Below are 243,793 nucleotides of genomic sequence, written 5' to 3' on the forward strand. Positions count from 1 at the left end.
GACAAAACTTAAACAAGCACTTCAACCTGAAGTGCTTAATTTCCAGTGGAGTCAATGGAGCATTCCAAAATCATGACTCAGGTCCTAGAATCATTAAACTGGCATGACACCAGGGAAAAAAAAGCATCCCTGGATGATATTTTTTTGCCTGTCACTATGCTGGCTAGAAATTTTTTTAAAAATAAAGCGTCTTCCTTCAATCTTAGTGGCACACTTGACTTCAAGATTTTTTTTCCTGAATTAGAGCCACGAAGCATGTTAGTGCATTGCAGTACAATGTCCCCTCAAAGGAAGATCTTTCTGAGGCCTGAGAAATCTATATGTCACCAGAAGATGAATGCAGTGGTATAAAGAGATGTTGGCAAAAGATATCACTGGAGGTGGGGTCAGAGACCAGAACCATTACATGGAGGTTACCATGTAGCACAATCCCCAGTGGTGATTGTGAAAAAAACCCCACAACCTCTGGTTTTTAGAATGTAGAGTGGCTGGGGATAATTTACAAATCCTTCCGCTGCCTCCTTTACAATAAAAGGGAATCAATGTTGAATGCAAATACCAAAACAAAATGCACATCTATAAATGGTGCAATAAGTCCCCTTTCATTTAAACATACAGCTTTGTGTTTGTGAAGAGGAAAGACAAAAAACATATCTATTCTGCAGTTTCAGGTGTACTGGTACTAAAATATGCCTTCTGGTAAATGAGCCTGTCAGCTTGCATGCATTGTATATTAAGGAAATAATACATTCAGTGTTAAATTACTTCCTGGCATAATGTGTGGAATCCTATTTCTGGCCATACAGCTGCCTGCTCATTTACACCAGTGGGCATATTGGCCTTAATTCTACTATTCGGCAGGCTCAGTTATTCCTATTTTAAAAGCTCAAACTCATGACAATAAACCTGTGGTTGTAGTAGTTATGTCTTTTCCTCACTTTTCCATGAGCCTAAGACATTTAATATTCCAGGCGACTCCAATAAACTGTTTGCATCTGGGGTAAATCAGCCTGATTCCAGGGAAGACAAAAAGGCAGCAGCAAATCCCTCTAGCTGAGAATCTGGCCTACAGAGCCTGCAACTTCTCTAGAGAGGCTAATGGGGAAAATGCCTGTCATTTTGCGGCTTCTTTCTCTCCACAAACACATTTAAGACAAGTTTGGTCAATTATCCCCATGTCTCCTATATCCATTTAGTGTAATTCCTATTAAGTGCAGTTCCACCTACAGCACTAATGGGAGAAATACTGATCAACCACAGGTCCCTCTCTGCTATATTTAGCAAAGGCAAACGCTTGTGATTCCAGTGCACTGGCAGGGAAATGAGACTGTTAGAGGCTGCAGCATTTCCATCTGACTTCCCAGGAGGATAGACCAGCATGGGTGAAATCCAGAAACCTGCTTCAGCAGACATACAAATAATAACAGGCCTAAGCGACTGTGGGTTCTGCAGTCATAACATGCTGGAAGCCCAGGCAGCTGAGCTGAACTAGCACTAAACCAGGCACCAAGAAAGCTCAGTTCAACTTCTGCCACCATCCTGTTTCGTGACCCTAAGCAAGCTACTGCATCACTTCGTGGTTTCTACCTTATTTCTCACCATCTTTGTTTTCTCTTTTCAGCAAGAACCAGCCCCAGCCTGGAGTTTGTTTTCAGTGAGTCACACCTTGCTCTTAGTGCTCATTTTAGCTTCCCTCTCAGCTTTGCCTGTCAGGCAGTGGTTTCCAGGTTGTCTGTCAGCTGCCACCGTACACAGTGCCCCAGCAGAGAGGGAAATGGGTGTTGTCTGCCCTCAGGGACACGTTACTGCCCTGTCTGCAGGCTCTGCATGTACACCAGGGAAATGTGGTCTTCTCTCAAAGTGCTCTGAGCATCACCCTTTCTGTAGACACTGGTGCCTGATATTCCTCGTGGTTCTCTGGGCTGAGACACTTTGACATGACTTCTCTGATGCCAGTTGGAGAGCTGTGGTAGCAAACTGAGGGAGAGTTTTTGATTAAGAATCAACACATAATTGAGCTTACTCCTCCTTGGAATGAACTCTGGCATAATCAAAAACACAGCTTGTGATTTGACCTTACATGTTTGAGCACAAGTCTCAGACAAGAATCTGCCTGGAGGCTCTGTGGCAGAAAGAAGTATGATCTGGCTGCACCCCACACACCCCCCACGATTAGAAGCTAACAAGCCACCCCAGTACTCCTGATATCATTAGGTCTTCTAGGTTGTAGGTTCTGCCATAAGTATGAATAAATAAGAATACTGACTCAAACATCAGTCAGTTAAATGTGTGCTCGCAGCTTGGGGTATTTAAAAAGCTTTGCAGAGGTCAGCACTCAGGCACATGTGCACATCCGCCTCCAAAAATGGCTTTTTATTGGGCAGGAAGAGGATGTAACAGATAAGCATGCAAAATCAAGCCAGAAAGCAGGAGGGAAAGAGATAAGGAATCAGACCTCTAGAGGGAATGCACTGAACCTTGTTTTCAAAATTTGTCCCTGTATCTTTAGGCCTGGGCAGACTGTTCACACACAGACATCAGAATCCTGCACACTCATCCTGCTGCAGAGCCCAGAGCACAGAATGGAAATGTGGCAACACAAAATATCGACCTGGGCACATCTTCTGCTTCCTTCCCACTGTGAGCACAGGTAGTATGATTCCCAGGAATCATGGACATGCACAGTCACCCAACCTTAGATATCTATTCTGCTTCATTCTTCACATGTTTAAAATTGGCCAATTGGCTCCAAACTGTTGGAGAGAGGGAGGATGGACAAGCAGAAAGTCTGTACAGGTCCTATTTTTTCAGGAAATTAGTCTCAGATAAGGGCTGGAAAGGGTCTCAAAAGATCATCTACACTGTCTGGATGCCCCAAGGCAGGAGCAGCTCTGCCTGCATCAGTCTTGACAGATGTTTGTCTACCTTGTTTCAGGCATCCAACATTGGCTTGGGAGTGTGCCCAGGAGATGAGAAAACTAACAATCTTTAAACTACCTGGCAAGCTTCTCCATGAGCTTGACACAGCATTTCTCAACACCTGGAAACTTGAGAACATCTGCTTTCCACACAGGCAGAGCAGGGCTCAGTTACATCAAATCCTAGCATCCATATTTTCACCTTATGCGGCTGAGTACCCTGCCATCAGCTCAGGAACACGGGAGCAGGAGTGACTCCACACCCCCTGTAAACACCCCTCAGCTCCTGCCAATGTCGCTGTTCTTTCTTACACCAATTGCCAGTGAACCCCAAAACATTCCAGCAAAGCAGTTCATTGCAGGGTAATGTCCCCTCTCCCCCACACTGCTGGAGTGGCTTTGCTCAAATGCATCTACTGGTGCCATTTTATCCCCATACTCTGGCCCCAAACCAGTGCAACACACCTCAATTCCTGTAATGGCCACCAAAGATTCTCTTAGATCAAAGATGCTGCACCTTTCTGTTGCCAGAACAGTAGGAGATAGGAGTTACAGCCAGAGGAAAGGGGGTTTGGCTGGGCTGTCCCTGGGCTGATGCTGGGGTTTCAGCACACCCAAGACAGACCACACATGAGGAAGCTCTGAGCTGTCAGATGGAAGTGGCATCAGGATTACAGTAATGTGAGAAGAAGCTTGAAATCCTTCTTTTCTAGATTACTGCTTGTCTTTTATATTTTCTATTCTTTTGAACCCTGAAATACAGCTCAGTTCATTTCAGTGCTTGACAATTAAAAAGAGAGGAGTTCAGCCAGGACAGAGTAGTGACCTCTTTTTTTCATGGACTGCTGTGAGACTGCAGGTCCAAATCCAGTCACATGCTGGGTTAGTTAGGAATCCATTTCAATCCCAAAGTCCTCATTATACACATGGGTCACTGTGTTGTCAAAAAGTGACCTGCATAACATGAGTAGCTCAGTACATGTCAGAAATATTTCTGACTTTATTAAACAATCTCTGTGCTCAGAAAAGAGGTTTTCACTCATCAATCACCGTTTTATTCACGCACGATAACAGCCTCATTAAATCATATGAGAGTTGCAGGAGATTTTATATGCTAATTTAATACCAATGTAACCAATTACACAAACTTCACATAATATCTTTAAATAATCAAGTGGGTACTCAATTAGCATGCAGTGACCATTTATTAAAATCTCAATTAATTCCTTGTTTAAGACTTGTGCAGTGATCAAATTGTGCAAATTCTAAATAAACCCACCAGGAGAAGCCCTGGCCCTGAGACAGAGGCACTGCCCAGCACATTAACAGCAGAGATGCCTCTGTTCTGCAGGAGCTCTCTGACACTGCCTCGGCCCTGAATTTGATGAAGAATCAAGTAGCAGATGGAAAGAGTACAAAAGCTTTGGCTCTGATTCTACTTCACCTGTCTCAGATCAGACTTTTAAGATACAGACATGCAATCAGAAGCAGTTTAATAAGTTGCCAACAATCAGCACAGCCCAGTAACCAACTCTGTTGGCATTAGAGGTGAAGTAAGGTGTGCCCCACAAGCAGAGTCAGCTGATGGGCAATAACTTTCCCCAGGGTTAGTCAGTCACTTGGCCTGGCACCCTGAAGCACATCTCTGAGGAGTACTCCAACCTTGGGGTGGAAATTCCTGGGGCCATTTAAGGCATTTCTGCCCCTTTCTCTATGCCCCTGTTTGAAGAATGCAAAAGAATGAGGTTTGGCCTTTGTAAAGATCTGACTTGCATGTGGGAAGGCATGAACCTTAGACCCAGACCCTTGCAGGGCTGTCTGGCCATGGGAAACTCAATTTGTCTGTGCTGGTGATCAAGCACCACAAAGGCAGAGTCTCTAAATCTTATAAATAAAGATTCCTGTTGTACCTCAGCAGCAGCTGGCCATCTTTGTCATCACTGTCACCGTAACGCTTTCAGCTCCTACACAAAGTGCATCACAAATATTCCACAACTTTCCAAGAGCAAAAAAACACATTTGGCCTCTTGGTTGCAGTGAGGTTTTTATGCATTTCCTTATGAAAGACAATTATGTGCATCACTTCCAGCTGAGCAGTTGAAAAATCTGGTTTATATAGACAAAATGTTTCCATGCACTGAGAGCTCCTTTCTCACCTGTGAAAACAGAGCAAGGGTCCTGTATGCAAACAGTGGTACTTACAAGTGGCACAGCTGTGTTCTGAGAAGCCAGGTGGAAAATTTAGCCCATAGCAATATTGCATCTTTCACAGGGTTTATTATGAGCTCTCTGACAGTTTTACCCTATGGCCTCTTGGGATTGTGTCACAGTTGGTTTTCATTTAATGGTGTTAATCAAGAAGTAACTGTGAAACTGATGTTTGTCACTGCTGCAGCAAAAAGACCTTCCACCTGACAGCAAAATCAAGTTCAGATTTGGAGGAAAAGGTAAAAACTACTACCCAAAGTGCGTTCTCCTTGTTCATGCAGCGACCTCCTCCTTCCTTCCGCAACAAAATCCTTTGGCAAGTGTTACGTGCAATAAAAGAAACGATCCTTCAGACGAATGGTTGCTCCATCGAGCCTCGCAGGGAAGCGAACCCTGATCTTTCCAGCTCGGCTTGAGGTGCTTTAGAGGGATTGTTCCACTAGATGTCAGGGCCGAGCACGGAGCGACACCAGAGTTCTGTCAGCTCTCCGTTCCGCTGGTTCCTTACCCCGCTGGATCTTTGCCCCGCACGGCTCAGGCAGCGCTGCGGGACTCGAGGTTCACTCGGACAGCCAATTGTTCTGTCTGCTGCTGCAGAAAGGAGCAGGGAACAGGAGGGGGTCCTTCCCAGCTGGAGTTCTGCCTTCCTTAATCCACATAGGAGATCTGCGTGCGTGAATGGCTTAGGGAGGAGATCAGAGTTAAAAGTGACTCTGGAATGTGCTGATGTGTTATTCCATGGTGTGCAACCTGTGGACGTTTCCAAGAGTCGCAGGGAGGTTGCTGGGGGTGCAGCTCTGCAGCAGCTTAAAGCAGATCTAATAAAGGAGGGAAGAAATGCTCCTGGGAAAAGCATACTTGGAATGGTGGAGTCTAAGGAGGGTTCATCTTACTCATTCTGCCACACAGAGCAGTCTGTGACCTCTCACACATGGGAAGATGCATGGTGTATATCAGCTCTCCAGATCTGGATGGACAGAACTCTCAGCTGTGGTGCACAAAAGTGCCTCTGACAGGGATTCCAGGGTGCATAAACTTCACTGCTCTCTCTTGACCCTGAGCTGCCACTCACATCCTCATCCTCCTACCATGACCACCAAGGTGTGAGGCTGAGAACCTTCACGGCTGCGAGGCCCTGCTGCACAGGGAGAACATCATGGGGGGTTCAGTCACGGGAGTCCAGAGCTCCAGGCATGAGATTTTGGGGGATCTACATTGGAGAGTGGCTCAGGGACTCGCAGAGATATTGGGAGCCAGCCTCTGAGACAGGCTGGCTGCATGGCAGACACTGAGCACTGAAACTCCAAGGCGCAGGACAGGATATTTAGGATTCACACACCTTTTAGTAGAGCTGCCTGCAGCCGTGTCATGGTGCTTTTAACATCTTGTTACCCTTTTACAACTTGCCCTGGCTAGAATGGGAGTTACTGGACTCCCATCTGGAATGAGCCAAGAGCCCACACAAGGGTGTGAAGTTTATTTCTCCTGCTCACTGGAGTTAACGAGGGCCCCCAGTATCATCAGAGATCCTTGCACACAATGTCTGGGTCATGCCTGGGGGTAGGTGTGTCTGCTTAAATACATGAGCTTCCCTTAAAAGAAAGGCAGAGCCACCCTGACTGGTTCAGCTCGTTTTTCTCTGGATTTCTGACAAATGCTTTGTATTCAAAAGGTCAGGCTAGCAATGGCACCTCACGCCCCCGAGCAGAGAATCATTCCTCACTGCTTCACTCTGCTCACGGCTGGCTGCTCAAGCTTGCTCCATCTCCCTGCATCTGACATCCAAACTCCTCTCAATGCAGGGGAGATTCAGCCAAGTCCTGCCATCAGCTGTCAGCTCAAGTAGAGGGGAACAGCACAGTGACATCAAAAATGTGTTGATGGGTATTAGCCCATCACCCAAGTCCTGCCTGCAACTCCCATGCAAACGAGTGAGTTTTTCTCTTCCAGCAAGAGCCTTAATTCTTTTGCTGCAATAATCTCACAGTCCTGGGTTTGGAGGGGAAACAGGGAGGCTGTACTGTTTTTCTCTACAAATCCTGCAGTAAATTGCTGCAGGTCTTGCAAAAGATACTTGTCATCTTTTGCATATTCTTGTAAGACAAGAAGCAAGCAGAGAGACAGTGTTCAGAAGGTGGGTATAGTCCTAAAAAGGGACAACTCCCTCCCCTCCAGCAGTCTCCTCTCATGGGCTGAATTTCATGTCAGGAAGCACCCACCATGATTTAACTCTTTTCATTTTCAAGGAGAACTCATTTCCCTCAGAGACCAGTTTTGATGACTCTTCCATTAGCAGGTGTGAAAGTGCCTCTAGCAACCCTCTTCTCTGTGTACTGGCAACCCTGGGGAGTCTGTGGGGACTCTGCAGAAGGAAATGCATTGTCAGCTGCCAGAGCAGGGAGCAGACCTGTCCCAGACAAGAGAGCGGTTTAAACAACAACAACAACAACAACAACAACAACAACAACAACAACAACAACAACAACAACAAAACACCAAAACAAAACAAAAAAAAAAAACCCAAAACGAGTGTGTTTGCAAATATACTGGGAAACCAAAACAGGAATGTCCTAGCCCAAGTGACTACATCAGACGTGCTTCTCTTGCTGACAGTCTCATAGCCTCTTTGTCAAGGTCTATCATAATACTCAACTCCTGTGCACATTTCATTTTGATCTTGGCACAGGAAAAGGCACTCTTTGCACTCTCTCCTGCATGACCCAGTTCAGGTCATGAAGGTGGCAGAAAAATTAACATTACAAACAGAAAAAAGTCATTAACTTGTGAACTCTGATCCAACAGAGCGTGGTGAGCGTGGAGGGAATGCACAGCCAGAAGCTGTGCCAGTCCCAGCACAGACTACCTTAAGCTGTTGTGAAACCATGCTGCAAGTGATCCTTACTTTTCCAAAAGACCTGTCTCCAAAGACAGACAAGAGGGCAAGACCAGTGGTCTGGGCATTGTGCTGGTTTAGGTCAGCTGAGGGTAACTGTGGAACTGCTCTCTGAATACAGCTGCTCTTCTGTGGTATATTGAGAATCTCATAAAGGCCAGAGTTGGGTGGCTGAAGAGCCAAACACACAAACCAGCTGTCCTGGGAGCTGGGAAATGCCCTGTGTCCAAGCAGAGCTTTAAGCACATGGAAGGCTTTCTCTATAAAACCAAGTTATTACAGCCCAAGTAATGAAGGAGGTTAACCCAGCCTTCAACAAAGAGGAACAAAGCTGCTCACCCTTTCCCCAGAGGATTAGAGCTGATTGCTTAACAGGAATCCAACTTAGGCAGTTTATTTTTCAAAATAGTTGGCATCTGGTTTTATTACACAACAGAGTTTGAGACACAGACTTGTTGAAAGAGGGAACCTTGCACCAAGCTGTTCACATGAAACCTTCAGCATCTTTCAGCATTGGCAATATTTAACACAAAACATCTCATGCCCTTTAAAAATATTTTTAAGCATTTTTTGGTAAAACAAAAAGTATCTCTTCCTGTCTCCGCAACAATACTTTATTCTCTGGGTGTTGGGGAACCAAAATAAGAATAAAAAGTCTTCATAAGCATTCTGGTTAAAAAAATTGAAGAATATTTGCGGAGGTGTAAAAGAAATAAAAAGAATCTTTTCAAAGTCCTTTAAGTGAAGGTTTTCAAATGCTAGATTTTTTCACAAGAATACTTTTGTGAGGTGATATGAGATATAAGAAAGACTTTCAGAATTTGGAATCAGGTTCTACTCTCACCTATACCAGCATAAATAAGGAATAATAGCTATGTATAAAAAACACCTGGCTATCATCTTTTCATTAAATATACATATTTTGTCTGACAATAAAACAAAACAGTGTAAATATCACTCTTGTTGCAAATTAATCTTATTTGATATTGTAATTAAGATGTGATTTTTTTCCTGCAGATTATTATTTTCCATTTCTCTGAAGGATTTTAATCAGACTGAGATCTTATTTATAGTTTCTAATAACTTATGCTAAAATTTAATCCATCTGACTACCAAAGACTAGTGTAAGGACAATATTATTACAGTGCATAGGAAATTAATCTGGAATTATTAGATCCTTCAGATAAGTTACCACATGGCATTTTACAATGACCCTAATTTCTCTTTTATTTTTATAATCTTAATTTTTTTATCATTTCCATTGAGTTAAATGGGCTATCAAAATGTTGGGTTGTGAAATTACTCAAACTTATCACAGAAAACCTCTAGAAACTGAAAGTTTACTAATCCTTTAACCTTGTCTTATCACAGAAAATCTACCACTGCCAACATCTGGGGCCACTTCAATTCTCATTAGTGACATACCTGTGAAATGAGAGATGCCAAAGGCACTCCAACAAACCCACTCTTTGAATTGCTATTTCTACCACTCATTTCAGCCTCTGTCATAAATGTGTGATCAGACCATCCCATTGCTTTGACTGGCACGGGCTGGATGTGCTGGCTATAGGTTGTGGGCATCCAATAGGCTGAGCATAGATGCATAAAATCCCTTCTTTTTGTAAAAAGTAGTATTGCAAGCCTCATCTGAGCTCCTTAAGAATAGCCTCAGCAGGTTTTACTAAAACCTACCTCTGAAGCTTTTACAAATGTTAACGTCATAGAGTCTTGAAAATAATAATTATTGACATTCTTCATCACTAGAAGTAATTAAACAACAAAGCTCAGCAGGCCTCCCTATAAAGCTTTATGTATTTAAAGGTTTATTATATTTTCATGCTGCCAGTCTATCCCTTTCCCTCCATACTTCAGTCACTTTTATGTTTGTAGTCCCCATGTAAGACTTGTTTTCTTTTTACAGTGTCTCTCCTTTAACAAGCTGGAGAGTCAGCAGGAACAAGCTGTAAATGAGACACGACATCGCAGTGTGGCCATCCTAGGAGCATATATTCAATAAATATGCAAATCAATTCATGTACATCTCTCCTCAGGTGGGAAAAGGTATTGGAATATGGTCAAGATTCACTTTAAATTATCCTCTCAGTTGAAAACAATAACATTCTAAGGAACCAAAGAAAAGGGGAAGAAAAGAACTAAAATTTAGGGGCTTTTTTTAAAAAAGGAGAATTTCTTATGCATAAGAACCTCACCTTCAAAATCCAACTGATGGGCTGATTCAGTGTGAATTATATACATGAGCAGCATAATGAACATCTCACATGTCCCTGTTAGAAAACCCCTTGTAAAGCCAGAGCAGCCACAGTGACCTCAGCACTGCCCAGCGAGGCTGAAATCAGTCCCTCACCCAGTGGAACTGCAGGGGAGCAAATACAGAGAACTTCTGCTGATGGCCATTACTCCAATAATGGGTCAGATTTTGATATCTTCTTGTTGGTTACAGCTATAAATGAAAGACAGATTTGTGCCCCAAAATTTAATGGATGCCTCAGATGAACTCAGTAGAACACAAGTGATATTTGGAAGCAGAATACTCACTAATGCTGCTACAGTCATGGGGCCAATCCTGCTTTCAGCTACACCACCGTAAATCCAGAGAAAGCTTCACTGGAATAAATGAAATAGTTCACATTTTATTAGGATAAACGAGACAACTTCTGACAAATCATTCACCAAGCTGCCACTCAGACGATTTATTCTCCTTGATATTTAAATAAACACATAATAAATGTGCACCATCAATGCACATGGGAACTGAGTACCATGTGGCAGCCAACTGACTTGGTTTCCTCCTTGCCATACAGAGAGACAAGGAAGCCACTGGTGGGAACCAGGCTGCAAGGAGACATGCCAGGTCATTGTGCCTCTGCTCCTAATCTGCTGTATAATTTTGGAAGCAGTTTTTCCCTGCCCCATGCCCCCATCTCCCTTTTTATCATGCCAAGGTAGACTGACAATTATTTGGCATAATAACATTATGATCTCGGTTTTGACTCTGACCCACCAAACTTTAACCTAAGAAGAACCTAAGAAATCAGGTCCTATTTTATAAGAGAGAGAGAGGCTTTTTTTCCCTGAAAATCTCTCAGCTGTGACACACAGTTTGGAGCACATAATTCGCAGCAATTAACACCACAGATACACCAAGTCTCTAAGCCAGCATAAACCAACATTGCTGCTGAAGGAAATGGCCCTTCCTTCCCCACACCCGCAGCCCACATTCCTCCTCACTCCCTCTGCTGCTTCCTACCTTGTGCCAGCACAAGTGTTCTTGTGGCCCCGCAACGAACCAGATCAGGGAACTCATCAAGGTCAAAACTAACCTGGGGAAAAGGAAATTGTTTCGTTTTTAGCTGGCAGAGTTCCCTGTCCTGGTTCACTTCACAATCATGTGTGTGCTGGTGCCAGCATGGGGAAAGGAGCAGTACTGGGCCAGGAAGGAGAAGGCAGAGGAAAGGGAATAGTGGACTGCCCTCTGAAAGAAGTTGCTGCAGAGCTGGCTTATGCCAGCTTAAAGTGTTTGTAGAAAAGCAGCACATATTCAAAATCTCTCTCTTCACGGAATATTTGTCTTCAGAGGATTAATGCTTCCCAGGATATTCCAGCCTTGGACATCTGTGGAGCATTGCTTCTCCCTCTCTCTCCCCAGCCCAATATACTGGCATGGAATTAAAGCCTTGAGAAACTTGAAAGCGACAGGCCTGGGGATTTTGTGACAAATGCAAAAATGCTCATATTTGTCAAGCCATTAGCAAAGGGGCACAGCTGTTGTGAGAGCCTTGCCCCCGTGCCAAGTACTCTGGAGCCTGCTGAAGGCTGAGAGCCTGAATTCAACTCACTCTGGCAACTCCCACCAAGATCCCTTCTGTGGATCTGTGGCAGGTTCCCAGACAAGCACAGCGCACTCCAGGATGTCCAGAGGAAGGTTACTGCACATTACCTGAGCCATAGGCAGTCCCTAAAATGCAGCTCTTGGCTACAGCACTTCCAAGGACAGCCAGACTCCAGTGCTGTAGCTGCTTTTGCCCACGACAGAGCCCAAGTCTTGCCAGGCATGAGCCATCTCCTGTAGCTCGGATCAGGAGCTCTGTGCTGTGTGAGAGGGCCCATGGTGATGGAAAGCCTAACACAGAAACAGTGGAGCAGCTCTGGACAGCAACAGCCCAGACCATGCCCAGCCTCAGTGGTGGCCCTGGAACTGGAGGCAGGAGCTGCAATTTCAAATCTTGAAGAAGACACAATGAAGTCACAGCCTTCACTCCACAGGGCTGGGAATGAGGGAAGAAGGGAGGACAGAGCAATTTTGAAGGTGTGGAGTAAGAAAAGAGGAGGCAGGAGTTGCTAAATCCCAGGGTGAAGAGCAGATGACAGCAGGTATTTCTGCAGCAGCACTGTTTCAGGGTACCATTTAGGTTGGTAGCTTCTTTCACTAACCACACTGACCCTAAAAATGGGTAAAGCACAAAATAAACATCTCGGCTCCAGGTCTGATGGTCTAGGTTGAGTCTGCTACAGAGAAGGGCATTAGTCAGACTTCCTGGGATTTCATGGAGATGATTGGTGCTCCACTCACAGCACAGAGCTCCAGACAGACACTGTTAATAGCTAAGCCCAAAGCATTTCATTTTGACTAATCGTCCAAAGTTCAGCGCTGATCCCAAAGTCCTTGGTCAGCAAAGCTGGCTAGAAATGTCATGCGGTTTGGGCTCCACCAGATTCACAGAAATCTTTGGGCTGGAAATGCCATGAGGATTAGGCAAAAGTGAAATCTTTCTCTTAGGTTATTTAGATACTATTTGTCCCTGCTCAGCAGAGCAAATATGTTTGTTTTCCATTTTTGCCCATCAGTTTAAAGCTTTTTTTGTTACTGCTGCCAATTTTGGGGTAGTTTAAAGCCTGACAAATCCTTCCTCTCTTCTGTACCATGTTATGTTTGTTGGGAGAACTGATTAATCCCTTTCCACCCTCATTCTTTAAGAGCAACCTTCGCTGTGTGTTTAGGAGGAATGACTCCAAGGCTACGACAACCGAGACTGAACAACAGTTGAAAATAGAGCTGCCTACTAAAAAAAATCAGTTCTCATTCTGGCTGATTTCCATGTCACTCTCTGACCTTTGGTCAGACTCTGCCACTTTCCTCAAAAAATACAAATTTTTCCTATCTCTAGGGTTTGTGCTTCCATTGTACTCTGCTGGGTGGAAGGAGCACTAAACATTTGGTGTGCCAAGACTGAGAGACACTTCCACCAGTTCTGTTCTGTGACACAGCCAGAAGAGTGAGGAAGGTTTGTTATGACTTGAGCCAGGGAGAGATTTCCTCTTCTCTCTGTAGCTATGCCACTGTGAGTCCAGCTATGTGACAATGACCTGCCTACCAGGCTACAGCACCATCCATCCATCCATCCATCCATCCATCCATCCATCCATCCATCCATCCATCCATCCATCCATCCACCTGGTACTGCCTGAATTCAGGATCACCGGGCAGTAACCCCTGCCAAGGGAGATGATGATAATCTCCTGGGAACAGCAACATCTTCTACCAGTGCAGCTGCATTTGTTCACAGCTGTGTAAATTTTGACCAGCTAAATCCAGCTAGTCAAAAATAGACTTCCAGATGAATCCCAGGCCCCTTGAGCTTGACTTGAGTGAAGTCCCCTCTATGTTACACAGCCCTTCAGCTGCTGGGAAGAGCTCCAGCAGTTAAAAACTACTGAGCATCAGGCCTTGTAAAGCTTCTCGGTGCTCCCTTCTTCAAACAGAACTAAATTTCTTCTCAGATCAGTCTGAATAAAAAGCATTAAAATCATTGCAGTGCTTTAAGACAGAAAACATGATCAAGAAATAGTGAGTAAAATTGATAATTACAGAAGGCCACACAGAGATCAAAGACAAAGCAGAACTCTCAGTGTTATCAAACTCCCCCTCAACCTCTCCAGCAGTGGATTTAAGACCTGTGGACAAGGTAAGCAAGTTTATAAAATAATTATTGTGTCAATGGAACTTCTGATTTGTCCTCAAATATAACAACAAATGTTTCAGTTGTTGGTTCAAACTGCAATGCCAAGAAGAGAGATGTTTCATGCCATCCTACTCTCTTCACATGCATGCCCACATTCTCACAAAGACACAGATCCTTCCCTGAGACTGGGTCAGCAAATATGCACTTTTTCAAGGATATTCTCCAAAAAAAAGATGAAGAAAAACTCAGAACTGAGAAAACACAGGGAAATAAAACTGTACACACAGGTTTCCCCAACTGTTAGCTAATTTTCTCTCACCAAATAAAGGAGGAAGTAGATTTAAAAATAATAAAATAATTTAGGAAATATCCCAAGGGTAGCATTTAAGAGATATATTTAGAGGGAGGTTTATAAACCTCTTGTGAGGCAGGAGAATGGATTCTCTAGCTTGCCACTCAAGACAGTCAAAAGTCAGGCAGAGTGAAAATCATTGCTGTGATCATTATCAGGAGGGGAAGAGATGAGATGGAACTACAACTTCTATCTCCTCTGTGATGTGCCTACACCTCAGTCTTGATGGAGCCACAGGATGATGTCTGTTCTTGTCAAGGGATGCTGAATCAGGCTAACACTGAAAACAGAACATGCAAAGACTGGAATGAGCATGAACCACTCCAAGTAAAACTCATCTGGAGCACACACAGGGACCGCTGAAATTTTAGAGACTTTTGCTGGAAAATGTCCACTGGAGGAGCAGGGGGCATTTAGTGAGAACTGGCTTTTTCATGACAATATTCACCCATTATTATGCCAAGGATGATTTCCTTTTATACAGAAAATCAAAAAGGATCTAAGAAAAATGTTAATGAAACAAAAATCTGTAATTGAAATATTTTCCGCTGGAAATAAAGAACTGAGCCATTTGCCTGCTGGCTGTCAGTGTGCTCACTCATCCCACAGGAAACAACTCTCCACATCCCACCTGATGCCTCTTCCCTTTTGTGCAGATTGGCCTCCCAGAGCTGTAGAGCAGTTCAACCCCCTGCCTGAGATCACAGGCAGAACAACCCAGTCTTTCCAGTCTGCCCCAGCTCCCCAGGTATTTTGGCACAAGTTCACTGACAGAGGCCTTTTCACTCACAGAGGGTCCGAACTGGAAAAACTTGAGATATTTGAGGTCAGAACCAAACATGTCAGCAAAGCTGAGCTGAAAGGAATCTTGCACAATGTCTGTGTAGTTTGTGCCAGGAAGCAGTTAGTCCTAATGTGCCTCCAGTTCATTAGCATCAAATCGACTTACCAGAAAAAAAAAAAAAAGAAAAAAAAAAAAAAAGGAAGAAAAATTAAGCTGACTATCCTCATTCCTGATCAATTGGCTTCTCAACACAGAAATCCCTTCTCCTCCCTGTAATGGTGTATCCCCCTTGCACCTCAATGCCAGTGCCTTGGGCAGAGGGTGTCTCTTTCACATGGGGGATTACACAGCCTAAGTGCCCTGAGCTATGGAATCCCAGTGTTCTGCTGGGCTGCACAGCTCCTTGAACATTCATCCCAGTGCTCTCTCAAGTGCAGCTGGTGTATTTCTCAAGAGCCAGTCTGGGCTGATCCCATTCTCTGGAAAAGGACACACATTGTTGCTCAGCAATGGGTGTGCTGGGAAGAAATTCTAGCTGTGGCAAGATTTCAGCAGGCTGTTGCTGTCTGCAGTTCAACTGAATTCAGCTGGCTACAGCCAAGGCTTGTGTGGGTTCTTGGTGCCAGTTCACTCCCAGATCCCAGTGCTGACTGCACCTGGGCACTGACCCATTTTCACAGGACAATCTTCCCTTGTCCTGATCTCTGTCAGTGGGCATTACAGACACATTCAGTGTGTGACCTTTTCTGTCTGATTCAAAAAACCAAACTGAACTTCAAGTGAGACCATCCTGAGAAAACTGACTGCTCGGCTGTGTGCATGTGCAGATGTTCCAGAATAGTAAGAAGTCTTGCTAGGAGAAAATCAAGAATCAAGAATTTTTGCTAAGAATCACAGAATCCTTAAGGTTAGAAAAGACCTCCAAGATCATTGAGTCCAACCTGTGACCAATCCCCACCTTGTTAACCAGACCAGGGCCCCAGGTGCAGGCATTCCTTCAACTCTTCTAGGGACGGTGGCTCTGCTACTTTTCTGGACAGTCTGTTCCAATGCTTGACAACCTTTCCCATGAAGAAATTCTTCTTAGTGTCCAACCTGAACCTCCTTTGGCACAGCTTGAGGTGACATCCCCTTTCCCTGCCACTAGTTTTCTAGAAGAAGAGGCCAATCCCTACCCAGGTACACCCTTGACCCATCAATGCAGCCTGTCCAGATCTCTCTGCAGAGCCTTCCTGCCCTCCAGCACATCAACACTCCTCCCCAGCTCAGTGCCACCTGACTCCCAGCAAGGTCTCAACCAGCAATACATGTAACATTTTTAAAAGAGTTTTGGTTGTTAAAGTTTCCAGTGTCAAATTATTCTTATTGAACACAAACAGTATTTTCAAATTCACCAAGATCAAAGATCTTGTATCATCTGTTTTGGTCACTGTATCACCTTGTTTTGTGCATACATATTTACTGAAGGCCTTTAAATAATTAGTAACTTTTTGCAGATTCAGACTGTGTAGAAAACCATACCAACATTTTCCTATCCCAACATGTCAGTTCTGACTCTTTTGTATGCTGGCTGATTTGCACAACACAACTCTAAGAATGTAAAGTTAAGTGGATAAACAATTACAAGAAGTTCAAGTCAGGTTCAATGAAAAGTACACCATGTAGAAATCCAGGGAAATGAAGTTTTTCACAGATTTTGTAAAGCTGTATGGATAGGGAAATTCGGCTTATTGAGTTCAAGTCTGACAAGAAAAAGGGAAAGGAATAGAGTGTTGTCTGGTTAAACTCTGCACTGCAACCCTGCATCTGGGTTGCCTGAGCAAAAGAGGGTAACTAAAGAGTCCTTGTACTGCCCATAGCTGTAAATTCTCTCCAGCACCAGATGGGACCACATGGAGTGGTGAGAAGATTCCAATGCTGTTCCTTGCAGGAAAAATGAAACCCTTTCAACTGGCTAGTCACAGCCTCTGGGCACTTCTGATTTTGCTTTCTTTATTACTTTGCTGTGAGTGAGCAGAATTTTCCTTCACCAAGTCACTTGCATTTTTTACATGACACACATTAAAGCCAAGCTGACCAACACACCACCCCTTGGGAGCTCTCTGGGGTGGTTGCAGATGCAGTGGTGATATGAAGATGGTTTCAGCAGCTCAGTTCCTTCCTGACACTTCATATCCACAGCACACATCTACACTTGGATTCAAGCAGTTTTTCACTGAGCCTTCATACCAAGATCAGAGTTTAAGGAAATGAAACCAAATATAATAATAATTCTATTCATTAAGGCTAAGGCTTGTAATGGTACTTAGCCATGAAAAGATGCAGCCAGTGGGATTTTCAAATTGCCTAAGTAGATTACACATCTAATTCCCATTGACAGCCAATGGGAATTAAGTCCCAAACTCCCTTAGGCACTTTTATAAATCCTATTAGGTGTCTGTCTGCATCTTTGTATGTTTAAATACCTTTGTAAACCTGAGCAAGGTTGTGTTCCCATGCTCCTCATGTTATTTTCCAGGGTTTGAAATAGAACAAAGTCAGATCTCCTAACTTATTTTGTAGAAGTCAAGATTTGGAGTATGAACTGCAAATCAGGTGATTTTTTGCTACCTTTGGAACTTCTGACGTTAGAGGACTCCTGCTGAGATGTGTTCAGAGGTTGCTCACTAGTGTTGAGTCATTGCTGCTAGAGCAACCCTTTCATCAGCAGCTCCCAATCCCTTCAGCACTGCCAGAACAGGTCAGGGAGCCCAGAGCAGAGGCAGAAAGCTCAAGCCCTGTAGAGCTGAACCTAAACACTCAAAAATGCTTCCTCTTTATTTTATGGTGCCATAAACACAGATACAGATAACAATGACTTGAATTCACATTCACTTGAATTTTGTAGTGGCCACAGCTGGGTTGTGTGCTCTTGGCTGAGGGGCACATGGAATATGTGCACAGTGCTACTCAGACTAAGCTGATTCCCTGGAAGCACAATGGTGCAATTTTTAAAAGACCACAGCCATGTTTTTCCTAAGTTTTTGTGAATGCATCCTTTAGTGAAATGGCTCTGTCACAATGTGGAGCCAGGCAGACCAAAATGAAAGCAAGCATTCCCCCCCTCTGAAAGGCTCCAGTGTGATCACAACAATACCAGTTGAACTCTACTCTAAGCTAGAGCAGTGCTGGTGACTATTTAGAAAATAATTAACTGAACTTTACATGACATTCAAATGTTTCTTGGCTCAAATACCAGTCTATTCCTCTGCTGAGTTCTAGGGATTCTGCAAACAATGAGAAATATTTGCCTAATGGTAGAGTTGCATACCATGCTCATGTTGTGCTGAGTCACTGTATCAGTGAAGACAAATGCTGAAAAGAATGTGAGATAGAGAAAACACTGCTTGATAGACTTTGTGAGTGTGATGAAGATTTGGCATAAATATGAAGCAAACATGGGGTATTTTCATAAAAATGTGTTACTGGGTTTGAAGGTAGTTTTTTTTTTTTAGTTCCCCAAGGAGATTCTTCAAAGAATGTGGATTTTTTGCTTGTTGAGATAAAACTGCTAATGTCATTGCTAGAAATGTTAAGCAGTCTTTGGCTGAAACCTGTTCATAACCACTCACAGTATATGAATAAAATTGTTTTAAACAATTTTCTCTGAGGCTGGGATGATGCAAGACTTGATGGCTGATGCTCCTTCAACATTGGTGCTTGACATAACAATGGCTGATAAGTCTGGAGAGTGGGCTCAAACTTATGTCAGGGTGACAGTGTAAACAGATGTGCTACATTTTTCCCTGAAAAATCTGAAAAAGAAGAAGCTTGTTGCTTGGCAGCCCAGAGAATGTTCCAAGACCAAACTGCCAGCTTGTAAAGAGAAAGGCAGACAGATTATGAAATGGTTGAAACAATGGGAGCAAAAAATAAATGAAGACAAAAAACTGTGTAGCTTTGTCACCAGGACATTTTTCCTCATATTGATGGATGGAAGGGCAAATGTCTGTGTTCACGTCCCATACATGTGAGCACACAGTGTTGGTACTGGAATTTCACATATCTGAGGGAAACTGCATTCTGAATTGTCATGAAAAACTGGATATTTAATTTATTCTAGATAACAACATCTTCTAAAAATCGCCATGACAGATCTATGAGAACAGACAGACACAGCAGTGAACTAGATGGCTGGTAAGAGAAGCAAAGGTTTCAAATCTAGCCATGGCAACTCAGTAAACTTATGAAACACTTGCACATAATATACATGTTCTTAAAAGCATCTGTTGTCAGCCACTGTTGCCTGTTTTCCCCAAACAACAGTTGCAGTGTTTCAGTTTCACAAAGATGTTTTTGTTATGAAACAATATGTGTGCAGGTGCATCCTAAAACAAATGGCTTCCAGGCCAACAGTGGGGCTGGCTTTCATTTGTGAATCAGAAAATAAAAATTACCCAAAATAGACTTCTTGCTAAGAGGGATTTACTTGTGTTAAAAACTGTGGACCCAGTGAAATCAAGAAGATGGCAAATAAAAAGTACACAGATTGTGCAAAGTACAATGTAATCTTAAAAGAAGAGAGATGATACCTATTGGTATGGAAAGATGAATTCTGAACAGCAGATGCACTCGAGACACTTCCTCCTCAAAATGGAAGACTGTCTTAATGACTGCAGCTTGCAAGCTCCTTACTTAATGGAGTCTTGACTGGGCTAAACCATTTAACACAATCCTTTAGGCAATAAATAGCTTCTACTCACAGGATTGTAAAAATATCTCCAAATCAAAAGCATCCTTCATGTGCACTAAATACAAGCTGCAATTTAAAAACCTTTGATGTCAGATAACTCAGAAGGATTAGAGAAATGATTTTGAGTGGCTCATGCAGGATGTGTTTGTGCTACAGAAGAGCTCCCAGTGGCTCAGCACTCCTCACCAGCCAGTGAAGGAGCCAAGCAGGTTTGCAGGGAAGCACACGTCACTTAGAGCAGGGACTCGGTGGCAAAGAGCTAAATAGTTTTTGAAAGATCTGATTACTGAACGGTTCCCTTTTATTGGCCATGTGCTTTCTCCATGGATGGATTCATTGGATGTGCAACAATAATTGAGTTTCATCCCAGGGGTGAAGTCCATTTGGCGACTTAAGTGCAGTCACTTGTCAGGATGGATTTTTCCACAAATGTACATTTTTCAAGTTTGCATGTCTTTTGTCAATACCTCAGCTCTCCAAGGGACAGCATGTCAACTTCCTACACTCCTACATTTGACTGGTACTGAAAATCCGTCCGCTATGGTTCTCTGAAGTCTGTTTGATGGGGAAGGCTTTTTGACAACTCCTGCCCCTCTAGAGCTCTTACCTCTTTGTTTCTGTGGTAGGTTGGTTGGGTTTTTTTTTTCCCTTTTCCCAATAACAGAACCTTTTATTCAGTCCAGCAGCATTTATGGTCTCTTTTTTTTCTGTTCCTCTCTTCCAAAATAGCAAGGAGTCCCCAAACTCATGAACTCTAATGAACAAGCACCTCAAAGCTTAAGGGCTGCCAATATCTCCTCTCTCAACTCAGTCCTCAGCCTCCATCCAAAGGTAAACATTTAGTTCATGACACCGTGGGAGACAGTAAATAAAGGTCACACCAATGGGAACCAGAAGAATTGAAAATATTGGAAATCAAGAAAGAAGCACAAAATTAACCCAGCCACTGCATTCTGGTCTTGTGCAACATGTTTGTTTAACTGGCTGGTACTGCATGCAAGGCACAATTTTAGATCTGTCTGGCAATTATTCCAGGAGGAGGAGACAGGCAGCTGGAAATGAGCATCACTTTGTTCCCAAAGTGATCCTCAACATCAGAGAAAGAGTAGATGGTGGCGCTCTCTTGCTTTGATGGGATCTAAGAAGTGAAGGTCCAGACACAGTAAATTCAATCCTGAATGAAGCTGAATGAATTGCCAAGAACCTCACAGAAGAACTTTGGAACGGGAGGTGATTGGTATGTTCAATTCACAGTCTTTCACCTGATGGTGGCCAAATAATCCTAAGAAAGAAGCCATAGTAAATAACTGTGGATAAGGGTACTCAGTGCTGCAAAAAATGTCCGCTTGAATTCCAGTGGAACAGATCTGGTTCTTTAAGACAAGAACTACCTGCTGTTTATTTATGATATATTCTTTCATCTGACATTTTTCCCAACCTAACAATAAACCTTATCAATTTCACCTTTGAAACTGAATTTGCTCTTTCAACTTTCCTTTCATTTCATTAAAACCTCAGTAGCTTTGATGCTGGTGATGGTATTTGCACTTTGCTTTTGTAAAGTACTAATAGCCAATAGCAGCTTTTAAAGCCTAAAAAAAAAATATGAACCAAAACAACCACATTCCATGCAAGCAGTGGAAATAGGGAAGAAGGAATCAGAGAAACATGGAAGTCAAAATTGCTAAAACACCATTTCTTCCCCCTAACAGAAGTTACTCAGGTGAACTCTTCATGACAGGACTTGCATTTGCATTGTTTTCCTGTTGATGCATATAAATTATTATGTGAACTAATATAGAGAAAAGAAACTCATTAAACAGGACTTTTTTGATTATTATTTTAAGGTAGAAAACTCAGCGCCACTTTTTCCAATTCTTTTCTTTGAAACACGACCTAATTAAAAACTGTGGTGGGTGAAAGAAAAAAAAAGGCAGCACTTTAAGGCATTGTCTCTCACTTTGAGATAGAAAGCCAGTTCCTCTGGCTAAAACTGGCCGGATAATTCCAGCCCGGAGAGTCCCAGTCTGCCAGTCTGTGAAAATGTCTCCATCTACTGTGTTTTGATCCAAGTCCAGCTAAATATTCTGAAAAGGGGATTTTGAAGACCATCCTGTGTAGTGTTACCGTGCCAATTTTAATTTCCAGCCAAAATTAAAATGAGACTCATTTTTGTCTGTTCAAGCACTGCTTTCAGTTCTCCCTGGGTTTTTTGCTAGCTTGCATCCATGAAAATACGTACCATGACCTTTAAGAAAAAAGCTGCAGTGATTTCTTTGACCATGTTTCTCTGCCTTACCAAAGAGCAGCTGCCCTGGACCACAGCTTGAGAATGACTTTGAATTGCCATTTCTTTTGGCAGTTTTGGGGCTATTAGATGCGCCAAGAAGGAAGACTACAACTCTGTTCTCTCGTGCTCACAGCTGACAGAAAGCCATAGTAGGGCTTTACCTGATGGGTTATGTAAGACATTTATGGCATCAGTTAATCAGATAGGCAAAATGAAATGAGGTCTTCAGAGAGCAGTAAAGGAGACCTGTCTTCCTTTTTGTGTCTTGTGGTTGGGTTCTCCTGTGTGTAAGACAAAGTCCCTGAGGAACACGAGGAAGAATGCTCTCCAAGGGGATCCTCAGTATCCAACTGAACTCCTACTACAGCCTTTCTACTCCTACTACATCCTTACAGAGCTTTCCTGTGGTATCTCTCTCCACACAGCTGTGCATTTTCACAAAACACAATTTCAAATCCTTAAGCCAGCCACCCCTGTATCTCATCTGATTGAAATTGGCCCAACAGTAATTGCAAGGGGACTGAAAGACACAAACACAGAGACAGGGAGATCTCAGAAGTTTTGTATCCTTAGGAAATCAGGCAAACAAGACCTTTCTGGCTCAGGGATCTGGCACAAAGCTGAGTGACTTGGAATACAATCAAACTGACAATGTAATAAATGGGAACACTTACAGGCTGCAACCATCCCCAAGAATTCTGACCTCACTAGTCTGGCATGTGCTACTGGTTCAGCCCTGTTCTGCTACCAGTTTTCTAACTCTGGCCACTGTCACAGGCATTTTGGAACTTGAAACCCAGCCTGCTAACCAAGACAAATCTGTCAGCAGCTGACTGTTACAAAAAGCAGACAGTGACCTGTCCTTTTCTCCTCCTCCTGTATAGTTTCAATGCCAGAGAGGTGACTTGCTGTCAGTAGAGAAAAGAACTTACTGGAACAGCTGCACAACAGCAATCAGCAACAATCAGGCTCTAGAGTCTTAGAATGTACTGAGGCTAGAACAAAAGACTAAGGAATCTGGACATGAGTTTCTGGACATGAGAGAAGACTTAAGATCATGTGTGGTTCATATGAGAGAATTCTACTGAGGGTCAGTTCTCAAATACAAACTCCTAAATTTTCCATGGAAAGCACCATATCCACTTAAAGGAGGTGTCTAAGGGTGTGACAGAGACAGCTGTGGTGACATCAGGACATAATTCACACGGGGTTTCCCTGTATTTTAAGCTTCTAACAGTGGTAACATTTTAAAACCTGTATCTCCAAAACCTCCCCAAGATCAGATCACATCATCAGCCTGAAGAAAAGCTCAGAACATCTAATATTATCCATTAACTGGCAATCCCCAAACCCCACGTTTTCATCCTAATTTGGAGACATGCATACACAGCCAGTTACTAATGTGGGAGAAAATGAGAAACCAAAAAAACCCCAAGTAGCTCTGTAAAAATTGGAACTAATGAAGATTGCTTCCCTGGGGACATTTGTCTCACAGTTGATTGGTTTGATAATTAAATGGTAATATTTTGGCAGTGGGAATTCACCCCTTTCTAGACATCAGGGAATCCACAACAAAAAAGCAACGTTGTGAATGCCCCAGGCACAGGAAAACCCAGAATTTACTGCTTATGGGACAATGGAGAACCCTGAGAACTCTGACCTCAAATGCTTTTCATTAGAAGCTGAGCACATCTTTTCAGGAGCAGTAACAATAAAGTCTCTCCTGTTCAGTCATTTATTTTGAGACAACTTGTAAGATTTCTGCATAAATTTGTAATTCACTTTGAGAGCAAACCACCTCTGCCTCATCTAAGTGAACTGGTTCAAGCATTTCAAAAGACTGTGAGGAGACAGTGAAAATCCACACTATGGAATCAACCTTCATTTCTTCAGGACAGAAAAAAAAGCAGCACTGGGTAGGATGCAGCCTGATGTTAACATTCAGCACACCTTCCCTGCAGGGACTTCTGCCCATGTTCTGCTGGCAGAAGAAGCTGTCTGAAGGGCAGGGTTTTCCTCCCAGTTCCTGAGATAAATCATCACCTCTGCCTGGCACTCCCAGTCTTCCACAAGCACAACACAGGCAGTTGTAGTCTTGGTTCTAAAGCTTAAAATAGAATCATCTTCACTTCTTAAAAGACTTTGAAGATTGCTACCTACGTTCCTTTACAGTGAGACAGGTCCTGGCCATGCAAAGGCTGTTAGTAAATGGGTGGATCTTCTCAGCAGGGCAGTGTGAGGAGGGATAACACTGGAACATCACTCACAGTATTTTTTTCACTCCCCCCACATTTTCCACTGTTCCCTGCCAATATTCCCTGTTACTGCCTGCTCCTCAAGATTCTCTCCTGAAATGAGTGTGATGTGGCTCAGGTAGTGAAAGCTTCACAAGCAGTTCAACACCCATGGAAGGGACTGGAGGATTTTGCCAGAGGCAAAACCATTCTGTGGCAGAGCAGGAAGACTGGTTCTGAAACAGCCCACCTAGGGACTCTCTTGGAATATGATGTTTGTGTGGCTGGGATGTGTTACAGAAAGACACATTTGGACTCAGAGAAGCTGCAATTTTTCAGAAAAGCCTGGATGGTAACCAGCCTACAAATGAGAAACATTATCCCAGTGTTGCTTCTGCCCTACTGACTAATTCTTAAAACAAACATACTTTATGGAATTCAGATTTCAGCTGTGTAAGTGGGTAAAAAGTGGAGCTTTATGAAATCATGGAAACAAATACTGCATTAAATGAAAAGTTTTTCTCAGTTTGTGCCATGGCCTCCCTACGCTGCCACAATGTGATTTTCCTTGACATTCCTCTTTCCCCCCCTTGAATTTTAATTGTAAATTAATCACTGACTTGGACATGTCTCTACTGTGCATTAAGATGGTTGATATTAACAACAATATTGCTCTCCAGGCATTTGGAATGTGCAAGACTTTTTGTGCACCAAATGGCCCATATTAACTTCTGGAATAGCCAGGTGCAAACTCTATTGCAGTGCTCAAATTAGTTCAATTTCTCTAACTGCTTCTCCTGTAATTGATGGCTCAAATTATAATAAAGTACAGTTCCTCTACATGATATATGTTACAAGTACTACCTGTTATGCTGAATATTGCATTGCTTTGAAACTGCATTACCCTCTCCCTTCACCGATCAGATCTTTTTTTTTAAAGGAATTACTTATGAACCAGAAAGTGTCTTCACATCATTCAGAAATTATACATATGCTCATGCACTTTATCAGCAGCTGACAGAATGGAGATGGCAAAATTACTGTCACTCATGTTGCATTCAATGTCACATAAAGACCTGCTTTTTACTATACCTTAAAATTGACAATAAATGCCAGTCATCTCTCCTTGCCCCATTACTGCATCCAGACCTAGCAAGCAATGCTTAGAAGAAACTCACCTTCATCTTTTAAATCCCTGCTTCAGCCTTTCTTTCTTCTGCATATATTGTTACTCTCCAATGCCTGCACCTAAAATACTCTTTACCATTCTCTTTTTTTTCTGAAGTATGAGATTACAGTGGATTGTAATTTTTTTTCATGTGGAAACAACAATTTCTATAAAACAAACAAATCAGCCAAATCCTGATGGCTTGTTGAACCTTAGCTATTTCAATTCAAACGTTAACCCTGATGGGAAAACAGTGAGGAGTGGGTGATTTTGGGGATATGTGCACTTTGAGGTGTGGCTGAGTCTGGACCCTGGAATCTGCCTCTGGCAGCCTCCCATGAGTTGGCAGCTCTGCCCCTGCACTCAGAACTCTGCAGCTGCTCAAGGAAACCAGCTCTAACAAGAACATCAATTTCATTGCACCACAGCAGCATCTGGGGAATTTGCAGTTCATCAGAACTGTATTTAGAAATCTGATCTTGATCCAATATGGACTGAAGCCACACTTGAAAATAACAACATTTCCAGCCAATCAGAAAAGGTGTGATTCTGCAAGCTCCAATTATTATACTTTCTGCTATTTCTTCATTAAACAGAGGTTATAAACATTGTCTGCTCCTGAAGACAAATGTCAGTGTACTTACAGAAAAAACCAAAAGGCTGATATTAAACAGCAAGAGTCCTCACCCAGCTTGCTTTGCCAGGTGTTACAGTAGGAAATTTAGCAACTCCCTCCTCCCAGTCCTCGATGGCCTCGTGCCTTACATTTGTGGGGCAGCAAAAGTGGTGCTGAGTTCAGTTACACACCAGCCACAGCCATCACACGTATTGTGCTGCAGGTTAAAATATCACCTCAGGGTTCAGTAGCATTCAAAAGTGAAAACACTGTTAAGAACTCTTATGAAAGGAAAACTGAGAAAAAAAAGTCAAAACATTTCTAGATTGGTCATAGCCTTCTGCAGAAATTAGGTACATTGCAAGTCCTAGGCAGAAATAAACAGTGCAGGAAGAAATCAACAGATTTCTAAATTTGCAACTGACAAGGAAAAGAGTGCTAGGGAATTGCTAATTCTCACACTACTTGAACTGGTAATGCCATGAAGCAGACAATTTAAAACACACAAAAGGAACCATTTGTCATGTGACAGTTAGAACACTGAATCCATTGCCATGAGGTGTAGTGTTGGTTCATCTAAAAAGGCTCAAAAAGCAATCAGTTAAATCCATAAAACAAAAGTTCATCCACTGCTCCTAAAGGGAAAGTTTTAGCATGAATATTTCAGAACTGAGTCCCTAAGCCACAGAAAATGAACATCTGCAAGATGTACCTGAGGACTGATCCATCCACATCCTTTACCTTAATGAACCTCTAATACTGCTGTTAGGAAGAGGAAGCTTGATTTGATGATCTGTTCAGGAAGTTCTTATATTCAAATAGATTTCATGGACATGTTCAGGAGACAGAAGCCATGAAAGTGTCTGTGTGAAAAGATACAGTGGGATGTCAGGAAATGGGCAAGAGTTGAGCTGTTTAGCTTTCCTGACAAGTTTTGAGAACCACTAACTTTTAAAAGAAGTGACTTATTAGAGCAGCAAGTGCTATTGCAACTGGTCTTTCTCATACCTTGTTTTGCCAGCTCTGACACAATAACTAAAATAAAAATATTTTGCATTTGTATTTGGATAAAAGTGTGCAGATGTATATTGTCTTTTGGCAAAATATATGACACAAACATACAAACAAAAAACGTATATCAAGAATGAAACTGGGTCATTTAAAACCCATATTAAATACAATTTGTAAGAAAATAAATGTATGTCATGAAACTGACAATCCTGATTGCAAACTCACTTTGATGAATTCGCTGTTTTCATTGTAACTAATTCCTGCTCAGTGCCTGCATGTAAAATATTTGAAGATGGTCTTGCCTGTTGGCAACTCTGTTAAAACACCCAATATTATCCTGAGGCAGCTTTTATGTGGGTGATTGTTCCCTGGTTTTTGTCAATCAGCTTAGTTTTTCTCCAGAAGTGCAGACAAGGTTCCTGCCTGTGCAGTGCCTCGGTGGGGCAGCCCTCATGCTGCACCCTCCCCTCTGCTTTTCCAGCAGTTTCTTTCCGAAATCTGTGTCTTGGGGATCTGGAAATTCCAGCAGCAATTCGCTCCAGGCCGTACACCACGATCAGCAGGTGGACGGCCGTAAGGGCAGAATGCTGCTCTGAAGGGAGTTCCTCTCGCTGAAAGCCGAGCATAAAACCACATTCTGGTCCACCACGGATTTTACGCCAGTGTTTTGACTTTTAACCAACTATTTCACAGCCTTTTTTCATCCTGTGCGTCGCCGGGCTGCGGATGCAGGCTGCATGCTGAAAGGTGTGAGGGAGCTTTGAGATCGGGGTCCGTGCCCCCCAGACGGACACAACCGCTCGCTGTCCCCGCCTTGTGACAGCGGTTCAGTCCTCAGGGCACGGCCGGCGGAGCCTCATCCCGCACCAGTTTCACCCGGGCCCGGGCCCGCGCCCGACCCCCTCACGCCTGCTCCCGGCAGACAATGCGCGCACAGCCGCGAACTACCACTCCCGGCAGCCCTCGCGGCGCCCAGCAGGCTCTGCGCTCGGTCCCTCCCTCCCCCGAGACTTCATTTCCCAGCACCCTGCAGGGCCACCCGACCCTTCATTTCCGGGAGCGGCGCCGCGTCCCCTGCTCGGCGGAGGCGGCGGCGGCCGGAGCGCGGCGAGCGGGGCCTCCTGGGGCCGGCGGCGGAGGGAGCGAGACCGGGCGGGTCTCCGGGAGGTCGGCTCCATGTTGAACATGTGGAAAGTGCGGGAGCTGGTGGACAAGGCGTGAGTATAGCGGGGCGCGCGTGGGGGGCCGGGGGCGGCTCGGCCGTGGCCCCTCAGCCCGGCCCGCATTCCCCCCGCCCCCCCCAACATGGCCGCGGCCCCTCCCCTGCTGAGGTGGCGGCCTCACACCCCCTCTGATCTCGGCTGACCCCGGCCCCGTTGTCTCTCTCTGCTCCCGTCCCTGTCCCCCTGTGGCTGCCCGAGGTCGCCCCTGAGCGTCCTCCCGGCGTGGCCCTGTGGTCCCTCCGGGGCTGCAGGCAGCCAGGGGTTGCTGTTCAGGTAGTCTGTGGCCTTTCCATTATGGTTGGCTACTTTCCCGCCCCTTTCGGGCGCATCTGGGCCCTTCCAGCTCTTGGCGATCAGCGCTTCAGCTTCGGGTGCCCCTCCTGTGCCAGGGTCCCCGTCTGTGTGTGCCCGGTTTGGTGTGCCAGCCCTTGGAGTCTCTCTCTGCTGGACTGGCTCCCAGCGTGGCCCTTAGGCCCCTGAGGGGGAACAGAGAAGTCTCTCAAAGCAGGAGGGGGATTAAGGAATCACCTGCACGTTTTGAGAGAGCTTCCCAAGTCACCACATGCTCTTTAAAGTGTTTCCCTCCTTCCTAAGGACAGGTTGGCCTGCCATTGCCATTGACTCCCGACCCCGGGTCCTCCAGAGCTATACTGGGCTGAGATGTCTGTTCGCACCCCTTACACGTTTAAATAGCTCAGATATTTACAAGTTTGTTTCCTTGAATAGAGTCTCCTCCTGCTGAATAATTGTCTATGGACTTGGTTAGCTTGATGGAGAGCATGATGTTATTGCTGCCTGTGTCAGCCACTCCTTCATTTTTGGCATGAGAAAAATTTGGTATGGTGGAGAACCTAGCAAAGGTTGTTTTGCCTCCTCAAACAATAAGTCTATAGGGGAAAGCTTGGAGCACTTCTCCATCACTCTTTTCAGTGGTAGCCAATGATAGGACAAGGGGCAGTGGGCACAAACTGAAGCACAGAAGTTCTGTGTGAATATGAGGAAAAGCTTCTTTACTTTCAGGGTGACAGGGCACTTGAACAGCCTGTCCAGAGAGGTTGTGGAGTCTCCTTCTCTGGAGATATTCCAAACCTGGCTCGATGTGATCCTGTGCAACCTGCTCCAGGTGTTCCTGCTTTAGCAGGGGGTGGGACTGGATGGTCTCCAGAGCTCCCTTCCAACTCCAGTAATTCTGTGGGTTGAAGATGTCCCTGCTCATGGCAGGGGGCTGTTCTCGATGCTCCCTAAAGTTACTTTCCAATCGAAACAATTTTGTGTTCTATGAATTATGGAATGCTAAGAGGAATAACTGGCTGAAGGTCTGTAGATTGGGATATACCAGATGATATTAATGATAAACAGCTGTACCTGCCTTTACAAGTCAAAAGTCTTTCAAAACTGAGGTTCTGTTTTAAACTTTTTCTAAAATTTTTGTTTCTCCAAACAGCTTTTAAAAGGGCCTGTGAGATGTATAGGCTTAAAGGTGGCAAATTGAAGTATCAGCTTATTCATGATAATCAACTGTTTTGCTCAAGGTGCTTTGTACTAGACTGAAACTTTTCTAGGCCAAGATTTGGATGACATTCAAAAACCACTGTGATTAAGTCTTGTCCTGAGGAAATTATTTACTTTTTACAGCTTCTTGTATACAAAGTCAGCCCTGGGTAAAGTAGTTTTAATAATGTGACAGATGAGGTATTTAGGAGTGGAACCCTGACTTGAGTTCCAGGATCTTTCAGGGAAATAAACTTTTTCCCTAAATTTTACTCGTGTACTTTTTTGTCTGTAGGATTAATGATCACTGTAGCATTATAATATTGTCACTGGTTTTAAAATGTTTACTTCTAAGGATATAAGTAAGTCCAACACTGTATCAAAATCTGAATTGCAAAAGACATTCTATTTCCAGAATTGGAAAAGACATTCTATTTCCAGAACAGGTGCAACATTTCCAATAATAAAAAACATTTTTTAATAAACCTCAGTTTTCTGGGAATAACATTATCCAAATAAAGCAGATTGTTTATTAAAAAGAAGGGGGAGGGAGGGGCAGGAGGAAGGTGGAGCCTGCAGAGTAAATAGTATTTAGAGACATCAGGATCAATAGTCCCATTGTGTGTGGTGCCGATTTGTCATAATGTCTTCTGTCTTAAGGCCATGACTTACAAAATTCTCTGCAGAGGAAGCTAAATGATATAATCTGCCTCATAAATAGCAGCTGATGCTGTGGCAGCAGCATACTGAACTTCAGCATCGAACTGCCCTTCTTTCCTTAAGAAGGGAATATGATTATATGAGGTTTTTGAAAATGTGGAAATAGCTTGAAATTTTCCTTGATAGCTGTGATAGTGGTTTAGAGCTCTGCATCTTGGCTCCATATTCAGCCGATACTTATCTTAGAGTTTCAATTTACTCATCTGGGGTTTATTTTTTATCCTTATTTGTGCTTCAGTGGCTGAGAGCTTGGTTAGGTCAGCTATTTCAACATGAAGGACTTTTCTTACACAATTCTCAGATACTTTGGTGTGTGAAGATTCTGTAAGTGATGATAAACAGCTGTGGGTTACTTTAAATGCTAAAACCCAGGTAAAAATGGTTACCTGTTAACATTAATCAAAGTCTTAGAACCAAAAAATAAGTTAGCAACTGCAAAATACATATGAGAAGTTCAAATTTATATTTAGTATTTTTGAAGTATTTGGTCTCTATACTTTGGTGTGGTTGGACTTGGGCAATGAAGTTCATCAGGTAAATTCTGCTTTGTAATTCTCTTCACAATCACCTCTTATTTTTATGGTAGCATTTTCTGATAACTCCAAAGTATGGATCTGCATCCTGTTGTGCATGAGACAGTTATTTAGACCCTGAGTGGTAATCCTGTGGTATTTGAAGTTCAGGAGGAAGACTCTGTGGTAGAGTATCAGATTTACTGTTCTAGGATGTGGTGGAATCCTTTTGTTCTGTGTCTTGTTCTGCCCTTTGTTAACTTCACTGCTTTTCAATGCCAGTGCAACTCCCTCCTTTAAATATTAAGTACCTTGATTAGGTTTGACTGAACAGTAATACCTCGTTTCTAGCTGGGCATTGTAAAGCAGGTTACAGTTTAAATCAAAAAATTATATTAAAATTTGTATGTACCTAGTAAAATCTGCTTGACATGAGGTTTATTCTTGCAATTTCAAAATAACTGTCAAAATTCTTCCACCCTCCAATTTCTTAATGGGTACTGCAGTGTGTTCAAGAGTTCTTAAAGTGTGTGAAATTATATTGAATTTCTGTTGAATTTCTGGTTAGTTTATACTTTAGAAGTTGCAGGTCTACATACTCTTATTTCTTCTGGAGTAAATTCTATTTCATATTATTATGTGAATAAATTAAGAAGGCAGCTTTTCACTTTTGTGTTCACTTGTATGGATTCTTTTTCCCCAGTAATTCAAAACTAAATTTGTAAAGTAAACTAAACAGTTGGAAAATAAATGCAGCCCTCTGTGCTCAGCTCGTTGGCTCCAGGACAGTGAACACTTTAAATGGCAGAGGTTTCTGATGGCTCAGGGCCAAGGTGGTGCTTGGTGCAAAGTTGGTGAGTCAGGTGGCAGTTCTGAGTCACTCCTGAGGCAATGGCAGAGATTTCTTGTTCAGTTCTCTTTTGTCACAGGCTCAGCTGAGGGCTGCATTGTGGCTGTGTTGCCTCAGCATTCCAGGCAGGAGGTGGCCAGTTGCTGTGGCAGTGCACAGAGGCACAAGTCACACACTGGAGCTGCCGGTGGGAGTGTGAGCTGCAGGAACATTTGGCAGGTGGGAAGGAGTCTGGTCTCCCTCCCTGCCACTGCTCTGCTGCAGCAGGGGATCTGAAGCTTTGTCTCTGGATGCTCTGGTGAGAGCAGTCCCAGGTATTGTGGCACCCATGGCAGAGTTCAGGTTACCCCATGCCTGCTCTGAAACAATCCTGCACTTGGGATGAAACTTGAGGCCAAGCGTTGCATTTACTGCTAGTGAGCTGCAGGAGACTAAGGATCTGCAGCCTGCCTGGTACTGTGTAGAAGCAGCTTACACAAGAAAAGTCATATTTTTATTGGTATAGGTGTATCAGTACTTTGATAATCCAATCACCAAGGGCCTTAACCAAGTTTCTCCTCACTGTATGATAACAAAACTGGCAAAAGCTGTTGTGGTCACTGAGAGTAAGCTCAGGAGTCCTGGCTGTGGAAATACAGAGTGTTATGCAATTTGGTAACTTCAATTTTAAGTTTTACTGGACAAGTACATGTTGTGCTTTGTGTTCCCTGTGAGATTTCTAGGAGAGGTCTACAAAGAAAACCCCATGGCTTTAAAAAAATAAAAAAGCAAACAAAAAAAAAAAAAACCCCAAGGAATATTAAGAATTCCTGTTAAAACAGGTGTTAACTTGTCAGAAACTTGGAGATATCAGCTTGGCCTAGTGGCCAAGTTCAAAAGCCAGGCCATCATCTCTTTTTAGTTCTGTTGAATTTCCTCTTCTTGAAGCAGAAACTGCTGATTCTTATTTTACTGAAAGGTTCCCTTATGTTGTTACCCTGCATGAGGGGTTCAACTCAAAGCAGAACAGACTTTGTGTGTTATATAGGTAGCAAGGCCAGCTGGACTCCTCATTGCAATAACTTCTCCCTTAATATGTCATGTTAACATTTTTGCTGCCTGATTTCTGTCACAGACGTGTAGGACATGCAGGCAGGCTGGAAAACCTTTGGACCCATTGAGATTAGATTGCTGCCTATGTAACAGTGTGGTGAGACCTTACAGCCACTTTCTTTAAAATTCCATTGCCATTCTTAGCTTTTGGGATCTTCTGCATGCATGACCTTAATGTGAGAGAGCTCCTTTTAAGCACCTTTCCACTTATCATAGGATAAGAACCAGTCTCATGGAAAAGGGATGAAGGTGACAGATCTGAATGTAGTTAGGACAGTATTATCCAGATGTTCTTTAACTCAGGTGAGTGAGGTAGTTATCACTTACTTAAAAATTAATGGAGAGAGCCTGTGAATTTCTTACTATTAATAGGAATATGACAGTTGCCATACTCCTGTTTTGTTCTGTGCTCCTTCCAGCTCAGTTTTGTCCACCTGAGCCCTGCTTTGCTACTACTGCTCTTAGCCACACCTTTCTAGTGGCCCAGCAGGAATGTGTTTGCACTCCCTTGTGTTGCAGAGTGGGGGGTGAAGTGTTGCAGAGCTGTTTCCATGCGCTTCACAAACTTGATGAATTGCCCAGTATATAATAGTTTAATTTCTTTTTAAATGGAGAGCAAATAGTCTTGTTTAGAATTGATTGTCATAAGGAAGCATTATAACACCTTAAGGTGTATTTTAGATGTAGGCTCTTGGGTCCTCTGTTATTTATTCTGATGCTGCATCTATGCAAAGAGAAAGTACTTTTAGTGTTTGGGGAAAAGGAAGGATTAAAGGAGCTGTTGTCATGAGCTTCAATAGAACTAGGCAGGGGAGAAGTTCTGGTTGACAAACAGCATGTTTTCTTTAGTGCTTCTAATTGTACAATCTGTAAAGAGGAGGGTAAATTATTGGTAAAATAGTGTGAATTACTGCTTCTATTGTCATTGCAATTTCTTGCTGTTGTAACCTAAAGCATGTAATGAGACCCTTCATTTCACTCCCAGGTCACAGATGAGGGAAGCTAGTAAGATAATTCTGTCAAGTAAACCAAGTCACATTGTGCTGGTAACAGTTAAAAATCTGCCGTTGTTGACTTCCAGTCTCCTGTTGCGGTCTGCTACCTCATGCTATGTCTGCAGGATACTAATGTGATAAATGCACCCCAGTCATTTACCCTACAATTACAGACCTTACACTGACTTTTGATTGCTCTCTCTGCCTTTGGAATGCTCATGTTTGCCCAGAAATAGGCAGGATCCCATGTACCCTTAGCTGGGGGTTTTCAATCCTCCAGCCTAACTGCTTTCTCTTTTTAATGTGCCTGTAATTGTTCTTATTTACAGGCGATTTTCTTGTGGTTCATGGATTTGTCCACCCAGACTACTGAGCTCTTTACTGAATGCAAACAGCATTTCATTAATAGCAGGTATTATTGTAAATGATCCATCATAAAATAGATCCAGCAGAAGGGTAAATGACTGTCTAACATTTGTCCATTGCTATCTGAATCTCCTGTAACTCCTTTGCTTCAGTCTCAGGATCATTTAGTTTTCTCTATATTTAAGATTTATTTTGGTTTGCATAAGCAAGATCTTCAGGGCAATGAACACTTCCACAGTTTTATGTAAGGGACAGTTAGTTAACCCTCACTGCATGAGTTATTCTCCTGTTCCTGCTAATAGGAGCCCTGCTGATAACTGCTTTAAGAACAGCATTTTGTATTACTGTTACAAGCCAGATGATGATGATGATGATGATTATCTTCAGCCCTGGAAGGGTTTGTCCTCTGCCTGGTTACCAGAGAGCTGAGAGAGAGAAGAAAGTCTTGGCAATACAGAGGAGGACTGAATTTGAACGTAGCATTTGGCTCTGCAGCCAGGCATGGCTGTGTCTGCCAAGTACTTGTAACAGCAAGTTATTCTTCAGGCTTTCCTCCTTCCCTTAAAAAACTTCCAGAAAGTTGCTGGTATTAATAAGGAAGAAAAAGGGTTCTAGACTTCGGGCCATGTAATTGAGTATGGGAGATAAGCATCTGTGAAAGTATTATGCTCTGTTATCTCCCATATATAGGTACAGTGTTCTCTTGTTTGAATATTCAGCTGGTGGAGTAATCCATCAAACAGGCAAATATGACAAGCTGATGGATTTATTAAGAGTTGGCATAAGGTAGTTGTGGCCAAGCACACAGTTTCATCAGCACACTCCAAGTGGTGCTTTTGTTAGTGCTCTCTCAAATGTGTTATTGCCATTTTACACCCTGTGGTAGCTGACAATAGTCTATATTGTGTTGTGTAAGGCTAGCTCAGTGTTGGCTTTATGTATTTTCAAGGAATCCAAGTGATGTATGTGTGAGAATTCTGTGTTTTGAAATGATCTCTAAAGCAGAGTTTTGTGTGTCCTTGCCAAGCAGGACTGGGCTCCTGCATGAAACTGGCCAAGGATAAGAGCCTTACCTGCATCACAGTGTGCAGCTGTGGTCAAAAGGATCAAGGTGCTTAACTCAGTTCTATGCTAATTCTCTTGGTTGTGTTGCCAGTTAGTTTATTACAGAATATTAGCTGATTTGCATAGTTATTTCATATACAAGGTATAATTACTTCCAAAGCATTGGACACACTGCTGCTTTCTCTCCTCAGGCTTTGCTATTTCAGTGTGCAACTGTAAGTGTGGCAGTTGTCCTAAAATGTAGTCTTGCTGATGTGATTCTTTTATATTTATCTCCATTCATTTCAAGTGTTAAATGAATTTCTGTATTTATATGAAAATGATGCTTATTTCTAAAAACAAAGATGAGCCATTGGAGAATGAGTGAAGCATTGCTTCACAGGATGAAGAACACAAAAATGTAATGATTGAGAGTTGTGTGCTTCATTCTGGAACTTTTGGAATATCTTTCATTGATTTATTCCGAAGTGTGAGTACAGCTTGTCCAAAGTCATAATGCAAGAATTCCAAATTGAACTCATATCCAACATACAGAGTGTGACTGGCCTGTTGACCTGTTGCTTCAAGTATGTTTCAAATACTTTGCTGGCATGTGCTTGATGAGGAACTTCAGCTTCCAAATTACCACTGTGTGCTCTGAGCTTAAACTGAGATGGTATTTAGAGAAGAGGGGCAGGAAATTGAAACTCCTTGAGAAGAGCTGTTCCCTTTAATAGTTTTTTTAACTGATACAAAGCTCTACAATGGCAAAACATTTTGTTAAAAGTTGGCCGTTTCATAGACTTTGTTTAAATGCTTATTTCAATTTATTGTATTTATAAGGCAGAACTAATGAAGAGCAAGAGAATGAAAAGCGGAATTAGTAGCACATGTACCAAGTGAATAGTCAGATTTGCAGTTGGTCTTTTTCCAGCTCCTTGTAGTGATCTGGATCTTATTGACACAGGTCAAATAGGGACCCAGTTAGACACAAGGATTGACAGCTGCTGTCGTGTTTTGGTTTGGAGCAGGAGCTTTATTTACCTGTTCTGTTTAGAATGAAGAGTTGTTACACAGCTAAAACTTGAATGATGCTTGGTAGCCTCTTTAGAAAGAACAGTTGTGTAGAAGAGCAGAACTGTCCAGAACAAAATGGTCCTTCTATTCTGCCTCTCTGCAAAACAAGATCTGATTCTAATGTACTTTTTTTTTTCTTTAAGATATGGTAAGGTAAGGTCACGTGAAATTGGTACAAGTTGGTACCTTACTTCTTTCCAGAAAGCTGTAGAAGAGTATTCTCATACTCTTGTGCTCTGAGTACTCTTGAGTATTTTTTCAGTACCAGTTAGAAAGAATATTCATTACTTATTCTTGCATTGTGTGCTGTGTAATGACGGTGTTTGGGTTGCAGTGTGAGGAATTGGAAAGAGGAACAGACCCAAGTGGAAGCTCTTTCTTTCCCAAAAGGACTTTGTAGATTATCTGGGTTTGAGTTAGAGTAGTTCCCTAAATTTATTTGCCATACAATTGTGTTGCACATTTGAGAAAGTGGTGTTGAGATGGGAAAGGAGAGGACCCTTAAAGTTCTCATGTGAGTTGAGGACATTGGACACAGAGTTAAATCTCCCCTTGTAGTTGCCCTGAAATCTCAAACACAGTCAGCACTTTCACCAATAAGAAAACATAACCCAAGCCATGAAATCAAAGTTTGTAGTTTCACAGTCGGTGTAAGCGTAGGCTGATGGTGAAGAGGTTTCACAGCCTCCCGTCTGCCACAGCCTGCACACTTCTCTCCCTTTTGCTGGCACTTGCAGACTTTCTGCTTGATGAGAGAATCTCTGACTAACCAGTTGTTTTTGCCAATTTAGTTCTCCACTGGATTAGTTCCCTGGTATAGTTAACTCCATCGTCACACAAATATTTGTACTGGCATAAAAGAAGGAATGGTGTTTGGGCAAGAATAAGTGGCTGGGGACAAAGTGCAAGTTGAGAGCAATACACCCTTAGCATGTGATTTCACAAGCAGGTTGAAGAACTCTAAGATTATTTTTCTACTAATAGAGAACTAACGAATTTTTATACCTGGCCATTCCCTGTCTTTGCCTTCCCTGTGCTGCTGGTGTGTGGTTCAATATTTGCTTGTGCTCTCTTGCTGCTAACAGCTAAAAGAGCCCCCATAATGGTTTTAGGGTTCATAGCTGATTTGGCCACATGTTTTACAAACAGCTGCTCATGGCATCACAAACGCTTGTGGTGATGGGGAAAGGACAGGAAGGTCAGCTGTGGGAGCCTTTTTCCACAGTAAGACATTTCTACATATTTTTATTTAAAACTGTACCATTCGTGGTTTGTTAGCTGCAGGTTTAAATTTATTTATGGTTGTTCTTCTAATATATATCACAACTTGAAGGCCCCAAGCCAATGTTTCTGTTTGTATCACTGTTGTGATGGGGAGGGTAAGCACCAATATTCTGGTTCCACTCTTGGATCACAAACTTCTGAGAAATGATATAAACTGAAATACAGTTATGTGACTTGTGTGGGGCTACTTTGAATCATTCAGGGTCAAATTGATCTCAGGATCCAACAGATCTTCATATGAGAAGCTTTCAATTCAGTTTCTGCAGCTTATTGCAATAAAAATACTGGTGATATATATTTGGGTTCTATCAGGGTGGAGAAGTGAGTATTCTGTGTAGACTGTTACTTTAAATAGATTAAATCTTTCTAGAGGTGTTTGGTTTGCCACTAAGAATGAAACTACCATGACACCAATGTTGTCAGGGTCCGTTTATGAGTTATAAGGAAACCACCTCAAAGTTGTTGAACTTTTTCCTCCCCTCATCTAAAGGGTGTGTCCTATCCTGACCAGTTAAATATTGACTGCATGCTTAATAGATATTAACTGGTTCATTAGGGATACAATTAGAAATATTAGTGTATATTCAACTTATTTAATGAGACTAGCCTGCATTTTTTTAAATCTCTTGTAATAATAATGAGATCTGTTGGGAGTTAGGGAGGGGTTTTTTTCTCTACTCCATTCTGAGTCAGAGCAATAAATATGTTTCTTGGTGGTTACTCTCCCCATCCTGTCAAGCTGTTTAGAATCATCCTAATGCAGGTTGCAGACTGTGCTCAGTGTTTCCTCTCAAGACATTACTTTATACTTAGTAAACAAATACCTCCCTGTGTGATTTTTGGAGGTGTGTGTTTTGTTTTGTATTCTCCAAGACTACTCAGTTGAAAGGTTCTCTAAGACCATTTAGGATGTGAAAAGAAGGCTTTTGATAGCCTTAGATAATTTTATTGGAGTTGCAGTAGGTGAATGCATCTCCTGAAAAATGAATTTGTCTTGGTAACTTACATCTACTAATAGAGCTGATATCTTAAAGATTGCTGTCACTTTTAATTATTCCTTGTTTTGACAATTACTGAATTATTAAAACTGCTTCTCCATATGATCATGTTAAGTGTGGGGGGAAGCTCTCTGTTCAGAGGTACTTATTGTCTATGAGTTAACTTCCATCACAGTGTTCTAGCTCTCCTTGCTACCAAACAGTTGATTGCATTTCTTGAGACAGCTTGAAAACGTAGTGCTAATAGACTCCTAATTGGCGAGTGCAGTCTCAGCCTTCAGACTGCTAGTGTTGTTTTTTTGTTAATTACACAGTAACTGTAACTCCTGTAGCTGCAGACATTAGCTCAGAAAAATCCAGTGATCTTACCATTAGTGAGTATATAAATAAATAGTGTCCATGTTGAGCCATTGTGAAATTTGTTTGTTGCAAATACACAGTGTCATTTGAAATTACCATCTCTGTGTGGTCAGGAACCAGAAACTGGGTCTCTGAGGCAAATGGAACAGCTCCTGTTACCTATTTAGGACATGAGTTACTTGATCTCCTGGAGGAGCAGTTTAACAAAGGGATACCTATGAATGGAGAGGAAACATCATTATCCTCCACAAATAAACATGGCTTGGAAATGTGAAAGTTAATTTGTCTGTAATTGACCAGATTCATTTCACAAAAGAACACTTGCTTTCAGTCACAGTGCATGTTTGTGAACTTGTGGGGTTTTGTTTGCGAAGCTTTTTAGTTAATGTGAGATACAGCCTAAAAATTTTAATGAAATAACATTAATATGACGTTGCTGTTGCAATACTCATTCCGAATGCTGTGTTCTTACTGCTCGTGCCCATTTTCAGATACTCAGCTGTGAATAGCTCTGGAAGGACACTGTCATTAACTATTAACCAAAATTTCTTTGTCCAGCCGCTTAATACAGCAACAAAAGGACTGCAAGGTTGTAACCTACCTTCATGGAAAATAGAGTGACTAATGACAGTTGGTATTAAGCAAGTTTAGTCTATTTAGGATTATGGTGACTACTTTTTATTTTTGGGTGAACTTGTAGCCGAGAAGAAATATATAATTCAGGTTTATTTACAGAAGAAGGATGTGAAGTAGGAAGGTATTTGGGGTTTTTTTGTTTGTTTGTTTGGGTTTTTTTAACTCACTGTTGGAAACCTAAATAATTGTGGTATTCCTTGGAGCTGGCAGTTCAGTACTAAAGGTCTGAGGGCAAAGCAAGTTCAGGAAGAAGACTGTATTTTGTCTCTACCTGTAAAATCTTGGATGCTCCCAGCTTATTCTGCAGAATTATCACTGCATACTTGCCTTTAGTCTTTCCACAATATAATGGGCATCTTTTGAAATTGTCAGATTATGATGCTAAGAGGTTTTCCCTTGCACAGCCCTGCTTATGCTAAAGGTGTACAAAGTACCTGCTGTGAGACTGCAGAGTCTTAATTGCAATTTAATTATAAAATGTTGAATTTCTTGTTCTTTCTTGTTAGCAAGGTGGGATGCAGGGAAAGGTTTAGTTCAAATAGCTTCCTTTTCGGGAAGAGGGCGAGGATAGTTTTGGAGACACTGAAACAGAAATTTGAAGGACCTTGATTGTGTGTTCTCCTCTGTCTGTGTGTAGTGGAGTCAAGAAATAAGTTTCTGGCATCCAGACATATTCCATGTAATCTTACATAAAGACAGCATCTTCCTTATATTGTCTGACATGTAATGGTCTTCTGGATTGGATTTCAGTATTGGATATGAAAGGAAATTCTGCAGGTGCATTAGAGCTATTGAGTGTAGCAGCTATTGTAGCTCTTCATGGAATAATGGAATAATTCTTGCTTTCAGCTTCAAATAGCAAACAAGCAGACTGAAAGGAACCAATTTTGAGAAGAGAAGCTGATCAGCTTCTCTGTAGTGACATCGGTATTCACTTTCTGGTTTTATTTTGATTATTTTTCCAGAAATAAAAGTTCTGAAATCTGATGTTGAGATGGTGCATTTTGGGTCTTTTTGCAAACAATAGCAACTGTCAAATTAATTCCTGTAAGCTTAGAAATAAGCTTAGTAAATGATAATGCACTTCACTTTATAATAGCCATGATAAAGGTAGTGATCCCACTCCTCCTGAATACCTCCTGCTTAGCAATTCCACTGCAGGACATTTGCATAAATGAAGGAAAACTGCTTATGAACCTGCAATTTGATTATTTTGTATAAACTGTTGTTTCCTCTTCCTTTCTCCTGCTCCGAAGTGCAGTTCAGCTTCTGCCTCAGCCTTAGGACATTTTTCAGGGCACAAGGCCATATTAAAAGTGCAGTTGAAGGTTTTCTGGTTTAGTTGCTTCACCTGCTACTTGGACCATGCTTGTGTTGATGGGATGCATGTCCCAGGCTTTCCTAGTATTGTGTTGCAGTACTTTGCTACCACACAGGTGCAATGGGGAGCTGTACAGAGTTATGGCTGTGTAGTTAAAGACAGGAGGAAGCTGCAAGCCCTTCATAGGCAGTCTGGGTATTGGGGATAGAGAGCAGCTTGTATTGTAGAAGATTTGGTATGTTCGGTGTGTGTGATTTATGTGCAGTTGGGTTGCTGTTGTCTGACCTGCAGCCTGAAGGGCCAGGGAGAGGAGCTGGAAGGAATTGGAGCTCTGGGGGTAACAAGGGTAGCACTTCCAGAGTGGGACTCCAGACTGACCTGTTCATGTTACTGTACTTTGCCCCTGAATCTGATCAGAGAAGAGCTTGTAACACATGTTTACTGTTGGCTTAGAGGAGTTACCTGGACTCAAGTTTATTCCTCAGAAAATGATTACAGAAGGAAATTGATACTGCAAAGTACAGAGGTGCCTGGAATGTCACAGTGCCAAAGTGGTGATATGGCAGCAGAGAATTGTGTGTTAAAAGCTTCAGTGCCTGCATTGTTTAAACTTTTTTCAGCCCTCCCTGGTGGAACAGCAAGCATGTGTTTAGAGTAATGCTTAATTTGTAATAAATCAGGAATTAGGGCAATGTTTTAATGGTACTCAGCTTGCAATGAATGGATAGCTGAAACTACAAGGATCATTAAGCATGGCCCATTATTGTTGGGGTGTTGGTTTTTGGCAGTATTAAACTCCATATAACAGCATATTCATTCTTCTGTCCTCACCAAAGACTGTCAACTGACAAATAATTGAAACAATTATTTGAGTAGGGAAAGTTTGGATTATTTAGAATTCATTGTGATTAGTGTCACTGGATGGATCTGTGCTGTTCACAGGTGCACTGACTCCCATGCAATGTTCCTGCTTTTCCAAGTAAAATCTCTTACCTGTAACTACCAGCTGATAGACTTCAAGCATGTGTGGCATCAGGAGGTTTCCTTGGCCAGTTGGTGCATTACTGTGAGCTTAGACTTTGTACAAGGTCTTCATGGTGTCAGAAAACTTGGGTATGAAGTTTTTGGTGAACACATTTCACAAGAGTAGTGAGTGGATGGTTATAAAGAGCACAGAACTGCAGGAGCTTTAGAAGGTGAGTGGGGCTTATCAAAGCAGTGGTACCTTTTGGGATCATCTTAAAGTGCTAATGCCACATCTTCTGAAATTCTGAAAATTTGAGGTACTTCCTCAAATTTTCAGATCACTACAGAACATTTGGGAGGGTGTGGAGTGTCATACCTACATAATACTGTGTATTTTTTTTACTGTGAAGTTGGTGGTTTGGTTTCTTTCTTTCTCCTCCCTATCTTTTGCCTCCATTCAAGGTCACTCTCTACATTTTTTGTGGTCAGAAATAGGAAGTCTGAGGTACACAAGTGAGTTGAAGTTGCCCAGCTTCAAAGCTCACTGGTGCCTCATGCTGAGCGTAGCTACAACTTCCTTGTCTTCTGAAAACTTCTACCCCTTTTGTTTGTTGTTTTGAAAGAAGGAGAGGGCCCTATCCTTCTTGTAAATATTTTTCTCTCAGCATCAAAATATTGTGCCCTAACCCTGAAAACTCAGTGACTGGGAGCACTTGTGAGACTCTTTATCTGTGGAAGATTTCTTAAAATACTTGAGCTGTGGACTTGAATGTGGTCTCTTAATTCTGTGTGCATATAAGGAAGGAAGTAGCACCTGATACTAATTTGGAGGAGGACTTAGGCCACACCTTATGAACCAGCGTTATATGTGAAACCAGCTTTTTATCTTCAAGGGAAAGTTACATGAATGCTAAAAAGCCCTAAGAAACACAGTTGATTGGAGGGTGTAAGCTATGGGCAGAAGTGCCTCAGTCTCTCTTCCCCCAAAATAATGTATTTAAATTCTAGTTTTATGTTGTAATGGTCTACCAGGGTTTATTGGGATTGACATTTTTGTGCTGGTATTTTATTCATATAAAAAACATTCTACAGAAGTGGTTTTTCGATTGGATTTCACTTACACTCTGTCCTACTTGATTAAACTTTTGTTTCCAGTAGGAGTCATGTTACCTGGCTGGATCACAAATAGGGAAAAATTAAAGATAAATCACGTGGTGGAAAATTTATGATGACGTTTCCTGACTCTTGAAGGTTGAAGTGCAATCTGAATTTTATAACGAGAGGTACTTAAATCTAAAAAAAAAAAGTTTAAATTGTTGCAGCTTGTTTGTTACAGAAGAAAAAACCTGAAATGTAAGGAGCAGAGTGGCAAAATAAGTGTGAGGATTGAGCAATAGCAAATTGAGTCACAGCGTGCATCTGGAAGTCTCTTTAGTTCTGCAGTTACAAAAGGTTACACAAATTTCATACGTCCACTTCTTTTTGGACTGTGCAGCTGCTGTTGTGTGACCGTATTGTGTTGAACTTTGAAAGAGATTAAATCCACAGGAATAGGGGCTGCAGAGCAGTGATTCTAATCTGATGTACCAGATGGAAGCTCACAAGAGGCAAGGAGACTGAAAACCTGTGCAGGGCAGTAGCAGGATCGTTTTTATGTCTGGATCAAAACCAGCGTTACTGTTCAGTGTGTCACTGTCCCACCAAAGTGTCAAGTGTGGCCTCAATGGCAGCTTTTTCTCCGCTTGTTTGTGAAATTGGTTTTCATGCTTAAATTTAATCGGATTTGTCACAAGAATGCTTTGGGTGTAATTGTCCTCCAATTTCAAATAAAAATTTGACCTAAAAACGAAAACTGTAAACCAATGGAAATACTATTATGGTGCTCTTACTATGTAAATGAAAAGGAAATATTTTGATTCATTCTTCTTGCTGGAGTGTAGCATTTATTTGTGTAAGTTACCTTTTAAAGAATGTTTTTTGAATTAAGTATCATAAAATGACAACACTATTAAGCCTTCAAAAATGGAGCTGCAGAAATATGCATTTGCAGGGAAGATAGTCTATAATGGGTGAGGTTTAGGGCATGGTAACTGAAGAATGTGAGGGTGGATGTTTGGAATGATAATTTCCCATTAAAAATGGGGAAATAAAAAAAGGGTCTGAACTTTAAATGGAAGTACACTTGGTATAGCAATACAGACCCACAATCAGTATTATCAACATGGCAAAATTCTTGATGAGTTTGAGAAGTTATTTACTACCACATAATAAGATACATAAAGCAGCCATGTATCTGTTGGTGAACCACAAGGGATTGTTTTATGTAAGAGTATGAAGGTATTAACACTGACATACTGCAGGGAATCTGCAGTAGAACAGTTGAAATCAGTCTTAAATCAAGTGGGGGAGGAAGTGCTTGTTCCTTGCACAAATATGCTTTAAAACTGCCATGTTCCCATGCTTCACATTCCCAACATCTGCAAAAAATTCAGCTGTAGCAAGACATTACAAAACCTTTTAGGGGTGTAGCATTCTCCAATTGGGAACTTCTGAGAGGAGGAAACTTTGAAAGGGAAGACTTCAGTAAGGTGCAGTGCTGGTTTCTGTAAGTGAGAGGTCTGAGTTCTCTAACAGGCTGCAATTTAATTTTAAAAGTCACTGTTCTTTTTGACAGTGTGTGTGGTGGCTTTGGGGCTATTTTGTTTACTTGGTAGTCTTTTGTGATTAGAAGTTGTAAGGCACAGGAAGTAGCTTTATAGTTCCTTCCTCCCACAAGTTGTAATTCATTCGTGGCCATCAGGATGTTTTTCTTGGCTTATCTCTTTCTCTGCAGTTTGCCTTGCACATCTGCCACATAAATTATGAACCTGAACTTGAAAAGCTGAAAATGTATTTCAAATCCTACTGTATATAACGAAGATTGTATTATTAGCCAGGAGGAGTATGACTGCTCCTTGCCTAGAAGGTCTGGAATAATACCTGGCATTCATGGACTAAACTGGCTGGTGTCATATTTGTAATGGTTCTGAGGAGTGGCTGAAAAATAAAGACCTCCAAACGGTCAACTGCACTAATGTTGTGCTGTTACCTCTCTGTAACCTGAGGTATTTCACCAGACATTTTGGCAGATGGGTCCCCATCTGTTTCTTTGTTGAATGTGGACTGCTGGCTTCCTATTTGGTATCCATATGTTTTATCTGTAAGACTCTAAATCTAAGCTGCATGTTTTATAACAAAAGTGACATTACTGACAGGAGCAAAATGAAAATGCATTAAGTTTGTTACAGGTTTTTTAGTTAGTCTTCACCCAGCAAGGGGAGAGAGGCTGGCTGAGATGGAATACATGAGTTCATTGAAGGATAGAGCAGCCCTATCTTTATTTGGAATGCCTTCTCTGAATAATTGTTAATAGCATTAGGTGCATAGGTTCCTGCACATCCATTGTATTGTTTGGGATAACAGGTGGATAAATGATGTCCTCTGTCTGTGGACCAATCTGCACATTGAGCTCTCTAAGATAACAAGTGTCAGTGTCATAGGGTAGTGAAATCTTATCCCAAAATGCACTTTTAAATCTGATCCTGAAATGCATTTTTCTGTTTGACTTTGTATTAAATCCTTTCAATTTGTTGGAACACAGGTTTGGACCAGTGATCATCTGAAATGCCTCAGAGCCTGAAGGAAGGGATGCTGACAGAAACAAGTGGAGTTGATAGATGCTGCCCCTGGTTATGGGGTGCTGCTTGCTCCGTGTCCTGGCCTCTGGTGGTTTGGGAGGCAGTGCTGTGTGGGTCAGGAGCGGTTCTTTTTTAGCTCACCAATTCAAATGCTCGGTTGAAAGTATTTCATGCCCAGATGGATAAGTATTAAATGATTTTTTAATTGGCAAAAGTGTTTCTGGAAACTAATTAACAGTTTAATAGATGCCAAGATTCCTACACCTGGGAGTGGGGAGATGTATCCTGTACTCAGGCAAGTTGTGTAACTTTTTTATTTACTGTGTGTTCTCAGTAGTTGAAACTAACTTGTGCACGCAATTTAAAAAAGATCATTTAACATTAAAGCAGCTGCTTTGCAGCTTTTCCTCAATTTCTTTACAGAAACCTTTTAATCTGGATACTAAAAATAGTTTAGATGCATGACTCACAGGAGTTAAATGGTGAGATGAGGTGGTGTTCACTCCTCTCTGAGGGCTTCATCTTAATTGCGTTTGTGTCTGTGGGTGGGGGTCTTCTAGATAACTGTATTGTGAAAATATTGCCAGGGCCTGCCTTGTCTCTTCTCCAGATGGCGAATGTTCACTTGGCTTATTATATAGTGCATTCAATCCTTCACTCTTTTAAACAAATTCAGCTATAATCTCAAATGTCTAGAAGCAGCTCTATGTTATGTTAGTATCAATTTGCCTTAAGTTGTCACCCCTCTAATGGTTTTTGGGAAATCTGAGCACAAATTGCTGCTGTTGCATTTGGATAATACTCCTAAAACATGCACCATGAATCATGTGAGCAGGGACTCGTGGTCCCTTTCATGTTTTAGTGGGTGACTGTGGCTTCTCAACCAGGAGGGAGCTGTTGGGAAAATCAGCTGCTGGGAGACAAAGGTGGCACTTGAACTGCAGGGGCAGGGAGCTGGCCCATCCTTCAGGTGTGAGTTACTGCTGTCTTTGTTCAAAGCTTTACCGAGAGCTACCTCCGTGCTGGTAACACCCCATCCCTGAGAGAAAGCGCTGCAGTTGTCACCTGGGTGCCTTTCCATAGAAATGGTGGGATGCTTAGGTGGAGAGAGGAAAGGTGAATAAATGAACCATGTGCGTGTGTTCTTCTCTATTCAGTTCAAGCAAACTTCCTTGTGCTGTAACTTATTTTTCTCAACTATTTTATGCCTTTTATGAACCTTTCTGGTTGAATAATGCAGTCCACTCAGTTTTAGATCCAAAAAGCACCAGCACAGAGTTGTGGAATAGTTTCCTTACTGGGGTTTGTCCATGTGGAATGTTACTGGGATGGTCTCCTTTGCGATGTCACCAACTGAGGTGATGAGATTTGATTCAGAGTCAGTAACATCTGTTCTGTCATGACCAAATTTAAAGTGTGCTTTGCCTTTATTCACTGTGGAAGTCACAGAGAAGTCTTTCTAAAAATAAGGAAACTGCTAACAAAGTTACTAAAAGAATGAAGTTAAACTATTAGTAGGTGAGACTCACTATTGAAGGGATAATGTTGAACATGTTAATCAAAAGATAAAATCATGTTATGCCTGTTTTGGCACATTAAATAACAAAAGGTTGAAATATTTACTTCTTATAAGACTTGGACACCACACTTCATAGTGGTGTACAGTAACAGTTTCTCTTGACCTCTGTTAATCCAGACCCTGCCTGCTATAATAGACTAATTTCTTTAAAAAAAAAAAAACATTTTCTAGTGTTACTGTTTGTTTTAATAGCATTATGTTCATAGTGTATGTATGGTACATAAACATGAGTAAAGCTTGAATTTTTATTCTTCTGTGCTTAGTCCTTAAGCAGATATTTGCAGAATGGTGTCTCATTGGAAACTGTTAATGGTGGTAAAATGTACAAAGTTTCTCATCTCAGCTTTTAGCATTTTAGTGTTCCCAGTTGTAAAATTAAAAAAAAGGAAAACAGAAGGTGCATAATCCAGAGGTGTCCTTGGAGTAATAGTTAAAGGCAGAATATTATGCACATAGGAGTCCCATGTATACATGATATTGTAATTGGTTTGAAATATACATTGAAAAAAATGTAAGTGAGTAGCCAGGTTTCTAGTTCCTGCGGCCGAGTCCCTCAGCACAGTGGGCAGCTTCCCAGAGGCTTGAGAAGTGTTTCTAATTAGGCTCACCCTGTCCAATCCAATACCTTTATCATCACTATAAAGAAACTGTTGTAATGTCCCCTCTCTGTGGCTTCTGGCTATTTTAGTTGTCATAAGATTAGACCTGGCATTTCACAAATCTTCTGTGCATGTGATGCCCAGAGTTGTGCTTGTGCCCTGAGTGACACCACCCACATCAATGGCAGCTCTAATCCTGACCGTGCCTTTATGGAGTGCTCTGACTCTCGCCCCAGGGCATATTCAAGGCTTTTCTTACATTTTTTCAGGAACATTGGCAAAGATCTGTTAGGCTTTCTGATTCCTCAATATGTTTTCAAGTAAGTTCCATTCTGAATGGATGGATAGATATTTATTATTCTTTCATTACCTTTAGTGTATAAATGCCTCCTTTTCTCATGGTGCCTATTTTTTCAAGTGCAGGTTAGCTGTGCACACGCTGTTGAAAGGTTTCTGCATGTTTAAGAAACTGCTGGTGTTTGAGCATTCATACAAAATACTGTGTTTATTTGATATTTCAAATAATTGATGTATAACACTATTTCTTTCCTAATGACTGATTTTCTTAGGAATAGTTCTTCCAAAGAACATTGATCCCAAAATCTGGCCATGACCTGCAAGCTTCCTTCATGAGTTGTGATTTCATGCACTTGAATGTATTGTCAGGGTGGCGAGGGAACAGAGCACTACTGACCATGGAAAAAATGTGGAAAATAGAAGAGATGCTGGGAGGGAGGATGGAGTGGAAATCTCTGTGTGATGTTCTTTAGGGAAAACCATTGGCAGTGGAGTATTAACTCCTTCTAGTGCTTTATGCTGAATCCTGAGTTCTCACCAAAATGTTCAATCACAGAAACAAAAATTGTTGCATCTTATCCTTTAGCAGGTTTGGTGGCAGTGTATTTAAATCATTGCAATGAAATGTTGTTTGAGGGTTATTTTTAGAGTAGACATTAGCTGAGAAAATACTCTTCCCTTTATGTTGCTGACTGTATACAAAGCCTTGTACCCCACATCCATGTTTCCAAAGAGTTTCTGATTCAAGGTGTATGGTGTAGAGAGAATTAGGGTGGGATTCTTTTTCAGTTTGGAACCAGCAATGATTGATGTGGATAATTAGTTCAGGCACAACAAAACTAATTGTGATGTTACCAATTGGAAGCTATTACTGGAAGCAGTACAGTTATAGTTGTGTGTAAGTGATTGTAATCTCCTAACAGATAATTGACTTCTGTTAGAGCATATGAATCTGTAGAGAGCACCTTGTAGTCCTGAGCAATGAAAAATCTTCACTCTGAAACAAACTTTTCTATTCAGGATGTAGTGTTTATTTAATTTTTTATTAGCATATTGCGTGGAAGTACAATGATTTTATTTTGCCAGTGCAAAAGTAATTTTAAAAAAAATTCTTAGTCTGGAATATAAAAAAACCTCTTTTTCAGTAATTATTTTGTGGCTATTTTATAGGGGGAAAAAGAAAAAATAATGGTGATGAAGCACTAACATGTTATTGAGAGTAGAATATACCTCCTCATGCCCATCAGTATTGTCCTGAGCATTACAGCTTGGTTCATGTGTAAAATCAGAAGCCTGAGCAGAGTAAGCAGATATTTGTTGGAGTCCGTTGAAATGAAACACAAATAGAAGTTTTCTGCAGATACATTTAGCACTTCCTAGTGGTCATGTGTATTTATGTCCACGTTGTGGGTTACATTAGTATCCACTGATAGGGAGGAGGAACACGGGGCTGCTCTTAGTCTGCCTGGTTTGTGTGTCATCTCTGAAGGGTTTCTGCAGTCTGTAAGGTTTTATTTTCATGCAGGCCATCCACAAGCTGCCTTTCACTTCCCTGTTTCAAAGAAAAGTGCTGAGGAAGATCTCAGACCTGTAGGATTTTTGTTCTTCATGCCTGAAAGTTCAAGTGCTCTCAGACTATTGCAACTGTAAAGGTTGAAGTGGCAGATACTGGTGGATGTTTTGTACCTTCACAGATTGTCTGATCTGAGTTTTATATGAGGAGCTACAGAACTTCTTGTCCCCTCTTGCTGCCTGTTCTCCTAATACCAGCTAAACATCATTCTTACCTCAAATTACACAATTGAGATATGTTCAATACTGCTCTTCCCTTTCACATCCCTCTCCTCTCCCCCTCTTGCTTATTGTTTGTTTTTTTTAGCACAGTGTAGGGTAATCCACCAGGACCCAGATATCATCTTTACCTCAAATGTACAAATCTCAAAATGTAACTTTGAACAAAATTTGAATCTATCTACAATTGATTGAATTATTTGAAAAATGCAAACAAAATTGTGGACAAAGTAGGATTTAAGGTTGCATAGTACAACAATTAATTTTCAATATATGTCATATGATAGTTAATAAGATGCATGTAAAATTTTTAAGGGGAAATGTTTTTTTTTCTGCTGCAGTTGGAGATGGTCAGGTATTTACAGCTATTACCCACTGACTTTATTAGAAATGTCCATTTATTCACTTAAGAGGAATTTAGTCTCCGACTTGTGCTACCTGTTCAGTGTTGCTGTAAATTGCAGATGCAAACATTAAAAGTTGCAAGAAAATTAAAAGCATTTTGCTCACTGTTGTCACAGTGTTGCTTGTTCCATAGAGATGTGACAGTGCCCTCTCTTGGCTTTTGAAAACAATTTTATTTTTTAAAAAAGAAAATAATACTGAAATCACTTGGGAGGGGTACAATAAAGAGTAAAAATAATCTGTTGTCATTAATCTGTTTAAATGGACTTAAATGTAAGGCACAGAAGAATGTAACAGTTTGTGATGTTCATGTCAAGCCCTGTATTGCTGTACCCTTATTTTGGATGTAACTTTCAAAATATCTTTGTCCATGTCAGAAGTTTCTGTAAATGTTCTTGTCACGAGATTCCAGTGGTGCAGGGTCTCACTGGAGGATTTGGGGTGAATCAGATGTAGTCTGGCAGATAAGGGGGGTTGTCAGCCCTGCCTGGGAAGTTCCTGTCTGTCAGCCCCGAGCGTTGCACGGCCGTTTGTTTGCAGAGCAGCCTGTCCATGCGATCCAGCACGATTCCCTGGAAGCTGCCCAGGATAAACCAATCAGAGAGCCCCCCCTGGTGTCGGAAAGTGTCCTCGGATATTAAATTTATATCAATCACGGGAAGTCTTGGCAATCAAGCGAGTCACTTTTTCCCTTCACATCTGGACATAAATTATTTTTTTGCTGCAAAGGTCACAGGAATCATGGGTAGGGCAGGGAATGAGGGCCATAGAAAACATGGGAAAGGAAGAATAAAACTGTATTTCCACCTTTTTAGAAATGGTTATTTTTAAGTGACCTGGAATGATGCCAAACTATACAACAGCAAGGGTTTTTTTTTTTTTTTCTCCTTGAAGTTTACATTTGTTCCTGAATTAAATGTGGCTCTAAGATGCTTTGGTTTGGAATGGTTCGTTCCATTAGATCTCAGCTTGGCATTTATAAAAGAGCTTTCTCCTAGTTGCTGAGAACAATAACTTTTCTGCAGAGGGGTTTAGAAATCGAGCATGTTTCTGTACTTAGAGAGGCTAAACTGCACCCTTTTTCTCTTGGCATTACTTAATTTCCCTTGTTTTCCTTCCGTTTCCCCCTTCCAGCCCTGCTGCTGCTTTAGCCACGTGCCCTGAGCTCTTGCATAGCCAATGCTGCCATTTGTTTTTGTATACTAAGTTTGCATCTCTTCAAGCATTTTCTATTCTTAAATTCTTTGCTCTAGGAAATTAAGGAAATACTTCATTTTATGCTTCCCCCTCCCAAGTCTCCATCAAGTCTCTCAAACAAATGCAGAAGGAGGGGTTATAAAAACAAGTAGAACCTTTCCATTCAGTTCCCTGCCTTTCCTTGCTTTGGACAAGGGACCCAGTGTGCTGGAAGCTGCAAATCCTGGAGCTTTGGGGTTGTGTTTTTTCTATACATGGGGGAAGTAAAGGTGGGCTTGGTTTACATTTGTATGTACAGTAAAGAAAGTACCAGAAACAGAAGCTTGAGATGTATTCAGCATAAATGAATTTGTAAAACCTTAATTGCTGTTGTTCCAGACTGCTGCTGTGTTCTTACATGCTTATTGTAATATAGCTAGGTTCTGGGAGCTTGCTGATTATTTATTCAGTCATGTAGCTTATGCTCTCTTTAGACACAAAGTTGAATAAAATCATACATCAGGATCTGACAGCAGGAATTCTCATGCTGAGAATCCAAGATTAAGTCCAGAAATTTTATTCTGTTTTAACAATTACCTTCTGTGTCCCCTTTCAGACTTGAGGGGATTTCATTCTTGTTTCTACTGTTTATATCTCCCAGTTCCAAGATCTTTGCTATCCTTATGCCAAATAAAATTGAGCAGGCGTTGCTTGAATGCTGCATTGTGCAAACTCCTACATGGACAGAGGCATAACTGTTGGGATGGCTATTGAGCATCTTGATTTTTTTCTCTCCTTTTAGGTCATTCAGGTTCAGAAGAGGTTCTTAAGCAGCAAATGCTTTCTCCACATTGCATTATAAATCATTAGATCTTTCCTACAGGTTAATTCATTTGTCATTGTGGGTTGGTTTGCCTTGAAAGTACTCACAGGGGTTTTTCTTAGCTTCTGAATCAGTTATGATGTACTTTTAAGTAAACTTTCAAACTTCTGATATGCTAGGTGTAAGTGTGCTGTTTGAGTAGACTCCAGGTATGAAGGGAGAGCAGAGACCAGCAGGTCTCCTTTCACTGCTGATCTCATTGCTGGGGTGACTCCTGGTGCTCCAGAAGCAGAGAGCAGTTTTCAAATGTTCTCGCTGTGGGTGAAGCTTTAGGGCTGCTCTCTCCCCTTAAAAGGTGAGGAAAGTGGTTGTGCTATCAAACACATCTGGATGCTTTTAGGGGCACAAAGGAGGTTGCTGGGCTCATATGTTACCTGTTTCAAGCATTAATTAAGAAGAAATCACATATTTACTATTTTAATGTTAACATCACAGAAAAATTCTTTTCTAAGTAGGATTTTTCTGTGACCTTTTGAAGAGACAGCCCGAGCTTCTTGCAGTATTTGCATTGTTGTAATTGTAACTGAGTGCTCTGCAGCTTCTCTTTTGCTGTTTTCCCTTAATTAATTAAATTCAAGCTAGGAAACAGACTTTTGAGTGAATCTCATCTCCCTTACTGTAGTCTTCCATGTGATTTTTTTTTTGTTAGTTTTTCATTAACACCTGTTTGATACTGATGTTCTTGATTTTCTCTTGTAACATCCTTCCAAAAAAATTGCCTATGATTGAGTTAGAAAGCCTCTTGCAAATAACTCTGTACCATTAGAAACCTGTAAGCAAACCATACCTAGCTGCAGAAGCCATCAGCTGTGACTCTGGTGGTTTGGTTTGCATTTAAATTTGACCCAAAGCCATTTTTACTGGACTGAATCCAGCTGTAATGTAATCCCCAGTTTCTCATCTGTATTCTTGAAGACTAATAGAATAGTAAAACCTTCTTAAAGATAACTTAAATGTGGTGTATAGTGTCCTCAGGGTAACTTGTGCACTAAAGCTGTTTTCTTTCCTACTCTGTAGAGGTATCTCATTAAGTGAGATCTGCACTAGTGTCATTATTAAGTTTTCATGTGTTTCTCAGTTTTGATGCTAATCTTCATGTGTGTGAATTTTTTTTTCCTTTGCAGCACCAATGTGGTTATGAATTATTCAGAAATAGAGTCTAAGGTTCGAGAAGCAACCAATGATGATCCGTGGGGACCTTCAGGGCAACTCATGGGAGAGATTGCCAAGTAAGTGATAATTTGACTCAGTGATGAAGAAAAGAAAGGTACATTTTATATAAGAATGTGAAATTTGATGCTAAATCAACTCTATGGTATTCAGACTGATAATGGCCAAAAGTTGCTGCAAATAAAGTCTTAAGTTTTTTAATACATAATCATAGAATGTATTGAAAACTGTGAAATGAAAAATGAAGCCCTGGTATTTTTTAAATTCTTGATTTTTCATGTATGTATCCTCAGAATTCTTTCAATGTAGCTGATTTTTTTGGAGTATTTATTTTCAAAGCACTTTCTTGTAACTTCTACAAAAACAACAAAACATGTTGAATTCTGCCTTGAGCTTTTTCTTTTGTGTTAAAATCAGTTTGGAAGTTGCATGTTTGATCAGTTGCAGTGATTATTAGGGTATTCATATTCAGCATTATTTTCATTACAAATTAGTGAAGGTTTTTACTACCTCAGTTATTTAGAATTACTCTTTTCTTTTGTGGTCCTGGCATGTAAATGACTGATCTAGGAGTTAAAACAGGGACAGCTTTTTCCCTTTAATGTCATCCGATGTGGCTGGGCTTAGATCACTCCTGCCATCTACTGCCAGCCCCGAGTGTGAACAGGCTCTTGTGGCTAACCCAGGCAAACGACATTTCTGTGCTGCTTTTGTTCCATTCCTTAGGGCTACGTTTATGTACGAGCAGTTTCCAGAGCTCATGAACATGCTGTGGACTCGGATGCTGAAAGACAACAAAAAGAACTGGAGGAGAGTTTATAAGGTGTGTAAGGATCAGGGCTTGGTGCTCATGCAGTGTCCTGGTGGAGTTCTTGTTTGGATAATCCTACAGGGCTTTCTCCTCTAGCAGCATAGAATTTCTTCCCTAAATGTTTTATAATTCTGTTGGTGAAGTCAAAGGTGATTTTCAAATGCTGTATATGAAAAAAGAGATTTTTCTAAAAAAGAGATTTCTCTAAAACCAGAGTTTCTGGTCTTAGAGGCATGTTAACATGTTATTAATGAACACAACAGAGCAATTCCATTTTGCTGCTATTCAGGTATTAGAGTAGTGCTCACAATTTCAATTTACCCCAAGGAATTGCTATGAGCTCCACAAGAAGGAGATGTTAAGTTACTGTGCTATCAGGAAAACATTTTTTTGACAGAATTCAGGAATACCTGAAATAAAATGCAAACTATAATCTTAATTTTCTGTCAATTTATAGTGCTTTAAAAGTTGTAGTTTACCTTTGAGTGGGCCAAATTTCCTTGCAGATCTTACATGACAGTTTTATGTCCTAATTGTATTTTGGAAAAGATCAGAGTCATTTGCATTTTTTTCTTGTCTTTCGTAAAGAAACTTTTTGCTCAAGAGATTGTGTTGTGCTGCACTTAAAGTGGTGTTCAGTGTTCACTGAATTATGCAAATATAGCCTCCTTTTTTAGAATTGATGTATTAGAATAGGTTATATTTTGTTTTTCTTGATGCCAGGATTGTAGCAAGACACAATTAATTCTAAAGCATGGTTTGTGCTTTTCACAGGTGCTTGATGTTTTGTAGTCATAGTAATTGTTTTCCCTGAAGTACAATAGAAATTAATATTTAATACTATCACACATAACTACTTAATGTTACAAAGACTTCTTGGAATTGTTTATCAGGTTTAGATTGGGTGAAATAAAATGATAGTTTTAGCTGATAAAGGCACTACTTGAGAGAAAGAGCCTTATTTCTTTCTAGATATAAATCCTCAACTTAGAGAACTGAAATGAAAGTGTTACTTAAACTTCATTTGTTTTGTCACTTGTCTAAAGTCGTCCTGAAATGCAGTTTTGTATATCCATTGAATCCTGCAGAAGGTTTCTTAAATTCCTGTAGGATTTACCTTCCAGTGAAAGCCATTGGAAAATTGTGAACAAAGATGCAAAAGAAAATGCCTCATTTCACAGGTTAATTTTTTCTCCTTAATTGCTACTGCTTTATCTTAAAACAAGCAGTGGCTGATAAAGGTAATGACTTGTGATTTAATGGTAACAAGCTAAAGTTTTAAAAATACAGTTTTGATAGTCTAAAGAGCCAAACACTCATGTGCGGAAAAAAATTTTCCATGGGACTCATGTAATCATGTATTTAAAAAGGGAAGGTTAGTATTTACTAATTTGGGGAGGGGGTAGGTTTGGGGTTTTTACAAAAAGAGAAAGGTAGAGTTTTTGTTCATGCAATCATAAGATGCTTTGTATTTTTATAGTCTTTGCTGCTCCTAGCTTACCTCATAAGGAATGGATCAGAGCGTGTTGTTACAAGTGCCAGAGAACACATTTATGATTTGCGATCCCTGGAAAATTACCACTTTGTAGGTGAGCAATAGAAAAATCTTATAAGCAAATTAAAACAGTAGTTGGAGTTGTCAGTCACCTGAACCAGCTTAGAAGCTTCCCCAGTCTAATTAAAATGTGACTGTTGCCAGTTGTGTGAAGAGTGCAGAATCCAAGACGTGGGGCCCTAGAGTATTAATTAGTGAAGACAAGAACTTGCAGAAAAGACTGGCTAATAACAACAGAACCAACACAACATGAGTGTTGGGGTTTATATTAAAATATGCACTAGAGACTGGTCCCCTGTGGTGTCCGTAAAGGAATAGCTTTAATCATATGGGAAGAAAAGGTTAGAGCTCCAAAACACACACATCTGTTTGAAGCTGGGGTTTTTTCCTCCCACCAAATAATATTTACAGTGCAAAGGCAGCAAGGCCAGTGTGTGTTTTGAATGTGAAAAAGGCTGGAAAGGAGCACATTTAGCTTACAGTACTTCCCAACTGAAAGCAATTTTTCAAAAAATCAGTTCTGCCATGAGACTCACTTCTTGCAATGAAACTTGCAAAAACTGTGCTAAAAAGACGGGGGAAAAGGGTGATGTTTTGAGGGGTTAAAATTGTTCAAGTGGAGAATACAAATTGTGTCTCAGTCTTTGTTAATCTCTCCCATGTTTAAGTACACCATTCAGTGCAAACTCATTTATCTAAATTTTACGTTAATTAGTCCCTTTTAAAGAGATGCGGTGGACCTCATGCAGTTGTCACGAAATCTTTGGCTCTTGTGTTTATGATTCAAATTTTTTTATCAATTTGCTGTTCAGTATTGCTGCCTCTTACTTACTATTTTCTTTTTCCCTCCCGTCTTCCGTCCATCACCTCTGTCCTGCATTACCTGACAGATGAGAATGGCAAGGACCAGGGGATAAACATCCGCCAGAAGGTGAAAGAAATGGTTGAGTTTGCTCAAGACGACGATCGGCTTCGGGAGGAGAGGAAGAAGGCAAAGAAGAACAAAGACAAATACATTGGGGTGTCCTCGGACAGTGTTGGAGGGTTCAGATACAGTGAGTACTGGGCTGCCTTGGCAAGGATTGCAATCCACTTTTGCTTTCCCAAATAACACTGTTTGGAGCCTTGAAATGCATCTGTGCATTTTGTGTGAGTTTCCTGGAGTCTATCAGAGCTGTCTTTACAGGCACCAAGTACATTACTCCTTGCTCCCTCATAGTCCCTCTCATAGTGTGTAGCAGGGGTCTGAGCTTTTGTTGGGGCTTCCATCTGATGTATCCCAGCATGCCATCCATGATCCAGCTGCCAGTCTGTGTTTTCTTTGGCCTGAGTAAATCCTTGGCTGCTTTTAGTAAGGGATGAGTACCAAAGTCCCAATGGCACAAGGCTCTATTTTGCTAGAATTGGTCATTTCTTGAGAGAAGGGTTTGCTGTAAGAGCTCAGTAGTAGCTGTGCAGGGCTTAAACTTTACCTGTTTGCCTGATGCTTTCTGGTTTTTTACTTTTCTTATCTGTGAGCCTTCCACTTAGATTTGATCCCTACTGTTTTTGACAGGTTCCTTCTCCATTCTCCCTTTTCCTCATATGCAGAGTAGTTAAAAATTTCCAAGGCAGGATAATTCTTGTTTTATTACATTCCTTTAGGCTTTTGCTACTTGCTTGGAATTGTGGTGATTCTCTTTTTAGGAAATACTTATGAGTCACTGTATTTGTACTTTTTGTACATGTCCCTTTGTTCTTCACTGAGCTTATCTTTTGACTTCTCTGTGCAGAGTCGTGATCTATCCTTGTAGGCTGGGTAGGATCATTTCTCCATGTGCTCTTTAGGTATCATTCAGGTTTTTTAATTTAAGGGACTAGTTTCTGTCTTGTATTTAATTTTTGTGGTAAAGGATTTTGAATTATTCCTTCATGTGTTGAGTAAAGATTTTTAAAAAGTTTTTCCAGCACCCTTACCCAGGTGAGATTTCTAATCAGAAAGATTCTAGTTATTTAAACACAAAATGCTTCCATTAGGATTTTTCGTCGGTTTATTTTGTCCTGAAAATACTGAGCTTCTAGTTGGTGCCTATTTTAATTTTAAAATTTGTATTGCACAGTAAAACCCCTCTAAAGGAATCTGCATTAAAATGCTTGAGAGCCTGACATAAACTGAAATAAGGCCATTTTATTCTCCTGCAAAATTTAACAGCAGTACATTTCTGAGTAGTGTCTCCTTTTCCAATCATAAAGATCTCACTGAGTATCTCATGGATTTGTAGCAGGTTCTCTACTGGAAAAGTTTTATGGATCTAAACAAATATTATTGGAGACTTGCACTTAATGTCTTTACTAAGAAAATATACCTTATGTGATACGAAGTTATCACACAGGTACAATTTATATTTTGCACCTTGTAGTGCTGGAATAATCATTTTCTTTTTATTAAAATGGCTTAGTTGAATACATCTTGAACTTCACAAGAGATGCAATATCATTTGTATGTAACTTGAAGTAGGGATTATTTCACTGTCCTTCCTTTCCCCTACTCAATTTTACCCAGCCTAGGTAAAAAAAAAATAAAAATCACTACTGTTTCACATTTTTAAAAGATGCACAAAAATTGGCTTGTTTCATGTGTATGATAGCCTAGAATATAAAATGTTTGCCTACAAATGTTGTCTAGAAACTGAGCTGGTTTGGTTTGCTTTATACACCTGTATTTTGTGCAGAAGGTCTGATACAAGATCACAATACAAGATGAAGGGTGCAGTACTTCTGATAGTCAAGTCATTGTTAAAATGTTGGGTTTTTTTCATTTGAATTAAAGTCAAGTTGGCTGTGTGTGTACAAACAAGACTTCAGTGTTTTAGACTTCCTTGATGGGATTGTACAACAAATGTGCTAATTTCAAGTAAAACTGTCAGCTGTTTGTAATCTAAAATACCAGTATGGAGGTCTGGAATACTAAATTAGAAGAAAAAGTTTTTCATTTCTTGATAATAGTGCTCAGGAAAGATGTTCAGGTTATTCAGTGGCCCCTGAAAAGGTGAGTTGCTTTGCTGCCTTTTGTTTTTTCATCTCTCTTAAAAATTTTTAAAACTTTTTTTAATTGCTGAGTGGAAAATGGAAAGCTATTATGCACATTCTTTCAGTATTTTGGTACTGATTTTCTGTGTTTTAATGTCAGTGTATAAAACCCCTGGTGATCACTCGGCTCAGCCAGGAGTGGAATATCCTGCACTTAGGGGCTGTTCCAGAAGTGCCATGTGCCCTTCCTGCTCAGCTGCTCCTGCAGCCAGGGCTGCTCGTGCCTCTGGTGCTTCTCCAGCAGAGCCCAACAGCGTCCTGATGTGCTGGGCATTGAGCTTGTGTCATTGCCATAAGCAAAAGTCTTTTAGCCTTCATCCCTGCCACTTCATGATGGGCCTTCCATGCTGTGCCTTGCTGTAATAGAGTTGATTCAGCTGGGGGAGCTTTGTTTGCTGTGTGAGCTTGTACAGCTCAGGTGTGTGGGGCAAGGGGGCTTGAGAGGGATTCCAGAAAGGCCACAAGCTTTTTGTTGGTACCTTTAATAGTTCTCATCTTTGTCTTACTAGGTGAAAGATATGATCCTGAGCCCAAGTCCAAATGGGATGAAGAATGGGATAAAAAGTCAACTTTTCCTTTCAGTGACAAGTTAGGGGAGCTCAGTGACAAGATCGGCAGCACCATTGATGACACCATCAGCAAGTTCCGAAGGAAAGATAGAGAAGACTCTCCAGAAAGGTGCAGGTACTGGAGTTGTTTTACCCTGAATTTATCTGTGAGATTGCTCTTAGGAAGCAGCTTGACATTGCTGGATATAAGCTACAATCCTCTGCCATTCTTTTTGTCTGTAGGGGGAAGCATATTTGGGTTCAGTACCTGCTTCCTGGGCTTCTGCAGCTCCCTGGCCTTGGGGAGCAGTGTGGCTCTGGCAGTAGTTAACTGCTCTTGGCTGCCTTCCATTACTGCCCCAGCTGCTGGCAAAGCAGGGGATTTGGCTGAAATAGCCAGAGCTTTTCCTTGTCTCAGCAATTCAGTGCTCATGTGCCAGTGTACTGAAGGCTGCCACTTAATGCTGCACACACCCTGAATGCTGGAGTGCCAAGGAAGAAAATTGAAATTGCTTTGACACAGTGCTGCTTCTCTGAGCTGATCTCAGGAAGAACAGCCTGCAGGTAATTTCTTTAAAAAAAAAGTCAATTTCAGTTGAGGCTTTTCAGGAAAATTTTTGTATTTTACATCTGGTCATTAAATTTCTTCAGTAAGGGAAAAAGTCTACCCTGCTTTGGTTACAGAAAGAACTTAACATCTGTCACACTTCAACAGGTGCATTGAATTAATTATCTGGAGATCAAGTTTGTACTTAACAGAATCTGAAATTGCTGTAGAGAAAGTGCTCAAGTATATTGAAATAATTCCCTTTTGGGAAACAACTGAAAAATCAAATTTGCACTGAGATTTGGTTAATATTTTTTGCAAGAATATCTTTAAATAGTCACACATGTATATGAACATAAAAATACACTTGCACACATCTGTGTGATGCAAAACTAAAGCAATTTTGCATGGAAACAAAAAGTAATAATAATGGCAGCACTTCTGGGGGAAAGCCCATGTGGTCCTCTTGCTGGGGCATTAATAAATCATAAAACTGGTATTCTTTGCACACATCAGGGTTCCCTCTTAGAACCTAATATCAATGGACTACAAAGGGAAGGGATCAGAAGAAAAGTAAACAATTTCACATGCAACAATGGTACATTTGTGTGCATTTCTGTAGTTATCTTTCAAAAGCAACTTGTCCCATGATGTCTGCAGACCTCACCAGCCATGTTTCAAATAGGGAATGTACAGTAAACATATTTTTTTTAGTCTTACTTTCTTTGTTTTATTTCTGAATTAAAACTGTCTCTTACAAGTGCTGGATAAAGTCTTGTATTTTTCAGTGATTTAGACAGTCCTTTCTGAAGCCTAATCTTTAGCAAAAGCAGTGTATTTTCATGACTTCTCCACTGTATATCTCTGCCCCTAGTAACACTACTCTTTTTCTCTGGCTAATATTATTTTAATCCTTGTCTCTTCTGTTTGATTTTTCTCCTATTTTTTTGGTCTATGTCAGGTTCTGTTTGTCTCAAAATTTATAAAAGTGATAAACTTTTATAGCGACTCGGAATAAAAGGAGGTATTTTTGGGACATACATGAGCAAAGGCAGTTTGGTGCTTGCAGGTTATTCTGCTGTAAGAAGGAATTCAGGCTGCAGCATTTCAGGTCCTCTAACATTGCTTCAAATCCCAGCCTGGAAGTTCTTTTTCTCTTCTCTTGGCATGGGAATCAAATACCATGGAAGGGATTTTATCCAAGGGTTTGAGTGAAGAGGTTTGTTTCTACAGAAGCCATCAGAGGACCTAAGAAGATTGAACAGATGGTTATGGAATGTCTGTATTTATCCTTAAGGATACTGTAAATACATGCTTAGTGCGTGCTCTATTAGCAAAATACTATATTTAAATATTAAAACTGAAGGTGGCATAAAATTTTAATTATATAACTTAGGCTGAAAATAACATTCTTTTGTAAATGCCTCGTGAAATCTCTGCATTTGTGTTTTCACACTTCAGCAATTTTTTTGTAGAAAAAAGTGCCAAAAATGTACTGACTAATTTGTAGCCTGCTGCAATATAATAACAATTAAGTTGCCATTTCACTTGGAAAAGTGACTAAATGGTGATACTCACTCAGCTGGCAAACGTGCTGTTATGTTCTATTGTTGCAGTCTTAATAACTTTATAAACCATTATTGCTTGAGTACTGCAAAGCCAATTAAAGCCTTGAAGCACAAAGAATAAATGTGTCTTACACATCTTACCTGTGGCCAGTAAAACTTGGAAGCCATGGTCTTTACACACCAGAAGAACTTGGCCAAACTTGTGGATTTCTGACTTTACTGGCAAAGCCAGTGGTTTGCATAGATGGAAAAAAATGCTTAAAGGAAATAAGAACTTTACCAGAGAGCTAAATTGTGCAAAATGATGAGTGTACAGTAGATTTCAGTGCAACTGCTTTACATTGTGAGATTTGGAGAAGCCAAGTCTGCTGCCTTTTTTATTTTAATTTAGATGAAAAATTCAAACAGTGTTATGGGGGAAATGGATTCTTTTTTCCTTTAATATATCCCTGTGCAAGTAGTGAAAACCTCAAGCAATACCCCATGGGGTGGGAAAGCCTCTGCTTTTCTTCCTTAGTGCTTGTTAGTTCTTAGGTGAATAAACCAGCTGCTGTCCTGACTGCACACTGAAATTCTTGTTTCTGAATTACCTGCAGGCACACAGAGGTGCTTCTGAAACACTGCATTTTTTTTTTTCCTAAGAATTCTTAAAACTCTGTTAATCCTTGTTTCACCAGAACTCAGAAAGGTTGATGTAGGTGACAGAATAGAAAGGAAGCAAAGCTTCCAGTACTCCTCTGAAAGGAGGCAACAGCCATGTTTAAAGGCAACTTTAAAGAATGACTAAAAGTCTACTTTTAGTCATTTTTATGGTACTAAAAGTATCTAGAGAATGACTTTTATATTGGAGTGTAATTTAGATAAACTTAAAGTCTCAGTAAACTGTTTTTGTTTTCTTAGAGGTTGTTAAAAAACCCCTCACTATAAAAAATTTAAAGCAAAGGAAATGAACATGTGTCCATAGTTTGATTTCTCAAAGTTATAATTATATACTTTCTTTGCAGAAGGTTTTTAATTATTTGGTACATTGCTGTAATTTTAAGTTCTCTGTGCAATTCTCAGATGAAGCACTGCAATTTTACTGAGCACAGTAAACACACTTAGAGCAAACATTAATCTGTAATTATGTTTTTGGTTCATGTGACCATTAAAGAAAAATAAAAAGTGAATCTCCTGAGAGAGTTTGGAAGAAGTTCGGGTTGTCATAGAAAATTGAATCTTGTAATATTTATTCTCCTTTCCAGCATATATGTTTTAATGTCTTTCCTTAGAGCCTTTAGTCATTTATTCTGCTGTATATCACCAAAGACTGGCTTTTTTCATTCTTGCATTAGTTAGATTGATCTTTAGCAGTTCTGTATCAATCAGACTTTGCTTGTCACTTGTTTCCTCAGCTCACATAACATTGTTGGACTCTGTAGTGTGGACAAGAAATGCATTGCTGGTATTAAATACAGTACATGGAGAGACTGAGCCTTAGATGTGTTGTCTGGTCTTGGATGTTTCCAGCAGCATCCTCCACCCTCCTCCAGGGTTCTTGGGATGGATGCCCTGTGTACACCATGAGAATGTGCAGATCCCTCTGCTCTAGGAGCTCCTGTTAAAATCCTGATGTCACAAATGGAGGTGTGGCTCTGGTCACCTCTGGGGTCCCCTCTGTGCACACAGGTGGGCTCACACTGGAGGGTTGGAGTGCTTTGTCAAAATCAAGTTAAATGATGCTATTTGAGCTCCCTTATCTGTGAAAGGCTGGCTCAAGCCAGTGCCAGGAGCTGCTGGTTGGTCAGCAGCTGTGAAATTTATCTTTTTAACAGTAAAAGAATTGCAAAAGAGAGTGAGCATTTGTGTTGAGTGATGTTACTGAACTGAGCTATCCCCAGTGGTGAGCAGGTAACATGCACAGAGGAAATGGTACATGCAGCATGTTCCCAAAAAGCCACCATTGTTAGCAGAGAACAAAGGCTCCCCCCCAGAGTATATTGCAGTTACTGTCACATTCCCTCTGACAAAGGGACAGCCTTTCTTAAATTTTTCAGTTTTAGTATTCTAATGCATTATTAAAATATAAAACCGTTCCACTTTCAACTCTGTTGCTAAGGGAATTACAATTTCAAAATACATTCCAATGTATTTAAGCTTTCTCTACAGCAATTCTCACTGTTATGTACAAATCCTGATGGTAACAGGCAACATGACTGGTGGCCAATTACTTTCTTTGTGAAAGACTTAAAATACAAAAGTAGAAAATATAATAAATGAATCAAATAGTGTGCAACAACTTCTAAAAAGTTTTTGCCCGAAAAGGTGATATTTTTATTCTTTTACATTTGAGAACAACTGTGCATGCTCTGATACTGGTAACATTGCATTGCATAATTCTGTAAGCAGTCTCTTCCCACAAACATCTTAAAGAATATGAAAGCCTGTTTCCCTGGAAAAGGAAATGAGCTGAAATACAAATGGAGTTGTGCAAATCCGAAAGACAGTACAGAATGTGGTTCATTGCTTTCTGTCTCTTTGTGTAAGTACTGAGCACACCTGCCAACTTAACTTTCTGTTGCTAAAGTGTTACATAATGTGTGGGGGAGTTCCTGTCAGGAGGTGATTCAATGTACTGGGTTTAAACACTGATTTCCTATTATCCTCTGTCGTGGACTTGCAGTTCATTCTTAACAAAATAACCTGCTTTTTTCCACTGCTTCTGTCCAACAGGTGCGATGCTGTCTGGTGTGATGTGTTAAGTAAGGGTGGAACAGTTCCTTTCTCAAATGTAGGAGAAAGCATCATTTTTATCATGAACTGTTGCTACAAGAAACTGCAGTAACCAAAACTCTTGTAGCTTAAGCCAAATGTCCTCTCAAGGAACTGAGAAGTCCATCACAAATGCTGTGCTATCACTTTTGTTTTTCTAGTGACAGTGATGAGGAAAAATCTAGAAGAGGCAAATCTCCCAAAGCTGAATTTAAAGATGAAGAGGAGACTGTGACAACAAAACACATTCATATTGCACAAGCTACAGAAATTACCACCATCAGGCAGAAACGCTCAGCAAATCCTTCAAAAACCATTGACTTGGGAGCAGCAGCTCATTACACAGGAGACAAAGCAAGTCCAGAGCAGAACTCTGCTGCTCATCCTGCACAGCCTACGACAAAGGTGAGACAGCAGGACAGCACATCATTTTGGAAGCTATTTTCTTCTGTCCTCTAAGACAATTTCTGATTTAGGGTAGGTTTTATGATGCAGCCTTCAAGGGAGCTGTTTTATCAAAACTGTTTGGTTTATCACAGTCTGTGGAACAGTATAATTGTAATTAATTGAGATTGCTTTAAGGTGTAGAATTTTTTAAATATAGTCATTAGCGTGTTTTGCTCTCTTTAGGACAGCAAAGAGAATTTTGGCATGAAGTGTTAAAGATTCTATGAAGCTGAACACTTACTGAAAACTTACCAAATTCTTCAGTTATAAAAAAACTATGAGCTTTAGTTTTTCAGTATTTGATTTCACATTTTAGCCACATGGCTGTTGGCTTTAAAGTCAAATCTTCGAAGCAAAAGCAAATAAAATCCTTCAAAACCCCAGAAAACTTCTTAATGTCATTTGATTGGTTAATGATATCATGAGATGAGATCTGGTGCCATTTCTTTTCCAGGCTGCTGTGCCCTCTGGCAGTAAGTCCTCTAATGACCTGGTGGACCTGTTGTTTGATGGAGCCAGCCAGCCAGCTTCCACAGGTAGGTTTGGGGTCTGTTCCAGTTCTGAGGAGAAGTTTGTTTGTTCCTGGAATAAAGTTAAAGTAGATTAATTGAGAAATCAATACTTGAAAAAATGTAAAAGTGCCTGGAAAGAACCCTTTGTAGCAAGGTACTGTGTGTGCCATTGCATGGGACTAATAAATGTTAAGAAGACAAAGATTAACTGCTAGATCAGTCTGTCAGAAACTGTGTATGTAATGCAGTTATTTATAATTAACTCTAAAAGCAAGTGCAATCCTTTCATATTCAAGCATTTCTTATAGTGCAGTTCAAAGGCTGGGCAGGTGGAGATGGATCATCTTCATGGAAGCTTTCATCTGAGGTATATGGCAAACTTGTGTCTTTGTCTTATTTTCTCTTGGCACTTGGTTGATCCAAACCCTAGACCAAAAAGAAATTGCTTTCTAAAAATGAAATTACTCATTTAAAACACATCGTTCACTCTCTAAATGTGTAGTAAATCTGTTAGTCTTCACATGGACTTACCCTTTTTGCTCCCAAAATGCAGATTCTTTTCAGGAGTGTGTTAAATTCCAGTGCATTCCTATGGGATCAGTAAGAGTACAAAGGATTTTTTACACCAGAGTTACCACAGCTCTATGAAAGTTAAGATCCTGGATCAGAACCATTATCCCAAGTCAATACTGAATTTTTTTCTACCTAATTCTTAGGGCAGAAAGGTTTGAAACCTTTTTTGTTTTATATACAGTGTGTGTGTTTTTATTTTTATAAAAATTAGATCTCATTGAGAATAGATGTTTCCACTTCAAAATGAACCTGCCCATATTTCAAACAGAACTGTGGCAGCTTCTGTATTACGGTGTATTTAAATCTTTCATCAGTTTGGCTCATTGCTGTAGTCAGCCTTTTTTCTTCTTTTTTTTTAATCTTTTTTCTCCTTTTTCCAAAGCAGCATTTAGAAATGGTGCTGAGAAGAGACACATTACCAGCTGTCCTGCTAAATAACCTCTACTGACCTGAGCAGGCAGATGGAAAGGGTTCATTTGTAGTGACAGATCTTGTATGGGAATCTTTGAGGCTTGCTCATGTTGAGAGGATTAGTGCTGTCCTTCACATGCAGGTCACTTGATATGACCACTGCTCCTTGCAGCACAGGCTGTGGGAACATTCCCAGTGTCAGGCAAGGCAGAGGGAAAGGGTCAAATGCATCCTTTGATGTGTCCTATGAAGAAACTGGCAGGGAAGTGATGTCAATTCAGGGAACTTAGGGTTTGCTTATCTGTGTATTTTCAGGTGCAGAGATGTGAAAGGGTTGATTGGGCTCAGTGTTACTCTTTACTGGAGCAAGACAGTTTGTATGTAAGGGGGTGCTTGTTTGCCATAAAAGAGAAGATGTAAAATCCCTGGTTAGACCTGCTGGGAGGATTTTTTTTGGTGTTACTGAGCTGAGGTTCTTAACCCTTTCTTTAGAGAATTACTGCATTCAGCTTAATCTCTGTCCCCTCTCTCTGAAACTCAGTTTCACTTGAAAACAGGCAAGAGACGGGGAGGAGAAGTTAAACTTGACCGAAGATGTTAAGGGGTTATTTTGGGTTTGAACCTAGTTCTGTTTTTAAAATTAAATTAATCCCTAGGCACTGTCAGCCAGCCCAAGGATAATGGGTATAGCAGGGAGCATTGATTTTTATTTTTTCCTTCAAGCAAGTGGTCAGGAGTGTGTCATCTGTGTTTCTCATTCAGCATATAAACTCTCAAACCATTAACCTGTTCTGAACTCTGTAGGCACATACTTGGGGAAAAAAATACTTGAAAATGCTCATTGCAGTAGACAGGATAAATAGGATCAGATCAGGTTTTTAGTTTGATATTTCACTGTTCCTTTTTCATTCTTGGGTGTCAGAATAAAACATGTACAAACACACAGGAGATGTTTATTAGATCACTTCAGAATTTGTGTTGAAGAAATTCCTTAACTTTTTGTGAAGTTGTTTCCCTCTTGAAAAGGTGTTGAAAGAGTTTCTGTAGTGCTGAGTCTGAAAATTCAGAGGCCATCCTTGCATTCTCTGCTCGTGTTTTATATCCTGCACTACGCAATCAGCAAGAAGACATTTCCCCTTGGAAGAGCAGTCGCCTTCCTGGCAATGTCTACAGTAAAATAACATTAAAAAGAAATACAAGTACACATGTATTAGGAAGTGAATGGTTCCTTTTATTACTGCTGGCCATTTATTAAAAAGGAGATGGTTCTGGTTTAATTAACCCAGTTGAGAGTAGCAGATGGGGCAGAATGTCTTGCAGCGATAAGACAATTCCGAAATGGCACCAGATGTTGGAAGCTGTCCCTGGTGGTGTTTGAGTGCAGCACAGATGTTCCAGTCCCACCTGGCTGCCTCCTAAGCACTGCAGGCTAAGCAGCTGTGATGTAACCTATATAATGTCGCAGAACACTAAAAGCAAAATAATTGAACTGCTGCAGCTTCTTCTGAGGGTGGGACTGCTTGGAGGTGAAATCTTTAAGGACAAACAAATAAGGTCAACTTCTTGGCTTCCTCTGGTCAGTGGAATACCTGCTTGAAAACAGTACCAACCATAACTAGTGATTTTTATAACTTTTCTGAATGTATTTTAAAAATCAGCTTTACAATATGGTTCTTAAATCTTCTGCTTTTATACCTTGGCTGTATCTTTTTAGTAAAAATTTTTTACTATGCTGTATTCAGATGTCAATAATTTATATGCTGTATACAAATGTCTAGTTGGAAAACTTAATGTTCTTGCTGCAGAAAGGAAGCAAACTTATAAAAAAATGAACACGCAGGGAAGCTCTGTCCCTGAAATCCTAATTCAAGATCATTGCAGAATCATTCATGCTTTAAGTAACACAAAAACTAAATATAAGGTGACATGTAATTTTTCATAAGGAAGCATAATAAATTAACTTTTATACAATAGAAATGGTTGGCCTTTTTATATTATGCTTCCAGATTTTTAATTTTACAAAGTGCCAAACTGGTAGCCTCACTCCCCAGTTAAAAACTTGTTAATTTTCTTAATATCTCTGAATATATTTTTAGAGGTGACAAAAACTTGCATGTTTTAGTTCTTCCCATGGAAAACAAAACTGCAAGATCTGCAAGGCAGTTGGAAATAATCCAGTTTATTGTTGCTCAGGCTTGTATAAACATAGTGTGGGGATGAACAGGAAAACAGAGCTGACTTAGCGAGCAGAATCAATAAATGCATCGTGTCAAGTGCAGAGCAGCTTTTCTTCATAAATCCCACATGCAGTTGTTGCAATGGATCCTTGCACAGTCCTGTAACAACTTTTGGCTTCTCTCTGTTCCTAGGTGGATCAAGTGACCCATTTGGAGGATTTGCTGATTTTAGTTCACCTGCTGCTTCAGCGAGTTTCCCATCCTCACAAGGTAGGATTGATTTATGGATTGCAGTGCTGCTGAAGGGTGGAAGGAGGGCAAGAGTTGCCATGTGGCATTATTGAAAGTCCCTTCCCTTTCCAGGGTAAAGTGTGTGTGTAACTGGACCACAAGTGCTCTGGGAGGAAGGAAGATGCAGCCTGGCTCAGTGCATGTGCAGACATTTTACCTGCAGACAGACAAGCTTATCAGGAAACATGGCCACCATCTGAAAAGGTTTCCCTTAAAATTGGACTGGAAATAATAAAATATGCTTGGAAACCTCCTAAAGTGATCCATTTTCCTTTGGTGGAATCTTTGTGGGATCCACAGGGATGCAGAAAACCCTGGAGTGGGGAGAGCTGGCTGTCCTTTGTGTAGTTAATTTGAGCTGGAGTGATGTTTGTGATGAGGGGTTCTCAGCCAGGGTGCAGTATCAGGTACAAAATGAGAAAAGAGCAGCAAATCTACCTGGAGGCAGCTTTTACTCAGCTGTTCCATCTCCTCCTTTGTTTTGCTGTGTTGGGAAGGTTCTGCTGGGCCTGGGTTAGTTAATAGACCTTCAGTGTACTTGGTAGGAAAGAACTGCTCTGGTTTTTTACAAGCTTTCACAGTCAAACCCAAGTTGTTTTGCAAACACAAAGCTGCCCACTATGCAAATAACTCCTGTATTAATACAGTCTAAATTGATATAATCCTTTATCTGCATTAACATGATTAATCTATTCCAATCACCATTATGCAAGGGACAAGGAGTCCTGTGAAATTATTAATCATTCCTGAACAGTGTAAGCCCCTCTAGAAATCTTTTCCTTCTTGATTAATCATCTTTGAAGTCCTACTGAAGGGGCAAAACCTCCTCCCTTTTACCCCCTCTTCTATTATTGGTGCTCAATGCACAGGTCTGAACACAGAAGGAACACACTCAGCATTTACTTATCTATCAGGAATATTTAAAGTAGGTTTTAATTTTTAATATGTAATACTAATTGAAACATTCTAATATAGTGCCTCTTTGTGAGGAAGATCAAAGCAAATGTTCTAGTAAGGCCCTGAGCTAATGAATATTAGCCCACTTCATGCACTGAAGTTGTTGCAATACTTGGATTTTGTGAACAAATTTACTCTTCTACTTTTCTCTAAATTGTAATGTGTTGGTAAAGAAACATGACTAAAGGTTGAAGGTGTATGTTGATAAATATTTACACAAAGTGTTAAAGACTGCTGCAGTTACCCATGAGTGGGTGCAATATATTATGGAAGCAGCCATTGCATAGGGCAAGAAATAGAAACTGGCACTGGATTCATCTGCCCCAGCTCTATGTGTTTGAGTCTTTGTTCAGTCAGCTAAAGAAATCCAAGAGATTATTTAAATGTTCACCAGGACTCAAAGTTCATTTCCTGTGGCAGCGCTGTTGTTTGTGATGTAGCTGAAGTACCAAAAGTGAATCAGTGGGAGAATCAAAAAGCTGAGCTGGCCAGTGGCCCATGCTAGAGTGTGATTCACTGTGTAGCCTGTGAGCTGTTTAAATGGTTTTGCTTTATATTCAGCATCTTCTGCAAATGCTGTTTTAAGCTTTTCTTTCCCCATCAGTGCTGTGAATCAACAGTTTCCCTGTTAATGGGGAAACACGTGTTTTGAGGGAGGGAACATCTCCTCCTGTTTGACTCCAAGGTTTGACATGCTCTCACTTCACTGGTTTGTGTCACAACATCTGTGATGCTGAAGAGGTGCCCTTGCAGGTGTCTACAAACAGCTCGTGCTGTTGGCTCTGCCTTCACAGAGAAATAGAGAGAGAGAGCTCTGAGTTCTGTGTTCTGATTTAAACACTTGTCTCCAAAATCCCAACTATTGAAATGGAACAGTGTTCAAGTGATGAACTACAACAGTTCAGCAAAGCTGCTGCTGAGAGAAATCATTGATCCAAGATTGAATTTCTGCTTCAAATCAAGTCATTTAGTGCAGGAATCAAATTTTAAAAATCTAATGTGTTTTATATGAGCACTCCATGGATGGGAAGTGCTTATTCCTTATCAGCTTAAATAAGCTTTTCCTGGCAACTTGCTCTCAAAGTTCTGGGTTTTATTCCCCTCAGTGTGGTTTCATACAAAAAGCTACAGTTGTATACAAGCAAATTTGGATGTAGTTGTCTTTATTATGATGGAATTTGCTTTATCCAGTAGTTTGTTCCTGACAACTGCTCTCTCTGCAAATACCAAAATGCCAAGATAAAAGGTTGATCAATATTATCCAAGTTCTCAGTGTTGTTCTGACTGTAGTTTCCAGTCTACCCCAGGTTATCTTCCAGTTGTACTTCAACTGAAGCAAACCTGTCCCTGCTTGCCTGGCATCCACAGGTGACATCTTATCAAACATCTTCTACTCTCTGTGTCCGGGTGTTTCATGTTTCCTTTCGTACCTAGTTAAAATTGTTGGAATATTCATGAGAGGGAGTGATGTCCAGATGGAGGTTCTACCTGCAGATGTTAATCTGGACGGACACAGATCAGCTCTCATTTGTTTCAGTTCATGGAATATGGCATTTGCTCAGTGCCTTTCTCTAAGTCTTGTCTTTCTTCTCTGTCTTCCTTCGTCCCACACTGTTGCCTTTTCTTCAGGTACAGCAACAAGTGGAAATGGAGACTTTGGTGACTGGAGTGCCTTCAACCAAGCTTCTCCTTGTGCCAGTGCTTCATCTGGAGAGCTCTTCAGCAGCACAGCTCAGCAGCCAGCTCTAGAGCTCTTCAGTGGCTCACAGCCAGCTCCGGGCCAGCCTTCAGCTGCTTCCAATTCTATGGATCTGTTTGATTTGATGGGACCCTCTCAGACAACCATGACCTCCTCTCAAAGCATGAATTTCTCCATGATGAGTTCCAGTTCCATGGGTGTCAGTTTACCCATGTCCAGGTCACAGGTATGCTGCTATTGCTACAGTTTGCTAATGACCTTCTCCTCCTTAATCACAGCTTTGAAAATGAATGCATTCCTCTCCTGGCATGCATTAGACCCAGTCACTCAGATGGGATCAACATTTTGTCAAAAATGTTTCAATTGCATCCTAAACAGAAAAGTCTCTTCTTGAAGATGGGCTTCATTGCTCTAGGAAGTGTAGCTGCTTTTTTGGAGCAGTTGAGTTTGGTAGTGTAAGGCCATTCTCCACAGATTGTTACAGGTTTCCAGCCTCAAGTAGGTGGAGATGAGGACTGGTCTGTTCTCCAAAATACAGAAGCGCCTGCTGCAGTGGAGAGTGGTTTGGAAACTGTAATGGATCAGCTTGGTATTAGGAAGAAAGAATCAGCATGTTTGAGTTCAAAACTTGGCTGCTGCTGGTCACTTTCACTCCACATTGATGTGGGACTTGACCTCTGCTTACAAATACTCTTCTAAAATCTAACTGTGGAACAGCACCTGGCAGCCCTGCTTTGGAAGAGTTAAAGTTCATGGCTTCATGGGTTTTATTATCTTCTGAATAAACTAAATAAAACTAAATACTTGTTGTTCAGTCCTATTTCCTACCAGTAAATTGTTTCAAGTGAATCCCAACAAACTTTTCTTTTTTAGCCTCTGCAAAGCGTGAACCCGATGATGCCGAAGCCTAACTCACTTTATAATGCAAGGACAGAGATGGTCCAGAAAAATGCAAGCAAAACTCTACCCTCAACTTGGTCAGATCCCAGTGTAAATATCAGTTTGGACAATTTAGTACCTGGGATGCAGCCTTCCAAACCCCAACAGCCATCGCTTAATACCATGATGCAGCAACAGAGTAAGTGATAATTGCACTGTTATGCACACTGAGCCCTGTCTGTGTTCCATAGGCTGTCCCTGAGATCCAAGTCTTCTGTCCATTACCTTTTTCCTTCCTTTAGTCACGCTTGTTTCATAAACCACAGTGGCATTGTGACACAAGTGTTCTTTAAATGGAGATTGGTGTGTCAGGAGGCTGTGTCTGTGCAGGTTCTGCTGTGGAGCTTGCACCATGGCTGTGTCTTGACTTTGGGCTTCCTAATCTTTAGAACTTCTCTAGAATATTTATTGGTGTACAATGATATTCATACCTTCTGTAGAAGCTTTCTGAGTCTTCATGCAGAAAATAGGGAAACAAGTGCAACAGAATCATGGAATCATTAAGGTTAGAAAAGACCTCACCAAGGGATTACCAAGTCAAATCTGTGGCCCATCCCCACCCTGTCACCCAGCCCAGACCCTGAGTGCCACGTCCAGTCCTTGGACACCTCCAGGGATGGGGACTCCAGACATCCCTGGGCAGCCCCTTCCCGTGCCTGATCACCATTTCAGTGAAGAAATTCCTCCTGATGTCCAGATCAGGAAATAGCTGCATGCCTGGCCATTGTATCCATGTTCACAGCAGTGACCACACGAGTTCCTTAAATCACAAGAGCTCCTTCAGTATGAGCAGGTTCCACTCAGTGATTTTTGTGCTCTTTCTCTTCGCTGCAGATATGCAACAACCGATGAATGTGATAACGCAGAACTTTGCAGCTGTGAACCTCAGCCCCCAGCCCAGCATGATGCCCGTGCGGGCGCAGGGCAGCGCGCTGCTGGGAGGGCCCGTGGGGCTGGCAGTGCCCGGGGTGATGTCGGGTACCATGGGCATGGCCTCCATGGCCCCCGCGCCCATGATCAACCAGGGAATGATGGGCATGAACATGGGAGTGCCGGCCACAGGAATGGGCACAATAGGAATGGGGGTGCCCAACATGGCTATGACCTCTCTGACTCCTGGGACTGTACAACCCAAGCAAGATGCCTTCGCAAATTTTGCCAATTTTAGCAAATAAAGATTGTAAAATAAATAAATTAAATGAGATTAAAATAAAATAAATGGGCAGACTGAATGAAGGATTTTTAGCTGCACAAATATAGCTGGGGAAGGGATGGGAAACACTGATCAATTTTTTTTTTCTTTATCAGTTAAAGTGTCTACATAAAGAACCAAAAGCTATTTTCTAAGTGTTGAAATAACTAGTGTTCAAATTCTGGAGAGGTCAGAGATTCTTCTAAGGAATGTGTTGGATGATTTTGCAAAATAATTTGTATTAAGACCATCAAAAAACCTTTCCTACGTAGAAGAACCACTTTTAACTTTGAGACTTGATGGAAGACTGGATTGGGGACTGGGTAAAAATGTTTGAATCTAATTTTATACTTTTCTTTTTCTTGAAGAGCTTTGACTTTCTTTTCCCCCTCTCCCTGATCGCTTTGTCATAATTGGATCATTCCTTTTACTACCACTGAGTCCACAATTGTGAAGTCACTCAAGTACTATGATCAGTTTTTTATAAGAATATATATTTTTGTCCAAAAATGGCTTACATATGTGACTATGGCTAATTCAAAGGGACCTGGAATGTATATATACTTTTGCTAATGTTCCAGCCACACTGCTGTATTACCCAAATTTTTATTGTAAAAATCTTCTCTCAGTAATTTGGCGATCAACAGATTTTTGGGGTCTTAATGGGCTTCTAATGTTACAACTGATATCCTGTGCAAGTCTGGGAGAAGCTTTATCCAAGATTGCTGGAAGGTTTCCTTTCAGAAAACTCCAGAAAATGCACTTTCTTGGAGTTCTTTTTCAGTGGCACTTGGCATCCTTTGTAGCACCAATGTCCCTAAGGAGCCACTGGTTTAGGGCATCAGCAGTAGGTGAATCACACTTCAGTGATGTACATCTAGAACCTAACTTAATCCAATGGCATTGGATCCTGACTTTTATACAACACTTGGTGATTCCTTTGTGTAAATATGGCATTAGCAGCTGTGGAATCCAATAGAGGAGTAAAAAAAATATATATATTAATAAAGGAGACCTGTAGCAGTCAAAGATTTTACTGATTTACTGAAAGCAAAAGAGTGAATTAAGGTTTTGGGGGGTTTTGTTTTTCCTTCTGTAATTCTGCATTTAAGTTCACATGAATCAAGATTTTAGAATCTGGAACACAAAGACATTGTTATATTCACAAGCTGGGAATATTGTTAAGAGTAAGCACTATACTATAGGTATGAAATTTATTGCCTCCCTTTTCTTATGTTGGATTTCTTTTTTATTATTAAATTGATAAAACTTTGTTTCCATTGTATTCATAATGTTCTGTTATACATAACATTAAAATGTTCATTAAAATCAATGTTGGGCTGCTTTTCCTTTCATTCCATTTGACATTTATGAGAGCATTTGGGGAAAAAAAAATAATTATAATTTGGGCAAAGTAATTTTTATAAATAATTTAAAATTGTTTAATGACTTCTTATCTGAAGCCTTTCCTATCTGGCTCTACGGTTAGGAATTAAAAATGAAGCAGGCAAGATATCCTGACCCGCTCCAGCCTTGCTAATGCTCCATCTACAACATTTCTAATTAGGCAGAAATTCATGTACTTCAGCTAAGTGGTAATGAAAAGTGATTCATTTGCTGAATAAGAGATGAGAGTGAGTGTAATTAGCTGACTGCGGTTTTTAATCTTTCAACAATTCAATGTGTTTAAATTAGTTTCAAAGAATAGGAGCTTTCAAGTGTTGTTACATCAAAGTAATCAAGGCAGCCTTCAACGGCTGAGTAGGAGAGATGGCTCCGGTTCCTGTTCTGAAACCTTTACACTTATTTGGAATAATCATCTTCAAACCCTCTCGTTGGAACAGATGGGAAGGCTCAGACTGGTTCAATGTATGCAGAATTGTGGTGGGAGGGAAGCTCCTTCCAGGGCTGGGAGATGGGACTGGGGAAAGCTAAACCTGGAGTCAGTGTTGTTCTCTTGTCATGCTGGAGAGTGCAGTGCTTCTCAATCCTCCTTGGAAGGTTTGTGCATGAATAGGATGAGTCTGTTCCTCGTGCTGTCCTGAGGTGGGTTTGGTCAGTGAAACAGTCAGCTCTGAGTTGAAGGACCATGTCCCTTAGTATGTTCAGGTTGTTCACATCTCTTCAGATGAACCCTTGGTTTTGCTTCTAATTAACATTGGTGATAACGAAGCAGATTTGTCAGGGGTTGGAGTAACTCCAGTGGAAAACTCCAGTGGTCCCTTTGGGTGGGTCTTTGTGGTTGTGCCAATTCCACCTCAGTCAAGGGTGCCCTGGCTCAGGGAACAGCCGTAGGGGTGACCTGATCTCTGTTCATCCCATAGGTCAGTGTCCTCCTTAGGAAGCAGGGAGTGTGTGGAGTGTGAGAAGCAGCTTTGTCAGCCAGCCAGGTCCTCTGCAGGTGGGTGAGAACAAAGTACTTCAAACCAAAACAAACATCAGAAAAGAAACCCTGGAAAGATTCCTTGAGAACATGGGCCAGGTGCATCCCTGTACATCTTTTCTGCAGTGATGACAGCCTGCAAATTTTCCCCCCAGCTCAAGCACATGGGTCACAGGTAGCAGTGCTTAGCAGAATGTGGTTTACATCTTTATTTAAAGACTGAATATAAAATGAGTTTTTTGCTTAAAACAATATTGAACTTAAGATAAATACCATAAAATGTTTCCATCTCTGATATTTCTGGTATGAACAAAATAATATCTTTAAGCTAGAAATTATGTTTCTGGGTGAAAATACAAATGAGCTACTGTGTGAAAGGGGGCAGATCTACCAGTTATCAACTGCTGCGTTATAGAATTCAAAATCATGCTGCTGTGTTAGTACAACTGCTTTTTTCATTTTTGAAGCCAGGTCTAGCTGTACCTGTGATCGCTCCAGAAGATTTTGGCTGGCTGGGTGTTTTGTATCTGAATACAGAAACATAGAATTCAGTATATAGAATTACACGATTCTGTAAATTAACTGTGTGTTTGGTCCTGAGAGTTAAACTTTTACCACCTTTGGATTCTGTAGCTTCTAAACTTTAAAAGAGTTCAATTAAAATGAGTGCAATCCTTAGTAAAGTTTGTCTCTACTTCAGAAGGGGAGAAAAGGGCAGCAGAATCCAACTCTGTGTTTGGGTTTTTTATAGAATCGTTAAAAATATGCATCTTGATGTGTACAAAGGAGTAATAAATTCCAGCACAGGTGCAAGTTCAATGATAACTAGAGCAACCACCGTGTTCTACAAAAAAAAATTATATTCAAAACAGCTAAACAAGGGTATTTATAGCAGCATCTGTTTCAGCTCTATCTGTCAGCTAAGAACAGTCTGACACAGCTTAGGGGAGGTGGGGGAGGGATTTATCAATGAAGTGTTTACATAATGCAGGCAGGCATTGTATACTCAAGGTGATACCAGCTATAACAGGATAACAAATATCTAAAGACACTTTTATTCTCAGAGGCCTTTGCTCCAGGAGTCACTCTACAAAATTGCCTCCGTGTTCCTCTGTGCTCGCCTGTAAACACACTCACAGCAGATGACATTTTATACTGCCATCGCTGCTTTCTGATTAAGGCTTTTAATGCTGAGGGCAGTTTTGGTTTTAATTTTTTCTTTCCTCACAAGTTTTACTCCAAAGTGTTACTGACTAAATTTAGAATTGTTTCAGGTTGTTTTAGGGTTTCAACTGCTTCTTCCTCTCCTGGTGATGGAAGTGCAGCTCTTTCTTGGGACAGAGTGGGGCTGTTGCTGTGTGCAGTTAGCCAGAAACCACAATCCCCAGGAACCTTTTTTACCCAGATCCCGTGGACTTGGAGCCAACTTCAATGTTTTAAACACTTCCATGGGCAAAGGGCTTCCTGGGGGTGGTGGTGATAGCCCTGCTTCTGGGAGCTGCTTTTAGAGCTTGAAGCAAAGAATTTGCAAAGACATCTCGGTGAGCTGGGTTAATGTTGTGAGACTCAGAAGGATGGTCCCTGGAATTTTTAGGTCAATCTCTACAGGTTGTTCAATGATCTGGTCACAGTTTTATCTAGCTGGGATGCTGTGGAATTTTTCTTCTCCATGTAAAATGACCTTTAAAAACTGAGATGTGTCTCATTTTCATTTCTTATGTGCTTCTACACCCACTATTCACCTAAGGAATGGTAAGAGGTAAGAGAAAATCTGCAGAATGGGGAAAATTAATAAAGATGCCTTTGCAAAACTCATTGTATCCCTGGATTCTGCAGCTGAGGGTTCTTTACATGGGGTAATCCAGTCTCCATTTCTACGTAAATCCTGCATTTGTACAACAAGCAAAGGCTCAGCTCATGTGTGTTTTTAAAAATGTCTTTACTCCTCACAAATTTCCAGATTCTTTTTTTTAAATCGTGCCATAAGGTACTGGCTCAGTAATTAACTGCTTCTTTAATTGAGCTACAATTACTTTGTTTCATGAGAAGGGGAAAAAAAGAATGTATACCAAGACAGAGCTACTTTCGACATCTGGGAACCTCCTAACAGCTGGCTATCTAATGAATATGCATCTGCTTAAGAGGCTGTAGGCCATTAATAAACCAATAGATATAAAACAGAAACAATCTTTGTCAGCTTCAAATGAGATTGGATGCAATGTGCTGTGAAGTGTCACTGTCACATTGAATCGAGCCGGGGAGGTTAACGGCGGCTCCGCGGCGGAGAAGGCGGAAAAGCGGCTCCAGCAGCGGGCAGGGACAGGGCTGGGCCCGCCGAGCTCTGCGGGTGCTGCTGCTGCCTTTACCTCCTCATTTCTCCTGGTACCGGTTGGGTTTGAGGCACCAGTGGCCTTTTGTTTGCCACTGCAGCAGTTGTGTCTATTTGGGTCTGACACAGGAGGTTGTGGGGATTCCCACACAAATGATTGGAGCGACTCAGGAATCGTTCACGTGAATAAACGACTGGGGAGAAGTTACAGGAATGTGATAAAAATGCACCTATTTGACTGAGACCTGGGGCTTTGTAAGGAGGCTCAGAACAGCCCCTGAGCCGTGTTGTACAACAGGATTATTGTAGGGTGAAATAAATCCCCTCAAAACAGTGACAGTGACCTCATGTGACTGTACAGGTATCTCTGACCCCTCAAGACTTGTATCTCTGCTTGTTCCAAGGCAGGGAGCTCATATGTTGTCCTAAGCTGTACCAGTATTTGGTACGTTACAGTTGTTCTGCATCTTTGTTTCCTGTGGCAGCTCCCATAAAATGTGAATTGGATTTATTTTAGGGCTCTCTATCCTTTCTGCAGAGCCTGTGTTAGTCCAGTGTGTCCTTCTTTCCAGGGATGGTCACCCCAGGCAGTGGCCTCTCACAGCAGTTGAGGAATGATGGCATTTTCCTAAGAGAAAATCCATTATTTTGGCTCAAGCCCCACTACGGGAACAAGGCACTGTCAGCTGCAGTAGAGCTGGGCTGCAGGCACCCTGGGATGGGGGCAGCAGCAGCATTTATTTTTGGTTTTGGGGACCTGGAGTAACAGTGTGGTACCTCCCCTGGACTCTGCTTTGGAGCCAGACTTACACCATGTATGTTTCAGTTCCCAGGAAACTCTATAAATTGAAATTTGGAGTAGTTTTCTGTGCAGCTCAGCTATAAAGAACAGTCTTCAGTTTAGCAGAAATTCTAACAGAAAGTTTTTTGCTCCTGGATTTACAGGTTTTTGTTACAAGAAAATGGAAGCAAGAGAAGTTAAAATGGGAAGATGAGTGCTCTGTAATTACTGCAGATCTTACTAGCAGCTTCTCAAGAGAGAAAATTTGCACTTTGTATCATCACATCAATATAATTTAAACCAAAATCTTTTAATAAGATTGACTTAATTCCTAGAACAGTGTTTGTCTTACCCTTAGTTTTAAGACAGTAGATTACTCAGTCTTTCAGAGCTGCAGCCGCCCTGGTGACAAGTTTAACTTCTGAGCCTTGAAGTTTTACTTCAAGGCTTGGTGTAAAGGGGAGGAGTGAGCCTCTGCACTACAGCCAGGCTGGAATTTTCTCTCCTTGGTTTGCTGTTGCACTGCCACAGCCCCTGGGCAGCAGGAAGGGATGTGCACGGTGAGGGGAGCAGGTTGGTCAGGGAGAGCTGCCCACTGCCCTCCCCGGAGCTCTCCCTTTCAGCCCAGCGCTCTCAGATTGCCATGGATTTATCTTTTTTGAGGCAGACAAAAGAGCACGAGGCAGAGGAGGGCTGTCCTTTTAAGTGCTTTCACTTTTCAAGGTCATTTGTGGAGCTTTTATCAATCAGAAAGCTAAATCCATACAAAAAGCATCTATAATGAACCAAGCATATCTCAAACCTTATCCTTGCAGCTGAATAGGAATTATCCAGGAAGGTGCTTCAGTGGCCACGTTCACCAAGTTCAGCATCTCTGTGAACATTTATAAAGTAAGCAGAGAAGCCACTACCATTGTGATTTGGCATCTATCAATTTCTTGTCTTTTTTTCTGTAATTGATTTATTAATTACAGCATCTTAATGATCTATTTAAAATAAATAAACCATTTACACCATTTCAAAGGTATTTTGTGATGTTCAGCTGATATTAAAATAGCACCAGCCTTATGTGCTTTTTCAGCAAGTGACCTAATTAGTTAATAAAGTAATTGAATATTAAAAAGGATGTTGCAAGTGATTAAAATTTAAGAGCCTTCAGAACATTATTAAAGCTATAAATCATACATCACTGTTTTAATTTGCATAGCTACAGAATTACTAATGGTCCCACATGCATAAGCTACTTGGCAATTAGTCTTTTAACAAACTGTTGGTGATACTATAAGGTTACCAAAATCTTTCCCCATTTTTGATTTGGAAACAAAATCCAGGATTGGAGAGCACTAAGGGTTAAATTCCTAAAAGCCAGGCAATTTGGTTCTCTCAGTTTTCTCCCTACCTGCCTCTGCCCCTTGTCCCTCCACCTTCCAACAGGAGAGCACATCCTCCCGAGTTCCCCCGAGGTGCATAAAGGAGTTGAGGAAGTGTCTGCTCCCACCTTGAGCTTCCTGAACTGGCCTCCAAGTGGTTTTCCAGCCCAGTCTGATGTGCATAAATTCCCCTACCTGGTTCTGGGCCATTTTCCATCTTTCTCTCATATACATGCAACAGTCACAGAGCCACTTTCTTTCCCAGGAAAGTAGCTCTGGGCAGACAAAGGGAGTTGTTGACTGCCAGCTGTCATACCTGAGCTGTGTCCAATGGACATTGCCTTTGGGAAGTGGGAGAAACACACCAGGTGCTCATCACCTTCCATTCTCTGTGCTGGGGCTTGCAGTTCATAGGAAATCTCAAATATCTGCAAACAAAAAAGAGTTGGAAAAATGATGGGAGCTTCCTGCCTTGCACCACGGGGCGGCCGTGGTGATGAGGGTCAGCTGCCCACGGCCCCTGGCCGAGGCCTCGGGCTGGCTGCAGGCAGGAGGAGAGACAGGATGATGGTTTTCAACTTAATTAGACACAAACTGCACCGGCCAGATGAGCTGCCCCGGTCACCCCTCTCCCCAGCATTCAGCATCTCCGCGGCGGCGGCTCCCGGCCTCGGGAATGACGGCCAGCAGACCACGGTCCAGCGCACAGGCAGAGCGCGGGTCTGTCTCTGCCTTCAGCACTCGTAGCCTGACAAGAGGCAAACGGTGCTGGGGCAAAGGAAACGCCCTGGTGTGCGACGGAGCACAGCCCGGCACCGGCGGCTCCGCGCCGGAGCGGCGAGAGCTGCGGAGAGGGGAACGGCCGGAGCTCCCGCTGTGCCAGCTCCGCAGCCTCTCCCCTGCAGCAGTCCCGTGGATCGGATGCTACTCCTGTCCTTGTCACCTCCTACCCGGGATGCCCGGAACGGTTCCTCTGCTCCTGTTCCAGGGCCAGACTCAGCAAATGTGGGTGCCTGAGCAGTTGCTGATTTCCCCACCATTTTCTTTGAGGCAGGGTCTTTATAGCATCACAGGGGCCTTAAATATCATCTAATTCCAACCCTCCTGCCAACCAACAACTTTCCACTAGACCAGATTCTTCAGAGTCCCATCCAGGGATGGGGCAGCCACAACTTCTCTGGGCAATCTGTGCCAAGGCTTCAACACCCTCACAGCCAAGAATTTCTCTCTAATATCTTGCCTCAACTTCCTCTCTTTCAGCCTGGAGCCATTCCCCTCTTCTCCTGTCACTACATGCTCTTGTCCTCTCTCTCTTTGGGAGCTGGGATTTCAGCATCCCAGCCCATGATGGGGACTGGTGCCTGTGTGGCTCTTGCTCCCTGCTCCTGCCCTCACACCTTGCCCAGCTGGGTCACTGCAGATGGCTGCCTGAGTAAACTGCACCTTCATCTTGTAAGCCTCAAGTTTTTTTTTTTGTTTTTTTTTTTTTTTTGTTTTGTTTTTTTTTTTTTGTTTGTTTGTTTTGTTTTTTGTTTTTTGTTTTTTTTTTAATAAAGGGAGCAAAAAAAGACTTTACAGAACAGCATTCACATGTGAAACAAAGACACTTTCACCCAGTCAGCAGAGGCCTTAACATAGTTTTGGCTATTAAAGTGCTACACTACCAGAAGAATTTCCTTTTTGGGCAGCAAAAACTTTTCAGGAGTTTCCTTTGAAGCCTTTATTGAGGTCAGGGGCTGCAGCCTTTTGTAATCTCTCCATGTCAGCCTACAGCAGTTTTGGGAAGCCCTTATGCTGGATATTGTCACCACCAGCAGCTCTTTGCTCATTAGTTTACCCCCGCTAATAGATGTGAGGCCAGGGCGGAGGATGCTCTTGGCAGTGATGCACACTGCTGCACTAACACTTGCCATGACTGCAATAGATGGAGACAGAACCACCCTCTTCTAAGGGTCTTTTTAATTAAAACACCAAGCTGAGCAATGGGTGACTTCAGAGCATTTTGACCCAACAAGGAATGACAAGCACATGGCTGCTTTTAAAATAAACTAATTAATAGCCACTATCTTATCAGTATAAAACTGTCAGCACATGAGGAGGGTGGGCAAACCCAGATGCAAAGCATTTGTAAATAAGGTTACACACACACACAAATGTTACTGCAGAACCAGCAACACACCCAGGAACACACTGAAACATCCAGCTCCAAAAGCAAACAGGAGGGGTCTGGGGCTGATTCCAATTCACATCTCTGGGCCGATTTTAGGGAAAGTTACATCAACAATCTGTTTCAGTGCACCTTGACTCCACCAGTATCACTTCAATGTTGCAACATCACCTGCCAGCCCTCGTGATATAGGAAGGGAACCAGAGCCCACCCGGGGTGACACATCTGCCTTTGGACCAGCATACTCTGCCCAGGTGAGATACAAACTTTTTAAACACCTGGTTTTCAAAACACTGCAAACACAGGCAATTTCAGAAGCAAACATAGCTGGTGCCCCACACCCAAACCCTTTCCTGACACGCAGTCAGTAACTGTCCCACGTACTACTCCTTATTCTATATGGGGTTCCTTCCCTGTGAGACACTCTTCCAAAAGAAGGCAGCTAAAAGCCATTTCCCTGCTCTCACATTTATGCTCTGGATGCAAGGAGGTCCTGCCAGCAGTATCCCCCACCCCTTTGTTCAGCTTCCCACTGCTCTCATTTCCAAGGTAACAAGGTAAGTAAGATTCTCTCCAGTTGGTTTTTCCACCAACTTTATGATGTTGCCTAACAGTTGCTTGCTTTCCCTCAAAAGAATCAGCAAGGAGCCCTTGTTCCTAGCAGAGGAGTGCAAGATCAGGAATGTTCTGCTTTCTGGTCCAGCTTGTCCCAGCTCACAGAACAGACCCTGGCTGGCTCCAGCCCTGCAGCTCCAGCATCACTTTGAGCTCTTTCCTCTGAGTGTGGTGAGTATCCTGTTTGACATCCTTCCTGCTGCTCTCTGCCATTAGCACGATAGCATCAGGTTTTCCACTTAAGTTCCCACATCCTTTTCCTGATCAACACGTTGTACAATTGTTCCATTGACCACGCTCTGATGGAAAAAACGTACCAAGCTTGGGCCTCGACCCCCAGAGGGCAGGACAGCAAGGGGCTGGTTTCCTTCTTCCAGCCTGCACTGGTGCATTTACACATAACTCTGCCACAGCACCCACATTCTCAAACAACAGTATTTTATAGGATTTACTTCACCACATCATTGTGAATAAATGATTTGTGATTTCTGCCAGTTAATATGTGACAAGGTAAGGATACCCACAGAGCCCTGCTTTACAGCCTGGGCAGCAGTGCCAGCAGTTGCTGTTTCCCGATGTGTTGCAGCAGACCCAGCACCATCTCCTGCACTCCTCCCACAGCCAGTGTTCCCTCCAGCCATGGCCTCATCCCTGCTGAACAGCTACAGGACTCTGCTCCTACACACAAAGCACCCACAGGAGTTCCTTGGCAGAGCTGTGCTGTCACTCCTGCCTGGCCTGGCTTTGGTTTTGTTTTCCTCCACCAAGGGCTGCCTCCCTGCAAGGTCTCCAGATTTGTGTCTGCGCATTCCCTGTGATGTTTTGCTGGTCATGGAGTTCCCTTTGACTAGAAGTCAGCTTGCAGAGATGCACCTAAGCCAACCCACAGGGACTAAGCTTTGAACAATGCATGCCATCACCCCGTGTTGTCAGCCCTGACCTGGAGGTGAGGGCTGCCCAGAGAGGTGCCACTGTCCCTGGAGGTGTTCAAGGAACCATGGATATGGCACTCCATGTTCTGGTCTAGCTGACAAGGTGGGGATCAGTCACAGGCTGGGTTCGATTATCCTGGAGGTCTTTTCCAGCCTCAGTGATTCTGTGACTGTGTGAGGACTCTGTCCCAGTGACTCCAGGGCTGTTTTTAGGGGGAAACTTCGGCCTGTTGGAAAGGGAGTGATGATGCTGTGCAAACGCTGCTCACAAGGCAGGGAGAGGCAGCACCCGGAGCCTGACCGGGGCCGTATGAAGCATGGAGAGCACAGACAGACACACTCAGGCACACACTGTTCCTCCAGGAGCGGCGCCCCCGGCGGTGTTTGCGGCCCCGCTGCCCGAGCTCTGCCCCGAGCTCCGCCCCCTCAGTCCCCTCACGGCCGCCGCGGGGTTTCCCTGCCCGCTGCTGCCCCCTGGCGGGGCGCGAGCCCGGCGGCGCCGCGGCCGTTCCAGGCCGGGAACGGGATCAGGATCGGGAGAGTGACCGGGAAGGGCCCGGCCCGTCCCCGCAGCCCCCACACCGCATGGCTGGGGGTACCTCCGGTGACCCCGAATCTCTCTTTTTTCCCGGTGAGAGCATCAGCGGATTCCTGTTCGGTAGAGCACACCTGACACTTCCATGTCTGCGAGGCCTGGACCTAGGGAGAGGCTCTGGCTGAGACTCCCAGTGGAACAAAGAGAAGCCTGAAGGGTTGTAGCACACAGGGGAGTATTTGGACAACCTTTCCGGAGCATTAAGTGCCCATGGAAGGGAGAAATCCAGACTCCTGAAAGTCTCCCCTATCTCTTCCCAGAGAAGGGGCCCCTCCACAGTGGGAGCATCCCTCCAGCCTCTGCCTCCTGCCTGGGATGGGGTTCCCAGAGCAGGGTCCCTGCACAGAACAGGAGCACCTGTTAATCCCACAGTTCCCAGGCTGCAATGGGAATTACTCCTTCTAGCCAAGGGCAAGGACACCTTCCACATCCCAGGCTGGTCAAGCCCCATCCAACCTGGCCTTGGACACTCCCAGGGATGGGGCAGCCACAGCTTCTCTGGACAACCTGTGACAGGACCTTACCACCCTCAGAAGAAAGAATTTCTCCTTAAAAAGACATTTCTGAACCAAATGTATCAGCATCACTTTTCATGGGATTAGAAGTGTTCCTGGAAGTCACTAGCTATGCATGCTGGAGCAGGTGCTTGGATGCTGGCTCTGGAACTCCCTGGTTCCTGGAAAGCCATCTCCTGCCGGCATTGTGGAACACCACACACTAAGGTAACAAACCTTTGAGTGATCAGGCCACTGGTGGTTACATTTATCAACATGAAGTTCACTTCCCTTCTGCATCTCTAAAAAACAAGTATCATGGCATTGTTACTCTGTAGATTCATACCCTTTTGAACACACAAATGACGGGTTTGTCCCCAGTTATGTGACTAGATAGCAGTGCTTTATTCACACCTGGGGGTCTCCACCTCCAGCATCTGTCCTAACCAGGCAGTCCCAGCTCCTTCACTGACACAATATACATCACTGTATTGGTAGAGCACAAAAAAATCATGTTTTGAGACAAACTGTTACATGGATATATTTATTGCATCACAGTCTTAGCAATTTTAAATATAAACATTTATATCTGGACAGCAGAATATTGCAAATTCAGTATTATCCAATATGTTCATAGCAGCATCAGCTTCCTAAGAAACAAAATGTTTAGGAAGACAGAGAAGGAATTACAAACAAGTTACACCCTCATTTATCACCATCTGACCCAAACATGGAACTGCAGCTGTGAAACAGATATTGAAGTCACCAAATGTGACCTTGAAGACATCAGTGATTTCAAGACTGAAGAGTGTTTTTGTACCTGATTCCCCACATGGTTTTCATGTGCCAAGGTGAGGTTAACTAACAGTCACGAGCCTGGAGAGGGCAGAGGGTTGATGTATCTACATTACCTGACAGAGAGTTTTGATAACAACACTTGGCACTTGTATAGCATTTACCACTTCCCCAGCTCCTCCTAAGACAGGCAAGGAGTGCTCTTGGATGTGCTACAGCTGTGGGAGAGGGATGGAAGCGACTTGCCAAGGCCATTCAGTGAGCAAGAGGCAGTGAAGAGAGTGGAATTTGTCAGCCCCTGACTTACAATTCCATGTCAGTCTGGTGGCTCATGCTGCTCCTCTGTGGCTCCCCAAGGAAGTTTTACAGGTGACTCATTGGTTAACAAGTCCCAGTCCCGGCAACTACAGTGGGTGTGTGCACTACTGAAAAGAGGTCAACCCATCTGCTCCCCTTGTAATGCCCATTTTAGTTTTAGAGAAACCAAACATTTCTCTCATCTCATCCTCTCAGAATAATGTGTCAGCTGAAGACACCTTGGCACAGATGCACTTTGCTCTGAAGCAGTGGAAATCAGAAGCAATCGCTATAGGAGCAGCTTTCATTTCTTTCCTGAGGGAGAGCACTGATCTTTTGAGAGGAAAAAAGGATGGATAGGTTTTCACACAAACTGATCAAACTACTTTTCATTCTAAATGAATACAAGACTGACTGAAAGTCTCAGGTGTACTAACTTTTTTTTCAACAAAGTCATCCAGGTGTACACCAGAAAGCTAGAAGCTAATAAGATAGTTATCCAGGAACATCAGGAGGCATTTTCCTTCCCTGACAGGCCTTCACTTCCACCAGCTAAGAGCAAGAGCACTTACAGTGACATCTGTAAAGGACTTGTAAACATCATGAGACAAGCATCTCTGCTATTTCCCCATTAAAATAGTCCTTTCTCTTGCACCCCAGGAAGCCAAGGAAAACCAAGCCTTCTCCATCCCCACCTCAAAAGGGCAAATTTGCTTAGTTCCTTCTCCTCCCACTGGGTTTCATCTGTAAAATATTAAGAGGCAGGATCAAACATGTCAGTCATTAGGGCTGGAGCCTGGCAGAGATTCCAGGGGCAGTTCAGGTGCTATGAAAGGCTCAGAGCATAAGGGAGGCTGCACTCAAGAGCTGGCTCAGCATCCTCCCCTTCATCTACAGAGCTCAACTGCCCAGTGCTGGCAGGATTGTGCCCAAGGTTAGAAAGCCCCTTCCCATGTCAAAGAGTTACCACCACCTGAGCAATTCCTCTCCCCTCCTCTGTCTTTGCCTAATATCCCATCTAACACTACTCTCTGTCAGTGTGAAGCCATTCCCCCTTGTCCTGGCACTCCTGGCCCTTGTCAGTAGTCTCTCTCCGTCTTTCTTGTAAGCTCCCTTCAGGTACTCAAAGGCTGCAATTAGGTCACCCGAAAGCTTCTCTTCTCCAGGCTGAACAATCCCAACTCTCTCAGCCTTTCCTGGTTTGCAATACTAATTACAATCACAATTTCACAAATTCTGTAAAAACTTACTTTTCCAATATTATTTCCAGTCATCAGCAGCCTTTCCTAATGTTCTAACAGACTGTCTTAGGGTTGCCATTAGCACAAACTTGAATTTTTTAAGCCAATGTCAAGAAGCAAAAGCATGAACTGAAGTAGTTCTGGGCTGCAGATGCTGCAGACTTCAGCATTCATATTTTACACTTGGCAGTGCAGGCAGGAGAGAAAACATCCTCATATTAATTGGCAGTATTTGCAGTTATGCTCTGAGGCAGACACTGGCATATACCTGAGCAGCTTCTCAGGCAAGAGCTGTCCTGGCTGAAGGAATCACTGCATCACCTCTGAAAAGCTGCAGGACTCTGCCTTCCAGTTTTATCAAGAGGCAGAGCTTGCAGTGTAAGTCAGTGCTTATAACTCTGATCTGTTTAATCAAAGACAGGAAGTTTACCTGGAGATAAACATCTTCATAAACTCAGTACTTTCAGTCTGCTGTCCCTGCTCCATTTTCCTTCAAGATTCTGGATCAAATCATTTACACCTGCCTCACTTAGGTCAGTGCCAGTAAGAAACAGAAAGGCTGAGTGTGGGCAGAATGTTGGACAGAATGTCAAATTCAATAAAAATTACACACCTTTTTACTCTGCCTCTTTTTATCCTGCACACCTCTTCACCCAGTGATTCACAGGTGCAAGTGGGTGACTGCAACAACAAACTAGGAAAATCTAGCACTTTGTGGAGGAAAATAAGGAAAAACTTATTTTTTAAAAGTTTCAAAAAATCAGTTTACTCCAAAAAGTAATATTATCCAAGATAAATAATTCTTCTGACCAAATAAATCCAAAAATCTAAAGAGAACAGTATGAAAATGAAGACTAGTCAAAGGCTCTTTGAATTCAAACCTGGATGGGGTAACATTCCTTAGGGAAGGGTAAAAATCAGTGGGCACTCAGGCCTGTTCCTGCTGAGACACTGCCCTGCTGAGGGAATGCTGCAGAAGAAACAATGAATCCAAACACTGAAGGGGAGGAAGCAGATGGAAAACAGCACTCACTGATTAATTCAGTAATCACCTGCAGAGGACATGCTAAGTACTTCACTCTAGGTCAGAAAAAACCCTTCCAGGCAATTAACAAGCTAGAGGAGTCAGTACAGAGAAGGAACCAAACCCACACTTTTTTATTAGCTTTTTCCCCCTTTTGGCCTTACCTTTTCTACAACCACAGCCTAAGGAGTGTTTGATAAAAGTGAAGCACCTGTGCAAAAACATTTCCTAAGAAATAATCCCAGAAATGAGAAATTATTTTAAAACTTCCTCAAATTATCCCAATCCTTCTTTGAAATTATTGCAGAAAACTGCTCCCTGCAGTACCTCACCCCAAACACACTTTAAGAACCACTGCTGAGCACCAGGCTGAGCAAAGTCCCAGAAATACAAGATAGGTGGCACTTGCTGATCCTTTCTGGGGAGGTTTTCATATCTGCCCAAAGCTTTTTCACTCTCACGTCGCTGTGTCCTACTCTTAATTCCTTAGCACAAAGACTTTGGTGTGTTCATGCTCACAGCATCACTGCAGCAAGAGAGGAAGGGCTGGGAGCAAAAAAATTTTTTAACAAAAAATTTGATGCTGAGTTTGGAGAAGGAAAACCATAGAAAGAAACAACCAGAAACAATTTAAAAAAACACTGAAACCCAAAGTTCATTTGCTTCCAAATTGTTTTCTTTTTTTTTTCCTTTTTTTAAACAGATTTAGGAGAATACTTCAGTGAGGTAGAAGAACCCATTTCAGAACATGACATTCAATTTTATTTAAAGAGCAATGTTATCTGCAGTATTGAACAAGCAAGTGACAACACACCTACAGGACCACCTGCTTCATCACAATCACTATGCTTGAAAGAGACAAAATCTGTAAGACAGCATTTTAATAATGCATTTTAAAAATACACAATGTCAGAAAAAGTGGGAAAAGGAAGACATTTTGGAAGATCTGAAGTTGTAGAAGAAGAAGCAGCAGTATTTAGGAAGCAGCTTGGAAATAATGAGAAAGGAGGACAGGAAAGTAGGATACAAATGAAGAATCAACAAATAATTCATTAAATCTAAACTAGAAGAGAGCAGTTTAACCAACTTCACAGATGAGGGGAGGAACATTTTAACAATGAGGTAGTGCAAAAAAAGTAGATAAACTATAATCCTTAACCAGGTTTGCTCACCAAGGTGATGATTCTGGAAGAACAGGTCAGGGATGATATAAAAATCAAGGCACAAACTTAAGTCTAAGCACCAACATTTTTCATAAAATGTAAACAAAGAAACTTGTAGATGTGAAACAACAAACATCTGTAAGGTTTTCCAGGGAAAAACCCATTATGAAAGGAAACACTGAAACTTCCAGCAGCAACTGAGAACTTGGGGAAGTGTCAATCAACAGGAAAGGTAGCACAGCCACAAAAACATTCATGGTAGTTGTATCTTAGTTAATGCACAAGGCATTAACTAGGCAGACAAACAGATTTAAAAATATGAGGTGAAGAAAAGCAAGAATTCAATGAGCTGTCACTGCATGTCAGCCTGAGTTTGATCTGACACCCTTTGGTCAAATATGAAAGAAAGAGGAGAGGTCAGAACCAATGGCCTTTGGTACTAATAGAAAAGGCAGAGAGGAGTCATCCCAAGCAGCTGAAATAAGAACAAAGCTGCCAGAAAACAGAGAGGAAAATCCCCACAACCATAAGGAAGAAAATATTCACTTGCAATAAAAGCTGCTGGGAAGTCAGGAGCAGAGATAAGCACCTTGTTTCTAGCTTCATGTTTCCAGTAATTAGTGAGGGTTCTGCTTAGTACATAGAAAGCCAACCAGGAAAGGGTGAAGAAAGCCAGGACAAGAACAGTCTTTGTAAACCAGAGTTTAGAATGTCCTGAGGAGACAAAGTATTGACAGGAGAAAGGGGGAAAAAAAAAGAAGAAAAAAAGGGAGAAACTGCAGAGCACATGAACACAAACATGAATAGTAAAGAAGAGAGGGGAAACGAGAACCTCCATGAGAAGAATCTTTTCAGTGCCTAGTCTCAGTTCACAGAGGGATGGGATTACAGCAGTAAAGCAGTGTTTCAGAAGAAGCTGCAGAGAGTATTTAATTTTTTTTCTTTTCTTTTTCTCCCTTGATGAAACTAATTTGCCTGAACAGTACTTTTTATTCTGTCCCAGGCTGAACTTGGCTTTGAGCTCAGTGGCTGAGCTCATCAAGCCCCATGTCATATGAAATGTTGACATAAGTTTCAAGCTCCCCCAGAGGCAAACAGCTGCTTTGTGTGTCCAGAATGCCTGCTAAATGATTTCTGTGATTCACCCAAACACCAGACATATCCCTAACGACCCAGCAAGCAGAATGCTGCATCTGCAGCAACAGAAATCCATGTCATCCACAGTACAGCCACTCAATTTGAGAACTCAGGGCATCTATATGCAATGTAAGTCCTGCTACAAAGAAATTTCCCAACTTCAGCTTAAACACACAGAGCTGCTGCAAAGCACAACGCAGTTGAGATGAATACAGAATAGCAGCATGAAATCTCCTTTGACAACAAAGGGAACAGGCTACATAATGGAACAGCTTCATTTACCCTCAAACTTCTGCAGGTAGACTTTTTGGAAAGCAGTTTATACCTGCAGAACCCTGGTCTGATCTGCAATAATTCAACAGCCTTGCTAAAATGAAACACTGATGAGTTGAGTTTGACTTCTATACTTCAAAACCTTTTCAGGCACATCCTAAAGATCAACTGGAATTACATGATGCATCCCTCACATGGACAGGAAAGACCCATGAAGATTCCTGCTCCATGAGAGCTGTGGGAGACACAGCAGCTCCTGGTTTCAACAGAGGGAGCCTGAAAGGTGTTTAAATACAGGACAGGTGTGTACAAACACACCAGAGAAAAACCCAATCTTTGCCAGCTTCATTCTTATACTAAGCAGCAAGTGGATGAAATATAAAAGGATAGTTCTCCACCTTCACGCACAGATAAACTCCAAACAGGGAGGTCTCTGAGGCAGCTACATCATTGGCTTGCTGGTGACACAGGGCCAAAGCACAGCATTACAAAGAGAGCCTAAGCTTTGATGCTGGAAACAAGTTACAGTCCTGCCATCACCCACAATAAAAGAATACTTTACAATTAAGAGGTTTTCTATCACACAGAGCATTACAGAGCTAACTATGGCAAAGAGGCCAGTAGCCATCAGCAGGATGCGACTCCAATGTTTTAAACTTTTTCAAAATGACTGTCAGAATTATATCTGGAAAAGAGGACATCCATGTAACAGCAGCAGATAAACTGTTGGTTTCATTAGCAATTTCCTCTTGATATTACTCAGAATGTGCAAAAGAGCATTTCTGATTTATTGCAGGTCCAGATCTTATCCTTAAATGTGTGCCACAAGTAGTTCCTGTAACAGAGTACACCAAAATTCTCTTACAACCCTCTCCATTTAGCTTCTTTTTAAGAAACAGTGGGATCTGTGCTTAACTTCCTCATATCACAGAAACAACTGTGTTGCTGACCTTCTCCTAAGACCCCCAACAGTGATCTAAGGAGGCTGCTTTGGCATCAAGCCCAGGATGCTCAAGTTACAATTCTTTCCCCTCCCTTGAGGTGGCAATGGGTAACCAGCCACAGTACCATCCTACTCAATGACAACTCTAAACAGCAATGGGAGCTGCAGCAGCAAGTCATGCTATCAAATAAATACGCTGACAAAGGCTCAGCCAAGTCAATGTGCTAAATGGACAAGCAAGACATTCTCTCCTCGAATAAAGATCTGGTTTATGTGGCGTGTGAACACCTGCTGATAATCCACCTTGGGCCGCCTTCTCCTCCGGGGCTGGCTCCTCGCTCGGGCCCCACCAGCACTGGCCCCCTCTGTGTGGGCAGTCCTGCTGCCCACATCAGCTTCACTTCTGTCACCCGGGGTCTTCTTCTCTCCAGCTCTGCCCAAGTGTTTCTGCCTCTCACGCTCCTCTTCTGCTCTCCCTCGTCCAGATCCAGCCTTCAAACTCAGCATCTGAGAGTCATTTGTCAGGGCCAGCTCCTGCGAGACAGTCTTTGAGTCAGCTCTCTTCTTCCCTGAGGATTCCTGCAGCTTGAGTCTGTCAAACAGCTACAAAAGGACAGTTGTATCTATGACCACACTTATAAAACAAGAGAGGCCACTTGTTCCACACTTCTACATTGTATTTACATGTACAATCCCAAAGCAGCTCACAAGACACAGTGCCAAATCTCCACCAGCAATAAAGACCATGTTTGCTTACCAAAGTCACACAGTGACAGAAGGTCAATGAGTCTCTTGCATGGTCATGACTGTCCTAATGTGAGCACTAAGGAATTTAATTTTGGGAGCAACACTGCTGTGTGGTAGCCTTTAACTTTGGGCAGGAGAAACAGAGACACCAAGTTGCTCCTACAGCTCACTTTTCCCCATGTTCTTTTAATGTTGTCAGACAGTTTTAAAGAGATTTCCATCCTTGTATCATGAATCCCTAAGATAAAGGGCCTCTATTAGCAGAGTCTGTACACTGAAAAACTGAGGGATCTTTCATGTTCCCCAAAACAAACTAAAAGATGACATGTGGTTATTCCAGGAGGTGAGCAGATCACAAACAACAGAAAAATAATAAAAGCTACAACAGCAGACTCAAAGCACTATATGAACTCATTAATCTAAGAACACATGGTGCTGAAACTGGAAAAGAAATTGCTTTTCCTCTGGCAGCAGACAAGCTTTTATGAAATAATGACAAATGAGATTTTTGGTTAGCCTCTCTCTTCCCAGCAACAGGATGGAAAGCCAATGGCTGTGAGAGTGAGCTAAAGGAACAATGACAACTTGATTATTTTTAACTAATCTTTAAAAGAAGGAAGGGTGGGATCTACCAGAAAACAGATTTAAATGGCAGGAATTTGAAAGCAAACTCCTCACAATGAAACATTTTAAATGTTTTTGTGATGCTTCTCTGATGTTCAAAAGGCCCGGAGCTGTGGCCATTCAATGGGCACTGCCCTGTCCCATTTTTTGCCCTTCATTGTTCAGAAGTTCATCTATCATCTCTTCAGTTGTCAACGTGGTAAACAACTCTATTTGCAGCTGGATCCTAGAGAGTGGAGAGCTTTGGAGATCTTGGGCTTCACAGTGCCCAGACTGGAAGCTCAAGTGACCTGAGAGCTCTATTGTTTCTCTGGCTGCAGACATAGACTGTGCCATGAGGAACGTCAGTACCAGAGGGATGCTCTGCCACATTCCCTGGCAAGACAAACATGGACCTGATCAGTCCATGGTGCAAAAAAAACACACATAACAAATCCCACATCAAAATCCACAGAGTGAGCTTCTAGAAGTTCAGCATGCTACATTAAGCAGTGGGAACAATTCTGATCTAATTCTAAAGTGGAACTTTAGTAACACTGAACTACTAAAGTACTTTCAGAAAGATCAGAAAACATTTTGGGTATTTTTTTGCTCAGTTCAAATTATTTTAGAGTCATCTGTAATAAAAGGAGGTAAAGTATTTCAAATGTCAACATGGGTTCAAAATCAATGCTTCCCTTTTATTACTTTGAAAAAGGAGATCCTAATAAGAAAGAAAACAGCAGATGTCACCTACTCGGGTCAGTGAGAGCTGAGGTTCTGCATAGAAGGCTTTGCCCATTACTGGTTTCCTGTAAGTCTCATCCACATCTGTCAGGGCCTAAAAAAGATAAAAAGAAACTGAATGATTGAAATTAAAATAAAACATGAAGCAGCTTTGGACCAGCTTTGTGTCAAAGCATTATGAAATTATGTTCTGAGAGAAAATCCATCCCAGGAACAAGCTGTGCTTTGGAGCTGGTTTGTTAATCATCTAAATTGTACTGAAGTATAAAAGCAGCAGCAAAGTTCATTCTGCATTATTTGAAAAATCTCTGTGATCCTTGCCTGCAAAATCTTTCCCTCCTCCCCACTTCCAAACTTTTCACACCTCCAAGCTCACGAATATTTAATAGCTGCTCTTCCATCCACTGTCTTTAAGATCTTCACAAGGTAGAAAACAGGGAAAAGCTTTTGTCACTGGAAGCTCAGTGATTTCAGTGACATAAAACACAGAAGCACCCACCACTATAGAAAGATTGGCTTTTGCAGAGAAAGAAAACTCTGGAAGCTTCCAATATTCCTCATATTCCACCTTCCTGTGTTCTTATACAAAACTCTGAAGATGTTGGGAACCCTTCAAAACTTCTCTCTCACCTAAAACCTCTCTAAGATGGTTGGGCACCTCCCACACGTGCCAATCCAACACCAAGTACCACTTGAGTCTGAAACCCAGCACTAGGTACCAGAGCAAATTTTGTGAACCACAAAACCACCTAAACCTCCCCCATATCTCATTTGCTTAAACCTGTTGCAAATTTCAAGTTCTCAATATAACAGTTACAAATTAAGGGCTGGAACAATAATTACCATATTCCAGAATTTGTCAAAGGCAACCAAAAAGCCTGTGCAGACTCCACGGAGCCCTTTGAAAGTGCGGATGTGGACATTGATCCTGACACCATCTCGGACACAGCGATGGAGCTCCCCCAGTGGGCTGCCTTCATGGACTAGAACAGAAAGAGAACATCACCAGTCTTCACCAAAATACACAGAACCACAGAACAGAATTGTAGAATGGCCTGAGTTGGAACAATTGATTAAAGATCATCTTCTTTCAACTCCCTCCCACAGGCAGGGACAGCTTCCACTTAGACCAAGGTTGCTCAGAGTCCCATCCAGCCTGGCCTCGAACACTTCCAGGGCAGCCACAGCTTCTCTGGACAATCTGTGCCAGGGCCTCATCACTCCCACAGCCAAGAATTTCTCTCTAATATCTAATCTAAACCTACTTTTTTTTTCCAGATTGAAGCTATTCCTGTCACTATGTTTTTTTGTAAAAACTCTCTCTTCAGTTTTTATCTATCTAAAAACCATGTAGAAATCCACTCTATGTACAAGTATGGCAGAGCTTGGCACAACACTTGTGTTCACAACAATAGCAATGCAGAAGCCCCAAGCACTGTAGCACACTGTGGTTGCCATTACCAGACCACCAAAACTCTTCTTACAATGGGGAGAGCCAAGATCAGAAAATATGAAGGTTTTGTTTTACATAGCCCACAGCCAAATCAGCCTTAGTTGAAAATCTTTTTGCTACATTTTATAAACATGCCAAGTAATCCAAACTGTAAATAAAAGTGGTTGAGAGGGAACAAAAAGCTCACAGGGGCAGAGTTAGTTCCACAGAAAAGACAAATGCCTGGTTAAGGCTACCTCAGATTAGTTATGAGCTGTGAATAAAGAACTGTAGCAGATTTGTTCCTTTTCTTTACAAGGGGATTTCTGGAACAATGAATGACCAAAATTCTTCAACTTACTAAATGGACCAGTTTAAACTGATGAAAATGCATTGTTTTAGTTAAGATTTCAGCAGCCAGATGAACATCCTTCAAAGTCCTACAAGTCTCTGGCAAGGAAATAAAATTACTCTTAGGGAGCAGTATGCAATTAAACCATGCTAAAGCCCAGGACAATAATGCTTTAACCAGGGCAAAAGTGAAGGAATTCAGTAAAATATACAGCTTGCCTGGCTCACACAAGCCTTGTCTTCACACCAGAAATCTTTGCAAGTGTAACATATCTAGAGGGGTAGATACTATTTACAACTTCCACCCATGCCTTGGTACCCACTTGCTGTACAATTCCTACTAAAAGTCAGGAAAAAGACTTGGTCTAAAAATCTTACATGGTTCTCTACATTAATAAAACATGTGATCCAGAGATGACCTCTCACCCTGTGCTTTAGGGACTGTACACTCAAGGTTTGATTTGTACACCAGAAATTGCTTCCTGTGAATGAAAAGTGACTGTGTAAAACAGGTGATCTGCGGGACTGGGCTGCAGGGTAATTCATGGCCACAGCAGGGAAATCTAAATCAGTTTCCTCTGAATTAACCTAATCACATTTATTTTTTGAGATCCATTGTCTTCTTGCCAGCCATCTCCAGCTGGATAACTGCAGGAAATTGGTCTCACACAGAGTATTAGCTGCCTCAGCACCTCCCAGCCTTGCTTAGGGGGTCTTTCCATGAACTTCTGTGTCTCCTTCAGCTGAACTGATCCATAAATCCATGTTCTAAATTAACAAATCCATCACAGGAACCACAGATGACACCATCACGATATCAAATTATTGCTTCCAATCAGAAAACAGTATTTTTTCTAACCAACCCTGAGAACTTACATAATAATTTAAAATCCAGACTTATTTTTAGATTTTAAGTTCCAATATTCCCTTTAAGTAGGAACTCTTCCTACAACTTTTTACAGAATTCTACATCTAACCTTTATTTTCAACTGTGCCTCTGTCTCTCAGCACCCAGAAAACTACAGAGCTCCACCAAATCTACACTCTGCCCACTTTTCCTTGCTGTGTAAGTTTGCTCTTCCATGGCAAAGTTCCAGCTTCATCTGAGCAAAAGGGCAGAACACATCATCCAAAAACCCTTCAACAACCTGACATTTCCAGAAAAAATAAAACCAGCAAAGCAAGGCATTTATTTTTGGAACACACCTCCTCTGCAAGCACCGAGGGCTGTAATGAGCAGGCTCTGCACACAACTAAATCTGTCTGTGCCTCCTGTGCTGGTACAGACCAGCATGAACAATGTTTCAACAGACAGGGAAAAAAGTTACCAAGTTGGTTCTCAAAATCCAACCCTTACCAGGATAAAATAAGCACATGCTTAATAGCAGGACTCTGAAGAATGACTCCAAAACAACTACAAGTAGAGGGCAAGCACCCCAAAAAGGTGAAAATAAAGATCTAAACTCTGGTTAAGTTCAAGTCCTTGTCCTCAAGGCAGACTCTATTAAGAGGCAAGATTAGGAAAACCTCACGAGAAGAGTTGAAATAACTCAGAACACTGTCAAACACCTTTCCACCCGCCCTGCAAATCAATTCTCTGCCCCTTGGTGAATGCAAACTGATGACAAATGGCTCCTCCTGAACTGAACAGTCCACGTTCCAAACACCTGTGGTGCAGACATCCCCCAGTTACAGGGAAAGCACAAAACTTTGGCTATAAATCACTCATAAAACACCCCAGGCTGCTGACATAGTACTTTCTGTATCAGGTGTGCCAATCTTCTTTGAAGCCCAGACATGGATATATGGATATTAAGGAGATGTTCTTAATTGTCCTTAATTTCTACAGTGTGTTTTTTTCTCAATTTTTCACCAGTGCAGAGATATTTTTTAAGATCTGAAATCAACATTTCAGGTCAGTTCTCTGGAAATCCTGGGCCAACAGAACCTCTGCATTTGTGCAGAACACTAAGTGTGATACTTAAGATCATGCAGCATCTATAGCAATGAACACACTGTGTTTTAGTGTCTAAGCAAGAAAAAGGTTTTGCCTTGGGCATTCAGAATCAAATATTTTGGGCTTTGCCTTTTTAGAAAAAAAAAAAAAATTAAGGTGATGGTGCAAAGAGAATTTGATTCCAAAATGAACCCCAGTATTTTTAATTAAGTGCACTAAAGTTACATCTCACCTGACAGCAATGCCATTTGATTCTTGGTGTGGGGGCACAAGTTGCACCTCTTCATCTTTAGGGGATATTTACCCTGACCGCACACAAAACATTTTTACAGGAAATATGTATCATCATCACAGCTGATGAATGTAAATTTACATCACAGTTGCCTCTCACCTCAATCCACTACTCTGCCATCCTGTTATCAGAAATGCCTGTATTTCTGCCTGCAGGATGTTTGGTTAGCAACCAAGCAACAGCAGTGTCTTACAGACTTCCCCTGTGGTTATGGTTTAACTACACCCTGGACTAACCCAAACATCAGTCACGGTTTAAAATAGCACTTTTGAGAATATAGCAGTGTCTCATCCTTTTTTCTCCTTAAAACCAGGAGGATGTATGTAATTCACCAATTAACAGAGCAGAACATCACCACAACAAAGTCAGTGTCATCTCTGCATGAGCAGCTCTGTGATGCTGTTCCTCATTCCTGCAGACCATTTTAGAGAATCACGGAATGGTCTCGGCTGGGAGGAACCTAAAAGCCCATCTTGTTCCAATCCCCCCGCCACCTGCAGGGACACCTTCCACTATCCCAGGTTGCACCAAGCCCCATCCAACCTGGCCTTGGACACTTCCAGGGACGGAGCAGCCACACCTTCTCTGAGCAACCTGTGCCAGTGCCTCTGTACGCCGGTGTCATTTCCCACCAAACCAAATCATTCCCCCCACGCCACCCACACCCCACTATCACCCAACCGCTTCCGCCAGCCATCGCTCCCTCCTCACCCCCAAACTCCACCGCAACTCCACGCCGGCCCAGCCCGACCAGCATGACCCCGACCCTCCCAGCTTCCGCCTCCCCTCAGCCCGGGCTCCCTGCGCCCGCCCAGCCCGGGGCCGCGCTGCCCGCGCCCTTACGGGGCATCCTGGTGAGGACATTGCGCGGTGCCCGCCGCCGCCGCGTCGCCGTTCCGCCTTCAGCCGCCTCCTGCTCGGGGCCCGCGTTGACCATGAGGCTGCGGAGGCGCTGGATGCGCTCGGGGTCGGGGGCGGGTTGGCCCCGGCGGGACGCGCGGGCGGCGGGGGCACCGCGGCTAGCGAGGGCACCGCGGCGGCCGTGCGGGCGGCGCAGGCCGCGCTGGAAGCTCTCGTACTCGGCGAGGTTGTTGAAGCAGGGCGCGGCGGGGAAGGGCAGCGGCGTGCGCGGCGAGTAGAGCGCCAGCAGCGGGTCGAAGCGGCTGGAGCTCACATCCAGGCGGCCAGGGCTGGGCGAGCGGTGGCGGGAGCCCCGCGGCTCCGCGCTCGCCGCGCCCGCCTCGTCCTCCTCCATGCCGGGCTGCGGCCGGCCGCACCGCCCAGGGCTGCCGCCAGGGGGCGCTGCCGCTCAACGCCCTGGGCCTGAGGGCGGAGCGGCCGCCATGGGCGGGAGGGACCCGGCAGGGAGCCGGGAGGGACCGCCCGTCCCCGCGGGGAGCACGGACACCTCCCTGCTGCGTCCGGCACCGGAGAGCGTCCAGCAAATGCCGCAAGGATGGTGAAGGGTGTGGAGCATCTCTCTTTTATAACAGACACTGCGGGAGTGGGCCTGCTTAGCTGAAAAGACTCAAAAGGATGGTGCTAAACTCTTCACCGTGACAGGACGAGGAGCAGTGCACACAAACTAAAACACGAGAAATGTCACCTCAAAATGAGGAAGAACTTCGTGTTAAGGGTGACAGCGCTGAAATAGCTGCCTAGGCGTGGAATCCCCCTCTGGAGACATCCCAGACCCACCTGAACACGTTCCTGGATAACCTGCTCTAGATGTCCCCGCCCTGGCAGGGCAGTTGGGCTGGATGATCTCCAGAAGCCCCTTCCAACCCTGTCATTATTTGCAGTTACCTCCCACCGGTGCAACCCTCCCCCTGGAGCCCACTCTGGGGACCAAACCCCCCAGCCCCAGGCCATGAAATCCACCTGGGCAAGTGGCGGTTGCAATGTAATTAGCACTTTAATGCATAAAAGGATACACAGGGCAGAGTAATTTCACTGAGGAACAGCAAGAGAAGGCTTCTTAATAGGTTTTAATATAATGATTCACCATCTCCATTAATGCTTCATAATGAGTTCCTGTACCTTTAATGCTTCTTGTTACGGCAATACATCAGCCACAGGTTGTTCACCAGCTTCAGAGAAACACTTCTTTCTTCACTGGGTCACAGTACAGGACTCCCGCAGCTACAGAAACACCCATGTGTTGTGTGTGCCACCAACACCAGGCTGCTGCTTGAGCCTTGGGATTAGTTATTTTCCCCTACAGCTGCAGAGTTATATAAATGCACATCTTACACATGAGGATACCACAGGGAGTTTCTTTCTCCAGCATTTATCTTAATACAAATTAAAGGCCATGGTTGTACAGATAATTCTGATCATGGTTCCAAAGTCTGCATCCATATGTGAACAGCTATGTTGACTTATTACATATTATTGTAAGAATGAGTTAATTAGAAAACACTATGACCTAATACAGACCTGTTTTTTATATACACACACACAATGTACATACATAAAGATACTGCAGGATGTATCAGGGAGCCATAATCTATAAAATAAAAAACCTATATAATACTTTCCAAACATAAATCATGGCTGTCAAATTATTTTTTTAATCTTTCATTTGTTACCAGGCTGAGTAAATCCAGCTGTTACCAGTTCTGGAACAGCTGCTTCGTATGTAATGTCCAAAGTCAGGCACCAAGCAGTAACATGGAATTTCAAAGTAAATTGCATTTATGTTAGAAGATAAAAAACCAACAAAGTTCTTAGGAGTAAAAAACTGGTGCAATGATTCATTCTGAATCATTCTTACCATCAAGTCACATCCTCTTCCTAGGAATCATGCAGCCCATTCTACAAACTAAAAACAAGATACATTCTCTCATTGCATGTACTTAACCAGTACAGAGAAGTAGGGAGGAAGTCCTGTGCTATTATAAACTCACAGACTTGCCTAATCTCAGGAAGAACTCACGAAGTTGAAGTTTACATCAGCACCTGGTCACGGTTCTTTTGGAAAAAAAAAACAAAACTACCAAAACCACATTGCCTTAAATGTGTAAGTTATTTTGCAAGAAGGGGAAACAGAGTAGGCTGATAAGAGAATTCACAGGAATCCAACTCAGTACTGTGACCAGTACACACTTGATCCTTTCTTTCTATTTGTTATGGCCAGTCTCAACTGCTGACCACGTCTTTGTTAGCAACAACTGGCCCAGTTACTGTTCTGGATGTTTCTGCAACCAGCTTGGTTTGAAGCAGTAATAGCCATATAAACACCTATCATTATAATTGTATTTCTACACTAAAATAGGTTATTTGCCTCAAATTCCAGTTACACTGGGACAAACCCCTATCCTTAGCAGATATATTTCTGCTCTGAGAGGTCATTTTTGACAAAGGGTCTTAAGTGACAATTAAACCAGAACAGAACTGTGCATGGAGCAGGCAACACACACTCCTCCCTTCCCTCTAACAAATGTGGATTGGCAGCACTGCTCTGTCTGTGTCATTCCCAGGGAGATCAGAAAGCAGCAGCACAAATTGTGCAAATTGTTGTTGACTCCCTCTTTGCAGGCACCTGGAATATTTTACTATGTTGTGCTGTATTTTTTTTTAAATATGCTGTGTTGTGCACAACAGGAGACAGGTGAATTCCCAGGCCATGGACTATGAGGGAAGCTAGCTATCCATGTCCTAACAGAATTCCTGCCTGTGCAGTATCTTTATTATTACCTTCACTGCTTGGAACTGTCACCACTTACTAGTTCAAGTCCCAGGAATGAGAAAGGCCACATAATAAAACACAGCAGGGAAGGTACTATTATTTATATTTTTTAAAAGTATAAAAATCCTGTACATTTGACAAATACTTTTAAAATCAAGCATAGAAAACTGCTGGGCAACTCCATTGCATTTCAGTAAGAATCAGCTGAACAGTTTGTCACTCATCTGACTAAACACACCAGTCTTGAAATTTAATACTAAATCCCAAATGAAGTATTCTGGTCCATCTCAGTTAAAACAAAGATCAAACTAATAATTTTCTGTTCAAATATTCGGGCTTTTTTATAGTTCAGCAGTACAATAAAATACCTCATTGTAAATGCTATAGAAATACAGGAAATTTCTACATACTTTTTTTACAAATACACATGTACAAGGCAGGAACAGTCTTAATTCATGATGAGTTCTTAACATTCAAAATATAGTATGATTTTAGCATTCCATATGGGCATATCCTTGTATGTCAGACAGCACCAGTGTCTTCTTTTTAGGCAGCAACAGTGCTAAACCCATTGTAGTTGCTGAAAAGGGTTCCAGGTCAAACTCTGCCAGCCACCATTCGTACTCCTCACTTGCCAACAATCCAAGCAGAGCAGAATGTAAACTACCAGTTATGCTCATCAGAGGTATCAACTATCCTCAGCCAGAATCTCAGGATATTCCTCCCAGAACTGGTCCCCAATGATGTCACAGTGCAGGGGAACAACTTTAGTCTTAGTCCGGGTCACTTCCACTTCTTTTTCTTCTTCTTCCTTTGGCAGTTTTATTTTCTTAGTGATGACTTCATTAATCTGAAAATACAGTTGACACATTAGCAGATATAAAATGCTCCAGAGAGGATTCAAAAATTCTGATAAAAAAGAATTTAATAAAAAAACACAGGACAGGAATTTCTCCCACTAAATCAATGATGCAATCGTAGAGTAATGAGCATTTCCAAGTTACCTTAAAGCAGAAAAGGACTAAGCCAACTATGAGCTGAGCCACCTTATTGAACAGAAGTTTGTAATACTTTGCCATGGATATACTTGGGACCTAATCCTGGGAAGGGCCTGGCCCCAGTGATACACACATTGTCATCTGCTGATACATGTTTCATCTCAATGGTCATAATTTGTATCTAAGCCAGACTCCAGAGACTGGTTTTTATATTATGCTCATAGAAACAGCTCTCAAAAATATCTCCAAAACAATGAGTCATCTTACACACAATTACATGGCAAATATAGTTAATTTTAAGATATATTTATTCCTAGACATACACTGGAGATACATGTGGTGCTCTTACAGTGCAGTCTGTCTGCCACAGTGTAACTACTTAAAATATCAGCCCAAAGCAAGTGACAATAGGGTTTTTTTACCTTCTGCCATATTAGGACAGTTCCTTTTCTATACATCAAAGGTTCATTGTTGTAGTTGATGTTGAATTCAGAAAATAAGATTTCATTCTTATCTCCAGCCAAAGTTCCCTGAGAGGAAAGAAAAATACTCTTGGAGGAAACAAATTGTATCTCTAGGATAGAGGAGGGGTGAATACTGAAAGCAAGACAGACATTTGTAAAGGTTTTTCACCTTTAAGTCATAAGGTTTAATTACTTCTTTCAACAGAGGAATTAATTCCAAGAGGGTTTTTATTACATTTTCAAGACAAATGGAAGACAGTCAACAGATTCCAGGAGAAAACAGCAATAATCTGCTAAAATCTGCACAAGGAGACAAAACACAACAGAAGGGACTGGAAATGAACAGGACCTGAATTCTGCCACTGTTCCTCATGGGTTTGGATGATGAACATTTTATGACATTTCTAAGATTTCTGAAATTGCCAACAAAGAACTTAAACCCTGCTAATACTTGGCCAAAATTACATTACTTGCTAGTGGTATTAATATCTGCACAATTGAAGAAGTTGTTGACTACACCCACAAAGTTATTACAGTAAGAACAGACAAGCCAGGGCTGCTGGGCAGGCAAGACACTTTGCAAATCTTGTGATTTAATTTTTAGCTGTAAAAAAACATGACTTGAGCAGACTCTTACCTGGAGCCTCTCCTGTGCTTGCACTGGTGTCAAACCACCTCGCTGCACAAGCATCCAGAACACTGTATTGTAAAGGTTATTAATATGGCCTAGAGAGAACACAGACATGAGTGTGAGGATGGTTATTCACCAAATCTGAGTGACTACTTAGGAAAAAACAGCTTTATTTCCAGAGCTGTAGCCAAGAAATAGCCAAGGGTAATGGGGAATTAATATAATCAGTTTCTAAAGAAGATACAATGTTTATAATACATTTTTAAGGTACTGCATGTCATGACTAGAAGACAGATTTCATAAATGAAAAAGGCACAGCAGAGGCTGAAGGTGTTTATGTATAATGTAAATTATTTTCATTTGACAATAGGGACTAGGTACTGACAAAGGTCTAGAGACAAATCCAGCGGTCTGTTCTAACATGGAATATTCAGCACTTTTGATTACTACCTGCTGTGAACTTGAATATTCACATCTCTTCATTAAAGACTACCTTGGCTAAGCCAACTCTGAACATCAAAATTAATTTATTAATTCTATTAGCAGTTCTAATATTTCTTGTGCTGAATTCACTCTTAGGATGCAATCAGTTTAGCTGTAGTCTGAACACTCCAAATTTCAGCCAGTACCTATAGAAACCCCAGAACAAGTGTAATATTATTGAAAACTGACACCCCACCTGCTGCTCTTTCACTGAAAACTGTATATACAAATACACAGCAAAGACATTTCTGTTCAGAGAAATGAACTCAACTGCACAAATCTCTCTTTTCTAGGAACGCTTACAATCTGCTTGCCTCCAGCTGAGGTAGTCCTTCAAATTCTGGTTGCTGGGATACAACACAATCCGTCCATCAAATCCTGGTGGGTAGAGAAGCTGCTGGTCCTTAAAGTAATCCTTCCAATAGAACACGTAACTTGAGGAAAACTGGGAGACCACATGAGTCATGAACTTACTTGCAAACACAGAACAAGAGAAAAAAAGAAAGAAAGACACGGGTGTGATTATATATCTGTGTTTATCTGAGGTAGCAGTAGTGATAACTCTAGTGGAAAGCAGCATTTCTTAAATAATGGCCAAACAGATAAGGAATGATACAGACACTTTTGAACAACAGAGGTACTGAGAACTGTAACATTTTCTTAAAAGAATGTGTGTTTATAATTTGATAGTTCATATAATAAGTTGTTTATTTAACTTTTTTACAAGTTCTGTATTATTGAACATATTTTCCTGAAAGATCACATGTAAAGAATCCACATTAAAAACTTGAACTAAATGCAGTGTAAGCACCAGCCCTCCTCCTAACCTCTGTGTGTCAGGAAAGGCAAATCTGAAGAAGAATTATAAAGATATGTTAAAAACAAGTTCACTTCAGTACCAAAGCAGCTGTTACCTTGCTCTTCTTTTAAACCACCTGCTCTTCTTTTTGAAAACAAAACTATATTCATCACTCTGTCCATAAGCAATAGCAATATCCTCCAGTTCTTGCATCACTGTCTGGGCACACTTGGTCATCAGGTGCAGAGCACGGTCATCATTTGGCTTTTTGAATTCATGCTGCTCAGAAAACCTTCAAAGTAAAAATGGCTGCATAAGAGTTCCTTTAAAAGCTACTAAAAATGTTAACACATTCATTTTCCTCATATTTGGTATATATGAACATTTTTTTCCAGTATCCTGTCAATACTGTTAAAAGAATTATCTCCAGGTCTGTCAAGCAGGAACAAAAATCCTCCTTCTCCCCTCTGGATAAGCCATTCTCTTTCCCACCAGTATCGGACCCTAACCAGTCTTTTAAAGCAGCTGGTTTATGTATTTTACTGGAAATTGATAACAAATACTACTTTCTGTAAACTCCCTTTCTCACGGGATTTCTTTAATATTCAGCCCAAGAAGGGGAAAAATTATCAATAAACTTGTTAAAACTCAAGAGCTTTACCAAAACCAGAGATAATATCCCACCAAGAACCCGAGTTATTTACCAAGCGAGGGAACTATGCCCCATTTATGCCGAGGGAAGGCAAATGCCACACAGACACTGACTCCAAACGCCAGGACACATCCCTGGATAGCAGCTGCTGTCCCTCCCCAGCACACCTAAGGCACTGGAACCACTTCCCTACTCGGCCCATTCCCTACCATACGGCTCTGAAGCCGCCCGTGAGAACAAAATCCCGGTGGAATTCCGTGTCCTGGAGAGGCCGAGTGGGGGACGCGAGGATCTCTAACCCCGCACGTGCAGGACTCACACAGGCCGGACAGGAACAGCGCAGCCCGGGCACCACGCAGGACGCTGCTCTCGGCACAGCGCTCCCAGCCCGCACCCGCGGGGTCCCCGCAGCGCCCGCCCGGCCCTGCCCGCACCTGTGGAAGTTGCGGCCGTCCAGCCGCACCACGATCCAGCAGTTGGGCAGGACCGTGTCGTCCGCCTCGAAGTCCCGCACGTACTCGAACTTGCTCTTGGCCATGGCGAGGCCGCGGTGACCGCGCGGGGAGCCCGGAGCGCAGCCGGCAGCGATGGCCGCGGCCGCCCGGCAGCAGCGCAGCATGACCGGCGCGGAAGCGGAAAGAGCGGCGCCCACCCCTTGTGGGCGGCCCGGAGCCTCGCTCGGCGGTGCCGGCGGAGGGCGGGCGGAGCCGGCGGGCGGAGCGCGGGGCGGCTCCGGCAACGGCGCCCATGGCGGCTGCGGGGCGCGGAGCCGTGCGCCCCGGTCCGAGCGCGCCGAGCAACGAGCACGGGATGGGCGGTCGGGGCGGCCCCACCGGTGGGCGCGGGACGGGGGGACAACGCGACCGAGCCGGCGGGGCTGGGGCTCGGTGCGCGCCCCGCGGTTGGTGCGGGATGCGGGTTCGGTGCGCGCCGGCGGCGCGGGGCCGCGGGGAGCGTTGGCGCAACGGTGGCGGCGGCCGAGGAGCGGCAGCGGAGCGATGGAGCGCAGGGTCAGGCACTGCCGCTTCCGCGCCCGGGCGAGCCCCGCCTCGCCCCCCAGGCACAGGGAGGTCATGGGCCCTCTCGGAGGGCTGCGCGTCCAAGTGCAGGAGCACCCGAGCCGGCCCGGGCACAGCGAAGGAGCGGCCAAGAAGAGCAGGTGCATCTCGACTCCGGCGACGGTTGAGAAAGAGGCCCGGAGTACTGTCAGAAGAGAAAGGGACCAGGAAAGGGGCAGCGGTGACCGCCAGAACGAGGAGAAGGTCCTGGAGCAAACGGGGAATAAGTCCTGGAGAAGAGCTGCCGTCCAAACGGAGCGACCCAGCGTGACCTACGAGGCCCGCCCAGTGAAGGTGGAGAAGAGCGATGCCCCGGCTGGATCCCTGTGCGAGCTTGGGAACCCTGCTCAAGATCAGAATATCCCGGTCTTGTTTCAGTCCTTACCTCCCAGGTCCCACGTACAGCTCCAAGGCCCTCTTCCCTCGCAGCTGATGCATGTGACTCCAGTGCCGGTAAAACAAGTGCCAGTTCAATTGCAGCCTCTATTGCAGCGACCAAAGATTGAAACAAAAAACGTTCCCCTCACAGTCCTGCCCTCGGATTCAGGTATTATGGTCAGAGAGCTTGCAGGGTGACTTGTTATCAGGCAGGAGAACACAAGTGGAAAGGTCATGTTAGGAAACCATTCCTTTGCAAAGGCTGGGTTTAGCACGACTCTTGCACAGTGTAAGACACATAAGCACGGGAGCACAGAGTTGTTTTGTTGTGGTTTGTTACAATCAAGGCAGTTTTGTCACATTCTTCCCTGTCTGGGCGAAACCTCTTAGGACAGCGTTCAGAATTACACTGAGTTGTGATTGCACTTTTAAGGTCTGGACTCTGCTTGATTTTTAAAACTATAAAGTAGTCATATATCTCTCTGAAAAACTCTGGACCTGTTAAATGAAGAGCATTTTGAAACATCTATATTAGAAACTTTTAATATCTAGACATTCAAAATTAATTATTTAAGTAAAGTCTTAAAGATTTTTCCCTTTATCAGTGATGTGAAAGAGTTAATTTTTAAACCTTTTCCCTGAGGAAATTGCTTGCTCAGGGATCACTTTTAAGGGGCCTGTGGATTCATCATGTTGCCAGCTCAATTTAAATGCTGCCTGTGTTTACAAAGAGCCAAAGGCAAGTATCATGTAACAATCATTTGGGAACACATGTTCCTCCAACAAAACGAGTGTCCAAATCCAAAAAAATGAAAAAAAATTTAAAAAAAACCAACCAAAAAACCAAAAACCAAAACCCAAGCAGAAACTCAAAACAGCAACAACTGTGATTGAGAAGGCAGGGACTGCACAGGTGTGGGACTAAGCAGCCTCCCCATCCTTAATCCTAGTCCCTGCATCCTTAGGGCTTTGGTTACATAGGTCTGGTGGCGATAATAAATTTGTGGTGGTGTGGTCTGTGCTGTACAATGATTAATTTGTAAATTCATAAGAAAACAAGCCTACTGAAATCCAAACTAGTGTGTTAGCAGGCCCCGTTTATTTCCTTCTTTTTTTTTTTTTTTTTTAATTATACATAACAAAAGGTAACTGATTCCTTGTGCAGTGACTCAGCAAAGGGCAGTGGAGGATTTTGTCAGAACTGCTCTTCAAATGTGCACTGAGTTTCATCTGTTCCAAAGCTCTGGTGATGCTGTTACCAAATACCCTGTGGGTGTGATATTGAGTGTGACCTGCTGTATTCCCTGGAAGGTGATGATCTTTCCCTCCCTTGTTGCACAGGGATGCCAGACACTCCCTTCAGCAAGACCAAGAGTGGCCGTGTGAAGCGTCCCATGAACGCATTCATGGTGTGGGCCCGGATCCACAGGGCTGCTGTGGCCAAAGCCAACCCAGGGGCCAACAACGCAGAGATCAGCGTCCAGCTGGGCCTGGAGTGGAGCAAACTCACTGAAGAGCAGAAGCAGCCCTATTATGAGGAAGCTAACAAAATAAAACTGAGGCACAGGGAGGAATTTCCTGGTAAACATCTTCGTTATTTACCTGAATGCTTTAGAAGTGCAGGGCTTTTGGGAAAATCGATCTCATGCATTATGGCAATCAACAGAGATAGAAAAAAAAATACAGATATTTCAAGTACATAATCCTTCTGTGTGCTTGAAACAATGAATTTTTTAAAGCATCCAAAATGCTGGTGCTTAGAACACTGCAGCTGCAGCAGCTTTATTGAATGCTTTAATAGTCTAATGGCCAGAGACTGAGTTTGTGTGGACTGCTGCATCAGTCCTTGCTCCAGAAACAGCTGCCCAGGTGGCCTGTGGTGACACATGTGTCCATTTCTTAAAAGCAGGAAAGGGAAATGTCACAGGAAGCACAAATAGCATTGTATTCTGTGGGATTCTCAAACATGTAGACTTGAGTTTCCCACATAATGGTGTGGAAAATGTTTCTCAGCCTTTTGTCAAGTGTTTAAGTTTGTACCCTTAATAATTTCATTTATCCAGAAGATAAGAGAATGTAAAACACTTTTAAAAAGCTGTTGAGATACAAGGTGTTGTGATCCTTTCTCTCTCTGTTGTCATAATGCTGCTTGTTCATGATCCTGCCTAATCTGTCATAAACAAAGAGCATCACTCTCCCTCTCTCCTTGCAGCTTTCAAAAAAAGAAGAAAAAAAGGTGTTTCTTTAAAGTTGCATTAAGAGTTAACCTGTGTAAGAAACCAAACAGCTCTGTAAATTCATGAAATATTCTTATGTCTGTTAGTGTTTGGTTAATGTTGTCAGGCGAAGGCAAACCTGCTCTTCCACAATCTATCCAGGGTTCCCAGTGGATCATATTTTCTATTATGTCTTGTAACCTGCAGATATGCGTGAGACTTAAGGGGTTAAAGAAACCATGAGATAAAACCACATTTTGGGTAGCCATGGTTTTCCTCCACACTGAATGCCCACAGTGCAGTGAGTGTCATCTTCTCCTTAATGTGGTTTCTTCTGGAGCTGAGCCACATCTCTCCCCAGTGTTTGGTAGATTTTTGTCTTACAAACAGCTACTTGGTAACTTCTAAACAATACCCAAATATTTCTATTTAATTTCCATCTCCAATAAAATTCCCCATTTCTAGCTCACCAAGTGGAGCATTGCCATTGCCTAAAGGAGCAGGTTTTGCACTTGTCTTATCAGATCTTTCAGAATTATAGCATAGCTTTAGATAAGTAATGAAACCATCCAAAATAATGGATGTCTGCATCTTTTTTTCATCTCTGACAGGTTGGGTTTATCAGCCAAACAAAAAGAAGTGCTCTCCACCACCTGGCTCTGCTGCATTTTCAGGCACTTCCCAGAGTGCCATCACTACAAATCCAGCTGGCACCCTTCCCTTCTCATCACCTACTTACTCTTTTGTCAACTCCAGTGTTAAGAACAGTATTGGACTTCCAGTCTGTGAGTTTTCAGTAGTGAATTATTTTAAAAATTGAGAATTTACCTGTTCCAGTAGTGACCGGGCAAGGGGGAATAGCTTCAAACCAAAAGAAAGTAGGCTTAGATTAGATATTGGGGAGAAACTTTGCTATGAGTGTGGTGAGGCCCTGGCACAGGTTGCCCAGAGAAGGTGTGATTATTTACCAACATTTCTTTCTACTTGAGATGTTAAGCTACAGCTGCTGCTTTCCCTCATTTGGTCTCCACCTCACAGCCTGGAAGGATCCTTCTTTTTTACAAAAACTCCACAATGGCAGTGAGAGCCCCCAGACCAGTGTAAGAGCTGATCTGCATATTCCTTAGAGGAAGACCTCTGGCTCTGTCAGTGCATGGATAGTGGATTTCAACAGCAAATAGCTCAGATCCAGGCAATGGCATTTTCCTCTAAATATCCTGGAAAGGGCTGTTTTCTTTGCAATGAGACAAGAAAATGAAATTCCTGATTATGCTGCGTGGGAATACTTGGAGATATTAAAACAAAAGAATACTCAGCTTTGTTCTGATGAAGTTAGTGATGTCTGAAAAATGCTATGCAGTGTGTTTTGAAATCTTTCCCTATAAAGGCAGCCCTGTTGATGAGGTGTGATTTGAAAGTGTACATTGAGGTTTGTGCTCTGCAAAACATTTCAAAGTAAAATTGTCTAGTGTGTACATTCATTGATGAAATAAGGAAACATATTGGGGATTAGGGTGTTTTAGACTCCTCAGCACACGGATTTGTTATAAATTAGGCTCACTTCACATCAGTAGACTTGTGAGGTCTTCTGAGCTGGAGGCACACTCCAACCCATTGTGGGGCCTTACTAGGACAAGACAGACCTCACCAGACCAATGGATCCACATCAGCCACTTCCTTCCTCGTGTGGGTTTCTGTGCAATGAAGCTTTAACTTGTGGGCTCCAAACCCATCTCTCAGAATGGTGTCACATTAGATGCATGACATGAGTTGCTGGGAAATTTCAGGGGGAATTATTGTGACTGTACCCAGAAATGCTGTGGTTTTCTATGATGCTGTTTATCAGAAGTCTCTGTTCATGTCTGATAAGTCACTGTTTTGTTTCCTGAAGGTGAGTCTCCCGCCATCCGTCTGCCGGCTTCTTCCATCCAGCACGCTGTGCCCATGACCCTTTTCCAGACCACGGCTGCAAGCACCACATCAGTGGCTGTTGCAGTTCCAACCCTGCCCCTGCGCCCTGTAGTTTCATCACAGCACTTTGCTGAGCCTGCTCAGACAGAAGCTTTTGTATCACCTGGGCTCAATTTCTCCCTGAAGAGACCTGCACCTGTTTTCGCTGAGAGCTTCAGCAACAGAAACCCGAGTAACATCAGCAGCACTAGTGGCAGGTTTTCTGTCTCTAACAGTGAGATCCCAGGGATTTCTGTTTTTCCCAGAGGCATAGCTCTTCCCCAGGCTACCCCTTTTATTCCCTCACCTGCCTATGTGTCTGCTCCCATTGGACAACCAGCCGGTTTGTTTGGAGGAACTCCTCAGTTTCCATTTTGCCACCCTTCCTTTATACCTGGACCTCGCTGTTTCCCATCAAGGTAATGAAACTGTTTCAATACCAGTAAGAAAAGAATGCTGAAAGGCACAGAATGTTTTGACTTGCAGACAGCAGGTGGAGCATTGAGAGGGAAAGGAGCTCTTACCTTCCTGTAGCTGCTGTGTGCTGGGAACCCCTGGCCTCAGCCTGCTCGTAATACGTGCCCAGTTACTGAAGGCTCCATAGAATTATTGCAATTGTAATTGGCACCCCCAAGGCCATGGAAAACAGAAGTATCTCCTTTCCACTTTATGGGTCTAAGTGCAGTTGTTTTCAGCAGAAGAGCATTAGGTAGAGATAATGTAAATATAGTTTGAAAATGGTCAGATAAAATTGAAGTGGGTGTGTCCTGGAGGTGTCTCCTGGGTACACTATGATTGCCATAAGTGGTAATATTCCTGAAACCCAGCCTGGTGGGAAGTTGTCTGCAGAATTCCTGTGTAAGTAGTAATTCCTAGTTCTTCCTTTTCAGTCAGTCAGAGATTCCCTAATCAAGGAATTTCCAAGCAGACACATGTAGTGTCCCATGGGTGCTTGCGGGCTGAGCATGCACAGAAAGCACCAGTGCCCTGGTGCAGGTGGGCAGCTCAAACACCAGACATCTGATCCTTATTCCTTACAGGGCAACATTTTGCTTTCATGACTGTGCAGTAGCAAATGTAACAAATTATTATGATTATTAGATTTAAATTTTGCCTGTTAATGCACTGTTTATTCTCACTAGCAGCAGCAAGCAATACGTTCCTGTGGCAATGAGACCACTGGGTCTTTAATTAGGGCTAGTGATGACCCATCAAACTCAGAACAACTTCATGAGCTGACAAGTACAGTACAAGATATTTCTATTTTTGAGGTCCTTTAAGGAAACACAGAACACATATTCCCAAAATTGCTAAAAATGATCTTTGCTCAACCCTTGTCTGAAATGAGACAGTTTTGTGAGGCTTCTGAAAGAGTTCTTGTAGCATAAAAGACTGTTCTGATTTCACACATTAATGGACTTCTTAAGTCCATTAATGCCAGCTGAATGCCAGCTTTTCTAATGGCAGGGTTTTTCTAATACAGTGATTTATGAGTTCTCTTTCCTATAAACTCATTTCTTGCATGCAAGAGTCATGATTTCTGAACTGAAAGTGCAGATGTATGCACTAAAAATTTAAATATTAGATTGGAATGATGATTAGTCCCCTTGAAACCTTAATATTGTATCAATGTCTTTACAATGCCTGCACTGTGGAGCTCTATTACTTCTTTACATATTTTTGTTTTCTTCACAAGGTAGTGAATTTCTCTAAAACACTGTAAATTACAATCATTGTGTCTTTCTGCACCTGAATAAAAGTTCAGGCATCTGCCACTGGAGGAATACAGTTCCATTTGACAGAGTAACTTCCTGCGATTTACTATGTGGTTGCTTTTTAAACATTTATTACTGTGCATTCTTTAAATATTAACATTGACAACCACATATTGGGCACAAGGACTCCCTGTCCTGTTTGATAACAGTGGAGCAGATGTAAGATCTCATGAAAAATTACAAATAAGAGCGTTTTACCCCAGGTCTGTCACAAAATTTGGCATACAGAAATTACCCAAACTGACTTTTGATGCTTTTTAAAATTAATCTGAGTATGTTGGTTAACTCACTGCATGCTGGTTTATCTATGGTATTATTTGATTGCTAAATAAAATGGGGTTTATTTTTGTTCTCAGAGCCACCTCGTGTGTGCTGAGCTACTGAACTTCTCTTGTGATGGCCCTAGTGCTGAAATTAGGCATGGTTTTAAATTTGTATGTTTTAGAAAACAGGATAAGCTGAGTAGCACAGAACAGGAGTGTCATTGTGCAGCCCTGCATTTCTGAAAGCCAAGCTTGAATCTCTTCCCTTGCAGCACATTCCCACTCAGAGCTCCGTTTGGCTACGGGAATTTCTCCAGCTCAGTGCCTCAGTGCTTTGGCTTTTATGAGGAGAGGAACCAGAGGCAGGAGGTGATATTTTCCACTCTGGATGAAGACTATCGTTTCAGGGCATACTCAGAAGAGAGGCTCTGTGAGAACCAGCGTGTCTGTGGGAGCCCTGAAGTCGTGTCCTGTCAGAGCACCTGCAGCGAGGAGCGAGTTCTGAGCCCCCTGCCACAGCTGGACGTGGAAGTGGTAGAGGAGGTTTTGCCATCCCCCCCATCTACTCCCTCCAGCACTTATATTGTCAATGTAACTGACAGTGATGAGGAAGAGGAAGTAAAGTTTTTTCAAGTGTTGTAATTTTTAAAACTTATTATAATCCGGAGAAATATTATAGAATGGGAAATAAATGTTTTCCTCAACACCACCTTTTCAGTCAGTGTGTTCAATGGGAAACCCAGGTGGCTTTAGTAAGTTGCACAGGTCATTTTGAAGAGTCTGATGAGCTGTTTGTATAAGAGGAAAGTCTTATAAATAGCAGAAAATGCCTGTTCATTTCTAAATTCTCACTGAAAGCTGATCTGGCCTGTAGGAATGCATGTGGCCAAATGCACAAATTCCTCCTCAAATATGTTTCAAACAGCTGTTTGTGAAATTATTCTCTAGATCTAAGTTCCCTTTTCTCCCATCTTTCTTTTTATACCCTGTGGAGTAGGATATCAGACATATTTCAATGCACCAGAATCTAGAATGGTACACAACTGTTGTGACTTATTCTACCAAGCCCAGAGAAAGGGAAGAGTGGTTTAACATATCCTGGATATACTAATGGGAAACTACCCGTGAGAGTGATCCCTTCTTCCCTCCCAGCTAGAGCTGATGTCCTGGAGTGCTTGTTAGGGATTTGTGTCTGCAGCTCTGTGTCACTGCAGCCAGCCCTCAGCTGAGCTCTCTTGAAGAGAGAGCTAATGTCTTGTCTATAGCAGAAGTGAAAGTTACACAAACAACCCACTCAAACCTGGCTTCCTCTGCATCATCCCTCAGCACGTCTGGCAGCTCTGCAGCTGGGAAAATGTGGTAGAAGAGGTTTTAGTTCCCATGTATAGGTGATTTTCAGCTCACTCACAAATTTTCCCATAATGCAAATTCCTGAAATGCCAATTATCTGTGCCAAGTGCTGTTACTTCTCCTCCTGAAATGTGGGAAGTGGCCAGTGTTGGCAGGGCCAGTGCCCTGGAGGCTGTGTGCCCTCCTGCCAGCCTTCATGGCAGTGCAGAGGGTAACTGGGACATAAGAGGGACATGTTACACTCTCTTAAAATTATTTTCCTCCTTATTGTTTACCTTAATCTAAACACAAAACCACCTTGTGTTCTTGAAAAAGAGATGAAGATTTTCTGTACAAAGTTTGTTTTCCTCCTGCTACTGTCAAAATCTAAAGACACTCGGTGCTTCCCAGTGCATCACTGCTATCCATTTACAGAGACAACTTTCTTCTCCAAAATTACTGGACAGTTTTACAGGTTGGATGTTATTAAAAACCCTTGTGCTGTTATGTCTGTTTCCCTTTTCTTATTAGAATTAACTATTTCAGTGTAATTACTGATGTGTTGGAGAAGGTTGCAGGCAGCACAGAGAGGATTATAATTGTTTCATATGTGGAAATAGAGTTAAAAGTTGTGTCTGCAAACATAATCATCTTCAAGTTCACTTGCCTGTAGGAATGAAGCAAAAGTCATAGCAGAAAGTGTCAGCAGTGACCCACCCTTTAAAAGAAGCACAGGGAGTGCTTTGATACCCTTTTGCTATCAGCACATCAGGACAAGCCCTTGTCTAGCTCCTGATCATCTTACAGCGCTTCTCCCTCTTTGGCAGGACAGCTGCTCCAGGGCCCTTCCAAATATTCCTGCTGTCCTACATGGGTGGTGGAAAAGCAGAGCTGAACAGAATATTCTGGGTCAGCTGAAGCTGCTCTCAACTGTCAAGACACTGGATAAAGGAGTTAATTCTTGAATCTCCAGTTTCCTTCACAGGTTCACAGCCTCCGTCCTTTGATCGTTTCAAATGATCTGAACCAGAAGAATGTTCTGTAAAATGGGAGATTTCACATTCCACTCGAGTCAGCCAAAGTTGTAACATTTCTCTCATCAGTGAGAGTGTCTGTAATGCAGAGGTTAGGCAGGACAGCCCTCTCCCTTCTCCTGCTAAGACTTTCATTCTGGGTAAAGTTTCCTTCAGTGTCAGCAGGAGTCTTCTCAGAGCACTTTGTTCCACAGCCTTTCCTAAGAGAGAGTTCACATGAAGTATTACTGGGCTGTGGTACACCTCAGTCATTCTCTGCTCAAGTCTGGTCCTTGAACAGGCATTTTCCTCTCCCTGGGTCCATTTCTTTCTGGGTGCCTAATTCCTGATTTACTATGAACATAAAGGGAGAATCCTCATCTTATGCACTCCAGCTAACAACAATAGCATTAAATCATCTTGAAAATTGTCAAGCAAGTGCAGAACCCCCTCTGCAAAAGCTCTGGCATCAGCTTTGCCCTGGGGAGGGTGAAACACCTCACCCTTGCTCGGGTGCTGCACAGAGGCTGCTGCTCCATGCCTTGGCCACAGGGATGTAACAGATGAGGGAACAAAGCAGATCTGAAATTCCCAGCTGATACTCTTTATCAGACAGTTTGGATCCTGGAGGAAATGAGTCTGAGCCTGTGTAATTCTTAGATAACCAGAAGTCTGACCTTGTTCTGTGAAATCCACAAATGACCCACTGACTTTGGGGAAGAGATTTTGAAGAGGTGGGCAAAGGCAGGATCTGACTCACCCTGTGCCAGAAGCAACATTACAGCACCTGAACACTGTTGATAAGGCTAAAATACCCTGAATTTCTCCATGCAACAATGTCTCAGTAATGTAAATGATATATTTTATATATATATATTAACCTATATATAACCACTGCACAGTCTGTTGTTATATTTTTATACAGGGACTTTCTGGTGGTTTTCAAGTGAGATATCCGTTCTCATATTACCAAGATCCAAAGGTAAAAATATCACTATATAACAAATGCAAATATTACACATATTTTATTTTTATGATACTTGAATGCTGGAAACAATCACAAGGAGATGGTTGTTGGCCTAAATATTTTAATAATCTTAACATAAGGCTCATTTTATTCCTTTTTGTGCTTTTTTTGAGCTGATCTTATTTTAGAGAAATACATGGAGCAGTCCCTGTGAAGATTTATGCTACTGAGAAGATGTGTGACAATCTTTTAGTACAAGCATACATGTTCCTCATCAAAGTGGGTTTTTTTTCCTTTGGGTAGGCAGAAATTTTATGCAGGGATGAAAGCATGGTAGCTAAATTTGTGTCTAAATTTGGCTTGCATTTTTACTTATTTATAATATAGACATGCACAATAGTGCCATTGTTTTCTTCTATATTACAGGCAGCTATAAATAAGTAGGGGAATTCACAGGGAAAAAACCATCAAGATTTCCCTTGAGGATATTCCATATGATTAGAAAAGAGCTGAAATTTTGCCCTGTATTTTTTGCTATTTGAAACAAGAGGGTTTAGTTGTGCCATGAAAATTCATGACCTCTCTATGGGTCAGTTAAAATGTCACTTATAGCCTCTCACCCTGATTATCCCCTCTAGGTGTCCCTGCAGTGCCTGACTTTCCTCTGCCAGGGTGATACCAGGAATAAACTGACCTTCACAAGATCAGAGAGATTCAGTTTGTGAGGTGCTGGGGGACAAAGGGGACATCTGTGAGATATAAACCAAAATGGTATCTGCAAAAAGGAACAGTCACCTTTCCTTTGGGCAGCCCTGGCAGGAGCCTGCAAAAACCTTCCGTATAAAAGATATTAGATTTTTCAATAGCATAAATAATCCTCTGGACAAGAGATAAAATCATTACTGTTATCTGGCAAACCTTCATTTTGAAGGGAGTATTCACTTCCTACCAGCCTGATTTACTTATACACCCTGCACTTATAACCTCTCCTCATGCAAATTGTCCCCATTTCTCATTTCCCTGGTGGTTCACCTACACAGACACTTGAAGTATAGAGATGAATGAAAAGGGCTGAATGGGAAATGCAGATCAATGTCTGTCTGAAGAGTGTGGCTAAATAATGGCTCTTGAGAGGGGCTGCAGCTGAGCTGGGAGTCACACACTGACGCAGGGAGGGCAGCTGCTCTCTGTGGGCTCAGCGTGTGCAAGGAGCTCCCACAGCACCACGGAGTCCCCCAGTGTTTGCAGCTGGTAACCTCAGCGTGGCCCCGCTAACCTGGGCTCTCCTGTCCTGGTGTGACACGGGCTCATTCAGCAGTCGTGCAGCCCCCCAGGTGCTCAGCTCCCTGAAGGGCAGAGGCCCAGCAAAGAGGTGATGTGTGGACTTCAAGCCTTGGCTCAGCCCTGAAGGATGCAGGAGAAGACAGGGATGGTGGCTGGATATCCCTGAAGGGCAGCACCAGGAACACGAGCTCTGGATGTTCCCCAGTCTTTCCTCAAGCCTGGCCCTCCCATCGACCATAAGGGGAGAGAGGCAGAGAACATCCTTTTGTTTCTGTCCTTTTATACAGGCACATAAAAATTTATCCTGTATCCTTTCAACTGTCCAGGAGTAATGTATTTCCCAGGAATGGAGAAATTTAGGATGTCTCTGGAACAACGGGATCAGCTATGATAAGGTTGCACATATGTTGTATGATAAATACAGCAAACAAATAAATAAACAGCTCTTGAGCTCCTTCCTTCCCCCAGCTCTCCCCTTTTTCCTAGCTTTGGAAGCACAATGGATTTCCGTGCTGGCGAAGGCGCTGGAGGGGAGGTTTTGCAGAGGGAGCCCCAGGGAGGTGCTCGGGTTTCCCCCTGCCCCGGAGCGGGGACAGAGCCCAGCGCAGCCGCGCCCCGCGGGGCAGAGCCCCTGGACCACCGGGAGTATCCCGGGATGTGCGGAGGGAGAGCAAGAGAGGAGGGGGCTGCGGGGCGGACCCGGAGCCCGGGTGCGGTGGGAGGGGACAGGCGGCGCCGGGCGGGTTTATAGGGCGGCGGCGGCGGCGGAGAGCGGTCCCTGCCCGGAGCCATGCGGGGCCGGGGGCTGCTCTGCGGCATCGCCCTCTCGCTGCTGCTGCGGCCGCCGCCCCGTGAGTGCGGGGTGCCCGGTCCGAGTGCGGGATGCCCGGCCCGGAGCTGTACGGCAGAGCTCCGGCTGCGGAGCGCCCGGGGGAGGGAGGATGGATGGATGGGTGGGTGGATGGGTTGGGGGATCCTCCTGCTTTTCCTACAACCAGCGCAGAGCTCCCTCTCCTCTCCCGCCCCGGTTTCGTGCTGCCTGGCCCCGCGGTGCGGAGGGGCCGGGATGCTGAGCCGCTCCTCTTGTCTCCGCAGCCGCGGCCGCTGAGGTGCGGCCCCAGGCCGAGGTGGTGGTGCCGCGCTGGGCAGCCCCGGGTGGCCCCGGCAGCCCCAAGGTAGGTCGCGTCCAGCGCTTGGTCCCTGTTTTGTTCGCAGCCCTACCTTTGCGGGGCACGGGGGTGTCGCGGGTAGCAGAACACCTGGCGATGCGCGGTTTGGGTTTGCTAAGCTGTGGGGATGAGCGAGGAGCTGCCATAGCTCCTGCAGATCGCAGGAAAGGCTGTGTGAGCTGGGAACTGCATTTCCCCTGTCCTCTGCTATGCCTTAAAGCCTCGCTCTGCGAAAGGGGAGAGGAGCAATACCATCGGTGGCATTTAGGGAACGGCTGGATAGAAGAATCTGCTGTAGGAGAAGATAAGCCCAGAAAGCCATCTGAGTCCTGGACTGCATCAAATTAACCAGCAGGTCAAGGGAGAGGATTCTGTCCCTGTACTCTGGTCAGGTGAGACCCCACCTACAGAGCTGTGTCTGGGATCCCCAGCACAGGAACGATATGGACCTGTTGGAGCCAGGCCAGGGCTGGGCACTGAAGATGCTCCAAGGGCTGTATCACCTCTCCTATGAAGACAGACGGAGAGAGCTGGGGTTGTTCATGCTGAAGAACTCTGGAAAGACCTTGTAGCATCTTTGAGTACCTAAAAGAGCTACAAGAGATTTAGAGAAGGACTTTTTACAAGGGTGTGGAGTGACAGAACAAGGGAGAATGGCTTTAAGCTGAAAAACGGCAGGTTTAGATTGGGTATTTGGCAGAAATTTTTGACTGTGAGGTGATGAGGCACTGGGAGAGGTTGCCCAGGGAAGCTGTGCATGCACCATCCCTGGATGTGTGCAAGGCCAGGCTGGATGGGGCTCGGAGCCATCTTTCCTAGTGGAAGGTGTTCCAGCCCAATGGCATGGGGATGAAACAAGATGGTCTTTAAGATTCCTTCCAGCCCAAACCATTCTCTGGTTCTGTGAATCCCAGCTGGGAGGGTGCTTCACTAGGCAAGAAAAGCCAGCCAGCAGCTCGGGTGGGTTTGGCTGTGTCTCAGGCACTGTGTGTCAATACAGATCTCACCCCTGCTGCTGTTCCATGGGTGGAAGAAGGGATGTCTCAACAGCTTCCAGACCCTGACAATCACTGAGGTCCAGATAACATCAAACACAAAACACAGTTCCCTTTCCCAGGCTTGGTGTTGCAATTGAGAAGTAATTGCAGTTGTGAGATTGAGAGAAAGAGGAAAGTCCACAGGGTGTTTTTACATTGTGAACCAGAAAAAAAGGGAAGCTCAGCATTATGGAGACATGCCATTTTTCTTGAGTATAGTGGTGTTACTTGGGAATTTATTAATGGGTCTTTCCCATATTATGAGACTTTCTAAAACTTATCTTTGTGTCCTATTACACACAAAAAAACCTACAATTACTCTCTCTTGATATTAGTTCTTTTTAAAATGCCCTTGTGATACTGCCTGCAGGTTTTGGTTCTGTAATTGATAGTGATGCAAATACATCTGGAGAACATTTCCCCTCATATAAATTTGCTGGGTCTCAGGGGTCACACTTGGTTTGTTTCAGGCAAGTTCTCATTGGCTCTGAAATGAGTGTTAGCAAAGCTTATATACAGCTGGGATGTTTCATTTACACAGCAATTGATGGACTGAAGCAGTGAGATTGCTGAAGGACGAGGGAGGGTGATATTAGCAATAATGATGTTAGCACAACCTTTGTGAAGAGATTTTACGGTGATGGAGACCCTCAACTATGGGCAAGGCAGCCTTACAGTGCTTTCATGTTAGTGAGTGAAGCACAGACCTACCCTCAGTTGAATTGTGCACCTGTGATTTAGTAAAAGAAGCTCTGCCTGTTGCAATTATCCCTTTTTGTATATCCTAAATGTATTAATTTGCTTTGCATCATCTGCGTGGGCCTGATGCCACATCCTGGAAACTGCAGGAAGGATGAGCAAAACCAGAATATGAGCAGGGAGCTGATGAAAAGAGATATCTGTATTTGCTGAAATGGCAAGTGAGCATGTCTCTGGGCTGAGAGAACATCCCATTCAGTCAACCTTGCTTTCTTTCACTTTCAATATTTTGCTCCTCAAAGTCTCTTTCAACACTGATTTAGAAAATACTCTGGGTTAATAATTTCACCAATCCTCATGATTTCTCTTTTCTTCCAGCTGAATGAAGTGCACTGTTATATTAATTTGAGCTATTTCTCTTCTGGGGAATTTGTTCATCCATTTTCTCCGTGAGAAAGCATTCAGACTTGGAAACCCCAAGCTGTCTTTATGTAGTGCTTTTACTTTGAGGGAGGTAAAACTGCAGACCCCAGAGCCTCTTCTAGTTGCTCCTCTAAAATCTCATTCTATGCTTTAAAACTCAGGAATTTTTTTTTTTTTTGGGGGGGTGAGGGTTAAAGAATGCATTTGCCATTGCACTAAGAAATTGGGGTGCATTCTGTTCAAACCAGCAGGCCCTGGGGAGGGCTGAAATTCTGTCTGTGCAATGGCTGGAGTGTGGAGGCATCCAAGGGTCCCTGTTCCCTGCCTTTCACTGGCACTTTCTGTGGGTAAAGGAATGAAGTGAGAATCTCTGGAAGAGGCATGATTCCTCTCGTCCTGAAATAGGCTCCTAAAAATGTCTTTCTGCTGGGACAACAAAGGAAGCTTTGGTTAACTGGCTCAGATATTTGACTCTTCAGTCTCTGGGGCAAGCTGGGATGTCCTGGGATGTTGTGCTGAGCACAATCTACAGCAGAGGGACGTGCAGGGAGCTCTTCCCATCCCACTGCACCTCCAAGCACTCCAGCACCAGGACCTGTTGCCTTGCCTGAGCACTTTACTCCTCCTGAGACACCAGGTGGTGTCTCTAGCTCAGGTACAGCATCCCAGCAGATGCCTGCACTGCTCCCTGCCTCTGCATGGCTGTGCTGTGGGATGCACAGCATGCCTGGAGCTGGGAGCCACCTCGGTGCATCCCTTCCCTTCCCCATCACTCCAGGTCTGAAGTAGGAGGAAGGCAAGGGGTGGTTTAAGGTCAGCTGTGATTGCAGTTTGTATTTGTGGATGTGTTCATAAGGATGATGTGTGAGTAACAGGCACCCTCTCCCCTGCACACAGCACCCACTCCGAGCTGAAGTTACAGTGGAGGCAGAAGGCCAGGAGCTCATCTTGGAACTGGAGAAAAATAGGTAAGTGTGCTTGTGCCCTGCATTGTGATCCCACTTAAATAGTGAATAAGGATTACAGTGAGGTCAACAGGAAAACCTCCTCTGACTTCAGCAGGGTTTTGATAAAGACAGGATGTGGAAGTCCTTCGCTGGATTTCAAGGTTATTCCAAGTCCCCTCAGATGTTAATCAGCCAAGGAGCACATTATAGCAGAGCTTTGTCAGCAAAAAAAACAGATGGTGACCTGGCCCTCAGTGTGTAAACTTATTTTTGCATCATAATTCTTCCTGCATTAACTGGAAAATGTTGTTGATATGAAGCTCCCTATTTACCAAATGGCTCAGTGCTTTGGAGTCAGTGTGACTCTAATGAGGATTTCATTTGCTGTGATCCAAAGAGGTCCTTCTCTGCTTCCTAGGAGAAATGATCTGACAGTTTCAATTCCATTAGTGCCCTTCATGCTAAAGCAGACTGAAAAATTGCTTTTGTATTAACTGAAAGGCAGCCTCCTCTCAGGCATGTGAGAGCAATGCTGTGTGCTGTCATAGGGTGTGATACTTATTGAATTCAGCTGAAGCTGCAGGAGATTAAGGTAGGGAGAAGGATTCTGGTCTGGAGGCCACCCCAGAGCCCTTCTGCCCTGTGAGGACATTAGTTTCCAGCAGGGGAATAGCAGCTGGGAATTTAGCTGCAAGAAGCTTGTCTTTGCTCAGCAGTCCACTTGCACTGTTGGTGTTTTATTTATTTTTAAATGGGTTTGAAGATTTTATCTATGGAAATACAACCAAATGTTTGTCTGGTAGAATCAGTAGGAATAATAACCTCAGAATAATGACACTGTTTATATTTTAAATGTATTTTATGGGCATCCCAACCACAGAGATTGAGGGCTCAGCTTTCCTCCTAAAAGACTGAAATATTAGAAGATCTTATTAGTTCTGATGGCAGTGCCTAAACCTAAATGATAGTCAGGGTGTTTTGGAGGAAAACCAGGGGGTTTTTTGTCACTTTCTGCAGTAAATTCTGAAGTATGATGGCTGATGGAAGATGAGTATGAGGTGTTTTCTGTAAAAAGTCACAAAACCTACCGAGAGTTCTAGTGCTGCAAAAACTGGATGCTTTTCACAGGCAGTCCTGCACCTGTGTAGAACTAAACAGGAACAGCTACAAATTCTGTGGTTTTTAGTATGTTTCAGCTGGGAAAACAAGACCAGGCACCATGAGCACTGCTAAGCCAGTTCTGTCTGGAGGAATAGCTGCTGCTGATGACAGTGGCACCATGCCAGGTCTGAACTGAGCCTGGAAGCAGCACAACCTCTGATGCTGCTGGGGGTCTCCTTCCAGGACTGCCAGGCCTTGCTGATTCTGCAGTTGCTATGCAAAGGTGAATATTTCTGGCACAAAAAGCTGGCCAGAGAAAGGATCCTTGCTGAGCTGCTCTGTTTGAGCTCCAAGCTCAGTGATGTAAGCTGCAGGTGCTCGCGGGAGCGGTGCCGTGCTATTTCCAGCACAGAAAAACCCTTTGCTGGTGTTAGTAAACAGAGTAATAATAATAGAAGGTTCCTATTGTGTTTATTTCCTGAAGTGCATTTTCATTCATTGAGATGTATACACACAGCCTTGGAAGTGTGTGCACACACTTCCACTGCAAGATGGATCTCCTTCACAAGTGCTGATGAAATAGCACTTGGTTGAAAACCAACTGGTTTGGGGCTTTTAATTTTTATTTTCAGTGGAAAATGCAGGTGATTCATTGATAGCAGTGCTTCGTGTGGGAGTCTTACTAGGCCTCAAGTCCTTGCTCAAGAAAAGTGATGGTACAATCACAAAATGCAATTAGTGGAAGGGCTTCACTTCTCAGAGACTTGTGAAAGTGTTGAAGTAGTTTAGAGACTTAAATTGAAAGAGGAATGATGAAGCCCTGTGTATTTATCAGCATCCACAGAGTGCTTTTAAGTGGAGACAAACATCTTCTCTTGTTGAAGAGTGTGGCAAGGCAGAGCCCAACCTGGGCTTGCTCCCCAGCACGCAGGAGCTCATCTCTGCTGGTGCTTGTCTCGCAGGGGAAGCTGAGGTTCTGGGTGAGGTTTGGGGTACTGAGTAGCTGCAGCATCCAGGACTGCTTCTGGGAAGAGTTTGTTGCCCAATTTTGTTGCCCTGGGAGAGAAAGTGAAATCCCCCAAGTGGGAAGTGTCGCTTCAAAGCTGTACAAAACCTTTAAGCTCCAGGCTGCAAATTCACATGAAGGTGGGCATCAGAGACCTGCAACTTCAAGGCAGGTACTTGAGGCTTTTTTAACTAAAATAAGCCTCAGAGAAATGGGCCATTTAATTGCTCCATTTTGGAGGAGCACTTGGAAGCAAGCTTTGCTGCTGAGATTGGTGCTGTGCTCTGTCCCGCTCTGTCCCTGGGCTCATTGAGGTGATGTTCTCCTTCTGGAGAGAAAACTGATAAAATTGCTTTGAAAAGTGAGGGAAGTGTCATAATCTGTACTTTGGTAGGGATACCAGCTTTGGAAAAAACATTCTAGTTTCAATATGTGGAAGAAATGTTCACCCCATCCAATTTCATATTCTATATGAAAAGCACATCATGTTCATCCACTGAGGTGAAGCACAGAAATTATTGCATATCTTGCTTCAGAGCTGTGCCCAACCCAGTGTTTTGTAATAAGCTCATAACACATCTGCATTTGGGCTTCCTATATCTGTGGATACAATTATTGCATTAGCAGTTAACATAATATTGCATTATTTCCTGGCCAGGAACTTGATAAGAAGTCAGAAGCACACTGGAGTTTCAAGCAGAGTTCACAACACACTTACATTTCAGGATAATGACAAAATATATCACTCAAATGACTCTGGCTTGTTTTAAATCACTCAGATCCATGTCCTGCAGCTGTGGGATTGGAAAGCTCAAAGCTGCACAAACAACAAATATATGGAGAGTTGCCTATAAAGCAGCTTTAAACTTGGCTGGGGCTTAGGAGCGGAAGAGTCCGAGTTGCAAACTTTGGATGAAAAGTGACTTTTTTAAAAAGGCATTTGCATTTGTTAATAAAAAGCAGCTTTGAGCCAAGCAGGGACAGGCTGAGAGCCTCTCAATGTGTGTGGCAGCACTGCCTGGGGTGAGCCTTCCTCCTTAGAAGAGGAGAGCTCCCATTTGCACAGCAGAAACCTGCATGGAATTTGGCTTCTCACCTTTGTGAAGGAAAAGGAGCGAAAAGACCTCTCCTCTCTCTTCTCTCTCTCCTCTCTCTCTCTCTCTCCTCTCTCTCTCTCTCCTCTCTCTCTCTCTCCTCTCTCTCTCTCTCCTCTCTCTCTCTCCTCTCTCTCTCTCCTCTCTCTCTCTGTCTTTCTCTCTGTCTTTCTCTCTGTCTTTCTCTCTGTCTTTCTCTCTGTCTTTCTCTCTGTCTTTCTCTCTGTCTTTCTCTCTCTGTCTTTCTCTCTCTGTCTTTCTCTCTGTCTTTCTCTCTGTCTTTCTCTCTGTCTCTCTCTCTGTCTCTCTCTCTGTCTCTCTCTCTCTGTCTCTCTCTCTCTGTCTCTCTCTCTCTGTCTCTCTCTCTCTGTCTCTCTCTCTCTGTCTCTCTCTCTCTGTCTCTCTCTCTCTGTCTCTCTCTCTCTGTCTCTCTCTCTCTGTCTCTCTCTCTCTGTCTCTCTCTCTCTGTCTCTCTCTCTCTGTCTCTCTCTCTCTGTCTCTCTCTCTCTGTCTCTCTCTCTCTGTCTCTCTCTCTCTGTCTCTCTCTCTCTGTCTCTCTCTCTCTGTCTCTCTCTCTCTCTCTCTCTCTCTCTCTCTCTCTCTTTCTCTCTCTCTCTTTCTCTCTCTCTCTTTCTCTCTCTCTCTTTCTCTCTCTCTCTTTCTCTCTCTCTTTCTCTCTCTCTTCTCTCATGGGAAGAACAGACTTGGGAAAGGCTCTCTCACCTGCCAAGGTTATTGGAATCTTCTCCAGGAGTGTCCCTGCCTGTGGGTGAATCCCTGGGAGAGCCTGGGGCTGTTTCTTTCAGCTCCTTATTCTGGCCACTGCACTGGGTGGCAAAGCCCCGGTGGAGATGTGCAGGAGCTGCCTGAGGACACAGAAAAGGAGGTCCAGGGCTCACCTGGTCTGACCTCAGGAGCCAACAGAAAGTTGTTTTTAGGCCACTCTGATAGGGAGCTGCATCATTTCCAAGCTCTGCTGGCCCCACCTGGGTAGGTGACAAGTGCTCCCACCCAGCCTGGTGCTCTCAGTGGTGCAGTAAAAAATCTGTCACTTGTATGCCAGTGTTTCCTGCTTTTCCACATTTCCAGGGCCTCTCTACCAACTGAGTGAGGAAGTTGCTGCCCATTTCTGAGCAGGAAGGATATATGAGATTATTCCACTGATGGGCTACACATCATCAGTGTCTAATGGGCTTCCTTCATGGGCAGGGGTTAAGGGTTATGCAAAGGGGAAATTGAGTTTATCCTGCTCTACTGTCTCTTGGAACCATCAGAAAAACAGGGGTGGGATCTGGAAAGCCACAGCTGCTTTTCAGCTTCCTGATTCCCTCAGGATATTCAGTGACTCTTCTGTGTGGGGCAGAGAGGAAGAGACCTGGAAATTAAATCTTTTAAATCTTTTGTGCATTGACTCATTATCAGCCAGTTTTCCATTTGTTTCATTTCCTTTTTCCTTTATGGTTCCTATTGGTAAGTCAAGGGTCTGTGTGATAAATCTTTCTTGGGTCCTGTAACACAATTTACACAGTGTATGTTACAGATGATTTGGGTGGGAGAAGGGGATGGAGAGTCTTTAGTCTGTGATGCTTTCCCAGGCCTTAAAAATGGCTTGTTTAGTTCCACCTCAACAGTTGGAAAGCCACTTTTTCCTTCCAAACTGCTGTGTTTACACAATAAACATGTTCTTAGCAAAAGCTCTAGAGGAAGGGAGCTTAAGAGCTCCAGGATTCATCTGGATGGAACTCACCAAAAAAAAAAAAAAAAAAAAAGTGGATTTCATTGGTTTTATGAAGTGCCAGAGTTTGACTGCAATATTCCAGAGGCTTGAAATCTCCCATTTCCCACTAGTGGTGGACATGGAAAGCAGGCCTTCCTGCTTGTGTTGTCATGAGTCATGTGTTGGTGGTGTTCAAGATGGGGCCACTTCAGGTTTTGGTAATAAATTCTGGCTTTAGGGAACATTTAAGTGACTGAGAGGCAAGAGTTCACATTCCCCTTCTTACCCTACTTGGATCCTGTTGAGAGGCAATGGACTGGGACCATGAATTGTAGATGGAAATCTCATGTCTAAAGTTTCTTGGGAAAATCAATTCCCTCCACCCCCAGATGCTGTCAGCCTGGCTGGACAGATTTCTTGTGATTTGAGGAAAGGGACAGGGAAAGAGATGTAAGAGACTGCAGGCTCCACTTTTCTTGGTCCAATGACTGAAAAATCAATGTCAATGTTTCTCATGAGAGCCTCATGGACCATTTGGCTTTTGTTTTCTGAGAGGAAATAAAAACCATGTCCATCTCCTAGATACTGCTGGGTGTTTCTAAGCTGGCAGCTGTCCATGCAGACTAGCCCCTCTGTAAAATGAATCCAAACAAGGTTGCTGATGGGACCAAATTATTAAAAGTCCTTCTTGCTCTAATTAGTAAGAACATCAGAATGCTGCTGGGGCACTCTGGGTGCCCGTGGGTGATCTCAGGCTGGTGCAACCGAGTGTGTTCATGGCAGCCCTGAGATCCTCTCAGGCTTGTGCTGACAAGTGATGTTTTATAGGCAAAACTGCTCCCATTTATCAGGAAAATAGGGGTGAGGTTCTCTAGAGCAGCTGGGAAATGTGCACTCCCTCAAGAGGACATGGCCATGCAAGCAGGGCCCCAGCTTTGCTTCTGCTGTTTTTGGGAGTGTTTGGGTGTGCCGTGCAGCCCCTCTTCCCCAGCTGCTTCTCTGCTCCTCAGCAGCCGCCAGATGAGCTGAAAGCCACGTCCTCTCCCTGTGCCCAGGTGCCACAGGGACAGCTGCCTGCCAAGAGAGCTGCCCTCAGCCCCTCTCCTGCTGAGAACCATCTCAGCTCATGAGTAAAGGATGTGACTCCCTGTCCCAGCAGGGCCAGGCTGCCCTGTGCTGCCAGCTCTGCACGCAGGGAGCAGCACGGGGAGGAGGGCTTTGTGTCAAACAATGATATCATTGACAGGCTGGAGCAGGACCAGGACATGGCTCCAGGACAGCCATCAGCAGGAACTGCTCAGGCCATCTGTACATGATGGCACTGAGCCACTCTCCCTTCTTTTGGCTTCCTCACTTGCATTCAACCTGGCTCCCAGGGCTTCCCAGGGAACACACCCTGCCAAGAGCAGGCCACTCCACCCTGAGCTTGGAGGCTGAGCTGGATGCTGGGGATTGACAGATCCTGCTGAAAGCTGGTCCCTGTTGGAAAGGTGTGAGGCTCCTCTAGAACATCCCAAGCTCTTGTGTGCAGCTTTCCCTGGCCCCAAACCAGCTGCAGCTGCTATCAGCTTTAGCAAAGGAGAGTGCTCCTATCCCAAACCAGCTTTTTCTCTGACTTCATCCATTCTTCATGCTGATAACTCCTCTAATGAGAGACTCAGCGCTGCCTTTTAGGAAGATGATGTGTGCTAGTGATCTGCCAGCTGCCTGACTGGATCTCAGAAGCCTTTAAGTGATGTTATTTTGCATCCAGACTTTTGCAGCTTCAGTGTGAGCTGCTGGAGAACTGGTCACTACAGAGGCATGTAATGTAACTGAGAAGAAAAGAACAAATTATGCTGTTTTTTCCAAACTTTCCCTCTCTAGCAAGGAGGTGAACTCTGTGTTTTTCTGGGAACATCCATCAGTGCTTTGCAGGGCTGAGCTCCCCTGGAATTAGCTGTTCAGCCTGGCAGGGATGTTGTCTTTTTCTTGTCAGAGAAGGTTTTGGGGTGTGGGTGTTTCTCTGCTGTTTACCAAGCAAGTGGTACACGTGGAAAAGAGTCAAGACTGGCTGATAAACTCTGGTGCCCTCTCGGTGACAGGAAGGTTTGTTTGCTGTTTTTTTGCAGTTTGGTGGAAAGCTGGTGCTTGCTAAAGAAATGAGTTGGGCTGGGAATGAAATTTTACAGGCTCAAAATAAAACACCAAGGGTGTTGCAAGATATTCTGTTGTTTTTCCTCTTTCCTCACTGCCCTTCCCACCACACTTTGTGCAATCAATCCCCTGTGATAGCCCTTTCTGGCAGTGCTGCAAGAGCCCCAGGGTCCCCCTGCATTAAGGCTGGGAACTGTCTTCAAAACAGAACTGTTTCAAGCTCAGAATAAGAAACTGGACTTTTCTTAGGGACCCTGTGCTGTGGAGTAGGAGTCAATTGGTGCAGAGAGGCTTGCAAGTTGCACCATGGGGATGACACAGGCTTTCAGCTGAGCAGCTGCCTAAGTGCCCCTAAAAATTTAGGCAAAGCTCCTTAATCCACTCTAGGAGGGGCTGGAGCCTGAGTGGGAAGGGCTGTGCTGAGTGGCCTCATCCTGTGCCCTCCCTGGGCAGTCACAGCTCTGAGGAGCCTCCCGGGGATGCTGAAGGGGAGATCAAGTGGCTATTCATGGCTAATGCTTTCCAAGAATAAAGGAGCGGGAGGAAAACACAAGAGTGTTTGTTTGGGAGTGAAGCAAGCAGGCTGTGCAAAGCCTCAGCTACTGGAAATCCATGGGCTGGTGTCTGGCTGTAACAGCACAGGGCAGATCACACTGCTTGACTGTCTGCCCCTGACACACACCAGATACCTGCCAGAGCATTGCTCAAGGCAATTTCCTGCCAGTTAATGCAATCTGCTGATTAAATATTTGTTTCTTGCACCCTTGCTGAGCAAGCTGCTGCAGTCAGGGAGATGGAGGGAGTTATGTTCTGTGGGATGTTGCTTATCTTGGGTTTACAGATCTGGGACAGCTGAACACAGCAACCTGGCCTTCTGATCACTGACTGCATCTGGTGATAAGATTTAACTCATCAGAAAGACACAAAGTGAGCTTTTCTGGGCTATGCTGAACTTTCAAAGTTCAGAGAAAAGCTGCTGTTTTCCTGACATCAGATGCTATCAGACACAGCAGTTGTCTGTTGTTAAGCTGTGGGTACCTGTGCAGCTGTCTGAGCCTCTGGAGGCCAGGTGGGTGAAGCACTTTCAAACACTGATAAAAGGTTTTGTTTCCTGTTGTTCTGGTGTAATTTAATTAGATATCACAGGCACCCAGTCCCTTTTTTAAACAGAGATGTTTTCAAGGTTGATAAGATCTGACTGACAGGTACCAAAACCCAAGATGGAAAAATCTTTGTGTTTGCTTGTGATGCAGCTTTCTTCATCCAGCTTAAAGAAACCAGGCAAAGAAAAGACAACTTTTTTTCCTACTTTCTAGCAGTTTAGTTCTAAAATCTGGTGCATGACATGCTTTAATCAGGGATGCAAGGGGATTGAGCTGCAGCTGCATCTGGGAACACATTGCCCAGGGTGCATGTGGCGTCCTCATGGGTGGCAAATGTGGCACTTTGGTGGCCTGACAGCCCCGTGGGGCTGCTGCAGGAGTGTTCCATCAATAGGGCATGCCTGTGATCCTTCTCCAGATTTTTGCAAGACAAACTACTGTTTTTAAAAACTGCTTTAAACCTACATTTTATGGCTGCTGAGATGGACACAGGATATGACCTTCTTGGTTTGGCCCAGATTTTGACTTGCTGTACTTTTTACAGCACTGTTTAGCAAATGCAGATGTTTAAAAAGAAGGAGAAGGCTGTTTCCTCTGGAACAAAATCAAAATGCTTTCTTTCTAAAGGAGCACAGGAGCTCCTTTTATAGACTTTTGGTCTGATCCTGGGTTGAAGACAGGGAGAATATTGTGTACATGGGGATGACATGAACAAATTCAAACTGGGGAATCAGCATTTTCCCATAACAAAGATGTGAACCAGCTTCTGGGCAGCAGTTGAAATGCAGATACAGAATAATTTATGATTGTACTCAGATTTGGGCAGTGGACACAGTCTGGGTTTGAGCTGAGGACACACACCAGCACCCAGATGTTGCCTGTGTTGTGTTTGCTATGCAGAACTTGGTGCTTTGAATTTAATCCCAGTATAATTTAGGGCATAATTTGGCAATAGAAAGAAAACTCTGTGCAGAGACTGACTCCATTAGGGTCAGGGATTTGGTTGGGATGCTGGGTCTTTGAAAGTCCTCATGTAAAAATTGAATTGTTTACTTGCAGCTGTTGGAATTGGTTCTTGGTGCCTAATTGAACTCAGGGACAGGCGCTCTGTTATTGTTTTAATTTAATAAATGGCTTGAAAGAGCACTTGGATGGCTTGTGGGGCCCTTCCAGGAGCAGATGTGCTCCGTGAGAGGTGCTCAGCTCCTGCCAGGGCAGTGGAGAGATGGAAGTGGCCAGGTCAGCTCTGCTCCCACTTCTGACCCTCTGCCATCACACTGTGCTCTGCACAGGTCCCACAGCCATGGTGATGGTCCTGCCAGGAATCCCATGGCTCCTGGGCCACCAGGAGCTGCTCCCTGAACACGTCCTGGCAGGAGGGACTTGCTGAGGGCAGAGCACAGCTGGTGTCCTGTGAATCCCTGTCTCTCACCTGCCCTCTCAGGGTGCTGCAGCTGGTTTCACACCATGGGTAGAAAACAGTGACTGCCCCAAATCCACAGCAGTGGTTCACAGCAGCAGGAATATTTACACTGGCTCCTGAAAGAGCTGGATCTAGCTGATTTTCCAGCACCCCTAAGAAGCAGAAATCCAGGTCAAAAGAAAAGTCTTACCATCTTGATTTTTAAATTTGCCTTTCTTTCACCCCCTCCACTGTGTCTGCAGAAACCTCTTTGCACCAGGCTACACTGAGACCCACTACAGCCACACTGGCCAAGCCCAGAGCACCCCCCTGAGCCACACGGTGAGTGCAGAGATCCTTCCCTCCTGTGCCTGCCCGGGGCACCAGGCTGGGGCTTGGAGAAGCAGGTGAACCTCCTCCTCCTGAGCCTTTTTTTTTAAGGGCACAGATCCCCACAGCTTAGAGCTGAAGGGGAGGGCAGTCCAGCTTTCTGATCTGGGAGGTTCCAGTGGGAAAGCTGCTCCATCCCCCAAAAATGGTAAAAACATCTTTCTGTTTTGCCTGAGCTCTGTTATGAGAGCCAAGGTCAGCAGCCAGCATTGCCCCCCTCTCTCTGGGTGCTGGGGAATTGTTTATTCCTCACACTGCTCACCCTCTTGCTTTTAGCTTTGCCACCAAGTTCCCCACACTGGGGACCTTCCCAGCCTTTGGGGAAAGCAGCCCCTGTAAGCCAGCTCCCGTTCCATAAAAACCCATAAATTACTGATCTCACCCAGGCTTGGCTGCCCCTGCTGCAGCAGCACAAAGATGTGCATTGGTCACAAAGCAAAAATAAGAGATAAAATCCCCATGAGATCATCTTTCCTACTGCTGCCCCGGGGTGAGGGGAAGGGATATAATGAACGTGTTGGCGTTTCTGCCCCAAAGCCTCCTTGTCCCTGCCAGAGCCTGCCTTTGTCCCAGCAGCAGCCCAGAGACGGGGGCTGCAGCCCCTCTGCCCGCGGTGTCACCCTCTCTGGGGCTGCAGCCACATCCCTTGGGGCACGACCCGGGGCCAGCTGCCATCCATGGGCAGCTCCTGCTCCAGGCAGAAAGCTTTGGGTCTGCCCTAGGGCTGCAGCCATCCCCTGGGGCATTCAGAGCTCTCCATTTCTGCTGGCAACAAGGAGCTGTTTGATGCTGTTTGATGCTCTGGCACAGGCGGCGCTCGGCAGCCCAAAGGCCAAATTTCGCAGCGGAGTCACGGAGATTTAGCGCTGATAATCAGCTGCCAAAGGCAGCGGAAAGGGAGCAGCGACCGGGGAGTGTCGGCAGCGCTCGCACGGGACTCGGCGACGCCTAAATTTATCCCGTGTGCCTTGTCCATCCCGTCTGGGCAGCGCCAACCCTGCCTCCTCTGCCTTGCAGGAGCACTGCTTCTACCACGGCACCGTGCGCGGCTGGGAGCGCTCCAGCGTCACCCTCAGCACCTGCCGAGGGCTGCGGTGAGTCCTGCAGGCGCTGGAACCCGGGAATGCTTCGGGAATGCCCTTGGAATGCCTCTGGAATGCCCCCAGGACTGCCCCTGCTCAGGTGTTGCCACCCGAGCTCTTCTCCCAGCAGCCTGATTCTCTCTAAGTGGATGGAGAGCTCTCAAAGGCCACCCAACCTGGGTATAAAAAGGGGCACGTTGGAGAAAATGCAGAATTTGGGGTGTCATTAGTAGCCATGGCCTCCTAAGCAGCTCCAGGACCCTTCCCTCTGTGTGCTGCCAGTGTGGACGGGTGCAGAGACTGAGTTTCACTTGAGTCCACTGCAGCAAAAGACTCCTGTTGGTGGCTCAGGGCTGCATCTGTCACAGGCAGGGACAGGAGTCACCACGTCCCAGCCCAGTGCTCTACACTTATGCAGAAACCTTCTCCCAGTCTCTCACAGCTGGCAATTTTCTGTGTGTTTTGGGGCAAAGTCTTCACGTTTGAGCTCCCTCCTGGCTTGTGAGCTCAGCTTTCTCCCCAGATGGTGCCAGGGCTGTGTGTGTGAAACCTTTATTTTGGGAGCAATGGAGTCTTTGGCTGGAAAAGGGGGCTATATCCTCAGCCAGGAGTAAATGAAGCAGTTTGTTGTGACCAAGGAGCTGCATTCATTTACACCAGCTCAGAGTTTGTTTCCAAAACATGACACGGGCGTTATTGACATTAGTGGTCATCTGCTCTGGAGCCCTGCTGGAAGCTGTGCTGGTGGGACTGGCTCCAGCCAGGAAACAGCCCCTGCCAAAGCAAACCTGAGACATCTCAGTGAGTGTAGCACAGGCCAAAGGGCCTGGTGAGATAACCAGGATAGTGCAGCCACCTGTGGCTTGCAATAAACACTCCAAAAGCAAAAGCAGTCACAGGTGTGCCGTGCTTCTGTCAGCCTGTTTTCCTAGGCTCTGCTTTCCAGAGGGACAGAGATGTTCAGTGTGCCTGTGCAGAGGCTTCCTGCACCCCTGAGCTGTCAGTGTCTGCTGGCAGCTCCTTGGTGTCTCTTTCTGACTGCTAGGGAGGCACAGGAGCTGAGCACACGTGGCTGTTCTCACTCTGAGCCTGCATGGTGTGGGTGGTGCCCATCAGGCCACACATTTTCTAGAGGGCATCACACACAGATTTCCACCTCTCCTGGCTGTAAAATGCTCATTGAGAAATCTAGAACCATCTGGATATGTGCATGACCCAGAGAGAACTCTGCTTTTCCTGTTGACAAACAAAGTCTTCACATTTTTCAGGTCAGGTCTGTCAAAGGCAAATTTCTTCTGTTGGTAGAAAAGCTTCCACTGCCCCTAAAGAAAAAGCTGTAAGTTAAACTTCTCAGGTTGCAGCACAGGCTCCAATAGCCTCTCAATGTCTGAGGCCCACTGATTGGATTTTAATATATGGAAGGTCAGGGATTTTTCCCCTCTGAACTCAAAATATTCCCACTCTCTTTATTAATGAGCTGCCTGGCCTGGCAAGGAAAAGTGTCTTGCCAGAGTCAGATGGAAGCTCAGCAGCAGCAAAAGGATTTGTCTCCAGTTGCTGTGATAGTAATCAACTTTCCCTTTTATTGCTTCCTGTTTCAACAGGGGGCTTATCATATTGAGCAGCAATTCCAGCTATATCTTGGAGCCAGCTCCTGACAGCCCAAACCAGCACCTGATTTACAGGGTGGACAACCTGAGGTTGCAGGGAGGAGCTTGTGGCTACCAGGGCACTGTGGATGCAGCTGAAGATTGGCTCAGGAACTTCACAGCTGGGATGAAATCACCAGGCCAGAGGGTGAGCAGGGCTCGGTCTGAGTCCATGCACGATACCCCAAGTACCCCACCTGTTCCCAGCCCTGCTGTCCCCTAGGAGCACAGCTGAGAAAGTGAAATGAAGAGCATTTAAGAGGGTTTTCAGCAAGCTGGTTGTGAAATAGTGGCTCCAGCAGGGAAGTCAATGTGTGTTGGGTACTGTGGTGGGCTGTAGCTGTTCCTACATCCTACACAGGAACAAAAGGTGGGCTGAGGACAGGCTTGGGGGCACTTGCTGTGGGTATACTGACCTTGGTTGCCCTAAATCAATCACATTTGGGGGTCCTTGTACTTGATGGGGTGGGGTGAACAGCCAGTGAGAAACAAACTGGGAAAAATGACCTCTGCATATTTGTTGTGAAGAGTTTCTTGGGGAATATTGGGGGAGTAACCCAATAACCCAGTGTTGCTGCTGCTGCAGGTGAAACGGGACACTCTGCAAGCTACAAAGTACGTGGAGCTCCTGCTCGTGGCTGATTATGCAGAGGTAAGGAATGGGATTTTATCCCCAAGGAGCACTGGGCACAGAGCATCCCACCTGCAGCATCCCCTGGGGCAGGGAAGGCTGCTGAGGCTCAGCAAGTTTTCTCAGGGGACAGGGAGAGCTGTGTCTTGGTCACTTTTGTCCTGGCAGCCACCATTGGCCCAGGGAGAGGTGCAGGTTTGGATGAGGGCTGAGAGTCAGTTCTGGTCTCCCAGGGTAGCAGTGGTCAGTCCTAGTTATGGCTGGGAGAGTCTGCCTTCAGAACAAAGAAATTTGGGGTTTTCCAGGAGTGATGTGCTTCTAACTGCAGTACACTTAATCTCTCGAGAAGATAACCATGATTATGGTCTGCTCTGGGCTGCTAGCAGATATATAAATAGACATTTTTAAGGCTCCAGATCACAGAATAGGTCTGGGAGAAGCAGAGTGAAGTCAGCAATCCCTCCCCCATCCCCAGCCTGGACAGGCCAGACACACTGACAGTGCAAACCACACAGTGTTTTACTGATTGTTTAATCTCCAGCACAGACAGGAGCCAGGCTGGTCCTATCCATAATTTACAGCCTGAAACTCCAGTAGGGAAAACCACACAGTGCTCTGGGCTGTAATTTATTCTGAACAAAGCTAAAGGGGCAGAACCTATTTTGGTTTCTTTGTTGGGCAGCAGGACACCAGGGAAACTGAGAAAACACAATAATGCCCAGGAACTGCCATGTGTTGTTCACCATTCGATCAGAGAAACTGGGACAGAGGCTCACGGTGTTGTTGTTAAATGCCCTTTCTTTGCTGGGTCCCTGACTAAAAGTCCAGGGTTTTGTCGTTTGTTAAACAAAAGTCTGAACATTTTGCCACTTTAACTCTTTGAGCCAAACAGTTTGCTAAAATTAACTCATTCATTGCCAGGTGATTGAGGTAGGCAAACTGGTTGGATGAGTGAGATGTGGTGAGAGGTCCAGCAGCCTTCACCTCAGGCATGGAGTCCTGTTATCACACACTTTACCTGGCACATTTGCCAGTTCTTTTTCATCCCCCAGCTCTGTGGGCACTGATAAGTTTGGGTGTGCCACCACTTGAGTAGCATCACTGCCATGGTGTGCCGGGGATAAATTCTGAATACCCCTGTACAGGTGGGCTTAAACTCAGATGTGCAGGGCAGGGAGACTTCACTTCAGAGTTACCTTCTTATTTCCAGAATAATGTGGCTCATTTTAATACATTCCAGCTCTTTGTAGTTGTCTTTGTGCTGTCTGACATGTTCATTTTGTTCAGTTTCAGAAACATCACTTCAGCATGGAAGCAACAAGGCAGAAATTAGTGGAGGCTGCTAATTACGTAGATAAGGTGAGACTGTGTGTGTGAAAGGAGGAAAGCAAGGCCCAGATCATAAAATATGAGAATTTATTGGGCCAGGGGAAGCCTGGCTTTTTCGGAGAGAGAATAATGTTTTGGCAGTTCTTCCCAGTGACTTGGGGAGGGTGCCTGCCAAGCAATTGTGTTGTTGCAAATCCAGAATAGGGTGGGGGGATCTCCATTCCTTGGAGCCAGCATGAGCACCTTGTGTTTTGCTGCATTTCTGTAAAAACTGCTACCTAAGTAATGTTTTTTGAAAAAGGACTGAGGTAGTCACTTGAAATGGTAGAAAACCTGGGAAGTAGAGCTGGAAGGAGCTTTCAGAAGTCATTCCTGCAGTGGTGTCTAGTGCTGCTGAAGTAAAACTTCCTTACTTTTCAGATCTGCTCCCTTTCTGCTCCCCTTAAACCCCTTCCACCACTCCCTTCACCCCACTACTCATGAATGCTTCTCCTGTTTGCGCTGGACATGGCAAAAGATTATTTCCTTACTCTTTTCAGGAATTTTGACTATTGGAATGTGAAACACGATGTCAGTCTTCAGTGTTTGTTTCTCCAGATTATGTCTTTGCCAATCATTCAAAAATGAAAGCTCAATGTCTCTGTTTCAGTTTGAGTTTAGGTGGTTGTACATTTCTGTCTGCAGAGCTCAGCACTAGGCTGAAATGCATTTCCAGAGCAAGCATCTTCTCTGGACATGTGGACCTCTAGTAGCAATTAGCAGTATATATTTGAGTTTTAAAACACAGTAAAATAACTCTGTGATCCTCATTTTGTCATCTCTTTTCTTTTCTGTATCTTAGTTTTACAGGGCCTTGAATATCCGGATTGCCTTGGTGGGGCTGGAGATCTGGAATTATGGGGATAAATGTGATGTAACAGAGAATCCCTACTCCACCCTCAAGTCCTTTCTGGCCTGGAGTAGCAAAGAGAGGCTGCACAGAAAACATGATAATGCCCAGCTAATCACGTGAGCTCATTCCTCCTGTTTCTGACACGTGGGTGGGAAATCAGTGTGTACCATGATGTCCTTCCAGGATCCAAAGTGGCTTTGTGGAAAGCACTAATTCCTAACCCACCCCCTGACACAGAGCCCTGGTGCTGGGAGGCAGCTGATGATGGCCTGTGGCTGATGGGCCACTGATCCATCAGGGCCAGCAGCCTGGCCAGCAATGCAGATGGCATTGGAAGAAAGATTTGCAGCAGCTCTCAGATCTCCTTTACCTCCTCCATGGAAATTCATCCACCAGGATGACTCAGAGGACCCGTGGGGTTGAAATGCAGAGATAAAATGCCTTTTCCCTTGTCTTCTTTGGTTGGGTTTTTTTCCCTTTAACATTACTGTATTTCCTCTCCATCTGGTCATGTCCTCAGCACAATTTCCAGGGCTCTCACTTCAAAGATTTCAAGGTAGTGCAGAATTCCAGCTCAGAGGTAGGAGCAGAGTGTGGCTGCACCTCAGAGGTGTTACCTACTACTCTCTCAAATCCCCAAATCCCAGGCTGGCAAATATCAGGCTTATGGTAAATTAATTATCCACAAACAGTACTCAGCTAAGGATCCAGAACTAGTCTTTGCTGTGCTTGTTGCAGAGCTCAGCAGGAGCACTTTTTGGAACCAAACCATAATGAAAAATAGGATTGTCTGGCTGGCCCACAAAGCAGAGTAGCAGTCCAAGATAAACAGACCTAAAGGCTTTGTAGCTCTGCTATGATGTCCTGCTCTGGAAGACACTCTAAGGACAATGTGCCCCTGACACTGTGTGGGGAGCTGTGCACTGCAGGGTGCATTTCTCTGCCTGCCTCCTCGAGTGCCTCAGTGCCATCTCATGCTCTTTCTGGGTTGATTTCAGGGGTGTGCCCTTCAAAGGTACCACAGTGGGCTTGGCTCCCGTGATGGCCATGTGCTCTGATTTCCAGTCAGGAGGAGTAAACATGGTGAGTAATTGCCAATCCCCAATACAAAGCCTCTTGCCAGCAGTGAATATACAGGAGAGATGCCTCCTAAAGCCCAGGCAGAAAATATTTCCTGTGAAGTTCTCCCCTCACCTGATAATAGGCAGGAATACCTCCAGTAGATATTTTCTACATGTACAAATGAGAAATTCCCCTCACCCCATCGAGCCCGAGGTGCACAGGACAGGCACAGGTAAATGCTGATGTGCCTCTTTGACCTTGCACAGGACCACTCTGATAATGCCATTGGTGTTGCTGCTACCATTGCCCATGAGATGGGACACAATTTTGGCATGAATCATGACTCTGCTGGCTGCTGTACCACCCCTGCAGCAGATGGGGGCTGCATCATGGCTTCTGCAACTGGGTGAGTTCATCCTCACGGGCTCAGGGAGGAATGGAAAGGGCTTTGTTACAAGGGCCTCGGTGGAGTAAGAGCTAGAGATGTAGAGTGAAAAAAGTGGGTTTCCTGCTGCCTGCTGGAGTCGGTGTTTACAGATAAAAAATTGCTGGACATACCCTGGGGCATGGAGCAGTAGCAGTTTGCTGATTCCCAAGGAACTGATTTCTGCCTCAGGCTGGCCTTGGGGGATGGCAGCGTTTGAAAGTGGAGCTCTGAACTGTTGGGCAAAAGGAAAACTTTCCTGTTCCCTTTTCTTAAGAAAACTCCTTGGTTTCTGAGAGCTTGTGTGTAACTGGAAAGAAGTCTGTGAGAGAAAGGGGAAGCAGGAGTGGCTCTAGAAGCCCATAGGAATTAATAATCTGATTTTGGATGAGGAAACATAAAAATTTCTGCAATTCAGTCACGAAACATGCCAGATGAAGCCACATTCACCATTCTCTCAAGCCTTACTCTGTTTGAACAGATTTTTTTTTTCATAGGCATCTTCTTTTGTGTGCATCATTTCCTCCAAAACCTTTTGGGTGAGAAGTGAAAGCACAGTGGCATGCAAGTAGAGCACACAACATCCACACACATGCACAGACACACATGGAGTGCACAGGCATTGTAGCAACAGAAATTAATAATTTGTGTCACAAACAATATTCATGTTCTTCAAAATGAGGTGGTAGATAGGAAAAATTAAATACTATTTTTAGCAGTTAGGCTCATAGTTATTCACAGGGTGAGTGCTGGATTCTCAGGCTGGTTCAAGCAGGTGGGAATAAACCACAGCTCCAGTATGGAGGAGGAGAGGACAGCCATGCTTGTCAGCAAGCACAGTCAAATATAGCTCAACATATTTTGGTTCTACAAAGTTATTTTTTAAGGCCATCATATTATTAAACAATCTTGCAGTGCAGTCTCACTTGTGTAGTGCAGGCACAGGAAATCACAACCTGCTTTAGCACAACTCCAGGAATTTCAGGGAGAGACCTGTGTCCTTTGGCACTTGTCAGGATTTGCATGTGCTCCTCTCTGCTTCTCCAAACCATTGCCCAGACCTGGCTTCATGTTTTTCTACCCTGTCTCTGCTCAGGCACCCATTCCCCAAAGTGTTCAACCAGTGCAACAGACAAGAGCTGGAGAAGTATCTGCAGTCTGGTGGAGGGATGTGTCTCTCCAACATGCCAGACACCAAAAGAATGTATGGTGGAGGGAAATGTGGAAATGGCTACCTGGAAGAGGGGGAGGAGTGTGACTGTGGAGAGGTGGAGGTAAGATCCAGATCCAACCATTTGAGGTTCAGTGAGACACGTTTTTTTTATTACGTATTTTGCAAATATAATTTTGTAATCTGTAATCAGCTTTTTTTTGTGCAGGAGACAAAAATATCTTCCCTGTGTGTAAATGTAAATCAAGGTTCTAAAATATTACATCTGACTTCACAGTGTGTGGTACAATCCATCCAGAACTCAGGGATGGTGTGGCCCAGGGCTGAACAGATGTGATTAAAACTTCATTTAAAAGGAGATGAAAAAGTGATTTTAGGTCACAGAATCACAGATTCATTTAGGTTGGAAGAGACTTCCAAGACCATCAAGTCCAACCTGTGACCCAACAGAACCACAGGACTGAGTGCCACATCCAGTTATTTCTTGAACACTTCCAGGGACAGTGACTCCACCACCTCCCTGGGCAGCCCATCCCAGTGCTTAACAAGCCTTTCAGTGAAAACATTCTTCCAGATGTTGCAGTTTGATATATAAATTCACTCCTGTTAAGGATGGGGCTTCTCTCAGCACTGCATCTCAGTTCTGCAAATCCATCCTTTGCCTCATAAGAGAACAGGGAGCTGGAACCAGCAGCCCAGACTCTCCAGATGGGATCAGCACAAGCAGATGTATCCCATCAGAGGGGAGCTGTGCAGTGCTGGCTCTCAGCTCGTGCTGGGTACCCTGAGACACTGGAAGGGAGGGTTTTGCTTTGTGTGTGATCCACTGTGAGTGAGAACACACCAGTGCCAGCTCAGATCTGCCCTGTGAACTCTGCTGCACCTCTCTGTCTTCCAGGACTGCAGGAACCCCTGCTGTGACCCCAGGACCTGCTCCCTGAAGCCTGGTGCTGAATGTGCCCATGGCAGCTGCTGCCATCAGTGCAAGGTGGGTCTCTGGGTTTTCCTGAGAGGAAAGGGAATAACAGGGGGGAGAGTGTGAGGCTGGCAACTGGAGGGGGAAGGGGAGAAAACACAGCCAGATATAGAGTTTAAATCCTCACCTGGTTTGATTTTCCTTAATGTTCAACAGCCATGAGTGTAATCAAACTAGTGGGGCTGATTAAATTGACTCCTGTGGTATCTTAAGATGAGCTGTGAATGCTGCTGGAGTGAAGTCACACTGCCTCTCTTAAACACTGAGGCATAAATCAGAGCTGATGTTTCTCTCCATTGGCTCTAGAAGAAATCTAGACAGAGCTCTTGGAGCAAACACTTCCTCCAGGGATTAGGCTGGATGCTGTGTTTGCTCTGAACACTCTTTTCTGGGGTGCAGCTGAATCCCTTTAGCCCTGGTGTTTGCTGAAGAACTGCTGGCAAAAAGTATCATTTTAAATCTCAGCTTTCCTTATAGTGACTGGTTAAAATGTGTTTCTGGGTTTGGAGCCAAAGATCTCAAGTTTCACAACAAATTAACTCAAAAGGAACATGGGCAAACATTTCTCTTAAGCTCATCTTTATGTTTGCACACTGACTGCATGCTCTTACTGACCTATCCTGAGCAAAATGGGGAAAACAATTTCCAGAAATCCACATGGACTCACTTGGAGCAACCTCCCAGATGTGACTGTGAGTGCCCTTTGTTCTCCACGTGTGTGGTGGACAAGAGCAGAATGAGCTGAGCAAACTCGTAAGCAAGGGAGACATAAGTTATGCATCAGGAAAATGTCTCCAGCAGAAATGACAGAAACAAACTTCCCAAGCCAGGGAGGGTTTTGAGAACAGATTACACAAACATCTGTCAGAAATGGTTCAGGTAAATTGGATCCTACCCTAGGGTAGAGTGAGATGGATCAGTGTCCCCATGAGGTCTGGCAGCATGCATGATCTCATCACTACCTGGGGAAGGGCTCCAGTCATTAATTGTATTCTACACAGTTCACCCAGCTAATGAAGTCCCAGAGGCACGAGTCACTGCTGACCTCAAAAGCCCTTGGACAAGCAGAACAAAGTGACACATGCAGGGTTCTGCCTTATCCACAGACATGAAACCAGAGGAGCCAAGCAATAATTCTGGGTTTTCCCCACTGTCTCTTTTTAGCTGATGTCCCCAGGAACTCCCTGCAGGACGAGGTCAGGACTCTGTGACCTCCCAGAATTTTGCACTGGCGAGTCCCCGTTCTGCCCCCCCAACTCCTACCAGATGGATGGGGCTGCCTGTGATGGAGGAAAGGCTTACTGCTACAGTGGCATGTGCCTCACCTACAGGGACCAGTGTGTGCAGCTCTGGGGGCCTGGTAAGGACACTGCCTGCAGCACAACTGCTGCCCTTTGAACCAGCAAATGCTCTGCTCCTGCCACTCCTCACCCTGCTGCTCCTCACCTGAGCAAGGCAGGAGTGCCTTCCATACCTGCTGCCAGCAGCAGAGTCTGAGGAGCCTTTTCTCCTGCCTTACTCATGTGGAGGAGACAGCAAAAAATTTCCCGTACTCCAACCACTCCAGAAAAAGGATGAGTGAGTGGTTGGCATGGGGTGAGATGAAGCAGCCACTTGCGTGTCTCCCATGCAGGAGCACAGCCAGCACCAGATGCCTGCTTTGAGAAGGTCAATGCTGCTGGAGACATCTACGGGAACTGTGGGAAGGACATCTATGGGAATTACAGGAAGTGTGACATGAGGTACAAAGCAGAGGGGCAGCCCAGGGTTGTTCACTGGAGAAGATGTTTTTATATGTTACAAAATTATGGGCCAGGAGATAAAACTGATCCATGCATTGGTTCATTCCCTCCCTCTGCCTCCTGGGAAACCAGCTGCATCCTTGTGGTGCTTGGAGCCTTTACAGCTGAAGCTTTCAGCTCATCATTTTCAAACATCTAGTTGGTATTCTTCCAAAGCAACAGAAGAGGGGGGATTTCTTTTAATCCATAAGATAAATGTAGCTTTGTAACTGAGCCAAAATTTCTTAGTCATAATTCTGATTTTGTGGAGCCATCCATGGGGACTGTGGGGTGTACCATCAGTATCCATCAGATAATTCTTGGGGAGGTGCATGATCTCATCACTGATATTTCTCTCCATTGGCTCTGAAAGAAATCTAGACAGAGCTCTTGGAGCAAACACTTCCTCCAGGGATTAGGCTGGATGCTATGTTTGCTCTGAGTGCTCTTTTCTGGGGTGCAGCTGAATCCCTCATTTAACAATGACTCAGCACTGCTGCTTTAATTTACATTTAGAGCTCATGTCTGCAAAACACTCAGCAAGCCAGGAATAATCACTTTAGCCTTTCCTTTGACATCAGAGATGCCAAATGCGGGAAGATCCAGTGCCAGAGCTCAGCTTCCAAACCCCTGCAGCCCAATGCAGTGGCCATAGACACCACAGTGAACAGGCAGCGCTGCCGAGGCACCCACGTGTACAGATCCGACAGTGAGGAGAAGGAGATGCTGGACCCTGGCCTGGTGCTGACAGGAACAAAGTGTGGGAGCCATCATGTAGGTACAGTTCTGCCTGGAGTGGCCTGGGGGAGGCTCAGAGTATCACTTTTCCACCCAGAATGTGCTTTGTGGTTGTCAAGCTATTATTTTTTGATGTCTAATGCTCTTCTATGAGATTTCTGTATTTGTTAGAAAAATAATGCCGTAGAGGTTTTGGAGAAGGACACACACCAAAGGCTTTATGTCTCTGCCAGATCAAGTTCAGGGCCAGAGCTAAATCTGGGATTTGCTAATTGGTTGAAGTTGTCTTACTGAAGGATGAGACACAGTTGGAACCAAAGGCATGTGAGAGCTCCTTCAGGGACTTGCCACATGGGCATGGCCAGGCTGTGGCCAGCTGAGCTCCCACTTCTCTCTGATTCACACGGACTGGGATTTGGGGTAGTGATTAACTGTTTGCTTGGGAACCAGGTTAATTCATTTCCTGTTACTCTGCCCAGGGAGTTAATTAGTTGTATTTCCAAGTCACAAGTCACAAGGTAGCACCAGGCAGTGACATGGTAGATAGCCCAGAGAGCTAACGCTGAGGTTTTGGATGCTTTCTGTGCAGGTTTGCTTTGAGGGGCGCTGCCAGAACATGTCCATCATCTTTGATTCTGAGAGCTGTAGCAAGAAGTGCCATGGGCGTGGAGTAAGTGTCTTCTTTTTCATCTCCATTCCAGGCTGAAGCAGGATGGATTTCTATTCTTCTGTGGCTGCTTGTTCAGCTCGGTTGTGATACCTTCCTTAGGTTTGCTCTGGACTTTGGCTTCTTGGCTATCAATTTGCATATTTCTTTCCTGTTTGATGCATGATCTGGTCCATGAATGTTCCTTTGACATAAGGTTTAAGGAGGTCTGATGGGGGGATATGAATTGCAATAAATGAAAAACAAGGAGTAATCTTAAAGAAAAATATCCTGGGCCCAGTTTAGATTGAATAAAAAGTATTAAATATACTAAAGAAAAATCATAGCAAAAAGTAACATTTAGGACAGTTTATCCCAAATTGCTTCCACTCCCTGAAGAAAAGAGTTTCCAGGCACTCAGGTCTCACTGGAATGTCTCCCTGTAGTGTTTAATTCAGCAAGGGCTTAGTTTGTTTTCACTTGCAGGTTTCTTAGTAGCTTCCACCTGAATCTCTGAATCTTCCCACTCCAGGTGTGTAACAACAACAAGAACTGCCACTGTGACCAGGGCTGGGCTCCCCCGTTCTGCAACAAGGAGGGGACAGGAGGCAGCTTGGACAGTGGTCCCCCTCTGCCTGAAGGTGAGGGACAAGCTCTGCTACTGGGCCACTTCAGAAGGACTCGAGTTGGTTGGGAGCAGAGAGTTTTCCATTTAACAAACTCCATTTTCTTGTTCTCAGGCTCTTCAGCAGTTGTGATAGCTCTGGCAGTCCTGGCTCCCATTCTCCTTCTCACAGGAATCTTGTTTTTATTCTATTATCTGAAATGCTGGAGTAAATTTACTATCTGTTCTCTAAAGAAGACACCTCAGTTCAGGTAAGCTGTCAGTGCTGTGCCTTGTCTCCTTGTCCCCCTCCTGCCAGGACAGAATTGCAAATGCTGTGAGGAATGTCACTAAATTGATTTGTTGGTATAGTCACTATTGGCTTCTCATTTTTTCACTCCAGTGAAGATAAAATAGTAAATACAGGAAAATAAAGGAGAAAACATATCAAGACATTAACACCCTTCTTTTTCTTTCTCTCATTGTCAGTGACACCTCTGGAACTGGGCATGCAAACCCTGCCTTCAAGCTGAGAACCCCCCAGCAGCAGAGGAAGGTAGGGGCAGGGTCTTTCCACCTGCAGGGCAGAGATGCAGCTGCCCCAAAGTGTGGGATGGGATTTCCCTGGAATTAGGGAGTGGTTTTATCAAAGGATGGGAAAAGGAGACAGATGCCACCCCTGGCTGAAAGTCAGTGGTAGCTGAGTGTAGCACCTGTTCCTGGTGAAGGCAGGAGCTGGGATTTGACCAGCCTTGTGTGGCTGCTCATCTCTCCTGCTGGATTCTCTGCTGTCACATCCCCCATCTCAAAACTGGAGAAATGGCAAACCCTGGGATTATTTGCGAGTGTCACACTGATGCCTGGATTACTCTGTTCTCTTGATTTCCATTTCTGCCTCATGATCCAAAGTTATCCCAGTCCATCTAATCAATACCCACCAGACACACACACACACTGGTGTTGCACACACACACACACTCACACACACTGGTGTTGCACACACACACACACACTGGTTTTACACACACATACATACTGGTGTTACACACACACACACACACACACATATACACATACTGGTGTTACACACTCACACACACACGCTGGTTTTACACACACACACATACTGGTGTTACACACTCACACACACACACTGGTGTTACACACACACACATACTGGTGTTGCAGGCAATATTTTCCACTCTGTGGCTCAGAGACCCCACGTAGATCCTCAGAAGTGTCGCAGCGAGTACTAAGGGTGGTTTGAAGTGGAAATACATGAGGATTTGTGGTTTTTCTGCACAGGTGATTGGCTTCCCTGAAATCCCACCCAAGCCTCCTTCTCAGCAAGCTCCAGGGCTCCAGACAAGCAGGCAGCAGCCGCCTCCCTTCTCTCACGGGGGGCAGCCCGTGGGGCTGGGGCTTCCCAAGGACATTCCCCGGAGGACACCCCCGAGCAGGCCAGCACCTCCTGCTCCCAAACCTCCAACCTCTCAGGTATGGGGGCGTGCTGCTGTCCTGTAGATGCTGTTTGATGGCAGGTTTGTTCTGGTGAGGCCTCTTGCCCTGGGGGAACTGTTAGTCTTGACCCAAACTGACCCCATCTTGTGTGAGCTTCCTCTCCATGGGGTTATTTTGAGGGTTAAAAGGAAAGATTTATTTCTTTTGCTGGCAGCTCTGTTCTAAACTTACTGTGGACCCCACATTCTTATTGGAAAGATGGTAAATCACTCAGACTGACTTCAACCCATTTTGCAAAATAATGTTATTATATTGGGGCCCTCAAAGAAGCAAAGGTAGCAGGAGGCTGGCTCCTAGGCAGTCTCTCTCTGAAGAACATAGAGGAAAACAAACCCTATGAAGAAAAATCTTAGGGAAAGGGGTTTGTTTCTAGTCCATTGTTCCTGTGAACAGCTGGCACTTCAGCAGGAAAGAAAACCAAAACAAAAGCAGGAAGCTGAGTGCTGTCAATAAGGAATAGGTATCCTTCCCAGCTGCTTGTTGACAAGTTCCCCATGATCTCCTTTGTGTTCCCTCCCCTACACATCCAGTCTCTTTATCTCAGTCAGCCTTATGGGATGGAACACTTTTCATAGGATTTCCACAAGAAACCTGGCTGTTTCTGGGTTAGTGAATAGCCATGAGTTGGGGAAGACAAAGGGGAAATAATTACTGTCACTTTTTGCTAGTTGCATTGGCCTTCCTGGATGTTTGCAGCATCTGCCAGATTTGCTCTTTTGCTATTCCTATAGGAGCTCTTCAGATCTGGCAGTCAGTGGAATTTAGTCTGCCTTGTCCTTCCTGGAGTCACAGGGCAAGATCCTTGGAGAGCAATAGGTCCCCAAGCCATCAAGCATTGCATTTATGCATAGTCTGAGGAGACTGCAGGGGTTTTGGGTGCCCTCCAAGTCTTGAGTGCAGCTGTGTTTGTTAAATCAACACCTGTAAGGCAGCAGCTTAGCACAGAGCCTGAGCAACAACAGGCAATTGGCTCTTGTGGGGGTAACTTCTCCCCTGGGACATGCTTTCCTCTGAAATTCATTAGATGAATGGAAAATATAATGCTCTGAGCATCCTATTAGGGACAGCTGTGTGCACAAACAAATAATAGCTGCTTGTGGGTCTGTGTGTGTTTGTATGGGCACAAGAACATGCACAATATAGTGTTCACAGGCATTGTATAGGCAAACAAACACTGGGTGTATGTGTGTGGAACTTGCTTCCAACCATGAAGTGCATCAGTTAAAGTGACTAATCAAAAAGGCTCTGGAGCACAGGTTACCTATTACCTCCAAAACTTAAGGCTAAAATTCAAAACTGTTTCTTTCTTCTGTAGGATATTTCAAGGCCCCGGCCACCCCAGAGAGCTCTGCCAGCAAATCCCATCCCATCCAGGTGCAGAGGCTGGCAGGGGAGCAGCCCCGCTGTCCCTCTGCCCCCTGGGCACAGCAGAGCCCCTGGGCACCTCCAGCCTGTGGCAGAGGTAGGCACTGGGAGGGGTGGTGAGAAGCACCACCTGGAATTCACCCCTGGGGAATAAAAGCACTCCGAGGGGAATATCAGCCTGCAGAACACCTGAGTGCACAGCCCAGGTGGGTGGACACAGAGAGGCTGTGTGTTGGTCACCCTCATTGCAGGGGGTCTCTGTTTTCACCTGTTTCACATTAAGAATTCAGGGAGTTGAGCAAAACAGTAAATTCAGTCCTCCACAGCCCTGAACACTTCCTCAGGCAAGGCATTTGTGGGAGTGGGGGCAAGGGCTCTAGGACCCAGAACTGGTAGTGAAGAGCAGCAAAACAGGAAGATTCACACAAGACTTGAAGATCCCAGTAAAGAACAAAAATTCTTTCCAGCCTCTCTAGCAATGGCTAAGGAGAAACTTTCCCTGCAGGGAGTGTTTAACAAAAATCATCCTGAATACAGGACTTAATAAGGGACTTCCAGGCACTGAGTTCAGTGCTCTGCAAACTGGGCCCTTTAACACAAAACACCTCCACTCCACACAGCACTGTTATGTGTCTCCAGCCTGCAATATACTGGAGGCCAGCTGTGGAAAATGGAGAAACTGCAGGAACTTCCTTGTGGGAGATGCATTCCTATGTAATGCACTGGGTTGTGAATGCAGGCAGGCTAACATCAGCTCCAGGAGAGGGGGAGCATGGTGCTTGTTCTTCCATCAGTGCTCACTCCTCTTCTTTTCCCTTTTTCCATCTCACCCAGGGTGCTGGTGCCTGGAGAGCTGGAGCAGTGAACAGCTTGAAGGTGGGACAGCCAGGCTGGCGTGGGCATTCCTGAGGCAGCCTGTTCCTGGCTGGCTCTGGCCCTCATCACCAAAAACACTCTCACACCTTCACTGCCATGGACAGTGTCTCAGCCCCTCTCCTCCTGCCCCAGCCCTGCTCCCTCTGGGACTCTCCAGGCTGCAGCCAGGCATGGCAGGGGTGCCCCAGGTACACGCCAGGCTCAGCTGGACCCTCTGCCTTTTCGTTTGTACGGTATTTAAATGTCGTTGTGCAATATCCACTGCAGGGATGGGGTGATGGGGGTTTCCACGTGCTTTTAATCAGTTATTTAAGTATTACCAGGGAGAACAAGCTGTGAGTGCAGGTGCTGGCCTTGATGGGCTTTCATGTGAGTCCTGTTGGCTTCCTCAGCCCCCCCAGGCAGCTGCAGGAGCATATTGGTGCTATACAGAACCCACTGCCTCTGGGGAGAGCAGCTGGTGATAACACTCTTCAGTTTATTCTCTGTTTACAGGGGGTGCCAGCTGGGGCTCCAACAGGGAGCCAACTGTGGAAATATAATTTGTGGGGCCACTGTGGATTTTGGTCAGCTTTAGCAGAGGGGATTATTTTTGATTTCGTTATTTTCCCCATATAACCCTCTCCAGCAGGAACATTGCAACCCTTCTGCCCTCCAGCACTCGCTTGTCTTGCCCTGGTGCTGTAGGTCCCAAAAGCAGCCCCAGCACGGCCCATGAGCTCCAAGCCAGGTCATTAGGACACACTCAAGGTACGACAGGGCAGCTCTGGCCCAGACCCAGAGCAGAAGGCCAGCAGGAGGCTCAGCAGAAGGCAGTGCTGAGGCCCCTCTGCAGCGTGCGGTACTGGCAGCAGGAGATGTTTCTGCATGTCTGTGCTGGGCTGTAGCTCAGCATGGGCAGAGTTACTGCTCCCCAAACCACTGAGAAACCTACCTGGAGAATGCCCAGGTGGTGAAACAGCTGAACTATCAACACAACACATGGTGCTTTTGTAGGGCAGCTCTCTTACTCCAGGCTTTTTCTCCAGGCCATGGATGGAGAGAGCTGTCTGTGTGCACTTTAAGCAGCTGATGGTTCTGACCTTGAGGACCCTCCCTTATGAATTTAGTTTTTTCTTCTCCTAATAGTTTGCCTTTTGTATGTGGTTTTTTTTTTCCTCAGGATTTTAAAATGTGACCTTCTGTTATGCCAGATTTTATTTTTTCCTTGAAATTATTTCCTAGGAGAACACAGGGAAAGCTGGAGCTGCAGTTACAACAGTCCTCTTGTGTCTGATTTATTATGGACAAATCCTCAAAGAGCATGACTGCTGCTCCACATGTGAGAAACTGTATTATTGGCATAAAGAAAATGACTCTTGTTTGCTGGTTCTCTTTCCCTGAGATCTACTCAGTAAAGAAATCCCAGATAAACCCCAAGAACTCATTAAATTTGTAGTGATATGTAGTAGTATATCTGTAGGATGACTTAGGTCACAATAGTTTTCACAACTTTACTACCTCTTTCTCCACAAGGAAACAGTTCACATGATGTGTCTTGAAATTCTCTCAGATTATTCCTCATTTACTAATTTTAGACCTTTTCTTACCTTCTATGTGCCTGGTAAAACAAACCAACCTAAAAAACTTCTTTCTGAAATAAGGGGGGACAAGTAAAAGACAACAGCTCTTTAATCTTTGTCTTTTTCAATAGTTGGGGTACATTACATATAAAAATGTGCATTCAAACAACCCCCAAACTTGTTCCTTGGTATGTAAGGGCAGGTTTGGCTGCTCACAGTGCAGCCAGACTGTACATACACTGTAATTGTTGATTCCACCACAAGAACTTGATCTCATAGCTGAGCCCTCACTGAGGGCAGCAGCACTTCTGCTCCAACCCCTGATCTTCAGAAAATGGCCATTTAAAGTCACTAAAATTATTTTCACTGCCTTTCATGTGAGCATGGGTTCAAAGTTTCAAAAAATGCCCCCGGACACACGGTGCTCAGAGAACAACTGGACATGCCCAAACTCTAATAGAAAACTTTATTGCTGGAATATCACAAAAATCTCCAAAAGGTAGTTTTAGTAAGTCCTTTTAAATTTTCAGATGTGTGCAAGTTGAATGATTGACCCGAGGGGAACTGCAGGAGAAGTAAAAGATGTTAAACCTGATTCTTTGAAAGATAATATTACTTGGGAGAACCTGTAACAAATCCATCTCACTTTCTCCTATGTCCACATGTTAATGGTTTACAACAATGCTCTCTATGCATCTATGCAAATACTTGAAGAATGCAATTTATTGTGCCTTTTGCCTAGTTTTAATAAAATTTGTTGGTTGTCATTAACAAATACTCTTTCACTGTCTATTATTTCATTACCTCAGTTCAAATCTTCATTTTCTACATGGCATTTCTCCAGGGATGCTTCTAGAGTGAAGAAAGATGAGTCCCATTTATAGCCATTTTCTAAAGTAAAATGCACCAAGCATCACACTGATTAGGATGCCAAAACCGAAGCTGGAGTGAGGGACTTGGATTATTTTCTGCCACCAAAGGAGGTCGCTGCAGTTTTACTCTGCTCCAGATGCTCTTTCTGTTGTTCTCAGCTGACCCTCAGCCTCTTTATCCTTTAGGGCTACACTTGTAACATGAAATAATGAAAAAATTTCAGATCCGCCTGCAACATTTTTTTTTTTATTTTGAAAAAACCTTTTATTTCCCTTTCCACATTCCAAAAAGACAGCGCTGAAATGTTATTAAAATAGGAGATTGCATTGTCCTCTCTTCCAAAGCCCCACAATATATTTACTCAGTGATGCTCACACCCAGGTATACTCAAGAGAGCATCTCAGAGGACAGCAGAACATCTCATGGAGCTCAAAGAATTTGGGGGGTTTTCTAAGGTCAAGATATTTCCTGAGGAAATAAAAATACTTTATATTTACAGCCACTTGGTCATTCAGACTGAAAATAATTGTCACAAGAAGTCTTGAAGACAGTGGTAGAGTTTCTTTTGACATGGGATTTACCCTGCCAGAGCTCCCCAGCCTGAGCAGGGATTGCCCTTCCTCAGGTGGGGTCTGGGTCAGTCCCAGCAGCTTCACCAAGGCCTGGGCACCAGAGCTGCTCTGGGGAAAAAAAAAAAAAACAAAAAACAAACAACTGAAACTCCCATAAAAATAATTAACACTGCTTCAGGGAAACTCCTGCACTTTGCAAAAAACCAAAAGCTGAAAAACATCTCTCTGTGAAAACACTTCATGGCTTGAGTCCTGCCCCTGAGCCTGAGTGAGCAGCTTTTGCAAAATTCACCATGTTTTGCCCATATTCACCAATATTCTTGTCCCCTTATTTGCAGAGCAAGTGATTAAACATGGATGAGCAGAGTCTGAGTAGCACTGTTCAGCCCTTGTCTCTCACCTCCTCTCCAGACGCTGGTGTGTATTTTAGAGTTCATGCAAGTGTCTAGAAAGGAAACAAAAAAAGACAAAAACCACTAATCAATGATCCACCAAGGCCTGGAAACAAAGACATCAATGGCCACCCGAGGGAAGGAGTGAAGGGTAAACATCAGCCCTGCCAAGAATAAGAGAGGGAAGGGGCCCCAGAGAGGAGCTTTGTTACAGCACTATCATATTTCTAGAGGATTTTTGTTTCCAGTGGCTGCACGTATTAGGGCCCAGAGAGGATTAAACACACCCCTTGCTCCCACACCATGAAAGAGATCCTGTCCAAAAGCCTGGAGAAAGATTTGACTTTGGAAAAGACACTGTTTGTTTTATTTTCTGCTTTTCCTTTTTGAAATTTTCCCCTGGCACCTGGAATATTGACATCACCCACCCAACCTCCAGTTCCCTGCATGTAACACCCTAAGTGTAGAGCATGAATACTTTGGGTTTGTCCTCTGGGGCAATGCTGGAGTTGTCCACCTCTATCAGGATGTTCTTGTCATCTCTGGTGACCGGCGCTGGCTGTTCGTTCTGAAGGACTTGGGGTAAATTCCCAAAACTGACGTCCATGTCTTTGAAAGCATGGAGTAAAAACACCCCCAAAATGATGGTGAGGAAGCCACAGACTGTCCCAATGATGTCAACCACAGTCATGGTGACCCACTCCTTAAAGAGGATGATGGAAGTGGTGATGACGATGGTGGTGAACAGCACGTAGTAGATGGGGAACACCAGAGAGGTGTTGAAAATGTCCAGAGACTTGTTGAGGTAGTTGATCTGCGTGGTGATGGATGCCACCAGCGTGATGACCAGGATCCAGGTCAGTGGGTTCTGCAGCACAGGCTGGCCAGCAAAGAAGCCCTTGATGGCAATTCCCAAGCCCTTGACAGAGGACACGGAGAAGGCGCCGATGACGGAGCAGATGGCGAGGTAGATGAGGATGTTGCTCTGGCCATAACGGGGGGCAAGGCAGAAGATCAGGAGGAAGCAGAGAGCCAGGAGGATTGCAGCATAAGCCAGGAAACCTGCAGGAGGGAGGGAAGAACTCAAAACTCCAGCAGTTGGCATGGGGAGAGCTTTGCAGTGCCCGGCCCCGAGAGGGAAAGCGCGGCTGATTGCGTACCTGGCTCCTTCAGCTTGGAAGTCATTTCCTCCAGAGTGGTGACCTCCTCGTCCTCTGGGGCATGTATAACCATCACAGTGCTGCCCACCAGGCTCAGCAGGCAGCCCAGCTTTCCCAGCAGGTTGAGCCGTTCTCCAAGCAAATATGAGGACAGAATGGCACTGCACAGGACAGAAAAACATCAGCTGGACAGACAAACATCAGCCAGTGCTCTGCACTCCTTTAAAGAAGGAGCAGCAGCTTAGGAAAGCTAAGAAGGCTTCCATGTGATACAAGGACACAATTTTGGTGGAAATTAGTTGGATTCCAGGGGGTTAATACACAATCACAGGGGTGCAGGTGTGACCTGTGGATCACAGCTCTTGTGTCAGCAAGGTGCAAAAATGCTGAATGTTTTAGCACGTCCTCAGAAATACTTTTTCAGGGTTGGCAGAATCATTCAGGAGCTGCTGAGCATTATGAAGCTTTTAGTGCTCCAGAAAATTACTTCAAGGGCCAGTGTAACAGAGAAAAAACCTGAACCTAACAACAAAAAACCTATGTTAATTTTAACTAAATCATCAGAACTATTAGAAAGAGAAACAGAGAAACTCCAAAAGTATTGGGGCTACAGATTTATCTACAAAATATCTAGTCATTGTCCAAAAAAATCTGGGGCAAGACAACAGAGCAGTCCTAATTCTCAGTTTGCTTATGCATTTCACAACACAGTCTTTCCATAAAACCTTAAGTAGCTTAATGTATTTTGGTAGGAATCTCCTATTTAAAAATAAAGAAATGAAATAGGGTTTCAACCCTTTTAGGAACAGCCAGAAATATAAAACCCTACAACATGAGAGGATCCTAAAAGCTTATAAAACAAAAGGCAGGTGAAAGGCAGTTTGAAAACAAGCCTGGTATTTTTGACCCTTTTAAATTTTTAGTACTGTTGATTACAAAATCAAAATGAAACAAAACAAAACAAACAAACATTAAAATCCCACCAATCCTGAGTGGGTAAACAGCTGGGATAAGGAATGAAGTAATGCAGATATTTGCAATAATTTAACCTGCAGTGTATGTGGTTGCTCTACACATCCAGCATTTCCAGAAGGGCAAGCTATTTAATTCAATGGTTCCCAAGTGATCCCTCAAAAAGGACAACAACTGTTAAAGGGTTTTTTAGAAAACACTGAGACCTTTTTTTACTCTGGGCAGAATAAATCATATTAGCATCCCTTCAAGTCTATTTTTACAAGTCAAACAGGCAAACAAGAAAAAAAAAGGCAAATTTCAATTTATAGACACAAAAATCACCTTATGAGCACGCTCAGAGCCCCCAGAGGCGTGACAATAGTTGCAGGAGCAAAGGCATAGGCAGCAAAGTTGGCAGCTTCCCCTCCACCCACTAAACAAACACAAGAAAAATAAATACCAGTGAGTTACAGAGCACTTTCTGCATTTTCTCTTGGGGGCTTGCAAACCAGCAAGATGTCACTTGGAGAGAGGGTTTTATGCTGGGGGCTTCATCCTGCTGCTAAACAGGGCCAGACAGTGGGTGAAAATCCATTTCAAATTAAAAGAGGCTCCCCTGGAGAAGGGAATCCCCCCATGGGAAGGGCTGGGGGTGCCAGGGCGTGGCCAGGTCAGGGCTCAGGAACCCCCAGCCCAGCCAGGCTGTGTGGGGGTAACAAGGGAGGGGGTGGCTGTGGGAGCCCCAGTGCTGGGAGGCTGCTTGTCCCCTCCACACCTGTCCTTGGGGCTGTGCTGTCCCCGTCCTTGAGCAGTGAGGGCAGAGCCAGGTGGGGACACCTTGAGCTGCAGCTGCCAGGGTGAGAGGCAGAAAAGAGGGCTCTGAAACAGCCTGTTGTAAAATCTGCTGCTCTCTGTGCAGCTTTGAGTCCAATTTCAGGAGATACTGTAAAGCTTTGGGTCCAATTTTAGGAGATACAAGCAGGAAATAAATATTTTTAAGTCTTGTTTTAAGAGAAAGCAAGTTTTTTTCAAGGAAGGAGGTGCTACCAACAGCTCTTTGTTATCTCCCTGTGCTGCAGCAGGAAATGTTCCCCAGGCACTCAGGGGAGGCTGTTTGCCCTGTGCCTGGTACACAGGCAGACCTGCCAGCTGCCCTATTAAAACCTGGCTTTTCATGCTTTTGATCAGGTAAAACTGAGCTAGCAGGTCCTGCCAGTCCTGCAGGAGGATGGAGAGGGAGATCCTGCAGGGATCACTGCCTCTCCTCTCCCTGAGGAACCTCTGCTGAGGATGGGGGAACTCAACAGAAAACAGGCTTTAAGCACCAAACTCAATTTGTTCCACACCTCATTCACAGGGACAGACCCTGGAAAAGCTGCAAACCCAGGGAAACAGCTCCTACTTACTGGTTAACAAGCCAGCCCACCAGAGCCAGTCCTTTAGGTAGCCATGGCCTCCATCTCCTGGGGAAGAAAAGCACATGCAAGGGTTAACAACCATATTCTTCAGAGCCAGAGATGAGAATGTCTCTTTGGAGGGGGATAAATTGCAAGGTGAATGTGAAAAAGAACAGGGAAGAATGGACTGTGTTTGGAGCTAATCCAATTCTGGTCCTAACCCACAGGCTGTTGGACATAAGGAGCTTGAGCCTGCTGACATGGTGAGCCCTGGTTTTGCTGGGTCAGGGAGAGCCCATGGTTCTGATAAATCTGACCCAACTGGAGCTGTCAGTGCCAGCAGTGTTTGAGCTGCCTTGGAGAAAAGTGATGTGCTCACATAGCAGGGGTGACACACTGGGACTGAGAGATTACAGGGCAAGATAGGACAAGGGGCAATGAAGAGTTGAACAGGAAGACTTCAGGACACAGGGAAAAATCTTTTGCTAGAGTTCAGCCTCTTCTGGTTCCTCAACAACTCCATAAATGCTGAAGTTCAAATGTTATGCTCTGGTATTCCTCAGAAATTGTCGGTTTATTTGTTTTAGGGTCTTTTTGCTTGGTTGGGGTTTTTCCCAAGAACTCTTTCTGTCAGCTGCAATTTTCTGTCATTAATCTCTAATTCCTTTCAGAATGTTAAACATTCTGAAAAACAGGGAGGGGTTTACTCTTGTCGTACTTGCTTGGTTCTGCTGTGGGAAGAGATCATGGAGGGAAGGAGGAGAGAGACATCTACAGCTGAAGCAATACTGATATTTCATTGTGCAAGTATAATGCCAAAAAGCAAACCCATCTGCGTTCAGCAGCTGCGTGTGGCCAGCCCAGTGACAGAGGATGGAGATGGACCTGAGACTGCCTGGTGGCTCAGCTGCTGCTGGTAGCTTTGCTGGCTGTCTCTGGACAATCACTTCATCATTCCATGCCTCTGTGTCCCCATATGGGCACAGGGTACAACGGGGATGGTGATATTTACTTCCTCTGAAAGATTATTTAAGAACTGTTCCTAGGCCAGAACTGGGAAGCAGCAGTATTTTAATTATCATTGCTCTGTTTTGCAGTTATGCAAGTAGGTCAGCTGCCAGGTAGGACTTACCCTGCTGCTGGAGCATCTTTGCAATGCTGATAGGATGTGTCCAATTCCACAGTGCAATTCTGTTCTAGGCACTGCTGCTCCATCATATATATATATATATATGTGTGTGTGTGTGTGTGTGCGTGTACACATAAACACGCCTCGCCCTGAGAGGCTGGTGCTAGAGGAAAGTTATCTGCAGGTTGTTGTGCAACAGAGCTCCAAAGGATCCCTTCTGCAACCACAGAGCTCCCACAGAGCCTGTCTGTCCTGCATTCACACACTCCTGCAATCCAAGCAATCCAAGCACGCGGAGCTGTGTCCTCGGCTCGGTGACCTGGTGGCAAAGCTGCCTGGTGCTTCACTGAGAGCAAGAGTGGGGTCAGGGCTGTGCTGCCCTGCTCTGGGCTGGGGCATGGCTGTGAGCTGCAGCTTTGTGCAAAGGGACCCTTTTCAAAGAGCTTTGAGCACTCTGCTTGCTCCTGGCCTCGTGCTCTGAGCGATGGGCACTGCTCAGCTCTGGGGACACGGCTGATCTCACAGGACCCTCCCTTGCTATTCGTGGTGCCAGGCAGGGGAATGCTGCTTTTAGCTGAGCTCCTCCAGTGCAGGGCTCTGTAAATTAGCTCCTTTCCAATACAGAGACTGTAAATTAACTCCTTTCAATGCCAGCCTGTAAATTAGCTCCACAGCTCCCACATAGCGCTGCTGTCTGGCTCTCACACACAAAGATGCATCCACAAAAGCTCCTATTTACATTGCTGGTGGAAGACTGACTGTACCCAGAGGTGTCCCCCTGCCTCAGGAGTGCTGAAATTTGGACTGTGTGTGCAATCCTAGGAACCCTCCCCCTCCTGCCCCCACGAAAGCCTTACCTGCTCTGGTGCCTCCCTTCTCCACCAGCCTTAGCAGTCCCTTTTTCTTGAGGATGACGCTGCTCCCGATGAGGAAGCTGGAGAAGACAGCCAGGCCCAGGCCAATGTAGAATCCATAACTGTTTTCCAGCCGAGTTATCCAGGAGCTGTCTGAAGTCCCATTCTCCTGGATGGAGTCAGCTGGGACAGCACTGCTGATCACCTGGCACACGGCCCGGTGGGAAAGGCATGACAGGGTGATCAGAGACCCTTGGAGACAGAACAGCAAATTACTGACATGACTATCAACAGTGTCCCTGCTCCCCTGGGCTCATCCAGGTGTCCCCATGCACAGCCACCCATTCTGTCACCCTAACAACACCCAAAGCTCAGGACACCTCTTTACTCACACGTGGAAATGGCAGGGTGTTGTCTGACAGATTTATGGCCTGCAGTTCAAGCATCTCTTTGACACTGAATGAGTCTACATACTGAGCTGGCAGGCCACAAGGACCTCTAAAAATAATTTGAATTTCCAAATATAGAAGCCAGAGTCTCTCCACCAAATTCCAATGTTATAGAGTTGAACTAGGCCTTATCAGCACTTAACCTTGTTGATCCAAAGGCTTTGGTGCTTTCCAGCCAACTAATCCCCACACCTGCCAGCTCATCTGCAGTTGTAACTTTGGGTTTAATGTGGAGTGATGCCAACACTGTAACTGTGCATCTGTCCCTACTCTGTGTGCTGAGCTGTGTCATAAGACAACATCAGATTAATCTTGGACAATTCATTTCCTCTACTGTTCAATGGTTTTATTCTATTTGCAGGTTCCCTGAGAGCTCCTAAAGCAAACCCAGTCCTGCCAGTGTGGAAGGACTGAGTGCAGGCAGTGTTCTGCTGTTAACACCAAAAGCACTGCAGCCCTGTGGCTCTGGCCAAGGTGTGTTGGTGTGTGGGGGTGGGAAATTGCTGAGTTTCTTCCTCCTCTGACACTCCTACCACACCCAGCACATCTTTCTATCGCAATCCTTACTCCAAGTGTAGTAAAGATGGTGTGACTGTGACCATGAGGAACAGAGCAGCCAGGTGGAGTACAAAAGTCTCTTTGTAGTAAAAGACTTCATTTTTTTTTTTTCCCTGAACTCACATAGGAATTACAGAGCAAGTGTTTGTGTCTCTGCAGCAGGAGTGTGGAATGGCCAAACTGCTCCCAGCAGTGTCAGGAGCCTGGGCATGGGCCCCACATTTTTCCTGAACCAGGAGCCTGGCTTAGATCTTAAGCAGCTGCAATCCCTGGCCCCGGCACACACAGATGAGTTTTTGCATCTGGCTATAAACGTTTTTCTAAAGGAAAAAATAGCAGTGACTTTCTAGGTGCGTTTCCAAGGGTTCCCTAACAATACTTTTTTTCCTACTAGGTAAAACAGTTTTGATCGTGGAAATATTTCCTGGGGAATAACGGGGGAACTTGTCTCCTCGGCTGGGTGAAAATCTCCATAAGGTACAAGCACAAGGCTGCGGAATGAGGTGATTACCGACTGGATTAAGTAATCCTTAAAGGAAAAAACCCCAACTCCAACTCCTGCCTTGTCCGTGCACTCTAGAGCTGGCAGAGCGTGGTGCCGGCTGCTCGAGTTTCCCCATTCCTATACAGACCTCGGGAAAAAAAAAAAAAAAAAAAAAAAAAAAAAAAAGGAGAAGAACCCCCGAAGCCAGGAAAGAAGCCAAAGCAGAGCAGCAGAGCAGTGACAGAGGACAGCCCCAAGGCCGGGGAGATGAGGCCGAGGGGTGCGGGGGGCTCGGAGCCGGAGCGGCCGCGCCGTCCCGGACCCGGACCCAGCCCGGTCCTGTCCTGTCCCGGTCCCGGCGCTCCGAACGGGGCCGAGCCGGTCCCGCTGCCCGGGGCTGCACCCACCGTTGCTGCAGCTGCTGTTCGTCTCCAGCGGCTCCATTGCCGTCGTTCTCCGGCCGCCCAGCGCGTCCCGGGCCGAGGGCAGGGCCGGGCACACCTGAGCCCGCCCCGCTCCGCCCCCGGCCCGGCCCGGCCCGGCCCGGCCCCTCGCTGGGCTCGGAGCGCTCGCCATGCCCTGGGGAGCCTTGCACGGTCCCCCGGGCCAGCCCCGCATCCCCAGCCCTTGTCCCCATCCTCCCAGTTCCTCCCAGCCCTTGTCCCCATCCCCGTCCCCGCCTGCCCGGTCGGTGCGGTGGCATCCGGGGGATTCCGTTCCTTGGCACAGAGCCGGGACCGGGCTCCTGCAGCCGGGTTTCTCCTCTGGAAGATGTTTTCCTCGTTGCAGGGACTGGAGAAGGCCCTGGGGCAGCAGGAGGTGGCTCGGAGGTGTGTGAGCCCAGGTGCGGGGTTTGGTGCGTGCTCAGGGGTCGTGCAAAGCCGGGGGCTGAACACAGGTGTGGTGGAAATAGAAATTAAAGGTAAACGAGAGAAATGTTAGTGGTGATGTCAGGTTAATGGTTGGACTCGAGCTTAGAGGTATTTTTCAGCCTTTTGGGCTGAACAGTATATGCAGGATACAGAGTTGTTAGGGAATATCCAAAGGAGGGCCACGAGGATTGTGAAGGGTCTGGAGGAGAAGCCTTGTGAAGAGCAACTGAGGTCACTTGGTTTTTTCACACTGGAGAAGAGGAATCTCCATCGACTCCCCCTCCCAGGGCAGCTGAAGCCTTCCTTGCTGATTCTGGTGTGTGAATGTTTCAGAGTGTGTGGAACACCAGTTTTGCCTTCATCCCCACCCTCTCTGCCGACCTCCCTTGTTCTGCCTTCATCCCAATCCTCCTCTGCCGACCTCCCTTCCTGCATTTGTGCTCAGTGGCTGTGTGTACACAGAAATCTATTGCTGATAGAAAAGCCCTTTCGTTGCCTGGTTCTGCTGTAGGTCAACAAAGGCAAATAAAACCTATAGTGAAACAAGAGCTTTGCTTCAACAAGCCCACATTTATAGGTAGAAAGGGTCCCTGTCATAAGGCAATATAAAGATATAAGATTTGCAGGACCTGAACATGTCTGAAAAATTGCCTTTCTTTCCCCCCCCATAAAATAAATTGCCTGTTACTACAGGAATTGCCCCTAGACCATCAGGCTGCAGCATTGCTAATACCTCATGACGCCTTCATTCAGTGCCTGATCCTATCTCTGAGCAACTGTTTTCTCCAGCAAATGTAATGCTCAAGTGCTTTGTGAGTCATTTGATTTTAATCAAGTCTGTTCATCCATCACAGTCCTGTGGGTCACTGGCTGGGAGAGACTGTGCCAGCCAAATCCCACGTCCTCCCCTTTATGACAGGGCACTTGATAATCAATCCAAATCATATGGCAGCCGGTTTTGAAGTAGGAAATAAAGCTTGTGCTAATTTACCAGTGTTCCTGGAACAACTTCTGCTGCTGTTATTTATTATGCAACCAAAAGGGACAAGACCCTGGGCAAGACAATGATGGTGGGATTTGGCCTCTGTTGTGTAAATTTACTGGCTGATGCTGGTTAGGAGCTATTCATGCAATGGGTGAATACGGGGCTGGGTAGAAAACCAGTGTGATGGTGAAGTGGGACAAGTATTTGCTGTGTTTGCAGTGTTGGCTGGGGGAGTTCATGTCCCCCTGTTCACTCTGGTGCTTGGGGCTCTCCCCTTTGCTGGACCTTTTCCAACACCCTGAGATCTTGCTCATAGCCAGGGAGGCCTAATTGTGGTGTGGTTATTGGCAGTTAAACTGTGTCCAAAATAATTTCCAAGCTTTTTCAAACAAGTGTTGTTGACATCTGTGCTCACTGAGCACAAAGAGGTGTGAAGGAGGAAACAAATTTTTATGGAAGGGATCTGGGGTTAAAATAATCCTTTTGGTCATGGTGCAGCTTCATGCATTACTGCCACAGCATGGTGCAGGCAAAAAAAAAAAAAAAGGCACTTTGGGCCATATCTTTACTTTGCCCTGTCAGCTGGGTTTCCTAAAGGAAAAGGCTGATGTGACCACATACATGTATGTTTATGTATTCCTTTTCATCCCTGAAGATAAATTTGAGTCTGTGGGCCATTTCTGCCAGATTTGACAAGGGGTGAGGCTCCAAGAGAAGCCATTCTAAGTCTTGGGAAGAGAGACATGATAAGCAAAATGTTCCCAAAAGGAGGGGACACTGCAGTGTGAGCTGGCTCTATCAGACACCGGGGAGGGAGCGTGCCTGGGTGCCACCACTGAGGGGGGAGAAGCTTCAGTCAGATTTTGAAATCAGCCATGCATTCAAGTGTGTCACGTAGTTCCTTCTTCCTGGCACAGGGACTGCGGGGGGTGCAGGCTACGAAATCACGAAGTCACAGGAGTTGCATTTGAAGGATTTAGCAAGGCTGTGCACAGCAATATGGGAGTAAAGAGCCAGGTAGGGTTGGCATGGAGCCTTCTGTGCTTAGTCAAGGGCAAGTTGAGACTGATAACAATAAAGCAGGGATGCAGCCAATGCCTCTTTTATTGCTTCATATCCTAATTTTAATGGGAAGGCTGTAATTAAGGGAATTTAGCTCCAAGCTATGACCTCACAGGTTGATACTCACATCAGATGCTTCCTTAAAAATAACTCATCAGAAATCAGGGAGTCTTCCACAGCAGCTCATCTTTTAGCAACGCTGTTCCTCCTGAAATACTGGTTTCCAGGCCAAAACCTTGACTGGAATCCAGGGGGCAGAACAAGGCAGCTTTGCATGCAAATAACCTCTCCAGCAACATCAAAAGGCTGTTCTTTCCTCTGCTCTTGTCTGCTCATCTCTTCTGTTCTGGAAAAAGTGATGGAAAACTACTGAGTACCAACTGTCCTCTGTTAAAAATAATGGTGGAAGTATCCTGCTAACAGGTGATGGAAACTTTTGCCCTTGGATGTCTGCTAGGCATGGTTTCTGTGGAAAGTTTCTGAGCAGCTTTGTAATATTCTGCTCTGGCTTTGTATCATTTTAAAGATCCAAGGAACTGTTTGCTGCTTCAAAGAGAGCAATTGCCTTTATCTGGCAATGACTTGATAAGGTAGGGGTTAAGGGAATTGCCTGGTGTTGGATGATTGCAGCACTACAAAGGATGCCCTGAGTTTGATAGATTGAACTTTGATGAGCAGACAGCTTTTAATTCAGCCTGTCTCAAGGTAACCATGTCTGCAGTGGCCGAGGCTGTCATTTGGTGCCACCAGAGTTTAGACAGCACCCACAGAGCCAGTTCCCAAGCCTGCCACAGCCATGGTGGGCTCCAACCCTTGCAGTTCTGCCCTCCCCATGCCAGTGCACACACCTGTGGGTCTGAGCTGAGCTGCTGAGCAATCCAGGGTCATGAGGCCATAAAACACATCCTAGCTCCTTTCTCCCAGGGTTGCTAAATACTTTAGGTCACTGTGGCCCCACAAAGCCACATGTTGGCAGAGCAGGAGTGGTGGGCTGGTGATGGACAGCGGTGGGTGAAGTGACACGTAATCAGCAGATCGTTTGTTTGCAGACTTCTTATCTGGAGGCGTTTGCATCAGAACTCTAAATCAAGCAAAGCTACATGTGAAAGGCACTCCTGACTTGCAGAGGAGGTCACAGAAAGGGTAATTTTGTTAAGCTATTGAAAGAATAAAACAATCATTAATGAGCTGTCCTCTCCATTGGTGAAGACTTTTATCTGGAGATGTAAACATATTTAGGAGCATTAGGAAGAAGAAAGATGGGGGCCTGTATCTTTGATACTGCTCCCTTAGGGCTGGTTGTTCAAAATTCAGAGCCTTAGACCCTGATACTCAAAGCAGGAATTGCTTCTGGCTCCAGTGAGACCATGTGAGCTCTCAGCACTTCATGGGGCTGGGTGAGAACTGGGGTGTCCATGACGCAGCAGCTGAAATTAGTTAAAAAAAAAAGAGAAAAAAAATAGAGAAATCTTGATGGGAGAAAGGATAAAACCCAAACAACCTGCCCAATATCAGTGACTGATGCAGCAATAAAGTCCTGCTCTCCTCTCTGCCATTCCCTGTAGCAGAACCATGTTGAAATCAGTAAATATTGGGCAACTTTGAACAATCAAACAATCCTGCCCAGAGGGTATCACCCAGAGAGCTGCAGCACAGCCCCAGAGCATATTGGAAAGATCAACAGAGCTGCCTGGTTATGGTGTAAAGTTCACCTCCAATTCTGTGTGAAGAATCATTGCATTTCTGCTCCTCTCAAGCTAGGAAGCTGCTCCCATGAGGAAACCTTGGGAAGATGTGAAAGGGAACACCAGTTAGTGTTTGGGCTGGAGCTGATGAGCACAGAAATCCAACTCCCATAGACCCATGTCAGTTGTTTCTCCCTCATTCATCAGCTCCCAGATCTTTTCCCCTTGGTTCCCACTTCTGCAGTCAACAACCATGGCTGCTCCTTGGGTACTTTCAACACAAAACTAAGAATGGTTTCAAGTGGAAATTTGGGAAAATAATAGCAAGGAGAATCTCCTGGAATCAAAAAAGGCCCCTGTAGAGTTGACAAGGCTGCAGTAATGAGAGGAAATTAGCTCCTCAGTTTAGCTTTGGGTAGAACCTGTCAAAATCTGTTAAAAATGATTATATGATTTTCCTTTTCCTGACCCTCTTATACTAGAACAAGTTTTAAAATGAAAGATGTGTTGTGCAAGGAAGTTCTTCTCAAAAATCATTAACTTTTTTATAAGAAAATATGTCCATTTTGGTGTTGGCCACAAAGCCTCATATTTTTTTCTTTGCTTTTTACAAAAGTTTAACATTTTTACCAAATTGGCTTTTTTTTTTGTGCAAGGTACAACTGAAAGCTCTCCCCAGATAACAGTTATCACAATGATGATGACACCATAAGGTAAATTCTGCCCATTTCATGAATGAGCCCAATTTTTATTTCTCTTCATCACAAAAGTCATCCCACATTTGTTGTACACATTGTTGGTTGCTGTGTTACGGGACATATCACCAGGTATCAGATGCTTTACTCTTGCAGAAGCACTTCTAATGGAGATGGAAGCTTCTGTTGGCTGAATTTTAGAACAACAGCAAAAAATAATAATACAAAACAAAAATATCATCTTCAGCTGCATAGCAAATATGGATCAAAAATTTAACACTGTATCAGATCACAAGCGTAAATATACCTCACCATAAATAAAATTCATTGTACAAAATAACTCAAGCAGCTTTTCATACAAATATGGTACATTTGACAACAGTTTTTGAGAATATTTTCTTCGTTTTTTTACACCTTTGATTCTTTTCTCTTTTGTTCTCCAATACACATGAACCTACTGGACTGGAGTAATGCAGGAGGAAAAGGACTAATGTTGTTCAGTGCTACTAAGTGCTGTCAGAATTTAAAAGGAAAACCACTGAAGTGCTGAATTTGATCTAGTTTGCTTCCCCTTTCTATTGCAGCCTTGCAAGTCAAGTGTAGCATCATCCCAGAAAAGCATGTGCACTGCCAACAGTCACATTTTATAATGGCTAAGCCAGAGGGAACATTAAAATAACCCAGTCTGACTTCATTCCTGACACAGGCCAGCCTTTCTCCTCCCTGTAATTCCTGAATGGAGCCAACAGCTTGTCTTTGGAGTAGACATCCCCAGTGGTGGCTGGTGAGTGCTGGGCAGTTTGCAGACTACTTTAGCATAAGCAGGAAAATATAGGTAAAAAAGCAAATCCATTGTCAGTGGACTTGGGAGGATTCAGACGGGGTCAACATTTCCCTAAAAAAACATCATTAGAAGTCTGCAGATTATCAAAGACTGAAAAATATAGGACTGAAGCACAACTGCAAGGAAGACTCCCAAACTTGGCAGAAATTCTGAAAGTGTGGGGAATATCCCTGAACCCCTGACAATCTGTTACTACTTAGCCCTACTCTTACAAATTTGCTCCCTATTTCCATTAACAATTATGACATTTAAAAAAGCATAGGAGGAAAAAAAATCCATTTTCATGGAGTTGTTTAAAGACCTAAGCCTGGACCTTTCTCATATACAGACAAAGAGGGTGAGAAAACTGAAGCTAAGAAGTATCTTAATCCTTGAGATAATCAAAGGACAGTAACATCAAATCTCAGAAATTAAGACTGTGATTATTACTAGCTGATATCTCATACTACTTGAGCAACAAGGCAAAAGGTCTGCATACACTCTACAGTCAAAACATTTTACATTTTGTTCATGCACTTTGACATTTTGCTCAAAACATTTAATCCCTTGGAATCTGGAGGGATTTTACATTTTTGCTAGCAAATCTGAGGGCAACAAATAAAGTTCAACTACCTGTTCTTTCAAGTACAGCCTGTACAAGTACAGCAACCTTCCAGTGCAACTGTGTTTTGCAGGGTTGCAGGGAATTATGCCAAAACTACAGGACAAGAATGCAAACAGATTTACAGATTATTAGGTGAACTATCTCATGTCTCACTCCAGACCTAAACTGATGAAAAGAGGGCTTTAAATTCACCTTACTATATCCCATTTTGTCTAGGTAGCTGAAACTGGGCCATTTAGTACAGCTCATTCTTTTGTAGCAACTTCTAGTTCATGCTGGTTTCCAAGAAGATTCCAGCATTCCATAGCTTGTCAGATGTAATAGGACACTTAATTTGTGCTGTGCCTAGAGGTGGCTCTGAAAGCCAGACAGGGACTTGTGCCAACGTTTCAGCAAGACTTTCATACCAAAATAACAAGCACTTGCCATTTAGGTCAGGAAAAATAGGATCTTGGTGGGATCTATCTTCCTTGCATCTTGTTTTCCACAAAAAATAAAGTGTTTGATTCTTCTCTTCCTTTTAAAAATATAAAACTCTAGATTCCCTCACTCCAGTAGTGTGGAAGTGTTGGATCATGATGGAATGTCAGAACTGACTTCCTTAGTGGAAGAGTAAGTAGAGAGGAAGCTCCAGAAGCTCTTCTGCTGCTCTTCCTCACCACACAGAGGTAAGAACTTGCCTTGCTGGGCTGGCTCCTTCCCTGCCACTCCAAGATTTCAGCCAGACTTCCTGAGATTTCACTTTACTTTCAGATTACTGGGCTGCACAACTTCCTCCCTGCAGCTGAAAAGGTCTGTCTCAGTAATCAAAGGAAACTCAAGGTGTGAAAATGCCCAGCACTTGTCACGTGTGGGGTATTGATTATTGATTATCAAGGGAGTAGGTGATAGAGTCTGGGAGCACAATCTCATGCCACACACAAAGATCTCCTCTTGTCAGCAGTAGTTTGCTGGGTGTTGTTTCTGAAGACAAAAACTCCAGCTCAGATATTTCTACTAATTAATTATATGCTCCCTCTGAGACAATAAATGCCCAGGCTCTGCCTTTTTAACCTCTGTAACAGCATGCAGTTTACAAGGCTGTAAATGATGAAATTTCCATGATGAAATGCATGGAACAAATATATATTATCACATCTGGATACAGCAATTTTTGCTGTGGCCAGGCTAGAGCTGAGGAAACACAGCCAGTGGTGAGGCAGGCGTCATTTTCTCTTGGAGCACATGGTTTGGTCTCCTTTCACATCAAGCACAGGCTTTTGTATCACTCCAGTGACTCTGCTGAGGGTTAGAAGCAGGTTAGACTAGGAGTTATGAAATCCTCCTTGAAGTTCCACCTGAATTTGTTCTCAATATCCAGGGATCTTAGATTAGCTGAGTGGGAAAAGGCAACAGACTCCAGTGTTCTCTCTGAACATCTCTGAACTTGGAAAATTCTGGGTATTTTTTAAAGCTTATCCTATATTTTATCTTTCCTAAACAATCACATAATTTCTGAGTGATGGGAAGTTTCCTAAGCCCTGCTGGTAGTCACCATTCCCTGGAGAAAGGTATTTGTTTGCTGTGCCACTAGGAATGTGTCTAAACCAAGGGAAAACAGCATCCCAGAACACACACAGATTACACAGCCTGGCTCTCACCCTTGGCTGAAGAACAAAGATCCCATATGTTCAAGGTAACTACACCTGCATCCTGTCAGCACCAGTGATTATTTCCACCCAAATTAATATGTTTGAGAGCACATTCACATGAATGCAGCCTCTTCTGTAGTCCACAGGAAATCTGGTTTATTGGAAAATAAACTAGACACATGGAAGATGTGTCTTCAGGGGAGAACCTCTGCATTAAAACAACTCGATGTCCCATAGCATGGAAAAAGCCAGGCTGTTTTCTCTTTCCCCAGCTCTCTGAAGTGCTGAGGAGTTATCTGGTGACTGCATCATTGCTATCCTCAAGCCCACATGCCAAAGCTCATGAAAACAACAAAGGCCAAGGACACAGCAGAGAGAATAAAGCTGGGTGAGGCATCAACCCACAGCCAGCCTGGCAGGGCTCTTCTGCACCCAGCACTCGATCCTCAGGGCATTGCCATGGGTACCATCCTGCCTTCATCCCTTCTTCCCCTCTAAGAGTGGATCAGGGACTTGTCTTCAGCCCCTCCTGCTCCTTGGCTGGTGGCACATGTCATGGGTGTGTTGATTTGTCCCGCTGCTTCTGCGGTGGGAGCGGGTTCCCGGCGCCGCGGGAGCGCGGAGCTCTCCCACCTGAGGCTGCAGTATGGCTTCAGAGAGATGTGTGGACTGGGTGAATCACAGGGAAAACTGGACCACTTCATGGAAGAAAAGCACATTTTGCCCACCCACCCCCACCCCCCTCAAGTCCGAAAGCTACGAGTAAAACCGATCACAGGGATGGTACAGAGGAACATGCACTCAAACGGGGCGAGGGGAAGGTGTGTCCTCGTGTGGAGAGGCAGACCCAGCCTCGCTCCCTCGTCAGGCCTCACACCATCAAGTTTACCCCTCCCAGCTGGTTTGGGTTCAGTCCCTGCTCCCTTCCCAACCCATGCGGGGTCCGTGTCCACACTAGCAGGTGGTGGCCAGCGACTGGTGGATGGGGGGCTGGAAGCAGCGCACGTGCTCCACCGTGGAACTGTCTGTTTCCACCGACTTCATGTACTTGTTCAGGATGGCAAAGATCTCGTTGTTCAGGATCTGATACTTCCTGATCCTGTCGGCCATCTTCTTCAAGGGCTGGAGGGGTGGTGAGGGAGAGAAACAGCACATGAAGGGTCTTATGTCATCTGACCAGCTAGGAAGTAGCAGCACCTGTGTCCTGCTGCTGGGAAGCTCTGCTAAGGCAAAGCAGCTCTAACACATGTTCCTGTTCCACTTAGCACCTTGCAGGGACCCGGTGACTCGCTTCATTATTGGGTTTGATGACTCAAGACAGAGCATTAACAGGATCACTGAGTGGTCCCAAGTTAACCACTCCAAAGTCTAGGCTCCCAGCTGCTTATTGATAAAGCCAGCGAGATCACAGGATGGTTGCTGGAAATACCAGCTCCTCAGGTCCAGCTTCCCAACCCCAGGAAGAAGGGAAAAGCTTTGGGAGCAAAAAGATTTGATTTTCAAGCCAATTAAAACCTTGGCCTCTCAGCTGAGACTGCAGATGGAAACCTTACAGCAAGGGCAGCCAGTAGGAATAAGATTAACACCAGGCTTTGTTGTAATTGATGAGTTTGGACAAAGCAGGACAGAAAACGGAAAGAAGTGTGCTGGCTTGAGTCCTTTGGGACCTCACCCTTCAACTTACCACGTTTTTTATGATTTCATCTTTCCCATCCTGCCTCTGCACCTTCAGCAGGTGGTAGCAGAAGTCGAAGAGGTCAAAGCGCCGCTGCTGTCCAAGGAGAACAATGATAGAGCAACCTGCCCAGTTCAGACCATCTCCAAAGCACTGCCTGGAGGGAGGAGCAGGGTGATGGGTGGGGAGACATGACAGGATAGAGTTAGGCAAGAGAAGTACCGTGGCACCAGGAACTTTCTTGTGTTCAGTCCTGCTCCTAGAAAGTGAGTATAGACCTAGAGAAAATGAACCCAGAAGGAGAGAATACAGAATTACACCCAGGCCAGGCTGTGTAGGATGAACCACGGGGTAAGATGGGTGAGGACATAGCATTGGGTTGTCAGCCCTGTCACGATGGGCACATCCCTTTACCTGGCTCTTTCCTCCAGCTGTTCCAACACAAAGCTGAGCAGAACCAAGGACCCACACTCCCCCTCTACCTGCACAGAGGCTCTCTCTGCAGCTGAGGGCACGCCGGGGGCCGGCTGGGGACACTCACTCTGCCGTGAACTCGTTGGTGCCCACGGGGATGCAGTACACGAACTGCATGGCGCTCCAGAGCCGGTGGAACTCCACGCACTCGTCCACGTGCATGACGCCGTTGGTGGGGGGCGGCCCGCGCCAGATGGGGTCCTGCAGGTAGCTGCGGATGCGCGTCAGGATCACCTCGAACATGGAGAGCCCGCAGCACAGCCGCTCCTTGGTCAGCAGGTCCCCCTCCCGGGCGATGGCTATTTGCTGAGGGCAGGGACAGCCAGAGGGACACAAGTGAGGATGTGACCCACGCCCACCGGCTTTAACGCTGCCTGGTCTCTCCCCGACTCTGTCGCCTCGTGGGAGGTCCAACCTTACCTCTGATGGCTGCTCCCATGGCACTTCCCACCAGGGAATGCTCATCCCTCAAACAGGAGGATTAATGTGGTGCTCTGCTCTGTTACACCGACCTCAGAATCTTTTAACTATGTACGTCAGAACACCAGAGCTGAAGGCAAAGCTCTGACCAGAAATACTGATCCTTAATTCTGCTAGCATGCTGCTCTGCCCTGTTAGTGCTACTCAGTGCTTCGTTTCAAGATTTTCATTTCACGATTCATTTAATGGGTTTCGTCTCATGATTTTTGCAGATTATGAAGATAAAACAGGAGAGAACAGGGACATTTTGCTTCCCAGGACATTGCCATCATCTCTTCAAAATGCAGATAGCCTATGGCTTTCTTGATTTCTTTCGTAGTTAGGGTTTAAAAGTTCTGAGGAAGATGAGAAATCACTGCAAACTTGATACTGAAAAACTTGTGGTTTATAAGAAAGCCAAATAATTTTTTCCCAGATGTGGAGGCTTTACACGCATGGATAATTTTTGTGTCATCCCCGCTCAGATTTAGATATACAAATCTAGAATAGCTCCACTGCATGAAGTTATTTTGGCTTTTACACTAGAGGCAAATTAAAGGAGAATTAACTTCATTTCAGCCCCACTGCTTCCCAAGAGGACAAAAAAAAAAAAAAAAAAGGGAATTTAAAACAAGCAAGCAGGGCCTTCCCCCAGGCTCACTGAGTGGTGCGAGTGGGAGTCCCCCACTGCCTTGATGTCCTTTCAGCTGCCCCATTTCCTGCTGTTCCAGTGGCAGGACTGACTTTTCTTTGCAGTGCTGCCAAAACTAACTCTTGAAATGGGAGCTGGGTGCTGTCAGAGCCGTGCCCATGGCTGTGGGAGGCTCTGGCTCTGCTGTGCTCACCTTGGCAGAGGAGTGGCTGCACAGGCAGAGCCCTTCACCCCTCCCACCACTCTGGAACAGGCACACAGAACAAGTGTGACATTGACTGAGACCCTGCCAATCCCAGAGGACTTCCTGGAGCTTTAAGCAGTTTTTAAGCATTTGCTCCATTTCCAGCTGTCCCTGCAATGCCTATAAAAATGTTATTCCAATCAGTCACGATGGGACTCACAGCAGCTGGGACAAAGGGCAGGCACATGTCCTAGCCAGACATTAAGAACATGAATTATGCTTGGTTTACTTGGGTCATCTTCATTCCACTCTGAAAAATGCATGAATGTGCCTGTACATCCCCATTCCTGATTATCAATTTATGCTGGCAGTAACCTCAAGCATTTTTAGTTTGGTTGCTCTTGAAATTAGAAGCGTTTCAGTTCTTGCTTGTGCCACAATTTCAAGGATGTTTTGAGGACCTCAGCTTAATTAGTGTTCAACTAATAGCAAATATCAAGGGAAAGCTGTCATCATGTGCAGAGGCCACATTTGGTCTGGGATCCCTTGATCTGTTAGAAGCAGGAGCAGTATCACTGGTTCCATGGCACACACCTGCCTGTGTTTGCTTGGCAAGTAAAGGTTTAATTCATCCAGCTTTTTAGCTGAAGGCTGTACACTGTCCCTCTCCTCACCTGCTCCAAGCTCTTATGGGCACAGGTCTACACACACTGGTCTATCATGGCAAAATGAGGGCACAGTAGAAACAGAGCCATTTCAAATGTAAATTAGGTGTTAGCATTACTGTTTGCTAAAACATAGTGACAAAAGGGACACTTTTGAGAACAATCTTCTCCAGTGATCTCAGTACACGATTTCTGAAGAGATCTCAATTTAGAAAGAGATGCATCTGGCTTTCAGTGTAGGTAGTGCCAGTCAGTTATGCACATTCACAGACAGAATCTGGTTCTAAGATTCCTCACAGTTAAGACCAGTCTTTGATACAGGACTACCATCCTAGGGTAGATACCTTAACAAAGGCAAAGCAGCTGGAGAGCTGTTGGTCACAGTCTGGGGTCCCACTGATTTCTAAGACCAGGAGAAGAAGGATGCTCTCAAGGTAAATTGCTGCAGGATGCCACTGTGCTGACTCAATTATTCCTTTTGTCTTCAAAAGCAAATGTTCTGACTATTTCCAGGGAACAAACCAGACTGACCAAGCACTTTGGAAAACCTCTTACTAAACATCTCTATGGTCAGCATTAAAAGGGAGAGCATTCCTTTAATGAACCACTTTGACCCCCCTGGTTCTTTATAAATGGTCCATCAAACATCTGCTTCTGGGTTTCCAATGCAAAGTAATTATTTACAACAATCATTGGCAGTTTTCCTGCCATTGCACAAATCCAGTTTTGATTTTCCAGTTTTTGAACCTCTTTTACAGCCTGTTTACTGGTGAACTTGCCAGAACCCTACCCAAAACCTGCAAAAACCCATAGATCCCCACTATAACATGCATGGGGCCACCTTTTGGGAGAGGCTTCGAGCAGGCAATGTCAGCTTACGTTCTGGACAATTGTTACAAGGCATTTATGCATTCTGTAGGAAAAAATCCTGTATGGCCTGTGTCCAAAACTGCATTTCCAAAATGCATGTCCAAAACTGCATAAAAGGAGCAAGCTTAGAAGCTATGGAGGCACCTATAGAAAGCAATTCTTGTGTTCAGTTACATTTGAGCTCAAAAAAAAAAAAAAAAAATCTGGTACCCAACTGTACCTGTGTGATGAATATGAGAACAGTTTACAGAAAAATAACTTTTTAGTGGGACATGAAATATCTTTTGTTTTCATCACCATTATAACTACAGCAGAGATAAGCAACGAGTGGACTCTAATAGCAGAATTCAATGATGATTTTGCATGGAAAGAAGGAGAGATAGAAAGACCAACACAAAGACACGAAAACACAGAGGTGAATTGTTTTTTTCGAGTGTCTCCTTTAAAAGGAAGTGTCTACAGAGTAAGATAAAGTCCTCAGTTATCCAGCCAATTTCTCTGTTTCAGATGATTTCCAATGATGCAAAGTTCAAAATGTCCTTGATCCATGAGAAAAAAATATAGGAACAAGTATCAACCACTTTCTGCCTGTCACAGATCTGTCACCTCCTACACCAGCTGAGTGTTCGTTCCATTCCCTCATCAGTACATTACAGGAAAAGGGTGTTGATTCATTTGATGCTTGAAAGATTTTTATCCCATCAACCCCAAGTAAATGGGCACTTGAAGTTTGATTATTCTATCAATGGAGCTCAAATTTTGCCCATTACACTGATCAGTCTAGGGTGATATTTTAAACAGTACTGAGTTTCTGCACAAGAGATCTTTCCCAAGCTATGACCCACGTCAAGAAGATACTTAAATGGAGCCGTAAGTTTAAGCATGTGCTGAAGCTCTAAGCATGTGCTAGGAGGGAAACCATTCTCAGATGAATTCCTTGACAGGGATGAGCTTAAATGGACCCCACTGCAGTCCTAAAACAGGATCCCCAAAAGTGATGGCAATTGATTGTTAGGACAGCCCTGCAAAGATTCTCCTCAAACCACTCCAGCAATTCTCCATCTTCTTAAAGTGGAGATGAAGAGGTTTTTGGAGTTGTTCTGATTCAGAACTGCCTTCTAGCACACTTGCCTTACAGCTCCCTGACTGGAGGCAGCAACACACAAATTGTGCCTGGACCCACTCACAAATTTCCCTTCAGAGCGTTTGCTCGGGCAAGGATTCGGATTTGCTCGTCCAATTGATGTTTTGGGGGGAAAAAATCAATCAATCAATAAAAAAAAAAAAAGGATCACTTTTCCCAGGGCCAAGCAGGCCATGTGGGGACTGCTACGAGTTTCCAACAGCCATCCCTTCCAATGCAATCCTTACCTGCGGAGTGCCCAGCCTCTCTATTAGGGGAACCAGGTGGAGTGGGGCATACTTGGCTTCGAGACGCTTCATGCGCACCTCCAAGCGTTCTCCTTCTGTCAAGCGAGCAGCAAACAGTGAAATGAGAGGAGGAAGTGGAGACCCACCAGAGTTTGCTCAGAGCTGCCCCCCAGCAACCATCCGAGGAGACTGTGGGATCAGGGAGCCAAACCACAGCAATGAGGGGCCAGTGATGCACAGGAGGGAGGGATGGGCAGTGCGGTCTCAGCAGCAGCTTTATCACACATGTCCAAGCACGGCCCTGCCACCGAGCACTCCTGTTGAGATGGACATTTCATGCTGCCACTCTCCAAAGAGGCTGTGAAATGGCTTTCAAACCTTAAGGGAACCCCCGAACTGACTGAGGTTTCAGGTGGTAACTGTGCTACAGGCAACGCACCCCTGGCTTTTGTTTGCACCTGATGTTTGGCTGTATCCACTGATCTGTTTGGAGGGGGAAGCAGGGTCAGAGCTAATCCTCAGCAGAGATGGGAGAGAAAACAGCCTCTGGGCAGAGACCTCTGAGTCTGCCCACTGCTTCCCTCTCAGCTTCTTACCTTTGATGTAGACCCTGGGCAAAATATTTTGGAAGGGAGCAGCATGCAGCAAATCACAAACTTCTTCCTGGGACTGAGGCAGGAAGAAAGAAAGATAAAGTAAGTTAAAAAATACCTAATGGGGAGAGTGAATGGCTCAGGGGCCTGGGCAACACTACAACACCTACAGCACCTATTCAGATCCAACCCAGCTCAGTAGTAACTCCAGTGTTTGAACTGAAATGATCTAAAACTGAAAGTAACACTTCAGCTTCAGTCAGGAAGTTTCCCTAACTCAAATAAGTTACTTCCTGCCTGCATAAGGGTAGACCTTTATACTGATTTTCTGTCCTACTTACTAGCCCTGAAAGTAAGAAGGGATGAAGAATATAGAAGTTTCCATTTCATCTTACCCTGAATGAATTCCTGCAGCCTGTTCTTTAAGAGAGTGCCCAGGTGGAAATTACCCTTTGGCTTAGTTATTTTAGGAAGTGTACATGAAAAATATACTGACATGTGGCTCTTCTGCAAATAGGCACATCATAACTGGTCTGAAATTATCTGGCTGTTGGTGTGGTGTTCTCAGCCAGGGCTATCAGAATCCCAGTGGTGCAGGCAGGCACCAGGAAGAATAAAACAAAAGTCCAGAGAGGAATAACACCATGAGATGCCACCTTAGGGGATGCATGCCAATGCACTTGAGAAAAAAATAATCCCAAACACAGATGCACAAGGAGGAGAAACCTAGAAATAGGCAGGTGGAGACTGAGGAGCGATGGCCGACAGTACATTGTACACGAGTCTGCAATGGGAAACAGCAGCGAGGAAACCAAAGCTGTTCAACACAGAGGCATCGTGTCACGACAAGGCATCAGCCTGCTCCTGCCAAAGCCTGCTCCCAGGACATGCTTTCAGTTCTGAGCTCACTGGAGAGATGTGGACACACTCGGAAGCAGATCATGAGAGCGCAGCAGGAGGAACCCGGGGCCAGATGGAATGACTGGGCTGGGCCTGTTTGGGATGCAGGGGTGCACAGCCCCCTTCCAGCCAGCAGGACAGTGGAGCATGGAGCTGCAGGAGGCTGCACTGGCGCATGGATGCTGGGATGAGAGCAAGTTTGTGGGAGTGCAGTTTGTGACACAGTGCTGGAGGGACAGGAACAGTCTGGGGCCCCTCCATGGGCACAGAGGTGCTGATGCTAACGGAGTGGGCCTGCCACCTTGGTCATTTTGTTTGCAAAACACTGTTCATTCCTAGGTGAATGTTCTTCCACTGCTGTTTTCCTCTAATAAAGTGAGCATTTTCAGCCATTTGCAGCCTGCCTTCACCTCATATCTGAGGTTTTTTATCCCAAAATTAATCAAGTTATTAACATACCTCTTCCCCAAGGCCCATTAACCGAGAGCACAAACTCTGCTTAGAAATTTCATCCCAAGCAACCCCTTATTCCTCAAACAATAAAAAGGGGGTAAAATGCAGCAGACTGGACATCTGCATCAGAGCCATTTTTGCCAGCAAATACCACCAGCCTTAGATCACTCAGACAGCTCTGAAGGTAATTGCAGTATAAAAGCAATTCCTCCTGCTGCACAAGAGCTCCATTAGAGGGAAAATCTTGTTCTGTGATGGCTCTGTGCATCTGACATCCTCCAGCAAGTGGGAACCAGTGCCCACTGCATGCAAAATGGCTTTGTATTCTGAGCCTATTACTGCAAGGAAAAACAGAGGATCCAAGAGGGAAAGACTTTGTCTGGCATAGAAAGTAGGCAGATGTGGACGTTGATGGGCAGCCTTCCTTAAAGGAACCCCAAATTCCCATCATCCTTATTTTCTGCTATTCTAAAATGCCAGTACACTGCTGATGTACAGTTCCTGGGACTGAAGGATCATTTCTGCATTGAAATGAAGGATTTCTAAAGAAACCACCATGTCCCTTGAGTGTCCCATTAAAGATGTGATAGGAAAGGCAAATGCAGTACATCCAGCAGAAAAACCCAACACTGGGAACAGCAGGAAGCACTGACAAAGCCACAAAAAGAACAGAAACTGCCAGAAAAAAGTTGGCAACTCTGGTCATTCTATAAAATTCTATAACAGCCAAGCTGCTGGGTGGTACACATCTCTTGTCTTCATCTTATACAACCGCTGCTCACTGAAAGTATTTGATACACTCTACCAAGAATTAAAAGTCTCTAAATCTGGAGTTAAAATGCAAAGGCAAGGGCAGAAATATCCGTTTTGAGGACATGCAGAGACTTTTAGTTTTCTCTGTGCTCTATGGCCAGATAAAACTTGGACTCTTTGAACTTTCTTATGGCTTTGCTCTGAACAAAACTCCTGGTTTTGCTTGGAAATTCTGTCTTATGCTAGGGAAGTATTTTGAAATATTTCTGGAAAATCTGAAACAGCCCTGCCCAAACCATTATGACACAGTATGCCCATTTAATGTACAGTTGTGTTGTTGAGCACTCCTCAGTTGGCTCTGGGCTAAATTATAAGATAAATTCATTGCTTGGTAAATTTGTGATGTGAAAAACTAGGAGCTAAAAAGATGAGTGGCACTCAGCCACAGCCTTTGCCCCACACTAGTAAGGGCATCACATGAGCTGAGAGACTTGTGCACAAAAGTGTTCAAAACTCCAGTGCAGGGGGCAATACCAAGTTGTTACTCCAGACAAATTTTCAATGAAGATGTCCTAGGACATATATCATCATCAGATTTCCCTCCTGTTGGATTCCTTTATCCATTCCACCATTACAATCAACCAGGTTTCTCCATTGCACTGGCACCCTGAAAGAGCAGAGGGACCAAATCTACTTCCCACTGAACAAATATGTCTATAAAAAAGTACTGATCCCTGCCCCAGAGAGCTTACAATCTAGAAATTAACTCCACTTGGTTTTATTTCTAAGCAGGACAAACAAGGGGCAGCTTTAGGTCCAAGAATGAAATCTGGATCTTCCAGTATTCAGATTCAGCCATCCCAGAGGCCTGACCCAGTGCCAAGGCACACCATCCCCATGGACATGCCCAAAGACTCCAGGAACACAGCCCCAGAGAGACCCTGAGAACATGAGAAGCTGGAAGGTAACACTTCCCAAACTCTTCTGCTGGAGAACCCACTTGCACTTCTACTCTTGAGCTGGAACTTTCGGGTACGATGTTGGTGTGGGGGTTTTGCCTTACCAAAGCCTGCTCGATAAGGAGGCAGAAGAGAATGGCATTGCCCACTTCTCTGAGGCTCTGGAACACGTCAGTCTTCAGCTCTGCATACTCAATGATGTCCTTCAGCTGATGGTGGAAGAACTCCAGGATTCCTTAACAGAGAAGGAAGGACAGTCAGAAAGAGATTGGAATCACTTCCCGATAATTTGGGTGAAAAGATGATCACTGCCTGGTATTCCTTAAGCACAAATTGCAGCTGCTAAATGGATACACAGAGACTGGCACTGGGAAGAACTAACAGGCAGTGTCTTATCCTGCTTTCAGGAAGCCTTGGGAAATAGGGAGTAAGTCATTTAAACTCCCTGGATTTCTTCATCAGAGGAGGAAAGAGGTTCCAGACTGTGATGGATGACTTGGTGCTGGCTCATGTACAGCAGCCACAGTTTCTGACTGCAGCCATGCTGCAAAAAAAAAAAATCTCTTCACCAGCTAAACTGAGCATTTAAAAAATACCAGTGAACTCACAAAAGCTTACAGAATCCTGAAAAGATAAGAGAGGCTGCCAGAAGACATTCCCTTATCAGCCATCTATGTGTTCAAAAGGAAATTTCCAGCAGGAGATTTCCTGGAAAGGTTTCCTATACATGGTCCAGTGTTAACAGCAGAGCAGCTGAAAGTGTCTCAGCAAACCTGGCTGCAAGTGGCACTGGCAGGACAGGTGCACAGCCTGGATTAACCATCAGTGTGGGCCTGACTAAATGCTGCAGCAACACGTGGCTGAGCTCCTGCTGAAGGATCCTACCAGCAGCACCCACCTGGAGAGCCATATTCATGTCTTGGCAAGCGGCAGATCTTGGGCATGACTTCAATCAGAGTCTTCACATACTGCAGGATGGTGCCTTGGAGCTGTTGGAGACAAAGGCAGGTTAAACTGGAATGCCAGGTCTCCTGGCACTGGTTTTGAAAGAGGCTGGCTGTGCATGGGTCCACATCTGACAGCACAGGATGAAACTTCAGCTGGAATCTGAGAAGAAGCTGCTTAATTTGGATTTCACTCAAATATGGAATTCAGCCCAAGTGTATGGAGTCAAAGTGCTTTTACAGCTTCCTCCCAAAGAATAAATCCCAGCTGCATGGATTTTCAACTTCAAAATACAGCTTGCTGTGTTTGCATTGTTTGCAGCTGAAATCCAAAACAAGGCTCAGTTTTAGATGCAGCTGGACTTGTGCTTCTAACCCAAAAAGCATTTCACCAGAGCTGCCAAAGGGCTCACTCCCTAGCACAGGAAATGCTCCTTCCACCTGAGAAATGATCCCTGGATACTCAAGAGTTTAATAAAGAATTTACATTCATGTAGAGCAAGTTTCTGCAGATCAGATGTTTTGGACATACATTAGAGCAGAGCACACTGCTCAGCTTAAAGCCCTCGCTGTCATTTGGAGTTACACACCTGCACCCTGTGGATACATGACATGAGATAATGCACTAAATTCCATTTACTCCACCATAAAATCTTTGTGCTGAATGCTGTCTGATCCTGCTGAGACACTCCACCGTCCCACAGGAATCACTGGGATTCCCCATCAGTGAAAATTAGCCCATGGCTCCAAGTGTTCCAGCGTGAATCAAGGGACACAACGGTGCCCTGATGCCAACACCCCGACCCCAAGGCCCACACTTCCTGCACCCATCCAGGCTTTGGGGTTTCACCAGGGCCAGCCTCAGAATTACCAGGCTCTTGACAATCTTCAGCAGCTCCTCCATGACCACAGCAATGCCTTGGTAGCCCAGGAGCCGACAGATGGTCTTGAAATGCGGCGGCCCCACGAAGTTGCGGTAGGAGCTGTAGATGTGGCTGTAGGCGATGTTGAGAGGCTGCAAATGGGAGGCACAGTGACAGTCACAGGACCTGTAATTCCTGACCAGACCTGTAATTCTCTTATCACAGTATTATGTTCCATCACTACAAATTTTAAGGAGGAGGAGGAAAAAAATAATACTGATGGCCATTCCCACTTGTGCTTCTTGTAGGAGAAGAGATTGCTTTTCTTCCTATGTGCTCAGATGTACTCTAACCTCAACACTGTCATGTCACAAGGTTTTATTACCCTCCCATGTAGCAACATCACTTTCATTTCCAAGGTAATTTACTCTCCCATGCACTCCCAATCAAATATTTCAGTTCAGTGGCCCTTTGCCTCTTCAAAATCAAATTGTTCTCCACTAAAATGAAAAGTTTTACATACATTCAAGCAGACAGATTTTTTTTTCCCTTATGAGCTCTTGCTTTAAATGAGGCTTATTAAGAAAAGCAGGAACAGAAGCAACTGAGTTTAAGGGCAGATGGAAAAAACACAAAAAGATCCTTTTTGCATCCTGCAAAGCTTTACATCAGCCTCTACTTAACAGACATGCTGTGGGTCTGTGCCAAGGGTAAGAATTTGACACTGGTCTGAGGAGAATGGTACCCAGGACATTGCCCCCAAAAATTCTTAGCAGCAGAGAACAGAAAGTGATTTCCAGGAATGTACTCTACCAGTATCATCTTGGAAACATGGAAATTGCTGCAACATTTCATTACTAGAACATTTACAGGATCCACTTGGTGTGAGGCAAAGAGAAGCAGGGGGAATTAATTCACTTGTGTGTTCTGCAGGGAAGAAGTCCTGAGAATCAGATTTAGCTGAGACACCACATGCTCAGAGAGGGCTCTGCAATGGAGGTGTTGGCATCACAACTCAGCCCAGCAGAGGGGCTGCACTCTCCCCCCATGACATCTCCACATCAGCCACAGGGAACAGCAAAAAAGCCATCATGGAAAAGGTCCTGGCAGATAGTGCCCCTTCCAGTAAAAGAAAGATTAACCCCAGGTCATGCTTACCTACAGGTAAAACAAAGATAAGGAAACAAATTAGACTGAATCCCAAATACCTCCCTGTGGATACTGCAGACATATTCTACAGGGATCCTTTCCTGCCAATAATGGAGCCAAGGGAGTGATGGGATGAAGGCACTGAGGAGGTTTGGGTGAAAGGGAGCAAGGGCTGGGGTACCAGCACAGGGCAAAATGTTGTCTTTGCTCCACCACTGCTGCAATACCCCCAGCTGGAGGCTCCCTTCACCCTCCACTCCTGACTCACTCCACAAGGTTTACTTTTAACACTTCATCTGAGCTGCTAATGGGTTACAAAGTCATTGGCTAAAAACTGGAAAAGTATTTTCTTTTGCTCTCAGGTACAGAATTTCACCAGTGTACTGACCACGCTTTCACAGACATGTCAGTTACTTTAATCAATTAATTCTCCCTCATTTTGCCACAGTCCTACAGATCTGGTCCAGCAGATCTGGATTACCTGCTGTAATTTCTAAGTGCTCTTTGAACCAGCAGAAATAAGGCACAGCTAGAAAGTCCCCTATTTTCTGTGAAATGTAATTTCACCTCTTGTTCCTGGTAGGTGCAAATAGCCCTGAAACACAATATTAAGTGCAGAAAGACTGCCTTGGAGGCTCATTCACAATAAGCAAGACCTTTCTATCCCATCAAAACTTAAAGTAAAAAAAAAAAAAAAAAAAGGCCCTTAGTATGTGGGTATGTGTCAGAGTTAAGAATTATTTAGGCAGACAGAAGCCTACTTTCAAAGCTCCTTGGATACCAGCTCTTAAGAGAATTGAGCACCCTGCTTACACTTCTGTCTGCATCCTCAGATAACCAAGTCTTTAAAAATCAGAGACCCAAAGCCCCTGGTTATGCACCCTGGTACATTTGAAAAACTGCAATGTGTTTTTTGAAAAGTGTTTCTGTTTAAACACCAGGTAATGCCCCACCTGGAACATTTGCCCAATGGCCAACATGACCCTCTCAGAGGGAAGTCAGTGCTCCAGGGCCCCAGCCCAGCCATACTCCCACAGCTTTTGTTGCTTTAACTTTTGCAAGGCACTGTCCAAGCCCCAGGTGTCCTCAGAAAGTGAGTGCTGCAGGGGTGATCCAAATGGCCCAAGGTGGTTCCTTGCACCTTCCTTCCACACCTCCCTGTAGGCTCCTTTACCCTGTTGTTTCCCAGGGTAGCTCATCCTAGCTTGGGGGAATAAAGCAATCCTTATTTCAGTGGGTTCATGAATCCCCACTCATTTCTTGAGGGGTCTTTGCTATTCCATGGCCAGGGGACTTCTGTCTGCATGTGCCTTGTTCCCCTGGGATGGGCTGCCACCACTGGTACCAGCTGTGGTGCAGCTGGTCAGGTTTTTCCCACAGCAGGGCTGATAGTTGGCTGTACAGGCAGCCAGCAGCTGGTGCTGCTGCACAGCCCCCACCTGGCAGCACTCCCTCACTCCTCAGTGGGATAAAGGGGCTGGAGAGCAGCTCCCAGCCAGCTTCTCCCTTGAGTGGGGGTCTCAGCAATTAGCCTGACTGGGAGAAGAGACCTTTTAGGATGTGCACTGGCTGCAGATGAGCAGGATGATTCACGCCAGCCTGTCTGCAGGATGAGGTGGGTTCCTGGAGCTCTCTGCAGAGCCATACAGTGCACTAACAGCAGGCTTGTGTCTAATAATAATGCTCTGCCAGCAATTAAAAATATAACTCCATTTAAGGGTGAGATACACAGCTTGGGGTAGAGACTGTAGGATGTAAAAAATGACACCAGTGGGTATTTTAAGACAAAGCAGCTGAAGGCACAAGCTGGGAGCACAGCACAGCACAGCACAGCTCACTCCCCCATGCTCAGAGGCCACTTCTGACCCCTCAGAGAACCAAAGCAAAAACCTGACCCTGACACTTCCTGTGAGTAGCTCCTCCCCTGTTGGAGACACTGGGGAGGTTTGCCCCATCCTTGGTTTGGGGCCAAATGGGCAGGTTTTGGGGATGGGAGGCTGAGATTTGCAGCATGGGGCAGAGCTCCCAGTGTCCCACAGAGCCCACCCTGCACCCAGGTCTCAATTACAGCCATCTGTAATTGTGAGCATGTGGGCAAGGCCCCAGTGTTGCTTTAGGAGCTCAGGAGGTTACCAGCAATGCTCTGGAGAAGCTTTAGCAACAAATGGAGCAAATCAAACCCCAGTTCTATTTCCATGTCTTTGACCTTGTTGTTGGCCATCACTCAGACCTGTCTGAGCTCACCTGAGGAAAGGCAGGGAGAGTTTTACCTGATAAAATTGAACAGAGAGGGATAATAGATAGTACTGACAGTTACAGAATTCTCTTGGGAAAATGAAGAGCTAATGAAAGAGCAATATACTCAGAGACAAAAAAAGAACTTGCACACAGCCCAAGACAAGTCAGGGCTCCCAGCCAACCTAATTTCAGTGCAACAGCTGAGAGTGTCTTAGAAAGTGGAATGAGTAACTCCAGACTCAGCATCAACATTTCTGGGAAAGTTCCTCTCAAGCACATTTTGGCTTTAGAGAGGAGCAAGTCACTTGGTCAGAGCCTCTCTCTACCAGGTCCATCTGTCCCCTCCTGGCCACAGGCTCGACCTGCTCCCCTGAACAGCACAGGCACTGGCTTTGCCTCTCCCTCCTGCCCTCAGCACACTGACAGGGGACATCCCCAAGCTGTCTGTAAATCAGAGCCATTCAAAGAAGAGCACGTTTTAATCCCATGCAGTTCAGCAGGAGGTCAAAGTCTTTGCAAACCCAATTCCTACTTCCATCACACAGTTTAAAAAATATTAAAAGGCTACTGGAAATTGCAGCACCATCAGGGATCAAAATGTACTGCTGATGGCTCTAACTTAAATCAGTAGTTTAAGTGTGCAAGAAATGACAGAATTAAAGACAGAGTCTCTGAGTCAACAGGAACCACAGGTCAGGATCCCAGATTTCACACCATGTGTCTGTAAGCTGCTGGGCTCAGTGATGCTCCTGCTGGGGGACTGTGGATACAGGGGAAAAATAAAACCCAAATAAGCCAGCAAAAAACCCTACCTGGCTTGTTTTTTCCTGCCTTGGAGACACACATTTCTCCCAGGCAGAAGCTTTTAGGGATAACATTCCCAAAGCACTCGAAGATGCCTGCCCATCCTTCCCTATTGGTTGCCATGGTGAGAGATGACGGAGCCCGAGCTGGGTATAAATGGGGGAGTTCAGGGAAGGGATTTAGCAGAGGCAGGAGGGAGGTGAGTGCTGGCAAGGCACTGCCTGAGGCCACTCTGTCACCAGACTTGTCACCACTAAGGACCTGGCTGGAGGTAAGTGCTGGCTTTGGGAGGGCTCAGCATGGGCATGTGCAGCATTGTGTAAGGACAGATTAGCAGTCATTAGAATGAGCTTATTCTTGAGTGAATGGTAGGAAAGTTAGTTATTGTTAGAGAGAGGAAAAAGGAAAGAATAAATGAATTGAGCATTCAGCTCAATTGAATGGAGGTGCTGCTCAGAGCACTCTCTAGCCAGGAGAGAGAACCCTGCAGCGAGGCTCAGAGAGCACTTTGGGGATCTAAAGGAGTGATGTGCTCAAGTAATTTGTGGTTGTTGCTAAACAGCCACACAGCTCAGAGAGTATCAAAAAACTACAGGACATTGTACCATCAGGGATCATCATCTACTACTCACTGGCTCTGGCTCAAATCAGTTTAAATGTTTAAATTTGTTAGGTGGGCAGTGTCTTTTTTCTGTCTTTGTTCTTACTATTCATATATTTGTGTTTCCCTAAAGGCAGTGCTTTTATATTTCACCAACCTACAGATTTCACATTTAAGATGCTGATATTGCAGTGTGAGATGCTGCAGGAACAGAAAGAGTTGATACTTTATTAAGCAAGGAAGGTACAGAAAATGCAGTGATAACTTAAAACAGTGAACTAACCATTATGGAGCTTTCTAAATGGCATTTAGGTGTAAAATCAAAATATCTGTTGATTGGCAGCTTCACAAGGCAAGCTGGAGCTAGTTTAATCATCACTTAATGCTAATCACACTTGCAGTATCATTTTTATTTTGTGGGAAACAAAAAGCTATACTAGCTTCTGATACAGACAAGCAATCACAGAGAATTTTTTAAGAAACATAACTGGAGCAAAAAGTATACCCTGTGCTCCAACTGGATGTTTTAGTTGTGAAGCAGAGTGATACAGTAGACTGGGCAACAGCAGGATTTGTCTTTTGTAATTTTAGCATGTAACCTAAGTGAGCCAGGATAGTCTTGAGTCCAATCTAAGGGAGAGTAAGTCAGTGGAAAGAATTCATCGGTGTCAGCATCCTTTGAGCCTTGACACGAATCAGAAACCTGAGCCTCTCCCTACCTCTGCTTTCAGGGGCACCATGAACATCGAGGTGCACAACATCACTTACACCAGTGCCACCGTGTCCTGGGCCATGAGCAGCCCCTGCCCAGAGAACTACTACCACGTCATGTACCGCCCCAACTGGAACAGCGTCTTCGCCGGCTACCTGCGGCAGAACTTCCACCGCGAGGAGCGCGTGCCGCACCCGCTCAGCTCCCTGGTGCTGCACCGCCTCACGCCCTCCACCATCTACGTCCTCTGCATCACCTGCAAGAACTCCTACCCCTCCAGCAACCACTGCACCACCTTCCACACGCTGGACAAAATCCCCCTGGTTTTTGGTGGCTCCAAGCACGAGCCCACCACGTCCATGTGGATGGTGAGCAGCCTCCTGCTCCTCTGCTTCCTTGCCCTGCTGGCCTACGGCTGCCTGCAGTTCTGGTCTGCACGCTGCCACTGGGCTGCCAGGCTGAAGCACCCCGACAGCAGCCCTGAAGAAGTGGGGGAAGGAAGTGGCTCACCAGAGGAGCCACTGAGTGATGGACTGAGAGAGGAACTCCTGGAAGTGCCCATGACCACTGTGCTGATGAGGAGCTCCAGTTTCGTGAAGGAGAGCCCGTATAACTCCCCTCACTGCTTTTTCTCCTATAAAAACAGTGATGACAAAAGGGCCATCCTGCCACAGCATGGCCTTCAATGAAAGCAAAAGGAAACAAAATCTTGCTTAGAGGTTTGGTTTGTCCTGCTCTTCCCCAGCTCTTGCCAAGAGGACTGTCTGTGTGTCCATGGCAGCTGTCTGTCCCAGGGTAGAACATGAGGCATAGACATTGGTCACAGGGAGGGAGATTTTTGTCAAGTGACAAAAATACTCTCATTTGCTGAGGATTTTTAAAAAAGAAACCAAGTCAGATCTCTGGGAACAGCCAGGCTTGGCAGACTGTAGTGTCATTAGCTCATGTGCATCAGTGCTGTAGGTTCACCTCAGAGTCATCAATCAATGTGCATAAGAAATAAACTCCACTCAAGTAGTTTCACACTTGAGTGCCCCTCTACTAGCATCACAGCCCAAGCTTTTGTAATACCTGCATAAACAGTCATTGCAGCCTGAGAAAAAAGCTTTTTATCAGTATTAAGTAGTGCACACACAAGTATTTTAGTAATTCCCATTTTGAACAGAAAATGGGATTCCTGAAGTGGTACCTTCCTTGGAGAGCATCACTGCATCAGAGCATCAACTTGCTCACCTGCCTGTGCATTCAGATGGATTTGACTCGGTCTCAGTGCCAACACCAAGCAAGAGCAGTGCTGACAACCCTTAACATGGGCATTTTATGGAGAAGAATATGGAAAAGCAACAGCAACAGCACAAGAATCTGCTTCTTGCATGTCTGTTTGGTTGCACACAGTGATGTGACCCTGCTCATTCACACCCACCACTCTGTAAATGAACCAGTCCTCGCATTTCTTTCTCTTCCTAAATAAATATTTCCAACACCCACCCCTTTGGCTGTTGTGGCTCATTTACTGACCTTGGACCCATAGAGGTAATAGGGCTGGACGTTGGCTGGCTTGTCCCGCTGGGGCTCCTGCGTGAAGGGGATGGCTGTCCTCACAAACCTGGAGCAGGCATGGGAGATGGGGAGGGAAGTGGTCAGAGCCTGGATAACTTGACACACACACAGGGCATGGTCTGGGATGACCTGCAGTTGCAGGCTAGTTAGAATTCATCACTTGAGCTACACCCACAGGAAGGCAATATCCTGCCACAATCTGTTGGTGGTGTAAAACTTAGCAAAACAGAGATTTCTTCTCATTTTTGGCAGGCAAGAAAACAGCTGAGCAGCTACCAGAGCTTTCCTACTAGCAAACCAACCCTCAGCCACTTCAATTACTGTCTAACTGCTGCTTCAGTTTGTTACTAACATTTTCAAGACCAAAGGAAGATGGTGGGTTTCAAATTCATTTTAAGAGAAACTGTTGCGTCCCACAGGGAGCACAAACCTCACCATAATGCACGTCAATTTTACGTGTCAGGTTTGACGCTGTGGAAAGAGAAGCAGGGTCTCCAGGTGGCCTTGCTGTCCCTCCTCACCTGTTGGTGGATCCGTTGTAGCAGTAGTTGGGCAGGAAGTCGAAGTTGAGCTCCCAGAAGACGTGCAGGGTGATGCGCCCATAGGGCGCGGACACGTTGTGGTTGGCCTCGCGGAACATGGCATCGAAGCTGTCCAGAGTCATGTGCTTGCACAGCAGCCTGTGGGTCAGGCGATTGATTTCCAAGAGCCACTCCAGCTCCTGCAGCACATAAAGCAGCAGACAATGCAACAGAAACAGCTGATTTAATTGCCAGGGGAATGGTTTTTTTATCCACATGCATGCAGAACGAAATACATCAATTTAACTCAGCGGCCAAGGCCAATTGCACTTCCACTCAAGGGGGTCCTGGTCCAGTACTTTGTGAACCTGCAGGAAGCAAAATTAATTTGTTCCCCACTGAGCACTGGCTGGCTTTCACCTCAGAATCCTCCAAAGGTGGAAACTGGTAATTTTACACTGCTTGACTCTGATGCTCCTGTATCATATCAAAGACAGAAAATCCTGTACACACACAAACAATGTCACAGTCACCTTCATCCAACTGGGAGTTAAAGCAGGATTTCCTTCTCCCAGTTTACAGGACTCTCTTATATGAGCTCTACAAAGTCTAACTGCTGTCACCTTATGATTTACACAGACACTTAATGGTCTGATAATAATGCAATTAAAGCTGCATGAACAGAAACAGTAAAGACTCAGCAGCATAAAGGAAGATACATGACTGGTTGAAACCTACTGCAGGGGAACTCAAAACAGCAGAGAGTTGATTGTGCATCCCCAGCAGTGTATTAGTCTCCCTGCTCATCCTCAGAGTCAATAGAAGTTCTTACCACGATGGATGTCAGGTCCTCGCTCTCGAAGCGGCTGATGGCCTGGTCCAATGATTTGTACATGGCTGCAGAGATGCGCTGGGTAATGAGCCTGTTCAGGTCGATTGATCTGCCCAGCAACTGGCAAAAGAAAAGATTTGCATGTTATATACTGATGGGGACAAGGTACTTTATTTTTTTACTCCACACACAAATTAAAACCAAACCTCAAAATCTGCTTAAACGTGGAAGTGGTGGCGCAAGTGCCTTGGTTGAGTGTAGATTACTTAAGAAGGAACGAGAGAAATGTAGAGCATAACTCATTTTTGTGTCACAAACAGATTAAACCCTTCTCAGCCCAGAGCTGATCTCAGCTAGGATGCCCTCCACCACCAAAAGGAAAAGAGACCAGGAGTGGTGAGCACTGGAGTCTGCTGCTTGCACTGTACCTGGACGTGCCTCTGCTTGAGCAGCGTTTCGTAGCGGTTGGATGGTGGGTATGGGATGATCACCCCGTAATTCTTGCACTCAGCCCGGAAACGTTTGTCCAGTAAAACACTGAAAAAGGGAAGCAGTGTCAGAAAAATAGAAACTACACTATCAGCTTCTCTATGAGTCTTTCCAGAGTTGTTTTAGCCCTTTTAATCTTGGCTCTGAATTCCAAGAAATCTCTGCACACTAAATCACAGAGCAGTAGTTTTTATCTGGGGATTGCCCTGCTTGTCTTTTGTGGCTAAAACATTTAAAAAGATAAAAAAATGAGCTGAAAGATATCAGTTCCAGGTACTGGGTGGTTCCCCTGGTGTGCTCCCTCCTTGAAGATCTGCTGTGGGAACATTTGGTTGGTGATGGTGATTCTCCTCCTTTTCTATGGCCAAATGTGACCTAGAGACAGAACTTGCTGTCACATGGAAGACTTGGTTCACCTTTGGGGCCACAAGAAGAAGACTCTCACTAGATTTCATCCATGCCCTTTAAATTAGTAAGGAGGATATGCCACAAAGGTTCTATCTCTGCAAAGGGAGAACAAATCCTGCTGCTTTACTAGGGTGAAGACAAGTGCATATTCCTGTTTTGTAGAGATGGGAGGCTTCCAGTCCTCTGCCTGGTACAGAAACAGAAGTCAAGCAAGGACATGCCTGCAATAAGCTCAGTTTGCTTTTCTGCTGCTCTCACAAACTGTACTCTGACTGCTGCTCCGGATGCCAATTATTATTTTTTCACTTTTAACTGTGTCTCCTTAATTAGTTTTCCCCATCTACATCTGTCTGACGTGGACAGGCAGCTCTGGGGACAGGGATGATCTATGTTGTGCCTTCTTGCGGTGGCTGCTCCCTGAGGGAAATCTTTTGGTTAACAGCAATTTGGATGCAGCGATATCATCAGTCACCATCAGCAGTCAGGCTCTCCTACCTGCCAGCCATCGCTTTGTAATAGGCAAAGATCTGATCTGCCAGCTTGTACACAAATTGATCAAAGCACAAATTCACCTGGGGGAGAAAAAACAAGACTTGGTGAGGGTGTCACCAGCACAGAACAGCTCCTTCCTAGGCACGCAAGATCAATACAACCCAACACAGATCCTTCATTTAATACAAACATATATTAAAGGTCACACTATCTTAAAACCCCACTGCACTTCTCACAATGCTGAAGGTAAGCAGAAAATTGCAGTTACATTTCTCTCTTTATAGTTTCTGCATGTTCTTACAGGTCCCGGTCCCCCAGCCTCAATCACCCTTCCCTCTCAGGGAATTTCTTGTTTTCCTCTGATGTCTCAAACCCTCTGCTCATCAGACTCTGCCTTGTCCTCAGTGTTTGACAGCTTTTGGCTTCCATGGTTCCCTACAGGTACAGCTGAGCTGAAGCCCTTAATCAGGAGACTCTGCAGGGTCTCTGGAAATGCTGATCTTCTTGAAAACTTCTCAGTCTGATGGAATATTTCTTTCAGGAGAAAGGTGCCTATAATGAACTGCTGGGTCAAACAGGGCAGCGTGACCCCTGTGAGCTTTTTCCATACAATAAAGATGATGAGAACTTACTTCAGCTTCAATTTCATCATACAGAAACTGCTTTTTGAACTTGGTCAAAGCATAGTATGCACTGTCATTGTAGAGGTCCAGGGGGTACAGCACATACCTGAGAACAAGAACACAGACCACATCTAAAATTAGCTTTGGAGCTTATCAGCATAAACTGCAGCCAGTGCATGTCATGCCCTGCCTGAAGTAAAAAAAAAAAAGGCTTTTCTCTGACTTCATGCCTATCACTGCCACCCCCTGCAGCCCCTCAAATAGTCCTTCTTTATCCCTAGGTTCTGCAGGAAGCAGCTACAACCAACCTGGAAGTGAGCTGATTATGAGTTGTTCAATCAACATTTGCTTCTTCTCTGCCCTTAAAAGAGCTTTCACCCTCCCCTCATTCCAGAGAATGCTCTGGCAATGCCCATACAACCAAGTTTTCCTAACAAGGAAAACATTATGAAGATGATTACACTTCCAGAACAGCAATTCCTCTCATAATTTATCCCACACACAAAAAAAAGTAGAGGTGGCTTAGCCTGGGCCCACCCCCTTTGGTGACACATCTGTTTCACTGCTGCGTGCAGGTGACAGTGCCACCTTGTCCTGCCCACACCCCAACAGTTACCAGCTGCTGTTTATGACACATGAAGAAGTGCCAGTGCCAGGAAGTCGCCCCTGTGTCTGCTAACGAGGTGCTCACACAGCACCATTCATGTGACAGCAGAGCAAGGAACATCTATTTACCTCCCACACCAAAAACACTGCTCATCACCAGCCTCCCCTTCTTCCTGAACAAAATCCCGAACCCCAGCATGTGCACGGTCCCAGCAGAGCCCACCAGCTCTTACTCCATCATGGAGGGTTCTTTGGTTTCCAAAATATGGTCTGTGAGGATCCAGGGCATGGACATCTCAATGGGGAACTGGATGCGGCGGCCCATGGTCAGCTCCAAGAAGAACTCCCGGAACCAGAGCTGAGACAGGTCACAGCACTGCTGCAGAGCTTCTGGAATGCACAGAGGATCCATGTTACCCCCCTGGGGATGGCAGTGAGGGCATGACAAGGCTGCTGCTGCAGCCTTGCTTTTGGGCACAGGACATTTTTGTAGGATGTCTCTGGTTTTAAACCCAGACCATGCCCATGCTGCCTGAGCACTTGGTAATGTAAGAAGAGGGAAGGGATCATCCCCTTTTGCTCTAGAGGGCCACCAGTGGAGAACACTGGAATGGCTCAGAGTTATTCTGCAAGACTTCTGTGTCCAGTGGCTCAGTTTGTCTGGGACAGAAGGAAAGCCCAGTCCTAGAAAAGAAACTCCCACCTGCAGCTGTTTGCTCTTGCTGACACCCCTGTTCACATAATAACTACTACACAGAAGCATGCCCAAACCAGGCAGAAGAAGGACATTTGGGGAAAATCAAGGAAAATCTTCTGTGTAGGTCAATGAGGAGCAAAGCTGATTTGCTTTTGCCTTTCTGAGCATGCAAGGGCTGGGTTCAAGCCTCCCCCTGACATAATCTCACCGCTGATGTTGAGAAGGTGGGTGAAGAAGAAGGACTGCTTGTGGAACTCCTCAATGGCCAAGACTATTGGCCCATCCAAGCTGCTCCTCAGAGTCTTCTTCGAGCCACTCTTGTCTGCTATGAGGGACTCCAGCATAGTCCTCACCATGTAAAGCTTTGGAAAAAAGGTGATATGCAGTTACCACTCTCCAAACACCATCACACATGGCCTTGCTGTTCTGGGAACAAAAAAGTATCACTTTTCCAAGGTGGTGACCACCCTCTGCACACATATGCCAATATCCTTCAGAGTTAGAGATAATTAATCTGCTTTAAGAAGAGGCTTTGGGAATTACACAACAAATTAGGCACCAAAGCAACATTTAACACACAACAGCGTGAAGACTTTGTGGACAGAGCACAGAAACAGCTGCTAATCCACAGGGTGGGAGACTCCTACATGGCTCTAAGACCATTAATTCCCCACACAGGAGACAGACATTCACATACCTGTGTGCTTGATGGTCCTACTGCTCGTCGTGGGACTTTAATATCAAATCCACCTTTGGGATCCTTCTCACCTCTCAGGCAAGGATCATTTGGAGGCTCTCGACCTCCCTCCCAGTCACAGATCGTCTTCCGAATCGCCTGAAGGACACTGGAGTGGGGGAAGAGGGAGAGCAGTGCTTAAGATTGATTTTACTTCAAGGTGAAAATACCTATGGCTGTGCACATATGAGAGGAAAGGTACCTGAGGGGGGATCATACACAGCTGCTATTGCTGGGGATGATGCCCAAAAGTTACCTCTGGAGGAGCTGCTGGCCAAGCTGTTGGCTGCTGTACTGGAGCATACACAGGACCACGTGCTTGTGTATTATAAAGTGTAACAAAACTAATAAATATATGGAGTTTGCCCTGCATTCAGGGACAGACTGACCTGATCAGAACATTCTTCTTCTTCCTGACAGCCTGTCGGAGAGGCTCCCTCAGGGTCACCTGGGCGAAGTCCTGCAGCGCTGCGTAGATGGTGTTGCGGATGGCCTGGTTGAAGACACTCTCCATCCGCCCCATCAGCACCTGCAGGCCTTTGATCATGGCAATCACCTGAAGGAAAAGTTAAATCCAGATGTAAATGCTGTTTTTCCATTGTGTGAAGAGGGCTATAAATCCAGCATAGAGAGAATTTGGGACTGAATTAATTCTACTCAGCTAACATAGGCCCGTTGATCAGGCAGCTAATTTTTGGGTGTTAGCTGCTTTACAGGTCACAAGAAACTGAGGAAAGCATTTATACCATCAGCTCCTTGCAAACGGCCCCTGTCCCTTGTTTCTACTCTTGATCTCTTGGTATCTTTAATGCCACACAATCCCAGGAAACTGCACATGCTCCACGTGTGGGTGCAGCTTGCACAGAGCTGCATCTGCACAGGGCACAGCCTGCCCTGCCAACAGCACAGTGGAGGAAGCCATAAGGCAACATCCAAACCAGCCTGGACTGTGTAAGGCAGGAGGAAGGTCCGGGCCTCCCACAGCCTGGCTCAGAGGACTTTTCCCACTGTTTACAGACAGCCAGGCTGAGAGTTGATGGGTCCTGGGGACTGGCTGAGCATGTCTTGTGTTTGCACAGCTCCTGGATGCAGCTGCTGCTCTTGCTCCAGACCACACAGCTCTGCAAGCCCCCTGTTCTGGCTTTGTGTGACAACATTCTGGGAGCAGGAGGCTATAGGGGTGACTCCTGGAAGCAGCTTCTCACATTCCCCCCCTGTCCAATAAAACCAACACCAGCTGGCTCCATGACAGACCCAGTTCTGGACAGGGGCAATTTAAAGGCCAGATTAGGGGAGATGGGAACCTTAATCCCTTAACATGGGTCACAAGGATGAGGAACTGGCAGAGTATGGTGAGAACACCCTTCCATTCTTTCCCTGGCCTGAGGAACATAGACAGGAAACCAGCCTGGGCTGGCTCTGACTCTCATGCAAGTGGCACCTACTTCCACAAAGGCAAACTTCTCCTCACTGGTGTAGTTGTACCGGGTGGCTCTCTCATACTCTTCGGCTGTTCCTGGGCAATCCTTGTTACAGAATTTATCTGTGGGATGAACCAGCTTCCAAGAGTACTAGAAGATGGAAAGAGACCATGTCAACATTGCAATGAGGAAGAAGACAGGCTAGAAAGACTGAATTAGGCCACATGCCAAAAAACCATTCTCAAAGTTTGATATTCTTGGCTTTATTATCACTTAGTTTATTGGTTTTCTTTATCTGGGAGGCTGCCAGTCATACCAAGCATTTGACATCCATGGACTTGTGTTAAGATGTGGTCAAAACTTTGCAAATTAAGAATTTCCACCATCGTTTAAATTATAGTTTTAGTTGCTGTCAGACTCATCCCAAACTGCTTTCAGTGATGCAGGGATGCACTCACCACTTCCATGACGTGGGCACTCCACTTGGACAGCAGCTGCAGCCCCCGTAAAGCCAGGTCAAAGAGCTCCCTGTACTCCTCATCCGACTTCTGGCTGTCCAGGCCTGAGCCAGTGACCACCTGGAAGAAATCACATCATGCTACAATCAGCAACTTGCTGCAGGGGCTTCACTCAGTCAACAGATTTCTCTCCCAAATCCCACCTGAAAAGAGGTCCTGACCTTATGACCAAGCTAGAATTGAGTAAAGCATATAATATCCCTCAGGAAAAAGGACCTTGGCAAGGCTCTTTTTACATGGCCAATCAAATTATTCTCTTTAAAAAAAAATGAGTCCGACCTGTCATCTCAGAGCAAATAACTGACTGTTTTTATTCCACTTTCAATGTGTTTTTATTCCTTTTCAATGGTCTAATACTACTGAAATCCTTGAGAATCCTTTACTGATTAAAGTTCAAAGAAGCTCTTACAAATGCCAAAAAAGAAGCGCCTGAGAATGCTACCATTTGTTAAACTGACACTGATGAATGAGGATCACACGTGCAAAAACCAGTCCCAATGGCATCGGAGAGGGCACTGGCATTCAGTAATGAGAAGAACAGAGATGCCTTCGTGAACTTTCCTCAAAGCCCTGACTGATAGGCCTGTGGAATTGAAAAGCCCTATTTGCAAGTCATTGGTGTTCTGACTTTTGCTGATTATAAACATTTAGTTGCCAGGTTTTTTTCTGCTTATTTTAATGAAGCTGTGGTCAAGAAGCAGAAGCTGTAGCTGTAGATCTCCTGGTGCACATGATTTTGTACCTGCAGGAGCCTTTCATAAATTGCATTTTTATTGCTGCATCAAGAGGGGCTTGTTCCACCCATGTCCTTCACCCCTCCTCCCTGTACATCCGTGACAGACCATGGTCCTGCCACATTGCTCTGTCCCAGGCTTGTCCACTAATGGATTCTTTGCTTCTTTTTGCTAAGATCAGGATTAAATGTGTGAGAGGGTATTTCTGTTAGGACTCAGATGTTTGTTGGTTCTTATCTCTGTTACAGTCTCACAAACCCTGAGTTCTACAACACTTCACTCTAACAAGCTAAAAATGGAGACACATCTCTCTTTCTACAAGGCCCTTTAAGGATAAACTGTCCAATTATGAAATGACACCTTAATTATTTTTACTTTTAACCCAATAGCCAACCACACCACCCATGCCCTCAATGTAGACTTTCCTATCCAATTACGTAAAACCACCCAAACCCATGGAGTAGAAGGTGAAGAAGAAGGTAAAGGAGAAGGTAAAGGAGAAGAAGGTGAAGGAAAAGGACCAGCCTCTGCCCTAAAACCTCCATCTTGCTTTATATATTACTACATTCTAAACCCTTCATCTCTAAGTCTTCCCCCCTGTGACATTACACACTTCCATTCAAACTCCACACCCACAATCCCAGTTCTACCATGCAATTTTGGAAGCCTTCTCCACAGCCTCAGGCCAAATGCAGTGTTCTCTTGGGGGTCGGTGCCTGTCAGCACAGAAAGTCTGAAATGCTCCCCAGGCAGGGTTCCAGCAGTGCCCCTCAGCCCTGGCTGCAGGGCTGCAGCTGCACCCACCTCGCTGTTGCTGTAGCGCGCGAGCTCCGAGATGAAGCGGATGTGGTCGTCCCGGATCTGCACCATCTGCTCACAGATGTTGTACTGGGGGCTGATGCTGCTCTGAGTGCACGTCCACCTGGGCAAAAGAGCAACGGTGTCAAGGACAGGACACAGCTTCCACTGAGACAGCCCAGGGACAGCTGCTGTCTGCGCTTCAACGTGCTCCAGGCATGCCACCCTCATGGCAAATGTCAGCCCGTGTCGTCTCTCTGGTGTGTGGGGCTGTCCAGAGTTGGTCTCACACAGCAGGATGGGGACACTGGCCTCCCCTCTCAGCCTGAATGTGTCTGCTCCATCCACCCTGAACGCTGCTCTCCATGTGGGCTCACCTACCCCAAGGGCAGAGATGGTAATTTCCCAGGCCACCATGGGACAAGCTTTCAGGGAAGGATGGGCTTCAAAGACCTGCACTGTTTGCATACTTCCAGCTAAACCTAAGAATAACCATCCCCTAAAGGTCCTCCCTCCAGGTCTGGGTTGTGCTGTCTTCTCCTGCAAAGTAAAACTACAAAGAGCTACCCCTCCCATTGTTTATGGTTCTGGCTCATGCTACCAGCTCAGCGAACAACCCTGAGAACAAATGATGAGCAGAATGAGATTTTTCATTTGAATTCACCCATACGTACCATGTGTGTAATGTCATCCTAAAAGAAGGCAGCCAAAGGCATAGTTGTATGAAGGAATGGGACAAACCAGGTGTATCTAATTTACTATCTCCTTTCTCCTGTAAAAGCCCCACATATAAAATCAGAATGGCTCCACCAAAATGTTTTGTGCAACCAATTGTCTACCAGTGAAATTCTCATGTCTTCCTCTGTCATCACAATGTAGAAGTTCAGATTATACTTTTTTCCCCTCTAAATGATTGTCCACCTAATGATAGTCCTGTTCCCCAATTTAGACTGCCCATACAAAAGGAAGGTGAGAAACCTGCCCCTGATATGGACATACAAATATCCCTACACTTAACTGCACTTGTTGCCAGTATTTTGGTGGTAGAAAGTTCTGGAAATGCTGCACCACATCATCCCTTGTGAAGTCCATCCTCCCCCAGTCCCCAGTTTGGCTCTTACCAGTTTCCACGTGCTGCCCACTGGACAATGGGCAGGGTAGCAGGAGTGGCCAGGGCTGCCCCAGCCCTCCCTGCCACACACAACCTACTCCACAGTGCAGAAACAAAGCGCCATGCGGGAAAAACACCAATTAATTCCACTTGCACGGAGACAAGGGGGGAGAGAAAGTGACAAAAACAGTATTAGTAAGAAATGGGGATTACATGGAAGCATCTTGGCAGAGTTAGAGCTGGGAGTCCCATGCAGTTTGCTGGGAAGGCAAGTGAGTGAGGAAGAAACATTGGTTAGTACGGCACGGCACACAGACCTGGTGAGACAGATTTCAAAGACAGACATTAAAATTGTGCACAGGTAAAACAGCCCATGAGCTACCTTGGTTTTGAGATGAGAAAATGAGGAATGCTGCTGACACATGTTTCGTTGAAATGTGCTTTCTGAATGATTTGGGATTAAAAGGAACAAATCTTCAGAAAAAATTTCTCTTTTTAAAAAAGTCTTCAGAAGTATTCTTTAAATTCACATTACGAAGAATCATATTTTTTTTTTCTCTTCTTTTTCCTCCCCAATTTTAATTGAAAACTTTGCTCAGGAGTTTTGCCATGCTGTTTTCAAACCTCTCCTGAACAATTAGTGGGCACTTTTCAACCAGTTTTTGGGAGGGCAGAGGAGGAGGGCTGCTCCTGGCAGGCAGAGAAGCCAGACCCTCCGGGGTGGAAGGAGACAAGCAAACAGAAGCCATGACACTGCAGGTTAGTTCCTGTCCTGCTGAAGAGACAGCCCAGCCTGGCTGCTCCTCAGAGACACCAGAGAAACCGGATTTCCACCCAAGACAGTCCCACAGGTGGAAGGCCACTGCCTGCACCCACCACTGCAGCCAGGCACAGCTCAGACAGGCTGTGGGGTTACAAACCTTATTCCAAGGACATCCAGACCTAACAATGACTCTCCTGGCAATCACTGAGCGTGATGCAAAGCTACAAACACAAGTGGGGCCTCTCACGTGCCTGCTGTGACTGAAACTACATCTGTGGATTCATCTGATGGAGCAGCAAACTGCCCCTGAGCCACGGCCACTCCTGAGCTCTCCACTCCTGCTCTTCTCATACAATATTCAGAATCATAGAATCATTAAGGTTGGAAAAGAATCATCAAGATCATCAAGTCCAACCTTTGACTGATCACCACCCCATCAACTAACCCAGAGCACTGAATGCCACATCCAGTTGTAAGTGCCATATTCGGTCTTTTCCAGTTCATTAACTTCCAGAGCGCCTGAGCCTCTGATTCAATCCTTATGGCTGCCATCCTTCTTCATGAGCCCTGCCTGAGCTAGAGGAGATACCCTGGCTACTGCAGAGATCCACTGCTGTGTTCATGCTCTGGAGGATTTTGTCCTTGGGGTGCAAACTGTGGATTAAAATCTCCCCAGAGCAGGGACACCGCTCACACTCACACAGCTCGCACGCACTCGGCGCTGCCCCAGCCCATGCACCAGCCACCCTGCCTTCCTCCTGCCTCCCTGCCAGCCCCTCCCAGCCCTGCCCGCTCCCAGGGATGGTTACACAGAGCTCGGGAGCTGGCTGCACCCCCAGGGCCATCTGAGGACATCTCCCCATGCAGGGACAGGGAGGTAGACACGGGCACACAGAGCTGGCACGCCGGACTCACACCTCACGGGGACACACACACGGGCACAGGCCTGGCACACCTGCAGGGCTGCAGCCCCCACGGCCCTCAGGACACACACAGAAGCCAAGAGACATTATGGCAGGCACTCACTTGGATTTGTTCTCCTCATAGTGAGCACTGGTCTTAATGTATCTGGCCAGTTCTATCTGCATATCGCCGAATAAAGGAACCACCTGCAGCTGCTGGAAAAGAAAACAAAAGATGGTTGAAACATGGCAGAGAGAGAGAAAGAGGAGAGAGAGACAGAGAGAGAGAGAGCCTGGTCCAAGCACAACACAAGGGGCTCTAAAAAGGCATGCTGAACCTCTGAAGCTTTGTAAAGTGTCAGGATGTTTGAAGCAAAGTGCAAACCCGGAGCCAGGGCCATTTCACAGCTAGGAAATGACTGAGAATGATCACAAGGCTTTCTGTGGGAGGAAATCACTCCCTGTGAGGGCTCTGGAGCTCTGGGCTCACTGCTACCAGGCTGGTTATGGCCAGAATGGTTCAGTGCTGTAACCAGCCAGAGGAAAGGCTCTTTTCACAACAAAAAGAGAGAAGTGTGGTCCTGAGCGGCCCTGATTGTCCCCCAGCCTAATCCTCCAAGAGAACAGAGGGATGAAAAGCCAGCATGTTGCTATTCTGGACACCCAGGAAGGTGTCAGCTTTCCCCAGGGACTCTGCACTGTGGTTGCTTAAAACTTCTCCATGAAGAGAAAGACACAGGCAATATAAGATGGCTCTGCTTGCCCTTCACATCTCAGAAGGTTTTGGATTGGAAATAAATTCCAGGTGCTCTGAAGATACCTCAAGCTCAGACAGGTCCCTCCTTCACTAAACTTCCACCTGCAAACAAAATCCAACCAAGGGCTACTGACAGCTCATCAATAAAATATGAAACTTCCACTTCACCCAGCTACAAAAGCCTTGCCCCAAAATTCAGGGAAGACGGGGGCAAATTCCCTGTCCTATTATCACACACTTCTCTTCTCAGGCTGAGGTGTGCACAGGATGTGTAATGCTGTCATCAGGGATTCCCACTGGCACTTCCATAAAAGGTTTAAATGAAGGGGAAGTTCATTTTCACCACTCAAATTCCTGGGCAATCCACTAGAAATTTAATCAGAAGGCAATAAGCAGATGTAGTGAAGGAGTAGTTGGTCTTTCCTTATTGACATCTGATAGATTTTTGGTGAGGTGAGAGCATGGTAGATGCTGGAAAAGTGCAAATGGAAACCAAGCTGGAAAGGAGAAAGTGACTCCATGCAATGGAAGGTTTTTACCTCATTCTCTGATGGCCCACAGCAATGAACAGCAAACCTGTCTGAATGCACCAAGATGACCAAACTCCACAGATTACACGGAAGGCTTGATTTAGAGATTTAGCTGAATCAGCAAAGCTGAATCAGGGAAAACCCAGAAGACTCAAAAGAATGATGTGATAAATCACCTTTGCAGAGCAGTCTCCCCAGTGATGGGAGGTTTTTTAAACACCTCATCGTTGCCCTGTCCATGAGGCTATGGTGCCTCTGGCCCCCTGCTCTCAGGGCTGTCCCCAGGAAATGGTGCAAATTGGGGTAGACGGGACCCCCCTTGCTCAGGGGAGGATGCACACCAACCTTCCATCAAACCTGGGCTCACCTCTTCCCTCCCCTGCACATCACCCACAAACTGAACCTCAGGGCAATAAGCAGGGAGACATCCTCTATCCAACACCACCACCAATCTCTTCAGCCAGGCTCCTCACCCCACCTTGGGGGAAGTACCAGGGAGAATCCACTGTGCTGGAAGAGTGAGGGGAAGGAGCCCTCTGTGCCCTTCCACAAATCATCACCTTCCCATTTTCCCTGATCTGAAGCAAGTCTTGGTAACAGAAACTGATCTTTCCATTTCAGGGGAAAGATTATTAAAGGACTCAGGAAGGACTCCATCTGCTCCATCTGGGGAATTCTTCTGCTGTCCTCCTGCTCTTTGCCACCAACACATTTGTCTTTGGCTAGATCCTGCTATGCCTCCCACAGCTGACCTGCTCCAAACCCAAAAGGCCTCCCAGTCCCAGCCTGTGCCCAGAAGCAGTGGAAAGGAGGCACCACCTTCCCTGAGGTGCTGTATGGGCTCTCAGCCCTCCTCTCCCCCAACAGGGTTATCCCAAACCTTTCCTGTGCTGAGTGGTCCCAGGGCAGTGCAGCCTGGCCTCCAGCTGTGGATCAGACCATGGCCAGATGTGCTCCAGCAGACAGAGGTTGTGTGGCTGCTTCCCACCCTGCCCCTGGGAACAGCCAGGCTTCATGGGCCTTTCCCCAAAATCCACATCTCAGCCCAGACAAAAACAGTCCATCAAACCACAGAGTGACCCCTTGAAGATCTCACTGAGCACCTCCAAGTCCCAGTTGACACAAACTCCCCCAAAAGCTTTTCCTGTGCTACAGGGAGCACACTTTATAGATGAAATAAAACTGCCAGCTGTGTGCTCTGTCCCTCAGCCCAGCAGCTTGCAGAGGGAAAGAGAAGCAGAACCATCACCCACACAGACCTCAGCAAACCAGCCAGGTTTGCTGGTGGCCTGAAACCACAGAGACTGCAAACCTGCCTCAGGAATGGGCACAGAGACAGAAGCCGTGCCAGTTGGGCACACCCTCCCCTCACCCCTGGAACAGCCTCTCCATCCTCTGGCCCCTGGCAGGGAGCAGCCAGAGCTGCAGCTCCCACTGCAGAGCCAGCCCAGCCCAGCTCTGCACCCACAGCCCCGAGGGTCAGCACTGCTCCCCTCACCCCTGCTGCAATTCCATTCCTCAGCCTTTGGCCTAGATGGCTTCTCAGCCCTTGGGTTTTTTGGACCTGTAAATGATTCCTGTGGTTTGGTTTTTGCTAGCAGCACGTGCAGTGGTAGAGGCTGTTAATCCACTGGTCTGCAATAAGCACCAGCCTCACACAGACAGCTCACTGACCTTGAAGAATTTGTCTATTTTGCTAAGGTTGATTCTCTTCTTGGCATCCAACTTGTAAATGTTGCTGACATTGCCATCCATGAGATACAGGCCAAACCCCATCACCTGGAGAAGATGGAAAGGCAAGGTTTCATCAGCAGGAAGTCAGCAGCACAAGTCAAAGACAGCTCTCCACCACTCAGCATGAGGAAAGACCATTTCCTGCTACCACCTGATCCTCATGAGGAAGTGTTTAAAATGTGCCTGTATCTGCCAGGAGGCACCTGGCAGGCAGAGGACACACGATGGATTGCTTCTGTTGTCTGTGCAAAAACACAGGATGCTTCCCTTGGTTATTTGTTCCTCCTCTCCCCACATAACAACAACCCAAGAGTTTTCTCCACCCAAAGGCAAAAGTTTACTCCTGGAGAAGAATTTAAAATATTTTCCTGGATTGATTCCCCCCCCTCATTAATTCAGTACAAATCATTACAGAGAGTCAAACTCCCCACACTTCAGAGAACCCAAGCTGACTCACACCATTGTAATGAAGTTTTTATGATAATAGTGACTGCAATCATTGCCAATAACTGACTGACAGCAAGGAAAAATACACCAAATAAAGGGATATTTTGGCATGTTTATCTTGAGGACTCTTTACAGCCAGAAAAACAAACCTGGGAGCATCTGCCTTCTGCAGGGAATTATTGCTGGGAATAGGCATCAAGAAGAAAATTCTAGGTTACAAAGTCGGTGGTGATTTTACAATGTCCTCTCCAGTTACACAGGTCAAGTCCATGATCCTGCACTTCCATGCACAACAAAAAACCCCTTGCAGCCTTGGAGGATGTAGGGCACCCACCAGTGCTCTCACCCACCATGTGCTGGGCACTGTCTCTGCATGCCAGCCCAAAGGAGCAAAAAATCAAAAAATGGAAGCGAGATGTTGTCCTAAAACAACAGTGAAACTATGCAAGCACCCAGCCCCACAAGCATGGCCCAACATCACCTTTAAGAGCATGTGCTTCTCACTGGGGGTGAGATACATCTTGTTTTCATAGTAATCCACACAGATGTTGACAATATCAGCCAGCAACTCCTCATAGCCAGGGATAACCTCTAGTTGTTGGTGCAGACACTGAAACACAACAGAAGCCACATTATCCACATGGACAGAGGAATAGCAGAAACCAGGCAGGAAACATTTCCAGGATTAAGAGTGGAACACTAAGAGGTTCCTTCAAACCTCATTTATGCTTTCCTTAAGTTTACCAGCAGAAGACTGAGCTTATGGTACCATCTGGAAAAAACAACCTTCCTCTGCAGGACAACTCTTCTTCAGACTGATCACAACACCCAAACATCAGACAGTGAGCTGCAGAGGGTGACTGAGCAAACTGCCTGACTCCTGTCTCTGGGATATTCTAACTAGTTAGCAGAACCATTGGAGCCTGTCAAGTGTGGAGGGCCATGGGGGCTGAGCTGCAGTCCCCATGCAGCTGCAGGGGATGAAGTTCTGGCAGAACCTTCACCTCCCAGAGCTCTTCTAACATCTTTTAGACCTTGATCTTTGTCTTAACATAGAGACCTTCAAAGCCACCCAGGATGACACATGAAGAAACATTGCTAGAATTACACAAATGACCAAAAGACCACCAGAGCCAGTGGCAAAGACCCAACAGCTGCTGCCACAGCCTGGTCTGAGGTGCTGTCAGCCTCAGCAAGGTCACTGCTCTTCTCTACCCATGAAAGGTTCAGTGGCTCAGAGAAAAGGGACCTGCCTGAGTGATGCGGTTGTGGTTTGCCAGGAACATGGAGAGGTTCTGGGACTCCTGGATGGACTGGGGATCTGCCATCTTCCTCAGGAACTGGGCAGCTCTGGAAGGGACAAATCCAACATCACCAAGGGTCACTCAGCCAATGTGAGACCGTCACCACCCACCTTCCCTGTCTGACGTGCAGCAACGCTGCAGCCTCAGACCCCCCCTGCATCACAGCTCTATTCAGCAAGAGGGAATTGAAACACAACAGGGCTCAGAGATTTGCCTAAATTCAGAAGGAGAGCCTGGGACAGCACAGAAACCCCACCTCCAGCCCTGATGTCCTCCTGCCCTCACTGCTGGTCAGACCAGGCCCAGTCCTGTCCCCATTCCCACCACTTTGTCCCCTCTCACCTTTTGTAAGCAGAATGATCATTTTTCACGCTGCATTTCATGTTCTTCAGCTCATCCAGAACAGCAAACATGTTGATGAACTTGCCCAGAGTGAGGAGATAGGCCTCAGACACAAAGTCCTTCCTCCTCTCGGCGTGGCACAGGCGCTTCACCTCGCTGCAGAACCGCTCGATGGCCTTGCGCTGCGGGGCAGGGACACGGGGTCATGCACCACCAGGGGAACCCCCTCCACCCCACCAGATCCTTTAAATAAAGCATTCTTTGGCTGGGCATGGAGGGTTTGAAGTTCCTCTCTGCTGTTCCCATGCAATGAAGCATTGTTAGAAATCACTGCTGACAAACACACTCAGGGGAGAAAGGGGCTTGAGCTCTCCAACCCCAGGTGTGGGGTGTTCTGCAAAATCAGGCTGCATTTTTTAGGTGGGACATAAAGGCCTTACAGGATATAAAACCTAAAAATGATTGTGAAATCAGCTGCAGCTGGTTATAATGCAGGTGGTGATGGGGAGCCTGCAGCAGCTGTGACTGTCACATGGCAGTGGACAATCAGCTCTTCACATCAGCCAACATTCCCAAAACACAGGAGCCTGTGACACCCTTAGCTCCAAACAGTGGGGACTCTGGGTCTCCATGAACTTGAAGGGCTGAGGTGTGCTCTTTCCCAAGCTGTGTAAAAGATTTTGGGGCTGAGCAAGGGACATACAGACTTCCCTTCACACAGGTCTCAGGTTTCTGCTAGGTGGCTGCAAGGGAGAGACCTACTGGGGGCTGGCAAGCAAGGACAGCACAACCCTGCTTGGGATGTTAACACCAAAGTAAATAGATTATTTTTGCCTCTCTCCTTGACCACTTACCTGAAAATACATGAACTTCATAAGCTTGGTGACTTCTGGCTCCAGAACTTCCACTGTTTTCTCATAAATCTCCACTCGGTTTGGCTGTTCATTACATTTCACCTGCATTGCAAAGAAAACCATCTGTGTCAGCATCAGCTTCTAAGCCAGCTGTGGGTCACTGGGGCACCATCTTCTCCTTGCTTCACCTGGAGTCCTGTCCCCACCCAAAGACAACAGAGGCACCCGGGAAGGAGCTGGTTCTCAATAGAACCAGTGAGAGCAAATGGGGATATTTCAGATCTGAAATTCTCTCCATGCATTCTAAAAAGGCACAATCCTGACTCTGGGGGATAAAAGTCTCCTAATACATTTGTCTGGCATGGAACACAAGCATGGAGTCTGGACCTGCTGTTTAATATTGCAGCATGAAGTTAACTGAGATTTGTGTTGCAAGACACACAAGACACCCGGTTACAGCTCTGCCAGAGCCTCGCTGGGATTATTCTGGTTCTGCTGAGGATCCATTAAAAATCACTGGGCTTGTCTGTGGCTGACAGCAATGAACTGAGTCACTGTCACTGGGCTCCTGGGAAGCTAAATTTAAGGACTTACTCAGTTGTCATCCATCACACTTCCAAAACAGTTACTTGGAGTCATTACCAAATGTACAGGGAAACACCAGCTGCCCAGGGCATCCCGCTGTCCTGCTCTGGTTTTGTTTGCAGCTGTTGCTCCCAGAAGGCTGTGATGGGCCTGACAGCTCTGGGGCACATTCAGGAACCCAGCAGCTGATGCTCAGGGCATGGGGGATGGTGCCAAAGGAGCCTTGCCCTCCCTGCAGTGGGCAATCCAATATCCCTGCCCTGCTGTTCCACACTGCAGTTAGGCAGTACCACAGAATCACAGAATATTCTGAGCTGCAAGGGACCCACAGGGATCACCAAAGCTCCTGGCCTTGCCCAGGACAGCCCTGAGAATCCACCATGCATCTGTGGCCATGAGAATGCAGTGGGGGTGGGAGGAGTGGTGCACACTCAGGTGCAGGCTCTCCTCTTCACCTGTGAAGCCACAGTCTCTGATGCAGCAGGGAGCTGCACCTGACCTCGCAGGGAGATTGACCCCTGGCCACATCCACGTGCCCCGTGGCAAAGCACAGGGGTCACTGCAAGATCAAACCTGGTCAAGGTGTAACTGAACCCTCTGCTATGGCATTCTCTGCTCTCCATCACACACAGCACTGACAGCAGCCTGAGGGGAGCACAGGGGGAAGGAGCAGGGACCCACAAGCTGCTCAGAGAGGCACAAATGTCACAGGGAGGATACGACACCAGATGATTTGTAGTGCTGTCTTGCCACCAGCTTAGCCACAGCCTTCTGCTGGAGTAGCCAGGGGAGGCAACAGCAGCACAGCAGCAAATATAAAGTACCCAATCAACAGCAGGAATCTCCTCATGGCTGGGTCTCAGCATCACCTGCTTTAGTTGGCTTTGCTTTTCCTGTTCTTGTCTCCACTCCAAACTAACCCACACCCAAGACAAAACCAAAAAGGTGCTCTGGGAGCACCCCTGCCTGGGAAGGGCTTGACTACCTGAGGGATGGCTCGTGAGCAGCTCCTCCACGTGTAGAGCATCACGGCGTACTCATGGCCTTCCTCCAGCATCTCATTCTGAAAGACAGAGGGGTGCTGGTGGGACAGGGCAGGCACTGGGGGCTCAGCAGCCTGGGGACAGTGCTGGGGGACTCACCATGCTGGAGTGCACCGTGGCCTGCTCGATGTACCTGGCAATGCCTGTCACAAAGGCGTTCCTGTCTTCAAAGTTTGTGTCAAAATTAGCCTGTGGGCAAAACAGAGAGATGGGGATTAACCACAGCTGGGTGTTTGCTCACCTAGTACAGCCTGACATGGGATGTGCTGGCAAAAAGAATTAGTAGGGCTCCTGGGGCATGGGAGGAGCTTGTGAAGTACTTGTGGTGCTGCACCTCTAGGTCTGAAGCAGTTTCATACATACACACACCCTGAGATGTTTTGGAATCACACATGGCTGTCCTGCAGGGAACATGTGTGGAAATATGGCAGTCAAGACTGACATTTACAATCCTTGTAGAATTAAGCCCAACTTTACAGCAGCCACACCAGAGAGAAAAGCTAGAGCAATTATTCTAGGGATTTTAACTTGCTAACTCAGACAGATGCAGCCTTATTAATTTCTGTTTGTGCCCTGGCTGCTAGGGGAAGACCACATCCTGTCAGCAGGAAGGCCAAGGGATAAACACAGAGAAAGGGCAGGGAATGAGTTGTCTGGAAAACATAAATATGAAAGTCAGCCCTCATCCAGGTGCTATTATCAGTGCTACTGTTAATCTTGCAAGCACAAACAGTTGTTGGGACAAACATTTGTTCTGGGAGCTGTGACACAGTTTTGGGTTGGGACAGGGGAGCACGAAACTGCAGAGGCAGGCTGGGGATGGAAAATCAGCTCCCCTGGCTCTCTGGAGTGCCCTTCACAGGCCCTGTGCTTGGTGACTTCCTCTGCCAAGGCTGGCTGATGGTACCTGCTGCAGGGCAGGGCACACAGAGGCCCCAAGCACCCAGAGCTGCTCCTTGTGATGACAGCAGCACTGCAGCAACCACACTCACCTCAATAACTGATTTCCTGAGTAGCAAAGCTGGGAGCACAGACCTGAGGCCACAGGGCTACACTTCTTAGTGCCTCCAGGACATCACATGTGACCAATGTGACAACAAAAGCTGAGATTGCATGAGCATTTCTGGCTAGCAGGGGGAAGGGCTACACACAAACAGTATGATGAGGAAGCAGGCTTGGCCAACATCTCCAGCTTAAAGGAGGTTTTTAGGCCCAGCTGTGTGCACAAACTCATGGCCCCGAAAGGAGGCTGTGCCATAAGGCTGGACCCTGAGCCCCTCATGAGACACAACCCAGCAAAGGCTAAAAATTTATTGAAAGAAGAGATAAGCAAATAGTTACATCAAGATTTTTCACGGAGAGTTGAAATTTGAGCAGCCCAGAATGACCTTTGGGTCTGCTAACCCACAGAGACACCAAAGCTGTGCAATGAGCCCAGGGTCTGAGCTGCTGTAATTCCAGAGCCCTGCATACAAGACACAACCATCCCAGTGCTGGTGTATTTATACACTGCCACGGGTGAGCCAGCAACTCAGGAGTGGCAGGATGGAGAAAGGAACCCCCTATTATATTTAACCCTGGGTGTGTGCTATAGGGCAGGGTGTGGTGGCCAGGCAGCAGAGGCATCCCACTGCGGGAACCATGCCCTGGGCCCCTGCCAAGCTTTGCTTGGTGAGTGCAGCTGCAGCTAAATGTGAGTTGTTCAGGGCAGAGAAGTGGTTCTAGCAGCTGCCCTCCCTTGCATGCCAGCAGCTCCAGCTGTGCTAGAGGCACAGGCCAGCCAAAGGCAGGCAGGACTTTGAGCCTGCCCCACTCAGTTCGATGCACGCACGATCATGGAAAGGAAGCACAGAAATATGTGCACAAATAAACATTGCTGAGAACTTTCTGCTGTTATCACAAATCTTATCTCCTGCTTCCCGCCCATTCATGCACTCTGGTCCTCATTTTTACGTGGCCTTAAAAGTCCCTTTCACCAAACTCTGGTGCCTTCTTTTTAAAGTCCTTGGGAACAGATTTGTGGCTAGATCTGTTCTGAACCTTCCCTCAACACGCTGAACCCCGGATGTTTCCAGCTGGTTCTCACAGCACCGTGTGGCCCCGTGCTTTGCATGGGCCACTGGAACAGCCCTCCCACCCCTGTGCCTCGGGGAGCTGGGGTACCTGGTACATGATGGAGGAGGGAGGAGGCTCGATGCATGGCTGCTGGTCTGGCAGGGGCAGCTCCTCCAGCAGGTCCACGTTGGACAAGGCATCCTCGAGCGTGACGTGAGTCGTCATGGCTGCAGATGTTCAGCTGCCCTGCTAAATCTAAAGCAAAAGAGAGGGTGAGAGACAGACAAGAAAACCAGCCAGCAGGCAGGACACTGAGTGGGAAAGGACAAAACCAGGGCACAACTGGCTGGCACTGCAGGGGACAAAATCCCAATTTATGTTTTCCCTTCTCTTGTGCATTATACCACATCTCTCTGTCATCTCTCTCCTGCGATTCAACAGCAGAGCAGGAATGCAGAATAAGAGAAACACAACACCCACCCAGGCACCTCTCTCTTAACTCTATGCAAAACTCTCTCAGCCAGCACAGCTGGGTGCTGCAGTGCAGCTTCAGCAGCCCCAGGTGAAAGTGTGTGCCCCAAAATGCAAAGTGGTGCTATCAAGAATATCTCCTGAAGCAGCTTGATTAGAGAAGTATGACGGATGCTGACACTCACATGCTTTCCTCACACACACATGAACAGCCCTGGAAACTGTAAACAGCCAACTGCATTAAATCCCAGAGGTGAACTGGAAAGGCTTGAGTGCTGTGCAGGCAAAGCTGTGGCACTGCAAGCAGCAAAATAAGAAGCTGCTGTTAAATTTCCCTACTTTTACCACTGACTGACGTGGCATCCCCTGCCCAGTCCCAGCCTGCCCTGGAGCTGCCAAGAGCTCCAGTTGCAAAAATGAAAATAAGTACACAAAATAAAATCAAAGGGAGACATTTCTGAAAGTTCCCTGGTGCTTACCCGAGGCAGGCACCCAGTGGGAACCACAGAACAAATCCGTGTGTCCCTGCCTCCCCTGCACTCACCTTGGCTGTGAATGCTCAGGCACGGGGGGATGGTGCTGTCACCCAGGCTGAGCCCTTGTGTAATCACAGCCACAGGGCTTCCCCAGTTAATGCCTAATCCTGTGCAATAGCTGTGGCTGACCTAGAGCCTGTGTCTCCCAGAAAAACACCCTGCTGCACTTAGACATTTGGAGAGAGAGAATTCTTTAAATATTGACACCTGATTCCATCAGAAAATCACACCCCCTTCGGTGCTTCTTGCCTCAGAGCCTGTCTAGTTTGAAATGTGAGCCTTTGAGTTTCACTGCTCTGATCTGCAGGACAGTAGAGCTCCCTAAATCAAAGTTCCCATCGAGATACTCACACATTTCAATATAACACCCTGCAAGCCAGCTAAGCTCTTTGCCTGCCTCATTACAGAGCATGTTTTCAAATCCTTTAATCATCTCTTTGGCTTTTCTCTAAGCTTTTGCAACTTTTTTTTGCCAGACACGGTAGCAGGCAGGACACAAGGCTCTGGCAGTGTCTGTGCAAGCACCAAATGCAGCAGCAGCAGAACCACAGCAGCTCCTTTGGTCACAACAGCATCTCCCACTGCTTCCAAGAAAATAAGTTTGCTTTCTATCTCCAGCACTGGGAGCATGAAGGATAAAGGCTTTGGGGCATCCATGGACAGGCACCCAGCAAGGGCCACAGCTAAGGGGGAGGCACAGGATGCACTCCTGGGGTGGCTTCATGGTGGGTCATAAGAGGGAAGGAGTCTGTAGCTGTGCCTCACCTTCGTGGGCTGCAGGATTACCTATGAGCCTGGCAAAACTCATTCCTGCTCCACAAATGCCTCCCCAAGGCACCAGGCAGCTGAGAAACAGGTTTGGTTGTACCTGCAGCTGAAGCAGCATTAAATGAGTGCCTGGAAAATACCCAAAATCTGAAGCAGCTTTTCCCCTCCACACTCAAATTCCTGTTTCCTTCTTCACCCCTGTCTGGTAAAATGGTTTCCTGTTACAAATTGTAGCAACTGTCAGAGCCAGACATTACATTTCTGCAGCTTCCTCCCTGCCTGCCTGTGGGCTCCCCGGGCTGCTCTGCCCAGGGGAGGCTCAGCTTGCCCAGCCCCAGATGGACACAGAACTGCCCACCACGCTCCCCCACCACCCTCCAGCACCTCAGGATCACCACTGGCATCCCAGAACAGCACTCCTGGCTACTCACTCATGGTTCATTACACACTTCAGGCTTCAGAAGGCAAAACTTTCCATTTCATAGCTTTGAGGGCTTTGTGGCTGTTTATTTGGGCTCATTCCCCATTTTTCCCTAAGTCCAATTCTAGGGCCATCTGTGCAAGGTGTTGTCCATTTGCTGTAACCAAAGGCACTCCCACAAAAAGCCTGTGACACACAAAGAGCTCAGCAACCAAAAGGACAAAATTATTGCTGCTGCTTGGGCCACCCCAGGAGAAAGAGAACCAAATCCAGCATCAGGGTCCTGCTGTGCCAGGCAGTGCCCACACCTGGGAGGCTAAGCCAGTCCCTACCCTAAAAATGTTGCACTCAAACAGGCAGAGAGGAAGGGTGCAGAAATACATGAACAGAAAAGAATGCATCAAGGGAGAAGTGCAATCAGCCACCAACCCACCCCATGCTTTGCCATGGCTGAGAGTACAAGGATCCAGATGCAGCTGGAAAAGCTACAGACTTTGAGGGTTTAACACATGAGTTTTAATGGGGACTTCCAGCCTCCAATCCACCCTTTCTTAAGACCAACCAGGAACCCAACAGCAGCTACAGGGAATAGCGTGGTCAGCCAGGACTTCCCCTGGGCCTGCTGTCCCCAGCACACTGCCACAGACAGCAGCCTCACAGACAGAGTGTGTGCAGAAGGGCCACTGGTCCAGGGCCAGCAGACCTGGGTCATCACCCCAGATCACCCAGGGAGGATGGCAGTGAAGCCCCACTCCCCCAGACCTGTGCTGCCCTCCCTCACCCTCCTGCAAAGAAGGTTCTAACCCAGACATGCTGGGGCTGTCCTGTAAATCCAGCTCCATCCCTCTGTCCAGAGACAAGGGGGGCAGCTGGGAGGTCATCTGGCAGTGGTTCCAGCTCAGGGAGGTCAGGGATCCCTGGGGACACTCATCAGAAACCCTTAACTGCCATCCACCACCTGGGCTTTGGGGTGGCCGTGCTGGGAAGAGGACACAGCCCCTGGTGGTGGGCTGGTGACAGTGCTTGGGCACATGTGGCCACAGGGCTGGGCTCCAGCCGAGCAGGGAGCAGCACAGCAGGGGCCCAGGAACGGGGCTTTTCTCTGTCCTAGGCCAGGCACAGTGGGGTGAGGCTTGCCTGAAGCACACCTGAACACATCCTGCCTCTCTGGCCTCCCAGGCTGCCAGGAGCCACCTCCAGATCCCAGCTCTGGTCAGAGAAACCAAAGTTCTTCTGGTCCTACGTGTTTTGGCAAAACTGAAGGTGAGCCTGGCAGAAACCAACCCCACCCCAGTGAAACCTGAGGCAGGGATGCTGCACTGGGCTGTTTATCCCTGGCTCATGAGCAGTGGTGCTAATGGGTGCAGTGCTGCCCACTCTTTCTGCTCATTTACTGCAGAAACTTCCCATCTCCTTCCCACAGCTCAGCTGCAAACCCTCTGGCCACCTCACACACCTCCCAAAGCCAAATGATCTCACAGAGGACCTGGGGGAGCTGCAGGGAGCCAGCCAGGCGGGGATGGCAAGGAGGAGCTGCTGACACAGGGGCTGTTGTGGCAGAGCCTGGGGACCACATTCCACAGACAGCACAGGAAGGCTCTGAGGAGAGAGGATGGACAGCCCAGATGTCTGAGCTTCCAGGGCATGTCCTGCCTTCCCCACCAAACTTCTTGCCCAGAAGTAGTGGTGCAGTATCACCCTCTTTGCAGGGAGAAGCACAAAGGTGACTTTACTGTTCAAGCAGCTTGGGGAAATAAAGCCTTTTAAAAGTAGGGCCATAATGAATATGTTGCATGCACATGTGCTCAGCTCCCAAGCTGCACAGCTCAGGGCTCTGGGGAAGGGGCATGGGATGTTCAGGATTTTCAACCTGCCTGCTCCTACAGCAGACACTCACATTTGTGCTGTAGTAGGCACCAAGAGCAGGAAAGAAGGCAAGAAAAAATGGGAATTGCTCAGACAGAGTCCAAGCCCTGTGAGCCTGGGGTGAGCTGAGCAGCAAAAAGACTTTTGCTGAGGAGGTGGCAATGTAGAGAAGGAGGACTAACACGGTCACCCTCTGAGGTTCTGAGAATCTTCTCCAGCTCTGATTCTCAGCCCCTGGGTAACCTGGGAAAGTCACTGAATTTAGTTTTACCTCTGTAAAAATGCTTCTCTCTTTCTCCAAATACAGCACCAAAGCAATGGGCAGGCCCTCTCCTGACCCAACAAATACCCAGCAGAACCATGTGTCAGTTTCATAAAAGCCAAGTTTCTGGTACCCAGTGCCTGACAGCAACAGGAGGATAAAGGATCCTGGCCACCAACATATATTTAGTTAAAAATAACTTCACAGTGTAAAACTTTAGTTTGACTCCTGCCTAAAGTGCACAGGACACATTACATTGCAACCACCACCACAGTCAGGAGGTTCTTTGCAGAATGAGTGAGGCTGGCAGAGCTGGGCCTCTGCTCTACACAGACACAGATGTTAATAACCATAAAATTACCTTCCCATCAAAAAAAAGGAAGCCAAACTACATGACTCCTGAAGGTGTTTTTCTCAATCTCCACTCTACATTTTCTGCCATCCCATTAGGGCTGAGTTCCAAGCATTTGCACCATCCTTGTCTCTCAGACACACAATTATCCTGCAATTTATTTCTTTTAGAATAGCTAAATAGTATTTTTTTTTTTCTGGTGCCAAAGAAAGCGGGTCAAGGAAGGGGACAGGTATATGAAACTACACTTCCAATAGAGTTGAGAAATTTAGATCAAGTTTATAAACAACCCACTGCTGACAGTTAAAGCACTTCTGGGGAAACCAAATCACAAAGGCCAGCATTGTTAATAGTTGACCAATTATTGATCTTCCAAAATCAATCTTCCCATTTCTCATGAAGAGATGATCACTGTTTGTTAACAAAACTGAATTCAGTGAAAATGAATTGAGCATATTTTGCTTTACTCCAGAGACCCTGACCAGAAAATGGAAGATTTTCCCCTATTACTTAGGCTTCATTAATAACAATCAACTGTACAGAGAAAAGGAAAAAAGAATTTTCCTATGCAGGGAAATAGCACAGAATTATATGGCTGTGACACCAGAACACTGGGCTAGTGCCCCATCTCTGTGACCAACCCCAGACTACCATCATCAGGCAAAACACGAGGGTGATTTTTCTCTCGGTATCTCAGGGCAGGAGGGTGCAGGGGCTTCAGCGACTCAGCCTAATTCTTTGAGACCTTTGTGATCCAAGGCCCCCAGGCAGGAACCCCCCCTGGGAAGCGGCAGATGGCAAAAGGGGCCACGCTCTGCTGCTGGCAGCGTCCCCTGACAGCACACAAACCCTGCACCCTGCCCCCTTCTCCAACAGCAGGGAGCGTTCAGTGTGCTGCTGCTGCTTCTTCTCCTCCTCGTTCTTTCCCGGTCCTTCCAGCCCACGGAAATTTCCTGCGGAATCCATCCCCTCGCTCCCTCCCCCTGGGCCCACTGGGATGCGGCTGGCGCGGGGCATTTCCAGCGGCATCGGGGGCAAAGTTGAGCACAAAGGAGGAGCGCTGCCGGCCCCACGCACGGGCACCGGCACCGGCACCGGCAGGGCGGGAGCGGTTCCGCCACCCGCGACCCGCGGCACAGCCCGAACCCGCGGCCGCCGCTCCAGCCCTTCATCCCCAGCTCTGCCTCTGACGCCGGCGCTGCCTCCATCCCCCTCATTCCCCTGGAACACCATATTTCCACGGGCGCTCCGGGAGCCGGCCGGGGCCGCCCTTCCATCATCAGCATCCTCTCCGCGCCCCGTTCTCCAGCACCGCCGCCACCCCGGCTCGGGCTTGCGCTGCCGCGGCGGGGCCTGCAGCGCCCGCGGGTCCGGGGCTCGGCCCCTTCCCCCGTGCTGGGGATTCGGGCCGGGGGAGGACAAGGGGGATTTGCGCTATTTTTTCCCCGGTGCCGTGCGGCGGCTGCGGGCAGGCTGAGCGCCGCAGGTAGCTCGGGGCATTGTGGGATACATCCCGTACATCCCGCATATCCCGGCCCGTACATCCCGCACATCCCGGCCCGCCCGCCGCGCCCGCACCTGCCCCGCTCCGCCCGCCCGGGGCTCCCCGCAGATGGGGCTCGGCGGCAGGCACAGCCCCGGGGAGGAAGGGAGGGAAGGAGGGGACGGAGCCGCGCAGCCCCCGCGCAGCCCCGCGCCCACCCCCGCCCGCTCACCTGCGCTCCGCGGGTGCGCCGCCCGGCGCCGCGGGATGCTCCGCGGGGGATGCTGCGCGCCGCCCGCACAAAGAGCAGGAAATGGCTGCAGCAAGTGCACTTCCGCGGCTCTCGCTCCGCCGGCCCCTCCGCGCGGCGCGGCGGCGGGGGGAGCCCCGGCCCCGCCGCGGGAAGGGGCTGGAGCGGCGCGGGCGGCTCCTCCCCCAGCGGCGCGGGGGATGCGCGGCGGGGCCGCGGCTCTGCCCCCGCTCGGGCCGGGGACCGCGTTCTCCCCGCGGCGCGGAGCTCCGGGCTGGCGGCAGCGCGGCGCCGGCGGCTCCCGGCGGGGACGGGAAGGCCGGCAGCACCCCCGGGGCACGGAGGGGAGAGAGCAGGGGGCGGCTGCAGCAGCCCCTCGGGAGCTTGATGCTGGCACAGAGGGCTTGGGTCCCTGAGAAAGCGGGACCGGGCTGGGATTCTCCATCTCGCTGCTGCTGCTGGGCTCGCTGGGTCGCGGGTGTTCAGCCCCTCTGCCCCTCGGAGGACTATTGATAGGCGTCACCTACCATCTTAAACGCCCTGGTGGCAGAATACATACACATCTAGAAAACATACAGCGCCTCGGATGACTGAGCATGTTGGGGATCAAAACCTGAAGGCAGCACCTTCGCTCAGAGCTCCAATCCTCTACTGAGTCAGCACCGCATCTGAAAGGTCTTCCTTGTGGCATTTCTGGCATCTGGCTTTTTTTCATGGACAAGTTTCCAGTCCTGCTTTTACTCCTGTTTAAAGCTGTAATACAGCTCCTCAGATGTAGTGTGAAATCCAAACTCACAGCTTTCAGAGGGACACTCCCTCATGGTGACTGATAAAAACCCTGTATGGAGCTGTCTTGCTTGTTGAAAGACACTGGTGGATACCCAAGGATTGATGAAAGTCTAGATCCAGGTCTGGGTGTATTTCTGTGGTGGCCCTAGCAGTGTCCCTTTCCTGAGCATGAGCCTATGCCAGAATCAGATTGCTACCTGGCCTTTCCTGGATTTGAGAGACTCTTCCATTCCTCAGAGGCTGCTGCTGTTGTCCATGAAAGTGTGGGGCTGGGCTTGCTTCCTGTGGGTTTGTGTTGGCTCTGTGGGGAAGCCTGGACACCAGGTTTGCACTGCACATCTGCTGCTGTAATTTGAATGGGTGCCACGGGCTGAAGGCACTGGGGTCTGCAAACTAGAGAAGCAGCAGAACAGTCTTAGGAACTAGCTTTGTTTTAAAGGACAGGACCACACCTGAAAAAATGTATCAATAAATCTCTGGGCACAGAACCTTTCTCTGAATAGCATTTCTTCTTTGGGGTTTGAACTAGATGACCTTTAAAGGTCGCTTCCAACCCAAACTATTCTATGATTCTGTGATATCTACAACTCTATCTCACCCTTGACTAGAACACATTGTAGCCATCATTCCTCTTTTTACTATTTAATACTTGTCAGAAAAAAATCAGTAAGTGAGCGTTGTTAGTGCAGACACAAAAGATTTAACAGCAAATATCACTCTGAGGCTGTGGGTGAAGGTTAGTTCAAGAAATCTGACAGAAAAGACTGCTGTGGACTTTTTTTGTACAGTTTAATCTGGTCTTGTTATCAGCCAGGCTCAGTGTGATGGGAATTCCATGAATGTGATGATGCTATTTTAATTTTCTGCTCCATGTTGTCTTAGCTGGTAGAAGGAGAGAATGAGCTTTGCTGCATTTCTGCTGCAGATCTCCCTGCGGGCTGGGGACAATGACAGTGAGGGGCAGCCCCATGCAGCTACAGCAGCAGTGTGTGCATCAGTGTGTGGAGAGGAGAGAGAGCACGGTGCTGGGGTGAGCTGAACACAAGAACACACCTGGATTTGTTGTGGCTGCCAAATGAGCTTTAGCAGAGCCATTCACCTGAATCCTGCTGTGCTGACAGACATTCAGAGAGGGACAACACCAAACATCACCTAAAAACATGGTCATTGAAAATACTTCTGGTAATTCTAGATTTTTTTTCAGGCCTGATTTTAAGGTAATTCTGCACTGGAACAACACCCACATCCCCAGGAGGACTGACCCATGCCCAGAAAAGAGCTTTTCATGGCTAATGCTGCCACGCTGCAGTCCCTGGACCCCACTGAGAAGCATCAGCTGCTCTTTCTAGATGAGGTTCCTGCTTGACTGCCTTTGCTAGCAGGGGCTCCAGCCTGGCTGTGCCTGTGCCTGGCCATCTCAGCAGCAGCTTGGGGACACGCTGGGACACAGCTCTGGGCCTGGCTCCAGCCAAGTGTGCAGAGCCCTGCACCCACCTGGGATAACCAGCATGGAAAAGGAGGGACAGGCACAACCTCCCACCCTGGTGAGACAGCCAGGCAAAGGGGCAGCAGCTGAAAGGTTCAGCACGTGTGAAATGCTTTCTAGGGAGGCAGGGAAGGGGTGTTCAGAGAAAGGTGACTCACTTTGCAGTGGGAGACTGATATTCTCACCTCTGCTTTGTGGGGAACAGATCTGGTCAAGCCACGTGAAGGGCACCCAGCTAAACTTGCCTTTGACCCTGCTGAGGTGAGGGAAGACTGTGTTACACTGCACTGATATCATGCAGCTATCCCACTCTGGCACTGCCCTTTAGAGATTCCTGAAGGGCCCTGTAAATTATGGGGAAACACCCTCTGGGAGCACTCAGATACTACCACCCCCAATTTTATGAAGATTCAGAGAATTTAAAGCCACCATAATGGATATTTAGACCTAAAAATCTGGTGTCTATGTAATAAAGTTTTATATTTATTTGCAGAGATTCTGAATGCTTCCTACCCCCATAAACCCAGCACATTGTGTAACCCCAGAGCACAGCCACAGTTCTGGGGAACAGAGATATTTCAGAAAGCCAGAAGATGTCTGTTTGCATCTTGGTGGAGGGGGTTTGATTATAGGTGCATGGTTTTTACAGTTTTGCTCACATATAGTGAAAGTCACAGTTGGAACTCAGCAATTTTATTGTTTGTAAAAGTCCACATTGTGTGCATAGAAAGACTGCAAAATAAAACTGAACATAAACCATCACAATAATATTTTGTGCAACCCACTCTAGCTAATAAATATTACACATCCAAATATAAATACAACCTCAGAAATGTCACCTAGCAGAGCAATATTGCTGTTCCTTAATAGCAATGTCCTCATGCTCAGCAGACCCCTGGGTCCTTCAAGGATGGTGAGGGCAGTGAGCTGAACTTTGTGAGCCTGTAGACACCCCTGTCACAGTGTGAGGAGATGTGTAAGGCAGGAACTGATGCCTTGCCCATTTCCACATGCCTGAAAAGATATTCTGGCTCCTAAAAGCCACCCTAGAACAAAGAGCTTGAAAAATACCAAAAATTAAGCCTCCTTCTATGAAGAAATAATTTGACACAGGATATGTGAGATCATGGGATTACATTATTTCCTTTTTCCATTTTTGTTGGCAAACATATTTGAACCTGACTTGTGTAAAGACAGGAGGTTGCTGCTGGAAGTTTGCATTTCAGAGTTTTTGCAAGCTGCTGTCATGTAAGGTTTCCTCGTGTTCTCACCTGCCCAAACAGAGAAGCATCAAAAATACATATTGCATGTCTGCACATATCATCTGTGAGCCCTCTTGATTTCCCTAGTGACTGTTAATGCTTAGCAAAAAGTCCTGATCTTATTTACAAATTCTGCAGGACACCAACACCCACACTTTGGGTTTGAAGTCAGTTATGTCAAAACAGTGTCTCTGTCTTGCAGTGAAACCACAGATTTTAAGGGAAATACCAGGAGATGGATTTTGTTTATACCTCCTGCTGTCACCACAAAATGTGGAACTCCTTGAGGAGGAAGAACCCAGGCACACCATTCAGTCTGGACTTTTTTTTTTGGTCAGTGCCTTTGTTCACAGAAAAGATGGAGAAGTCTTTACTTGTGGTGATTCTGTTGCTTTTTAAAGTTCGCATGATCACTGAGCACTTACTCTGCATGTTTTCTCCTCCTGGCTCCCTCCTGAGCCCTCTGGCTCCCTCCTGCCCAACACACCAGTTCAGGGGTAGGTTCCTGTACCTTTCACAGGTAATCAGATCCTGGGACTCTGTCTTATTCTGGACTGGGAACACATAACACTCTGCACTGCTCACTCCTCCATACTTTGAACAAAGAATTTGGGTGGAGGTCACACATTAATCTTCTGATGTAGAGAGACTGAAGAAAAAAATCAATATAAATATTCAGCTTTGACTTCTTCCTCCAAGAATGTCTTCATTTGCATCAGAGTCCCATTTTCCCACTCACTGTAGAATGCACTTTGGGAGAATTTCAAGACTCTTCAGCAGAAACATTTCTTTTTCTCTTCCTCCCTCACAAACTTGCATGCACACACAGACACCACTTCAGCTTACCAGGTATCCAAATCCTGTTCCTGTTATGCCACAGTTGCAGGGAAAATCATGCAAAGGGAAAACAAAACCACCTTGAAATACCAGCATCAGAAATGCAGTCACTGAATCCAGCCTGCTTCTGTGTCTCCCAGGCTTATTCCTGTTTAGAGCTTTCAGGTCCAGCCCACTCTGAATTAGAGAGCCAGGGAAACATCTAAACATTCCTCCTCAGTTAAAGAAAGCTTTTTTTTAATCTCCCTTCACGGAAGACCTTCATTTGGGAGTTCACAGAAATAGAACAGCAATGTCAGATCTCTAAATTTTGAGGCTGTCTCTTCGGGAGAAACACCCTAGCTGGACTGTGTGGTTCAGGATCCATGCTCAATAGTCACTTCTGGTTTTAAGATGCAAACCACACTCTTGGCCAAACCAAAGCCTGTGTCTGTCTAGGCTCTGGAAGGCCTGGGGATATCTTGTCTGTCTGGAAGTACCAGCCTCTGCCCTCTCCTTCTCCCCAGGCATATGGCAAGTGTTTATGGTGAGAGGATTCCTGTTAATGCTTTGTTGGGGAAAATCCAGCCTTCTCTCTTCTCAGGACTCTCTTGGCTGTGCTGAGCATGCAGTGCCATGATTACACTTCAAACTCAGAGATTTCACTCAGCTGAAACAGCAGAAGAGAAAAGGATGGCCGCTCATCTTTCCCCTGAGCAAGGGAGAGAAGAGAGAGGAAGAACATTAATGTCAGCTGGAGAGGAATGACAAGGTTATCTAGGAAAACCTTGGGAAGAAACTGAGTATTAACAAAAATACAATCTATTCCTATAGAGAAAATGCCACTGGAAGAACCAACTTCCTTCTGTGCAATGTTTCTTTTCTATTACCAGTGAATTTGGCTTGGTGGACACTAAGTACCTTGTAATGGCTTGGCTGTCATTTTTACCACCCTTAGAACTCAGCCCCACAGATCCACAGCTTTCTTAGCAAGGAAACTGTGGAATTATCTTGAGTTAGGTGCACTACATGGGCTTCTCAGTGAAGTCAAATAAAAGGCAGAGAGTCCAGAGTTTGCTTGCTAGTGCAGATGAAAGCTACAGTGCTTCAGCTCCAGAATTTTATCTTCTGTTAGCATGTGGAGTGCACAAGTCTCTCTCCTCCTTAAAGCCAAGGGGAAGGGAGTTATTTTCTTTGGGAAATAGGGCTCTCCAGTACAATACTCACCATCCTCCAGCAGTTGCTCATCACCTCATAAATTGCCTTGGAGGCCAGCTTGGGTTTGTAGAGCCGAAATCCTGCGTTGATTTCTTCCACCACTTCTGCATTGGTGCGATTCTCATAGGGGATTTTGCCCTCACTGAAGACCTCCCACATCAGCACTCCTAAAGCAACCAAACAGGAAAAAAATCACAAAGAGGCAAATAAAATCCTCAGCAGGGTCACTTTCCACCTGCTCTTCTCTGCAGCTCAACACTGGTGCCAGTTACTTGGAAAAGGATTTTCACTTGGATTCTCATTAGAGAGCTGAAAAACCAGGCCCTAACACAGCTGTACAGCTTGAGGATGCATCCCTGGTGCTCTCTGAAGCATCTCCCTGTTGAGTCTGTGAAGGGCCTGAGCACCCACTCCTGCTGTGCTGCTCATAGCCCACCCCAGCTCCAGCCACAGCTTCAGCCAGCAAAGGGCAAGGGAAGCACAGAATTCACAGGCACAGACTGGCAAAGGTTATAATCCTGCATTATTTACTGCTGGCCCCAGGGCTGAGTGGCACCCCATTGACTGTGAGCTGTGCACAGCACACTGCCCCATTCACTGTGTGGGCTGGAGAGGGGCCAGGCCCATGAGTGTGCCAGATCCACAGCCCAGGGGACAGCCTTTGTTATGGCTTTGGGCAAAAACACACAGCAGTGCCCTTATCTGGGAGGGTCCAGAAGGGAGACCAAAGAATGGACACAAATGGTCAAACAATGCATTGTGGAGCAGGAAATGAGGTGAGAAGTGTGAGCAGTGAAATAACATTTTCAGATCAGCATAAAGCAAACGGAGTCAGCAGAGCAAATTTGGAAGGGCAGGAGGCTCTCCTTTCTCCTCTCCTCTCCTCTCCTCTCCTCTCCTCTCCTCTCCTCTCCTCTCCTCTCCTCTCCTCTCCTCTCCTCTCCTCTCCTCTCCTCTCCTCTCCTCTCCTCTCCTCTCCTCTCCTCTCCTCTCCTCTCCTCTCCTCTCCTCTCCTCTCCTCTCCTCTCCTCTCCTCTCCTCTCCTCTCCTCTCCTCTCCTCTCCTCTCCTCTCCTCTCCTCTCCTCTCCTCTCCTCTCCTCTCCTCTCCTCTCCTCTCCTCTCCTCTCCTCTCCTCTCCTCTCCTCTCCTCTCCTCTCCTCTCCTCTCCTCTCCTCTCCTCTCCTCTCCTCTCCTCTCCTCTCCTCTCCTCTCTTTTTCTTGGACACTCCTGCTAAGTCAGCATGAAACAGAGTTCATTATTTGGTATTATATAGAGCTGCACATGTATAATACATTAAATTGGCAATATTTGAAGAGTTCTGAAGTATCTAAGTAGTTTGATTTTTTTTCCTTTCTTTCACTTGAATGATTTAGGCTTGCTTTTCTAAGCCATTATCCCTTGGAGTCCAGAGGATGCAGTGTTGAGGAGAGTTTACTTGAGGACTGAGCCCCCTGTTTTTCTCAGCTGGGGCTGTTGAATTTTTTTCCATTTTGACAAGATTTCCTTACCAAATGACCAAACGTCAGATTTGGTGCTGTAGTTGCTGTAGGAGAAAACCTCTGGAGCAGACCACTTGACTGGAAACTTGGTGCCTGTGGAGCTGGTGTACTGATCATCCAGGACAATCCTGGGAAAGGAAGAGAAGGGGGGATGCTGAGTTCCCCATCCTGTGACAGCCCCAAGGGACGGTGCACAGCCCCGGTGCCCTTACCTCGACATCCCAAAGTCAGACACTTTGACCACGTGGGATTCCCCCACCAGGCAGTTCCTGGCAGCCTGCAAGAGAACAAGGTGCCAAGGCATCAGGTCAGAGCTAAAACCCTGTCACAGCCACTCAGGGGCTTTTATCCTGGAAAAGCAGATCATGCTTAAGAAAGGAGCAGCAAAGTGACATTGTACCATACAAAGAGGACAAAACCCTGAGCTTCTAATGCTTTCTGTACATTTTGCAGCATGATCCTGTTGCCAGAAAAGCTGTTCAAGCATCACTCTGACAGGTCCTTGTTGCCCAGAAAGGGTGGAGCAAGACCCTAAAATAGCCACAGCAACTCACAGTTATTGCATGCCTAATGAAACTGCAGCAGTGACTGATGGAGCTTGACTGAAAACCCCTTAATTAAAACTATTTTATCATCAATGCATGACTTATGCTAGAACAGGTCTTTTGTCATTTTCACTGATTTTAGACATGAAGAATGGTCAGTACTGTGGCTCTTGGGGAGCCAAAGAGTCCACTCAGGGAAAAAAGACAAGTGTTATGGCTTGTTTCTTCTGTCCCAAAACCAGTTAAAGGGAATAGATTGATCTGTGATCAGTGCTTCAGGGCTTGCTTGGATTTTTTTTTCCCCTAAAGTATTTGTGCTGCTTTTGCAGTGAGGGCAGATACAGGATCCCCTATAAACAGACAGGCAGGAGGAGTGTGGAAGCTGAAATTAAGGAAGAAAGCAGAGGAAAAAAGCCCCTATGGAGCAAAGAAAAAATCCACTTGGGACCAACATACCAGGTCTCTGTGGATGACAGAGTTTTGTTCCAGATAAGCCATTCCTTCACACACATCCAGGCACATGCCCAGCAGGGTTTCCTTGGAGAAGCTGCCCCGCTGGCTCCTGAGGTAGTCGGACAAGCAGCCGTTCTCCATGAACTCGAACACCAGGCAGATGGGAGCATCCTCAAAGCACACACCATAAAGCTGGACTAGCTTGGGGTGAGACAGCTTCCTGTGGGGCAGGGAGGGAAGGTGGGGAAGAGGCTGAAATAGGCTCAGTGCCTGCTATCCCCACAGCAAGTGTGTTATATGCAGCAATTTATGTCACAGTGCTGCACCCAGCTCTCAAAGGCCAGCTTTGCAGATGTGCAGACCAAGGACTAAATATCATCCCATTTTAATGGTAGTGGTCAGTAAAAGATTTTTCTGTGTGGAAAGCTGCCCAATCAAACAAAAATAAAATCAATTTCTGTCTGTCTTGTGGGGAGGGAAATGCAAAAAAGTACAAAAAAAGTCAATAAAACCAAAGACAAATATATCCAATTGTGCAAAGCAAAACATTTTACAGGTAAGGCTTTTCAATGAAATTGCCCTTAAGTTTTAAGAGCTCTTTTCTGAGAAAAACCACTTTGCTCTCCAAAATGCACCATCAATTATCCTTGCCTTCCTGAACAGCAGAGATCTGGAAGACCACTCTGGATATTGATAGACTTGGAAGCACAGTAATTCACCTACACTTTGAATTGCCTTCTTCATAGCCACCAGAGCTCACCAGTCTATTTACTATTAAGATGCCTAGCAGATAATCCAAGTTTGAATTCCCTACTCAGATTCCTGACTTTTGCTCAGTGTTATGAATCCCACAGGGTGTGACTGTCGTGGTGAATCTACCACTTACATCAAGACTTTGGCTTCCTCGATGAAATCCTCCTCAGACATTTCTCCTTCTCGGATGGTCTTTATGGCTACTTTGGTCTTGTCCAGCAAGTAGCCGAGGTAGACCACCCCAAACTGACCACTGCCAATCTCCTGCACACGGGTCAGCTCAGAGGCATTAATGACCAATTTTCCTGTTGGTTGCAAGGGAGGAAGAGTAAGGACTGAGCAGTAGAATGGCAAACAAAAAGCTTTTGTGGGTTAAACAGGCAGGACTCCAAGTGAGACTTTTTGGCTCTCCCTCAAATTGCCTGTCTGACCTCTGATAGCTCATTTGACTAGTCCATGCTGCAGGTCATGTTCAAGGGTAGGAACAACAACATCCCCTTTCTCCCTCCTTTGTCTTGCCTATCCAGTTCTTCAGGGAGGATTGTTTTTACCATGCTTATGTGCAGTACCCAGCACAACATGGGGCTTTGAAGTCTCCAAGAATTACAATAAAGATGATACCGGCAAAATTCTATTGACAACAATATTTAAATGAAGGCATCTTTCAGGAGGGACTCAGCTTTCATCAAATTACTCTATGCTCCCATTTCCACCCCTTTGTTCAGCATTCACTTTGGTATTTCATGTTGACTTCAGTGGGACCCTGGGGTTCTCACCACCTCCCTCAAGGCACTGCATGATCAGTTCAGTCCTTTATCAGTGGCCGTGACAAAGATGACAAGCTGGTGAACAGAGACCTGAAGAAAGCCACTGATTGTGGCTGCAACCACACAAATATTCCTCAATACCCATGGGGATGGGCAGGATCACCCAGCCAGCCAGCCAGGAGTGTGGTTCCCATGCAGTGATGGCAGAGCCTTACCGTAGCTGAGCCCCGCGGTGATGGGGGCCTGTTTCCTCCAGGAGGAGACCGCGTATCGCAGCCGCGTCACGAGACCTGGGGACACGGGGACAGATCCTGTTACTGCACAGCCATGGCAGCCTGGCTGACACCACCCCAGAGGGCAGCTTGGATTCTGGAAGCAGAGTTACTGCACTGAGTTCTCAGCTCCACTTGAGGGCAGCTGAACCTCTGTGCAGGCTCTGGTTTCCTGCCTGAGAGAAGGAAGCCAGTTCTGAGCGCTTTCAGCTTATTTCCCATTTTCACATCCAGAGCTTTGAGTCTCTGTAAACTCTGATGAATGATACTTGGCCTTTATAGGGTATTTTTGAAGCCCAGTGTTTGCCTTGGTACTCCTGGACTGTAGGGATGGGAGTCACCATGTCTGGTTATGGATACTGGCCATATCCTTGACTTTGTGTCAAATCAAGGCCCAGGGATGGATCACCTCAAGAAGGCCCTGCAGTGTAATCCCAGCAGATAGCTTGGCCTGGCAGCAGTGATACCCCCAGGGCTCTCTATAATATGTCATTAAGACATCTGTGTTGGCCATGGTCAGCCTTAGAAGGACAACCAGAGTGAGGATGTAATGCTGGAAGCTGGCCTGAAATGGCCATTTCAGAATAAGTGGGAGAAAATGTGAAGCCATTTAACACTTCATTGTAAGGACAGAGGGCTTGGGAGCCCTACATTCAAAACAGTCACTTGGCAAACCAGCAACATCTCTGTTCAGCTTCTCTCACCTGCTGCATTGTGCTGGTGGTAGTTGATGAGGTCAGGGATGGAGTCAAACACGTGCTTTTCTGCCAGGTAGTATCTCCTGGGAAAGTCAGTTGTCTCGTTGATGTGGTAATGCTTTATGACAGGATTGTTGTCCGTGCTGAAAAAGAGGAGGTTTTCTTTGAGAGAAAATAGCTTGCAGCAAAAAGACAGGGATTTGGGGTATAAACAGAAACAAGTGAGCAGAGGGGAGAACCTTCCCCCGAAAGAATAGGGGGGAGCAAGGAGTGAGCTACAGTTGCTAATGAGCTCTGGGTACTTGTATGTTCTCCCTCTCACTTGCAGAAGGTCTCATCTCAAGAGGAAGGCTGAGGTTTCCTGATAAGAGAAGGTTGTGTACTAAGTTTCTGTGCCTCTTCTTCGTGAAACACAACTTTGTCCCATCACTGAAACCCCTTCACTTGCCTTGCACTACCCACCTCTGGTGAGTCCAGCACACAGCCCACACTGATCCCACTGACACTTCAGTTCAGGGGACAATGACATCAAAATGACAACCCCAGTGATGTCCAAAGGACTATTTATGGGCAGACATTTGGATTCAGGGAGAAGTGGAGCCTTTAATGCACTTTGGGACTGGCAGCTGACTCTTCTGCCTTTTTTGGAAGTGTTTTCCCTCTATCATTTTCATGAGCCTTCTGCTCTCTCGTTTTAATGCCAAAACAACTATACAGAGATTACACACTCATAGAAGCCATTTCATTGATGTAACTGATGTGAAAAGCTGCTGAGCTCAGCTGTACCTCAATGCTTTGGTGAAAACAGAGACTGTGTACATGCCAGGCTGCCTCGAATCTCTCACCATGAAGGCCCCTTCTCTCCCCTGGAACAGGAGCAAAGGAAAGAAAACTGGTTAGACACATAATGGAAAAAAAAAAAGAAAAAAAAAAAAAGAAGTAGGCTAGGGACAAAGCTGTGCTTATTTCAGCTCTGTCATGAAGATGTGCTAAACACATAGGAAAATAAAGAGCCATCACCCCACTGACAGAGCTTGGTGTGTTCCATGCACAGCTCTGGTGGCCGCCCAGGGCCTGCAGGTCTCTCTTGGGTGTTAGGTGCTTTTACCTCAGCTTCCTCTCAGAGCTCTCAGAGGAAATGACACTTAGGCACTTGTGCTGAGTACATGTGGGTGTGCCTCTTTGTCCCTCCAAATTCTGAATCCATTGACTGCCCTCAGCCCTATCTGACAGAACACATGTTCAATGAAATGTGTGGCTGAATGGAAAGGCAAACCCCTCTCAGTGCTCCCTGTGGAGTGAGCAGCCACAGAACAAATCACAGTTTATCTAGCACCAGAGAATCCATATGGGAGTGTAGGAATGATAATTTACCAATGTCCCCCAAACTGGAAAACCTTGGACATGATCCTGCCCTTTCACAGGTACACCAGTCATGCAGTATCTAAACGTAAATGGGTTAGAAAGCAATCCACTTGCAGTCTGGCACTCAGAACAATTTTTCTTTTTAACTTTTCACTGTAATTCTTTTCCACTCATCTGAATGCTAAAATGCCTCATGGGCATGATCCCACTGGCCCAGATGGATCAGATGGCAAAGGAGATTTAACATCATAGTTTGGTTGGAATGTGCTGTACTGACCTATATATTGGTAATAAACCCCACATTTTTCATGTTTGCAGATAAAAAAGATTTTCATCAGGCATCCCAAGTGCTTGATTTTTTTCATCCCCTCCTCCTTTGCTTTACATGGTAGGTTTCCTCCATTTTATGTCTTCTACCCACCCACAACATTTGATGCAGAGCAAATCCACCAAGTGAATCCTGCCCGGGCCTCCTTCCCCAGAGCTTTGATCAGCTCCAGCTGAACACAGAGGCTGAGCTGTTCCTGCATCCCCAGGTATGAGCTGCTGGCTGTGCAGCTCAGCCCAGGTGGGATCAGCCTGCTGAGCTGTGAACTTCCAGGGTTGGCCCTTCAGTGTCTGCACAACATCTGCACCACACAACATCTGGCACGGGAAAGCTCTGAAAAGGTCTCTCTGCTGCTGTAGAAGCATTTAATCACACACAGTGAGGGCTTCAGGACTGGAGGTGGGCAGGTTTTGGAGGCAGCATCCTGCCCAAGTTACTTGGAGCTCTGTTCTTGCCCTCCTGCTCTCAGCTGACACCAAGCCTGGCCAAAGATCACTCACAAATTTGGCCACATTTTTGGGGGAGCTGTGAGGCTTGCAAGGCTTTGAACCAAAAGTCTCTGCAGCCACACTGGTGTAGTTACCACAGAAAAGTTTTACTGGTAGGACTGAAAGAAAAAATAAGACCACTAAATCATGTGTGGACTTTTTCTCTAGTACTTTGTACAAGAATTTTTAAAACAGCACAAAAATGCTGCTATTTCCATAAAACACTACTGTTCCAGGAAGGAACACTTTGTGTTTATTAACAGGGCCACCTGTTAATGTAAGAGCTGATTTAAAAATTGAGGTTGTGTTTGTGTGGAAAATTTGAACAAGAAGCTTATTCTTTGTATTTTCAGTAGAGTCTTCACTGGAAAACTCTGGCTCAACTGAAACATTAAAGATGTGTGCTTACATGCACACACATAATTAAAAAAAAACAAAACCCACAGCCATACTTTTGGCTGTCACCCAAAATACTTCAGCATAAGATTGGTTAGATTTTCAGAGACCTACTGGCATCGACAGACCTCCTGCAGAGAGAGAAAAGATGAGCTAAAATCACAGCTTTCAACTGGCACAGTGCTCTGAAGCAGTGTTTTCCTCTAGTCCCAGTTACTGGGAGTGTTTGGATGGCACAGCTCCATCCATGCTCAGCTAATGTGGGGATAAGGGGGTGTGCTGGTGGTCCTTTGTCTCACATCACACACTAAGGACACAAACAGAGCAGGAACCCAGGGTTTATCTCTCTTACACACAGCAGCCCTTGCAGGCTTTATTTGTCATTAATTAATCATTATTTCCCATCCACCCCATACATAACACTGCTTTACCTCATCCCTGAGCAGTGTTTCTGCCTTGCTTCTGCTGATGTTCTTATTGTACCACCTGAAAACATCAAAAGACTCAGAGTCAGCATTTCTAGGCCAGGAAAGTTTCTCCTGAGAAGCTTTTGAATGGAGCATCCCCAGGGTGGAATGTCAGGTGGGGTGGAGGCATTTGAGGCTTGTAGCTTCAAATCCAGGGCACTCAGAGGTACAAGAAAAACACAGGCACAACTTACTCATAAACTTGCAGATTCTCAGGTGATTTTTCCACCAGGTAGCTGCTTGGCACGTAGCCTTCATGGCTGTTGACAGGCAAGAGAAGTGTGAGTGTGCTGACAGACAGGATTTTCTCTGCATCTGTAGGAGTCAGCCTTGAAGGCTTTGCCTGCTCATTGCATGATAAAAGTGCTGGTGGGGATGTATTGAGTGGGGTTGCTGGAGAAGAAAACAACTGATTGTGCCTCTAAACTTGGAGAGTTTCACAATTTTCCCCTCTGTGTATCACTGCAAATATCAGTCTGAATTGTTTATTGCTGTAAAATTAACTTTCAGATCCTTTTCTTCAGCTGCCTGAAGCAACAGCAAAGGGAAGAAGGTTACCATAAATAACCTTCCATCACTTTTTCCCTGTAAATAAGAGGATGTTTTGCAAAAGCTGAACAAGAGGGAATAAACATGTATGTTAATGGAAGAACAAACTGGAATTAGAAAGGATTTTCACACTGGCTGTTGAAAAGGGACTTACCCATTCTTATCTTGAATCAGCCACCAATGTTCCTCAGAGCTGTCAATCACATAATATTCCTCATTATACTGTAATGTCAACTCCTGTGGGTTCTGGGCTTCATAGTCATATATGGCTATGACCACTGCTTCCCTTGGGTCCAGCAACAATTTCTGCACAAATTAGGCAAAAGGCTCATCACATTCTCATTCATATTAATATTCATATTCATAAAAAGCAGTGGCATGCTCTCTAAAGTGATATTTTCCTGGGACTGGTGTCCCCTGGGTTCAAAAGCCTCAAAGCACCCCAGACCATTTAGTGGGGTGTGGTGGCAGCAAGAGAATATTTGGCACTTTCAAACAATGAATTTCATATAAAAATTTCAGTTGCACAGAAAATACCCAGGGAATGTTATCACAGGTGAAATTCTAGGTCACTGCACTGTGGTGAACATTAATAAGGACATATTCCCCACTGGTAGTTAATCACTCAGGGCAGGACACTAAGGACAGCATCACTGCACTCACCCAGTTATCTTCAGGAGTGGGAGGGAGAGGCTTCTTTGAGGCTGAAAACAAATCAAGAAAGATAATTTGAAGTAGGTGAGGACAAAACCAAGGGAGAAACCACCAATGCAATTAATTGATACAAACCCACTGAAGAGTGAGCTTTGGACTTTGAGAGCAAGACCTGCCAACTACACTGCGAGTCTCAGCAGGGCTTGGAAACTGGGGTACAGATTAGTTAAGGCATCAAAGTGAAAAATACAAGGTAAATGTTTCTTTGGTGAAGAATCATTGACTACTTGTGTTCATTTTCAGGAGACAAAGTAAAGACTCTGCTTGGCCATTGAAACCACAGAGGAAATATGGTTTTGTTTGGTTTGGTTAAAATAGGACACACACTGTTGAATGCATTTATCTCAAGAAAGTTGTTATGGCTTACTGACTGACCACAGCTGATCAAGCTCTTAGTTCTCCATCTCATTCCAAAACCAGCTCCAAAACCAGCTCCAAGCATCACACAGAGGAAAATGTGAATTCAAAAGAAGAGAATTCCACATACAGTAAAAGATAAGCCAGAACATCCCAAGAAGCCAGGAACGTGTCTCTTTATGGAAATCTATCATAATATTTTTTGATGTTATGTACAAAAGAGATTCAATCCTCTGCTATTGCTAGGAATAAAAATTTTCCATATCAGAATGGTCTTAATGAGTCCCTTACCATTTTTGGTGGGGTCATATACCACACAGCCAGCTGCCATCTTCTCAGTCTGAGCACAGCATCTCCACTTGCCATCCAGCCAAAAGTCTGGATGACACTTTGAAGCCAAACTGTTGTTGTATCTGATTTCTGGAAAACATTAGGTAAAGAAAAAGAAGGGGGGAAATTAATTTATTTGCATCCACGTTCGTTCTAGAAGTCATCTAAAAATAAATGGAAATAATCTGCTCTTCTGCAGGCTTGTTTCAAGAGACTGTTCAAATTGTCCAAAGGAGGAGATAGTTTCCAAATGTTCTATGAGAAGAGGTGATAAAGCAGAAGCTTGGAGTAGGGGAATAACTGATTGCAAGAGTCAGTGCATGAACTTCACAATAATTCCATCAGGCACAATGTTTTCAGAGGGAACAATACAGCAGCAGTGCTGTAATAGAAAAAAAGCTGTGACAGAAGCCTGGTGCAGTTTTTATGTAACTAATTGACACCTTCCTCACATCAAGCCCTCAGCTTGTCTCTGCCCCCAGTGTTGGTTGCTGCAGCACCATGTGAGTGAACCACAGCACAATTCAGGAGGTGAACAGGAAATGAAAGCTACCCACAAAAATGCTCCTTAATAATCATGATTCTCTAACAAGGTTGTCATCTAACCAATAAATCTATTAATAAGAGCTGAAAATTTAGCTGTAGAAAAGGTTATTTTAAAAAGTTTACCATAGGAAAATCCTTGTCTCTTCCTGAAGAAGAAACCTCAAATTATAGTAATTTATTAAGAGTTTATTCTAGAAAGACACAAACAGAATCCAAGAATGGGTCAGGCTGGAAGGGACCACACTGGGTCATCTGGTCCAGCCCCCCTGCTCAAGAAGGGTCATCCTAGAGCATGTGGAACAGATGTTTCTGGAATATCTGCAGGCAGGGAAACCTCACACCCTTCCTTCCTGGGCGTCATTTCTGTCCATTGCCTCTTGTCCCATTGCTTGGCACCACCAGAGCTGGTCCATCCTCTGACACCTCCCTGCAGACACTGACAGACATTAAGGTCCCCAAATAAACCATCCCACATCCAAATTTCCCATGTCTGCTGAAAGCACACCCACCAGATTTACAAACATTTCAATTTTATAACCCACTACCAGGGTTATAAACACTTTGACTGCTGAGATTGGAGACACTGACTCCTCCTGCTCATTTTCTCTGCATTATTTGTGACAAAGCTGGTCAGACATAAGCCACAGCTGGGTGTGCAGAGGGGTTTTTACCTTCCTTCAGCGTCAGGACCCATCTCTGCCGGCTCTCGCGGTTGGGGGCAAACACGTAGAGGATGTAGCTGTCATGAACAATCTGGAGAGGAGTAGAGAGAAAGGAGCCAGCCATGAGAAGCAATCCCAGATGCACTGGTCACAAGGGAGTCACCCAAGCAAAGAGGCAGCAGCCCTGGTACCAACAAGCCCCGTGCCAAATGATGATGTGGGGAAGTGGAGTAGCAGGGGCTGCTCAGACACAGCTCTTGACCTCTGTCTCAGCTTGGAAATGGGTGTGTGTGCTCTACTCCTATCTGATGGGGCAGTCAGCCTCTGTTAACTGGGCAGTTTTCTTTATCTCTTCTACAACCCACCCTCCCTCCAGGAGATATCTTCTCTTAATGGGCCAGTGAGTGTCCCTGCATGGCTGATAAAATTCCATCATCCCAGAGGGAGGAGCCAAGCATTCCTACATGGATACAATCTGAGGTTTGGAACACCGCAGCCTGCCTTCCCCACTGGATTCCCAGAGGAGCAGCCCTTTCCCACTGCATTCCCAGAGGAAGACCAGGCCCATCTACAGCACCCCTGGACCTTCAGAGGAAAACTCCACCCTTCTCCAGGATCCCTGCTCCAACAGAACCACAGCTGGCACTGCAGGAGGGCTGCAGCCACCATTTAATGGGACTGTGCCACCACCCTGACCCACAGGGTGTCAGGTCATGTTCTGACTCCAACAGTGTTGTTCTGAATTTTTTATTTTATTTTGGTTTTTTCCCTAATAAAGAGCTGTTTTTTCTGCTCCCATACCTTTGCCTGAGAGCCCCCTTAATTTCAACATTATAACAATTCAGAGGGAGGGTTTTACATTTTCCATTTCAGGCAAGGCTCCTGCCTTCCTTAGCAGACACCTGTCTATTCAAACCAAGAGAACCTCACAGACTTTTGATTATTTAAATTGGAGTAGAGGTTCTGTTCAAGAACCCAATGTTGGGTTCATTAATGACTGCACTGTGAAGGAAATGCTACTGAAATACAAAATGAAGTGATGTCTCAGTATGGTCAACAGACAGGCTCACCTGGAAGGGGTATTTGTACTGACAGGGAATGATGATGTCACTTCTCACAATTTCCACACATTTAATCCTGGAAAGTTCCACTGAACCCTTCAAAGTCCTTTTTTTCTAAAAGACAGAGGAAAGCACTTGGTTGAGGCTAATGATTGCAGATTAAGTGAATAATTAGACCAGACTGTTGTGTCCGTGGGAGATTAAGTTTTAATGGAGCAGAAGCAAATTAACTGATTATGTAAGACATTTAAAAATTTAAGGAATAATTCTTATATTGGGCATCTCTATATGTATTCCCATATACATACATATGTGCACATATACATATTTCAACTCAGCACATGGATTTTAGAGAACCAGTCAAAACCTCTCTTTGAAATTCAGCTTTTCTTATTCCAGTAAAATGAAATCCCTTTTGAACCAAAAAAAGAACTATTTTCATTAAATTTTCAGTTTACTAACACCCCTTTTTCATACCGAAAACATATAAACCAATAAATGTTTTATTTTAAAAAGTTTGAGTACTGAGAATTTCCAAACTATTCATTTCATCCAAAATGTACATTTTTACTGTATGTGTCTTCCAAAAAACTGCAACATTTCTCTATTTTTGTTTCGTCTGGCTTTTCAGCTAAGAAAAAAACAAGAGGGAATTTTGAAATAAATATTATCCTCAACAACTTGCCAACAAAGCTGTTTCTCTGGCATCCTCTGATGTGCTTCCATTCACCAGGTGTTTGGGTATATCAGGTACCCAAATAACAGTATGGGCAGTGGGGAAAGAGTAAAAAGAGCAGGTATTCATGGATCCCAGCTGCCTTGGTGTACCCTATTCCCTGTGGAATCCTCACCCCATGGCCAGTGGCACTCAGCTTTTGCAAGAGAGGGGTGAGGGCAGCTGGTGGAAGTGGAGCTGGGGCTCAGCCTCTGGTGCTTCTGCAGGATCCACTACATGAGGTTGCTCTTCAGAGTGAGCTGGTTTCCTGTTTTGATTCATTTTCAGTAGGGATTAAGCACTATCTGTCCATCCCCCAGCTTTGGGACAGCATGACAGAAATCAGTGAGGTTTGAGAACACCAAAACACTGCAAAGCTTCTGTTTTCCAAACACTGCCAGCAGGACAGAGCCTGAACTTCAGCTGCTGCCTTGTACCTGCCAGAGGTTATCACTCACTCAGCAAGACTTTGGCAACCTTCTGACCCTCCTTTGGGCACCAACTCTTTGTATTTTACACCCTCCAGGTCCCTCTTGTCCCTTTTTCCCTCTGTCACCACTGCCCTGCAGCTCTGCCCCCTGGCAGCAGCCATCCCCACCACTGTGCCAGCCCCACTGCTGCTCCTCTGCCACTTTCAGAGTTAAATTCAGCCTAAACCAGGGTAGCAGCTCATGCCTCAGGAGATGGGGGGAGGTTTGCCACAGAGCACTGTCAAACAGCCTCAAAACAGAGAGGCCCTGAGGCTCCCCAAGCCTCATTCTTGCACGACTGGCTGGGTATCTTGCCTCTGTATAACTGGACTTGAGGCAAAAGAGGAAAATTATTACAGTGTGGTCTCACATTGCTCTTGCTGGCCTTGGCTGGTGCATTTGTGGTTTCTATTTGTATTTGCTTGCAGTTTAACCAGTGTCTCTGGATTTACTGCCAGGACTGTCTCCTGTAGACATCTGCCGGTGTAGCTCTCTGGGGTGTGGGATTCTCCTAAATCAATAAACCCAAGGCTTTAAAGCACCCCTAAATGTAAATGCCAATTAACTCAAGAGTGCTGGCAAGCCTTAGAAGGCCTTACTGCACCCCATTTTCACCATCTATTTCCTTTCATTCTTATCTAGTCACTTCTTTCAGACTTGGCTTCCTCTGTCTGTTCTTCAAAACCTCCTCTATCATTTGTTCTACCCCAGGGACTTCTACCCTTTTGATGAGGCACAAAGCCATTTATATCCTATAAAAACCTTCAATTTTGTTAGTGCTGAGCCCTCCTTCATCTCCTTCCTTTGAAGTCCCGGGTTTACCCACATGCATTCCTCCCCTGAGGCTTTAGCAAACGATGCTGTGCCAGGCACAGGCTCTGCTCTTCCCCTGCACACTGCTTTTTGTTGATGCTTTTCTGGACTCTGCTGAAAGACAGGGTCCAGCCTTCTCAAGGAGCTTTGTGCAGTTGCCCTGCAGCTCTCATGACCCACTGTGTTCCTTTTAATTACACAATTCAGTGATGGAAGCTCCTCATAATCTCATGGTGCAGCACATTGGTGTGCGCCTCACAGCCAGAGCATTGCCCAGCAGATCCTCAGATGATGGGACCCTGCTGATAGAAAGCAATTACAGTCCTCTAGCAGGACAAACAACTGGAATTACCACTCACAAACCAGGCATTACCCAGAAACTGGGCTGGAAACTAAACATATCCCTGCTTTTGTGATGTTTGACCACACTTTAATCCAACAAAACCAACAGGGCCATTTGGAAGGAAGGGGAGAGAAAAAGCCTCTTAGAAATGGCCTCTGAAAAACCTCAGAGACTTGTTCCTAAAAGGGTGAGACAAAACATGCTGACAGATCTCCATTTGCTGTTTCCAGTCTGCCCAGAGTATAATTGGGTAGATGTTTTAGCTGGCTGGTCAGTAAAAGCATCAATGCTCTTGCTGTAAGCCATGTGTGGAAAGAAGCAGGGCAGGCTGCTGTGCCATGGGGAGAAGCTGCAGATCAGCCCATTCTGATTTCTTTCTTTTGGTCTAAGATTTTCAATATACCCATTCTGGGAACAGCTCTGAAAGGAGCCAGGTACATCACAAGCCCAGTGCATTGATATCTTCATCTTTGATACTCCCCTCCTCTTGCCACATGGCTCCAGCAGCTCTTTCATTGATTAATCCTTTGGATTGTCTCTGCTGCACAAACCAGATAACTCTGGTGGTCCCTGACTGCTTTAGATGCTGGGATAATTGACCATGGGTCATGGACACAGTCCTACCCTGGAACAGAAGGAGGCATCTCCCTGTGCCTGCCTGAAAAATGAGCTGCCTGGCATCTCTCATGGGCTAAAATCAACAACCAGCACTGCTGCTCACCCAAAACAATGAATCACTTCTCTCCAGCTCAGGGGCAGGGATGTGCAGCTCATGGTGAGAGGGCAGGGAGCCATCAGTGGCCACTGCAGGTGACACAGGTCTGCTTGTGATCACACTTCCTGACCATGGCCCTGCACCCTCAGGTTTCACAAAGCTCTGAGATCTTGTAGGATACGGGGCTGAAAGGCTCTGCAGGGAGTGTTTGGGCTGAAGGTCCCTCGGTGGTACAGGCTTTGCTGAGCCCCACTGTGTTTATCAAGGGGCTCTGGCAAAAGGTGTAGCCACCAGGGCTGGGAGCAGAGGGAAGGGAGAGGAGAGGCAGGGGAGGGCAGAGCCTGATCTCAAGGAGCAGAGGAGGAGACCAAAGGCAGAATTTCTTGGCAGGAAGGCAGCACCCTGGGCTGCATAAAGCTGGCTTGGTTCAAAAGTTGTGTAACAACTTGAGTCTTCTTTCTTTTGTTCTGGGGAGGGGAAAACCGAGCCATTTAAGGTTCATGTGGCCCCAGTCTCCTCAGCAGCAGTCCCTGCTGAAGGCTGTCCATGCTGCAGCTTGGCTTTCCTTGCCCAGTGGTGTCTGTGTTCACCTTCTGCCTCCCCATCTGCTGTGCATGCCCTCCTGTGCAAGGCTGGCAGTGCCTCCTTGGCAGGAGGGTAGGGGAAAACTGATTTAAAGCTGGGGAAGAGCAAGGTTGGAAATTCCAGTCCTCAGCAAGCTCGACCACAAAAACATTTCCATCAATGAAAGTATTTCATGACCTTCTCTGTACCATCAGGGTTTGGGGTTTTTGTAAGACTCTGAGCCAAAATTCATTCCCTGTTTTCACTCACTGTCTTGACTCAAAAGAGCAGTACTTTATTGGTGGGTAAGTAGATGAAGGATCTTTGCTTTGACCCTGTGTCACCTGTTCCCTGTCTCTCTGCTCTGGGCTCGGTGCTCAGCCTGAACAGAGGCAACAGCTGATTTTGAGGGTTGTGCAAGGTGGAGCTGCCCATGGCAGAGAGCTCAGCTGCCTCGCTCAGCTTCAGCCTTTTCTATGAGTGACGTGTTCCTGCCTTTCAGAGTTTTCTTCAGGCCTTGCTGAGCTTCTGAAAGAATTTGGAAAGGAATTTCTTGGCGTAGAAATAGTAACCAGACGCTTATGAGATATCACTGGAACAAGATGGAATTATTTTTAATGGTAGCCCTGCTGCTAAAGCATTTTTCCACCAACCAAAATACCTGAACTTGAACTTGAATCTCCTTGAACACTGTGTTGATACAATTACTTTCTATCTCTTATCATAATCCTTATCTGTGGAATGTGCTGTATTTCTCATTAATAGTTAGGACATTAAGAACTGTTGAAAACTGGAATCATAGCACCTTTGCTTGTACACTATCTTCATTCAGTATTTTGTGAGTTTTCTCACAAAAATGTGGGTTTTCTCATCTTAGGAATACTGGTAGTTTTGGGGATTATAGGATATAAAACAATGTAACTAATTTGAAGCTGAAAACTAAATTGAAGAAATTGATTTTTAAAAGAAAGTTGTAAGGGACTTTACATTTTCTGTTACACTAACTGTTCTAAAGGAAAATTGGAGAGGAGTGATAATTGATGACACTGAGATTTTCTGTAGAACCCTGGCTGTTGTGTTATATTTTAATACCTCCAATGTATTTTGCTATATTTGATAATTAAATCCCTTAATGTGTCTGCTTGTCTTACCTGTCCATCACGACTATTTCATCCTTCAGCTTGAACTAAAAGAATAAATAATTATTTTTACTGCTGTTTCCCATCTAAAGAACATGAAGGTGTTTTAGGGGTGGGCACACCCCGGATGCAGAGTGCACAGAATTGTGTTAAATAACAAAACCATCTGCAACTGGTGCTTGAGATGTCTCCGTTCAACCATTCACTATCCTTACACAATCCTATAGACCAGATCCAGCCTTGTATTCCCACCAAATCCAATTCCAAATTTCACTTTGGCTCAGGTCTTGTCCAAGATGGTTATCAGGGTGCACATCTCTACACCTGCACAAGTGATTGGACAAGAAAATCAATGCCATCATCAGGAAACAGAAGAAAAAAAAAAAAAAAGGAAGAAAAGGAAGATTCTCGGCTTTCAAATGAGCTTTCTAATATTATGGAAATAAGCCTTTTATGTTACATAAAAGCACATGGAACAACTCCTGAATACTATATTAGTTTCTTCAAAGCTCTTCTTGACTCCAGCAAAGACTGGGAGCAGTGGATTGCAGTGAATGAAGGATTCAGTGGAAGAAAAGGAGCTAAATAAAATCAACTATATGACATCACTTTTTCATGAAAAAAAAAATCTAAGCCTTAAGGCCAAAATTAAAAATCAGCCAGACAGGATGAAAGAGTATAGAGCAATGGGCAGGCATTGCAATAAAATAAGTTACAATGTTGTTGCAATATAAAGCAAAGTCAAAGGCACTGGGAGCAAAAAATGGCCACAATAGAGAAGTCTAATAAAAGGTAACTATTAGGAAACCTCATATTTATTGTTATATATTCAAATTAGGAGGTATTCCTTCATTCTTAAAAATACAAAAGAAAACATGGGTTGAAGATTTTACGCCCTCAGTGTTCTCTGACAGAAGAAAGATTTGAGCTTTGTAATTTAAACAAAATGGAAGTGTCCGACATTTGCTGCAAAAACATTGCTCAGAAGGAATTAAAAATATTTATTCAAAAACTAAAGACTAATAAATACACAGAAAAGGACCTAGTAGGAACAAAACTGGGCAGGAACAGAAAGGGAAAGTAAAAAATTATTATAGTCATATTCTGGAAGGTAAAATTAGTTATTCCAGCAAAAAAGGAGCTATTTTTATTACCAGACTTTACCACATGTTTGTGTAGTTAGAAAGGCCACAGAAACCAGACACAGAGAACCTGCATTTTGCTCAAGGCAATCCTGTCTAGACAATATTACCACCCTGAATCAGGATGCTGCTGCAGGAGTCGTGAGGGAGAGCAGCAACAGACAGGAACTTGGTAAATATCCGGAAAAACATTGGGTAGGATGGACTGGAACAGGTTGATGAAAGATGTGGAATCTCTGTCCTTGGCTTTGAAGCAGTGGCCAGTCAATGTTACAGCCAGCCTGTCCTGGTGGTGGTGACAGTCCTGCTCTGAGTGCTGATCTTATCCTGGCAAAAAGTCTGACTAACTGAATTTAAGAAGTGCTCTCCAAGCAGCATTACCATGACTCTGTGATTTCACAACAGAAACAAGGCTCATTGTGACAAACAATATCAACTGCATCCTCCAGCAACTCCAATAATATAATATGGATTATTCAAAATTCCTGTTAAGTTTTCAGAGATGTACTAGACATTAAGGCACAGATTTGTGCTTTGTCTCCATCTTATTTAGGATTGTATTGATTTTATTGCATAAAAATTGATTGAAATGGGTGATGCAAGCAGATGCCAAGCCTGACTTTTTTGTGAGTGATATGTGTATTATTGATAAATTAGCTCAAGATGTGCATCAGAAAACAAGTGGTATTGCAAATTCTGGCAAGCAAACAGTACTAGTTAATAAATACATGGCAGGTTATGAAGAATGACACATCTAGTCAGATGTATTTATTTGGAAGGTTGTCTTTAAAACCATCATTAAATTCCCTTTAGGTGAGGACTGCAGCTTCATGACTGCTAAGGGGAAATATCCCTGTAGCCTTTTGGCCTGCTAAGTTCAGAATACACAAAGCAATAAGAAATGGTTTGAATGGCCACTCTAACAAGACCAGAACAGAGATCTTCAGAAGGAAAGTTTTAGTCTGTTTACATTAGAGTCTTGGGGAAAAAACCAAGTTGGATTCTGTGTAGAATAATCAAGGTGAAAGGGACTGGACTGAGGAGCAAAGCACTGCTTTTTGTCCCATGGGTAGCTGGACTGCTGCAAGCAGCCCCACGTGCAGATAATGCTAGAAAGCAGCTGGAGCATTTCTGGGATGCTGATAAAAGTCTTTTCAGCCAAGTTTATTCATTTGTTCTCATGTAACAAGAGACTGAAAGCAGATTTCAAGGCCCACTGAAGTGCCATCTTTGCCATCTTTATATGTGAGTATCAAAGCTCTGAATGAAAGAGCCCAGGACAAGGCTGAGTCATTCTGTGTGACCTCCTGAGCATCTGACCAGTGTAGGAAGAATTGTGCTGATGTAAATGAAAAAAGAACTTGGCCTTTTCTGGGTGAGCCTTTCATTGCTGCCTTTATCAGCTGGACTAATAATATCCCCCAAGTGCATGAAGATATAAAATTTCAAAATATTTATGTGCCTGAAGGATTTACCAAGGACCATAAGCTGTTGGGTGGAGGAGGTAGAGATAATTCACCAGTTCAAGTGCTTTTGTTCTAAGTAAGAATATTTGAAACTCTGTCCCAGACACCTCCCCAAAGGGATTCACTACTCTGCTGCTTTTGCAGAGCAGCAAGTGTACCAGGACCCTGAGAGTTTCACAGAGTCTGAATTATCCATTATTGTAGTGAGGATCAAACTCATTGAAATAGTTGAAATTATTACTCCCATGTACTTGTTTACTCACAAGTACAGTAGCTACAAAATCAGACACTGAAACAAATAATTTTTGCCTTTGGAATTGATTTGCATGTTATAATAAAGACACTTCTGATGCCTTTTAGCAGAGATGGGGGCTGAATGCATGTGCCTGTTATCAGGGCTTTGCTTTATGTTAAGACAGCCCTGCATTGTGCACTGCATAATGAGTTCCAGAAAACACAGCTTCTTATTGTTGTCAGTTATTGGGGGCTCATTCTCCTAATGAGACATGTAAATATCTTTCATTAACATTAAGGGCCACTGTGTGCTTGGCCCTGAGGAGAACAGTGCTCTCTGTCAGCTGTGGCAGAAAGATGAAAACTACAATGAAAATGCCATTACAGTTACTGCAAAAAAACCCTGCCTTTATGAGGTCAGTTTTCTTGACAGCTTTGGGTATCATTTGCAGAAATATCCCTGTAGCCTTTTAGCCTGCTTATTTCCTTGTTTTGGGCTGATACAAAAAATTTCTTAAATGTCATTTAATACCTTTGATTTAAAAATGCAGAGAAAGGCTGTTAAACCCTGTTAAATACAGGAAGACTGTATAAACCAGGGCTTAATGCAAAGTGTGTACTTTAAGTCATCCAAGAGAAATCAGTGGGACTTCTCAAACTTTTAAGCAGTTCAGTAGTTGTTTTACCTGACTTTGTGCACAGGCTGTTGCTACTGACTGACCAGGGACTGGAGAGACGGGAACTATACAGTACAAGACTCTGAGTACAGGAATCCACCAGACAGGTTGGTAAGGGGTTCTTAAAGACACCCATTGAAAACCTGTGGTGAAAACATCCCCAGAGATCTCCCTTGAAAAATCCATGCTTTAAAAGCCCAGATATGTGCTGGGCCCATCCATGTCAGTCCATAGCACTGAGGATGCTCCTCATCACTGCAGCCAGCTGTCAGCAGTGTCCCTAAACCTCCAGAGCAGGGCCACCTGCAAACTGCCCCCTGGCAATGGTGACAGCCTGCTCTGACCTCTGCCAGCCCCAGAAATTATCTGAGAGAGTCCCTGTGAGGCAGAGCAAAGCAGTGCCAGGGACTGCACTAGACAATGAGCACCAGATCATTGATTTCAACACCTGCACGTGGTGCCTGGTCCTGGTGCACTCCTGGGAAGGGCACAGCCCATGTGCTGGGCAGGATTATTGGAGTCCTCCCTCCACTGGCTGTGAACTCAAATCCTGTGGGTTCCCTCCCATATTCTGAGCACAAAACAAGATGGTTCTTGCATGGGCTGCCCTCAGCTTTCCTCTCCAGAGCAGCAATGGCCTGATCAAGCAGAGGTCTCACCAGCATGCTCTAATTTTGATTATTGAAGAGGCTAATGATTGGTTCTGGGAGTGTTTCACAGGACAAATTCTTCTCTCTCTATTTTGTGACAAATTCTTTTCATGTAACAACCTGATTTTGAGAGAGAAGAACCTGTTTATGTGAGAAGAAAAATCAGCATTTCATGGAACATCAGCCCTGTGATTACAAATATACCACCACACCTCAAATGTGCACAAGGTTCTAAAGTTGTGTGTGTGTTTACCTACATATGTATACACATATATAATATGTGCATTTTAAAATATGTAATATATAAGATAAAGAGGATAATACATCAAACCCTCATCTCACCTAAATGACCTTTTGGAAGATTCAGAGGGAAAATTTCCACGAACACAAAGTGTGTGAAGTCTATGCCCCACTGAAAGTCACCAAGTCAGATTTTCCAAACTATTTCAGTCCCTAAAGATGCTGACAAGACACCTACTGCAAAAGTATCTAGTCAGAGTTATGTTCAATTCATGTCAAGCACACCAAGATTCAGAAAGCACCAAAGAAAACCAGTAGCAAACATTTCTCTAAACACCTACGACTACAGCAAAATCACTTAGATGCTTTTCAGAATTTAGCCCTGAATAATTAAGTGGATTAGTTATAATGGAATTTAAAATCTTACAAAAATGACATTTGAAAAATAGTTTGGAGAATAGACAAAGAGAGTCTTGAACATAGAGAGTCACAGTATGCAGCAATGAATAGTGTCCTGTTTAAAATGGAGGTGAGAAAAACATGGACAAGAAAGTATAAGCAAGAAAAACATTTCATTGGGCATATTTGAGAGAAATTACATGCAGGTGAAAATGACTGTTAACCTTTAAATCTTTTAACCTTTAAAGCTAGTTTGTAACTCCAAATAGGTTGTAATAAAATACCAGGGCCCATCGTGCTTTTCTTTTATTGTTGGGTTCTGTTTCTACTTCATTTTCTGCAACTGAGCAAGATCAGATGGTCTGAAGTTACCAGTGCTGGATCCAAGGCAGCACAGTTCTTCTCTGCCTACAGGAACAGTGCCTAAACATAATGGATTAACAGCATGTTCAGGGACTGCTGGAAAACAAGCAAGATTATTTACAACCGTAACGAGGCTCTGCAAACATCCAGCTAAATGGAAGGGAATAATTCTCACTTCACTAGAGCACTAAACACAATGGGGTGCACAGATTGACTTCTAATTTTCTTCATATTTAGCAAATCAGCAAAATGCAAACTTGGGGAAACAAAGCCTGGCCTGAGCCTGGATCTCATCATCACAGCCCATGTGAAGTTAGCTCCAAAGACCACACGTTACATGTGGCAGCTGAATTTATTTTAAAATGCTAGACAGATCTCCTACCAGCCATCAGCCTGATGCCCTGAAGAAAAGAATGAGAGTGAAGATCTGTGGATTATTTTTTCACAGATACAATCAGGGTACACTTGTGACATTCACAATACGTCTCTCCAGGTCACCTTGTCTCCACGTGAAGTGCCAGGCACAGGTACCTCACACACAGCCCGTGGATAATTCCTACAATAAAACCAGATCCTTCCTATAAATTAGTAGAGTGGTCTTCTTCCTCCATTCACACCAAATGCCTGCTGATCAGAAGATCTAAATGACCCATTTGACCAATTTTCAGTGCACAGTGCTGTAGCAAGGACCAGAAAAGTTAACAAAATTTAACAAAGATCATCCTTCCCTCCCTTAGCATCCTTCCCTCCATTAAAGAAATTTCATCCTTGCTCCCACTGCTCTGAGAGAGAAAACAACTGACGTACCCCATGGCGATGTTCGTAGTAAGCCAGCTTGGATTTGGTCAGGACAAAGAAGCGCACTTTAAAGTTGGAGGGTGAAGTCCTTCTCTTCTGCTGGGATTTCTTGATCAGCAGTTCCTGCAGGAGCACACAGTTATTCATGGCTGAGCCAAGAATGTTTGTCTCCCAGGACATGGGAACTCTGCGCTGTGCGCTCCGTCAAAGAAAGAAACACGAGAAAGAAGGCAGTTAATTAAAAAAAAAGAAAAAAAAAAAGTGTTCAAGAGGCAGCGTAGGTGCTTTTGAGCTTTATCTTCCCATCTACAGCAAAGCTTCCTTTCTGTCAGACCATAACCACATCCTCTCTGAAGCCATAAGGTGAACAGCACACGTTGAAATATACGCTAAGGTTAATGTTGTGGAAAAAAATAACACTTGAGGGACATGCAGAAGATGTGAATTAATGATTAAGGATAAATTAAAGGGGTGTGGCATGATTAAGCATCTGTCTCCTACTGGCTCATCTGGTTATAAATGGATATAACTGGAATACAGTTATAAATGCATGC

At 44.9% G+C, this 243,793-nt stretch overlaps 9 protein-coding genes and 1 long non-coding RNA gene across 21 annotated transcripts; 4 read left to right on the plus strand and 6 right to left on the minus strand.

Annotated features, from left to right (window-relative positions):
• Positions 1 to 3,950: 3,950 nt before the first annotated feature.
• Positions 3,951 to 11,533, minus strand: LOC132334283 (uncharacterized). The gene is made up of 3 exons (XR_009488369.1): positions 11,288 to 11,533; positions 10,576 to 10,644; positions 3,951 to 7,533 (listed from the first exon to the last, which is right to left on the minus strand). It is a non-coding gene; the product is annotated as an uncharacterized LOC132334283 (long non-coding RNA).
• Positions 11,534 to 28,237: 16,704 nt separating this feature from the next.
• CLINT1 (clathrin interactor 1) lies at positions 28,238 to 75,079 on the plus strand. Its single transcript, XM_059860451.1, has 12 exons — positions 28,238 to 28,404; positions 53,654 to 53,758; positions 54,426 to 54,522; positions 55,991 to 56,099; positions 56,956 to 57,120; positions 59,644 to 59,818; positions 64,710 to 64,953; positions 65,450 to 65,531; positions 68,861 to 68,938; positions 71,546 to 71,841; positions 72,489 to 72,693; positions 73,389 to 75,079. Exons 1-12 carry the CDS (start codon positions 28,364 to 28,366, stop codon positions 73,727 to 73,729), a joined length of 1,938 nt encoding a protein of 645 aa, XP_059716434.1. The 5' UTR covers positions 28,238 to 28,363; the 3' UTR covers positions 73,730 to 75,079.
• Positions 75,080 to 85,940: 10,861 nt separating this feature from the next.
• On the minus strand, positions 85,941 to 99,673 carry LSM11 (LSM11, U7 small nuclear RNA associated). 2 transcript variants are annotated; one of them, XM_059860012.1, is made up of 4 exons: positions 99,258 to 99,673; positions 95,226 to 95,365; positions 94,393 to 94,476; positions 85,941 to 92,819 (listed from the first exon to the last, which is right to left on the minus strand). In XM_059860012.1, exons 1-4 carry the CDS (start codon positions 99,667 to 99,669, stop codon positions 92,502 to 92,504), a joined length of 954 nt encoding a protein of 317 aa, XP_059715995.1. In that variant the 5' UTR covers positions 99,670 to 99,673; the 3' UTR covers positions 85,941 to 92,501. The 2 variants fall into 2 exon arrangements, with proteins under 2 accessions (XP_059715995.1, XP_059715994.1); XM_059860011.1 differs by having other exon boundaries at positions 85,941 to 92,888.
• Positions 99,674 to 100,310: 637 nt separating this feature from the next.
• Positions 100,311 to 106,766, minus strand: THG1L (tRNA-histidine guanylyltransferase 1 like). Of its 4 annotated transcripts, none has more exons than XM_059860054.1 (6): positions 106,567 to 106,766; positions 105,596 to 105,772; positions 104,985 to 105,154; positions 104,205 to 104,293; positions 103,526 to 103,633; positions 100,311 to 102,955 (listed from the first exon to the last, which is right to left on the minus strand). In XM_059860054.1, the coding sequence occupies exons 1-6, from the start codon at positions 106,749 to 106,751 to the stop codon at positions 102,794 to 102,796; spliced, it is 891 nt and encodes a 296-aa protein (XP_059716037.1). In that variant the 5' UTR covers positions 106,752 to 106,766; the 3' UTR covers positions 100,311 to 102,793. The 4 variants fall into 4 exon arrangements, with proteins under 4 accessions (XP_059716037.1, XP_059716039.1, XP_059716038.1 ...); XM_059860056.1 differs by lacking the exon at positions 106,567 to 106,766 and adding an exon at positions 106,342 to 106,365; XM_059860055.1 differs by lacking the exon at positions 106,567 to 106,766 and having other exon boundaries at positions 104,985 to 105,150; positions 105,596 to 105,736.
• Positions 106,767 to 106,896: 130 nt separating this feature from the next.
• SOX30 (SRY-box transcription factor 30) lies at positions 106,897 to 114,476 on the plus strand. Its single transcript, XM_059860227.1, has 5 exons — positions 106,897 to 107,737; positions 108,910 to 109,149; positions 110,396 to 110,569; positions 111,676 to 112,153; positions 114,045 to 114,476. Exons 1-5 carry the CDS (start codon positions 107,131 to 107,133, stop codon positions 114,412 to 114,414), a joined length of 1,869 nt encoding a protein of 622 aa, XP_059716210.1. The 5' UTR covers positions 106,897 to 107,130; the 3' UTR covers positions 114,415 to 114,476.
• A 4,641-nt stretch (positions 114,477 to 119,117) lies between these two features.
• ADAM19 (ADAM metallopeptidase domain 19) lies at positions 119,118 to 151,673 on the plus strand. The gene is made up of 23 exons (XM_059860303.1): positions 119,118 to 119,216; positions 119,461 to 119,540; positions 122,591 to 122,661; positions 132,463 to 132,541; positions 133,607 to 133,683; positions 135,276 to 135,468; positions 135,907 to 135,972; positions 137,239 to 137,310; positions 138,122 to 138,288; positions 139,171 to 139,255; positions 139,501 to 139,640; positions 140,755 to 140,932; positions 141,728 to 141,817; positions 142,970 to 143,165; positions 143,439 to 143,547; positions 144,168 to 144,360; positions 144,914 to 144,994; positions 145,503 to 145,611; positions 145,711 to 145,846; positions 146,064 to 146,130; positions 146,880 to 147,071; positions 148,411 to 148,557; positions 149,295 to 151,673. Exons 1-23 carry the CDS (start codon positions 119,156 to 119,158, stop codon positions 149,367 to 149,369), a joined length of 2,664 nt encoding a protein of 887 aa, XP_059716286.1. The 5' UTR covers positions 119,118 to 119,155; the 3' UTR covers positions 149,370 to 151,673.
• Positions 151,351 to 160,311, minus strand: NIPAL4 (NIPA like domain containing 4). Of its 5 annotated transcripts, none has more exons than XM_059860309.1 (8): positions 160,128 to 160,311; positions 158,233 to 158,481; positions 156,256 to 156,312; positions 155,192 to 155,282; positions 153,896 to 154,056; positions 153,214 to 153,797; positions 152,744 to 152,788; positions 151,351 to 151,958 (listed from the first exon to the last, which is right to left on the minus strand). In XM_059860309.1, the coding sequence occupies exons 1-7, from the start codon at positions 160,294 to 160,296 to the stop codon at positions 152,777 to 152,779; spliced, it is 1,323 nt and encodes a 440-aa protein (XP_059716292.1). In that variant the 5' UTR covers positions 160,297 to 160,311; the 3' UTR covers positions 151,351 to 151,958; positions 152,744 to 152,776. The 5 variants fall into 5 exon arrangements, with proteins under 5 accessions (XP_059716292.1, XP_059716291.1, XP_059716290.1 ...); XM_059860308.1 differs by having other exon boundaries at positions 151,351 to 151,963; XM_059860307.1 differs by having other exon boundaries at positions 151,351 to 152,451.
• Positions 160,312 to 165,038: 4,727 nt separating this feature from the next.
• Positions 165,039 to 214,819, minus strand: CYFIP2 (cytoplasmic FMR1 interacting protein 2). 4 transcript variants are annotated; one of them, XM_059860302.1, is made up of 31 exons: positions 214,671 to 214,819; positions 208,388 to 208,534; positions 206,324 to 206,413; positions 206,167 to 206,244; positions 204,597 to 204,698; positions 203,743 to 203,924; positions 203,350 to 203,446; positions 202,578 to 202,706; positions 201,590 to 201,694; positions 198,753 to 198,841; positions 195,859 to 195,976; positions 194,261 to 194,380; positions 193,827 to 193,952; positions 192,771 to 192,937; positions 192,343 to 192,490; positions 191,854 to 192,007; positions 191,182 to 191,338; positions 190,352 to 190,448; positions 189,723 to 189,799; positions 188,759 to 188,867; positions 188,331 to 188,450; positions 187,499 to 187,698; positions 186,936 to 187,023; positions 179,922 to 180,065; positions 179,005 to 179,095; positions 178,211 to 178,341; positions 175,045 to 175,117; positions 174,449 to 174,543; positions 170,315 to 170,553; positions 169,783 to 169,930; positions 165,039 to 169,220 (listed from the first exon to the last, which is right to left on the minus strand). In XM_059860302.1, exons 2-31 carry the CDS (start codon positions 208,502 to 208,504, stop codon positions 169,053 to 169,055), a joined length of 3,759 nt encoding a protein of 1,252 aa, XP_059716285.1. In that variant the 5' UTR covers positions 208,505 to 208,534; positions 214,671 to 214,819; the 3' UTR covers positions 165,039 to 169,052. The 4 variants fall into 4 exon arrangements, with proteins under 4 accessions (XP_059716285.1, XP_059716282.1, XP_059716284.1 ...); XM_059860299.1 differs by having other exon boundaries at positions 198,753 to 198,844; XM_059860301.1 differs by lacking the exon at positions 214,671 to 214,819 and adding an exon at positions 209,295 to 209,386 and having other exon boundaries at positions 198,753 to 198,844.
• Positions 185,356 to 186,899, plus strand: FNDC9 (fibronectin type III domain containing 9). Its single transcript, XM_059860081.1, has one exon. The coding sequence runs from the start codon at positions 185,444 to 185,446 to the stop codon at positions 186,104 to 186,106; it is 663 nt and encodes a 220-aa protein (XP_059716064.1). The 5' UTR covers positions 185,356 to 185,443; the 3' UTR covers positions 186,107 to 186,899.
• Positions 214,820 to 217,640: 2,821 nt separating the features above from the next.
• ITK (IL2 inducible T cell kinase) lies at positions 217,641 to 243,477 on the minus strand. The gene is made up of 17 exons (XM_059860126.1): positions 243,249 to 243,477; positions 232,521 to 232,625; positions 231,460 to 231,541; positions 230,204 to 230,332; positions 229,505 to 229,545; positions 228,996 to 229,147; positions 228,487 to 228,552; positions 228,257 to 228,311; positions 226,035 to 226,114; positions 225,255 to 225,391; positions 224,494 to 224,568; positions 223,645 to 223,816; positions 222,762 to 222,978; positions 221,973 to 222,037; positions 221,770 to 221,888; positions 220,269 to 220,426; positions 217,641 to 219,753 (listed from the first exon to the last, which is right to left on the minus strand). The coding sequence occupies exons 1-17, from the start codon at positions 243,417 to 243,419 to the stop codon at positions 219,682 to 219,684; spliced, it is 1,896 nt and encodes a 631-aa protein (XP_059716109.1). The 5' UTR covers positions 243,420 to 243,477; the 3' UTR covers positions 217,641 to 219,681.
• Positions 243,478 to 243,793: the final 316 nt, after the last annotated feature.

Source organism: Haemorhous mexicanus, chromosome 15, assembly GCF_027477595.1.
Source record: "Haemorhous mexicanus isolate bHaeMex1 chromosome 15, bHaeMex1.pri, whole genome shotgun sequence".
NCBI classification, from domain to species: domain Eukaryota; kingdom Metazoa; phylum Chordata; class Aves; order Passeriformes; family Fringillidae; genus Haemorhous; species Haemorhous mexicanus.

Excerpts from the sequence above, each read along its gene's own strand:
- ADAM19 (XM_059860303.1), top strand. The coding sequence starts at position 119,156 with ATGCGGGGCCGGGGGCTGCTCTGCGGCATCGCCCTCTCGCTGCTGCTG. Across the intron at positions 132,542-133,606 it reads GCACCCCCCTGAGCCACACG|GAGCACTGCTTCTACCACGG; the intron begins GTGAGTGCAGAG and ends TCTGCCTTGCAG. Across the intron at positions 143,548-144,167 it reads TACAGGAAGTGTGACATGAG|AGATGCCAAATGCGGGAAGA; the intron begins GTACAAAGCAGA and ends CTTTGACATCAG.
- FNDC9 (XM_059860081.1), top strand. The coding sequence starts at position 185,444 with ATGAACATCGAGGTGCACAACATCACTTACACCAGTGCCACCGTGTCC.
- LSM11 (XM_059860011.1), bottom strand. The coding sequence starts at position 99,669 with ATGGAGGAGGACGAGGCGGGCGCGGCGAGCGCGGAGCCGCGGGGCTCC. Across the intron at positions 95,366-99,257 it reads TGTCCTCACCAGGATGCCCC|TCCATGAAGGCAGCCCACTG; the intron begins GTAAGGGCGCGG and ends TTTCTGTTCTAG. Across the intron at positions 92,889-94,392 it reads CTCAGCTCTCACTGACCCGA|CTGTTTGACAGACTCAAGCT; the intron begins GTAGGTGACATC and ends GTCCTTTTGTAG.
- THG1L (XM_059860054.1), bottom strand. The coding sequence starts at position 106,751 with ATGCTGCGCTGCTGCCGGGCGGCCGCGGCCATCGCTGCCGGCTGCGCT. Across the intron at positions 104,294-104,984 it reads CAGCTGGAGGCAAGCAGATT|GCCATATTAATAACCTTTAC; the intron begins GTAAGCGTTCCT and ends TGTTCTCTCTAG. Across the intron at positions 102,956-103,525 it reads CTGTCCTAATATGGCAGAAG|ATTAATGAAGTCATCACTAA; the intron begins GTAAAAAAACCC and ends CTGTATTTTCAG.
- NIPAL4 (XM_059860304.1), bottom strand. The coding sequence starts at position 160,296 with ATGGCGAGCGCTCCGAGCCCAGCGAGGGGCCGGGCCGGGCCGGGCCGG. Across the intron at positions 155,283-156,255 it reads GTGGGCTGGCTTGTTAACCA|TGGGTGGAGGGGAAGCTGCC; the intron begins GTAAGTAGGAGC and ends GTGTTTGTTTAG. Across the intron at positions 154,057-155,191 it reads GCTCTGAGCGTGCTCATAAG|TGCCATTCTGTCCTCATATT; the intron begins GTGATTTTTGTG and ends TGTCCTGTGCAG.
- CLINT1 (XM_059860451.1), top strand. The coding sequence starts at position 28,364 with ATGTTGAACATGTGGAAAGTGCGGGAGCTGGTGGACAAGGC. Across the intron at positions 65,532-68,860 it reads CAGCCAGCCAGCTTCCACAG|GTGGATCAAGTGACCCATTT; the intron begins GTAGGTTTGGGG and ends CTCTGTTCCTAG. Across the intron at positions 68,939-71,545 it reads GAGTTTCCCATCCTCACAAG|GTACAGCAACAAGTGGAAAT; the intron begins GTAGGATTGATT and ends CCTTTTCTTCAG.
- ITK (XM_059860126.1), bottom strand. The coding sequence starts at position 243,419 with ATGTCCTGGGAGACAAACATTCTTGGCTCAGCCATGAATAACTGTGTG. Across the intron at positions 230,333-231,459 it reads GGTCCTGACGCTGAAGGAAG|AAATCAGATACAACAACAGT; the intron begins GTAAAAACCCCT and ends AATGTTTTCCAG. Across the intron at positions 222,038-222,761 it reads CTGTCATCCACAGAGACCTG|GCTGCCAGGAACTGCCTGGT; the intron begins GTATGTTGGTCC and ends GTTCTCTTGCAG.
- CYFIP2 (XM_059860299.1), bottom strand. The coding sequence starts at position 208,504 with ATGACGACTCACGTCACGCTCGAGGATGCCTTGTCCAACGTGGACCTG. Across the intron at positions 206,414-208,387 it reads CCTCCTCCATCATGTACCAG|GCTAATTTTGACACAAACTT; the intron begins GTACCCCAGCTC and ends TTTTGCCCACAG. Across the intron at positions 201,695-202,577 it reads AGAAGCACATGCTCTTAAAG|GTGATGGGGTTTGGCCTGTA; the intron begins GTGATGTTGGGC and ends CATCTTCTCCAG.
- SOX30 (XM_059860227.1), top strand. The coding sequence starts at position 107,131 with ATGGAGCGCAGGGTCAGGCACTGCCGCTTCCGCGCCCGGGCGAGCCCC. Across the intron at positions 109,150-110,395 it reads GCACAGGGAGGAATTTCCTG|GTTGGGTTTATCAGCCAAAC; the intron begins GTAAACATCTTC and ends CATCTCTGACAG. Across the intron at positions 112,154-114,044 it reads CCTCGCTGTTTCCCATCAAG|CACATTCCCACTCAGAGCTC; the intron begins GTAATGAAACTG and ends CTTCCCTTGCAG.